The sequence below is a fragment of the Plecotus auritus genome, assembly GCF_963455305.1.
Source record: "Plecotus auritus genome assembly, chromosome: 4".
NCBI lineage: Eukaryota > Metazoa > Chordata > Mammalia > Chiroptera > Vespertilionidae > Plecotus > Plecotus auritus.
This window is the reverse complement of record NC_137775.1, coordinates 20678335-20966692: the sequence shown is the minus strand read 5'-3', so window position 1 is coordinate 20966692 and position 288358 is coordinate 20678335. Positions and strand designations below refer to the sequence as shown.

At 40.1% G+C, this 288358-nt stretch overlaps 2 protein-coding genes and 4 pseudogenes across 7 annotated transcripts; 4 read left to right on the top strand and 2 right to left on the bottom strand.

Annotated features, from left to right (window-relative positions):
* Positions 1-55372: 55372 nt before the first annotated feature.
* Positions 55373-56876, top strand: LOC308246449 (alpha-enolase-like; annotated as a pseudogene). Its single transcript has 2 exons — positions 55373-55517; positions 55726-56876. The product of its transcript is annotated as an alpha-enolase-like (transcript).
* A 3779-nt stretch (positions 56877-60655) lies between these two features.
* On the top strand, positions 60656-83765 carry TMEM244 (transmembrane protein 244; the record flags this gene model as incomplete). The annotated part of the gene is given in 7 exon segments (XM_080667172.1): positions 60656-60688; positions 66664-66749; positions 67408-67481; positions 76455-76580; positions 78345-78389; positions 83673-83715; positions 83717-83765. Coding segments are annotated over 7 exon segments (456 nt in total).
* Positions 70407-72384, top strand: LOC308245905 (protein-associating with the carboxyl-terminal domain of ezrin-like; annotated as a pseudogene). Its single transcript has 2 exons — positions 70407-70743; positions 70920-72384. The product of its transcript is annotated as a protein-associating with the carboxyl-terminal domain of ezrin-like (transcript).
* Positions 83766-108302: 24537 nt separating the features above from the next.
* On the top strand, positions 108303-279144 carry ARHGAP18 (Rho GTPase activating protein 18). 2 transcript variants are annotated; one of them, XM_080664730.1, is made up of 15 exons: positions 108303-108805; positions 217804-217997; positions 221151-221386; positions 225022-225085; positions 231114-231292; positions 243789-243954; positions 246073-246164; positions 250599-250676; positions 253496-253655; positions 255733-255815; positions 261425-261631; positions 262307-262447; positions 272403-272527; positions 276396-276457; positions 277623-279144. In XM_080664730.1, the coding sequence occupies exons 1-15, from the start codon at positions 108762-108764 to the stop codon at positions 277712-277714; spliced, it is 1923 nt and encodes a 640-aa protein (XP_080520856.1). In that variant the 5' UTR covers positions 108303-108761; the 3' UTR covers positions 277715-279144. The 2 variants fall into 2 exon arrangements, with proteins under 2 accessions (XP_080520856.1, XP_080520855.1); XM_080664729.1 differs by lacking the exon at positions 108303-108805 and adding an exon at positions 150304-150523.
* On the bottom strand, positions 164612-165577 carry LOC308246480 (single-stranded DNA-binding protein 2-like; annotated as a pseudogene). Its single transcript has one exon. The product of its transcript is annotated as a single-stranded DNA-binding protein 2-like (transcript).
* LOC308245904 (large ribosomal subunit protein uL1-like) lies at positions 209078-209719 on the bottom strand (annotated as a pseudogene). Its single transcript has one exon. The product of its transcript is annotated as a large ribosomal subunit protein uL1-like (transcript).
* Positions 279145-288358: the final 9214 nt, after the last annotated feature.

The window sequence follows — 288358 nt, the reverse complement described above, 5'->3', positions numbered from 1 at the left end:
GGATCAAATAGAGATAAGTATATAAAAAGCGTTTAAAAACACAAGATGATGGTCAACTGTCAGAGAGAGAGGAGGTCATAAGAAAGAGGAGGAGTCGCTCAGGGATAAGCGGACCCACTGCTATCAGAGGCAGTCTTGGACTGTCACTGTTGGACACCCATTTGTCTGTCCCTTCAGTGGCAACATCTTCAGATGAATAAAATGGCCTGATTGGCAGTATTCGTACCTGGCTTTGGGCCTCTCCATATGGTTTTGCTTTATTTACATTACTGAGGAAAAAAAGTACCATGACTTATGTTTCATTATTTATGTAGCTGATTTAATTGTTTTTTATTTAATCACTTTCCCAATAAATATTAACTTATTTTCCCCTCCTGGAACATAAGCCATTATGTGATGATGTTAGGGGGACATATTCTGACGTATGGGTGTGGGAGACACTGTCACACGAAAGGGATTGTTCCCCCCTGCTCCCCAACATTATGCTTACACTTATAGTCACCATCCCCTTTCTGTAGGTCTCCAGTAATTACTTGACTAGTAACTCTCCCTTCCCCTTTCCAAAACCCAGCTTCAAAAAATAATCTGGAAGTTACTTTTCCTAAGATATAAATGATCATCAACAGTTTAAATGTGACTCTTCCCAAGAATGTTTTTTGCATTAATAAGTCACAGCTTTGCCCTAACTGGTTTGGCTCAGTGGATAGAGCATCCACCTGCAGACTGAAGGGTCCCAGGTTCGATTCTAGTCAAGGGCATGTGCCTTCGTTGCGGGCACATCCCCAGTAGGGGTTGTGCAGCTGATCAATGTTTCTCTCTCATTGATGTTTCTAACTCTCTATTCCTCTCCCTTCCTCTCTCTAAAAAAATCAATAAAATATTTTAAAAAATAAAATAAAATAAGTCACAGCTTTAAGGTAAAAAGGATGAAGGTTTAGAAACAAATGCATTAGGAAACAGAAAAAAAGTACACATACTAAATAAACCTAAAAGTTAATTATTTGAAACAAGAAAAGAAAACAATGAAGTAGAGAAGGCATTAGCTAATGTAATCAAGGTAAGAGGGAAGAAATATGCCAATAAGGAAAGAAAATGGGAAAATAAATGCGGAGTGAATTTAAATAATTGTAAGGGGTTATTTTGTTCAACGGCGCAAAAATATTTGAAAACATCAATGAAAGAGATAAATTATAAGAAAGTATAAATTATCAAAACAGACCACAGAAGATGTATAAAATATAAATGAAAACAGGGAAATGAACAAAGATCTGTCTTGTTTTCTCTCTCCTCCCTAAACATCTACAAGGCCCAGGAATTCCACCAGGGTATTCTCTGAAATATTAAAAAACAGAGAACTCCAAGCTAATTAACTGTTCTAGAATTTAGACAAATAGGAAAAACTTCAAAATTCTTTTTAAGGAACGAGAATTATATCATGACACAAACCTGACAGAGATAATATAAAAACAGAAAACAGATTTATTTTACTTATGAAAATTATTTTCAAAATTCTCAGAAATAAGTAAAATTGATCATTTTAAAAAATAATAATAGCCCTGACCGGTTTGGCTCAGTGGATAGAGCGTTGGCCTGTGGACTCAAGGGTCCCAGGTTCGATTCCGGTCAAGGGCATGTCCCTTGGTTGTGGGCACATCCCCAGTAGGGGGTGTGTAGGAGGCAGCTGATCGATGTTTCTCTCTCATCGATGTTTCTGACTCTCTATCCCTCTCCCTTCCTCTCTGTAAAAAAATCAATAAAATATATTAAAAAATAATTACAGATATTGGCTAGATAAGGTACATATCAGACATGCAAGAATGTTTCAGCAATAGCAAGTCTAATGAGAAAAATAATATGCTCATCACCACAGATGCTGAAAATATATTTATTAAAATAATAACATCTATTTATACTAAAATGTCTTAATAAAAGAATACTAGATACATTTAAAAGTTTTTACTTGGTAATTTAGTAAAGTCACTTGGATGTATTCTTTCTACAGTCCTGTGCCACATGGTGCCTAACTGCACATCAGACAAGGTCTCCTAACATTACAGTGGAGCTAAAAGAATTCCCATCACTTAGTGACATCACGGCTGTCATACAGCCATAGCACAGAGAATTACGTGTTTGTGGTGATGCTGGTGTAAGCAAACCTACTGCGCTGCCAGTTGTATAAAAGTATAGCACATGCCTTTATGTACAGTGCTTAATACTTGATAATGATAATAAACAACATGTTACTGGTTTATTTACTTACTATACTTTTTACTGTTATTTTAGGGTATACTCTTTCTACTTACAAAAATAAGTTCACTATAAAGCAGTATGCCATGTTACCCTGGCAGCAGCCGCATACATCTCCTATTTACCTCCTCCATGGATTGCATCGTTTTCTACTGTGCTTGATTTAACCTTGTGTTTTATTCATCAAGGCCCCTAAGCCTATAAAATCCACTGCTAATGTTGCCAATAAGAGGCCACATCAAGTGTACAGCTATGCCCTCGGTCTTCACATTCACTCACAACTCACTCACTGACTCACCCAGGCAACTCCCAGTCCTGTAAGCTTCATCATGGTAAGTGTTCTGTAAAGATGCACATTTAAAAAATATTTTATACTGCATTTTCATTGTACCATCTCTATGTTTAGATACACAAATACCATTGTGCTACAATTGCCTACAGTATTCAATACAATAACATGCTGCAGAGGTTTGTAGCCTACGAGCAATAGACTATACTGTATGGCTATGGTGTGTAGTAGGCTATACCATCTAGGTTTGTGTAAGTGCATTCTATGATGTTTACATAATGACGAAATCATCTCTTGATGCATTTCTTAGAACATATCCCTGTTATTAAGCAACACATGATTGTATATACAAAGAGTAAACATTTTTAAATGTAAAAGAGAAAATGTAATAGCAACAAAAGTATCAAATATTAGGAAAGAAACTTAATAAGAAATGTGTAAAACTCTGTAAGGGCAAGTTAAAAGGATATTGAAGGAAACATACATAAACATTCACAAGTTATATTGTAGTCTTAAAGAGAACAGGTACATTATAACTATATTGTACCTAAAGTAACCATGTCATTTTATCATGATCTCAATAATATTCCAAAAGATCTTTCTTCACTTAACAAGTCTGTAAGCATCACATGTGAAAATAAACACATGAATAGTTAGGAAAATTCTGTGAAAAAAAATCAGCCGTGTGGGGAAGATTCACCCTACCAATTACGGTAATTAAAATAGTGGTGTACTGGCACATGTACATATAAACAGACTGATGAAATAGAAGAGTGGGTTTATAAATAGAATCCCCAAATAAAATTTAGTAAATGACAAAGGTGGGATTTCACATCATTGGGGAAAAACAGAATATTCAATGAATAATTGTGGGATAATTGAATATCCGAAAAAATAAAGTTAAATTTTCACCTCATCCCTTACATCAAAATAAATTCAGATGGATTAAAAATTCATAAATGAAAAAGACTGTAGCATTATTGTAAGCAAATGGGAGGCTTTCTGTAAAATCAGAGAGGAGAAAACTTTTGTAACTTTAAATATATGTTTTGAACTTGCATGTAAAAAAATTCTTTAGCTGAAATTCAAAGATATCTACAAACTGAGTGGAAATATTTGTGTCATGTTATGGACTGAATGTTAATAGCTTCAACTATAAGAGCTACAAATGAATCTTTTAAAAAGACCTTTAAATACAACAGAGAACAGATAAAAACAACCCAGTAATGAAAAAGAAAATGCTTACAACTATTAAACATTTGGAAAGATGTTCCACTTCACTGTAAGAAAATTGCCAGTTAAAATGAAAGGGAGATGCACTCCCCATATTTCACATTTATGCTGTCTAAGATCAACATACTTGATAATACACTGTTTTGGCAAGTATGTGGAGAAAACCACACACTGTTGACTGAAACAACCTGTTATGTGTACAAAGATATTCACTGCAGCATTGTTTTTACTAGCAAAAGACTGGAAACAACCAAAATGTCTAACAAAGGTGGACTGTGAAATAGTGATACCAGAGCACAAGGGGTATTTTAACAGAATGAGGTAATTCCATGTTGTCACAGAATGATCTCCAAAATACATTGTTACAATTTGTGTACAAAGAAGTTTAATGTATATTTGTGTATATAATCACACTAGAGGCCCGGTGCATGAAAATTCATGCACTGGAGGGGGGTCCCTCAGCCCAGCATGCCCCTCTCACAGTCAGGGAGCCCTCAGGAGCGGGAGGCTACCCAGTGATCAGGGGAAGGCAATGCCCCATCACACCTCTGCTGCTGCCACTGCCAGCAGTGCAAGCCTCAGGCGGCCCTGGTTACCTGAGCCTCGGGCGGCCCTGGGCAGCTGGGCAGTCACCATCTGAGGCTTGCCTGCACTTTGGGCCGGCCCTGGGCAACTGGGGGGCTGAGGGGCTGAGGAGACTGGGGGACTCCAGAGGCAGGCATGCAGAGTGGTTGCGTGCCTGCCACCCCGGCAGGGCTGAGGGGACTGGGTGCTGCCATCTTGTGGCTGTAGGTGCCACCATCTTTGAGGGCATGGCAGTCAATTAGCATATTCCCTCCTTATTGGCTGTGGATGCCGCCATCTTTGCGATGGGTGAGGGTCGATTAGCATACTCCCTCTTAATTAGATAGGATATTCATGGAATATCTCTGGAAGTCTACAAAAGAAACTGGTATCAGACAAAGCTTTTGGGGCACTCCTAGGAGGTTGAGGGCTTGGTTCAGAGGAGACTTATTGTCTATTATATGTTATTTGATACCTTTTTAATTTTGTAGTATGTGTGTGAATGCATTACATATTCAAAAATTAACTCTAACAGTAGATTTTTAAAGACATTCAAGAGCAGAGCAGATAAGTAGAATGTTTTCTTTTTTCTATTCTTCTTATATCAAAACACACATGGTAATTGTTCACTTCTATTTGGATCCTGAGGACTTAGTATCAGGAATGAGACTAGCATTGCCAGTATAAATAGGGATTGGGGAGAAGTCCCAACTAGGAAAGGGCTTTGGAAATTCTGGAAATTTACATTTTAGGTGTAATTATCATCATTATTATTCTTTGATCAAATATCTGATGGCTTTTAAAAATTAACTTGTTAAAAGAAAATGTATTGCCAAGTTTTCTTAACACTCAAGTTATCTAATACTAGGTAATTGTGTTAGTAAAAGCTGTTTGAATCCTATTCTTCAGACCACATTAAGAAATCAGCAAAACCAGTCCTCATGTGTCTATCCAGAAGAGTAAGAAGGTGGTGGGGGGATTAAAAACAATGTCAAATAAGAAATGGCTGAGGAAAATTACTTTCATTCTGTATAGCTTCAGAGGAAAGCATGGGGATCAGCGAGTATAGTTACAGGAAGCAGAATGTGACTTACTGCAAGGAAGACATTTCCATGATGAGAACAATTTGAAAATGTACTGGGCTCTTCTATTGTTATTTGAGTGTTCCTGCTCTAGAAATGCTCAATCAGACCACATTACAGCAAGAAATAGCCATGCACATTAGAAGTATTGTCAGTCCACAATATGACTATATCTTTGAGCAAGGCTTTAAAAATAGTCTACTCCCTGCTCAGTTCCTTATTCTATTACCTCATCTTCTAGGTCAAGGTATCCAAAATTATGACAGTTCAGCAATGAAGCAAATGTTTATCTCTTGTAAATTTAATTCACTCCTTTGACCTAAAAAATGCCTGGATAATGCTGTTATTGACACACTGGAAGTTCAAAGATGTGGTCAGCACTATTTGTCATTTTTGTGCTATGACTAAACTTTCTGAAGTTAATGGGCTTAGAAGACAGGACATCATTTACCTGAAGTTATTTAGCAATAAAGTAGATTTTATTTATTCACATTTGAAATTTATTTAACAGGTAACCTTTTCATCCACTGTTTAGCTATATTCACAAAGGAAGAATGTTGCAAAGATCCTCATTTATAATTTAGTCTTGCCTCAGGAATTCTCTCTATCCATTTACAAGAAAATACAGGCAGATACTATGTTCACATTATTCTCTAAAGATCAATAACTGAATTCATCAAAGCTCACAAAATTGCCCCCTCCCCAAAATTTTTCTTTTTAAAAAAATATTTTTTATTGATTTCAGAGAGGAAGGAAGAGGGAGAGAGAGATAGAAACATCAATGATGAGAAAGAATCAATGTTTGGCTGCCTCCTGCACGCCCCACACTGGGAATGGAGCTTGGGCATGTACCCTGACCAGGAATCGAACCACAGACTCCTCGTTCACAGGTCCACGCTCAGCCACTGAACAACACCGGCCAGGCCTTTCATTTTTCTGACTAACAACACTTCTTTTCTTCCAGATGTCTAGGCTGGAACCTGAACTTCTATAGACCCAGTTGTCATGTTGGCAATAAGCCACAATTGATAAGGTATATCAATCCGTCACAATTTCTGAAGAAAGGGGCAGGCCTAGATCACCGCGTTCCATGTCATGTACCCGGTACTGATCCCTGACTCCACCCTGGCACTGACTTCAGCTGTTTAAAGACATATTGCCCACCCACATCAAGGTCAGCCCACCCACAGTTTGGCCAGTGATTTGGGGAGAAAAGGCCATCTGGACCAATCAGCTGTTGCAGGAATTTTAGAATTAAGAAGCTGAGACTAGCTAGAGAAGTTATGGCTGAGGGCTTATTGGTAAAGGTGCAAGTGAAAATTATGGGCTAGAAATCCCAAGTATAGGAAGATGGTGGAGAGGGCGTGGAAGAAGGAGCAAACCTGTGGAGAGAGGCAGAGGCAAGCAGAGACATCTCCTCATTCCTATGTGGAGCAGCCTTGGGGAATGACACAGTCTGGATTTCCAATTTAAATGTCTAGAAGGTCTATCTGAATTATAGCTCTCTTCTTGAATTCTCATGAAAAGTGCCTCTGCCATAAATGGTCCCACACATTTTTGTTTTATGCAGCTTGAATGGTTATCGCCTCCTAGCACCTGAAGAACCCTAGCTAAAACGGTATATTTCACAGTGTCCCCAATGTTCCCATTCTGTGGACATTACTCTAATTTAAGCCATCATGATCTTTCATCTCTTCACCAAAACTATTGCAATAAATTCAACACCGTTATCCCAACAAACCTCCATGCATTCAATTTTCTTCAGGTTGATCTTCAAAAAGCCCAACTTTAATGAAATCACTCCCTTGCTCAGAAACCTACCATGAGTCCCTATTGTCTAGCACAGTGGTCGGCAAACTCATTAGTCAACAGAGCAGCAAACTGCGGCTTGCGAGCCACATGTGGCTCATGAGCCGCAGTTTGCCGACCACTGGTCTAGCACATGAAGCTCAAAATACTTTCATTCAAGGCCAGCTTATCTTTGCTATTTTGTCTTTCACTACTTGTAAACACACACTCATCCACACACATAGGTTTTCTCTCTCATTTGATTGTTTTTGGTATCTGGACAATGTCCAAGTATACTATTGTAGGGCTGGTCCGCTTTGTATTATACACAAGCTCATTCATTTGCATGTTTGCATGTTAACAGACCCCCTTTTTTGTGTGTGTGCTTACCAATCAAGATAGTGTCTTGTCTGGCCACAAAAATATCTATGCATTATTTAAGAAATATGTATTACCTAGCAACTGTTTATAAAGCACTGGGTTGAATCCTGTGCAGAATACAAAACATTTAAGATATTTACTCTTTGCTGAAAAAAAAATGTAGAATCTAACTGAGCAAACAAAATACAGATATCTGAAAAGACGGCCCCATACAATGGCTGCATGATCAGTCTACTTACCCCTGCATAACAAACCACCTGCTACATAAAGAGCCACGGATGCCCACTGGATGCTGGTCCCTCTGCTGTTTACTTCATTATAGTCGTCTGTTAGCGCCAAGCCAGCTAGCACTCACTCAGACTTTTCCACGTCAGATTTTTAAAAATACAGTCCCAAAAGCATATTTTCAGCCATTTAGAGACTGCTTGCTTTGCATGCCTCATAAAGTGCACCCAATATCTGCTAGCCAATCCCAGGAGCTATAAAAGACCCCACACTGCTACCACTCCACAGAGGGAGCTGCTGACAACATCACCCAAACATGTCAGCTTGCTCTCTGATTCCCCTGCGTCCTCTTCCCCTTCTGGGTGGTGGCCCCATATCCCTGTCTCTGGAGGATCATGTCAAAGCACCACCCAAAGGAAGCTCATTGTGCGCTATTGCCACTGCATGGTCTTGTTTTTTCCTTGATTAGTCCTAAATTCTCAAATTCACTACACCACCCCAAAATGTGATGGCTTAAAACAAACAAAAAACCCCACATTCATTTGGGCCAATTTTCAATTTGAATAGAGTATAGTGGGGGTGGCTTATCTCTGGTCAACTTGGCACTAGTTGGAGAGGTTCAGCAGTGGGCCATCCACTTCCAATAGCTTCTTCATTCGTATGCTCCTCTCTCTCTCTCTCTCTCTCTCTCTCTCTCTCTCTCTCTCTCTCTCTCTCTCTCTCTCTCTCACACACACACACACACACACACACACACACACACACACACGGTGTTGCCTTATTTTCCAGGGCCTTGTGTCTTGGGCCCATTTGCCACAGAGCTGTGTTAGGGTTGTCAGCCTTGTTACAGGTTAAAACAAGCATTCCAAGATGCTTGGAATAAGTTACAAGGTGTCTTACGATGTCTCAGAAATACCGGAATGACACTCAAGCAGCATTCTGTTAGTCAAACTAGTCACTAAGGACAACTCCAACTTAAGGGGAGGGGAATTAGACCCCACCTGTCAATGGAAGTCATAGCAAAGAATTTGCTGCCATCTTAAATCTACCACCATGATTACTTATTCATTAATGCACATTGAGTCATACAAACAAGCTATGTTTATACTCCCCCACAGGGGTCAGCCAACTATAGCCTGTGAGCCAAATCTGGCCCACTGCTTGTTTTTATAAATAAAGTTTTATTAGGACATACCCACACCAATTTATTTACATATTACCTATGGCTGTTTTTTTGTGTGCTACAACCACAGAGTTGAGTAGTCACAATGGAGATCCAAATAGTGACACTGTCTAAAATATTTATTATCTGGTCCTTCATAGGGTAAGTTTGCTAACCTTTTCTCTAACATGTAGTTATATCCTGCTAATGTTCGATTTGAATTGTTGTTTGTTTTTTCCAAGTATAATGGTTAATGACAGAAATTTCTTGTGAAAATTTAATTTACAAACTTGCAACTTCTGCACTGCTCAAAGGGCTACTCTCTGGAGCAGTGGTGAGTCTGTTCTCCTGTCATCAACGGATGGTGTCAGTAGCTGTCCTGCTTACTTTCATCTTGACTACTGTCCTTGTGAGTTCGCTCTGTATTTGCTGAATGAATTTAGTTTTAAAATGCTCAATCAGTAGTCAACTTGTCACAAACAGCAAGAGAAAGAAACAAGAGTAACAGAAAGTGACATATGATTATTACAAAAAGTAAAAATAATTTAAAAAAGTGAAACCCGTGTGAAAATACACTTGTATTTGTGTATATGACATAAATCATTAGGAGGATAGATTCTGAGGATGTAAGAGTGAATCATGTAACATGTGAAAAGTGCTTTGCCTGTGTGATGGACATAATCAGCAAGCAACGTGTGAAAATGACACAATGTAAAAACACAGCTGAGGCTAAAGGAGCAATCTCACAGCTTTCTATCTATTAGCCTGATGTCTGTTGAAGAGACCATGACCGGATTTTGTGAATTTGAAGGCCAAATAAGCACAAGGCCAAGAATGATCTTGGAACTTTTGATGAAAGATATATTTCCATATGTTCAAGGCCCCACTGAAATTTGCATAATATCAAAGTGAGGAGAGTGTGAATACCACAAACACAATTCCTTACAAGGAGGAATGTTCCCCACCTCAGCAGACTTTCAGGGTAGACAAAACTGGTCTTTTTTTTTTTTTTTGAAAAAGATGTCTGACAACATGCATAGGATCAAGAAGGAAAAAAGAATGCCTACTTTTAAGCTGCAAAGAATCAGCCAACTCTCATTTGGGGAGAATCCTTCCACGAACTAAGAAAAATTTTAGAACAAACCTCATCTTCAATACAAATACAACATATTTTCTGAATTTCAATTCCTGAAAGAAACAAGGAAACAGACAAACAAACCAGCATCCACACTGAAACGTGTGATATATCACATCTTAACCCAGTGACTTCCACCAACGCATTCACTTTCGTTGCAAATCTTGGAGTAAACTTTTGATGTAATTTGTGATTCGTTGTGATTGTAAGCTCAGCTGTTAAGAAAACTTTTATTAACAGCATCTACTTATTTTTATAAACTGAGATTTTTTTTCAGATCTGTGCTACCAGAATAAAGATACAGACATATTTTGAAAGCTGAAGACTTTCAGTGTCAACTATAAGATTCAAAGCTTTTTGTGTCCATAAAAACAGCCTCCTGGTTTTTACTGATGGATATTATTGTAAGTTGTATAAAACACTACCTTGACCTGCTTTTTTACATGGAATTCCACATAAGGCTTCCTATGGGGGAAAAAGTGTCCTACTGTTTAAAAGTGTTCTACTGTTTAAAAATTATGACCATAAATATCAGAAACTATGGAAGATTCCTGAGCAGGAAAGTTACGTAATGAAAGTGGTGTTTTAGGAATGTATTAATCCGGTTGTATGTCAGATGGGTTCCCCAGAGACTAGTTTAAAAGACACTGTGAACGGCGTCCTGTGAAAATAACCATTATAATACAATAGAAAATGGAACTAAGCCCTATTATATCTGTTGGAAATTATGAGAAGCATAAAACAAAGTGGTTGAAAAATTATGTTTACATACCAAATCGGCATACCTTTAAGCTTTTTTATTTCCTCTATTTTGTGTTTAAAAGATGTAAAACAAGGAAAATAGGATACTGCAAAAGTGTTCAGATGGATCCCAAATGAAGAAAAAGGCACATAGCAATTGTTATTCTATTTCATCTAAAATGCTTCTGGTTGGTTTAAGAGCATTGACTAGGTATAAGAGCTTCTTTGAAACACTCCCTAGGCTCCATTTTAAACCCCAAAGTGTTTTTTCTTGAAATTGTAAAATTATTCTTAAATATAATAAATGATCATTGTAGAAAAATTATAGAAATACATATCAGCAAGCAAAAAATAAAATTACTTGTAATTCTATAATCTAGATAGGATGGGTCTGGAAGACTATATGCTTTTTAGTGTGCAGTCTCCAAGATGTTAGTCTATACAAATATCCTATACAATAAAAGGCTAATATGCAAATAGACCAAAGGGCAGAATAACCGAACAACAGGTCGCCATGACGTGCGCTGACCACCAGGGGGCACGTGTGGAACATGGTGAGCATTGGCAGCAGGTGGCAGAGCACAGAACATGGTGGGCGCCGGCCATGGTGAAATGGTGGAGCAGGTGAGCGGGGGTGCCAGACCAAGGTGGGGCGCCGGTTGCTGTCATTGGGATGAGCCTCTGGTGGTTACTTAAAATTCCTTGCTCCAATGTGCCACGGTCCAGCACTCACACCTGCTGCTGGGGCCTGCCCCGCTGTACCTGCTGTCAGCACCTGGCGCCGGTCCTGATCACTTGGCGCCATTAGCAGCTGTGAGCGGCGGCTGCCAGACCTGATCGCCCCTGAGGGCTTCTCCACCTCCCCCTGCTCCTGAGGGGCGATCAGGGCAGCAGCTGCCGCTTGCACCTGCTGATGGCGCCGGCCCTGCTTGCACCCACTGCTGGTGCTGGCCCCAGTCGCTCTGCGCCATCAGCAGGTGCAAGCGAGACAAGTGCTGTCAGCATGTGGGAGCAGGGGCAGTGGGAGCAGGGCTGCAGGCAGACAGGGGACCAGGGGCCTTAGTGGGAGGGGCCAGGAGGGGTTGCGGAGGATGGGCCAAGACCCACCCCTGTGCCCACCGCAGCCTCACAGCCCACAGTTCCTTTCAAGGTGCACAAATTTGTGCACTGGGCCCCTAGTATACCAATAAGCAAGTAAGGTTTCAAATAAAATAGGATTACACTCTACATTCAGCTAAATGTTTAAGAAATGTGTCACTTATAAATGTGTCCCAAATATATTAAATATTTGGCAGCCATCTAATAAATATCAATGGCCAGACATCTAACATATAATTTTAAGCAGATTAACTTAAGATTTAAATGTAACTCAAATTATGGTCATAAGATGTGCATGATCTCCCAAAATAAAATAAATTTTATGTGTATCCAATCATAGGTTTTGAAGTTGGTGTTTATAAATACCAGTCTTTTTTTTTTCATTTCAACCTGGGTTGGCTCCCAACATATGAGAATTTGGTACCACATGGGTCCATCTGAGTATCTCACCATATTGGAGTAAAATTGACTCTAGAGCATGTATATTTCATTCTCCAGATCATCACTAGTCTGGTATTTCCAACTGATGGTAACAGCCAGACCAGTCATACTTTGCTCCCTTAAATTGATGTCTTCTCCCATAGCTCCCCCTCAACCCCCAGCAACAGTCATTAAAAACTTTCTCTCCTTTCCTATTCTTCTGCTTACTGATACTCATACCACATGAGGATGCTGACCCCCAGCAATTCATTGTATGTGCAATTCAAAGCACATAATCTGGTAATGGCAGATCGAGGGCTTGCCTTCTTGCTCCTGAATTTTTCTCCTGGGTGTGTACAAGGACTCTTGCCACCACATCTATTACCTTATACTAAAGGGTCAACATTATAAACCCTGGAAGCCCTTATTTACATGGTTTCACTTATAGCACTGGTTTTGTGACATGAGACCTGAGGGTAGCATGGGACAAAGATATAGATTACATTACACACATACACACACACACACCAGAAAAATCTCTTGGATTACTCAAAACAGCATATTGTCTCTGTGAATTAAGACCATCCTATAGGCCTAGCTGGTTTGGCTCAGTGGATAGAGTGTTAGCCTGCAGATGGAAGGGTCCCAGGTTACATTCTGGTCAAGGGCATGCACCCTGGTTGCAGGCTCCTCCCTGGCCCTGGCCTGGTCAGGGCACTTGCAGGAGGCAACCAAATGATGTGCTTTTCTCACATGGATATTTCTCTCTGTCTTTCCCTCTCTCTTCCACTCTCTCTAAAAATCAATGGAAAAATATCCTTGAGTGAGGACTGGAAGAAAAGACCATACCATAGTAACCAACCTCATTTTTTCAATTATCAGCTTGGCAACAACAAAAAAGTTGAGCACCATTCTGCTTCCAAGGCTATGAGGTAATAGGTACCCTTATACATTGTTAGCTGAATGGCACAATGATACAATCCCCCTGAAGGACATGTTAGCAACATTTTTAATAGTTATAAATGTATTTACCCTTTGACCCAGCAGTCTTACTTCTGGGAATATATCTTACTGACACATCTGCACACATCAAAATGATTTATGTCCAAGGTTATTCACTATTGCTTTGTTTGTAAAAGTAAAAGATTGGAAACAACCCAGGAATCTATCAGCAGAGGAGTGATCAATTAAACTATGGTATATGAACACATGGAATATTAGGTAGCTGAAAAAAAAAACGAGAAAGCATGAGATGCACTAACAGAGAAAGATCTTCAGGAAATATTCTCAAGGTCAGAGCTCAATGTGCATAAGAGGGTAAGTGATATGTCATGTTTTATATAAGAAATCAAGGAAATAATACCAACAATTAATATAAGTGGTTAACCCTGGGGGGATAGAGAGTGAGGTGGACAACAGCAAGGTGGTAACAAGTCTTCTCAATGTATACTTTGTTAAGCTTTTCCTTTTCTTAGTTTAAAAAAGTCATTAGAATATATTACCTATTAAAAACAAAAACTAAATAAATCATTGTTTTAGTTAAATGAAAAGAATGTCCTACTCCTTTCTGGTTTACTCGTTTTAAATAAGAACACTGAGGTATCTTCTTATGTAGGCTTTTCTGTTACAAGAAAAAAGTGAAAAAAAACATTATATTGATGCACTAATAAATTCCCATGGTAATCTATTTACTAATTTGCCACCTATGGACTTAAGAATCTAAGCTTACCTTAAGCAACACTGACTTTGCTGACTTTTCTCACTTTTCTGACTCTGTCTTTTCTGAAAAGAGTGATATGATAGTTCATCAAAACCTTCCTACTCCAAACATTTCAATGTTGTGCCTTAAAGGGAGATGGTAAAACCACTCTTAAACTTTGATATGGATAACAGTTACTTTAATAAGTACCACAAAATAGAGAAGGAAAATGTTACATGATTAAGCTGAGAGGAAGAGAATTGTCAAAGATATAAGAATTTTTAAAAAGCTGGTTTATGCATCAAACTAAAGTAATAATTTTATTAGAATAAATGGTTCAATTAGATGAAACAGACATAATTCATTAACTCAACAGAATAATTTTCAAATCATCACTGTACATATTACCACATGGACACATTTTGCCTCTCACAGTCAGATTTTTATGAACCCTACTTCAAAAGATTTCTATGATAAAGTGGAAGCAAAGAAGACAATGATTTTAGAGTTGCAGATAAACTTCACATTAATGCTATGCTATCAGAATTATGACTTGTTATTATACATATTATTATTTTTTTAATGAAATGAACACTGTGATTTTATGAAGATCACTTAACCATCTCTGAGCCCCAGTTTTCTTACTTGTCATAGGATGATAATAATATCTTGTTCATAGGGTTGCTGCAAGGAATCCTATCTAATAAAAGAGTAATATGCAAATTAACCATTACTCTGCTACACCCACAAGCCACGCCCACCAGCCAATCAGGAGTGAGTATGCAAATTAACCCAACCAAGATGGCTGCAGCCACAGAGAGAGCAGGAGGCTTGGGTTTCCCCGGTAATGGAGGAAGCCAAACTTTCGGCACACCCTGGCCGGGCCTGGTCTCCACCCAAGGCTACAAAGTTTCAATTATAGAAGATAAATAAATCCCAACAAAAATGGTGGCAGCCATGAAGCTGAGGAGAGCAGGAGGCTTGAGTTGCCCCCAGTAATGGAGGAAGCCAAGCTTCTGCAGCCCTGGCCTGCCTTGGCCTCCGCTCAAGGCTACAAAGTTTCAATTATAGAAGATAAATAAATCCCAGATGCCAGGGCCTCCGCTTGGGTTGCTGGGGGACGTGGCCAGCCTGAAAACCAACACAGGCCCCTTGCCCAGGCCACCCCACTCCCCAAGGGAACCCCCACCCTAATCCAGGACACCCTTCAGAGCAAACCAGCCGGCCCCCACCCATGCACCAGGCCTCTATCTTATCTAATAAAAGAGTAATATGCAGATTGACCATCACTCCAACACACAAGATGGCTGCCCCCATGTGGTCAAAGATGGCTGCCCCCATGTGGACACAAGATGGACACCACAAGATGGCCAGCAGGGGAGGGCAGTTGGGAGGGATAAGGCCTGCAGGGGAGGGCAGTTAGGGGTGACCAGGCCTGCAGGGGAGGGCAATTAGGGGCAATCAGGCTGGCAGGGGAGCAGTTAGGCATCAATCAGGCTGGCAGGAGAGTGGTTAGGGGCAATCAGGAAGGCAGGCAGGCCAGCAGTTGGGAGCCAGCAGTCCTGAATTGTGAGAGGGATGACTGACTGCCCATTTAGGCCCGATCCTACTGGGCAGTTGGACATCCCTTGAGGGGTCCCAGATTGGAGAGGGTGCAGGCTGGGCTGAGGGACACACCCCCCGTGCAAGAATTTTATGCACCGGGCCTCTAGTAAATGAAATAATGTACTTAATAGTATGTTCAAATCATGCTTGGTGTACAGTAAGTGTTCACTAAGTGGTGGCTATTATTTTGGTCTTATTTGAATGTCAGCAATCCTTTAAGACAGAATGTATTGATTTTTGCTATTTGGGACATGAATATGTAAGTTATGATATAATTTTATAATTTTTGTAATAACAGAAGAATTCTTATGACATGCTAATTGTAAAATTGGGATATGAAATTCAATGAACACTACAATTTAAAAATTCTCTGGTAAAATAATAGTAAGAAATGCATAAGCATATTAACATTGGAAGTATTAGAGTAGTAAAACTATTAGTAATTATCCTTTCTTTTCTCTATTTCCTAAATGTTTAAAAAATATTTTAAACTGGAGAGGCATTATCACATGTGGCAATGGGGTAGCTTTATAATGACAATGCAAGTAAATATAATAAACTGGGCTGGGAGCAGAAAGAAGATAAGTGGTCAGAAGTAATAAACAATCATGATTCAGATTATGATTGAGTTTTTACCTCCACCTCACCCCCAACACACAAATACTCTCCATATACCATTACAGTTGAAAGTAAACTCTCTAGATCTAGCTATATAAGCATGGTTTTAAAAGGAGACAGTGACTATGTAAGAAGATAAAGGAGAATATATGAGAGAGAAAGAAACTAAATATTAAAATGTTACCATGTGTCAGATACTGCTAGTTGCCTTCCCAATCTCTTTTCTTCTTCTTTAGTAACAGAATCTCAATTTTGTCTGACAGCAGTATGTTCTGTTAAAAATACCTTCCTAGATTCCCTTGCAGCTAGGGCTGGCCATGACCCATTCTGGCTAATGAAGTAGCATCAGAAACTACCAGAAGAGACTAACTTGGCCTTCTTCTCCTTCCTCCTTCTTCCTATCAGGAATGCAGATATGCTGCCTGGTCACAGCAATCATTTTGCAATCGTGCTTATGAAAGTTATAAGCTAAGCCTGGCAGGACAGAAGTGTGTGAGCCTGGGGCCCTGCCAGGCTCATCAAGGAGCTGCATCTTCCTGGATCAGTCTTCTTGTTAAGTGAGAAAACTGAGTTCCTGTATGTGAAAGCTACTGTGAGAATGTTCTGCTTTTTGCAGCCAAATAAATCCTAACCAATACACATGAACTTCCAGTTATGCTGAAGGCTCTTTGGAGGGAAAAACCCTTTTAGAATCTTGGCTAACAGCAGGCAGAGTCAGAGTTCAAGAGACCTAGAACAGGCCACACTAACGCCACTTAGTCATCGTGTATTCATTTAGCTGAGGGCTGTATTTAGCTGTGTGGACTCTGTTCTGGAATGCCATCCAGGACACATTGTACTTCTGCCCTCCCCCCACCTTTTTTTATTAACATGGAAAAGTCTACATTAAAAAGGCCCATAGGTGACATACTTTTTGAACACCTGTCTTTGTCTAAATACATGGATTGTGTGCATGAATGTTAATCAGCTACAACAGGGCTGCTTCAGGCCAAGGATATTGTTCCACCGCGTAACACAGGAAGTAACAGAATCAGTGATTTCTGCAAGCAGGAAGACACACTTTCAAGGAGTAGTCTACCTGGAAGCTGTCTTCTTCCTCACCCCCCCACCCCCCAAATTCAGGACTATAAAACCCCTCCCATCACTACAGCAGAACAAATACAGCACAAAGGAAACCCCACAGAGAGAAGGCATATTCCGAATATAAGGGAACTGTAATCTGCTTGTCGCAGAGTGGACACCTATTTCGGCAGAGTTTGTATTTGCCTTGGTGTGAGGCTGTAGTTAGTCAGGTGGTTAGAGAGTCAGGACTTACTCCCATGCTCCCACCACTACATAGATGGTCTCGTTTTAATTTTTTAAAAAGTGTTTTTATTGATTTCATAGAGGAAGGGAGAGGGCGAGAGAGAGAGAGAGAAACATCAATGATGAGAAAGAATCCTTGATCTGTTGCCTCCTGCAAGCCCCCTAATGGGGATCGAGCCTGCAAACAGGCATGTGCCCTTGGCCAGAATCGAACCCTGGACCTTTCAGTCCACAGGCCAACGGTCTATCCACTGAGCCAAACCAGCTAGGGCTGACCTCATTTTCTAACTAACGACTTTAAGCAGTTATAGATAAAAGATGAGGGATTCATAGCATAACGGGACACACTCCTTCCAGCGCAGCAGAGCGGAGAGCGCCCCGCGGTGCTGCACAAGGCGCTACCCAGAACCTGCCTTCAGAGAAATCTCTCGTGAAACAGAGCGGCCACATCTTCCCATTATTCCCACAATGGGATCCAGTTCTCCGAGTTTGATCCAGTCACAACTACTCAGGGAGAGAGAAGAGAAATGGAATAACAAGCACAATTCTTTGCACTGAAATAAATTAATACACACAGACAGCTCAACTGGAGAGGCATCATCAGATGTGGCAGTGGGGTAGCCTCCCCTCATTTGCCAGGCAGGGCCCTGGCAGGCCATGTATGGCACAATCCAAGTGAGGAATTTGAAGAGAGTTTAATACAAGGACTATGTACGAGGACATGGGCAAGGCTTAGGAAATACCAGAAGGGATGGAACAGCTCCCTGCAACTTGTAGCAGCAGCAAGCCGCCCACACCTATAGGGCTAAAAGACCAGGGGGAGAGAGTTCCCCTGGGTACAACTGTGAACTTCTTGACAGGAGCTAAGTCCTTTGAGGGGGCGGGTCACTCATTTTGAAACAACCTGGTAGCTAGACAGGGGGAATAGATACCCCGACTTCCCTATTCTTCCACCTTTGATTTCCTGTTGGTATTTCCCTTTAGTTGAACTCAATTGAAAGCCAATGGCCAAGGATCTCCATTGGTAAATTTTAATGTTTCAGCTTCCTGTGGCACAAAACATGGGGGGAGGGGGGAAGGGGTGGAAGAGTGGATTTTGAAGGGCAGGCAGAAGATATCCAGCATATTCTAAATAAAGAGACTTTTAATGAAAGACTACCTGCAGAGGTTTGGTCAGGGTTAAGAGACCTAAGAGAGAAGTTAGAGCACCCAGGAATAGCAACATCAGGAATTACCACCCCTAGAATGGAAGGAACCATTAAGTTGAAATAGTATTATTGGAGCTCAGTGAGAATTGCAGCCTTTTAGGGTGGGGAGGGTGTGACTGTGATTTCAGGGAAATTCAATTCTTGTCAGAGCGGTGGCCCTGAAGCAACCAGGAAGAAAGAAGGGAATGCTTTTGCCTCTCCTATTTGCCCATCTCTTGCCAGTACCCCCTACTGACTCAATCCAACCAGAAACCAACCAGGAAGGAACCAGAGTGTTGAAGTCCCACAGGGATGCACCTACCAGGACACAGAACAATGCCAGGGATGGTAGACAATGCACCTGGGGAAGAGTAATTAGCACAATATAATCTTAACAATATAGGTTATTCCCTCTATCATATTATCTGTCTCTTCCTTACTTTGGAAATTACTCACTTCTTTGGATTCAACAAACATTCACCAAGCACCTATTATGTGCTAGCCACTCTTCTTAGCTCTAGAGATACTAGTAGAACACGAAAAAGACAACAAGGTCTTGTGTTTCACGAAGTTTATTATATAGTTGGAGAGAGAAAGAAAATAAACAAGTACTAAAATAATACAAAATAATTTTAGATGGTGATAAGTGCTAAGAAGGCAATAAAATGAGAAAATACAATTGAGAATAAGATGATGCTTTAGGTGGGGGGAAGCACAAATATCTGAGATGGAGTCATTTGAGATGGAACTAGGTGATAAGAACCAGCCATTCTAGGAACTGGAGAGGGAAAAGCATTCCAGGAAGAATGAAGAGCAAGTGCGAAGAGTGAGGGGGCAGAATACGTTTGACATGTTCAAGGATCAAAGTAAAGGACACTTCATTTTTTTGTGTTTTTTTTGTTTTGTTTTGTTTTTAGAGACACTTTAGCTAGAGCATAAAGATAGAAGATAAGATTGGTGAGGTAGACAGGGGCCAGATCAAGGAATGCTCTGTAGGGTAGTTAAATGCAAAGGAAAGCTACTAGGAGGCTTATTGTGGAGAATGGACTGGAGTGGGGGGTAGGGAGGGAGGGAAAGGCAGCAAGAATGGAAGCAAAGGGACAAGTTAGGAGGTTATTGCAGTAGTCCACGCGAAGAATGGTGAGTGAGAGTAGTATGATGTAATTGTACTGGTTATAATTTGAAAAGACAGATATCAGGATTCTTGGATAGATGGGACATGGGGGGGGGTAAAAAAAAGGGAAGTATACCCAAGTGTTTGGTTTGAGTAAGTGAGTGCATGGTTCTGCTACTTACTAAGCTGAAAGAGGAATGAAGTGTTTCCACTTAGAAACTTCTATGTAGACGCACAGACAAATACTCTAAATCAGCCTACTGTTGCTCTTTTGAAGAAGATAACCTATCTATATTGGGTTAAGTGGGGTCTTTCAGAAGTTCATGTCCACCCAGAACCTTAGAATGTAATCTTATTTGGAAATAGGGTCTTTGCAGAGATAGTAAGTTCAGGATCTTAAGACAAAATCATCCTGGTGGTCCCCAGATATAATAACTTTTGTCTTTAGAAGAAGAGGAGAGGACACACAGAGAAACAGGGAGGAGGATGCCATGTGAAGTAGGAGGGAAAGATGAGAGAGATACCATTGCAAGTCAAGGAATGTCAAGTATGGCCAGTAGCCACTAGAAGCTAGGAAAGAGGCATGAAACAGAGTCTCCCTTGGTATTTCTAGAAAGAATCAACCCTGCCAGCACCTTGACTTAAGATTTCTGGCCTCCAGAAATGTGAGAAAATAAATTTCTGTTGTTTTAAGCCACTTACTTTATGGTAATTTGTTACAGCAACTCAAGGAAGCTAATACAGATTTTGGTACTGAGGAGTAAGGTGTTGCTCTAACAGACACTCAAACAGATACTCTAAAATACTGTATACAGATACCTTAAAATGGTATCTGTTTTCAGAGTGGTTTTAAATTGTATAATGAATGGAGGCTGGAAGAATTTTAAAATGCCTAATAGGCAAAGCTTAGATTGCCTTAAGGAGATAATTGGCAGAGATATGAATGTTAAAGATGCTTCTGTTGAGGCCTTGGAAGGAAATGCCAGTTATGTTATTAAAAACTAAAGGAAAGGCAGGGGAGGAGCGGGGTAAGAGATCAACCACAGGACTTGTATGCATGCATATTAGCATAACCAATGGACATGAACACTGGGGCTGTGGGGGCTTGTCCTGGGGGACGGGAGTGGTGGGAGGGGGGTCAATCGGGGGAAAAAGGAGACATATATAATACTTTAACAATAAAACAAACAAACAAAAAGGAAAGGCCATCCTTGTTATAAATTGGCAGTCAAGTTGGCTTGGAAGCAGAACTTACAAGTGATGAACTTGGATATTTAGCTGAGGAGATTTCCAAGCAAATTGTGAAAGGTGCAGCCTGGTCCTCGTTTATAGCTAAATTGTATCAGGAAAGAGATAAACTGAGGAAGAAACTGTTAAACAGAAAGGAATCAGGATGTGAGGATTTGGAAAATCCTCACTCTGTCCATATTGCAAAGGCCTAAAGCACACACTGGATAGAATACCAAGGGTGTGGCTGGCAACCTTTTGCTGGAGAGATTAGGTGTATGACTCATACAACCAGTTGACCATCTCAGCAGAAACCTGGAATAGAGATAAGGTCACCCAGGCAGAATCTGTGCAGAACATTCATGTCAAATGGCATAGACCTCCTCGAAGTATGGGAAACCCACAAGGTTTTTGATAATGTTATATCAGCAGAAACGCTGCTGACTTAGACTGAGAGGGACAAAGACTGGACAAATGAAGAATGGCCATTAGACTTTTGGGATTCTACAGTTAAGAGATAGGATAATATAACTACTCAGCTATTAACATGTATTAGTATTCAAGAAAAAGGAATAACTCTGAGAGCAGAGCTGTGAACACAGAAGCAGAGAAATGGGTCCCATGGCCTCTGTGGGCCCAGACAGTGGATTGAGCCACAGATGATTATTCTCAAGCCTTGAAACCTAATGGAATTTGCCCTGATGGACACTTTCTTAGAACCACTGACCCTTTTATTTCTTCCATTTTCTCTTTTTGGGGAGCAGAAATATCTAACCTACGTCTGGCTTATCACTGTATTTTAGAAAGAGGTCATTTGTTCTCTAGTTCGCACTTCCACAAATGGAGAAGAATTTCCCCCTAAAATAGATCATACCCAGTATGTCACTCATACATGATGAGATTTGGGATGTTTGATGCTGAAATGAGTTTAAATCTTTAAGGATATTTTGATAGTCTGAATGAATGTATTTTGTACATGGAAAGAAGGACATGAATTTGGGAGGTGGTGTCAAAGGGAGGACTGTAGGGTTTGAATGAGTCCTCCCAAAATTCATGTCGACCTGGAACCTCAAAACATGTTATTCAGAAATAGGATTGCCCTAGCTGGTTTGGCTCAGTGGATAGAGAGTTGGCTTGTGGACTGAGGGTCCTAGGTTTGATTCCGGTCAAGGGCATATGCATGGGTTGCAGGCTCGAACTCCAGTAGGGGACATGCAGGAGGTAGCTGATCAATTATTCTCTTTCATCACTGATGTTTCTCTCTCTCTCTCCCTCTCCCTTTCTCTCTGAAACCAATCTATATATATAAAACCCTAATATGCAAATAGACTGAACAGTGGAACAACCAGTCGCTGTGATGTGCGCTGACCACCAGGGGTCACACATGGAACATGGCAGGCGGTGGCAGCAGGCAGTAGAGCGCAGAACATGGCGGGCATCAGCCGTGGTTGGGATGGTGAAACAGGTGAGTGGGGGCGCCAGACCAAGGTGGGTGCCGGTTGCTGTCATTGGGGCGAGCCTCTGGTGGTTACTGAAAAGTCTTTGCTCCCACCTACTGTGGTCCTGCCTGGTGCTTGCACCTGCTGCCGGCCCCGGCCCTGCTCACACCTGCTGCCAGCACCCGAGCTGCCACTTGCACCCGCTGTTGGCGCCCAGCGGCGGCCCCGATCGCTTGGTGCTGTCAGCGGGTATGAGCAGCAGCTGCCGACCCTGATTGCCCCTGAGGGCTTCTCCACCTCTCCCTGAGGGGCGATCAGGGCAGCAGCCACCACTCGCACCTGCTGATGGTGCTGGCCCCACTTGCACCCGCTGCTGGCGTCGTCCCCAATAGCTCCACGCTGTCAGCGGGTGTGAGCAGGGCAGGAGCCATCAACGCATGGGAGTGGTGGTGGTGGGAGCGGGGCTGCCAGCAGACAGGGGACTGGGGCCATGGCGGGAGGGGCCCAGCGGGGGCGTGGAGGATTGGCCGAGACCCACCCCTGTGCCCACCACAGCCTCGTGGCCCACAGTTCCTTTCAAGGCGCACAAATTTGTGCACTGGGCCCCTGGTAAGAATATATTTTTAAAAAAGAAATAGGATCTTTGAAGATGTAATTAGTGAAAGATCTTAATATGAAATCATCCTGGATTTATGGTGGGCTCTAAAACACAACTTGTGTCCCTATAAGGAAAGAAGAATTCCCAGAGACACGGAGAGGAGGACATCATGTAATATCAGAGGCAGAGATTGGAAGGCTATGTCTACAAGCCAAGGAATATAAGGATTGCCCATACCAGTGGTCGGCAAACTCATTAGTCAACAGAGCCAATTATCAACATTACAACGATTGAAATTTCTTTTGAGAGCCGAAAACCGACTTCTGCGCATGGCCCACGAAGTTTCAATCGCACTGTATGTGCACGCCCACACGTGGTATTTTCTGGAAGAAACACACTCAAGGGGCCAAAGAACCGCATGTGGCTCGCGAGCCACAGTTTGCCCGACCACTGGCCTATACCACCAGCAGCTAGGAGACAGACATGGATAGGATTCTCCCTAAGAAGCTTCAAAAGAAACCAAGCCTGCTGACACCTTGATTTTGGACTTCTGACCTCCAGAACTGTAAGAGAATAAATTTCTGTTGTTTTAGGCTTCTCAGTTTGTGGCCATTTATTATGGCAGCCCTAGAAAGCTAACAAGCTATCTTTGATTTTTCTGGTTGCTTTAAGAATAGTTTTTCTTTGTATTTGGTATCCCACAGCTTCACAGTGATATATCTAACTGGGTTTTTATTTATTTATCCAGCTTGGAATTCATTGGGTTTCTTGGAACTCTCAGGGTTCCCATCTTTTAATTTGGTTTTGGCCTGGAAGCTCCTTATTCATTTGTTGGCTTTTCAGTGCTTTGGAGAGATTTTTAATAATAATTTTCTATACATTTTTATTGTTTTAAGTGGAAGGGTTGGTGTAATTAGCCTGGCCTGGCTTTATCAGGAAGAGATGTCTCTGCCAGAATGATCTTTTAATAACCGAATCAGATCATGTCAACATTCTGCTTAATATTCTCTAATGGCTACTTATGCTTAGGATCAAATCCCAAATCCTACACCCAACCCTGATGATCATGTCTGGGTCACACTCTTCGTTCTTCTGGAACATTCTCTCCCTTTCAGGCCCTGCTCCCTGCCACGCTCCTAAGATGTCTGCAGTTTTTGCAGAGATTGTTCCAGGGAACAATTTCTCTCTTTCCTGTTAATATTTTCCCAGCTATTTCATTTTTTAATATTAAGATTCTAGGAGATGAAAAAGGCTTTATCAAAGAAATTAAGAATAACTGGGAGAATTAATAATACAGGGCAGAAGAGTTTTCTCTGTATTTTCCACTTCATGCCCTGCAAATAAAATTGTTTCTACCTCACTTAGTACAGTTCATTTCAATACATATTTATTGAGTGCCTCTATATAACAAGTATTGTGGAGAAATTGGAGGTTCAGAGAGCAATATGACATAATCCCTTTACCTCAAGGATTTCAAAGTTTGGTGAGGAAGACAGACGATAAGAAAATAATTTTAATATATTTTTGTTAGATAAAGTTTTGCAGAAGGAGTTAGGGGGGCCCAGAAAAGGAAAACTTAGTCAAGGCTGGAATTTCAGGGAAGGCTTTCTCTGCCTAGTCCTGTGCAGTTCAGTCTGCCTAGCATCTAGAGAAGAGTTTGGTCCAATTAAACAGGGCAGCAGAAAAGGTAATTTTAGAACTAAAGATGGTGTTGTCATTTGACAAGAACATAATCATTTATATTATTTAATTTAGCCAAGAGCTCTCTTGTTACACACAGTAACTAATGAGTTGTCCAACCTGTCTCAAAAGAGCAACTTGAAAATAATGATATTGGTAAGTCTATTGACTGGGAAGGGGACTTTGATAAACTTATAAAGCAAAGCCCTCTCTATCTGTCTCAGAAAAGAGCTGCTCTCTTCAGGGAAGACCAGTGATCTTCAGATTGGCGTTTGTGTATATCTTGGAGCACCTGGACTCTTTCCAAGGCCTACATAGGACCGTGATTTTAAGGAAATCAATTTCTAGATCTTTAGCTTCTGCATGTATGCTCTCCTAAAACTCTGCTAAAATTGTCTTCTGTGCTTTCCTATTTTTGCATGTCTCCTTCTATAATCCCCCTTCTCACAATGAATTGAATTTTATTGTGTTATCTATTCCATGGTTGAAAAACTTCACCAAAAAAAAAGAAGGACAGTGCCAAATATTGGTGATGTTGCTGAGAGAATGAATAACTCAAAGGGTTGGTTAAAAGTTTTTTTTTCTAAACTAGAGTTTTCCTTTTTATTTTTAGTCAAAATTCAATGAGAATCCAAGAGCATACTTAATAAATAGACCAATTACAAACTAATTTTTGATGATAGATAATGGATTTTTGTTCTATAATTCAGGAGTTAAAATAATTGAATAACAGAGCCACAGTGAAGTCCTTTCTAGTTCCATTTACTTATTTAGATTAACTGTGTTTCTCAGTGCCTATATCTATCAAAATGAAAAGTGGAAATTCAATTTTTCATTTTAATAATAATTAATATTCAATGCTATATTTCCAAGTTTTTTAGTGTCTAATGCACTTTTATCATAGTAAATGTTGTTTTCATCAATTGTACACTAATGTCCATAATGATAACTTGATCTAGATGAAATTTTTAACCCTTAGAACCACTGTTTACAAAATTTTAAAATTCAAGTTATATACACAAAGTATTATAGACTAATAAAATAGTTTTATGCATAAATATGCATCACTAATATACATATTAAAATGCTCATGAAGGAACGAATTAGAAATATGTTTTGTGAGAGAAAAGGAAAGTGTGAAATCTGCATTAAAGGAAGAGCTTGTTCATGTTTTTTACATTTATATGGGTAGATACAATTGCTTTGATGAAACAAAGTTCCACAGGGTACAATTAAAAGAGGAAAGTAACTGTTTTATTTTAAAATGCCCATGTTTTTGATATATGGATATTATATCCTCTGCATTAAAAAAACCTTATGATGGCCAATATAATAAAATAATTTAAAATATTTAGAAGAATAAAAAATATTTCAAATTGATTAAGGCTGTTCATGAGCAAAAGCTTTGGAGACACTGGGTCAAGGATGCCTCTTGACATGTTCTCAGTTTCACCCGGGGAAAGTTAAGCTCTCCCGGAGCTGAAGCTAGATGCCGCTAAAGGGACCACAATTCTGCCAGTGAGAAGCTGCCCTTTTGAGATACTGATTTTAAGCTGTTTATTAGAAACAAAACACTAGAAAAAATTTCGACCCTTCCCCCTTTCCTGCCTAAGAGATTCAGAGAGAGAAACCTGCTTCAGGAAGGAGAGCTTAGATGTCACCTTAGCCTAATTTGAACTAAGTGTGGTAAACAAGGGTTTCAGCAGGAGCCTGTTAGCTAGGTATCCCCGGTGTCCCATCGTTTCTGAGTTGCCTAGTAAAAAAATTTCCTGCCAAGTATGTTCTGCTCTTCCTCAACTACCTATAAATTGCCCATTCTCACTTCTAAAATCTAATACCCCGTTCTCCCTTGCAAAAATGCCTTCTATACCTGATGTTGCCCCACTGTCTTTGGAATTTTCATGCTTATGGGAATTCCTCATGCCCATGTATTAAAATTTCAATTTTCTCCTCTTAATCTCTCTGTTAAATTTGATTATTAGCCCCACCAGAAGGACTTAGAAGGTGGGAGGAAAAGTATTAATATTTTTCAAGCCCTCACACTTGTAACACCTGTTTATTTCTATGACTAAGAAAAAACAAACAAAACCCCAATCAATATGTTCTTTTTTTTTTAATATATTTTATTGATATTTTACAGAGAGGAAGGGAGAGGGATAGAGAGCCAGAAACATTGACGAGAGAGAAACATCAATCAGCTGCCTCCCGCACACCTCCCACTGGGGATGTGCCCGCAACCAAGGTACATGCCCTTGACCGGAATCGAACCTGGGACCTTTCAGTCCGCAGGCCGACGCTCTATCCACTGAGCCAAACCGGTTTCGGCCAATATGTTCTTTAAATCTATTATTATATCCTGGAAATATTTAATACTATAAATATTTGACACTTTAAATTACTCTTAGTGGAAATGCAGGTAAGACCCTATACAACTTAGTGTTTAAGAGAAACAAAAATAAAAAATGGAGTAAAAGATTATTTGGTAATTTTAATTATGCCAATAAAACAATTTCAATATGTAATAATTATATTAACTATAATTATTATTAAACAAACAAGCAAAAGTCATTCATTTATATAAGTACATGTTGAATGAAGAAGAATAATTTATATAAATTCAATGACTTTATATTTGCAATGCAAAATCTTACATTTTAAAATAAGATTCACAGTAAATTGAACTGAGGCTTTGAAAAAAATGCCCTGGGTAATGAAGTAAGTTTTAAATCTTTTGGTTCAATCTCTGCCTGTGCTTGCAGGTTGATTCCTAGAATGTCATACATGTCAAATTTTCCATTAAGAAACTTAATCTTTTAGTCCTGGCTGGGTAGCTCAGTTGGTTAGTGTTGTCCTAATACGCCAAGGTTGTGAGTTCAAACCCTAGTCAGGGCACATACAAAAACCAACCAAGGAATGCATAAATGAGTGGAACAACAAATTTCTCTCTCTCTCTCTCTCTCTCTCTCTCTCTCTCTCTCTCTCTCTCTCTCTCTCAAATAAGTTAAAAGTAAAGTAACTATTTTTTCCAATGCTGGAAATTAATTTGAGCTTATTTAGGTTGCCAATACATTTTTGAATGCCATAACTAACTAAGGCAACCAACTAGCCAGTCAATCAATGACAGGTATGCAGATTTCCAGAACCACTGAAATTTTTATTTCTGCCATCAGAGAGCTTACAATAAAATCTGGCAAGTAAACTGACAATTCAAAGAAATTAGGTCTAAAGTCACTTTTTTTGGGTTTGAAATGCAGACAGCAATATCTAATACAATACACACTTCAACCTATAGGTACACACAAGCATTGTACACATATTCATTAAACCAACCATCCTCTCTGTGCCTGGCTCGAAGCTATTGTGAGCCAGCTGCTCCTGCTAGGCAGTATAGGCAGGAGAACAGATATAATCCATAGGGCAGATGTTCTGTCTACAGATTAGCAACTTCCCACAGAGAAAGGGCCTTATACAATGAAGGAGATGAGTCAACCAAAACGGGGTGAAATCTGTTAGTGCCACCTATTGTTATATAGGCCAGTGGTTTTCAAGATATGTTTCATAGAATAGTGTTGTCAGCATATTGTTTGTAGTTGGTCTGCAGAGACAGATTTGGACGTAGAACATAGGTGTTTAGAAAATTGCTGAAACTTACAAGCACGTGAGAGTTTCACTCATTTCAATCAGGAGGGTACAGAACAGTGTAGTTCTTGAAATCACATGACAAGTCTTACATGGACTCATACTACATTGACTCAAAGATGCCTACTAATGGTGCGCTGTAAGACCTGATTGCAACACGGTATTTTTAAGGTTATTTTGTCAAGTGCAATTCAAAAGTGTTAAATCTATCATTTCTTTCTTTCATTAAAAATAATTTAAATTTAACTATAACACTACAGAATAAATTGTTGAATTTGACCTCTGATGATATTTAAATTCTGAATACACAGCATCATTTGCTTCATTTTGGATAAAGGCTTAAAATAAGTATCCTGAAATTGCTTTAAAATCATTTCTTCTATTCCTGTCAACATAGATCTGTGAGACTCGTTTTTCTACTACGACTGTTATTAAAACAAAAGTAGATTAGATAAATTAACAAATAAGCAGTAAGCTAATCTGTCTCATTAGAAAATGTGTGTAGCTTAAAGTATGTGTTTAATATAGGTGTTTAATTTGGGAAACTGCTTTTCATTTATGATTTTTGTTTAGTTACAGTTATGAAATGATAAAAAGTCACAAGTAAAATTAGTGATTTTTCTATTTTAGCCACTTACAGGCATGCTTTCACTGAATAATGTGGTTAGTCTTTATAATTTAAAATTTTTTAGTGTTATGTTTGTTCCAATATAGTAATTAAAATATAATTTATATGTTTTGAATCTAATAATAAAGAATGGAATCATATTTTGTGTTTCTTTTATAATTTGTTCATTTTGGAGGTGGATAGAGGTGAAGGAGGGTTTAGGGGGATAAATGGTGATGGAAAATAAATAAAATAAAATAAAGTAAAGAAAAAGGAACCTCCCCTCTAAAACAATAAATTTGTTCATTTTACTTAATTTTCTAGTAACTCATTTTTATCATATTTTCCAAAAGCATTAGTCTATGACTAATTAGGGGGGAAAAACAAAAATATCCCCGAAGTCCTGTGAGACATTTTATAGGTCAAGAAACTAAAAGTTATTTTAATAGTTAATGCTTTGATGACAACCTTGAAATTCCAGTGGTTTATAACAACACATATTGTTTCTCACTCATAATATACTTTGGTAGCTATGAGTCATTTTACTTATGGGTCTTCACAATCCAGGTCTAACGCTGAAGAAGTAGCAAGCTCTTATTAGGTACATACCATTTTCTTGGTAGAGGGGGGAAAGCAAGAGAGATGGTAGAAGCCTACAACAGCTCTCAAAACTGGTTGCTGGATATGGTACATGTCATGTTTCCTCAAATGCCACTGGCCTGAGCAAATGTAAGTCAAGCCCAAGATAACAGGGTGAGAAAAGTCACTCTCTTACCAGAAGGGCAAATTATTATTTGAGAATAATAATAAAATTATTATTATTACTACTACAATTATACAACTTGTAAGTAGTTGTGCTAATATTTTAACCTGACAACCTAGCCCCAGAATCTGTATTCTTTTAAAAAAATTTATCTTTATTGTTGAAAGTATTATAGATGTCCCCTCCCCTCCCATTGACCCCTTTTAGCCCACAACTGCCCCCTGCCCCAGGCCTTCACCACAGAGTCTGCATTCTTCACAATAACATCTCATTTCCTACTTTCAAGAGAGTAGAATAAAACAGAGAAAGAAAAATCCCAACATTACATCTCTTCTTCTACAGCCAACATGGTATAACCATGTAGAACAATGAAGCTGGACAAGAAGCCTTAGAACAAGTTCAAGGTCACCCAGGACTATTGTGTTTCATTGTCAATGTGTCTTCAGCAGAAAGATGCTTTATTGGTGAGCACAGTTGAGATAAATAATAAATGTCCATTTAACAGTCCACAATAATGACAAATGTTAAATTTTAAGACTAAATATCTGATATCCCATTCTTTTATTTTATTTTATTATTTTTTTTTTTTTTGCTTAAAAGAAAGCTTAATTTTTCACCAAGTGAATTTGTCACTTTGTATCATTCGCCACACTTTGTACTATTAGGCATATGTTTTCAGTGGTAATGTTATTGATGATATGTAGAATTATGTATTGACCAGATATTATTGCACTATCTAGCATAACATGCATATATAATATAGTATATTTATAATTTTCTTTTTTTGTATAATTCTATGTGTAGATTGTTTGCCACCTAGTGGCAGTTCTTTTAAAATTAAATTTATTGGGGTGATATTGGTTAATATGTAGTAGCAGTTGTTTTTAACTCAAACATTAATATTCATGATCAATTTTAGTTAGTTTGATAATATGCTTGTATTTTTTAAAGGAAAAATCCCAAAGCCATAAATGTTTAAAAGTGTTGACAATTACATTATTCTGCTCTAGCAAACTTTAAAAAAATACCTTGCAAATTTGGTTCATATTTAATCTTTGACAATGATAGATGAGGCAGTATATTCAGAAGTCATTTCCTGTTGCAAGAAGAATATAGAAAATGATAAAATGAACATTTCAATTTTTAGCAAACAATACTAGAATGTTCTTTGGACATGGTGGTTTTCTGTTTTGAATTCAATATTGCTTAACAAAGTATACACTCACACTTATAAAATGTATTGATTTATTATATGCACATTTTGATTTGTGTGACTCTAGGGATTTAATTGTTGTTCCTGGCAGTCACGTTTTAACTTTTAATATCTTAGTAGAAGTTATTTTACAGTCACAATATCATAAAAGCATGTGCAGCAGGCTTGAAATAATTTTCACAATATCTTAATTTATATCAATTAGACACAAAAATTAGAATCTGGCTAATAAAAATTTGACAAGAACATGGTGTCCTATAAGACTTCATGCATTACTGGTAGGAATGTAGACTAGTGCCATCATTCAGGCCAGCACTATGACAACAGTTAAGTATATGTTTATTCCACCTTCTCCTGCGTTTATACTCCGAAGTCTATTACACAAGTCCATAAGGGACATGCAAAAAGATGTTCATCAGTCCTTGTTGAAGTAGGAAGTTGAAAAAAGTCTAGATGTCCATCACTGGAGAAGTGAATATGCAAAAATGAATGAAATTTCACCATGAACTACTATGTAGCAATTTAAAATAACAGTTACATATGTATACTTAGCCCATAGTGGACCTTAAAAACATAGTGCTGAGTAAAAATGGTAAGACAGGAATAAATTATGCAATATAAACCACTTTGTAAATTAAAATACATAATATAAATCAATAATCCACATTTTACACAAACATAAAATCCCAATATTCTATATTTAATGTATATAAATACATTAGAATGATTGGGGGAAGGACATGAAATTGGGATTGGATATAAAAGGGAGCAAGTGAAGGAATAAATGAGTAACTAAGTTAATGGGAAAGGGCCTTGAGGGATCAATGATGATAATATGCCTTAAAAGGAGAGCTCAATGATGATGAAGAGCTATGCAATCTCTGGACATGAGGTCCAAGTAATAATGATGATTCTGTCAAATTCAAGAATCATATTTAAAAGTATTTCTGAAAAAAAAAACAAGAAAAAGAAAAACATCCCAAAATTTCCCTCCTAAGCTACAGAGATATTTCTCCCAGCGAGACGAACTATTTATCTTAACTAGATGATTTTTGTTTTGGGCTAATTGTAAACAGCCTGGAGTTATTTATATTTCAATTTCACTGGGCATTGAGATTTTGAATGAAAACTGATGCTGGGCATGCTCCATAGAAAAAGATGGTGGTGTCAGAGCACCATCCACTCTCCACTTGGCACTCAAAGGGGACATGAGCACATTAAAGCCTAACTGAGTGTTTCTCAGACTTACTTGGCTATTCCATCTTTGTTTCTACAAAAGAAAGACACTAACATCTGCCAAATTAGCCTTCCATGGCCATTTGGGAAAACACAATTTTAGGTAGACTTCCTACCACTATCACTGTATTCTAATTCATATTTTCCACTTTACCAGAGTTCTTATAATGCTTGCATGTATTTTTAATTTCCTTAAGAATACATACCCTCAATGGTAAAAGTAGTATATGCTTATTGAAAAATTTTAAACAGTAGAGAAGTATATGTGTTTAAAAATGAGACCCTACCATACATCTTGAGCTGTACCTCCCTTTTCTCCTTCAGTAGTAAGTCTTGGATGTCCCTCCTTGTCAGTATACTCACATTACTTATCTGGTACTTTTGATTTTACAGCCACAGAATATTCAGAGTAGGGATGTGTTTGAGCCTGAGGGCAGGTTTTAGCAGCGGGATGTGGGAATAGGGAAAACTCAGCCCACACAGATGGCCCTGTAGGCTTGGTACTCAGAGGAAGGCTGCATCAGGCTGAGGGCCATGTGGCCCTGGGCAGTGTGAGGGAGTCAAGAGGCAGTTTTCAACAGAGAAGGGGGAAGTAAGGCTGCAAAAAAGAGAAATAAAATGAGAAACAATGATATTAAAAATAGAGCAGAGAGAAAGGAGAATGACACATGCACAGAAGCAAAACAATATTAAATACAAGGTTTGAATACTTGCCATATGCCAGGCACTTGGCTAAGAGCTTTATATACACTGAGTGGCCAGATTATTATGATCTCTGAATGCACAATAATCTGGCCACTCAGCATACATATATTAGAGGCCCAGTGCATGAATTCGTGTATGGGTGGGTCCGGTCAGCCTGGCCAGGGGGGAGGGGACACGGGTGGTTGGCCGGCCTCCCTGCTGGTCGAAATCCTGTTTGAGGGAACAATTTGCATATTAGCCTTTTATTATATAGGGTATACACTGAGTGGCCAGATGATTATGCGTTCAGAGATCATAATAATCTGGCCACTCAGTGTATATTCTAGGGGCCCAGTGCACGAATTTGTGCACCTTGAAAGGAACTGTGGGCCACGAGGCTGTGGTAGGCACAGGGATGGGTCTCAGCCCATTCTCTGCACCCCCACTCGGCCCCTCCCATCACGGCCCCCAGTCCCCTGTCTGCTGGCAGCCCCGCTCCCACCGCCACTCCCACGTGCTGACGGCACTAGCCCCACTTGCACCCCCTGATGGCGCTGAGTGATCAGGACTGGCACTGGGCACCAGCAGTGGGTGCAAGGGGCAGCTCTGGAACCAGCAGTGGGTGTGAGTGGCAGCTCCGGAACCAGCAGTGGGTGTGAGTGGCAGCTCCGGAACCAGCAGCGGGTGTGAGTGGCAGCTCCAGAACCAGCAGCGGGTGTGAGTGGCAGCTCCAGCGCTGGCAGTGGGTGCGAGTAGGGCTGGTGCCAGCAGCAGGTGTGAGCACCGGGTAGGACCGCGGTGTGTGGGAGCAAAGAATTTTCAGTAGCCACCAGAGACTCGCCCCGATGACAGCGACCAGCACCCCGCCTTGGTCTGGCGCCCCCGCTCACCTGCTCCACCATCCTGTCATGGCCAATGCCCACCATGTTCTGCACACGCCCCCTGGTGGTCAGCACATGTCATAGTGACTGGTTGTTTGGTTGTTGCGGTTGTTCTACTGTTTAGTCTATTTGCATATTAGCCTTATATTACATAGGACTAGAGGCCTGATGCACGAAATTCATGCAAGAGTAGGCCTTCCTTACCCCAGCTGTTGGCACCAGCTTCCCTCTGGCACCCAGGACCCGGGCTTCCCTCACAGCCCTGGCTTTGTCCAGAAGGACGTCTGGTCTAATTAGCATATTACGCTTTTATTATTATAGATACTAGAGGCCCGGGGCATGAATCCGAGTCCCTTGGCCTGGCCTGCGCCCTCTTGCAATCCAGGACCCTTCAGGGGATGTCCGAGAGCTGATTTTGGCCGATCCCCGCATGCCAGGCCGAGGGATGACCCCACCGGTGCACAATCGGGGCCGGGGAGAGACCATGGGAGGGCTCCAGGGCATGTCGAGCCAGTCTTGCCCAGTCCCTATCAGCCAGACCCCAACAGCAAGCTAACCTACTGGTCAGAACATCTTCCCCCTGGTGGTCAATGTGCATCATAGCAACTAGTCGAAAGGTTGAATGAATGGTCGGACACTTCGCATATTAGGCTTTTATTATATAGGATCTTCTTTCTCTAATCTCCACAAAAATTTCTGTGAGATAGATATTACTATCTCCCTCATATCTATAATGAAACCAAGGATTAGAACATTCAGGTGAACTGACAGAGGTCATAATGACCGCTGATGGCAGCAGAGGTGACTGTCCAGTCTGTCTGACTTGCACAGGTATGCCCCCGGCTCAGGGCCAGTGCACACGCCAGGTGAAGGAGGCTGTGGTAGTTCTTACCTGGGTGCCTGGCTACCTGGCTCAGGCAAGCCTCTTATGCTCACTGACAGATATGTTCAATCCCACAGGCGATGGGGGAATGTCAGGGTCCAGGCGGGAAAGATGTTTCAGGGCCCTGGATCTTTCCTGAACGTAGAGGTTGTTTTCTTCTCTCTTTCCCTTTAAAGCCTGCTGGAGAGCATCACAAAACCACGTGGCCTGAGACCCTTTAAACTCGCATTCTTCCGGTGTCTTCTCAGCTTTCTCACGCTTTCTCTAAATAATAATCACTGGCCCTTCCCCCTGACAAGGTCTTCAGAAGAGGACTTTCCCTTCTTCAGCTTCCCAGCGTGTGGAGTTTTCTGAGCTGCACCCATCACCACCACCCACACGCATCTCACTTTATGAAACTGCGAGTCCCTGGAGAGCGGAAACCGGGCCCTGCTGTCTACCTGCCTGGCACAGCGGCTGGCTGAGAATAGGAGCTCAGAAATGTGTTTTGAATGGACGGTAAGACATTTGGCTGCATCCAAGGGGGAAGAGGAAACAGGAGTGTAAGATGCACTTCCTTGGTTTCCATGGGAATAACAGGAGTGGGAAAGGCAAAATAATGTGAATGGACATAAAGCTAAGATGATTCTCCATGACAATAGCAGGAAGCTGTGCCATTCACTTTACAAAGTGAAACAAAAAGAATTGAATTTTCCCATTTTTCAAATGCTTTACTCAATCTTAGTTAACAATAGGCCAGGTGTGTATAAAGTACAGAAAGTGTATTTATAATAGTATATTTTGTATTTTATAAAAGATACTTGTAAAAGTATCTTTTATAAAAGCAAAAGTGTAAACAGTAAATAAGCATAAAAAGTAAAAGTATAAAAGTATACTTATGAATTATAGCTTTATAGGGTATAAAATATATAAAGTATATAGAGTCCAACCATATACCCTTCATATATTATAACATATGCAATCCTATATATGTAATATCTATATAAATATATTTTATACACTTATAATAAGCTTAATCACTTATGTCAAAAAATCCACCTATTGCTGGTATATATATTCACAGTCATTGACATATCATGGTTTTATTTTATGAAACACTTCACCATAAATTAGTCCCTTCCTTGTTGAAGGAAGATTTGCAGAACAAAAAGTTCCCACAATAGAGAGGTTAGTGAGTCACCCCATTTTGGTGACTCATGTTACTTTGGTTCTATAACCTTTTCAGTAATATGATAATAGTAATGCTTAATTTGCATGTGCCTTTACAGACCTCTGAAGCTCACCTAGGCAGTGTGGAGCAGCAAACAGAAGCTTAGAATTTTAATTCCAGCTATCTTACTCCCGAAGTGGGTGCATTTGGGCAAGCTCTAAATTTTAATCTCTGCATGTATAAAGAATCTACCTTAAAGCTATTTTGAGGATTAAAGGAGGTAATTAACCAAAGCACCCAGCTCATATTATGTTCTCAAAAATGTTAGATATATTTTTATTCTCCTGCTTCTCCTCCCAATGATGATAAGGTGTCAGGCAATAGACAAAATAAGCATTTATATTCAATCAAGTTAAAACATGCATGTATATAGTTAGCTTATTTTTGATTAGCGAAGTTAGGCTGAGATTAGTTGTCCACTTAGGTGGTATGTGTTAAAGGCAAAACTTGTTTATTGCCCAGGGTTTTATGTGCTGTCTGTTCTCACACCCAACCTTCCCCGCGGAGAAGGAGGGCAAGGATGAAAGCAGGAAGCACGGAATTGCACATTTTAAGCACTGACGTCTCACACTGTCTTGGTAGGGTAGATCATATTGGGTAAACGATAAAAGTGAGGCACAGAAAAGTTAAGTAAACTTACCTACGGTTATAACAAAGCTAGAAAGCGTGAGTGGACAAAATTGGAAGACTAGTATTTTATATTCCAGAAGTCTCTGTGGCTTCCTGTTATTGCTGTGAGTTGTTTGCCTTCCCATGGTCTGTATGCGGTAGCGATTTGCAACAATAAAGGGAAGATATATTGAAGGCCTATTTGTGCCACCTTCCAAATATCTCAATTCAGCCGACATTTACCGCACCCAAACCACAAATGTGGTAAATGTTTCCTCCATCCTACTCCATGCTTCTCTCATTCTTCTCCCTGATTATTGAAATTAAACCTTTATATTAATGGTTTGTTCCTTGTTACACGTAGAATCATTTTTCTCCATATCGGTATTTGGTGTTTTCTTTGTCCCACCATATCAGTAATTTGTACTTTAAAGTGAATTAGCTTGCCAGATCCTTGCCTGTGTTTTTATCATGATGAGGGAAGAATGTCATAGGGCAGTGAAAAATAAAGAGCAAGGCCATAGAAGCACTGAGCAGGTCTGCCGCCCAGGACACCCGACTTCACCCTCTTCTGGACTAGTCCCAGTTAGTCCCAGAAAACAGCTTAGGATGTGGTGCTGTGTGTACATGGTAGAACATTGGGTGGTTATTAAAATCATATTTTCAAAGAAAATTTAATAAAATGATACAACATCCTAACGTGTCATTAACTAAAAAAGAACAGAAAATTGTATTTGCCACATGCTAAGTGTAAGTAAATCTTGATGTTTACATAGACATAATCCTTCTTAATAACAAAGTGATATTTTATTGTCTGAATGACCACAATCTATATACCTACTGTCCTATTTACAAGTGCTTAGGTTGTTTTCAGCTTTTTATTATTATAGAAATTGTTATAAAAAATCATTGCATGTATCCTCTATTTCTGTGTAAATGTGCAGTACAGCCTCAGGATCCATGCTTAGCAGCGATGGTCCAAAATCAAAAGGCAAATCCTTTCAACACTTGGTAAATAATGCCAAATTATTTTACAAAAGCTTATACCAATTTTTCTCTTATTAACAGCCTATTTTAGAGTACTTCTTTCCCACACATCCAAGTGCTTTTCCTTGCCAATTTATCAACAAGCACTTGCATTTTAGAAATTAAAAGGGGGGTTGGCATATTTTTATATAATTACAGAGTGATAATACTTTCACTTCTATCAGCTACCTTTTATGTCTTTTATCCTTTGCCAGTTTCTCTTAGTGAGCTTTTTTTTTTTTTTTTATTGATTGCCAAATTTTTTTGTTTTAAAGCTGTACGCTTTTGTCTATCATATGTAGTGCACGTATATTTCCCGGGTTAGAGGAAGTCAGTGTCAGCCAAGTGAACATTGTGGAATCAGTGGCCTGGCAACTAGACATCAACATGGACAGTGATACATAATGAAGAAGCCAGGGTGGCCCCAGAATATTGAGCTGCAGAGCTGAAGGCAGGGCCTCTGAACATGCGCAACCAAGCAGCGTGTCTCCTAGGATTCCTCAGAGGAGGTATGTCATGAAGTTCATTTCAGGAAAAGATGGAGCTTCCAACTAAGCATTGAAGAAGGTTCAGTACATTGGACTTAGAAGGATTATTTAATAAATGTGACAACTGTCCTCACTGGCAGCACAGAGCAGAGAGGAGGCACACGCTCTCAAGTCAATCTTCCTAGACTGGAAGCAGAGCTTTAACATGATTAGCTCTGGGCCGATTATATAATCCCTCTGTGTCTCAGTTTCTTCCCTCTTGGTTGGTGGGAGCAGGGTGATACCTGCCCCCTAGATGTGAGGATGAGGTGATGTTTTCTGGGCATGGCCTGGGTCAGGGCCTGCTTGTACTGAGTGCTCAGTGGGAGGGCTGCCCCGAGGGAACATGGGAGGTGAAGAGGGGCATCTGATTCATATCCTTCATGGAGACAAAATACGGGGCAGAACCACCAAAAGGTTAACAGCAGATGTCTCTGGCGGTGGGGAGTATGGGAATGTTATCTTCCTTTTTTAATTTGTCTGCATTTTCATTAATGAACATTATACTTTTACCATCTGCATAAAATATTACTTTTAATAACCTGCTCCCTCCCAGTAGACTTTGTTTATTAACCTCAACTAACTGATTCCTACCAAGTTCTTCAGATCTATCAATCACATCTAGCTAGCTAGCTATCCAGCCATGACCTTTGCCTACACAGAATTTATTAAACACTAAAGTAAAAACAGATCCAGTGGAGGAAAAAAGAGAACATGATGTAAAAATACACATAAGCATGTCCTAAGATCCAACAGAGCTGTTATATTTTGAGAACAACTTTGGCTCTGAACTTCCAGGAAGACAAAGGGAAAAAAGAAAAGAAATTATCTCATTTTCTTTAGAGGGAAAGAGAAAGTTCTTTAGGGAGAAGAGCTTTTCCCAAAGAGGCAGTGAGAGACAAAGCAGGTGGTATTTCCAGAAATGGCAGTTTACACGAGTATTTCTTAAAATGTTTCTCAGTGAAAAGTCAGGTAACAATAAAATCCAGTTAACAAAAGTTTGTGGGTCAATAAAATAACATGGCCCCAGTCCATGGTTTTTGGATAGCTGTCCATGATTAGAATTAGACTATGTAATACATGGAGGCATAGCTTACCCTTCAAAGGAACCCACTTACTTAGCATTTGCAACCCCTTCACTTTAATGCTTGCATCTTTATACTTTGAATTGAGATGTTGGCTTGAACCATAAATTTCACATATGTATGGATTATCTTGAGAACAAAACCTTATTTTCTATTTTTGTTTTGTTATACCACACATAATACATTTGGCAATTTTATATCTCACCAACTGCTTTGATCCAGTGTTACATACATATTCCTTTTCATCTTTAGCTGTCAGTATATGAATTCCAAATGCAATTGATTTTAAAATTTAGTTTAGACAAAATTAATGTGATGATTTGAATCCTATGAAGCTTTATGAGAAAACATTAAAGATAAGGTCCATTTATTTCCTGAATTTCAGAAACACTTTACTATCAAAAATTTCGATTGAAATACTCCTTTAACTTGCGTCTTCCAATCACTTTGCATATTTAGAAAACACTTCAAATTGATGAGGTGCGATCCTCATCAGAATGTTTGATGTTAAAATTTAGTTATTGCTCTGATTTCCCTACATTGTGTGTTTTAAATCTAAAATTTAAAATAACCCACCAATTTACTTAGGTATGACAAATAAGGAGTTAAAAATACACAAAGTCATCCTTTTTTTTACATTCATATTAAAGGCAAAAATCATAAATTATAACTACTTCAATTACTTATCTCAAAAATTAACATAACAATATTTTAGGGGAAAATCTATTTTTCCCTAACCAAGTGGGGGCAGGGAGAATCTTTTTTCCAAGAGTGGTTTTGTTCTTTTTTATCTTATTGTCCTGGAAAAATTACAACTTCCTAAAATATCACAAATTGGGATAGTGACAGTTTTATCTTTTTATATCAGGTATAATTGGATAGGTAGGTAGGTAGAAAGATAGAAAGATTGATAGATAAACAGATTTTTTTGCATGTATTTTATGACTTGCCACCCTTTCATCAACTCAAATAAGAGAGCCTTTTAATAACTTGTATTATTTTAACATATTTCTCCTTGGCATGGAAGACTGTTCCACCATCAAAATATTAATATAATCTGTGCAGGGCCATCCCTGCATTTATGTTGATAGCATATTTAATTTTACTTTTACCACATGAAAACGGAAGTAATTTAAGATGTGGAATTAAATTTTGGATACTAATAAAAGTCTTTTTACTTTAATAAAATTCCGTTTGCACTAAAGCCTTGCTTGTTCATCAGCTGCCCCCTGGGGACAGCGGGAGAGCTCTGCAGTGTGAATCGTGCTGGAAGGAGGCCTCTCTGCCGCCGCCCCGCCGCCCGGGAACTAGCTGGCCTCAGAGGGGGGCCCAAAGGGCACCACGCAATGCTCCCTTCAACACCGACTGTGTCACCTAAGTATTTATTCAGCAGGATGACTGATAGGATTCAAAATAGTTTTTAAAAACTAAGGTACACATTTAAGGCTCTCGTAACTTTGAAGTTTATTTTAAAAGTTAATCGACTATAATTATATTATGAATACAAGCAGCTCTGTCAGTATTTGTTGAAAGCAGGTCTGAAACAAGAGGATAAAGATGAAATGAGGCCGTCCTAACCGGTTTGGCTCAGTGGATAGAGCGTCGGCCTGTGGACTCAAGGGTCCCAGGTTCGGTTCTGGTCAAGGGCACGTGGCTTGGTTGCGGGCACATCCCCAGTGGGGGGTGTGCAGGAGGCAGCTGATCGATGTTTCTCTCTCATCGATGTTTCTAACTCTCTATCCCTCTCCCTTCCTCTCTGTAAAAAATCAATAAAATATATTTAAAAAAAAAAAAAAGATGAAATGAGGCCTCTCTAAGTAGAAAGAAGTTTTTTAGGAAATGAGGCTATTTAACCAGGAGACATAGAAGCAAATCATTACGGATAGTAAAGATACAGGGCTGACTAAATAGTGCTCAAATAGGTGCAATAACAACATTAATCTGAAGGATTTCTAAATTAGAATAATTGAGAGGCCTTATGAGATAAAGTCCTGCCATGTTACGATGAGTATACATTGCTGACAGCCAGCAGTTAGCAGGGGCTTACTGTACTACAGGCAAGAACTATACCACTGGGTTCTCTCATGGGCTCACAGGTAGATGCTGTTATTATTCATGTTTCACAGATGAGGAGTCTGACATAGAGAGGCTGAGCAGATTTCCCAAAGTCATGTGGTTATCAAATTGTAGAAAGCCAGGATTTGAACCTGTAATTAGGCTTCAGAGTCAAATACCTTAATCACCACATAGGCTACCCTGGCTCATCTCTATATTGATTGGTGGTATTTGCTTGTTATAAGTTACTGCATGACAAATTAAGTAACTGGGAACCAGAAAGGTTAAGGGAATTACCCCAAATCATTCAGTTACTTGGCAGCAAAGCCAAGAATCCTGGTTTCCCTGTCCAGTGCGCTGGTCAAAACTGCTGTCTTGTACTTACATGATATGTGAAGAGAGCCAGAAAGTAAACCAAGGAAGATAATCTGGGGTAAAATGACTACAGAATAATTAAACATGACTGAAATGATTTAATCGCTTCGATTTACATTGCCTGTCTGGGTATCTACCCCTCCCCTCCACTTTTCCATTCATCAGGGCCTTTAAAAAGGCTCGAGATATTGATCTGGCTGAATTTCTGAGACACATATAATTCTGCCATCATCCTGAGTTATGGCTATGGAGAGGACTGAGTTTCAGCTCACTTGCGAATGATGCTATTAGAAGCATGCTATTGTTCGGATCATAGATTAGGAAGGCAGGAGCCTTCTAAGCTATTCATCTGACATCTTTTATTAATTTTAAATTAACCTAGAAATTAAACTGGGATAAGAAAAATTGGTTTGGTAATTATCTCAATAGTCACTAGCCTGCATTTTATTCTTCGGTCATGTCTTGAGTTGCTTATATTACCTTCAGGAAGTCAATATATCTCTCCTTGTCTTTAGATAAAAATTATGAAGCATAATTTCACCCTGCTTTCTACCACCTGGCACTGACCAGCAATTCTATGTGTCACGTGTTCCCCTTATAAGATGGCATGTAGTAAGCAGAGAAAGCTGAAGAAGCATGATTACACACAAGGTTAGTGGGCTTTCCCCTCTTGCTCCTGAATTCCAGCCTTGGATACTATCCATCTAAGAACCACTGAGGCACAATTGCAAGGACTGAGACCTTGCCTACACTGGCGGTTATTGTTCACACAACTTTTCTAGAGGAACATATTCAGGACTCCACAGGTGCATGAAAAATTGTGCAAACCCACAGACCTAGTTATTCCATTTTTAGTAATTCATCTCATACAAAGATTCATTCAGAGTCATAAAGTAGTTCACATCACAGCATCATTTAAAATAGTACAAGAGCAATAGTTCCAACCAAACTTGAGTATATGGTAAAGGTCCAGCAATAAGGGGTTTGTGAAGTAAAATAATACTTCCATACCATGTAGCTGATGTAAATACAGAATAGTTATTAACACATGAAAACAGCAATGTTTATAAAAGACTAGTAGCCCTGCCCATGAATCTGTGTGTGAGTAGCTTGCTGCCACTTGCCTCAGGTGGCTGGCTACCTGCCCACCACCCTGCCCCCTCTCTGCCCCCTGCTTGTAGCTGGCTGCCCCACCCTCCTGCTGATTCATGATCCAGTCCTTACTGGTAGGTCATTACGCCTAAAGGCGTAACGGATAATTAGCATAGTCCTCTCTTATTATATAGGATTTCCTCTATTTTTTAAAAAAGTAACAGTAATGTTCTATTAATACTCTGAAATCTTATGAAGATTATATCTTCATATATTATATGAAGGTGACATTAGGTGTAGATTTTACTTTCTTTTTTGTGAATTTTCATATTCCCCTAATTTACCTAGCTGAATTTGACACATTTTTCTGGTCTTATCTCTAAGTATTAACTCTGGGTTACCATTAAATTTGGTATCTTTCTTTTCTAGATTCCTACCCTAACCTGGTGCTGCTGCCATTACATCTGTCCTAGGCAATGGGGACGCATATCTCTCTTTGCTGGTCTCAGTTTGGCCTGTTTTGTTTGCGTTTGGTTTTCGTTGCCATTACCTATTTCTTTAAAAGAATTATCTTCACTGTTGAAGTATTACAGATGTCCCCCTTTCTAACCCCCCCAACCCCCATTGACATCCTCTACCCTACTGCCTTCCCCCATCCCCAGGCCTTCACCACACTACTGTCTGTGTCCATGGATGATGCGTATAAATTCTTTGGTTGACCTCTTCCTACCTCCCCACCCCCTTCCCCCTGAGTTGTCAGTCTGTTCCATGCTTCCATGTCTCTGGATCTATTTTATTCATCAGTTTATTTTGTTCCTTAGATTCCACATTTAAGTGGGATCATGACATGATTTCATCATGTTCTGTTGGTAAGGTCAGAGGGAAAGCCTGATAGAATTTTTTTCCTTTCAGTAATCCTCAAACATCTAACTCAACACTGTGAGTTAAGTGGTTAATCATTTATTCAAAGCAAAACTTTAGAGTAACTGAAAAAAAAAGAGACATCTTCTCAAGTCAACTTTATAATGCCATGTATGTCAGGGTACATGATGATTGGATGACCAGGCCTGTGGATGAATATTTACATGAGCATTGACAAAGAGAGTGGTGTATATTAAAGAAAACACACAATTTCTTCAAACTCTTGCTTTTCTTAGGTAGTGGGCATGCTCTCAAAAGGAAGCCGGTTAAAGAACAGATTGTGACTTTGCACTTGAAAGGAGGAGGGACAAAGAACTTCTTTAAGACAAATATTCGTTTTTAAGTTTTCTGATCCATCACTTTAAATGTCACAACAAAACTGAACATTTAATATCTTAGAGAAGGTATGGTAGAGCTTTCTTGGTGGAAACTTTGTCTGAATAGCTTCAGTTTTGCGTGGGTTCAGTTTCATGCAATCAGGTTTCACTTCCTGAAATAGATCATTAGTTTTTAACCCCTGATAAAGAAACTATGTCTCTTCATATCATAGCAATTTTCAAGCTAGCCTAATTTAATTAATATATCAAGTCTGACCTCACCTGGGGTTTAATGCAAAATATCGGACTGTCCAGGAATGTCACTTCTATATATAAGCATAAGGATCCTCTGTTGGCACAAAACTTTCTATGTAAATTGGTACATATTCAACTGTATTCAGCTGAGTTGCTAGACTCAGGAGCCATAATGATTGAATTTCTCGAGAACACCAGACTGAAATGCAAATACAGAGTTTAGGGACTTACCAGTATGTATGGAACACCTGGTCTGCGACATGGCAGTCCAAACAGTATTATTGAATGATTCTTTTCATAAATGTTAAATACCCTTAATTCTGTAACACAATATCTATTATAAATCCAGTGGTAGTTTGAGCTCATTTATTTCCAAGTTTTCAAATGCTCCAGGTTTGGTAAAACTTGAAAGAACTTCACCAAATAGCTTCCTATTCCCACCTGTTTGGAACTACACATTCCTTAAAGGGTAGCTGAATCCTTCTACAGAAAGATGCTTAGTTAACTCTCATGTTATCAGGATGCTGTTTTATCTGTTCAATTTCAAAGAAGTTGCAGAATTTATTTCACAAACTGCTGCTACTGTTTCTCCTCTTTGCTTTCTTTTAAATTACTGGAAAGCTGCACTCCCCAGTGCCAGGCAAAGCAAAATCTGGAGAGATTGGGAAAATTTGGTTTATTCTAAACTTAGATTTCATGAGGCTTTGAGTGTGTCTAAATTTGGTAAAAACTATTCTCTCATTCTTACCGTCAGCTGGTTTTAGAATCATCTGGACTTGATTTTCAGAGAGAAGAACCTGAAGATCAAAATTCAGCTGCACAGCTGCACAACTTATTGCCAAACCAATACTTTACAGGGATGTGCATAAGCACGTGTGTGTGTGCACGCACATGCATGAGCCTTTAAATAAAAAACCAACTATGCATTAAACCTTATGATTATTCAAATCATGTTTTAATGCTCTCACCCTACCTCCTGGTACTGACTGTGGGTTTGCGCTGGAAGGAACAGTGGAAAATTGTCAGGAAATGGATCTAAATGTTCCAAAACTTTTTTGGAATATTTTAAAGGCAACAATCTATACAAAAAGTCATTTCTTTCTATAATTTATTGACTTAAGTTACTTTTGAAACACCAATGACAAAAATCACTTTTTCACAGCTGCTTTCACAGGACTATGTCTATAATTGTTATTCAATAAACATTAGTAGAGTATACACTTGGGTAGGTCAAAGAATGAATGAATAAATGAACCCATCTATAAAGCTATTTGGAATTTTCTATTATTACTACAATTTTTGTATTCTTTTATACAATTAAGTGTTTTTACATGTTAAGAATAATTTTTATTTAAAAAATTATATTTTAAAAGTTTATAAGTATACAAAATGTTTTTAAAATTATATTACTGATTGCTACAATTGATTCATTTTTATTCAGTTTAGTAATGGAAAAATCCTTTTATGGGCATCCTTTAAGCATATTAACTACCCAAAATGTTAACATTTAATGATATTGCCATTAGCAACCTCCAAATGGCCCCAAAAGGTCCACCAGTGATCCACACTCCCTGGTATTTACACCATTGAGTTGTTCCCTCTCACATTGATTTCAGACTAGACCTGTGTGACCAGCAGAGTCAGAAGTGACAATGTATGCCTCTCAAGATTACAAAAGGCAGGTACCTTCCTCCCTGATTTCTTGGATCACTAAGCTGGCCACCTTGAGAACACTAAAGCAGCTCCTTGGAGAGGCCCATATGGAGAAGAATTGAGGCACCTGGTCGACTTGTCACACCTGTGAGGGAGCCACCTTGGAAGTACATCCTCAAGTCCCAGTCAAGCTTTCAGATGACTGTCATCCCAATCAAAATCTGACTGCAACTACAAAAGAGCCCTCAGTGAAAACTAACCAATAGTACTCTTCTTGAATTCCTAACCTAGAATGTGGATGCATAATAGATCATGATTTTATGTCATTAAATTTGGGGTAATTTGTTACACCATAATAGTAACTAGAATAATATTTAAACATATATTTAAATGTAAATAATATTTAGCACACTTATAGATTCAATCCTCAGCTTTAAGAGTATAGAACATTAATAGTGCTTCTAAGATCAAGCACACACTAGATCCTCCCACACTCTTGTATCCAATTTTTCGACTTAGAAAAATTTTCATGTTGAGTGTATTCAATTCTAGGCCATTTAAGTTCCTTGCTGGCTTTTCTAGCCTTTAACTGTTTTGGTGGATTTACTTCTTATCCCTCTCTGAAGACATGCTTCTTTTATAATCAGTGACTACTGGTGCCCCGGGGTTTGGTGAACTACATCTGGTGAGTGAATGAATAAAGGGATTAGCGAATAATGGGTGATAAATACCTGGACCAGGGAAGAGATTTTGGTGCCTAACATGTGATAGTTACTGTGTTAATGTTTTTGCATGTTATGTTCTGTGTTTCCCACTCCCTTTACCCCTTTGTATGTATACAGTCTTTTTTGTAATACTTCACATGCATTTGATCCTAAATCCTATGTAGTCATGGAAAAAAGGAATCTCATAGACAAAGGGAGTTTGTCTGCATTGAGAATCCTCCTGACATGATTTTTTTTTTAAGGATGTAATCAGCTTTTCATTTGCAGAAAGAAGATCTGAGAACTACTCATTAACCAATAGCTTCCACTTCCCCAAAAGGGGCAGGCTTCTGTTCTCAAAGAGCTTCATTTTATGTGAGGAAATTGACAATCAACAACAACAACAAAAAAGAGAAAATAACTACATCTCTGCAGAGATACAAAATAGGAAGCCATGCTAGAGTCATTAGATGGCTGCGCTGGAGGGCAGATAGCCCGAGATCTGGGAAAAAGGACAGAGATGAAAGGAAAGCATCACAGGCAGGGGGAGCAGAGTGCAAGGGCCCCAGGTGGGAAAGAGCTGGGTCTATTGGGAACCAAATGGAGGTTGATGGACAGGAGAAGAGCGGACGAGGGTGGCGTGAGATGTGTTCAGAGAGACAGGCCTCGTCAGGGAGCCCTTTGCACAATAGAATCAGAAATCAGAATCTTCTTTCTAAGAGCAGTGAGAAGCCAATGAGGATTTTAACTGATGTGACTGATATTTCTACAGTATTCTCTGGCTGCTCTGTGGCAAATGGGGTACTGTGGGGCAAAAACAAAAGCAGAGGTTGTTTGGAGACAAGCACAGTAGCATAGGGAGGGACGATGGTGACTTGACTAGGGAGTAATAACAGAGTAAGAAAAGTTGACACATGCGAGGCACACTCTGGAGGAAGAGCCAGAGAGCCTTGCTGAGGGGCAGCATGGGGGGGGTGTCCATCGCTACCTGCCAGACCTCCGCTGTGTGGGCACTACCACCTTTCGGGCCTGTAAAGCACTGTTTGTACATTGCTGAATTCATTTATTAAACCTAGTAGTTTTCTGATGGAGTCTTTAGGGTTTTCTATGTACAACATCATGTCATCTGTGAATACTGACAGTTTTACTTCTTTTCCAATTTGGATGCCTTTTATTTCTTCTTCTTGTCTGATCGCTGTGGCTAGTGCCTCCATATGTCGAACAGGAGTGCTGAAAGTGGGCATCCCTGTCTTGTTCCTGTTCTTAGGGGAAATGGTTTTAGTTTTTGCCCACTGAGTGTGATGTAAAGCCATTAATTTCTTATACTAGCTCACTTCATCTTCACTTCCATTTCTTATCATAGCTCACTTTCATTAGCCTTCACAACTGGCTTCCTTTCCAAGGCCAAGTTTTTAAAATAAATTCAGTTTTTGCCTCCTCCATGCACCATGTTAGAGAAAGAAAAGATGCTGCATCGAGGGGAGGCTGCTGCATGAATGTCTGGGCTCACACCTTAGTGAGGTGACCAGTTCTCACGGATGACCTTCGAGGCATATGCAACTCAAACTTGGGTCTGAACCTTGAGGTCACCTCCTCCAGGGGGACTTTCCAATATTCTCTCCCAACCCAAGTCACCTACCTTCTTAGTGCTTCTACTTGCAAGTTCCTATGGCAACCTGAATATTGATTGCCGATCTTGTCACTTTCCATTGTGCTTGCCTGTTTACTTATTTTTATACCCACTGGATGGTAAGCCCTATGAAGGCAAACACTGTGTCTGATCTGGTTTGTTCATTTCCCAAACCAAGGCACATAGGAAAGAGCCCAGAACATAACAGAAACTCACTGTTTTAGTACGTGCATAAATGTATCTCAGGGACATTCAAATATTTAAAGTTCTTTACTAGGATGCTGTATTTACTAAAGAACTATATACAGTTGAAAGTATGAAAACATGAATAATATCAAGAATGTGCAAAAATTGAACAGTAAGCTTAAACATGACAGAGAGGCTTAAACATGTAACTTTTAGAAACAGTTACATTAATTCATTTTACAAATTCTTCATTTTCTTTTATTCCTCAACATTGAATACACTGTTGACTGCTTTAAATTTCATTGAGAAAGCAATTGAGGCCAAAGCTTATTGCTTTCAGCTTGTTAATAATAACCATCTAGATCTCGAGATATTACATTTTATCTTTACCATGCTTTTTATCATTAACATTTACATTTTTTCAATTTCTGTCTTATAAAAAAATACTGTATTAGGTAATAGAAAAAATAAATTAATAGCTTTTAGCAAAAAAAACAAAAAAACAAAAACAAAAACCAAAACCAAACAGCAACAAAAAGAAAAAGCACGGAAATCTCTGATAGACTGGAAAGTGGTATATCGAGGTTCGCAGCGGCTTGCTCTGAGGGAACTGAGTTCCCCTGTGGGTTCTATGAGGAAACAAGTCAAAGCAGATTGAAAAAACAGAGTCCAAATGTACCAGAAACAGTAAAAATATGCTTACCAAGGGAGAGAGCTAAATCACCACGTGTCTGAGGAGGTATGTAGATGTTCACTTGTGCTTTTGCTTCTGTTTTGTGGGGAAATCATGATGGAATTCACACATTTTAGCATTCACAAAGGCTCAGGTCCTCCCTGGAAATGCAAAGGCCCTTTGGATGGATATGATATTTTTCTCTAAAGAAAGATTGTAGGAACCTCAGCATGTGGATGAGGGGTCTCTCTTCCCATCTCCTGAGTAAAATCCCTATCCAGGTCACCCTCCCTGCCTGTGGTATGATGTTGCCAAAGTTAGGAAGGCAGAGGGACTGACTTCCAAATATTTCAAATTTATGCAACTAATTTAGTTTGCCCAAGTAATAATGTACACACCCAGCAGGATCTGCTCCATAAATGACTCCCCAGTTCATCTTGGATCTCACTTAAAAATTGCCCTTATTGGAACTCATACAACTTAACAAAAGGAAGATAAACAACCCAATCAAAAGATGGGCAACGGACCTAAATAGATACTTTTCAAAAGAGGACATAAGGAAGGCCAAGAGACATATGAAAACATGCTCAAAGTCACTAATCATCAGAGAGATGCAAATCAAAATGACAGGGCGGTACCATCTCACACCTGTCAGATGGCTATCATCAACAAATCAACAAATGACAAGTGCTGGCGAGGATGCGGAGAAAAAGTAACCCTCATGCACTGCTGGTGGGAATGCAGACTGGTGCAGCCACTGTGGAGAACAGTATGGAGTTTCCTCAAAAAACTAAAAATGGAACTCCCATTTGACCCAGTGATCCCACTCCTAGGAATATATCCCAAGAAACTAGAAACACGAATCAGAAAGGATATATGTGCCCCTATGTTCATAGCAGCACAATTTACAATAGCTAAGATTTGGAAACAGCCTGAGTGCCCATCAGCAGATGAGTGGATTAAAAAACTGTGGCACATCTACACAATGGACTACTATGCTGCTGTAAAAAGGAAGGAACTCCTACCATTTGCAACAACATGGATGGTACTAGAGAGCATTATGCTAAGCGAAATAAGTCAGTCAGAGAAAGATAAATATCACATGATCTCACTCATTTGTGGAATATAATGAACAACATAAACTGATGAACAAAAACAGATCCAGAGCCGAAACCGGTTTGGCTCAGTGGATAGAGCGTCGGCCTGCGGACTGAAGGGTCCCGGGTTCGATTCCGGTCAAGGGCATGTACCTTGGTTGCGGGCACATCCCAGTGGGAGGTGTGCAGGAGGCAGCTGATCGATGTTTCTCTCCCATCGATGTTTCTGGCTCTCTATCCCTCTCCCTTCCTCTCTGTAAAATATCAATAAAATATATTAAAAAAAAAAAAAAAACAGATCCAGAGACAGAGAAGCATCGATCAGACCATTAAACCTCAGTGGGAAGGTAAGGGGAGGGTGGGGGTAAGGGGGAGAGATCAACCAAAGGACTTGTATGCATGCATATAAGCCTAACCAATGGACATAGACACCAGGGGGGTGAGGGCATGAGCACGGGGGCAGCGGGGCGGGGGGAGTGAGGGGGGGGGTAAGGACACATATGTAATACCTTAATCAATAAAGAAAATAAAAAATTTTAAAAATTGCCCTTATTACTAGCTTATTAGTCAGAAACTGAAGTGCTTCTGGTAGATCTTAGGATGCTCACAGAAGCCTTCCGTCTGGGGAGCTAAAACAGGCAAAGTAAGAAAAAGCGAACCCACATGCCCAGGGTCAAGACCAAATCTGGAGCCTGTCAGGGTTGCTGGTGTCACTGCCTGTGCCCAGGATATAAACTTAATTTTAGGTCTGCGGGTAACACACGACGAAGATGATCATCCCTTCTGGTCTCCATCTCTATAAAAGCTCTCCCTGTGCATGCTGTTCCTCTTTACCTCTCCTTTCAACTCAGCAGCGAATATTTAGAAAATGTCTGTCTTTATATAGCTACTTTCTAAGCGATTACGTAAGTGCAAGTCATTGAGTAGGATCTTATGTGAATCCTTCTGTGAATGAGTTGTTGGTAATGGATCCACCAGAAAAAAGGCATGGGAAAAATGTTACACTAAGAACTTTTCTGTGGCTGAAACATATTTAGCACATTGAAGACAACGGAACGGAGTTTTTGTAAAAATTATTTTCCTCCTAAATCATTTTGTGAATGACTTGGAACATGTGAATGAAGCAACTTGATGCTTGTTTTGACTTGAAAAAGTGCCAAAGTGTGTGTAAATATGGCTCTGCATTACCTGACAGACATACCTGAGGCCTTCAGAGCACTGTCTCAGCCCCAGAGTGTTGGCTGATTGGCAGGCTGTGTACTCAAAACACACAGAAAGTCAGCAATGCATGCAGAGAAGAATCGCTATGTTGCTTTTCTTAAAATAACGTTTGCGTCACTGTTGTGATTTTCATTTCATTGAGGTGAAGGGGGGCGGGGAATGGCCATAAACTAAAACATTCTCTTGTCAGCATCAGCATCTCTTGTCTCCTGTCGTGTCGCTGAGCATGTTAGTCCACGGCACTACTGTTCCTGCTTCATTTCGATTTGCTCTCACACACCCTTAGCCCATCCCTCGGAAAGCTGGTGCCTGTCTGCAGAGCTTCTAGCTGTTGTACAAGCGGCATTCCGCGTCTTTATTAAATTACAATTAAGTCACTTTTATGCCTTGTTTTTCTGTTTCTTTTTTTAAATTGCAGTACAGTTCACAAAAATGAAAGAATTCGGCACAGGTTTGTGTCCACCAAAGCACCACAGACTATTTTCCAAATGTTCTTGGTTGGGTAAAATCTCAAATGCATCTTGCCAAGTGCCCTTTTCTCCATGACTTCCAAATCCATGCGAATCTCAGGGAAAATGTAATCCGTATGTTTCTGATTCATTCACTCTTAACTCATCATGCTGTTGTGTGTGTGTGTGTGTGTGTGTGTGTGTGTGTGTGTGTTTAAGGAGAAAAAAAAAAAACACAACCCACAAGTTTATGTCCAAGAAATCCTAGGGGTATTTTTAAAAATATAATCTGCTTTTAGTTGAAATGTTCCCCAAGGGGAGCATGGAAGTTAATTGTCAAGGATTAAACATTGAACTTGAACTTCTTCCCATCCCCTTCCTAACTTCAAACGATCCTATAAGAGGTAAGTTCCATTCAGAACAGAGAGAATGTGGACTGCACATTTCTGCTGGCAGCTGCCTTCCCAGAACTGAGGCTGACTCAGTCTGCCCGAGCAGGCTGCTGAACAAAGAAAGCCAAGTTCACCCCTTAGTCCTGAGTGCTGGGTCTCAAATGATCGTCCCTCTGCTGAGTCACCCGTTAAAAAAGGTGCCCCCATGGATCTGTACCTGCCACTTTGTGCAATGTCTGAGCCCTTTGGGAACAATGGAGTATCACTCTTGGTAACCATTCTCTCTGGAAGGGGAGAAAAGTCTTTCTGTAAATGGTGTACTCTGCATCTACCACAGTATTGTTTGTTTACTTTTTTTTACACATCATTTTAGGGTCATCAACTCACATTACAAAGGACTTTAGGTTTCACGCAAAAGCACCGAAATACTTTAAGATGCTGAACACATTAACAAGTAAATAACAAATACATGTTTATGCATTGACTTCTCGTTGAAGCAATCTGGTTGGCATTTTCTCAAGGGAGTTATTTAAATTTTAAATGGAACAACATCTCATTTAGATTTCTGCAAATGTGCTAGGGCACAGAAGTAATTTACATGTACATGAAACTCTTCACTGAAGCACCTGGGTACTTGGCAATAATTAAAATACAAAGTAGCCTTATTAACTTTTCCTTTGAACGTTCTACCTTTTTGCTTCTTCACCGAGAGTGAGATGAAATTTCTAGAGCAGATTGTCAAGTATTTAGAGGTCCTTTTTCCTCCTACCCGCAATGCCTGATTGCAGTGTACTCCTGTAGCTCTCTCTGTTGCATCCTTCAAAAGCTATGCTCTCATCTTCCATTGTACATTCACTGTCTATTTTCAGAGTCTGTGTTTTTATTTCTTAAGCTTTCAGTCCCTTGTATTCCCACTGCCAGGGACTGAACAGTTATTTCAATTTAATGCCAGCAATATAATTAAGGAAACAGATGATAGAGAATATAAAAATGATGGAAAATGCTATAAATCAGAAAGTTCTACAACAAAGTTTCAACAATGACCTGGGTATGGGTAATTCCCATACTTGATGCAGTTGGCCCCAGACCTTCATCCTCGGAAGACATAATTTACATCAGTGGTTCTGAAAATGTGGTATTCAGAAATGTAAACATGGGGTCCATCCCAAACCTATTAAATCAGAAACTTTGTGAGTGGGTCCCTGAAATCTGTTAGCAACCCTTCAGGTGATTCTGTTGCTCGCTGAAGTTTTAACTGGCCCTGAAAATTAATGTGTTGAATCCAACTATTTGCTTCTCATTTCCCATTTTATTTTATCTTTAAATTAAATGTATTGGGTGGGGTGACACTGGTTAATAACATTACATACCAGGTGTGTTTCAAGTGTATAATTCTATAATACATCATCTGTATAATGCATTGTGTGCTCATCACCTATAGTCTAATTTCATTCCATCACCATATATTGGACCCCCTTTTCCCTCTTCATTCTCTCCCCCAACCCCTTCCCCTCTGGTAACCACCATACTGTTATCTGTGTCAATGAGTTTGTTCTTTTTTTGCTTTCTGTTTTATATCCCACATGTGAGTGAAATCATATGGCTCTTGTCGTTTTCTGCCTGACTTATTTAGTTTAGCATAATACTCTCAAGATCTATCATGTTGTCCCAAATGGCAGGATTTCATCCATTCTTATGGCTGAGTAGGATGCCATTATACATATGTACTGAATTTTCTTTACTCAATCATCTGCTAAAGGACATTAAGTTGTGTTCATGTCTTGGCTACCATAAATAAAGCTGCAATGAACAGATATCTTTATGAATTTTCACATTTTTTTCAGGTAGATATCCAGAAGAGGGCTTGCTGGGTCATAAGGTAACTGTATTTTTAATTTTTTGAGGGACCTCTACATTGTTTTTCATCGTGACTGCATCAGTTTACATTCCTACCAGCAGTGAATGAGAGTTCCTTTTTCTCCACAACCTCTCCAACATTTATTTTTCATCTTATTCATAAGAGCCATTCTAAGAGTATCCCCTACTTTCTTAACCTCACCATTCTTATCAATGGCATCCTAATTGCCTTACTTTGTTGTTGTGAAAATCTTAAAGTCCGTTTTACTCTTCTTTCTTTTTTTTCTTTTTCTTTTTCAGCCCCCATCATAAAGACTGCCGTTTTGTAATCGTGATGTTTTAATTTATTTTTTAAATTTATGCTGCTGACTTCAACTGGGACCTTTTAAAAAAATTTATTGATTTGAAAGAGAGAGAGAGAAAGGGAGAGAGAATAAGAGAGAGAGAGAGAGAGAGAGAGAGAGAGAGAGAGAGAGAATGAATGCATAAATAAATGGAACAACATTATGCATCCACTTGTTGATTCTTGTATGTGCCCTGTCCAGGAATCAACTGGTGTGTCTGGATGATGCTTCGATGCTCTAACCAATTCTGCTACCCAGCTAGAACTCTAACCACAGTGTTTTAAAAAATCTAATTCTTCTCACTTACTCTAAGTCACTAAACATCAAATCACAAGGCCTTTCCAATAGACCAAGCAATGTCCTCTCTGTAGTCTTTTATTCTACACTGCTATTAGAATAATTTTTTATATGCTGACTTTAGCTGTCATGTGCTGCTCAAGACCAGTGCTGCTTTATTTTGAACCAAAATACAATTCTCTTGTTTGTCCTTTGAGGCCTCCACAAATCACTATTCCTTCACTGCCTTAGTGTCATTTTTCTAGCAACGCAGATCTCATTGGCTTGATCTCACTTCCTTTGTGCTTTATGTTTCTCTTATTTAGAATGTCCTCCCCTTTCCCTCCACTCTATAGTCTCTTCCTATTGAAAATCCAATTCCCATTCTTCAAATTAGGACTCTAAATTTGCCATTCACTCTTTGTTTTTACTCTGTGACCACAATACCGAATTTGCTCTCACTTGCAGGTTTCTTTCCCAGGCGTTATTTTAAGTTGACAAAATGTACATAGTCTCCAGCTTTTTTTTTTTTTTTTTTATAACCTCATCATGTTCTTCCACTCTGTATGGCCCATTTCAAGGCAAGGAACTGTGGTCAACTGACTTAAAAGTAGGTAAAGTGAGGTCTGCAGCTCCCTTCTTGCTCTGGCGACGTCCTGCGGCTGGAAATTCACCATGTCTATTCTGAAGGTGCACGCCAGAGAGATCTTCGACTCTCGGGTGGGAACCCCACTGTGGAGGTGGATCTCTACACCACAAAAGGTCTCTTCAGAGCTGCTGTGCCCAGTGATGCCTCAACTGGTATCTACGAGGCTCTAGCAGGGGTCCTCAAACTTTTTAAACAGGGGCCAGTTCACTGTCCCTCAGACTGTTGGAGGGCCCGACTATAGTTTTAAAAAAAACAACTATGAACAAATTCCTATGCGCACTGCGGGGCGGGACTAGTCGGCTGCTAAGCAGGACAGGCAGCGGCACCTGGCGGGCCGGATAAATGTCCTGGCCAGACGTAGTTTGAGGACCCCTGCTAGAGCTTGGGACAATGACAAGACCCGCTATCTGGGGAAGGGTGTCTCCAGGGCTGCTGAGCACATCAATACAACTATTGCGCCTGCCCTGGTTAGCAAGAAGCTGAGCATCGTGGAGCAGGAGATCACAAGCTGATGCTAGAGATGGACGGGACGGAAAATAAATCTAAATTCGGTGCCAACGCCATTCTGGCAGTGTCCCTGGCAGTCTGCAAGGCTGGGGCTGTTGAGAAGGGGGTGCCCCTGTACCGCCACATTGCCGACCTGGCGGGCAACACCGAGGTCGTCCTGCCAGTTCCAGCTCTGAACGTCATCCACAGTGGTTCGCATGCCGGCCACAAGCTGGCCATGCAGGAGTTCACGATCCTCCCCGTCGGCGCCGCCAGCTTCAGGGGAGCCATGCGCTTTGGGGCCGAGGTTCACCACAACTGAAGGACGTCATCAAGGAGAAGTACGGGACAGACGCCACCAACGTGGGGGACGAAGGCGGCTTTGCTCCCAACATCCTGGAGAACAAGGAAGCCCTGGAGCTGCTGAAAGACAAAGCCGGCCACACCGAGAAGGTGGGCATCGGCATGGACGTGGCTGCCTCCGAGTTCTTCAGGTCTGGGCAGTATGACCTGGACTTCAAAGTCACCCGATGACCCCAACAGGTACATCACCCACGACGAGCTGGCCAACCTCTACAAGCCCTTCCTTCATCAAGGACTACCCAGTGGTGTCGATCGAAGACCCCTTCGACCGGGACGACTGGGAAGCGTGGCGCAAGTTCACGGCCAGCACGGAGATCCAGGAGGTGGGGATGACCTCCCAGTGACCAGCCCGAAGCGGATTGCCAAGGCCGCAGCGAGAAGTCGTGCAACTGCCTCCTGCTCAGAGTGAACCAGATTGGCTCCGTGACCGAGTCTATTCAGGCGTGCAAGCTGGCCCAGCCCGATGGGTGGGGTGTCATGGTGTCCCATCGCTCCGGGGAGACCGAAGGCACCTTCATTGCCGACCTGGTGGTGGGGCTCTGCCCTGGGCAGATCAAGACTGGTGCTCCTTGCCCATCTGAGCGCTGGGCCAAGTACAACCAGATCCTCAGAATCGAGGAGGAGCTGGGCAGCAAGGCCAGGTTTGCCGGCAGGAACTTCAGAAACGCCCTGGCCAAGTAAGCGTTGGGCAGGCGGCCGAGCCCCGCGGTCACCAGGCAGCTAATTAGACCTCTGCTCCTGACCTCTGCACGGGCAGCCCAAGGCCCCAGCCCATACCTGCAGGGGCCTCTGCCTCTCCCCTCCCTGTGGTGTTCTCACTGCTTCTTAGAACTGCCACAAAGCCAAGCCTGACATCGGGACCCTGGTGCAAACCCTAGCCCTGTCATCATGTGACTGGTCCAAATCATTGTTCTTCTCACCTCCGTTCTCAAGTGTCTGGAGCCAAGTGCATCTGCATTGTAATCTCCCAGGTGTCCACAGGCGAGATCCCCAGTGGTTTTGTGGGCAAAATAAAGTCTTCAGTGTCCATAGGAAAAAAAAAAGTAGGTAAAGTGAGAGACTGAAATTAGTGTTCATATTTGCAGTTATTAGTAACCCTGGTTTAGGTTTATGGGAGAAAGTAATAAAATCGATACCTAATAAGAGTCTGGCTATTCATAAACACTAGCCCATACCAATTGTTCTTTTATTCTGTGCCATTACTATTTAGACGTATTGTCCCTTATTGTGACTTTATCTTTCAGGACATAATTTATTGCTCAATAAATCTGAAACCATGAAATAGGTATGTAATTATACATGTATACATATAACCTCTCTTTAATGTGGACCCAAACCTACAGGAAATGCCATTAAGGGCATAAACAAACAAAATTTTACCTCAACTTTGATCGGTATTTCCATAGCTCCCTGAAATAAAATAAAGCCTGCTTGTTCTTAATATTTTTTTTATGATTTAGTGATATCCTATAGAGAACTATATTTTCATCTCAAGAAGGCAGAGAACAACAAATGTGGTAGAAGGCCATGCACGGGGAAAATGGGTTAAAGAGACTCAGCAAATCTAAAAATATACAGTGCCAGGCTTCCAAGGCCAAGCAGGCAATGACAGAAGGAGCAGAAAGCATTATGGGAACTGGTTTTATTTAATCCTGACACTGGGGGCAAAGGAATTTTACTCTATTACTTCTTATGAATAATTGATTTTGTTAAAATAGCGTCATCACCATCATCATCATCGTATCAATTGTATTTATAGAGGTCTTGGGGCTGAAAAGATCTCAGCCTATTCTCAGACTCTAAATGGGTGAGGATCCCAGCTTGCTGGCATGAGCCAGGCAGAGTGATTAGAAGTCTTGGGGCTAAAATTGTATCTGGAGTTCTATCATCAACACCAATCTGATTCTTAGGATTAAAATTGTCCTTGGCCACAATTATCTATGAAGCTAAAACCTAAAAAGCTCTAAAACTATTTTTATCACTCTTCTGATATTTTTATTACTTGATCTGAACTAGTTTGGTGGCAGAACCTTACCTGAATTGACATAAAATTATTTACAGTTTTTATTTGTGCCACTTAAAGTGAAAATTCATATATTTTCCCACTCAAACAATGTGTTTGAATACAGAATAAAGTTCCAGACCTCTTGGATATGTGATATAATATATTATATGAATCCTGTTACCAGTCTAAAATTTAAAATTTTCTGAATATGGAAACCCCATCCAGCCCCAAAGATTTAGATTTACTGATTGTGGTCCTGAATTCATTTTCTCTTCTGATTTTATCAGGAAGGAGTTCTAACTTATGTACTATTGTCTTGAAAATAGCTCTTAAAAACCTTGACGTTTCTGAGTGCCTCTACTAAGTAGATAAGTTAGGTTTTATCAAAAAGAACTCTGGATACAAATTATATAAAGGGACTGAAAATGCTGTAAAACATGATAAAATGTCAAGAGGCACAATTCAGAATCCAAGAATGGGAAGAATTTTCCATATTTTATTCCTTAACTTCCATATGAGTGTGCTGAATAAAAAGAATTAAATGTACTTACATATATATATATATATATATATACATATATATACATATATATATACATATATATACATACACACACACACACACATATATATATATATACTATGTACACATGTACACATTATCAATCTAATAGCAAACTTGGGAAACAGAAGTAGAGCTATTGAATATGCATGGTTTGTCTCTGTACCTTGACTTATTTTCAAACTAGATCATAATACTCATTGACATAAAAGATGGTTATTGTTGTACTCACATACACACAATCTCCACCCAATATACTGGCCATTTAGTTTTTCTAGTGTGATTATATAAAACTAGTATTCTTCTTTTTCTTTTTTTCTTACCATTTACCACAGCATGGATGGACCTAGAGGGTAGTATGTTGAATGAAATGAGTCAGTCAGAGAAAGACAAATACCATATGATCTCACTTAGATGTGGAATCTAAAGAACAATATAAATGAGCAAACAAAACAGAAAATTAATTCTTTTCGATATTTTATCCAGTGGAGTGGTGGCAGTGCAATTAGTGTTGTCTCCCCATGTGTTGTGCCAACTTACTAAGAGGATAAATCTTGGGTGGTTTCTGTTGACCTGGAGGATTCCAAAGGGATCGAGTTGTACACAACATACTGAATATGTGGAAAGTAGAGCAAGTGAAGCACAGGTTCTGTTAGGAGCACTGGACTAGGCCTCACTCCCAGGGAGCTCTCCTTGACCTTTTTGGAGAGAAAGGCTGGCCCATGGCTGTTACAAACAGGGTGAGGCACGGGATTTGCACAGCCCTTCCACATTTGCTGAGGGTGCACCCGGGCCAAAATCGGAAGCAGACACTGGGAGCTGTTACAAAGTTGTTAGCAGGCAGAAGAAAGAGCCCTTCTCTAAAGGAACTCACCATGTAGGCAGAGACACAGGGAAGCCACAGGTTAAAGGACTCATCTAAAGCATATCAATAAAAGAGCATTGACAGTGTTATTAATATGCATTATGAAACTCAAAGGTAAAAACATTTCCAGAAGAAAAATATTAAGCCCTGGGCTTATTGAAAACCTTTTTTTTTTTTTTTTTTTTTTTTTTTTTACCTTTACCAAAACCATGATTTTATGTATGGGATATGATTTGCAGAACGTGCTTTGTGTAGAAGTTAAGATGCTGTAGTGGGAAAAGGACCACAGAATACACATGATCATACACCCATCTACAAGAGGTGCCAATCAAAAGATGAAGGGATGAAATGTGGTCAATGACAGATTGGTTCTGGATTGAAGCCTTGGGCACGGAGACTCAGAGCTCCGGGACTGCATGCTGGCCATTCTTAGAAACATTGCCCGGACTGTATAGAGGCTATCGTTTCAGAGCATGGAAATCTTTCTGTTTTCCAACATAATGTCAGAATTTTCATATCCCTTTGCCATGATGTAAAAGGGTTTAATGATTTCTTTTTTCCAGAAGTCTGCAGTCCTTGGGAATGAAACACAGAAGACAGACCATGCTATACCATGAATGGCAGCACCGTCCTTTGAAGACAATCTCCAGCCCTCCTAACTGAAAACCCATGTTTCTGATGTAAGTATAACACAGTAATTGCTCATGCAGCCCGGGAGAATGCCAAGTCTCGGCCTATTTGCAGCACTGTCTAAAAACAATCAACTCGTCTTTCAAATTTGACCAAACTACTAATGGTCTGAGAACTCAGTTGTCTAATAAGGATGTTCATTTTGGCACTCAGCAGCTTACTCATGGCTCACAGATGGCTTCTGTCTCATTGTGTATAATCCAATCATCCTGCACCATTGAATCTCACGCTTAGTCTTCAAGAGTAATTGAAAAGCTCACGGTGACAATTGCCTCTTCTTCCAGATGTCATCCACATAGGCGCATGGCTTTCACCACCTCGTTGACATAGGACGTGACATGGCTCTCCAGGTGAGAGTTGCTCCAAGCAAGGTAAGAAAAGATGACTTCTCTGCATTCTCTTTCTGTTACTGCCTGGCGCTGGTGTAAGCAAATCATGTTCTATAAATGGCCTTTCTTTCCGTAGCAACTTGTTTCACTTTTGGCTGGGTACCCTGCAGAAAGCATTTTGCAACACTCTTGCTCATATGGTGATGGTGGCAATACTGAGGCACCCGTGCCCAAGAAAGGGTTCTAAAACGTTTAAAGAAGAAAAGCCACAACATGTTTTTATGAAATAGTGGCTGTTTGGAAGGTACAGGCCGACTTTCTAGGATTAACACCTGCACTTCTGTTCTTCTCTGAAATCATGACAGTTTGTCCTCAGTCTTTTTTTGGCAGGATGTGGCTTTTATTTTTCCAACTTCTAAAGGATGCATAAGATTTTAGAGGCAAAGTATTGAAACATTTTAAACTGTAGGTATGTTAGTTTCCTTTTTCCTTGAGGCTAGTGGTTAATAGTTGTATTTTATTTCAGTATAAAAATACTCTTTCTTTAAAAAAAAAAATCAAAGCACCTAAAACAAGGAAAAACAAGGAAATATGCAAAGCCTGGAAGCAGCTGGTTAAATTCACACAGGCTTTGGGCTTCCAAAGTTCTGGCCTCCAGGGAATGACACTCGTCAGATTTTTACTTAAAAATTAAATTAGGATTTCAAATTAGTGCTGTATTCATTTTAGCAAAATATCAGCGCTATGTGTACATCCTCATTTTTTCTGTTCACTGCCATCATCACAACATGGTAAAAAATGTTAAGTACAGCAATAGCTAAGGAAAATTTTATACATCAGAAAAAACATTTCAGGGAGGGTATTTTTTTAAAACTTATTTTAAGAGGATTTTAAATTGTTCATAATTTATGTATAGTTCTGGGATTGAACTAGCAATGATAATAATTGCTGGGGAGATAATAATTAAAAGATAACATCCTTTCCCTTAAGTAGCTTACATAAAGAATGGGGGCTGGGGACTCTATATTTGCTGTGGACACACACACACACACACACACACACACACACACACTCACACACACACATACTCCTTCTGGTGGAAATGCCCAGGTAATTGCTGCAGTTTTTCACATTTTTAGAATCCCAGAGTTTTATATGTGAAATCACAACCTTAGAACATTAGATCAATAGTGAGTATGTTCAAAATAGGTGAGTTGTTGAAAATCTGAATTCTCTTGCTACATCCCTGTAAGTTATGAGTTAACTTTTCTGAAGTCCTGTTCAGTATCACTATCATCAGCACAGGAATCACTGATATGCTCATAAATTAATAGTAATAGCAAAAGTGACCTTTTTTCTAAGGAGAGTTCCAAGACCCAACAAATATTTATTGAGTGCATACAATGTGCCAGGCATTGGGCTAATTAAATCTCCCCTCTCCCTACATTTTAAATGAGAGAAAAGCTGACTCAAGGGAAAGAGTCATGGCCAATGGCCATTTAATTAATTTGCTGTCTGGGGAAATTGCACAGGAACTGGGAAGAAAGCCCAGGTATGAGGACTGCTACGCCGTGCAGAATACAATGCATTTGTTGTTCAGAAGTCCAGTGGCACACACATTTTATAAACACAGTGAACTAATATAAGATAACAATTGTAAAACAAATGTTCATGTAAAAATGTCAGAGGCACAACACATTCCTGCATTCCCTAGTGACTGTTGACCTGAAGTGGAGATTTTCATCCACACAGACACTAACAGAGGAAACCACTATTAGCAGGCTGGGTCCTGTGCTGTGATGCCACAGGTGAGAGAGCCTGATTTCATGACTACATGAGGCATTGGTGAAAGAACCAGGCAGCAGGCTTTCACATGGGGAGAAGTAGAGGGCTGGGCAGATATAGCACTTGTGCTGGGAATTCTACACATGTGCTGAAAACAAAACTCCCAGGAGATTTTACAGATGGGTCAAACAAAATGCAGAGTGTAAGTGGCCAATGTCACACCGTACCAACGAGGAACTGGAAAAGAAATCCTAGGGTAACTGACCCTAGGGGCCACATTTATAATGAATTGACCAGGGTTCTCACTGAAGCAGGTTTTCATTAGTTTTCTTCTCTTCAGTCATTATTATCAAAAATATATTTATTGAACACTTAGCAAGAGCTAAGCATCATTTTTGTGGCTGAAGAATTAAATGTGATTAAATCACTATCTCTGTCTTTAAAAGTCTAGAGAAGTGGGCACCTCCATAAATAAGTACACTACAACACAGGTGGTCAAATCTGGTAGACATATGCACAGTGCTATGAATGCAAAGAAGTAGGGAGGGATGGGCTCTGTCCTTGAGTAGGGGGCGGAGTGTGACCATGATATTGAGCTAGACTTTGAAGAAGAGGCAGTATTCCCTCTGTAGAAAAGAGTAAAGCTGCTCTAGTTAATGGGAGCACTGAGAGCTTCCAGGTTTCATAGACTTAATGGAGGAGGTTATTATAAAAGAATCAGGCCCAGGTTTCACAGGGGAATTCGCCTAAATCTGCAAAGGTCATATACTCCCAAGACTACTTAAATTGTTTCTGAGTATAGAAAAAGAAGAAAAGTCACAAGATGTTTTTATGAAACAAGAATTACATTATCATCTAAACTTTGGTTACATCAATAGCAAAAAAGAATTTTAAGAATAAAATTAACAGGAAGTATGTAAAGAAAAATTGAAATATTTTTTGAAAGATACAAAAGTACATTTGAATATATTTGGAAATTATTTTGGGATAGCATGAGTAACCATTATAAAGCTATATTTATTTCTATTTTAATAATAAATTTAGCATGACCCCCATAAAAATAACAAATTTTCTTTATGAAGCTATTCAACTAGATTTTGAAGTTTATATGGCAAAATGTAGCTAAAAATAGCTAAGAGAAGACTAAAAAAAGAACAATGAGAAGTGAGCATATTAAAACTTATTATAAAGCATCCATAATTAAAACAGTGTGATATTGATTCACGAATAGATAGAAAGACAAAGAGAACAATGGAAGAAAATAGAAAGCTCACAAATAGACAAAATGCAAATGGAAATGTAGTGATGACATTTTTAGAATGTCAGGATGTGACAGAGAGCAAGGAAGTACAAAGAAAATGATGGGAATATGTAAAATAAACACAGAAGGTATCTTGTAGTTGCTCAGACTAGTCAAATTTAGGATAATTTCGGCACCAAAATTATAATATTAATGCATTATATCATAGAGAATATAAAAGTCCAAGGGTTACTGAAAATAGACAAATAAACAATAAATGCATACTTTCAAGAGTAAGAAGGAAAATCTCTTTATGGAAAAATGTGTACTAATATATGGAAGAAAAATATAAAATAAAACAATTACCATTTTACACACCAATGTAACAATTGATTTAGACAAGGCACATATATCAACAGACACTAAAATCAAGGGGTAAAAAGTTTTGGGGAAAGAAGATATCCGCATAGTCTCAAATGCTGCCTCACAGATTATGTATGATTTACAAAGAATAAGAAGTACAATTAAGTAGAGATCTGACAGGTGTCACCTTTACTAAGTGATCAAACTGACCATCACCAATAATGAGACAAAATGATATTATGTGTCCTCTCATGAGATATAATGGAAATACACAATATTACCTTTGTAGAATTCCTCCCTAAAGAATCTAATCAAGAGAACCATCAGACAAAGTATGACACTAGCCTGGCCAGCATGGTTGAGTGTTGGACCATGAACCAGGAGGTCACAGTTTGATTCCTGGTCAGGGCATATACCTGGGTTGTGGGCTCAATCTCCAGTGTGGGGCATCCAAGAGGCAGCCAAACAATGATTCTCTCTCATCATTGATTCTTCTATCTCTCTTTCCCTCTCCTTCCTCTCTGAAATCAATAAAAAAATTATTAAAAAAACACAAAGTATGACACTAAAGAGATATGACAACCAAATGTAACACATGAAAAGTTAACTGATTCTTGTATTCTCAGATTTTGACTATATATATATATATATATATACACACATATATATATATACACACATATATATATTAGTATACAGACTACATATTATTTATCTCATACAAACTTGCAATTAGTACTTAAATAAGTTCTAGAGCTCTAGTGCACAGGATAGTGAACAATATAGACAACAATATTGTGTTATAATCATCACATTTGCTAAGAGACTACATCTTAATTATTCCAACCACAGAAAAAATGATAATGATAGAGGTGCTAACCTCACTACCATGGCAATCATATTACAATATATAAATGTATTAAATAAAAATGTATATTCTAAATTTATACAATGTTGTATATTTCAATGAAAAATGATAAAATGAATTTTAAAATAAAGAATGAGAATAGAAGGAAACTCGGGATCATGAGGGAAGGGAGATTGTGTGACAAGGAGTGGAAGATACTGGAAGGCAAAGCAGGGATGAGAATGATGGGCAAAGAGAGAAGAGATTTGGCGGGCAAAGACAGGTCTACAGGCAAAGAGTAGGAGGGGCTAAGGATGTAGTAAGAAGGAGAAGGGACAGTGGGGTGTGGGATTCTGAAGGTCTCAGAACCCTGTAGTCCTGGTTTCCTATGCCCTCTTAGGCCCAAGAGTCTACCCATTTTTTAGGCAGTTGAAAGAAGTAAGTTCTTGGTAAATCTCTAAATTTGGTCTCTTTAGCCATGGTTGTTGTGTGTTCTGCACTACCTCTCTTCTCTTCTAGCCTTTAGTAGAGGGCTCCTTCTATACCCAGGCCAAGCAAAACACTTGGTAAATTAGTCATTCAGAGGAAATGAATAATCCCAAAGTGTTAAAGTGTTGGCTAAACAAGATGATTTTTTAAAAGATTCATAAGGTAAAAGAATAAACTGAAAAATTCCCATGTGACATGCTAACGTTTTTGTTATATTCATGAGAATATAACGAAAATTCCCATGTGACATGCTAACATTTTTGTTATATTCATGAGGGGACGGCACAGTGGGTTCTGGATGAAAGAAGGTGAAGGAATTAGCCAAAGAACAAATATGAGTAACCCATAGACAACAGGGGTTAAGAATGGGGTGTGGGGAGGTAGAAATAGGAGGGGAAAGTGGGGAGACCTGTAATGGTGTAAACAATGAAGATAAAATAAAAAGATTAATAGTAAAGTTCAGCACATTTTCATGTGTTTATTGGCTTTTTAAATGTTTAGTCATATAAATTGCCTATTTATATACTTTGTCCATTTTTCTATTGATTTGTTTGTCTTTTTTTATTTGTAAAAATAAATATTATGCATTATAAATATCAATCCTTTGCCTGTGACATATGTTGTAAATACTTTATCCCATTCTATTTCTTGGCATTTAAGCCTTTAATGCATTTAAAGTTTATGTTGGTATCTGGTACAAGACTGGAATCTAAAGGGATTTTTCTATTTAGAAGTTAAAATTTTTTCATAATGCTATTTGCTGAATAACTCACCTGGTTCCTATTTATCTGCAATGGTTTTTTTCTTAAGCCTCATTATGTGGTAGGGTACCTTTTGGGATCATGTATTATGTTTTAGCCAATTGTTCTGTGAATTCTTGCACACAGGTTTAATTATTGTTGTGTTATTATGTAGTTTTTGGTTCATACTTTGGGAAATTTCTTAGCCATCTTCATATTTTTACTCTTTTGACAGCTGAGATTTAGAAACATTTTATCAAGTGAAAATATAAATATTGGCATTTAGGAAGTTTGTTGGGGGAGATGGAGGGTATGTGGTATGAATTTATATACTGCATAATCCTTGATGTGGATGTACAATATGTCAGCCTCTCCAGTCAGCACACTTCCATTGTGCACTTTGAGGTCCATCCCACCCTGTGGGTCTCCAGGAAAAGCAAGGCTGGCCAACACCATCTAGTAGTCGTTCATTGTCTTTTGTTTGTCAGACTTGTTACCAACAACCATGTGAAGAAGCACAGGCTCTTGGAGCTCACGCCTGCCTTCTCTTCAGGTTGTTTTGCAAAACCTTCTTATATGTGTCATCCTTTTCTACACTGTGTACTACGTGGTTCTGAGCCTGGGCTGCATGGCGCTCGGGTAAGTAGCACATTGTCTATGAAAGGAATTTGCATTTCATACTTGACTTGTCTTTATGAAATAGAGGGTGCAGATTTTTTTTAATGGTATCTTTCCTTATTTTTTTTTAAAAGTAAAAATGAGCCAATGTGCCATCTTTGAAAATGATGGCTGCACACAACTACAGACTTAGTTACGGCAGAAGATGTATACTTAATGGACTCAGATCTTAGACCAGAAAGGGATCTCAGAGGTTAATTGTTTCAATTTACAGATAAGAAACTAAAGCCAGAGGGTTCAGTGACTTGCCCCAGAGCACAGTTAACAACTCCATCAGGATTAGAACCCGGTTCTTATTGTTTCCAAGCCCTATACTCTCGCCACAGTATTGGGTTCTCCTCCCACATTTGTTGGAGGGGACTTCCAAGATTACAGCCAAGACCTCAAATACAATGAAATACACTCAGTGGACAGTATGGACTTAATTGGACAAAGAAGAAAATGCAGATAAAGAGGTTGTTTGTCTGCCATTCAAGTCAGCCGTTTTTTAATGTGCCACAAAAGCAGGTAAAGCTAATGACTTCTTGTTGTATGTGAAGAGCGATGTACAAAACCTTGATGTGCAAAGTTATGGAGTGCCTCCTCCATTGTAAACTATTTTCATTTGTAACATCTCCAGGGTGGATGTGTTGGATGTCCTGGCACCATTTGATTTCCAAACAAATCCCTCATGGGCCAACACAAATTATAAAGGTAATCAACTTTAATTTCCAGTCTTTGTCAATGAGTGAACTAATTGCCTCCAAAAATCGAAATAGTTTTTGTTTTATAAAATGTTTTGAAATATCAGGCCTTTCTCTCAGCCATCTGTATCTTATACCTGACTTCAAAAATGAATGTGTAAATGCACTATTCAATTTTTAAGTGGCTATTTCTAAAAGACAGAATGGGATGGAGTAACTGGAATAAGTGGATAGTGTTCTTATTTCAATTTTTATTTGTTGGTATTATGGGTAAACCTTTGTGTATTAAGCACTTTTCAAAAATAAAAGGGAGAATGGCTTAGTGTACTGATATAGAAAAATGATGTAGTTTGTGAGATAGGAAATGGGTCAGCCAGTGAAAGATAGGACAATGACGCAGGCCTATTGGACAAGACTGTGTTTTACACAGCAGAGATTAGTGAAGATCCCCAGGATGCCTGGCACAATTTACCAAGTCCTTTCCTCTCACAAAGCACTAACATTTGTACAAAGATATCAATAAACCTTCAACCTATTAGAGCTTTAATTTGGGGCTCAGGGAGATAAGTGCCATGACTCTTCAAAGTTGTTACTGTGAGAATCCAGACTTGTTTAATCTTGGAGATAAAAATGGATGAGTCATCTCAGAACCTTGGGCATGTATTTGGGGTCAAGTTTCTTGTCTTTTTAAGCAATTTTGTCATCCAGGAGATGTTTAGGAAGGACATGAAAAGTGTATTGCAGAAAGTAGATTGCAAATTGCTTTCATTTTCAATTAAAATCCTCCCAACAACTTTTTGGGGTAGATAAATAGTACTCCATTTTCCAATTTATAGAAAAAAAACCCCGACTGAGCCAGAGGTTAAAATCCTGCTCAAGGTCTTATAACTGAAGCTATACAGCAAGACTAGAACACTGGTATCTTGACTTCAAAATTTGTACTACTTCCTTTAGATCATACTTTTTCTCATATCATAAACAAAGGTATTTTCTATCGATATATGCAAATAAAGTTTGTTTATAAAATCACTATCTCTGAGCAGCTGCGAGTTAACCTATAAAATCTGTAAATGCTGATAAAAAGCCATCTCTATTTCTCTCTTTTTAAAACATTTCTCTTGGACTGTGGGTGTAGTGGTCAGAGCCTCACGGGGGAGGCGAGGGTGGCTGGTGTCAACAGGTGGCAAAGAAGGGACGGAAACCAAGACCCTGGACCACCTCCCACCGCCCTCTGGCAGGTCCAGGTCCATCGTGGCTTTTGGGAGAGCTGCACGTGCCCCCCTCCCCCATCACCCTACCCTCAGGACCAGCCATGTTCCCCACCCACCGAGCTTCAGGTGGCAGAGTTGCGTGGGTGTGTGTGTACAAGAGAGAAACAAAGACAAGGCCAACAAGGCCGCCAAGGTGAACGGTTCTCCACGGTGTTTCTAGGCCAGCACTGACCCAAGTAGCATTCCTAACTTACCGTTCTGCCCTGAGCCGGAGAAGAATACTAGGTGTACCGGTTAATGATGCAGATTTTTTCAATAGATGGAGTTACACATGTTGATATATATGCGATTTGATATGTATGCTATTTTGTTGTATGGACAGCAAGCTTCAAATCTTCATATGTCAAATTTGCTGAAGGTGTTAATATCATAGGTATTTTTACACTTAAAAATGTCGTATTTCATGCCAAAAAAAAAAAAAAAAACATTTGCAGGAAGTTATAATTCATTACTTTATTTTGAAGAAAAATGCTGCTGAATACTTCGGGAAGCTTATGGTGAACATGCTCCATCTCAAGGTACTTGTGAACGCTGGTTTAAACACTTTAAAAGTGATGATTTTGATGTGAAAGACAAAGAACATCCAGGTCAACTGAAAAAGTTTGAAGACCAACAATTACAAGCATTATTGGATGAAGATGCGTGCCAAACTCAAAAAACAACTTGCAGAAAGATTAAATGTTGCTCAGCAAACAATTTCCGATCATTTACAAGCAATGGGAAAGATTTTAAAGGAAGGAAAATGGGTGCCACATCAACTGAACGAAAGACAAATGGAAAACTGAAAAGTCATCAGTAAAATGTTGCTTCAACGGCAGGAAAGAAAGACTTTTTTTGCATCGAATTGTGACTGGCGATGAAAAGCAGATTTATTTTGAGAATCCCAAACGCACAATATCATGGGTTGCTCCAGGTCAACCATCAACATCGACTGCAAGGCCAAATCGCTTGGGAAAGAAGACAGTGCTCTGCGTTTGGTGGGATCAAGAAGGTGTGGTATATTATGAGCTTCTAAAACCAGGTGAAACCATTAATACTGATTGCTACTGACAACAAATAATCAATTCGAGCCATGCTTTGATCGTGAAACGACCAGAATGTTCCAGAAGACACGGCAAAGTAATTTTGCTTCTTGATGACGCACCATCACACACTTCAAAACCAGTTAAAGACACATTAAAAGATCTTGCCTGGGAAGTATTAACCCACCAGCGGTATTCACCAGACCTTGCTCCTTCAGATTATCACTTGTTCCGATCGATGGCACACGCACTTTCTGAGCAGCACTTCAAAATGTACGAAGAAATGGAAAATTGGGTCTCTGAATGGTTTGCCTCCAAACAAGGTAAGTTCTATTGGGACGGTACCCACAAATTACCTGAAACATGGGGAAATGTGTAGCTAGCATGGACATTACTTTGAATAAAGCACTTTTGATGTTTCTCTTAAAATGATCATTTTTTTTATTATTATTACAAAATCCGCTATTATTAACCGGTACACCTAGTAAAAGAAGGCGCATAGAACCAACGGGAAATCATTGGAGCCTGAGACAGAGAAGCTGAAGGAAGCATTTGCCCTGGAGGCAGCGGTGAAGGAAACACCCCTCCCCTGAGCACGCTGCGGCCCTGCTCAGGAGGTTCCTGTCTCGCCCCTGGAGGCAGATGGCGCCCCTCGGCAGCCGGCGCAGCCTCTGGAAGGGGCCTTGCAAATGCTGTCCTCCACCCGGATCTCCGACATCCTGCCGCTCTGATCTTCCTTCACCGCAGAGCACACCTAACGCATGCCACGTCTGCTTGCCGTGGTGCCTGGGAGTGAAGCCGGGCACTGGGGGCTGGGAGGGACGGAGACGGAGACGGGCTGCCCAGGTCCCGGGCCACCTCCGGGTTTCCGCGGAGCAGGCAGTGGAGACCCTGCTAGTACCTCCTGAAGGGACGGCTCCAGATTTCACATCTCCGCCCGAGTCGCCCGCACATGCCCGGGACGCTATGGCTCTGGGACGCGGGTGGGAAGGCGGCTCACGGACCCGCATGGACAGGCGGCTGCTCCCCGCAGCTCCGCAGGCCTCGCGCCCCGCTCGGCTGCGTCCACCCCACAGTGTCGGCCCGCGCTCTGCACCGGACTGTCCCGTGGCTTCTTCGGGAGTGACTTTCCAGGAGTGTGAATTTCTTGGAAAGTTGAACATGGAAGAGTTGAAGAGGGAAAAAGGGAATTCTTTCAGTTTCTGCTGGACAGAGTCGGTGCCTGTCGGAGGAACTGGTAGCTTCAGGTTGGGGCCTCTGCGGCTGAATGAGCTGGTGTTCGCGGAGCCAGTGGCTGTGAAGAGCTTCCTTTCTCAGCTGCTTGACCCCCCAAAAGACGGTGGGCCCGGAGAGACCCCTCGCCTGCTGGCACCGGCCCTGTTCTGCCCCGGGTGGCCCCGGGCTGCTGCAGCTGTTAGAGGTGCCCGGAAGAGCACGTGCGCACAGTAGGGCAGTCTCACCTGGAGGCCTACAGGGAGCGAGCAGCTGAGGACAGTCCTCCCGCCACAGGTGTTCCTGGGCCTGCGCGACTCCAGCAGCTCCATCGCGGCAATCACTGCTTCGCAGCCGGGACTGCTGGTCTCCCTACTTGGGCCAGCGATGGTTGTGGGAAGACAGAGAACCAAGGTCTTCAAACGCACCGCCCCAAGTTTACAAAAACTATTGACCTTTCCCCAGAAGGTGAAACGCTGTTGCTGTGTAGGTACTTCAAGAAACCGTTCTTTGATTCCCCCACACACCTCATCTACAGCCAGCACAGGCAGACCTCACTGGCCTTGGAGAACCCCTCTGGCGTATTCCCTAAACGTGTCTTTTCTGGCGACAGGCCCATCGGCGGCAAGAAGTACAAACAGCAAGATTCCTACACCACTCTATTCCAAACAGGTGGACATAGTGATCAATCTTCTCAGCCTAGGACAGTTCCCATGAATGGACTTTCTGACGTGAAAAATATCTCAGGAGACAGTGAAAACCTCCTGCCAAGTCCCCAAGTATCTGAGGAGTGGTCCGACTAGAGCCTGAAAGTAGAACTGTCAAGCCCAAGGTGAGACGGGGGTGCCTGGCAGGTCCCCGCTCACAGACTGGAAGGTAGTGGAGACGTGGGATGACCTTAAGCACAGCAGCCTCAGCAATGCAGTGAGCCCAGGAGGTGGAATCATTGTTACCTCGGGGGAGCACAAGGCCATTCCCACTTCTCTTCTGCTCACAGAGGAGGACAGGCCTTTGGCATCAAGCCAATCCCAAAAAGACCAGTCCTGTCCCAGACCAGGCCCAGCCCCAGCCACGGCCCCAAAAGTATCATCATGAGAAAGGCGCCCTAAGTGTCCATCAGAATTTGGTTTAGGAGAGGAGTTCACTATTCAGGTGAAAAAGAAGCTAGCGCAGGACCCTGAGTTGGACTGGTTTGCTGACATGAACCTGAAATTGAGCGCTCGGGTGCTGTTCTTGTTCTACCCGTACTGAGGACAGAAATGGTGATCCCCTCCAAGGAGAGTATCTCACCAGGGATGCAGATTTCCTCAAAATTTGTTGCAGCAGAAATGACTGAGGCAGAGTCTGAAGGCTGGGGAGATGCAGGGAGCTGAACTGGAGAGACAGTTTTGATTTTTATTTTTATTGATTTCAGAGAGGAAGGGTGACAATGCTGTGAGTTAAACTCTAGGAAAAAGGATCCTTTAAAAAAAAATTGAAAAAATGTCCTTGAGGAGAGAAACCAAGATAGGTAAACACCTAAACTGCTGCCTTGCACAACAATTTCAAAACTACAACTAAAAGACAAAACGGACATCATCCAGAACCACAGGAAGGCTGGCTGAGTGGAAATTCTACAACTAGAAGGAAAGAGAAAAGCACACTGAGACTCACAGGAGCTGCGGAAGCAGAGATATGGAGGCGCGCGCACAGAGAGGGAGGTGCGTGCATGGAGAGGGCTGGCAACTGAATATGCGGCTGTCTTTTTCAAGCCGGAGGGAGACAAAAGCTCCCAACTGCTCTGAACTCCAGTTCTGGGCGAGACTCTGGGGACCCAGACTCATACAGGGAAAAACTGGACTATCTGGCAGCGGGTGAAACTCAAAGGTGGCTTTCTCTCAGAGGTGCTTGCAGCGATTACCGCAGGACACTGAGAACCAGGGGTCTCTTAGGGTAGGGCTGACAGGAAGCCATTGCTGTGTGCTCCGCCCTGAGATACTGCTCCATGAAGCTACTGTTGTTTGCTCTGCCCTGAGACTCTGCCCCATCCAAGCTGAGCGCAGAGGCCTTTGCATATGAATAGCCTGGTCCTTTGAGCTCTAATCTTACCTAAGAAACTGTAGCTGAGTCAGTGAGACTCAGAACACCCAAAATAAGGCCCAAGGCCCCACAGCAGCTTGCATTGCTTCACAGCTGGGCCTCATCTGGACACATCCAAAACCCAAACAAAGAAGAGGAATCTGCAGATCTCTCCGTAGCTCCTGCTAGGTGGCCTCAGGCAGAGGCTAAATTAGCACCTCCTTGGAGATCCAAGAGCCAGTGTACCCAGGGGTCAGTGTACCCAGATTACAACTCCTCAGATCCATAAGGGACACACTCTTGTCTCATAAGGGTGTCTCCAGCATAGAAGTTCTCCCATCGTAGACACAGCTGATCCTCACAGCGAATTGGCCTGGAGGTCAATTTCTCCCAGTGATACCAACAACAATCAAGGCTTAACTACATCAAGACTGTGCACACAGCCCACAAAGGGGTACATCAAAAGTGTCCACCTCAGGTTATTGGGGAGTCTGAGCCACTGGGCCCTATAGAACACCTACCACACAAAGCCACTCTATCAACACAGGAAGCAGCCAAAATGCAAAGACAAAGAAACAGGTCACAAATGACAGAAATAGAGGAAAGCAAATGACTGGATATAGAGTTCAAAACCACGGTTATAAGGTTTTTCAAGAATTTTCTAGAAAAGGCCTATAAATTTCGCAAGACCCTTGAGGATATGAAAAAGGACCAACTAGAAATTAAGCATTCACTAACTGAAATAAAAAGCAATATACAGAGATCCAACAGCAGACTAGAGGATTGAAAGAATCAAGTCAAAGATTTGAAATACAAAGAAGCATAAAACACCCAACCAGAAAAGAAAAAAGAAAAAAGAATCCAAAAATATGAAGATAGTGTAAGGAGCCTCTGGGACAACTTCAAGCGTACCAACATTCGAATTATGGGGGTGCCAGAAGAAGAGAGAGAGAAAGATACTGAAAACCTATTTGAAGAAATAATGACAGAAAACTTGCCCCACCTGGTGAAAGAAATAGATTTACAAGTCCAGGAAGTGCACAGAACCCCAAACAAAAGGAATCCAAAGAGGACCACACCAAGACACATCATAATTAAAATGCCAAGAGCAAAAGACAAAGAGAATATTAAAAGCAGCAAGAGAAAAACAGTTAGTTACCTGCAAGGGAGCACCCATACTACTGTCAGCTGATTTCTCAACAGAAACTATGCAGGCCAGATGGGAGTGGCAAGAAATATTCGAAGTGATGAATAGCAAGAACCTACAACCAAGATTACTCTACCCAGCAAAGCTATCATTCAGAATTGAAGGTCAGATAAAGAGCTTCACAGATAAGAAAAAGCTAAAGGAGTTCATCACCGCCAAACCAGTATTATATGAAATGCTGAAAGGTATTCTTTAAGAAGAGGAAGAAGAAAAAGGTAAAGATAAAAATTATGAACAACAAATACATATCTATCAACAAGTGAATCTAAAAATCAAGTGAATAAAAAATCTGATGAACAGAATAAACTGGTGAATATAATAGAATCAGGGGCATAGAAAGGGAGTGGACTGACAATTCTCTGGGGGAAAGGAGTGTGGGGGGTGCGGGAAGAGATTGGACAAAAATCGTACACCTATGGATGAGGACAGTGGTGGGGGGGCGGGGTAAGGGCAGAGGGTGGGGTGGGAACCAGGTGGAGGGGAGCTATGGCGGATAAAAAAGGAACAATTGTAATAATCTGAACAATAAAGATTTATTTTTAAAAAAATCAAACTAATACCTCAAAAGCAGGCTCTGCAGATAAGAAAACCCCAGAGCATCCTGTTTTTCTCATACCAGCAGCTTTTCCAGTCTGTGTCAAGGAAGCAAGAGACCTTGGGTGTGGCCCTCAGCTGGGGGAAGAGCCTGTGCCTCTGACTAAGGCCAGGTAATTCTGGAAGTAAAGAAAGGAAATACAAGAACTTCAAACTGAACAAAAAAACAACAAAACAAAACTCTATTGTTGAAAGTACTATAGATGACCCTCTCTTTCCTCCCACTAACCCCCTCCACCCACCAACCCCCAGGCCTTCACATGACTATTGTCTGTGTCCTTGGGTTATGCATATATGCATATAAGTTCTTTGGTTAATCTGTTCCCTAATTCTCTGTAATAATGTGGGAGCTCTGTGAGCCACTGGTGGAGGTAGGAGTGGAAATGTGATGGGAAGAGGTGGTGTCAATGTGTACACTTGCTTCCACAGGCTCAGTGTTATGGGGGCAGAACATGCTGAAAAGAACTGCATTTCCATGTGATAGAAAAGGAACTAGTAGGACTTGTCCATGCAACTTTTGAAACCTGTTCTGTTAAATTAAATAGAATTAAAGAGGAGTATGTATGAGGCTTTTACAAACAAGGGCACCTGAGACTTGCACTTGGTGAGTGAGTGTCTTGCTCAACCAGTAGGCAATCACTGGCTTGCTGGTTAATAAATTACTTCTGCATAATAGAGCATAATGTGGTTATTTTACTTTTTGCTTTTAAAAACCATGGAGTTTACTTGTCCAGGTTTATCAATTCCTGAATTATATGAATATACCAATCATTTGCTGTTTTAAAAGGAAAGAGAGGTAATACTTATGGAAAGTGATATCTTTACTAAGGGATCTTGATAGTATATCACATCTATTTGTCACTTTCAAGTTTGATGGCCCTCTTCTTTAAAATCACTATAGTCTTCAAGTTCCGTATCAAAGACAAAGGCGAAAGCTTGACCTTTCCCATTTCAAGACTCTTAGAGATTTGTGGTCCTGACCTGTATGTGGTCCTGGCTCTTTATACATGTTCAGGGAAACCACTCTGAGACAACTGGTGGATTTAGGAGAGCGCCTCTATCCACAGGAGTCATTTATGAGGCTTTCTTTCATCCATGGTTATCGGTTATGTTTCCCAGGTGACTGTCTGAATGTACCATTTTATTACAAAGACTCAAAAGAACTTATTTTCAAGTTAGGTAATGACTGATACCAAAGAAATGTTATAGTCCACTAAACTTTAACATTTTTTTTTTTATTTCTGAAAACTCAGAATTGAATTTTTCATTAGTTTTTAATACATCTTAAAAATGAGACTTGCAATCCAATTACAGATCAGCATACATTCATTACATAGTAACTTTTCTTTATTGCATTTTACCTTCTGAAATGCTAAGTATGAAGAATGTGAAACAGAAATTATATAGTTATTTTTCTATAAGTCTAAGGTTTATTAAGAGATTAAAAATATTAAAATTTTCCAAATTTGAGGATTGTTAAGAGAAGGAATATTAAGAAAATTTCTACCAAGATTGTTTTGCAGAATAACTTGTAATGGTCCTGTTACCAATTGCATTTCAGAATTATTATTATTAATTACTCTAATCCCAAATAATTACATTCTTCCTCTCATTTACAGTGCTTTTAGTCTCAACTGAGGTCACCTACTTCATTTGTGGGTTACTTTTCATTCTGGTTGTGGAAGAATGGGTTTGGGATTATGCTATTTCAGTAACTGTTCTCCATGTTGCCACCACTTCAACTGGTAAGCAAAATAAAATAAACAAATGTTTTAAACCTGATGTTGTACCCAAATCGCTTCATAAGAGTAGAACTTCGTTGCATGCATAGTGTACTCTGATGACTACATAATAAAAACTGATGATGGAAGATCTTGACCCTCTCCCCTTACACATCCTGCCTGCCAAGTTCTTCTACCACTTCCTCAGCAGATATTGCCTGATTACATCTTCCAATTCAAAACTACTGAAATGCAGGGGCTTTCTATTCTCCTTTCACATTCAACTTGTCATTAACTTGTACAGGGTTTGCCTCTGTTAGGAATCCTTTCCTATAAAATCCTTCTTTAAGGCAGAAATAGACCAAAGACTGGGAACTGGAACCCAAGACCTGTACTTGGAGGCTTGCATGCTTCCCAACACCAGTTAGTTATTGTAACAAGATTACTGCGTTCTTAGACTAAAGGGTTTTTATTTTCACCTGTGATCTATGGAGTTAGAAGAAAATGGATTCAAATTCAAGTCCCACTTTTTTTTTTTTTAAACCAGGTGTTTAGTCTTAGGCAAGTCACAATATGGCTTATATTAGTTGCCTCCTCTACAAAATGGGAGATACCCAGTTAAGTTCCAGCGAGAATGAGAAATTATCTGACACAGTGTCTAGCATATAATAATTTCTGAGTAAATGATAGTTTCATCCATTCCTTCAAAATCTACACGCCCATTGTAACTTTTTCTTCCTTGTCTTCTATTATTTTTTTATTTTTATTTTTATTGATTTCAGAAAGGAAGGGAGAGGGAGAGAGAGAAACATCAATGATGAGAGAGAATCATTGATTCGCTGCCTCCTGTATGGCCCCTACTGGGGATCAATCCTACAACCTGGCTTGTGCCCTTGACTGAAATCGAACCCTGGACCCTTGAGTTTGCAAACCGATGATCTATCCACTGAGCCAGACAAGCTAGGGCTATTATTTTTTTTTTAAAAGCATACTAGTCTAAGTATGGATGGTAATCAATCACAGTTGTAATTCAAATTTATTATTATTTGTTAACAACTTAAATCATTCATTTTTTTTAGTGCTTTCATTTAGTAATGGTATAATCAGTCTTTAACTTAAGAATGCACAATTTCCAAATGAATTGCTGCACTCCAGCATCACTGCTGTTGGAAAATGCCAGAATATCAATACCCTAGCATCAATTTCCTGAGACATAAACTCTTTTAGTAACTTGGAGGAGCATTGAACTCTCGTCATCTTAAATCTCTGTTTTATTGTGGGTCTTAATATTTCCTGGAAGACAGCCATAGGATATGCACAGCAGGACTTGGGGGCATAAAGTGGTTCAGCCTTAAAGACTGAGATAAGCAATTGGTTCTGGACCCAGAAAAGTTACAAGTTAATTGTCTTACACATGGCACATAGAAAATGCTTAACAAATACTGCTCAATCGAACTGAGTTCAGAGTGAAGTGGCTCGGAACTCCAGAGAGAGCCAGGCATTGAGGACACAGGATAGTCTTAGGACCATCTCTGTGGCATATCACGTCAAATCACCTTTGTGAGCTGACCTGAGACCTGGTCATTCATAATATCATTTCTAGGAGAGAAGTTTCAGATATCTGACTTGACAAATGACCTTTACTTTAAGTACAAATTTGGGGGTACCTGATTTCATGAATGTGAATACAATGTCTCTGTTTTATGTAGATATGATCTGACCAAACAAAATGATTGCTTTCCGAGTAACAAAATATGTTTTGAAAATTAACCTTTTTTTCTATTGTAGTTATGTTGGAATTTCCCTTGACATTACATTGGTGGGCTGCTATAGGTATTTATATACACCCTAGAGGCCCAATGCACAAAATTCGTGCAAGAGTAGGCCTTCCTTCCCCTGGCTGCTGGCACAGGCTTCCCTCTGGCGCTTGGGACCCAGGCTTCCCTCACAGCCCCGACTCTGTCCAGAAGGATGTCTGGTCTACTTAGCATATTACACTTTTATTATTATAGATATAGGATACTTATATAGATATTACATATATATGTATATATAACATTTGTGTAACATCCTATCTAATAAAGAGGGAATATGCTAATTGACCCTCACGCCATCACAAAGATGGTGGTGCCCACAGCCAATAAGGAGGGAATATGCTAATTTACTGCCCCACCCTCAAAGATGGCGGCACCCACAGCCAATAAGGAGGTAATATGCTAATTAACTGCCACACCCTCAAAGATGGTGGCGCCCACAGCCACAATATGGTGGCGCCCAGTCCCCTCAGCCCCGCTGGGGTGGCAGGCGTGTGGCAAGCCTTGGATGGCAGCTGCCCAGCCACCCAGGGCCGCCTGAGGCTCAGGTAACCAGGGCCAGCCGAGACTTGTGCTGCTGGCAGTGGCAATAGCAGAGGTGTGATGGGGCGTTGCCTTCCCCTGAGGGCTCCCGGACTGTGAGAGGGGACAGGCCAGGCTGAGGGACCCCCACTCATGAATTTTCATTCACTGGACCTTTAGTCCTATGTAATACAAGCTTAGTATGAAAATTGTCCTTTGGACTGGGAGTTCATCTGGGAGTCGGACCAGGGGGCGGGGCTGGATGGGGAAAGGGAGGGAGGCCCTGGCTGGTGGTGGTGGCAGGCAACAGGGGGAAGGGAGGGAAGCCCTGGTGGTGGCAGGCAGCCAGGGGGAAGGGAGGGAGTACCCTGCTGGCAGCCGGCAGCCACTAGGGACCCTATCAGTGCACAAATTTTGTGCACTGGGCCTCTAATAACTATGTATTTATCTACAAGTTGGGGCACAAAACATTTTTAAGTGGGTCAGGTAATTGGACCAGAAGAAGACTGGTCATGGGCTTTATCATTCTAAAATTATAGGGAATAAAACCCTGGATATATTTTGTGACATAATTTTTTGGTTCTCTTTCCATATGAATGGCAGTACTGTCTTTTTAGTAGTACAAGAATAAGAGAAACTGTTTAATTTCATCTTTTTTTCTCTGCCCACAAATTGCACATCTGAATTTATCAATTATATATCTAGTAAGAACATTAACCAAGTGAAAGTGGACTTTTCTAAAGCTTTTTCTTTGAGTTAAGATAAGTATTGACCACAAAATATTTTTAGGTTTCCTCTTTTCAGTAAATTCAGCAATAGTTTTTATCTAACTAGTTTTATTCTTAGTGATGAAAAATGGAAATGCAGCGCTTTACCATATGCTTTTCCCTAAAGTTGAGTTTCTGTTTATGGTACCAGAATTACTAATATTACCTACTAATCGCTTCATAGGTGTTTAATTCTCCACTTACCTTGCATATCCAATTCTTAGATGTTTACTTTTCTCTAATATTGTTAAGCACATACAGAAAATACATGTACAAAGTACTCATATTTTATTTTGTATAAATCTTTCAAAGATATAAATTTTTTTATCTTTTTTTTTTCTTTTTAATCCTCACCCAAGGATATTTTTCCATTGGTGGAAGAGAGAGGGAAAGACAGAGAAAAATATAGATGTGAGAGAAACACATCAATTGGTTGACTCCTGTACGCGCCCTGACCAGGGCCCGGGCTGAGGAGGAGAATGCAACCAAGGTACGTGCCCTTGACCAGAATCAAACCCCGGATATAAATTTTTAATAAATTGGAAAAAAATACACATGCTATAAGTGTAAGTGGGAAGATGTTTTCTTTATGAAAAACAAGAACTTATCTTTTTTGGATTTTATTAACATCACAAAATTTACTGAGCCCTAGCCAGCTCAGTCACATAACAAATGTCACCTTGATATGAAAGAGAGTCAACTTTGGCATAATGGAATGGTCGATAGAATTTGTTAAAATAGTTGGGTGACTATTTTAGTTTCAATAACCAGGGTTGGATTACTCAGAGGATAGTTGTCAAATGATGTCTGAGGTAACCTTTTTTTGTTTTTCCTTGAGTTAAAAATTTAGATATAAGAGAATAGTGGCTAACCATCTAGAAAATTCTATCTCTTGGTCTCACACTTGAAGGGTCTTTGTGTGAGGAAGTTGTGTGGGTCTTTCAGGCTTCTGATTCACTAAGGGCTCTTTCCTCAGGGCCCTTTACCTTCAATGATGTCTTACTTCTACTGCCATAAAAGGAACATTGGGTTTATATAAGGCTGGATTAATCGTTTAAAACAAACTGGAACCATTGGGCCATTTTCATACAACTAAATAGTTCAGCTAGGTGGAATTCTAGGTGTTTATTGTTCCTAAGAATTTGGCCCAAGTCAGAGATAATTGCCTATACTGAGAATTCATGCTGCAGAATGTAGTGTATCAAAAAAATCTTTTTCTTTTAAATTATTTACGTGTTTGTTATACATTATTGGTAGCCCTCCAAGTGTTTGGTAAAGTGACATCAAGCTTAAAGGATAGAAAAAAGGCAGAAAGTAACTTCTCATAGATGAGCAAACAGGTGTGTGGGTAAAACCAGGCTAGGGTTGTCAAAAGTCTTTGAATTGTGGAGGGAAGGCAAGGGGTGGAGGGGGTAAGAAATCAACTAAGGACTTGTATCCATGCATATGAGCATGAGCAATGGACACAGACAGTAGAGGGGTGGGGGCATGTGCTGTGGGGCGGGAGCAGGTAGGGAGAGGTCAATGGGGGAAAAAGAGACATGTAAAACTTTCAACAACAAAGAATTTTTAAAAATGTCTTTGTATTGTGAATGTTTGCATTTTTCAGTATAGGTATTTTTAAAACCCCAATTACGAAGCACCTTGTTTATAGGACAAGAAATTCTAACCAATCTTATCGAAATAAAGTTCATGTGTAACAGTTGATTTGACTCAATGTGTAGAGAAATGAAAGGCTTGTTCAAGAAGTACGATTTATCTAGTGAAATAGAAATACTTGTTAGTGAATTGGTTGAGTTTTGAAGGCTCTAACTTCTCAGGATGATTTTGTTTTTCAGAATTCCATATTTAACAGCAATTTATGACAACTAAGATTACACATTTAGAAACATCTATAAAGATTCTACATTACAGCCCTAGCTGGTTTGGCTCAGTGGATAGAGCATCGGCCTGCGGACTGAAGGGTCCCAGGTTCACTTCTGGTCAAGGGCACATGCCAGGTTACAAGTTCGATCCCCAGTAGGGGGCATACAGGAGGCAGCTGATCAATGATTCTCTTTCATGATTGATATTTCTCTCTCTCTCTCTCTCTCTCTCTCTCTCTCTCTCTCTCTCTCTCTCTCTCTCTCTCTCTTTCTCTCCCTCTCTGAAATCAATAAAAATATATTTAAAAAAACAGGATTCTACATTACATAATGGATTGCTATACAGACCAAAAAAAATAAGTTTAATAATATGAAAGGCATGGCAAAATGTAAGGTGGAAAAAATTACCTAAAAAGAGGGTTTTTCTTTATAAGTGTTTGTGTCAGACAATAAAGTGGGCCTTTACTGTAAAGATGTTAAGAATAACTGGCTTGGCTGCTTGATCCCAGTGTTTCCTACACATTTAGTGACAAAGCATCAATGGCAATATACAGAAACAGGAAGCCCTCGTGTGCTCTTGCTATTGGTATTTCATCGGATATGAATATAGCTCAGCTTGAGTGAATGTGCTTGTTGAGATGTTAATAAAAAAGCTTAAGAACAGGAAGATTAAGGTTGTTGGCACTTGAAATAATAGCGGCTACAGAGAAAAATCAGTGACCTTGTGTTGCTATTTATTTTATACCCTCATCACACTAGCAACTAGACAAGGGGGAGTTTTTCTAACATGCCTTAAAAATATGGTTTGATTCAAAGACCCACTTTTCCCCCTGCTATTATGATAAGGTTTTTTGGTTTTTATTTTGTCTTGTTCTACTTTTATACTAAGGCGGCGTTTGTTAGTTTTCTTTCTTTTATGTTGCAACTTCTTTTGGTTCTTTTAAGCTGTGATAGCAATGGTAAATATGCTTTTAATTTTGTTCGACATACACAAAACAAGCCAGCATCTGATCAAAAGCATTACATAAAATCTTTCTTAAGCTATTGAAAGGTGCTTTGATGATTTCTTTCCTTTGGTTTGTAGAATTAGGACTGAACTTGACTCTAATTTCTACCATTGCCATCATTCTTCTGTGGTGAAACTACTGATATTTGCTTTTCTGTATAAGAAAAAATGTTGCCTAAGGATGCCTGCTATTTGTTCTCAAGAGTTGTCCAGTGGGAACGTTGTCTATTTATGTGTGAATATGAAAGTGTTTATTTTGTTTGCTGCTGTTTTTTTTGTGTGTATTGTGTATGTTTTTTATTTTATTTATTTTTTCTCAGTAGTCTTTTCTCAGTAGTCCTTAGTCAATCAAAGTTTATTGACTTTTTTTTTTTTTAATTAACGTGTCATTGTGCATCTATTAAGTCTTGACCAGGGTTTCAAGAATGTCTGCAGTGGGTTTTGGAAACAGACTTATCATTATTGATTTGGGGCTTCTTAGAGATAAATCCAGTTCACAGTTAATTGTTGAGCTCTAATACAACTGACCATTTAAAATTGAATAACAGTTTACAGTTTGAAACAATGTCAATTGTTATACCTTGACATTCTATTTAAAACATGAATTGTAGTGATAACTCAATGTAAATTCAACAGTTGTATTTGGATTTAAATTATTTCAACAAATACATTTATATAATGAAAAAATGGGGAAAAACATAATTAAACATATTTTCCAAGTTAGTAGCATGTTTTCCTTTTATAATTAGAGAGAAAATACCTTATAAAATATTTTTAAATGTCAACAACACAAACAAAAGGCAGGTCTGAAGAGCTAAAAGAATAATTGAGAATTGTGAATTCGTTGGCATGTGCTTTGACTTCATTGCCTTTAAATTTCTGAGTTTTAAGAGTGCCTTACTATGAATTTGACAGAACCATGCACCTATTATTCCCTGAAGGTAGTTTTGAATTTCAACAATTTACTAGCCCAGAATATATACCCACTCTCTCTTAGTTGAATTTATAAACTATTCTATTTCAAATGCTATGTCAGTTTCAGGCACATTCTCTTAGTCATGACAATTGTTCTTATTCATAATCTCCCCAATGAATTATTCATTATTGGTAGTTAACCAAAACTTCCCTTTCATTACTTGCAGGATCTGGCTTAATTTCAATGATATGTAGAGGCCAGATTTTAGCACAGTTTGTTCAAAGACAACTTTATCTATCCATACCTGGATGGTTTTTAACAAAACAGCTGAATTAATTTGCCTCAGACTTTCCATATTATTATATACATTGTGTGAGAGCTAAAATGTACTATTTGTTCATACCTATATTCAAAGTTGAATTTATTCAAGATACTTTATAACTATGAAAAGAAAAAAAGAGAAGTTCATGGAGAGCAGAAGAATTCTAGTAAAGAATTTATGAGCAAAATGTTGCAAACTCATAAATGCAGTGTTTCTCAAAGTGTGTTCTGAAGAATATTAGTTCTGAAAGATGTTAATAGTGCCATGCAAGGAAAATAAAAGTTGCATTTGTTTCTAATTTTTTTAATTGATTTCAGAGAGGGAGACAGAGGTAGGAACATCAATGATGAGAGAGAATCATTGATGGGCTGCAACCTGCACACCCAGCTGACTGGGACTCAAACCATGACCTCCTAGTTCATGGGTCGACGCTCAACCATTGAGCTACAAAAGTAGGCAAAAGTTGTATCTTTAAGTATATTTGTGGAATGCTGGGTTTAAGTGAAACAGGCTCATTATTTCAGGACTTCTCAAAATCTTTACTATTGTGAACGAGTCCTCTTTAAGCAGAAGCATACCTTATGCGTGGTTTCTCAAACATATTTGACCACACTTTAGAAAATGCTAATGTATCATATGCAAAATATAGCACAGGAGAAGGCAGATTCAAAACTATAGCAAATCCTTGTAGCCAAATTAGAGTCTATTATTATCCCACAGTATTTGTTTCTATGTTAGAGCATTACTTAGGAAATTATTGCCTTTTAAAAAAACAGTGTCTATTTCTTTCCTTATGATCTTCTAACACAGTGCTTCTCAAAATTTAATGTGCATTTGAATCACCTGGAGATCTTGGTACAGTGCTGATTTTGGTTTAGAAGAGATGTGTGGAGCCTGTAAGTCTGTATTTCTAGCAATTCCTGCGAAACGCCTGTGTTGCTGTTTCATGTTGCTACTTTGAGTAGTAAGATCTAAGTGCTTGGGACCACAGGTGTTTTTAGGTTGTATAGCTCTGTACTGCCAATTCTATGTTTTTCATATCATTGTTTTCAATAAATGTTTGTAGGATTGGAATTACAACTGAGGTGAGTTAAATTTATATGTATCTTAAATATTTACCACTTTTTAATATAGTTTAAATATCTCCTGATACAATAGACATGCTTACCATGGTTACAACTAAAATATAAGCATGGGGAAAAGGACAGAAAAGTAACACGCATTCCCCCACACGCTCTCCCCCGCCCCAGAGACACACATACACAGGCAGGCATATGCACATACACACGCAAACATTTTGGAAAACAATTAGAAATTAAACAAAAGCAGCTCTAGAATGTTTTTTCTAGATGACTTTTAACCCTAAAATCTACTTCTTTCATAAAGATAACTACTAAGAAATGTCATGCTAATTATATGTATTCCAAGTGACATTCCAAAGATGACTTTGTGTTAATCAGTTACTGATGAGGTAATTTAAGCTTCTCATGGATATGTAAGTATGAAAATAATGACTGTCTCCCTTGCTTCTTCCTCACATTTACTTATTCACACAAATGTTTGTCTTCCATCCATTATTCTCATTTTTTCTGTTAATTTTCCTCCAAAATGTTTGGTCTTCGATGTATAAAAATATGTAACTCATCAATATCAGTCCAAGAACTATAAATTCCAATTACTAATAAAGATTATTTTCATCTTTAAAAGAAGGCAACATAAGGTAGCTCTAAAAGGGTCAGCATTATGATCTTTCATTCTCCAATAACACCCATTGATAGCACTCAGAAAACACACATCTTGTTAGAGATACAACAAAACTCAATCCTGCTCTATGAAAAAAGCAAATATTGAACAGATCATGAATATACTGATGACAAAGTCTGTCCCTATGGAAGCTCACACATGGAAGAAATGTACAGAAACACTAAAACTGCTAAATAAATGGTAACTAAAAAAAGATTTGGTTGATTAAATACTTTTTAATATAATGAGAATTAAATTGCACTGGCAAATTAGAATAACAATCTCTCCAGACTCAGAAGACCTTAATATCTCCTCACATTGTATGTAGTTTAATTAGCATGTTTATTTTCAGGATTAGGAATCCATCTGCTCAGGTAATTATTATTGTGTTAATCCTTCTCTTTATTTTTTTGTCCTGATCACAAAAATAATCTGTGTTTTCTTTTTTACTCATTAAAGTGATGATCATTATCTATTTGATGACACCACTTAAAAATACAGTTAGGTTGCATATTTTAGCTTAAAAATAGTGTGTATCAGACATATCAAATACTCACTTTAGTTTTTTACTGCCAAAAAGTATACATAAACTTCTCAAAGGCCAAGCATCAAGTCCATTTAATTTTCTTTTCTAGTGTCTCACATAGAATCATAAGTTGGTAGAATCCTACCTGCTATTTTGATGCATATTTTGTATATTTTTAAAAAGGTAATACTTTTATGTCTGCATAACCTTTTCCTAAGTATGCTTTAAAGTTATTATACCATGTTATATGGTAATGTAAATCAATTTACATATCCCTTTAATGTTTACTTCAAATATTTTCCAAATGAATGAACAGTGTCTTTACTTTTGCTGATAGTGATCTCAATCTATATCTATAAAAGCCTAAGCAACCATCCGACCAGTAGCTATGATGCACACTGACCACCAGCATGCAGAAGCTCAACGCAGGAGCTGCCAAGCTACCGTGATTTGGCAGCTGTGATTCTCGGGTGATACACCCAGAACCAGAGAGGAGGGAGCCCGATTCTGAGGTGCATCACCCGAGAACCACCCTCTCGCAATCCGGGACCCCTCAGGGATGTCGGAGAGCTGGTTTCGGCCCGATCCCTGCAAGCCAGGCCAAGGGAGGGACCCCACTGGTCCACGAATCTGTGCATCGGGCCTCTAGTATATATATACACTGAGTGGCCAGATTATTAAGACCTCTGGACACATAATAATCTGGCCACTCAGTGTAGACTGACCGGAGTTGGGATTTTAAAATAAGGTTTTTCCATGTATAAGAACTGCATTGTGGGTAGTTAGAAAGAAGAAGAGGACTTACTAGCCAGAGGCTGGGGGCCACTATCTCCTGGTCCCTTGATAGATCAAGATTTGCAAGCTTTCCCTTATACATAAGTACACTGAGTGGCCAGATTATTATGCATACAGAGATCATCATAATCTGGCCACTCAGTGTTCATATATATATATATATATATATATATATATATATATATATATGGATTATTGTTATAGCTACAGTCTAAATATTAGAATCCTATCTAAAATTTGATGGGATTTTTTTTAATTGATTTACCTTAGTAGTTGAATTGATAAATTCAAAAGCTGTCTGGTACCACTCTAGAGCTATAGAGATTATCATATAGAAGTGACAACATACATACTGTGAGGTAGAGAGTTTTATGACAAACATCCTAAGGAAAAACAAAGGCACTTTCTAAGGTTGTTGTTCCACAGACTTTAAAAACTTGAATTGCTAGGTAAATAAATCTATAACAACAGCATCCATAGTTATAGCTGTGGTAAAAATGTCAGAAAAGAGAGGAAATACAATCTGGCTCATATGAAGAAATGTAATTCGTCAAAAGAAAATTTCTTTTACAGAAAAAGGCTTCATAAAAAATGTAAAAGTTTGGGAATATTTCACATTTTTAAAAAATATATTTTTATTGATTTCAGAGAGGAAAGGGAAAGGGAGAGAGAAATAGAAATATCAATGATGAGAGAGAATTATTGATTGGCTGCCTCCTGCATGCCCCACACAGGGGATCGAGCCCACAACCCAGGCATGTGCCCTGACTGGGAATCGAACTGTGACCTCCTGGTTCATAGGTCTAAACTCAACCACTGAGCCATGCCGGCCGGGGATATTTCATATTTTTAATATAGGAAAATAAAGTTACAATTTTCCCAAGTGTTATGCATTATTTACCTTAGCTGTTTCTTTTAGAGTTTTCTTTATTCTAGTCCTCACTCAGGAGAGATGGAGCAGCCAGGTCAGTTTTACTGCTTTGTGTACGAAATGATTTTTTGGTTTTTTACTAAAGCTATGCTCTCATATAGTACAATACAGGGCATGTGTGCACATAATTGAATCCTGTTTTGGGCTACATGAATGACGTATTAGTTTCCTACTTCTGCTGTAACAAATTATCATAAATTTGGTGGCTTATAACAACACAAATTCATTATGTTGGTTCTGGAGGTCTGAAGTCTGAGACAATCTCACTGGGCTAAAATCAAGGATGAGGCCCTGACTGGCGGTAGTTCAGTTGGTTAGAGCATGATCTCACTATACCAACATTGTGAGTTCAATCCCTAGTCAGAACACGTAAAAGAATCAACCAATGCGTGCATAAATAAGTGGAACAATAAATCAATGTTTTTTTCTCTCTCCCTCTCTAAAATCAATCAATAAAAATATAAAATCATGTGGGAATCTTTGGGGACCATTGTTCAGCCTCCCAAAGAGGGGCTTCCTCTAAACATATGTGAACATGTGCATTTTCTTGACTGCACATTGTCAGAAAGATGAAAATCCACATTTTTAAAAAATTATCCAGAAGTGTAATGGACCGTACTAAAACATAAATCACAGACCTAGTTAATTTAATAAAAAAATCTATTTCCACTTATTTATATACATGTTTTAAGGACCATATCCAAATGCACAAAATACCACTAATGTAGATTAGTGTAAACTTTCAGGAAGGGTAATTTGGCAAAATACATCAAAGTTGAAAACACATATACTTTAATTTAGAAATTCTACTGCTGGGACTTTTCCTTACAGACATAATTGGAAAGACAAAAACTACAAAAGGTGATCAGTCATATGACTTAATAGCATTTGTTCAAGAGAACATGACACCGTTGTTAGAAAAACGAGGGTGATGTATAGATGTGTATAGAGAAAGACATTCAAGACAAATTCTTATGTGACACAAGTTCAAGACAGGCTACAAAGTCTAATATCTATTTGTAGTTTCAGAATGTATAGGTGCTGGTTCCCAAACTAATTTTTAGACAGGATACCTGATAAACTATTAATAGAGAGGGATGGCAAAGGCTAGAAAAGAAGACTCTTTATTTTATGCTTTTCTACCATCTACATTTTCCATTGTGGGTATGTAGTACTTGGTTGTATAAAAGAAGGTCAGAGGCAGTTAAGAGTAATAAATAATAATTATAGTCACAGAGGAATCAATAATAATGTCCAAATGTCTAACACAATTCTAAGCACTTTACACAGATAATTTTGTTTAATTCTCACGTCTCGATGATACAGGAACATTATTATACCCTCTTGGCAGATGAGAAAATTCAGGCTCCTGAAGGTTAAGCCAGCTGTTCAATGTCACACAGCTGGTAAAGGAAGAACTCAGATTAAATTCAGATCTATTTTACCTCAGTGCTCTCGACTGTTACTACTATTTTCGTTTTCTTGCTTCTATTTTTCATGCTAAAGTAAAAATTCTAATAAGGATGATCACATATGTTTTAATACTGGTAAAAACTTTCTCAAATGTCAAAACTAAAAGTAATTTTTCTTAACATGTTGTAAATCCAAACAGAAATTACTACATCACAAAGGCCCCAAATTTTTTGAGGCTTAATAGGTTTAAAATATGAAAAAAAATTAAAAAATTTTAATGAGAAGCATTACTCAAAATGACAGTGTGTATAAACACTTATAAGGAGGACAAGAAAAAGAAATACAGGAGGGGAAATGTAAACAGAGAGAATGGAGTAGGAATGAGGAGAAAATTTACGAGATTGCGCTAACACTGGTGATTTACAGCTTTAAGAAAATGCTTTATAAAAGTAGTCTAGGCTATCATTTCTGACAGCCGTAATTTTTTTCCATTATATGCACTAAATAAATAATCTATTTCCATTACAGATAGGATGAAGTTGGGGTATTTTTCAATGAGAAGATGATACCACTAAGTCATATCTAAAATGCTTTATTGCAATTGCTTCCACGTACCAACACTACTCATTTTTTTAGGGAAAATAATAACAAATATAAATAAGGAACTCATTCCGCTCCAGATTTGATTGAAACTAAAAATAATTTGCCCAAACCTTTTTTGGGTGAAAATTATTCATTCTATCCACTCTATTCAATGTTTCATGAAGGTTCTGACATGAAACAGTGATTTAGGGATTGTCTTACACACATCCTTTTTTTCTGATTTCTTTTACCCTTAAATGCCTTGCATTGTTGCTTTTCAAATGATCCCTGTGTGGTAGTAAGGTTGGTTATCAGGTAGTTCTCCAGGATCCCTTGGTTAAATTCATGAATCCATATGTGGTCAGGTTAATTGGTTGATTTAACAGCTAGTCCATTGATAACTACTAAACATGTAAACATTATAATCAAGCTATCAAACAGTTAAATAAAATATGTTCATCCCCTATCTTGATAACAATAAATATTTTAAAAACAATAAATATTCTTTAAAATATGTTAAATATGATTATGTCAAATATAACAGAAAGAGAAGATTTTAAGAAAATATAATTTTATTATTATTTCACAGGTTGAATGCTTTGGTGATTGCTAGTGATGTTTGAGTGAGTAATAAAGTGAAGAGTCCATAATTCATGGATTATTATATAATTATTCCATACAATTTATTTATTTTGTTTTCACTTCAGGAAAGAAAATACTAATCATGTTGTTAAAAATCAAGATTTTTCTCATAATTTGTATTCTATTTACATAACGCCAAATCAAGTCACTGTAGTTCTTAGATTATTTTTATATTTTATTTATTTTTTTAATTATTATTTTTTAATATATTTTATTGATTTTTTACAGAGAGGAAGGGAAAGAATAGAGAGTTAGAAACATTGATGAGAGAGAAACACCAATCAGCTGCCTCCTGCACACCTCCCACTGGGGATGTGCCCGCAACCAAGGTACATGCCCTTGACCTGAATCGAACCCGGGACCCTTCAGTCTGCAGGCCGACGCTCTATCCACTGAGCCAAACCGGCTAGGGCTCTTAGACTATTTTTAATAAATTTAAATTTGGAGAAACTGATCAGGTGAAGAATAGCAAATGAAATTGTTAATACAATTTGCAACATGTATATGTGGGAATTAAAAATTTTACAAAATTTAAACATTATTAAAGAGAAATTTATGAAATATTTCATTTTATCTTATAAATGTCTTTAATTTATAAAGTGATTTTCACCATCTCTTACAAAAATTTCTTAAATCTCCATTTATATAAAATTCCTGGGATTTCATTTGATTTGTTCAAGTTGTGGATCTAATAAAAATAACATTAGCCCTAACTGGTTTGGCTCAGTGGAGAGAGCGTCGGCCTGCGGACTAAAGGGTCCCAGGTTTGATTCTGGACAAGGGCATATACCTTGGTTGCGGGCACATACCCAGTAGGGAGTGTGCAGGAGGCAGCTGATCGATGTTTCTCTCTCATCGATGTTTCTAACTCCTACCCTTTTCCCTTCCTCTCTGTAAAAAATCAATAAAACATATTTTAAAAAATTACATTAGTTCATTTTCATTGTTTTAATCAGTAAATAAATCTGTATTTAATAAAGAATTTATAATGTCCTGTTTGCAAATTTTATGTGGGTCACATTCAATATAAATCCCACTTTTATTGTTTTCAGTTCTTAAAAACTTAAGCAACCTGCCTTTGAACATTTTCTATTTCTTTATGCTTCTCAGGTTTTCCTCTTGAACTCTACTTTTGCATATTCTATTTCTAGTATGATCTCAACATGAATGCATTCTCACTAATCTAAAAGATTAAGAAATAAAATGTGCCCAACCTGCGTGCTCAGTGGTTGAACATCAACCTATGAACCAGGAGATCACGGTTCGATTTCTGGTTACAGGGCTTAATCCCCAGTGCTGGGCGTGCAGGAGGCAGCCGATCAATAATTCTCTCTCATCATTGGCATTTCTCTCTCTCTCCCTTTCTCTTTGAAATCAATAAAAGTATATTTTTTAAAAAGAAATAAAATGCAATTATGTTTAAAGTGAATTCAGTTTGACTGTGTTTTCATTAAAAATCTAAATTAAAATTGTTTATATGCTTTCGAAAATGTTATGTTTTAAAATATTCAAAGATACATAAAAATACAAAACAAAATTATAATGATTCATACAAATTTTAAAGTAAATTATATAAATGAATCTAAAATTATTTATTTTGGGGAGAATTAATACAATTTTATTAAATACTTTCACAAAAACAAAATTATTTGCAATTTTAGCATTTAATATCCACCTAGTCATCTTTTAAAAAATTTAGATTATGCTTTACTCATGTTATATCTATATTTATGTATAGCTTATATAATGAAAGACTAATATGCAAATTAACCATCACTCCGCTACACCCGCAAGCCACACCCACCAGCCAATCAGGAGCAAATATGCAAATAAACCCAACCAAGATGGCTACGGCCACAGAGAGCAGGAGGGAGGCTTGGGTTTCCCTGGCAATGGAAGAAGCCAAGCTTTCCGCCTGCCCTTGCCAGCCTAGGCCTCCACTCAAGGCTACAAAGTTTCAATGATAGAAGATACATAAATCCAAACAGAAATGGCGGCAGCCACGGAGCTGGAAAGAGCAGGAGGCTATGGTTGCCCCCGGTGATGGAGGAAACCAAGCTTTCTGCACACCCTGGCCGGCCCAGGCCTCCACTTAAGGCTACAAAGTTTCAATTATAGAAGATAAATAAATCCCCCAAAAATGGCTGCTGCCACAGAGCAAGCAGAAGGCTTGGCTCCGCTCCAGGCTACAAAGTTTCAATTGTAGAAGATAAATAAACCCCAGATACCAGGGCCTCCACTTGGGTTGCCAGGGGGCATGGCCGGCCTGCAAACCACCACAGGCCCCTCGCCCAGGCTGCCTCATGCCCCAAGGGAACCCCCACCTTGATCTGGGACACCCTTCAGGGCAAACCAGCTGGTCCCCACCCGTGCACCAGGCCTCTATCCTATCTAATAAAAGACTAATATGCAGATTGACCATCACTCCAACACACAAGATGGCTGCCCCCATGTGGTCAAAGATCCTGCCCCCATGTGGACACAAGATGGCCACCACAAGATGGCCAGCAAGGGAGGGCAGTTGGGAGGGACCAAGCCTGCAGGGGAGGGCAGTTAGGGGTGACCAGGCCTACAGGGGAGGGCAGTTAGGGGCAAACAGGCTGGCAGGGGAGGGGTTAGGGCAGGGGTGGGCAAACTTTTTGACTCGAGGGCCACAATGGGTTCTTAAACTGGACCAGAGGGCCGGAACAAAAGCATGGATGGAGTGTTTGTGTGAACTAATATAAATTCAAAGTAAAGGAGCGGAGGGGAGATCAAGAGAACCGGATAGAACAGCCGGATCTGGCCCGCGGGCCATAGTTTGCCCATGGCTGGGTTAGGGGGTGATCAGGCTGGCAGGCAGAAGCGGTTAGGGGCAATCAGGAAGGCAGGCAGGCGAGCAGTTGGGAGCCAGCAGTCCTGGATTGTGAGAGGGATGTCCGACTGCCCGTTTAGGCCCGATCCCACTGGGATCAGGCTTAAACGGGCAGTCGGACATCCCTCGAGGGGTCCCAGATTGGAGAGGGTGCAGGCTTGGCTGAGGGACATCCCTCTCCTCCGTGCATGAATTTCGTGTACTGGGCCTCTAGTGTAGATGTATTTATATACCCAAACAAATGTAAGAGTAATATAAACTGCTTTATACTGCAAAATGTTCCTGAGGTACCATGTGCAACAATGAATGTAGACTAGGAAAGCAAGAGCATGGATGCTTAATACCACTTCATTACGTAAGAGGCAAATGCAATAACCTTATCTGAGAGGAAGGATTTAACAAATGGGTTAATTTGCCTTTTCTGTTTCCTAAGTGCTTACGAGTACACATTCAGAATCCTCCCTGCACTCAGAAGCAGTGTCAGTGACAACCCACAAACCATGATGACATTCTGTGGTGGCCAGCATGTGTAGAGAAGATATAGGAAAAGAGATGTAAAGTGTTTCCCCGAGGGTGAAAAGTGTTACTCCCCAAAGCACATGCTTAGGATTACGGGTTCTGACATGTCAGCACGGAGTGCTGCATGGATCAAAAGTGACTGAAGTGCATATGAATTTTGTGATATGCGAGGCCTTAGGGAGGGCAAGCCCCAGGGCAGAAGCCTTTCTTGCCCAAGTCCAAGAAGACGATGGTTGGAAATCCTGTTCCTATGGCATGACCCGGCCATGACTTTATCCTTAAGACTTCATCAGGCTGCTTTCCCCAGAGGTACGCTAAGCAGTCACACCAAGTGTTTGGGGACAGACTTGCTGACAAGTGTAGCTCTTGCAGAGTGATAAGAGCTTGATTACCTGGGTCTCTGATATACCAGAAACCATGCTTTTTCTGTTATGATGCAGCAGTCTGTCTGCCATTTCCTGCTGAGAGATTTGGGGCAAATTATTAGTTCTCTGAGTCTTGGTTTCTTCAGCTATAAAATGGGTTCAATAAAACGACTTCCTACAGTTGTCATGAAGATTAAATAAGTTGATGAATCATCAAATAAACTGTCCATTGCCTGATAGATACCTATTTTCATTATTCCTGATGTAAAATTTACCTCTCCACTCTCCATCCCACTATTTGACCAATAAGCTCCATCAAGTCTCCCTGACATAACGTCAGATAAGAAAATAGAGGTGTTTTTTCTAAAGAAAGAAATTCTATGTCCAAGGAAGTTACTCTACTTTCCCCAAACTCTGAAGGAAACAGTGACTGCCATTTTATGTTACCCTGCTTCTCAGCGGTGCCTGGGTGTCTCCCAGCCCAGAAATGTTCTCTCCAGAGAACAAGCCCCCAGACTTCCCCAGGTGGGTGAGTCAGTTGTCCAACTGCATGGAATGGAGGAGTGGTTTGACTGCTTCTTATACAGTTGTTAGACTGGTCCTCCAGTTTATTGAATAAACATATGGCGCTTGTGGTTAGCAAAATGCAACAAAGGGCTAGCCTGAACCATGGGTGGGGGGAAGGGCAGGTAACTATGAGGAGAATCTATGAGTAAGTCAAAACAAATCATGACACCAAAATACAAAGGTGTGCCAAAGTTCTGAGTCAGGGGAGATGAAGCTGATTGAGAAACAAGGACAAAGTTGCAGAATGAACAAGTTTGTTAGATGGGGGAAGAGAATGTAATAAGATTCAAGATGCAGAATGGATTAAGTATTTGTTTTCTGCTGCAAGGAGGGCCATAATATCAACTTTGTAGGGATGTTGTCATAGTTACAGACCATGTATGTAGCCTGTTTTACATTTTAGGCTTTCAATAATTGGTAGTAGTATATCATTTTTTAGTTAAGATGTTACCCCATGCACACTTTTTGGAAACGGACATATTTTTAGATTACAACCAAGAGGAGCACATCTGGAAAATATTTATGAAAGGAGATATATGCTTCTTGAAACAGCTACCAGTAATATATTTTAGTAGGAACTCATGGATATCTGTCTGAAATGACTCATTATGCTTCCTTTCCTACCTGTTGTATCTCCACTGCAGATTCAAACAGCTGACAAGGGAGAGTTTGGAAAGCATTGGTCTCAGTGCTCACTTCAAAAGGGTGGTTTCAGTGATAATAACAATAATAATAACAACAACAATAATAATTAATATTACATACAACCCAATGGATTCACACTTAAAAAGGTAACACCAATAAAATGTGCAAAAGACGTCCTATACCGGTTTGTTATTTTTTAAACTAGAGGCCCGGTGCACGAAATTCATGCATGGGGGGGGCCCTCAGCCCAGCCTGCACCCTCTCCAATGCGGGACCCCTCAGGGGATGTCTGACTGCTGGTTTAGGCCCAATCCTGAGGTCCACGCAGCCTGCTGTTCAGTCATTTGGTCGTCCCTCACTAACCACCCTGCCGGCCTGGTCGCCCCACACAGCCTGTGTTTGGTCGTCTGTCCGGTTGTTTCGGTCGTGATGGCCCCTGGCTTTTTATATATTAGGATGGGACTTCTCTTAATTACTGGAAACTCGGAGTCACCTCAAGTCAGTATTTTTATGCTTTGTTTGCAAGTTACATTCTAGGTCATAGTTTTCAAGGGCCTGAAGGGAATGTGCCACTGGTGCCTTTGTGAAATTCACTCTCCTTCCCTGACATTACAAATGACACTAATGTCATTTGTAATGTCAGGGAAGGAGAGTGAAAGATACTTAAAAACTTCATCTCTAGAATTCCCTGCTTAGACGCAGGTAAATTCTAGACATAGGACCATAGTTCACTCCAGTTTTGGGGTCATTTTGCCTTTCAAAACAGAGCGAAAAAACATAGGTTGTTATTTTCTTATGCTGTAGTATTCTATTTATCATGACTACCCAATGCTTTATTTACATTTCAGCTACGCAATGCCTTTTAAAATAATTATCTCATTTCACTCACATTAGAGAAATTTTTAAAAACATTTTAAAACTTGAAATCTTGGCATATGGGGACAACGCTCTAACCAAGTACCCTGCTAGGGCCAAATATTATGTTTTCTATATCTAGGAATTACATTCAGTTTTTCTTACACTTTTAATTTCTCTCATCATGATCCTACTTTCTTTTAAATAGTTGAACATATAATATTTATAATAGATGTATAGGGGTGGGCAAGAATAGGCTTACATTAGTTCAAATGGAGAAAGTCACGCAGGATATGATTATTACAATAGTTTTATTAACTATATTTTGCATACTCACAACTGTAAACCTACTTTTGCCCACCCTTGTGTAATCTAACATTAATTTTATCACTTAAGAATTTATTTCTGTGCTGGCAGTTCTCCAATATTTAAAAAAGTCTTCCCCTATAGTTTTCAACTCTTTAGATGTTTATGACTAAAAGTTCATTTTGACTGCCTTACGCCTTTATGGAAGAAATAGAATTCCACATATTCATTTTTCATGTCATATTATTGTATTCCTTTGTATGATGTTAGAGGAGCTTATGTGAAAAAAGATTTTTTGCTTTTGTAAGTTATCAAGTTTTTAGCATCTTTGTAGATACTGCATCTTTTTTGGGGGCAGGGTGGGATATCAACATAGGAGAGGAAACCTGTTAGATAACTAAGCCTATGATTTCTAAAGAGAGACTCCTGTCTAGATTATTTTTTATTCACACAATAATCATAATACTTGGCATATAATTGGCTCAAACACTGTTGGTCAATGAACAACAATAATAACAAAAAAGAAAGAAGTGAAAGAATGAACATAGAAGAAAGCTATATAATTAGAAGTACCATTCTTTTGTCAAATGATGTAAATACATTTTTAAGATCTTGTTACATATTGCCTTCTTACTCTTTAGAAAATGACACCCATTTATAATACCATCAACCACAAAAGCATTTACTCATTTCCTTGCATCCCTGCCAACATTGAGCTAAATCATTTTTATGTCTCTAAGAACTGAACAGCAAGCATTCAGGACCATTAATTTGTACACTAGACCTTTACATTTCTTTGCCAATTTTCTTGCTAGAACTAGAACCTCTTAATAAAATATTTTGCCTGAGAGGAATTCAAGTTTTTCACACAATTATCCCATCCTAATCATTTGCTGTATCCACTTTTTTAAAAGGTATTTGTTGTAAAAATTCTAGATCACTACATTGTTTATTAACCTAATACTAGCCTGTTAGTCTTTTCATATGAGTCATTTATTGGTCATGAAGCTATTAAAATACCTTTAAAATTAATATCAAAGCATCTTGAAGAGTTTGTAAAGATGTGGGCAAATTAATGTATTTTAAAATCATCTAAAAATGTTTTTCTGAAAATAGGGCTGTGATGAATAAAATGCAGCAAACATCATTTTAGCATATACAACTAGACTCACAAAAAAAGTGAGAGAAATCTCCAGAGAACAAAAATATGAAGGTAACTGAACACAAAATGAGTGTGGGTTGATGCTTCAGCTTTCTTAGAGGGGTATGTGACTCTTAATAAAATAGAGGCTTAGAGGCCAATGGAGTATAAATCCATGCTGAAATAGCATTTAGGGAATTAGGCCTACAGAAAGATAAGGAGATAGAAATTATATACACATATGGGCAAGGGTAGACTAAACATTGTCTGTCCTGAACACACATAGGTGTCAAGGAAAACTTTTGGTCTCAGCCAAGGCTCTAGTTGAAAAATAATAATTTCTTGTAAATTTATAATCACAAACCTGAACACATAAGTTTAAGGTTTGAAATGCCATCTGTGGGAACTACATACCAATAAATTAACATAAATGTTGGTTCTAGACTAGTTATAATCCTGGCATACCTCAAATCAGATCACAGATGATTACCATACACAAAGTCCTGGGAAGATAAACTCACATAACAAATTCACTGTTCGCTGTACAGTTCTGAGTTTTGATAAATGCATGGAATCATATAGTCAAGCCACCATCAATATACAGAATAGTTCCATTTCTCAAAAACCTTCATTGTGCTCCTCTTTTGTAGTCAGTGATTTTCCATACTCCTAACCAATGGTGACCACTGATGTGTTTAGCATCTCTATAGTTTTGTCTCTTCTAGACTGCCCTATAAATAAAATCACACAGAATGTACCCATGTACAATTGAGATTCATCCACATTGTTACAGAAATCACTCTTCCAGTCTTTCTTTATTCCTAGTTGGTAGTCTTTAATAATTCCAACATCTGGTCAACTCAGGGTTGTATTATTCAGATTTTTTTGGTACTTTTTAAAATTTGAATTGTATCATGGGCATTTTGAATATTTATATATAAAACCCTAATATGCAAATAAACCGAACAGCAGAACAACCAAACAACCGGTTGCTATGACGTGCGCTGACCACCAGGGGGCGTGTGTGAAACATGGAGGGTGATGGCAGCAGTCCACAGAGCACGGAACATGGCGGGCATCGGCCGCGGTGGGATAGTGGGTGGGGTGCCATACCAAGGCGCAGCGCCAGTTGCTGCCATTGGGGTGAGCCTCTGGTATTTACTGAAAGTTCTTTGCTCCTGCGCGCCGTGGTCCCACCGGGCACTCTTATCTGCTGCCGGTGCCTGGCGATGGCCCCAATTGCTCAGCACCATCAGTGGGTGCGAGCGGCGTCTGCCGACCTGATCGCCCCTCAGGGCTTCTCCATCACCCCCTGCTCCTGAGGGGTGATCAGGGCAGCAGCTGCTGCTCGCACTCACTGATGGCGCTGGCCCCGCTAGCACCTGCTCTCCTGGTGCTGACCCCAATCGCTCCATGCTGTCAGTGTGTGGCAGTGGTGGTGGTGCGAGTGGGGCTGCCAGCAGACAGAAGACCAAGGGCCCTGACGGGAGGGGCCCAGCAGGGGCATGGAGGATGGGCCGAGACCCGCCCCTGTGCCCACCAAAGCCCCATGGCCCATAGTTCCTTTCAAGGTGCACGAACGTGCACTGGGCCCCTAGTTACGTTATAAGGCACTGGGTCCTGTTAAAATCCTGTAGAGAATGGTGACTGATGTCAGCAAACAGTAAACATTCAGTCTAAAAGTTTTATCTTGTGCCTGGACTGGTTTGGTTCAGTGGTGAGAGTGTTGACCTGCAGACCAAAGGGTCCTGGGTTTGATTCTGGTCAAGGGCACATCATTTCCTTCAAAGAGAATTACTTATTCTCTATTTTCTCTGTCTCCTCTTTTATGTGGGCTCCAATGGAGAGGTGCTGCTCAAGGCAATGAGCATAGAGTGTCTTTGTTCAAATTTTAAAAGGTAACCACCCTGGGAAAGTAAAGATGTGCTTGTTTTATCATTGAATTGGATAAAGACACTCACTTTGGACAGATGATTAACAAAAGATGGTCCTTTGGACAGACTAACGAATAAAGTTGCTGTTTCTTCCCCTGATCCAAAAGCCAATGTTAAAGCAGAGTGTGGAGTGAATTTTGTTAGTGAGCCATCTTCTATCATGGGGACAAGCAGACACCATAAGGAATGGCCAAGCAATGAGAGAAAAGGTACCAGAGTCCCTGGAAGACTCTATGGAGCAGAGGCTACCTTATGCCTGTAACTTGAGAAATAAATAGATTTTTATCTTTTATGAGCCACTGTATTTTTGGGTCTCACTGTGGTAGTTACTATGCTTACACCTTAAGTATACTTTGTTCCTATTCTACCTTAGGCATTGATCAAAACTTGACATTGACTACGTAAATTCATCTCTCTATTAAACTCCCAGACTCATTCAGTGCAGATAAAATCTCAGCATAAGATGAAATTCAGTCCTTTAATCAGAATGTCACAACAAATAGATCTTGCTGATGTGAACTTAAGCACAATAACTTTGTTATATATTTGAATAGTTTTATTTTTTTTTCATTTTACTAAAAGCCATGTGAAGTGAACATCATTTAGCTTACCAGTAGATTGCGTTCCTCATTTTTCAATAAATTTCTGAGTAGAATGATCTACCCCTAAAAGGAAGAGAGGATTACCGCCACAGTGATTCAAGTATTTGCAGTCAGTAAACCCAAGTCAAAATTCCAAGGGACTACAAAAATCCCATTTTTAGAACAAAGTGACTCTACAGATGTGCAGTGTGTCAATCACCACTATTGAAACTCTCCTTCTTTGTGCAAGTAATGAAAATAATGGTTTTCCTTCCTGTCCACTAAATTTGGGCACATCTAGAGTTTGTCAGACCAACTGAGCCTTTTAGCACAGGATGCCATGTTTATATATGCAGGACAATATTTTGATGGATGCTTGTTAAAACATAATATGTGCCGGCACTACGCTTCACATCAAATACAAAGATTATTTTTACCTTTGAAACACATATCAGCCACTAGTGGAAGAGACAAATGAGTGAAAATATAATTTCAATACGGGGTAGTAATTTTTACAAAGGCACTGTGGCAGCCAGTCATCAATGTATTGCCTCAGCTCCAAATCCATCTTTCATTGCCTGCTTGCGAGAGTGAAACATTTGTCTGCCAGCTGGCACCGTGCTAAAGTACACTTTGTCAGTAGAGGGCGCTGGAGGGACACTGCAGGTGGTAGGGATGGCTTTTCCCGTGTGCATTGCAGCCTTCTTGCCCCTGCAATGCTGGGCTAGCATGCAGGACCTCCAGGGGAACTCACTCACCTTCAGTAGTGAGTAGAAGTCTTTGCGATGAGATTCAAAAGTGCCCCACTAGGCTTTCCAATGGCAGGTATAGCAGTGTCTCCCAGGCAGTTTGCAGGTCATCTTAGCTGGCTCTCTATGTGAGAGTTTAGTGGCATCTTCCCATCCCCAAGCAGCAGCTTCTCCGTGTGTTCTGCAGTCACTCCGGCCAGCTTCGTGTCAGTAAATTCACTGGCATGCCTTCAAGGGTGGGTTCATGACTGTGGGGTTTCTGTCTCCTTACTGGACCCTGACTTATAAGCACACTATTTTTTATCTTAACCATAAATAAATTGATTGGCCCTAAGTTAACAATGATACATAGAACACTATATGTGTTTTCATTATATGCCAAAATACCTATATTTACAAGTGTTTCTTCTTTGCCTAATAATGCATGGTAAACCTTAAATAATCACAGATTTTTGTAATTGTCTTTTCTCCCTTGGGGAATCACTGTTAACTTCTTTTTATCTAAGCAATAACAATACACCTGAAAGATCCATTCTCTTATCCCCTAAAAATAAATGTTGAAGAAATAGTGCAGAGTGTATCATGCCAGAGAAAGTTATTTTCCTAGTTAATAAATGAGTGAATTATAAATTTAACCCCAAACTTCAATAATCCATTGACCTTGGGGATTAAGTTTGTGAGAAATAGGTTATTAATCAGTCGGTCAGTGCTCAACTTCACTGCCTCATGGACACTGAGGTTTCAGAATGGACCTTCTGAGTGCAGACACAGAGTGTAGTAGCCAGGTGAGTGAGGTTGAATTCTTTCTTTTTTTAAAATATCAATCATGAAATAGTATTTTACATCTTCTGGAAGCAAGTACTCATGGATTTTAGAGGGGCATTATCTCTATTACTTTTGTAAAAAGTTACTAATACAGAAGGTGGAGGCAGTTCATTCCCGAATTCAATTCAGTAACGTGGCAACACTCTGCTTGGATCCTACAGTGGGACACAGAGATGAGCCCAATTCCTGCCCTTCAGGAGTTTCTAATCCAGGAAGGAAGAAACCATGTATATCACAAATAGAATTTAGGGCAAGGCTAATGAGTGATTTATAAGGAGCATGGCAGCCATGAGAAAGCCCTCCCATTCTCCAGCAGCCACCGCGAGTGTAACAGACCCAGGCCCCAGCTCTTGGCTTTGACCATTTTCACAGCTTTTATGCTGAAGCCACACTTCCTAAGGGCTGCTCCCAGCCAACTACTGAGAGTGGCAGCGCTACTAAGGCAGGCCATTTCTGGGAGAAGCTACCCTCCTCAGATGGAAGACTTTGGCTTGAGATCCCGTTGAACTTTTCTTAGAACTGTACTGCATTCACCCTAGCTGGCTTAGGTCAGTGAATAGAGCATCGGCCTACAGACTGAAGGATCCTGGCTTTGATTCTGATCAAGGGCACATACCTGGGTTGCAGGCTCCACCCTGGTTGGGGCACCCAATCGGTGTGTCTCTCTCACATCAATGTTTCTCTCTATCTGTCTCTCGCCCTCCTTTCCACTCTCTCTAAAAATCAATGGAAAAATATCCTCAAATGAGGGTTAGGAAAACAAAACAAAACAAAACAAAACAAACAAAAAAACACTCCACTGCATCCAGTTTCCTTCCTTCCTTCTCTCTCCTTCACACTTCTTAGCTGGCTCTCCAGGGGGGAGGTTAGTGGCATAGCCTGATGGCTCATGCAGCCTCTTTTGGCTCCCTCCCCATTTTTTTTTTTTTTTTTTTTAGAGATATTTTCTCTAATGAAGTTGTTGCACATTTAATCCCATCTTGGCTCTGTTTCTTGGAGAACTCAAACTTATACACAGACAAGCGACATGTCTAAAATATAGATAGAAACATTCATTCTGGAAACCCATTTCAGAGAAAGTATTTTTTAAACTGGACCCTGAAGGAAGAGTTGGCTTTTGGTAGAAGTAAAGGACAAAGACAGACTGGACAGTGGGATAGCCAATGACATGATTAGAGCAAGTGGCCTGTTATGGCCAGAATGTAAAGTGCATAACAGAATATAATGAAGACAAAGGTAGAAAAACAAGGGGGAAATAGGGAAAGTTCTCAAAGGTTGTCCTATGAAATTTAGTTAAATCTTAATCATTTTAGATTTCCAAATAAGAAAGTGGAAAAAAAAAACTTACCTCAGACAGCAGGCTTTTGACTACAAGGAAAACCTAATTTAAAGTGACTTTAAACAGATTTTATTGGCTCACATGCCAAGAGGTAGGCATTTGGGTAGATAGATCAGTTTAATTATATTTTATGAGGACCTAGGTTTTCCATCTCTGCTCTTCATTTATCAAAATGAAAACACATCAATGGTGCCCTCACTGGTTTGGCTCAGTGGATAGAGCGTCGGCCTGCAGACTGAAAGGTCCCAGGTTCGATTCCGGTCAAGGGCATGTACCTTGGTTGCCGGCACATCCCCAGCAGGAGGTGTGCAGGAGGCAGCTGATCAATGTTTTTCTCTCATCGATGTTTCTAACTCTCTATCCTTCTCCCTGCCTCTCTGTAAAAAATCAATAAAATATATTAAAAAAACAAAAAACACATCAATGGTATATTCTTTCCCCATACCCCTGCAGTGTGAATGGCCCCAGCCAAAGAGCCAAACCATGTCCTTCTCATTGTTTATCAGTTTCATGTTGTGTTAACAAGTCTCTGACCTGATACTAGTAATCAGAGCTTATAATTACTGACTACTTCCTATGTGTCAAGAACTGTTCTAAACACTGTGTGTTTACTCATACACTGCTCTCAACAACTGAGGTAGATACTATTATTGTCCCATTTTATCATTAAGGAAACTGAGGCCCAAAGAATGAAGGTAATCTGTTTCAAATCACTTAGTTATGAATAGTGGCCTAACTCAGGATTTAAATCTGAGCAGCCTGACTGCAGAGACTGGTTCTGAACCAGTAGACTAATCCCTTGGTATCAACTGGAATGCACTTGACCTTCAAGTACAAGCTCAAAAGCTGTTATACACAAAACAATTCAACTGTTAAAATATTTTCCTTTATTTTTTATTTTGTTTTTTACCAATAGAGTTAAAATAGACTCTCTATAAGGTGTGAACACCCCGAAATTTATCTTGGTAATGAAACCCAACCAAACTAAGCTGTTGAATGGACAGTAGCTAATAACACTTACCAATCAGATGTGGGGCCAGCTTGTTTTGAGTTTTGAATCTGTAGAGCTTCCTGTGACAAACACAGTTTACAATGTTTAAGTCTTTCATTTGAATTTCTACCCAAGGGGAGCTCACCCAGGATTGCCAGTTGGTAAATAATTATCAATTTCTTTATTCCAAAATACTTTGAGGCATGTAGGTAGTTTCTTTGTCCTAACCCATTAATGTTTTTTATTCTTTATTCTTCAAAGTATTACATGAGTCTCCTTTTTCCCCCATTGACCTCTCCCCTGCCACCCTCTTCCCCAAGCACAATCCCTCACCACCCCCACTCTCTGTGTCAATTGGTTTTGCTCATATGCATGCATACAAGCCTTTGGTTGATCTCTTATCCCCTCACCCCCCACCTTCCCTAACCCATTATTTTGTATATTTTATTAAATCTATAGGATAAGATTCTGTGGAAGTGAATTCATAACTTGCTTTTGATAAAATTCAATTTTTCTCCAATCTTTTTTCTCTAGATCAACAACAACAAAAAAGCAGTAATAATATCTTTTCAGAGGCAAAATTGGTGTGGATGTTTCCCTCTTTGCAGAACTTCAGACTCCAAAGAAATATTTTGGTATGCTCATTGAACAACAGCTAGATTTACTGCCAAACACCTCTTTATGAAAGACATGTAAACACAGCAGAGTAAACAAGATAATTCTATTTCATCTGAAAAACATTTTTCTAATTATGTGAACTTGTTTGGAAGAAATGCTCTATATTTGTTGCTATAAGGAGTTTGGCTGATATTTATGATGTAATCATAGCCAGGAGTTAAAAGTTATATTAATATTTAATGCAAAACTATTTTCTTTTCTCTCTTCTTATATTTTTAATAAAGGAAAATGCTAATTAAAAATTGATCACACACACAAAAAAGCTGGCTTCTTTGCAAAGCTGATCATTTCAAGCTGAAAAGATGTTTCCAGTAGCAGTAGGGGCTACATGCTTACTTGATTAAAAATGAGACATCAGTAGATTTTCAATCTTTTCTTATGAGAAAAAAACCTTCCTGAAGCCTGTTGCCAACTTGCCTGTCCTCTTTGTAAGCTAAAATTGGGTCACATACCCTTTCCTTAACCAATGAATGGTAGGGGTGTGGCATTACCATTAAGCTAATCCGACCAGACAACTTCTCCTTGGGCGATTGGACTATTTGGGGGTAAGTGGAGAAATAATCATAATGGGGGACTTGTTAGGAGAAAGAGAGAACTTGTTGAGAGAACTCTGCCAAGGCAACCAACAATGTTCACTGTAATGGTAAAGGAAATTTATAAATTTTAGGGACAGGATGGAGAAAGAATTGTGGGTAAGAGATTAAAATAGGTGGCTAGTGGGACAGCTAATGCAACAACCACAAGAATTGATAACCAAAGCAGTGACAACGGAATAAATAAATGGAAGGCTACAAACCTTAACTAAAAACCATGCACATAAGAAAGGAATCAGGAAGGTGCCATGTCAGGGAACAAGAAAGAGGAAAGACTGCTATAGAGGAGGAGGGGGACGGCGAAGCAGTTGAAGCCCAGGCTTTGGCATGAGGCTGACTTGTAATTGGCCACCACCTCCAGCTTTAACCAGCCATCTTTCCTTGGGGTAGGTACGCCTGAGGAATGAGGTATAATTTGGATTGGTTAAGCACTGATGAATTTTGCAGCATGGACTTTATTGCTGACTCCGCCTATTAGCTATATTATCTTGGGCTCGCAAAGCCTTGGTGTCATCATCAGAGATAATATTTCGTGTCCTTGTTCATTACCTATTTTTGTTTGTGAACAAGTTATCATATAATGTAAATTCAAAATGTAAAATTGTGATGAATGCTATAAAAGATACTTCTTGTGGTGATTAAATGTGATTAAAAAAAAAAAAAGAATTTAGCTGTGCCTGACAGTGAATAAGGTGCCAGAGAAAAGATAGCTGTAATTTTGTCATCAAATTGAGAAAAATCTTGGCTTTGATGATGGGTAAACTTTGAGAACCAGATTCAATGCAATACTATAAAGAACAGGAAAAAAAAAAAAAGTAGGAGCTGAATGAGGAAGATGGTGTAAGAAATCTCTGCTATAAAATAGAATGAGTGGCCCAAATGGCCCATGACAAGGGCAGATAGGCCTCCATTCTGCTTCTATTTCTATTCAGGACAGAGAAGCAGAGATTAAATAGCATCAACAGCTCCACCCTAGTCATCTGTATGTATCAAACTGGCACAAGCAGATCTGCATCTTCCTTTCAAGTTATGAAATCTTTGATTTGGTTACATTAAAAAATTAATTTTCCTTCTGGAATCACTTTCTTTTAGAAATGTCCCTAGGTTAACTCCTCCAGTTTTCTCACTGGCCATCACAATTAGAAGGATTGCCTCCTGTGCCTCAATCTAATCTGAAAACACAGGAAAGCCAGTCATTGTGCAGAGGGATAAAATGATATAGATGCAAGCAGCCAGCATTGTCTCTAACCTTAAGGAATTCATGGCTGGTGGTAGGTGGGGCATGATTTAGCTAAAGACAATCCAAAAAATGTGGTGATAAAACTGTGCACTGGAGACAGCACAGTGGAGAGAGCCAGGAGGGTGGCTGGACTCTGGAGGCACTCAGGCAGCACCTGAGTCTTAAAGGGAAAGTACAAGGTAGTCAGAGGATGGAGGAAGGGGGAGAAGAGGGAGAGAAAGAGCTTTTTTGGCTAATGGGTTGGATCAATGGGCCAGGTGGCACATACTAAGGATTCCAGAAACACCTGACTCCCCGCTCGCCCATGTTTTTATAGATTCTCACAGGCCCTTCTCTCAGGCTGTAGGTTCATTTCAGCCACGTGGATTCACCTTCCACAGACTTGGCAGAAATGACTGGCTAGACATTTTCAAAATGTAATAATTTTGTTATCTGCAAACCATGAAGTCCATGTCCCTGGCTTCAATAGCAGAGAAAACATGCTCTGGATTTGGCCCAACTTGGCAAAAAACATCTTAGAGGGCTGGAAAGAAAAGAAAAGGGGAGCTCAGCTGGTGTGGCTCAGTGGTTGAGCGTTGATCTATGAACCAGGAGGTCACAGTTCCATTCCCCGTCACATTCCGGGGTTGCAGGCTCCATCCCCAGGCAGGTAAGGGGTGGGGGGGGGGGAGGGGGAGGAGGGGTGCAGGAGGCAGTTGATCAATGATTCTCTCTCATCACTGATGTTTCTATCTCTCTCTCCCTCTCCCTTCCTTTAAAAAATATTTTTTTAAAGAAAAGGAGACACATACACTGCAACAACAGAAACATAAAAATCATATTTAAAAGCCAATTTTGCTTATGCATTAGACACTTACATGACAAAAATTTAATGTATTTCTATTTCCAAATACTTGGCCAGACCCAAGTGCAAAGCTGAGAAGCTCAAGGGTCAGGGTTTAGGTCCATATCAAATTCAAGAACTCCCGCCTCCCTGTGAGTGATTTACAGCTTATCTGTCAGACCCACACTTCACTCCACAAGCGTCTATGGAGCACTTGCCACTTAGCAGGCCCGGAGAAAGGCTGTGGGTTCACAATTATGAATAAGCGACATTCTCTGCCTCCACCGAGCTTGCCATCTGAAAGATTTACCTTTCAAAATGTATGTTATAATATAGGTTGTTAACATTTAATTTTCAAAAATTGCACAATTACTTGATACAAGACTTAAGAAAGTCATTGTCTATAGGCAGATGTCACTTGTGTAGAGATCAATTAATTTGTGACCCATCGCGACTTTCAAATATAGGCAATTCCATACCAATTTCTTGAGCGACAGTGATTTGTTAGGATTAAAAGCCTTTCACTGTCTACACCACATACTTGACCCCAGAGGCAACTTAGTTGTGCAGGGAGAGAGTTAAAGACTAAGCACTACTATTAGCTTCCAAACATCCCTGTAAACCTATCAATCAAAATGTTTGCCAAGTGCAGTGCCATGTGTCCTTTTCCTGTCTATATATTTTTCTTTCTTGTTCTTTTTTTCTTTCTTCTTCTTCTTCTTCCTCTTATCCCTCACCCCCGACCCCCCAGGGCTAGATGGGGACAAGGTGATCTTGTTCAAGAAAGTACCTCCACTAAAGCGCACACTCTGCCCACTTCTCATTCTCCTTTTCTCAGATCAGCTAGAGAGGTCACGTCCCAGAGAAAGGCCCTTGTGGAGCCGGGGAAGCCGAGCATGCTCAGTTGCTGGGGCCGCTTTCTGAGCTCACAGCAAGCTTTGGCGTCTGCTAGGCTTGGGGGAGCTTCGGCTTCAGCCGCAGCTGAAGATCCCGTTCCTGGAAAGCTGATCTCTGCCCAATAAGCTGCGGCGGCTTTCGCATCCATCCTCAGCTGCAGCGGCCACCGCGGGCTTCCCGGGAGTCCGCCAGCCCCCGGCACTTTGCCTGCTGCGCCCCGGATGCAGCCCTTGGTGCCCACGCTGGAGCCCGGCGCTTCTATCAGCTGCTGGATGATCGAGCAGAAATGACAGGCTTGTGGTTAACCCTGTGACGGGAGAGTGAATGCAACTTCTGAGCCAGAGAGAGGAGGTGTGACTCGGAAGAAAGTGCCCTGGGAAGATTCTTGCAGCGGCTCCGATCATCTTTCCTCCTTCGCGTCTCGTCACCCTGGCACTGCCGGCTCTTGCCCTGGGAAGGATGGTGACAGTGGTCACGAAGCTGGTGCACTGCTTCCACCTCAGGTACGGAGGGCACCTCTGCACGCTCTTCTCTTTCCGATGCGTTTATTAGCTCTGGAATCCGCAGATGAGAAAGGTCTTTTCGCTCTTAGCCTTGTTCTGACGTTACAAGTTTGTTCTTAAGGAAGCCTGAGAAAAGGGACTTTTTGTATGATTTACAAAATCCTTTCAGGTTGAGGTTGACAATAATCATTAGTGTTAATTTCTTACCCCTGTTATTCTTGACCCTGTTCTGGACCTGCTTGGTAAAATGTAGGTCTCTATTTGCAAGATCAAGTTAAAAGTACTTAACAACAACAAAAAGATTCTTGTTATAATCTGGGAAAAGGTACTTCCTGACATACAGGCAAACGGAAATCATAACTGGTAGCCTTTTCAGGATGAGTACGATTTTAATTATAGCCAACAGAGAAAAATTGAAAATATTAAAATTCTGCATCAACTTTGGTCAGCATTGAACTTAAGCTGACTGGAAAGGAAATAATCATGCTACAGTTATCCGGTTACTTATAAAAAGCAAGTGTTCAGGGTTTACTCTTGAAATAAATAGGAGCCCACAAATTTAAAGAAAAGTAAAAAATTAGCACCCCTCGTATTCTTCAGGTGTTGAGCAGGATGGCTTTTTCCCCAGAGGCATCAGTTCAAAAGTAAAGAAACATTCAAAATGTCACTTTGTGGTTGCAAATTGACATTTTTGATGGCAACTCTGGAGTCAACATCTTCAGATGGCTCTTCAGGTAAAAGAAAAAAAAAGTGAGAGAGAGAATGCTGTGGGAACATACACCAAGACCTTGCCAATAAATGGATTTAACTCTGCACTACCAAGAAAAAACTATCCAGAATGCCATGAAATAAAAGCTACAGTTTTCATTACTATTAATTTGGCTGGAAGTTTTGAAAGGATGACTTTTCCAAGTCAATCCTGAATTAATAAACAATAGTAGGTTAACATGTAGCAATTGTAATAAAATGGGGCTGGAAAATGTTTTCTTTTTAATCTGATATTAGATTTTATTTCCTGCTTAATCTAAACATAAACTTACTAGTAACAATGAGTTTAAAACTGTAGCCAGGTGTTATTTCTCTAAGACAGTACAGAACTTTCTTACCAAAAGGAAAACAACAGGATTACCAATCAGGCAGTGAGAAGGGAGGGGCGGGGAGACAAGAAGATATTTGATGTTGAGTGGTAAATATTTGACAGGGGGGGAAAGTTGGAATTTCTGGACAGATTATCGCGTTTAAAGCTTTCTTTTAAACATAATTTAGTGTTTGTGATACATTCTCTTGCGGGCCCATTTAACTATGACCAAGTGAACAGCCTTTAGTGAGAAAGGGTAATGGATCTAGCTTGTGTGGAGGTAGAACTTTCTATTTTTAGTTTATTCTGTAGGGATCCAGTCCAACGGGCTTTCTTCTATAGTAGGGACCAAGTTCTTTAAAGTCTTCTTACTAGCCTGGGGACTAGGAGAAATCCATTCCTTCCTCCCTTTTCTGATGTAAATACCTCAACTTTATGCATTTGCAGCACCCCAAGTTCTGAGCTCTCAGCTGTCCTGTGGCAAGACAAAAGCTGCCCGAGTACTGGGATGTTAATAGTCTGGCTTCTGACCTTTACCTGTTCTACTGGCTGGAGGTCAGCCAATCCCAGCCCAGGTGTCCTTCCGTGCAATTAACATAAGAAGCATCCTTTTCAGAAGCTCCCAATGACCCACAATTTTGCTGAGAAACCCCGACTTCCAAAACCTCTCTCTACTTGTTCTTGGTGTTCTCTCTGTGGAATGGTTGCTGGGAGGTGCTTCCTGCCACCGAATCAGTGGTGATCTTTCCTGTTCTGTTCGACTCAAATTCTGTTCTACTGCTGGGAACTGCAATCAGCAATCACCTAGAACAGTGCCTTAGCAATCAGCTGGAAGAAGAAAACAGGGAAAAAATTATTCCCACATCGGGATATTGAGGATGGGTAGAAGTTCTTCACCTTCCCTCCCCTCGCATCCAGGTATGACATGCGATGAAAAGTAAAACTATTTCAGTGCAAGTTATTACGTTTCCCTTTTTAAGAGGTGAGAATGGTGGTGGGGCCGTCCCACCCTCTGTGTCTGTCCCTAACCTGCCCACCAGTCTCACTACCCACCATTGATGTCTCTTCCATATCAGATAGGAAAAAAGTGGAATTTTACAAATTCCCTTAAAGTGGCTTTGACTGTGAAACAAATGCTTGAAATACAGTGGATTTTATTTTTCCTTTAACAATAAGAGTATCAGAACATAAGTCCTATTATGTATGTTTTTTCCTTCATTAAGGAAGAACTTACGTCTGATTTTTTTATTTCTACCATTATCTTTGAGATAGACTTAACTAGTAGTTAGGGTTTGGTCACGTTTGTTCATTCTCAAAACCTAGACTAAGATACAGCCTAAGTATTTTCAAGAGAGGAGCCACATGGTCAGAAATGTTTTAATATTAATAAAATATAGAACTTTCTCAGCTGCCCCCACTTAAGATTTTTTGTAGCAGTCTAAAAGAAACTAATCAATTATCTTTCTATAGCATGGAAGTGTAAGTTCTCGACACTGATTGCTTTTGATTTAATAAATGAATTTTCCATTTCTTAGGGTGATTTCCAGCTTTGGTTTTAGCAACTTGGGGAAAGGATAATTGTACCTGCACAGAACTAGAAATACTCAAATTTTAACTGGAGTCTAGGCAAAAAGCCAGAAATATCAAACTAGTTCCAGGGTTGATATATTCATCTACAAAATTCCAGGGATTCCGTGTCTTCTTCAAGGGCATAGTTAGCTTTTAGCCCAGCCAGCCACATTCAAATTGTCAATGCTACGAAGTTATCTTGGGAACACAGATACATACGAAGGTTTGAGGATAATGAAGATAAGGCTGGTATTGTTTCTCTGTGACATTGTTTTCTGTGGAATGGGAAGAATAAAGGTAGGTCATGATGACTTCTTTTCAAAAAAGTTGGAATCTGAATATCTGCATTTCTTGGAACAAATCACTGTCTATTTTCCACTTCTTCCTCCTGCATCTTTAAGTTTCTTGTATTATGGTATTTGAATGTCTTGGTTACATCACTCTTAAGTCATTGCGGAGTTAACCTGATGAATCTCCTGGAGACCTTCAATTCTAAGAAGTCCCCCATAGAAGCATGCAAAAGAACACCCCTAACCAAATCCCCATGTCCTGCTCCTACTTCAGTATATCACACAAACTGGCAATGGTAATGTCGTGGCATGCTGAGAAAGAAAGTGCACAATCTTAGTAACTTCCTCAAGCACATTGTAAACTAAACTTGAAAGCAATGTTCAGGTAAAACCTTTCCAGTTGATAGCTGCCCCCGCCTTCCTTACCAAATGTTTATTGAGCATCTACACTGAGTGGCCAGATTATTATGATCTCTGAACGCATAATAATCGGCCACTCAGTGTGTGTATGTATTCACACACTGGTGCATGAATTCGTGCATGGGTGGAGTCCAGCCAGCCTGGCCAGGGGAAGGGGACATGGGTGGTTGGCCGGCCTGCCTGCTGGTCGAACTCCTGGTTGAGGGGACAATTTGCATATTAGTCTTTTATTATATAGGATATACACCGAGTGGCCAGATTATTATGCGTTCAGAGATGTATATGATGAGCTCTGTTGTGATATTTAACTATAGCTGCTTGGCCCTGGCTTGTATGGCTCAGTTGGTTGGAGAGTCATCCCATACACCAGAAAGGGTTGAGTTCAATTCCCAGTCAGGTTGCGTGCGGAGGCAGCCAATCGATGTTTCTCTCTCTCTCTCTCTCTCTCTCTCTCTCTCTCCCCCCCCCTACCTCTTTCTAAAATCAATGACAATAAATAAAAAAAGGTAGATTTTTGAACAAGATAGATAAAGTTCCTGGTCTGAAGGGGCTTATATTAATTACAGTGTGGTGGGAGAGGGTGGTGGTCCACATGGGGAAAGAGACAATAAGATAATATAAGGGTGGTTGTAAGTGCTGCCAATAATAGAGAGTGTGACTTTCTGTGGGGTACGCAGGGAATTCCTCTCTGAAGATATGTTTGATCTGGGATGAGAATGGAATTGAAGTCTGTATACATGTTCCTAGTTGCTTGGTTTATTCTAGAGACCGATGTAGTGTAGCAAAAACAGAGAAAGGCATTGGGGGTGGGGGAAGGTTAGGGAAAAGGTGATGGTGGAGAGGGGAAGATTTAGGGACCAGTGTGGGGAGAAGGGGAAGTTAAGAGTTAAGATTAGATGGATAGGCCAGGGCCAGGTCAATGGGTCTCCCAGAGACTGAATTTTTTAAATGCATTGAACCCACTGGAGGACTTTTAGGCTTCAAGCAGCACTCTGGTTGCTAAATGGAGAATCCACTGTAGTGCTAAGAGGGAAAGCAGGGAGACCAGGGAAGATGCTATAGCAGTAGACAGAGAGAAGATATTGGTAACTTGAATTAAGGAGGTAGCTGTGGAGGTGGAAGTCAGCACGTGTAAATTTCCTTTGTTTGTTAAATTATATTTTATTTTCAGTTGCAGAAGTAATGTATTTTTTGTGGTAGAAAGCCTGGAAAATACACAGAATGTCCCCAAAGATACTAAATCATAACCCCACCACCCAAATGTAATATTTTTGGTATCTGTCCTATAGAAAAGTTAGAAAACACTGGGACTTGGCCCCAAAATAAATGACATATTTTATAATCTTACCACTTAATTTTATATATGATATTTTTGGTATCCTGTGAACTCTTTTTGAAGCCAACATATTATTTTTAGGAAACTGGTTTATTCTGGATATTCAGATAAAACATCTCTTTTGGCTTAAACTAGAAAACAACTTACTCTAAGTTTGGATGAAAAAATAAGTTTATGTGCCATAGAGTCATTTATTCATTAATTGTCTTACTGTACACCATACCCTTGGGCTCAGTGACCTGTGGCTTATTCTGTCTTTAGTAACTATCACCTCCCATATCTCAAATTGGAACCATTTTATTCCATGGGATTAGGAAGGCTGGATTTGACCTTCTGACTGGATATGTAAATTCTCATTTTTGTTAATCCTCACTGGGGGGTATTTTTTCTTTACTTTTTTATTTTTTTCTCTTCTTTCTAGAGAGAGTAGAAGAGAGAGAAATATTGATGTGAGAGAGACAAATCGATTGGTTGCCTCCTGCATGTGTCCCAGCCAGGGCCAGGAATCGAGACTGCAACCAAAGTGGGTGCCCTTGACCGGAATCGAACCCGGGACTCTTCAGTCTGCTGGTTGACGCACTGAGCCAAATCAGCTAGGGCTGTATATGTAAATTGTATTATTCACTACCCCTGCTTTTGCAAAGACTTGCTTACTAGAACTCCCACACCATTTTTGGAATCTTGTCACTAGAGTTAGCCTGGTAAGAGGCTGAACTTGGGAGGCCTGCCTTGGCCTGTAATGGACCTAGGAAATCTTTGGGGCTGGGAGGACCAAACATTGATTTTTTTTTTTTTTTTAAGGATTTTGCTCATGGTTCCTTTACCTTCCAGAAGTACTTATCAGTTAGAAAAGAACTGGACTTCCCTTTCCTGAAACATGAAAGGGAGTAATTTTGCAATAGTCTCCTCTGGCTTTCCAAGAATGTGTCCTTTTCACCTCTTATTCTGATTTTAAAATGCAATGCATTTTACAAGTGTGTCATATCTTGTTTATTGCTTAAAAATATTAGTGGTTTGTTTGCTTTGTGTTTTCAAGCTTTCAGAATGGGTTCATATAGGTTACTCTATTAAATACACATTTGAGACTACACTTGATCTTTCCCCAAACATCTGAAATTCAACAAACCTACAACAGAGTAGGACTTATCTTTGCTTTTGGGTGCTTCTCCTGTTGTGTTTCTTGATTCAGGTAAGAATCTTACCTTTCTAAAGTCGCCTGACTGAGAAAGCAGAGAAAGGATAGGAAAGAATATCTATGCAGGTTCAGAAAAGTCTCCCCAATTTTTCCTCTCATCCATTCTACTGAACACTATTTTGGTTCAAAAAATTCCTTCCATCTTTAATGGGGTCTGTTAAGCATTCTCCTTCAATGCTCTATTTGGTCCTCTGTGCTCAGCCAGAGTGATCTATGGGGCATTTTTTTTAAGTATTTGATGATGATGGTTTCCAGATTATATGAATCAATGCCACATATCCAGATAATCTCTGAACTTCTGAGATATTCAAGGTACAATTTGCCTTCATTTTCTAAGTCCATCTCCTTCCCCCTTTCACCATTTTACTCCATGGTCTAGCTGTGTTGATCTTTGTTTCTTCTGTGTGTTAATCTTGAGTTTTTTACCTCTGTACCTACTGTTTTCTCTACCCAGAATACCTTTCTCTCCTTCCCCAAGTTACAGAATTTTATTCATTCCTGGAGAGCCAGACCTAACATTAGCTTTTTCAGAGCTCATCAATCATCCCTTTTACATCCTGGAGTAATTATATCATTATTAAAGCATCGTTTCTTTTCTTTCTTTCTTTTTTTTTTTTTAGTAGCCACTCAGTGGTAATTTATTCATTCATGTTATTACCCAATATTGATTGTATGCCTTCTATGTACCAGATACTTCATTAGTTCTGGAAGATACAGGGATGAGTGGGCTCACTTAAGCAATTCTTTCACTTAATCCTGAAACCATGAGCTGAGATTCCCGAATTAATGGGCCAGAGAGTGTGACTTATTGGAATAGAACTATCACAATTGGAACAACAATATGGTATCAGATGTCTCACTGGCATTATTTTTACATTCTAAGATCCCTCGACTAATAGTCCTATCAGAGCTCTTTTCTCATTCCCTGCATAGATAACATTGTTGTTGTTGTTGTTTTTAATGGAATTTATTTTTTTAAGCACTTTTAGGTTTACGGCAAAATTGAAAGGACATTTCTCATGTACCTCCTGCCCTCACACTTGCCTAGTCTCCCTATTATCAACATCTCCCACCAGAGTGGTACATGTGTTACAACTGATGAACCTGTATTGGCACACCATAATCACCCGGAGTCCATAGTTTACATTAGAGTTCACCCTTGGTGTTGTACATTCTATGGGTTTGGACAAATGTATTATGCATGTGTCCTCCATTATAGTCTCATATATAGTGTTTCCACTGCTTTAAAAATGCTCTGTGTTTTCTGATTCATCCTTCCCTTTCCCCTAACCCCTAGCAACCACTTACCTCTTCTTTATCTCCATAGTTTTGTGTGTTCCAGAATGTCAGATAGTTGGAATCATATGATGTTTTCAGATTGGCTCCACTCATTTTGTAATATGCATTTTGTTTTCCCATTTCCTTTTCATGACATGTTAGCTCATTCTATTTATTGCTGAATAATACTCCATTGTCTGGGAGTACCACAGCACACTGTCTGTTTCTAATTATATTTTGTTCTTGTTGTTGGACTTGGGTTTATGGGGGTAGGGCTTTGAGATTTGGTTCCAGGCACGTAGTATGAATCTATTTAGTATTTACTATGTGAAAAAGTGATAAGTGAATAAATGAGACACAAGATGTTCTCTTTTTCTCCTTTTCCTTGTAGTCTGTTCTTCTTCACCTGGAAGAAACTTCCATATTGAATAAATCTGTGCTCATGGGAGAGTGTTCGTTTATGGCTGAGAGATGTTATGTTTCATTTTTTTCCCCCCAACTAGTCTGCCATCATTACTTAAACTCAGGGCTCAGCAAACTATAGTCCTTCTGCCAAATCTGGCCTGACACCTGTTTTTGCAAACAAAGTTTTACTGGAATACAGACACAACCATTCATTTATATATTGTGAATGACAGGTTGAATGGTTGTGACAGAGACCATATGAGCTGCAAGGCTGGAGACACTGACATCTGGGCCTTCACAGCAAACATTTGCTGACCTCTTCTCTAACCCAGGGAAGGAGTTCAAAGTGGCAACAGTGATCACTTGTGGGAATATTTCCACAGTAGCAGCTGTTAGGTCCTTTTATAGAGAAATACATTTCTTAGATTTATTTTGATCTGTGTGTTGAATATGGAAACTATAAATAAAATCTGGCGAAAGGTCTGGTTGCTTTATTTTAGTAATTACATGATGATGATTTTGACCTAGCTCATTTTTTGGATTAAATAGCTGTTCTCAAACGAGCATGAATCAGAATGACCTTGAGGGCTTGTTAAACCTCTCCCAGTGAGGTTCCAATTCAGTAGGTCTGGGTGCTAAGCCGGAAGTTGCATTTTCAAGCAAGTTCCCAGATGTTGCTGATGCTGCTAGTGTGGGGACCACATTTTGAGAACCATTAATTGAGAACAATGTCCCAGAAACACCTAAGGAATCTTTTGAATAACCTTTAAAATTGATTTTTGAGAGAGATAGATAGATAGAGAGAGAGAGAGAGAGAGAGAGAGAGAGAGAGAGAAACATCAATGTGAGAGCAAAATATTAATTGGCTGTCTCCTGCATGTCCCCTTGTCCCCTACTGGGGATTAAGCTTGCAAACCCAGCATGTGCCCTGACGGGGAATTGAACTGGCAACATTTTGGTGCATGGGATAACCAACTGAGCCACACTGGTCATGGCATGGATTTTTTAAAATTCTATTTAAAAAATAAAACATGCTTGGGCCTCACTCCAGACTTACTAAGACAGATTCTCCAGGGTTGGTCTGTATTTTTAAAAGAAAGATTTTGATGAATACTTATTTCATCATCATGCTTTTCAGAACTATCATATGGGCTTTGCTAGTCAAGGTATGTATAAGATGTTTTGACTACTAAGTTTGAAGTACCAATTACCTATAGATTTCATTACATTCTCAGTTTGAAGAAAAACTAGAAACTAAAATGTTGTTTATTGCATGTCCATTACATTTAGTTTTTAGTGGACTTTAGTCCAAAAGGTACACTGTGTTCAATTCAGCAAAAAATTCTTTTTTTTCTTAGTAAAATTTAATAAGTATTAGTTTGTAAGTTTTGTTTTTTTACTATGAAAAATTAATTTTAATTGTATACTTGATAATTTCCCTTTCCACTTTTCCTGAAAGTGAGGAGGTTTTATTTTGAAGAGAGGGATGAATAGCTCACATCTCCTCACCCAGTCATGGTTAAATGGGAGCAAGTTCAAATGTATAAGTGCCTTCTGGAAATAGCTAGCAATGGCACGAGAGAAGTTTTCTTTCCTGGCTCTTCCTCCTGTGAATGCAGGGAGAAAACATCCCTGAACATCTGGGTAGATGTGTTGTTTTTTTAAAGCAACATAAAGCCCTGTTGCTCTGGATGTACTTTTGTTTAGAGATCTACTTCCCCACCATCACCATTTCAGCATACTATATAGCTGTGTTCATTTTAATTTTGTTGATTGCTATTTGTAATGTTCTGAATCTAGTATTATGTCAGAATACAAATCAGGAAAAACAACCATGAATATACCTGTAGAACCAAACCTTTGGTATTTTCGCAGCTAATGTAGTAACCTCGACAATCATGGGCCACACGAAAAACTCTTAAGCTCTGTGGTTCTAAAGACCAAGCATTTTGGTCATGCCTTTGGTCTATACTTTAAAAACACAACAATAACAACAACAAAAGAAAAAACAGAAAAGCAAATAAAAATACTCTGGCCTTAAAAGGATAGGAATGAACACCAATATTTGGGTTTATAGATCCCCAAATTCATACAACAAAATAGCCATCAACTTCTTAAACTGCAGAATCCTATATCATGAAATCATGATGATTACTAACATGGAGTGTCAACAGGAGTTTGACAAATGCTTACCCAGAATAATGTTCTGAAGGGCTCATTTTTAAGTGCTTTTGGATTTTTAATTCAAATTTCAAGTTGGCTGTCTTACATAAAAATTTTACACTTTTTTTTTGGCATTTCATTAGGAGATTAGCAAGGATATTTAGAAGCTATTGTGAGTTAAGCAGAAATGAAGACTTGTTATTCATTCCTTTTCATGGATATCACTTGCTATGCCTCAGTCAGCTCTACAAAGGGAAGCTTTTATTCCTAAGGATTTATTTTTATAGCTTCTAGAAGGCAGTAGCACCCAGGAAAACCCCAATGTAATAGAGAATAGTAATTTGTTATCCTGTGACTGTTATGATTTTAAGTACATTCATTGGAAGTACAAGGACTAGTTATTCAACTACATAGAAAAATTGATTAATATAGAGATTCCTAATGATAAACATTTTTTTATTAGCTCATCACTTTTGCCTGTTTGAACTTTATTTGTCATTTGAGAATGTTCTAGATCCCTCCTTTATATGCAGGCAGGGCCAGTGTCATGGGCATAGCTGAGGGCTCTCCTTGTTTTGAGAGTAAAAAGAAGTACTTCCTGTTTCTTTTTTCATTGCTCATAGGAATGTGGATTTCCAAAATGAATAGGTTTTGCCCACGGTCAGATGGGCCCTGTGCTTGGCTTAATGCTCTGCTGTCACTGTCTTGAAATGTTTATTACTTGAACAAGAAACCCTGCATTTTTATTTTGCCCTGGACCCCATAGCACTGTAGTCTGTCCTACCTACAGGAACTGTTATTTTATTCATCTTTATCTTCCCTGCCAATTTTTAGCATGGTGCCTGATGCACAAATGAATGAATGAATGCTCCCCTTGTTCTGAGAGCAAAATGGACTTAGTTACTATTGCTTTTTGCATTGCTCATAGGAGCATAGTTTAAGTCAGTGGGCTCCCAAAATGATACGCATCAGGTATAGTGAGGTGGAGGGTTGAGCGTTTGTGAATAACTTTGAAAGAATACAGATTCTCAGACCCCACTTTAATCTTCCTGAATCAACATTTCCTGAGATTAAAGGCCAGGGATCTGTGCATTTAGGAATGCTCCTTCGGTACTTGTGCCTGGGTAGGGCCTCATATAAAGCTCTGTCAGGCCTGCGGGACGCTACCCGGCAGTGGATGTAGGTTTCTGGTTTATCTAAGTTGTCAAGAAAAAAAAGGCCTATTTCAGGTGATATCAAGGGAAATTTAAGAGACAGTGGAAATAGTGAGGCTAAGAATAAGTACCACACACCCAAGTCCAGGATAACATTGAGTGATACCAGCATGGCTACCATTTGTTCAATTACTCATGCCCCCATTGGAAGGGATATGATACTCTGTGCAGCTTACGTTCACTGACTTCCTAAGTACGAGGTGAAAGTTGGCCTTACAAACCAGGCTGCAGCATAAAGCACCAGACTGCTGTCACCTGCTGGCCTCTTCTCAGGTCTGGCAACAAGCTGAGGTCTACTCCTCAGTGGAAGTAATCAAAGAGGAACAGATGGTTAGCTCATGTGTAGTTTGGATGTGTAGTTTGCCAGAACTACTAATGATTTGAGGCACAGGGTGGGGTTGGGGAGGGTGAGGTAGGGGTGGAACAGAGGGTGCCAAGAGGGAGCTGTGCACGTAGGCTTGTCCATCCTTCCCAGGACTAAACGACTCCCAGGTTTTATTTAGAAAGTGAGGCACCAGTGCGGGAGTACATCTTATTACGTACATCACAGGGCAGGTTATATGCATCTCTTAATGAAACAAGAAGATGCTTATAAGAACCTCAGTATGTAAAGACCCTTGAAACTCCAGACATGATGGAGATGTACAAAGTCCATGCTGCTGCATGAGAGTGTCTATGAGAAACACCTAAGAAGGAAGTTTAAGAGGAGAGCCACAACCATCCTGAAATGTCTCCTGCCCAGAAAGAAAATGGTGTCTTTTCAGGGCAAGCATCCTCTGAGCTCAGGAGAAGGCCACTAGCAGCTCAACACCAAACCAGCGCTGTTTATCGTGGTCAGTGGAGAGTTTTCAGATTAAGACATACTTGACTTCCTGATGTCATGGAGCCTGAGTTTTGATGAGGAAAGAGAGACAGTTCATAAACATGCCAGAGTTATGAGTGCTGTGAAGAGAATGCCGACCGTGTGGTGTGAAAGATTACGGACACAGCAATGGGTGGTCGAAGATGTGGGGATGTCCTCTTCCTTCTTTCTACTCCGAATGTAATTACGACATGAATAAGTTAATTTGTCAAGGACTCAGTTCCCTTATCAAAGGAACTACTACCGAAGAATTCACGTTCTTGGCCAGGCCACCGAACAGGCTTGGCTGTGTAGGATGATTTATGGGGGCTCAGCCTAAGTTCAGTGCTGCCTATTATGTCAGTACTGTAGCAGCAAGTAGCTCCATTCTAGCTGTTGGATGTGTGTTAATTGAGTGCTAAAGAATATAAGGTTAAACTAATATTACCATCTTCCTTTTTATTTTAATATGTTGGGCTGCCTTGAGGGAAAGGAAAACAAAATACAGCAGGTGATTTTTTTTTCCTGCTGATATTCAGGTTGATTTGTGGCAGATTTCCCCGTGTTTGATATTTACTAACATAAAGAATTTGGGACTGGCTAATGAGTAAAGAGATTTTTAACATTAAATATTATAGAATAAGAGAAGAATATGTAGAACTAATAAGCAAGTCTTATTGCACAATTTTGTTATAGATTTAACACACTATATTTTAATCTGGGTATATAAATTGTGGTACCAAATACAGAGCTAAGATATTATATACATAAGAATAGATATCCTTTTACTTTTTGAATTCTGAATTAGATAATACCAAATCTAACTTTTAGTTATACTGATATAGATGAGTTATAATTTTTAGAATACCAACTAGAGAATCCAACCCAAAAATTGTGAGGAATTATATTTAAAATTTTTAAATAAATACATTTCTAGATTCACAAACCAGATTCATGAAGTACAAATAATTGTTTTAAATTCTAACACTTTCGTATATACATCTTGTAACACAGAAACTCACACCTGAAACCTATACATTCATATTGACCAATGTCACCCCAATCTATCTATATAAAACCCAAATATGCAAATAGACTGAATAGCGGAACAACCGAACAACCAGTCGCTATGACATATGCTAACCACCAGATGGCACGTGTGGAACATGGTGGGTGTGGGCAGCAGGCAGCAGAGCACAGAACATGGCAGGCGTCGGCCACAGAGGGATGGTGGAGAAGGTGAGCAGGGGTGCCAGACCAAGGCAGGGTGCCGGTCGCTGTCATTGGGGCGAGCCTCTGGTGGTTACTGAAAATTCTTTGCTCCTGTGCACCGCAGTCCTGCCTGATGCTTGCACCTGCTGCCAGCACCGGCCCTGCTCTCACCCGCTGCTGGCGCCAGAGCCGCTGCTCACACCTACTGCTGGTGCCCAGCACCGGCCCTGATCGCTCGGCGCTGTCAGCGGGTGCGAGCAGCGACTGCGGACCCCAATCCACCCCTCTGGAGCAGGGGGAGGTGGAGAAGCCCTGAGGGGCGATCGGGCTGGCAGCCGCCTCTCACACCCGCAGCCGGCGCTGGAGCCACCGCTCACACCTGTTGCTGGCACCCGGCGCCAGTTCCGATCACTGGGCACTGTCAATGGGTGTGAGTGGTGGCTACGGCCCCTATTGCCCCTGAGGGCTTCTCCACCTCCCCCTGCTCCTGAGGGGTAATCGGGCAGTAGCCACCGCTCGCACCTGCTGACGGCACTGGCCCCACTTGCATCCACTGCTGGTGCCAGCCCCAATTGCTCCGTGCTGTCAGCAGGTGCAATGGGGCCAACACTATCAGCGTGTGGGAACAGTGGTGGTGGGAGCAGGGCTGCCGGCAGACAGGGGACCGGGGTCTACCGCAGGAGGGACTGGGCAGGGGTGCAGAGGGTGGGCTGAGACCCGCCCCTGTGCCCACCGCAGCCCCTAGGCCAGAGGTGTGCAAACTTTTTGACTCGAGGGCCACAATGGGTTCTTAAACTGGACCAGAGGGCCGGAACAAAAGCATGGATGGAGTGTTTGTGTGAACTAATATAAATTCAAAGTAAAGGAGCGGAGGGGAGAGCAAGAGAACCCTCTGCTCTTTCGGCTCCGCGGGCCGGATAGAACAGCCGAACAGGCCGGATCCGGCCCGCAGGCCATAGTTTGCCCATGGCTGCTCTAGGCCCACAGTTCCTTTCAAGGTGCATGAATTCATGCACTGGGTTCCTAGTACATTTAATAATAAAAAAAAAAATTCTAAAGTTTTCAGTTTTCATGGACCATCTATTTAAATCACTCTCATTTTATATGTGAGGAAAACAGACTTAGAGAAGTTAAGCAATTTCCTTTAAGGACCTGGGGATTATTTCACTTCGAAGTGCTTACAGGACCATTTTTATAAGTGGAGAGGCTATTTCTCACAGAGGTAAGAAGCATTCCTGGATTGGGGTCCTGGTTATTTATTTATTCTCCATACATACTAGCTCCATGAACTCTGGCATGTTAATTCCAAGGCTTCAGTTCCTCATCTGTACAGTCAGGGAAATGGTCACGCCCTCCTCCTCCAAGGCATTGTCCTGGGGACTAAATGACATCATGACGACAGCATGTGGCACAGTGCGGGCCAGAGAGCAAGAAATCAGGGGAAATTATTGTTTACACTAAAACAGAACTATTTCTACCAAAAAGATCTTCCAAGAAGATGACATTTGAAAAAAAAAGATGACATTTGTAAATAATACTTATCAGAAACACGTAAAATATAGAAGTTTTGCTAGTTAAGGAAATCAATGTCTATATTGTAGCAATCCTTTTCTTGAAAACTTAGGTTTAGTTAAATATCAGTAGTTCTACAACAGTTTTGTTGGTATTTGTGCCAAGTAAATGACTTTTGTCATTTAATATTCACACACACACACACACACACACACACACACACAAACACCCAGTGAGATAGGTATTATCATTTATCCCTTTATGGCAGATGTTGCAACTTTACCACAGAGAAGTCTAATAGAAAGCCTGAGGTCCCGTGGCTGGTAAGTGGAGAAAGAACCTGGGGTTTGAGCCCCTCCTGCCAACGTTAGAGCCACAACGCTTACCTATTACACTGCATTGCATATGCCAGAGGAGAATTGTTAGTAGGAAAAAAGGATGCTCCTATTATTGTACAAATCCAATTTTGATTTGCCCAGATGGGTTCTGATCCAATCAATTATTGGCTACTGAGAACTCCATTTTATAGGGATAATCAGACAATATTAAAAATAGCTGCCATTAATCCATGGCTTCCATGGATCATAAAGTATATTAGGGATTTCATGCATTCTTTTTTTTTCTCTCTCTCCATAACAACCTTCTGAGATAGATATAATGATGATGTAGATATGGTGGTTCCCATTTTACAGATGATGGAACTGAGGCTGAGTAAAGTATATCACTTTATCCAAATCACAGTCATTGGTCTCACTCCAGAACCACTGTAATGTTTAAGTTTCTATGAGGAATATTGTATGCATCTCACTTCTGTGCTACTGAAACTGTTAATAAATGATGGTTATGAACAGTAAACACAGTAAAGTCAACAGGATATTACGGAGGACGCCTTCCACTATCCCAAAATAAAATCGAATCCCATACCTATCAGAAATTATCTGTGTTTTACTTCTAGAAATCAGTGAGTCGGGGTCATACAAAAAAAGGAAGGTAGGGCTTTGATTAGATCTCTTCCAAGCTAAGGCATTCGCTTCTCCAGCCAGGATGAGAATTTAGCTAAATATTCCCTTAAAGCAACACTAGATGGCGTATGAGAACAAAAGAGATGGGAGACATTTATAGGCTACAAGCAACCTCTTCCAATTTGCAGAATTTATTTTCTGTAATGAATCATTAATGATTCAGGCCACCGATAACTAATGCGAGGAACACCTGACCTGATATTTTGCCAGTATAAATCTCTGCCTTATCTCCAATTTGGAGTGCGACTTTGATAAATCGAAGTAGAAAGCCAGTTCTTTATTTTTGGCAGAAGATTAACCAAATGGATCTCCTGGCATTATTTCTATTCAGTAACTCTGGCCTTACTGTAGCAAAATTAACGTAAACCAAAAATCTGAAAACATGATAGAGTCAAGGAATACTCCTATGAGCTCTACAAAATGAATTTCTATGCTTTTTCAGACATAACAATATACTGAGTGGCCAGATTATTATGATCTCTGAACGCATAATAATCTGGCAGTGCACTCAGTGTGTGTGTGTGTGTGTGTGTGTGTGTATATATATATGTATATATCTGTGTGTATATATATATATATATATATATATATATATATATGTATATATATTTTAGAGGCCCGGTGCATAAATTCGTGCATGGGTGGGGTTCGGCCAGCCTGGCCAGGGGGAGGGGACATGGGCAGTTGGCCAGCCTGCCTGCTGGTAGAACTCCTGGTCGAGGGGACAATTTGCATATTAGCTTTTTATTATATAGGACAGTGGTCTGCAAACCGCGGCTTGTGAGCCACATGCGGCTTGTGAGCCGCGGTTTGCCGCTCTGTTGACTAGTGAGTTTGCCGACCACTGATATAGGATATACACTGAGTGGACAGATTATGATGCGTTCAGAGATCATAATAATCTGGCCACTCAGTGTATATGTTACCAGGGATGCAGGGCACAAACCAAAAAAGGGTACACACTAATTCTCTAGAGATCTTTGTTTTTAGGTCATGAAACTGCCAGACCTTTGACTCTATTAACTCAATTTATTTGTATTTTCAACTATTACTCATGATTCCCCCCCCCCCCCCCCGTTTTTGTTTTGATTATCTGTGCTTTCTTTGAGGAGTTGTAGAGCCTCGTAAGGCAGAGTAGAGCAACAGGGAGAAAACAAAGGGAAGAAATTGCAAGGGCTGAACAAAGAAGGAAGCATTCAGATTAGATGCTCCAGTGCAACCCAGGTCAATTTCATCTCATTTTCTGAATGTCTCTAAAGATGTAATAAAAACAATGGTGGACAGAAGGATTAGTTGAAGTGCTATACTTTTGAAATAAAATAAAAATGTTGAAAGGGATTTTCCTATGTTAATTCTTAAAAATAGCTCTCCAGGAAAGAAGGAAAATAGCATTCTTCAAGGAAAAAGCCTCATGAGTGACTTTGTACTTCACAACTACAGAAACTATTAAGAGCTAAGTACTTGGAGTAAAGATAGGCTATTTGTTTTGAAGCGAGATTAAGAGTTAATTTATTGAATACTTAACTGTGTGCCTAACATTTGCTACTGTTTATTTGCATCATCTCATTTATTTCTCCCAACAGTTCTGTTAGGGGGAGTTTCCTATTATTATCACCACTTTATGGATGAGAAAACTGAGGCATAAGGAGGTGAAGTGAAAAAGCCCGAGGTCTCATGGCCACCAATTAGAGGAGCCAGGTCTATCTAATTCCTAATGCTCAACTTTGAACCAAGTCACACTTGGTCTTCCTTTGAGATAAGGGTGGCATTTGAGGGGCAGACTTGTGCCACAATGTTCTTGAGTTACTCGAAATGTTCTTTAGATACCTTCTCAACGTTCTCTTCCCTTCTCACTCATCCTTCAGGGTCCTCACCTCCCACAGTGGTGGCCCATTGTTTCCCAGGGAAACTTGGGCATTTGAGTTCTAATGTTAATAGCTAGATCAAGTGGACTCTTTGATGTTTAGGGGTTGCTTTCTTAGCATTGAACACAATCCATCTCTTCCAACTCCAAAATTATATGCAATTCATCATGTGGAGATAATCTAATTTTGATTTCTCTGATTTTGAGAGTGTAGCACAAGTATTGGAAATTTCAGAAAGGAAATGTTTTGTTTAGGTTCCAGATCACCCATGATGTGGCAGCAGGCATTCCCACTTCCACGCTGGCCTTGTCTCTAAGAAAGTTATCTATAAATGCATTTTTTAGTAACTTAGGAGGTGAATGGGTAAAAGATGATTATAAAATACTAGAGGCCTGGTGCACAAAATTTGTGCACAGGTAGGGTCCTTAGGCCTGACCAGTGATCAGGGCTGATCAGGGCCTTCCTTCTCCTGGCTGCTGGCTGGGGCCTTCCTTCGTTCTGCACCACCCCCTGGTGGTCAGCGCACATCATAGCGAGCGGTTGAACTCCTGGTCAGTCGAACTCCTGAGGGGACAATTTGCATATTAGCCTTTTATTATAAAGGATGCTATTTTGGCACAAGCTCAAGTAAGACCTTGGTGAGCAGGATGTGGTTCATTGTGTGGCTAGGTCTGCTCCGTGACTGAAATCAAGCAAGTCTCTTAACCTCTTAGTCTCAGAACCTCATCTGAAAAAGGTGAGGGTGGGGCTTAATGAGCTTTAATGTCCATTCAAGCTCTAATCCTCTAGGATTATTTTAGGCTCCACACCTGAAGAGAGTATTCGAAAGTAGGGCATGTAATTTTAATCAAAGCCCAAAATTATTTCAGGACAGTGTTATAATAATTAATATTCAAAAGTTCTTAGAGGTACTTAGATGAAAGCTCCAAAGGATAGATGATCATAGCTTGGAAAATTCCTTAAGTAATTAATTGCAGTGACTAACACTCTTCCTCCTGCACTCCTTCCCCTTCGGGAGCTCAAGGGTAGAACACACAATCCAAGTGACTCCTATTTTTCCGAGCATGCCTAAAAGAGCCAAAGGAAATCTCTGATGTGATCCAGCATGCTTAGATTTGTCTTCTTGTTAATTGTTGCAAAATAGAACCTGCTTAATATGTAACCTCATTTGCAATTCTACACAGTCTAATAACATCCTTTGTCAACAGCATCAAATACCCACAAATTTCATTTCACACAGAAGTTGGCAGTAATTCATCTCTCCTGCTTTCTTTCTTCTATATTTCTTTATTGCACCTGTATGATATCACTTATATGTGAAATCTAAATAAATAAATAAATAAAACTCATAGAAACAGAATAGGTTGGTGGTGGTTGGGAGATGGGGGGTTGGGGAGGGCAGGGTGGAGGTGGTCAACGGCACAAACTTCCAGGCATAAGGTAAGTAAATTCTGGGGATATAATGTGTACAGAATGGTGACAGTGCAGTATACTTGGAAGTTGCTAACAGAGTAGATCTTAAAAGTTCTCATCACAAGAAAAAGGAAGTGACTACATGAGGTGATGGGTATTCACGAAACTTATGGTGGTAATCATTTTGCAATATATATGTTCATCAAATTATTATGTTTTATGCTTTCAACTAATATGATGTTATATGTCAATTATATATTAATAAAACTAGGGGAAAATTAGAGAAGATGTTTGGTCAGTCTTGTAACAGAATGACCTTTTTTCTAAAAGGGGGTGCTGGACAACAGTACAAAACTTCACACTTGGTCCAAGTAAAAGTCTGAAGTAGGGAAGCAAGGCCATAGCTGGATCAGTGGGCTCCAAAGTGGGAGCTAGAACTGGAGGGATTACACTGGATGAGGTCTTAGAGTTATTTGTTCATCTGTCTTCCCTTTTCACATATAAGGAAAGTAAGGCCAGAGAAGTTGAGGTACTTGCCCATAGTTACACTTGGTCAGTGTGAGCCAACACTAGAATCCAGGACTCCTGATGCCAAAGTTCAGAACTCTTCCTCCACACCACATTGCCTGTCTTTTCAGTAATTGGATATAGAAAAGAAAAATGGAAAGCAGGTAATTTGCAAACTATGTAATTCTGCTGAATTAGTTGATTTTTGTGTTTGACTTCTGTTTTTGACACCATAAGACTCAAAGTTTTGTTTTTGTGCATTACAGAGTGTACGGTATCTGAATAATCTAATTATTTCAGGTGTGTGTAATTAACTGTTTTCTTCCCTGGAGAAATAATTGCATTTTTTGATAGGCTTAGAATACATGCTCTTGACATTAATGTTAGGTTATTAATTATAGTAATAACTACCTCTAGTGATATATTTGTGTGGCTTGTATGTTTGTGTGTAAGTTAAAGTAAAACCAAATGAATTAAGACAGGATGAAGCCAGCCATGAAGTGAGATAGGCTGAGTCAGTGTCTGCCAGGACTCTTGCAAAAGCCAAAGGCAACAGCAGCACTAAGATTTCTATTGCCTGGAGCCTTTTTTATTGTTGTTAATCCTCACCTGAGGAAATTTTTTCCATTGATTTTTTTAGAGAGAGTGGAAGGGAAGGAGGGAAGAGGAGAAAGGGAGAGACACTGAGAAGAGAAACATTGATTCGAGAGAGATACTTAATTAATTGGGTGCCTCCTGCACATGCCCTGATTAGGGCTGGGCTTCGAGCCTTCAACCGAGGTATGAGCCCTTGACCAGAATTGAACCCAGGACCTTCAGTCTGTTGGCTTATGATCTATCCACTAAGCCAAACCAGCTAGGGCTCTTCACTAATGTTTTGGTGATATACCTTATCTGATGTTGAATCTGTCGAATCTCTTGCATGTTTCACATTCCGCTAGCAAGATGTAGTCTTTCCCTTGGCATATGTCACTTCCTGCATCAGAGTCCTGATTATCAAGTTGGAGTCTTGGGCTATGCAAATGTATCTATTTTCCCACTTCTCAAAATAGCTTAGAGAATTACTGCAAAATAATGTCAGACCCATTATTTTGTGGATTATCTAGCCTGGAAATTAAAGTGGAATTCCAGGAATTGATCAGCTAGAATATGTGCTGGGCGGTATCATAAGTGTGGCATGTCAGAAATTATGCTTGGGGGAAGTTAGCTAAGTGGTGAGGGATGGACAGGATTTCGACAGTAAATAAACTGTCAACTCCAAGAAATCAAGAGGGATGAGTTAGACATTGAAGTGTAGAATCCTGAAGAGAGAGGGTCAAGGAACCAGGCAGAGAAATGCATTGTGAGGAGAATGGAAGATCTGCTTGAGTCCATGTGTCAGGATCCGAACATTAGGCCTTAGTAGTAGATCAAATAGCAATATATTGGCATTTAATAATAGAGTCATTAGGGAAAGTTATGCTCCCATGAATGAAAGGCATGTCAGGTCATGCAGAAATGATAAATACATTTTCCTTTATACTCCTCTCATTCGTTATTTAGGTGCCTGCAAAATGTCTTTTGGTCTAAATCTTTAAAGGGAACAGAAGCTAGAAACAGAAGTGAGAGGTGGTGATGATGTTCTATTTGTGTCTTTGGAGCTCAAATGTTCAGTAATTGTTCAATGGGGCAAAGTAATAGCTGATGGCCTCTTGAATGTACTCACTCTTCCTGGATGCGTTGGTTTCTTCTCATTTACCATCCTAGATTTTCTATCTACAAAAAGTAAGGAGAAAAATGGATTCATTAACTCAATTTCTACAGCAGATCACAAGTTAAAAGTACAGACATTTTTGGTCTTAATTTTAATAAAAACAAGGTAACAAAATACTAAGTTTATTGCCTCCTGCCAAAATCATGAAAATAAATGGATAATACTTTTAAAAAATCTTTTTCACATTTGTTAAGAAAAACAACAGCTACAAGATATAAACAGAAAAAATTCTAGAATTTTATTTTCCCCTGAAAGTTATTATTGATGCTGTTTTCCTGATATGTTGTTACTGTTTCTAGGAAAGTGTCTTTTCTGTTTTGGGGTAGGCACATTTTATGTGATTAACTAAATTTCTTTTTCATTAGTTATTTTTCCTTGTAGTTACATGTTACCTTATTTATAAGGGAAACCTGGAAAATCTTGAGCCAATTTAAAGAGTGCTCTATTTTTAAGAATGACAAAAATAAAAGTCACAGCACCTGTCTGATCTATGTATTTGTGGATGGATCAAGTTTAAATGTAGTTGATTTTTCTACATATCTTATAAATACTAGAGTTTTTGATTAAGGTTCTAGAATAAAGAAGCAGTTTGTCTATAAAGTGACTACTGATTATTCTAAAACAAACCAGAAATGGTGTCCCTTTGAAGAAAATTTATGAGGAGTGAACGCCTTGGGGATCGTTATTACAAGTTTTTCTCATAGATCAAAGTGCACTGGAAAACCTTATACTGGAATATCTTTTGGAATAGACTCATGAGCCACATAAAAATCTCCCTCATAGACAATTCTTAGGTGGTGTTAGAATGTGTTTTATTGTAAAGCCAGTTAACTTACTTTATAGTCACGTGTGAGCTGTAAGCTGTCCTTGCCTTTTACGTGGCATTAATGGGGATGTCATTTGCAGTAATGCTTCTCTATTTTCTCTAATGAAGGAGCTCTCTGTGTTTTAATTTCATAATAAACACATGTATCTTTGCTTTCATAACTTTTTCACTTCTTTAATTTTTCCTCTCAGTTTGTTTTCAATTTTAGCTCAGCAAAGTTTTAAGTTGCTGGGTTATCCAAATAAATTGGTGTTTTTAAAAATATATAGTTATTGTATACCTCTACTTTGTTATACTCCTGCCTCCCAACAATCTGAAAAAAAACAAAAAAACAAAAACCACAGACAAAATCATTTGTGATTCCATTTGCTTTTTTAAAAATTGTGGCAAAACAGACACAAATAAAATTTATTGTTTTAACCATTTTGAGTATCCAATTCAGTGGCATTGAGTCCATTTGCTTTTCCACTGGATAAAAAGAAGGGAGTCATTCAGAAATATACTTTTAGTAAGAAGTCTAACACCACAAATTAGTTGATGAAATAAGAATATAGGTACCTTAATCTAACAGCTATTTCATTTTGATGTATATCATAACTTACTATTCATTTATTGTTCATTTAACCAATATTTGAACTTGAACAGAAAAACATTTTGAATTTATTTTTATTAATGTCTCGGTGAAATTGAATGTTTCTTTTAAGAACGTAGGCAGTAAACCACAGTACTATTAGCAGAACACGGTTACTTTGTCACTAATAGAGCTCACAGGCATTTTCATACCACATCACAGTTGTTGCAAGTATCTTGAAAAGCTGTTTGTGCTTATCACTAGTTTGAAATTATGGAGGTCATAAGAACCACCATTAGATCTTATTATTGAACGTACTAGTTAAAAATAATTGTTACAATATTATTTATAACACTAGAGGCAAAAATGCTTACTAAAATCCTTAATAAAATACTAGCACACCAAATCTGGCAACATGTGAAAAGGATAATATATAATGACCAAGTTGGGTTTACTTCAGAAATGTAACATTGATTTCACCTTTAACAATTCAGTTATAGCTCTGGCTGGTGTGGCTCAGTTTATTGGAGCATTGTCCCTTATATCGAAAGGTCACTGGTTCAATTCTTGGTCAGAATATACCCAGGTTGTGGTTTGAACACTGGTCAGGGGCAACTGATCAATGTTTCTCTCTCATATTGATGTTTCTCTGCCTCTCCCTTCCTCTCTCTCCAAAATCAATAAAAAACATATCCTCTAATACATATTTTTCTTAAAATGTTAAACAAGGGCCTAAAACAAATACAGTTTATCAGCTTAAAGACAGACCATGGTATTTCTGTCTTCAAGCTATTGACAACAATTGTAATGTATTTTAGAACAACAAAAATTCTTCATGGAATAATTTACATTTACCAATGTACTTTTTCCCTTTCTTCACTTGCATTTTTCTTTTTCTTCTTTCCATTAGTCTCATAAAGGAAAACAAACATAATCATTCTATGGTGAAAAGAGAAAGAAAACCATAGAGCCCCTTGTCAGATCCCTTTAGATCTACTCACTGGTGACCATTGGCTATGACTTATGTCTGTGTATCTTATCATACACATACCATCTTCAGTGTCAATATTTTATTTCATTGGTGGTAAATACTAGTTGTAAATACATCCTCCAATTATAGTAATTTTAGATGAATACAATAAATGGTTATTAAATAATAATGGTTATTCCTCCTAAAACTTCCAAGTAGAATTTCATCTCAGGATAATGATTTTGTGAAGGTGTTACTTCCAGAGGGATGTTTGGAGTGGTTTCTAATTCTCATCTTTCTAATTGATTCCAGAACATAAAGCAGGCCTTTGAATTTTCCCCGGAAGTCGATGATCATTCTAATTTGATAAACCATGTAAATGGAGTTCAGATGCTTCCTCCAAGTGTAGGGCCTTTTATTGATGGGTCTCACAATATTTTTGTTCCACCTTACTTTGCTAATCATTGCTGCCTATCCCTGAAATTTTATAAAGTGCTTATCTGGCTTGGTTCTTTTTAACCTGTGACATATCATGAAGGCTTTGTGACAATCATCCTCCCCTTAGGACTGCATAGTTCATAAGTTTATGAACTATGGAGCAAAGCGCTGGGTTTGGATACCAGTCTATCCCTTAAGATAGCTGTGTGATTTGGGGTTAATAGTTCACCCTTGCATTGATGAAAGAGATGAAAGATACCAGTTATCTCATACCATTGCATGAAGATTACAATAGTGAGTATATGTAAAGTGCTTAGAACAGTGTTTGGCACCCTCAAACAGTAGCCATTGCTATTTTCAATGATAGTGCCTCTCAGAGACACATGAGATAGTAGATGAGAAAGGGGCTCTGAGTACTGAAGCTTTCCTGTATAGTCTCCTCAGCATCTAGATAGAGAGCTCCTTGAGGCCAGTTGGTGTGTATAAGCCACACAGCTTTCAGCACAGACGGCCATGAGGAGATGGGTGCACAGCTATTACCTAAATGGATCAAAGAAAAATACCTAACCCTCTTCTTTTCTTTTGCTAAAAACTGGAATGTTTGAAATGACACTTTGAAATTCGTTATTTTTTCTGATCGTCTGAAATTCCTTTATTTTCATTCTATTTTACATTGACTAATCACTGATGGCTCTCCCTGTTAAATTTACGAAGTGATTATCTGACTTGTCAGTCCTAAAATGAAATCTCATGAAGGCTTTGTGACCATTCAGTGAGTGGTAGCTCTGCCTCTAAGCCCCAACTCATCAGTATCTTCTATACAGTGTAAGAGAACATGGATATACCATGGTAGGCGAGAATCATGGAATAACGGAAAGAGCATGTGTTGATGATGAAGAAAAGCTGATGTCTGACGTTTTTGAATTCGTTGCCACTTTTTAGTTGTGGAATAGGAAGCCAGTTAAAATGGTGGTATTGATACTCAGGTCAGTCACAGAGTTGGGGGCTGATTAAATGTAATAATATCTCTGAAGCACCTACTGTTACTGGACAGGGATTGGCCCTAGCGGGTCTGCCTCAGTGGCCTGTAGTGTGTGTGTGTGTTCTCGCCTTCAGTGCAGGAAAGATTTCACAGCATGAGTCTAGGTGATTTTGAAAGTAGTTTATTACAGCTGGGGACAGTGAACAAGGAAGGGCTTAGGACAGAAGAAGCGACAAAGGGGCCTTGAAGACAGGTTCAGTGGGTTAGTCCTGGATGAGCTGCCACTGCCCATTGCTCCTAGGGTGCAAGTGTCTTGGGGACCCTCCAAGTTTAGGAGATGCATGCTGGCCTGTGGGGAAGAGGAGGGGGGAGGGAAAGGCCCAGGTCTGCTCCCTGGAGGGAGAGCCCTAGAGAGAGTACTAACTGAGGTCTTTCCTGTTGAGGGTTTTAAAGGCTGGGAGCTTAGGGGAGGTCTTAGGGGAGGGTCTTCATAGAATATTCATCAGCTCTTCCAGGGTTGTGGTCTGCACTGATTGGTCAGCGCCAGGGCAGGATGAGGTTAGTCATTGCAGCCGGCTCTGGTGTTGCCCTCCTGGTTTTGCTGCTTTTCTGGGCCTGGAGCTGAAATCCAACTGAGGCCTAGATGTTATCTCTGTGGAGGAAAGGTCAGGGGGTCTAAACCTCAGGACCAGGGCAGGAAAGGCACCTGGAGGCAAGGCCCAGCACCAGTTTTGCCCTTCGCTAGGTACTCAGAGCTTTCTGCCCTGGTGACCATCTGTAGCTGGCTGTACACTGTTGGGCCAGTTTGTTCAGCTCTCTGTCTGTTTCCCCATTCCACTTGCCAAGGAATTTTCCTGGCTTCTATCCTGCCTCACTATCACAGTGCCTGGCATACAACAGACGCATTACATGTCAGTTTCCTTCCCCTTTATTAGGTAACCTGATGTCACCCAAACTGGCTTTGCTGATGACAGAGCATTCATTTGTTTATGTTTGTCCTTCTGAGTTGCCAAGCAGTTTTTGTTGCAGAGGGAAGATTTTGTCTTTTAGCCAGCAGGTGGCAACCAAATTAAAGCTGAAGAGTTCTCATTAAGATAACTGGTAAAAATCTTGCCTTTTCATATTAACACTTGATGGAAATGACAGGTGGATAAAAATCATGTGGGTCTGAAGCGGAGTGGCCCCTAAAGTATTTCTAACATGAGGCCCCAGATAATATCTTCTTAAGGTTAGTTTTTTTTTTAAGTCCTCACCTAAGGATATTTTTCTTTTGCTTTTAGATAGAGTGGAAGGGAGATGGGAGTTGAGAGAGTGGGAGAGAGAGAGAAACATCGATGTGAGAGAGATACATTGCCTCCTGCACTTGCTCCTACTGGGCTGGGGAATGAGCCTGCCACCAAGGTATGTGCCCTTGACTGGGCCAACACTCTAACCACTGAACGAACAACACTGGCCAGAGCAAGGCTGCCTGGCTTTTTACCAGAGCATCACACTCATGCTCGTAGAGGCTTGTCAGAGGAATCGTGGAGATGTGTTTAAAGTAATGAACCTGTTCACTTGATTTGGCAGTTTCAAAAGCAGAGTAAAAAGTCATCAGTTAATAAACTAGAACGGTCATAAAAATATATTTTTTTATTTTTAATCTGTTTTTGTGTGATTGTGTGTGGGGGGGGTTGTCTATTGTGGATTTGTGTGTGTAATTTTTTTTTTTTAAATACTGACCAGGAATTGAATCCACAAGCTTTTGATGTACAGGATGATGCTCCAGCCAACTGAGCCACCTGGCCAGGCCACCACTGTTCTTTTTAACGCCTGTATCCCTGGATTAAGCCTAAACTCTGGCTGGAGGGGAATGGCTGTTGAAGATTACCTACCCCTTATTTTGGGACGTTGGGCAGGGCAGTGGGAGTGGCAGGTGCTGGGATGACTGCATTTACAAAAGATGTCAAGATCAAAGCACAGTCACATGACGCATGCTGCTGACATGCTCTGAGATAAAATCAACTCAAAACAGTGAATCCCTGGTATTAGCTTTATTTTCCAAAGCAAGTCCCTACTATGTCACTTTCTACAGGAAGACCGTCCCTACTCGCCGGCATACCTGGCCTGTGTTTAGCATCCTGTGACTATCAGGAATGGCTAACCATTCCATGTCCAGGAAAAAAGAGTTAGTGACACTCAATTATTTAAGCTCTATCCTTAACTAAGTTCCCTTCAATGATTTGATGTTTCCTATAAAAGGCCTTTCAAAGAATAGGAGGCTAGAGCAGCAAACATTTCCCCCATTTACCTTGCTGCCCGTCACTCCTGGCCATCCACGATCCCTAGAGGGCAGGGATTTTTGGATCGCTGCCTCTGACCCCTGTCAACCCGAGGGGAGGATCCTGATTACAGGACTGTTTCCAGGCCAGAACACTCGAAAGATGTTTCCGGCCGTGGAATAATTTTAAGTAGCTAAGTTAATAATGTCTGTAATGTCTAGGATTTATAAAGCAAAGGTCTTCTAAATTTAGATACTTGTAATTTATAATCAGGCTTAATTATAGTTGCTGATTAGCATTGGCAGTGGTAGTTTAATGCTGTGCTGTAGGGAATTATGGACTTTGTGTTCTTCTTTTGATGCATGTTTATCATATCTTCTGGAGCTCAGTAAGATAAAGACAGGCTGAGACTATTGGCCGATTAGTCAGTTCTAGTGTGATAGTGATTCTGGTTTCTTTAGGAAAGGGGAGGGAAAGGATAGAGTGAAAATGATTATTTTTCCTTTCTGTTTCAGAATGCATGGTTGGCATTGCTTCTTCTTCACAGGTGAATAGCTTCTTCTTACCACAGACTTCCAGCACTTATCAGCTATAAAACGAGTCTAGCAGAGACCCAAACCTACTGCATTTCTCTCCATTATGCTGTGCTTGGGGTTGCCCTGACCTGTGTACCCACCTCTGTGGGAAGCGGGACTTTTGAGGCTTTTACTGGGGTCCTTGTTCAGGTCACTGGCTTTTACTTGGGTACTTTGACATATCTGGTCAACAAATACTAATAAGTGCTTTGCTCTATAGCTGATTCTGATCTAAGGGAATTTAGTTACTGGGACCAAGTATCAGTGTAAGAATGGGTCACCTTTGTAATGATCCTTTGTTATAAACCCATAATTCATTATAAAGAAGTTTCAATGACTATATTATAGCTTTAACACATATAGAGTCTGAAAAGTAGTAATTGCTTAATTTTTCTCTTGAAAGGAAAGGATAAGACTACCTTGCTACAGAGAAAATGTGTAGCACACTTGTATGATTGAAATATGGCTCCACGGTGTTTCTTTTGTCAAAATAAATAAGAGCGTCTCTTGGTTGTCTATGTATTCAATTGAAAGTCTTAACTGGTGTCCTGAGTACTGTAGGTCTGGTACTGTGCGTAGTTGCTAGTAATTTGTGCTCCAGGCCTCCATTAATGACACAACAATGCTCAGAACAACTCAAAACAAATCTGCTTGGAACTTCTAACTGAAGCATCATATTTCTTTTGAAGAGATGTTATGAGCAGCCTGCCTCAGTCAAAAGATTGGATGATTGATATCAAGTCAGGAGACCCGGGTTCAAATGTGAATCTTGCTGGTTCTCTCTCTCATAAATTGCTTAATCTTTATGATTAATCTTTCAGTTTCCTCATTTGTGAAACAGAGGCAAATAAGTGAGGGTTAATTGAAACAATGGAAATGAAATAGCAAAGAGTGGCATTTAATAAGTGCATATATATGTATGTATATATGTATATACACTTTTTTTCCCCAACTGGGGGATCTAAGGAATGGGGTCCACTAGCTTTTTTAAGTTATTATTTCATTCTTATTCATCAATTCATCACCATCAACTAATATAGCTCCTGGCACTAGTAGGTGCATGGTACAAGTATCTGCTGAATGAATCAACTGATGAGCAGCCAAGAACGAATCCTCATAGAACAATAGTCAGACAAACTGACAATACTGATGCCATGAGTGATATCTTAGGGCCAGTTTCGTGACTCTCACATTAATTCAGGAAATGGAAAGTGAAGAGAAAATTCTAAAACTATCAAAAATTAGTTAGGAATTGTCTTTTTATTAATTAATTTAGTTTGCTGTCTCAATTAATGGGAAAGGTAAGTGGCCTTGGTGTTGTGAAATGAATGCTTTTATCTGCAATCTGTCAGGCTACAATATGTCCACGGCTTCATGTGGGACAGAAATCTGAAAGGAAATAACTATGTCCTTGCCAAATGGTCCAGAGCACATCAGATGGTTTTTAGGACTTCCCTGGGTGTTCCTGTGCACTGCTACAGCGCCCGGAATCTGGTCCTAACAAAACGGGCCCAGTGAAAATGTGAGACGTGGGTCACCCAGGGAACAACCCCTGTGGCTTTCCAAGAGCCCCCAAACCAAGGCATGGCACAAAATGGGTACAGGGGTGACCTGCAAAGTCCAGGCCTCAGCAGATTCCAATTAAACCATGCCCATTGCAAGGACTGCTGGGCCACTCTGGAAGGCCCATGAGCCTTCTTAAACTTGAACAAGGATAGAGTAGTGGCTTTCATATTTAAAATGAGACCTTTGCATTTGAAATCAGTTGTTTGCAAGAGCAATGGCGAGGCAAGTAACTACTGCAAGGAACTCAACCTTTGTGTTTCCACGAGGGACTGACAACCGGTCCGTTCCTGGAGGAACTGGCTACCCTTGCTTGCCTTGTGTTCCCTCTTACCTTTGCAGTCTTCTCTCCCATACCCAGGACACTTACACCATGGCCTGCTTTTGGTAACATAACCATTTTCGGGTAACATGTTTTTTGGTCATACGTTTGGTAGCCTGATTGCTATTTTTGGTACATATTCTTGGGTTGAGACAGTGCTAAGCACATGGTAGTTAAATAAACGTATAAATTATTGATTGAATAAATAACTATACAGATATAATTCATATACCTGGCAAATCTTAAAAGAACCAAATTTGTGGCTTTTATGTGAGACTGAAAAAAATGGTCTGTTTCATTCTTTTTCTATATTTCATCGATTCTAAGATGTATATTAGTTTCATTCTGAAATTGGGATGCAACTTACAATTGATGGTGTTCATAATTTTATTGGCAGTATTTTCTCATGACTAGTGATTTGCAAAATAATGAATGGTAAATCTTATTAATAAGGGACAGGTTTCTTAGATTTGATAAACTAGAATAAGACTAAACTCATCTTAATATGCATATGCTGCTTTATACTCTCAACAGAATAATGGGAAAAGCATGGATTTTGGATCAAAGGAATTTTATTGTGAATCCTGGCTCTGCCTTTTTATTTTCTTTTTTAACCTGAACACAGAGCTTGCCCTGAATGAATTAATCTTTGGGGTGCAGCATTTCCATCTGTACAATGGGTATAAAGCATTCATACTAGAGTTCTGCTATATAGACATTCAGTGAACAAATTTAATGAATGTATTTTCCTGTTTTTCTCTCTACCTCCTCTACCAGCTTATTTATATCTTAGAATAGCCCTGTCTGGTAGAAACATGTAATTTCCATTTTCAGGTTCAGAAACAGAGATTTAGCGGAATGAATGAGTTAAGAGAGAGCTTTCTGAAACCTCTGATTTTCCATAAACCCCCATGTTCCATTAGACTTTCTCACAGGTAACTTCAACATAGGTGAGAGCTTAGCAATGTTTTGTTGTTGATTAGATTTCCTTAAGCAGCCTGTGTAACAATTTTACACAATACCTTCATAACAATATCGCACACCACATCCTTTTTGGAAAGGATTTTACCTCTTGCCCTCATCCTGTAAACAAAGAGATGCCTCTATTTAAAGAAGAGGAAAAGGAAGAGGGAAAAGGATATTATATCACCTGGCCTAACATTTTGGGGAGCAGATGTTTTCCTCATTTCATTGTTCACAGTAAATTGGTTCAAGATGGTATAAACCAAATGTTCAAAATGACTATGATCCACAAATCAATTCATATTATTCTTGTGTTTGGATAGAACAAAACTATGAGGATGGATTGAAGTTAAAGTTGGTACTGAAACCTCAGGGCTTGGTGCAAAACCAAAAGTAACCCATTAGTACTATACTATGATAAACCAATAGATGGTAGGTATTAGACCTCTGGGCCTTAAACATCCAGAGTGAATCATTAGTAGGTGCAAAGAAAACCGCTTTTATATTTTCTCATTTTAGCCTGAGATATTTCAATAACAAGATTTTTTTTTAGTCTCAACATTTCTTTTTTCTATTTGGTAATCACATTTTTAATTAGGTTGCAAATGGATCAAATAACAAGGAACTAGATGGAATTCAGTAATAAAAAAAATCATCAAACTTAAATGAAAAGGATATGGGTGCTTGTTTGAAACAAAGAGTTAGGTTTCTGAGTGGGCCTAGCCTGCTTCCAGACTCTGCCAAGGGCTAGCTGTATGGTAGTGGGCAATGCGCTGATTACTAATTATAGCTTTACTAGAGGCCTGGTGCATGAAATTCGTGCATGGGGGGTGTGTGTCCCTCAGCCTAGCCTGCACCCTCTCCAATCTGGGACCCCTTGAGGGATGTCCGACTGCCCATTTAGGCCTGATCCAGGATCAGGCCTAAACGGGCAGTCGGACATCCCTCTCACACTCCAAAACTGCTGGCTCCCAACTGCTCGCCTGCCTGCCTTCCTGATTGCCCCTAACTACTTCTGCCTGCCAGCCTCATTACCCCCTAACCACTCCCCTGACAGCTGATTGATGCCTAACTGCTCCCCTGCCAGCCTGATTGCCCCTAACTGCCCTTCCCTGCAGGCCTGGTCCCCCCAGTTGCTCTCCCCTGCAGGCCTAGGTCCCCCCCCCCCCCCCAACTGCCCTTCCCTGCAGGCCCGGTTGCCCCAACTTCCCTCCTCTGCCGGCCTGGTCACCCCTAACTGCCCTCCCCTGCTGGCCATCTTGTGGTGGCCATCTTGTGTCCAAATGGGGGCAGGATCTTTGACCACATAGGGGCAGCCATCTTGTGTGTTGGAGTGATGGTCAATTTGCATATTACTCTTTTATTAGATAGGATAGAGGCCTGGTGCATAGATGGGGGCCGGCTGGTTTGCCCTGAAGGGTATCCCGGATCAGGGTGGGGGTTCCCTTGGGGCATGGGGTGGCCTGGGCGAGAGGCCTGTGGTGATTTGCAGGCCAGCCACACACCCCCCAGCAACCCAAGTGGAGGCCCTGGTATCTGGGATTTATTTATCTTCTATAATTGAAACTTTGTAGCCTTGAGCAGAGGCCAGGGCAGGCGGAAAGCTTGGCTTCCTCCATTGCCGGGGAAACCCAAGCCTCCTGCTCGCTCCGTGGCCGCAGCCATCTTGGTTGGGTTAATTTGCATACTCGCTTCTGATTGACTGGTGGGTGTAGCGGAGGTAAGGTCAATTTGCACGTTTCTCTTTTATTAGTGTAAATAATCCCGTAGAGAAGATGGGAATTGAGAGAGAAAATATTTTAAAGGGCCTAGAAGTGTCTGAAACTTGATAGGTGCTCAATAAACTCATCTTTCCCATCTTTATTTTTTCCTCCCTTTTTAATCCTTTATCCTTGATTAAAAACTTTTGTCATGTGAAATAGTTTTTAAAAGTTGTTATTTATTGCTTTTAGACAGAGAGGGAAAGAGGGAGAAACATCGATTTGTTGACTACTTATTTATGCATTTTAATTGATTTCAGAGAGAAAAGGAGAGATAGATAGAGATAGAAACATCAATGATGAGAGAGAATAATTGATTGGTTGCCTTCTGCATGACCCCTACTGGGGATTGAACTATGACCTCCTGACTCATAGGTAGACACTCAACCACTGAGCAACACCGGCTGGGCCATTGGTTGATTCTCATTTGTGCCCTGACCAGGGATTGAATGCACAACCTTGGCATATCTGAATGACAATGTGCTAACCAATTGAGCTACCGAGCCAGTTTTGAAGTTTAATGGATCTAAGTAGACTCCCAGTGTGGAAATTAAGCATCCCTGAGGAATGGGTAAGTGCTCATCCATGAAGCAGGCACAGGGAAAAACCCTTTGGGCAACTAGCTCTCTATGGGAGAGCTGGCTAGAGGTCCAAAAGATGTAAGGAAAGCTTTCAACACATTTTCTTTATCTACTGCTGTCCTACTCAGCCCTTTGTAGGTACTCATACAGCATGTTGTCTCAGGCCTTCCTACTGTGGGACCCTATCAGAGTTTGTCCTCAAAGCATCTTTGCTTTTAAGCATTAGTTAGGCATCTCCATTTATCTAGGTTAGAAGTCATGGGGTAATTATGAACCCCTCCGTCTTGCATTCTCACTTCCACAAATCTACCAGGTCCCAAAGATTCTATTGCTACAATATCCCTGAGGATTGCCACTGGGTATGCTGCATGGGTTGGGAGAGGAAATGAAGAATGGACAGGTCTGCCACTGCTGGTGTATTTCAGTACCCTCCTACCTGACAAGCTCTACTGTACCCACCTCCTAATGGATTGCTCTTCTCCATCTTGTTCCTCCCATCTATGCTATTTATAGTCACCATGTTGATCTTTCTTCCAGTAGAGCTGTGTTACTATCTTGCTCAGTAACCTTTCATTATTCCCCACTGCTTATGAAATATAGAATCAATGCTTGCAAGGCACTAGGAAGGCCCTAAACATCTAGTACGAATTTACGTATTTTTATGTTGGGTCTTCCAATCCTCGCTCCTGTTCCCCATCTTGCATCCTTCACTGCATGTTGGCTGTAAACACACCTGGACTGTGAACACACCTGGACTCTGGGGAAGCAGTCAGCAGGAATCTGCCTCAGCTTCCTTTGTTCTCTCTCCTGTGGAAAGCCCTGCTCTACCCACCCTAATTCAAGACCTCGTGAGGTGTTATTACTTTACTAGAATTGTCTATAATTGCAGAATAATAAATGTTTAATACAGAAAGCTTAGGGGAAAACATCACACATGCATATTACTTTAGTTGTGCCCTCTTTCTTAAAACCTTAATAGATCTTGGAATTATTTGCCTCATTTTAGTTGTTTCCCTCAGAATTCAATCATTCAATTTTGCATTGATTAGAGGATGCCTGATGTTATAAATACAGACGACCCCTGACTTAGACAAACTCCTGGGGGCTAGGTTGTGTCTCACTTAGCTATACCTCCCTCAGGTTATCAGTTTAAAGTGAGCCAGTGGTTGCAAGATGACACCACACGTGATGTCAGTGGTGAGATTGTGGGCTGTTGGAAAATCATGAGGATTTTTAGAGGCTAGCCCACTAGCCTCCCTCAGACAGCAGGCCACTTCTGGTAACCTTTAAATAAGATGTTCTGCTCTTAGGACATTTGAGGAGTCTCCACCGGGCTCATTTTGTGCCTCTAGTTAATAATAGGTGGTAGAATGTTTGCACAGACACCTTTGAAGAGTCTTTTTAAAAAAAGTGTTTGATGGTGGCTCTAAGTTTCTTTTATATTCCTCTAATATGTGAACGCTCACAATAGGTTGCATGGAATACTATAAAGACAGTCTCTCTTGAAAGAAATGAAATCCTAGAGGTCTCTGTCAATTTCAATTTGTTTTCTCTAAGGGATATGTATATTCATGATCTTTGCAAGGTAAGGCAAGTATTACCTTTGAGAGGGGCAGACTGGCCTTAAGGAGAATTCTGATCTGTCTCATTTTTGTGACCAGAAATGTGGCTCTACTGCCTTGATTTGAATTATTTATAATGATAGTGAATAAATTTCCCACAATATCATAGAGTGTGATTTAAACTCAAAGACGTGGAAGGTTACACTCACCTTCTGGAAGATTTTTCAAAAACTACTTCTGTTTAAGAGGAAGAGACAATGTGATATAATGTGTATGTGGAAACTCTGACGGAAGAATCTAGCTTGATCCCACCAAGGTGCTTTTTCTTCCTGCTTTTCTTCTTTCTCATGCCAATTTGTAATAAAAGCCATTCTTTATGGATATATCTAGTCTACACTGTTTGTGGGTATTGATGTGTATATAAAATATATTATGGCATGCTTGAAGGATGATGACTGGAAGGCATTTTATTATGTTTATTGCTACATATTAATCCTTACTTACAGAAATATGACATATCTGATAGTAAACATACAATTTCATTATTGGGAAAGGAAAAATATATATCTCACATATTTTTAAAGAAGAATACAAAAATGAAATATAGTTATTTGGAAGACAAGTTGATATTTTCTACTTTATGTAGTGGAATTCAATTTTTTTCACTATTTGAGTTGTAGAGACCCTTATGGTTTTTTTGGTAGGGGTTAGATAGAAATTTTTAAGACTGTTTAGGAGTGATTCATAAGAGCTACAATAGGCATTTTGATTGAGGCAGGGACTGTGTTGAGGCAGTCTCTGTGTTTGAGCAGTTTATACTGCAAGAAAATATTCTGGTGCCAGGATATGATGTTTTCCTCAAATCTTAGAGTCCTGGCTCTGTAAACATCTGGCTGATCAGCTGTTGCATAAATTTTTTTTTTTTTTAATTTGCTTCTGTAAAAAAAGCCCTTTTCATTAGCTATAAACTCTGGACAACTTCAACCCTATAATTTTGAGTCTGTTTTAAAATTTTAGAAGGCCAAGATCCTCATGATTCTAGCCATGTTCTTTGAGCCTTTGTAACAAAACAGCTAGCCAAATTATGAAATAAGTATCTTGTAGATATTCTCAGAGCATATTTCTGGACCACAAATAATTTGGGACAAGGATATTATGTAAGGAGGTTTTTCTCAATTAGAGTGAGGCATGGGCATTTGGGTGACAAGCCTTTATAATAAAGTCTAGAGCATTGCATTGTGCAGCTTTTCTGGAGGCATACTGAGAATATGTTGAATCTTATGGACTCTGTCTGGCTCAAAAAAATTAGTTTAAACAATTGTATCTGAAATTTTGAATATAATTTACTCATTTTACTGGAAATATATTCTTTTACAAAGAAATACATTTTCAATGTAATAAGTAAATTATGAACAATGAAATAAATACACTATACCCAAAGTAAGTTTTATCAAGTATTTTGGCCCATAACAATAGTATCACTGTTCCAGGAACTACTCTAAAACATTAGAAAATAGCCTTTATTTTGGAACAAATAGCCACCTTTTTAAAAAAATGTATATTTTTATTGATTTCAAAGAGGAAGAGAGAGGGCCAGAGAGATAGAAACATCAATGATGAGAGAGACTCATGGATCAGCTGCCTTCTGCACACTCCACACTGGGATTGAGCCCATAATCCCAGCATGAGCCTTGACCGGGAATTGAACCGTGACCTCCTGGTTCATAGGTCGATGCTCAACCATTGAGCCATGCTGGGTGGGCAATAACCACCTTTTTACCTCTATTTTTAAAATACAACTATAGCTTCCATTTCCTTGTTTTTCCCAAGTCACCAATCAACTCAGCCCTTCCTTTCAGCTTCACCAAGTCACCCATGGCTTCTCTCACTTGACAAGGAGATCAGCATCCTTTCATAATCCACTTTACTAGTAAGACAAGGCTTTTGTATTGGAGCAAATCTAAGTATTGATACAATTCTAGATGTTTTAAATTGAGTCTTTCCTCATAAGCAAAATACTACATTTCAGAACATGTCTACCTCCAGAATGCACTTCACTCTTCCTAACTTTGTGCTTTCAGCAGCAAGTGTTTGCAACATGGGTCCCCTTGTATTCAGCAATGAATAAAAAGCCAATGAAAAGCATGGGTCATTGCACTTCCTTGCTTTGACTAATTTGCAATAGAGGCTAATTTTGATATGAGGTGGATTTAACGTGAAGCGAAATGAAGTTAAACTCTCAGAGTCTTGCTCATTCAAGGTCCTTTCCAAACTCTTGTACCTACGAAACTCTTTACGCTTCAGAGTCCTTAAACCCAGATCTGTCTTTGCCTGATATATTTTTAAAGAAAATGCTTATAATCATAATGTTCAGAATACTTTTATTTCTATCAGCAGAAAGAATTTTAGATGTGATGGCATACTGATGGTGACCTATATAGTTGTATGTATACTATGCCACACTCCCCTAATAATTTGACATAAAAAAAGAAGTTTCAAAGTACCAGGAAAGAAATGAATGTGTTTGTGTCTGAATGTTAATCTCCGTAGCATTGCACTTACATCAATATTTCATGTTGTTAAACACTTTAGATTTGCTGTAGATGACTTTACCTCATTAAATATTCATGTGGATTTTTTTCATAGAGTCAGTTCGAGACAGCTGTAATCTGTAATATTTAAGAACTCAGGCTCAGTGGTTATATTAATCCAGGTTTACATGAGCTGGTTCTGCCACCTACTAGCTGGGTGATCTCACCTTTCTCATCTATAAAGTGAACATAATTCTTGTGTCTCTCAGGATTGTGACACTTAAATGAAAGACTGTGTACCATGTCTAGCAAAGAGTAAACAGTTAAATAGTAGCTATTATTATTTACTGGTACTAAACTTTTTAAGTCTTTATCTGTAAAAAATATCTTTACTAGATACTTGCTAAGTAGCCTAAATTAGCCTGTGGCAATAGCAGTTATAAATTATTCCAGTATGGCTAGTATTCTCTCCCTGGAGGAACAGTTAAAAAAAGAAATAACTTTGAGAATAATGCAGAATTTTTTTAGAGCTGCTGGGGGAGAGGGAAAAGGTTTTTTCCTTGTTGCCCCAGAGGCAGAATTAGGAACAATGATGCAATTTCCAAGAAAGTAGGTTTAGATTCTGTACATGGAATACATTTCTGTCTGCAGTTCCTCAGTACAGAATTGGCTTGCTTGCAAGTTTATAAGAATTATTCATGAAAAGCCTTGATAATACATCAGGAAGGGGATACTAGCACACTCCCTCTTTATTGGTCAATGCTACTGTATAAATCTAGGTTTTATCATCTATGTAAAACTTTAACTCCACAGTTGATGATTAATTTATTCAAGTTCTTGCTATAATATATTATTGGAAATTGAGTTTAACTTTGCCAGTTGAAAGGTCAGTTTTCACGTGGCCTCATGTCCCTCCCTATACAGGCTTTTAGTCACCTTATAGAATTTGTTTGAATACACATTCTCCTTAATCAATTCCAGTTAAAGTGACAGCAAATGATTAAGCAAAATTTTGATAAATGTGTTGATCACATTGTAATTATAGTACCCTTTAAATATAATTCCATATTACTAAGGAGGTTCCTAAATTAAAATATAAAAACCAGTAATAACCTTTTGATACTGCTAGAGTTTTTTCCAGTATATTTTAATATGACTGTGAAATTGTCTGAGGCTGCAGTACTATCTCCACCCTATTTTTAATAACCTATTTGGTTATGTAAATTATGGCTTCCTTCTTCCTGCTTATGTCACCTAGTACACCCCATTTAAAAAGAATGAATGAAATGAATGTTTAAGCTTCTTGCTATTATTGAATTACTTTGTACGATGTTACATAACAGGAAAATGTTTGGCATTAATGGCCTGGAATATTAATGTTTTCAAGGACATTAGGTTCCTGGTGTTTGTTTATAGTGGTTGGGGAAGGGAGTACTTTTTGAAAGAAATAAATTGTGTCTCTATGAGAAAGGGTAGTGTGGTATAAGGGATGAACTCTAGCTAAATCTTGGTAGCATTTGAGATGTGAAAAGGAAGAGCGTTTCAAGGAAGCATATTGGTAGTAAGGTTTGCTTCCATGATGGTCATAAGTAAATTCTGAAAATCATTTTTAATCTGCTTGAGCTGTGTGAGGCCGTGTACACCAGGGCACGATCCTACTAATTGTTTTTAGTAGATAATATCCTCAGACAACAACAACAGGGCTTACTTAGTGGGCAGGAAGGATGAGTGCAGAGAATTTCCATGTACTTGAAAAGTAAATTAGTAGGATTCAAATTCTATGAACTAAGCTCTGTAATTCAATTTATACCACATCTTATTTTCAGCCTCAAAAATTAAAATGCATGGTTATTGTGAACCCCAAATTTATTTTGAACCTGTAAAAGAGTTACATTTCAATCTGTATATTGTGATTTATTTGTTATTTAAAAAGTGGAGAGAGTATCAATAGGCAAAGATGTAACTTCATCATTTTGGTTAAAACTGGGCAGAATCTCCCTTTATCATGAATTGTCTCATCAGAGTTGGTAGTGCTCATGAGGATATAGTAAAGGAAGAAGGTAAAAAAGAAGAACAATAAAGGATGAAGACAAGAAGATCCAGGGAAGTAAGGGAAAAATAGGAGTGAGATGGAGGGACAAAGAAGAAAAGAGTTTCCAAGAGGTAGAGTGTATGGCCTACCTTTGATAATTATATAAGACAGAGAATTCCTGTAGTTTTGCAATTCAGATCATTAATCATTTTCCACATAAGGACATTAAAAAGACAGAACTCATACATTCCAATTAGCTTACATTTTGCCGCTCTTCCTGTATTTTTCTTTTTTTTTTTTAAATATATTTTTCATTGATTTTTTTACAGAGAGGAAGGGAGAGAAATAAAAAGTTAAAAACATCAATGAGAGAGTAACATCAATCAGCTGCCTCCTGCACACCTCCCACTGGGGATGTGCCTGCAACCAAGGTACATACCCTTGACCGGAATTGAACCTGGGACCTTTCAGTCCACAGGCCGACACTCTGAGCCAAACCGGTTAGGGCTCTTCCTGTATTTTTCATTTTGCCTGAACTGGTGAACCTATCATCGTCATAGGTTCACACACTGGTATGTGCATGGGAACAACTTGTTGAACATTACCAATCTTAATTTTAAAATTCAGTATACTTTCTAAGGACACATTAAATCCATTTAATTCTTCATCCAGCCAGCATTCACTGAAGACCTGCTGTGTCGAAGGGTTAAGTTAGATGTGGAAAGGAACAGAGAAGAATGGCAGTGGGACCAGAGGGAATGGTGTTTGACAGATGTGATGGAAAGACTTGTGGGTGAATAGCAAGAAGTTCGGTGATCTACTCAAGTTTGGAACAGGTTCTGCCAGTGATGATGAGCCAGTAAACGTTTTTTAAGCAACGAGAGACATCATCAAGGCTGTGCTTGGGTGTGATAATGTACAAAATAATTTAGAGGAGAAGGCAAGGAAATGAGTTAGAAGAGCTGTTGTAAGATTATAGCTAAGAGTTAATAAGGTGTGGAGGGGCTTGGGCAATTGGGATAGAAAGGAGATGGCAGGTGGAGCCTAAGGAGATGGGAATGCAAAGATTCAATAACTAATTGTGGAGGGGCAGGAAGGAAGCTATAATAAGCTTTTTTTTTTTTTTTTTTTTTTTTAAAGGAAGACTTTTGCAAATGACAGTTCCCAAAGATAAGAAAGATAGGATTAAAAATAAATTTAAATACTTTAAGTGTGTGTAAGTATCTATAAAGTAATTATTTCTCATGATAATTTCAAAGTTTATTTTTTATTGTTGACATTATTACAGATGTCCCCTATTTTCTCCTTCTACCCAGTAACACCCCCCCCCCCCCCGCCACGCTAGGCCTTCACCCCACTGTCTGTGTCTCATGATAATTTTAAGTAACGAAAAAAGTGTAAATAGTATGCTTATGGAGTGATGACTTTGAAAAGTTGTTCATGAGGAATTTTTGAAAGATCATAAAGGCCAACAATAACTCCCTTCAACTTAGACTTGTAGGTATATAGTAGAAAGTAGACTTTTTTTAGGGGAGAAAGAACAGAAACTTTCATAACTTTTGAGCTTGTTTCCTCATCTATAAGACAAGGAACAGCATGCTGGTTAAAAAAAAAAAAAAAGAGTGGAGTTCAGCCCAGAACTCTGTTCAAACCCAGCTTCTGGCACAGGGCAATTGTGGTATGGTAGACAAGTTACTTAACCTGTATGTTAAGCTTCACTTTTGTCATACTTTGCAAAAAACAGACTATGATGTAGGGTATGTGTTTGACAGAGAGATAAAGATAGAGATACAGAGTTACACTGCATACTGGCATAGGGAGCCTCGTATGTAGGTGCTAAACAAATGCTAAATTTTGTTTTTATTCTCAGGAATAGCATTCATTTAAGTGTTGGTAGATAGGTTCTCTCTCTCTCTCTCTCTCTCTCTCTCTCTCTCTCTCTCTCTCTCTCTTACTGAAAGGTGTTTTGAAACTTGGCATTGACTTTTATGTGAAAGAAGACAACATTGCAGGGTACACAATCATTTTTGTGACATTTAACCTGACACAAGAGGTGACGTCTTTCTTGGGACCGGTCACTGCACAGTTTTGCAGCAGGTTCAGTGTTTTCTGCTGTGGTGGATTTTAACGCTGGCCGGGAAGGGGTTAAGAAATGCCCTTACTCATGTTACATGAAGTAGCAGAAATTATCAGATGGAAACAGGAATTGGGAAGGGGAAAAGTCTCTGCGGTAACTCATTGTTTCCTAGCCAAGACGGCTTCTGCTTACATTGATGAGAGGCGTCTACAGCCTGGCAGTTCAATCAGATTTGAATTTCTCCTGGGTGGTGGCAACAAGTAATCCTCCACCCCTCCATCTCCTAACTAAAGCCTTCACACTGGAATGGCCCCGGGTTGAAACAATACTGAGTCACAGCCCTTCTCATTGGACAGCCAGGCAGCCCTTCAGGGGAGAGGCCCCGCCCCTCCCGTGTGAATCGCTGGCTTGGGGAGGAGGAGCTGGCCGATGCTAATGAACGGAGTTGCCAGGCGAGCCAGGAACTTCACTCCCCTTCTCAGTGTCAGGATCGCAGAAATTATGCCCCTTCTCTCACCATGAGCTGGCTCTCCAGTTCCCAGGGAGTCGTGCTAACTGCCTACCACCACAGCAGCAAGGATCGGGCCGTGGGGGAGAGCCATGGCCAGGGAGGGGAGGAAGCCACCTCCAGGTAAGCCCTGGCATTTGAAAGCCAGAGAACAAAACAAAAAACCGCTCACCTGCTCCAGGAAAGAAGTGACAGGGTAGTTGGTGCGGGGACAGAGGAAGGGCTCCGCATGTGGAAGCTGACCGCCTGCAGCTGCAGAAGTGTTTGGCGGGGCTTGTATGTACTTTGCATCCCATCTAGTCCAAGTCTGAAACAGCCCATATAACTGCTGGTAAAGATGGGTAGGGAGGGCTGAGGCTATGGCTGTCAGACTTGTTGCTTAGCAGGTGCATTTGCAAATGCTGAAAGATCAAATGACTATATTTGAAACACTTCCTATGAGGTGGAATTCTTGAATGGGCTCAAGGCTCAGCGCTGGAACTGTTAGTTGGGAAAGTGTGCCAACAGCAGGGGGTGGGGGGGTGTTCACTGTACAAGCTGTTGTTGTTAGAGTCTGTTTTTTTTTTTTTCCTCTCTCCTTGCTGAAAGCTAACTTCTTAGGCAAAAAGCCCAAGACACTGGCCTGGGGCAGTATGTTTCATATTCTTTTGTGTATGTGGATTTGGGTGTGTGCGTGTGTGGGGGTGGGGGCTTTCAAAAAGGAGTTTTTGTCCGGAGATAATACAGTGAGGCCAGAGAAACGTGGTTAATGTTAAATCACTTTATAGGTGGAAAGGACAAATGTTCCACAGACCACTGAGATGGGGAGTACCTTTCTCTCTGTGTACTTTGTTCTGTTTTCAAGGACTTTTTTTTCCCTTCTTTCCCTTAATGACCTTCTCACTATCCGAACATTTTCACCTCAGCCTTAGATAGAAATTGTAAATATTGGCCTGGACGCTTGCAAAAAGCAAATGCTAACCTGATTGTGTAGGACACTACAGTAGTCGTCAGTAAGCACGTTTGCTTCATGACGTTCAATGTGATAATAAAAACTTCTTTGTTCTTATGTGACTGACTTATGCTTATGCCCTAAGCTGAAATAATGCCTTCTTTCACTTGTTTTAAAATCCCCAAATGGCGGGGGGGTTTGGGGGTGGCGAAAGGCGGGGAGTACAAATCAAAGGAATGCCTGGCTGCCATGCTCTGCCTGAGATATCCAGGCTGACCAGAACGTTTCTTCTGTGGCAACCACAGTGTGTGTTCCACTGAGAATGAATTCATTTCCAAAGACCGGAGGGACCTGCCTCCTGGGCCTTAGGCATATTACCATTTTATTTTCAGCTGTTTTAAGTATTTTCTGTGAGATCATACAGTGTTTTCATCTCTCTTTTATAGAACAGTGATGTAACCTATCAACCGTAAGCAGTCTGTGACACCAGCCCCATACCTTTCATAACTTGGAGTCCACTTTAACAGTCAAAATTGCCAGGATTGTGCAAGCCTGGCACATTTTCCTGTGACATTCTCCCCTGGGTGGCCCGAGGAGCTGAGCTGCATCTTGGATCTTTACTGTGAGAGTGGAAGGAACCTTAGGGAAGTGAGGCCAGACTTTTTATTTTCACCTTGAGGACGCCAACTCCAGGAATGGATCAGGTTGTCGCAGGTCTGTGGGTCTAGGCCTTTGCCTGGGGCTGCATATCCAGTTCTGGAGGCTTTATCCTGTGTTGGTAGTTCTGCAGCCTGTGGTGGGTTGAGAGAACATAAGAGAGGAACAGACCGTTCTTAGCCTACGTTAAAGCAGAATCTGGAGGCACTGATGTGGCAGGCTGGGCACTGCTCACACAGTGAGTGCTCCTGCCGGCTGCCATATTGCTTGTCCATACTGACCCCAAAGTCTCACCACCGAATTCGAGGCCTAGGGACAGTTATGTGGGTCGGAGAAGATGGGAGCTCTGGTTTGAGGGCTGGGAGGAAAGGCAGGGAGGAGTAAGGAGAGCCAGTCCCTAGTAGCTTTTCCCCTTAAGCATGGAATAATTTATCAGATAAGCTTAGTGTTACTTTGGGAGGTACCCTGTTTAGCCTGGAAGGGTTGAGATAGTGCAAGTGGGAGGGAGGGAGTGGATGGAGGGAGGAGTGATTTGAGGGTAAATGGGGTCAGAATTTGACTTGCTGAAGTTGGTGGCGGAGGAGGGAATGCATAGGACTTTGGTTCTGGCTAGGTTGGTCAGCCAGTGGGAAGCTGCTCAGAGATACAGAGTTGATGGTTGATGCCTATTTTAAAAAAAGCTCCTCAGAAGGCAAAACCAAACCCAAACAAATAAAATTCTTAAAAAGAGGAAAAAGTTAGATTCTGTCCTTCCAACTCCACCTCTCCCCACCTCTACCCTCGTCCCCACTACCACCTATTGAAAAGTTACCGAGGGAGTGCAGAAATCTAACTTGGCTAATTGCAAGATTTCATCTCTTCAAAATAATATGAGCTTTGATGAGTTACTTAATCAAACTTTTAGTTTAATAAGATGAACTCATGTATATGCCATTTGAAAGGTGTAAAGGACTATGTGTATGATTAAGGATATTTATAGAAAGTGATTGATTTTTAACCTTACCTTACCAAGTCCTATTTTATTTGGTCTTTGGAAAAGCTGAGATAGTAGGGAATTAATCTTTTTGTGAGTTATCTGTGCATCTGAAATTCCCTCTATTGCATTATCCCTCTCAATCAGGAAACATTCATTAGAAGCCAGTAAAAGAATTACTCCTACTCTTAGAGCCTCTCAATATTTACTGAATCCTGTTTTCAGTTTTTTGGGGTCACATTTTCTCCTTAAAACATTAGGATTTAAAGAAACATGCTAATATTAGTTGTTCTGACTTGTACATAGTCAAATGTTTACAAAGGAAACCACTTTATGAGTAGCTATATTTATAAAACTTTATTTACCTGTTTATTTTCAAGCAGATCTTTTTATTTATTATTATTATTTTTTTTTAATATTTGGGGATGGCGGTTGTAGAAACCACTTTATTTTTATTTATTTATTTGTTAATCATCACCTCAGGCTATTTTCTGCATTGATTTTTAGAGAGAGTGGAAGGGAGGGGGAGAGACAGAGAGAGAGAGGAGAGAGATCATCCATGTGTCTCTCACATCCACTCTTCTCCCCTCTCACCCCTTGGTCCCCCATGAGGAAGACTGAGCTTGCAGCTGAGGCACTTGCCCTTGACCGGAATTAAACCTGAGACCCTTCAGTCCAAGGGCCAGATGCTCCAACCACTGAGCAACCCGACCAGGGTTCAAGCAGATTACTTAATGTTTACCTTTGCAAAGCAGTTTTTCCAAGAATAGTGCATTTTGTCTATTCTTACTGTTCTCCCTTGACTTTCCTGTCATTTTAAGAAAAACTATTTTGTTTGCTTAGTATCCATTTTAGCTAATACTTTGATAAATATTGACATCAAAGATATTTTCCTTCTTATTGGACTTAACTCTAGTTGATATATGAGGTTTTTAAAAAATGTCTTTTATGAATAAATTATAGCATTCGTGATGCAGGGTCTTGTTTTGTTGACCACATGTGCCACTGTGCTGAATAAGCAGAACCAAGAGGTACTATGTCATCGTGACATACATCCTGGAACTCTGGGCTCTGGGGCCAATCTGCCTGGGTTCATATCCCCGCTCTGCCCTCGATAGCAGTGTAGTCTTGGAGAAGTCTTAACTCTCTGCTTGTTAAGTTGACCTTCGTAACAGCTCTCACTTCATTGGGAGGATTAAGTGGGATGATCCATGCAAAGCCCACAAAACTGCTTGGTTCATAGCTAGCTGCTTCTGTCCTTAACACCAGGTAAAGGAAAGGAAGGAAATGATTGAGCCTTGCGCCATATAACATAAATATTATGTTACATTTTCATAAATATTTTGTCGAGTGTAAAGAAATATGGCTGTAATCCATGTGCTTAACTAAAAATGCCATAACTGAAAATTAACCATCATGTGAAAGTTCAGTCCTTGGAGCTTGAAAGACGTTGGAAGTGTCCTTTTGAACTAGAGCCACATTTACAAGTTGAACTAATGTTAGCAGGCCTGCCTTGGGGCATGGGTGGGCCACACTGAGGCCTGCAAACTTTGACTTTTAGGGCAAGATGGAATGTGGGTGGGTCCTCTTTTGACAGCCTCCATGAGGCTGAACTACCACTTTAAGAACTACCACTGCCCAGGGGCCAAATGGAAGACGACTGCCATCTTCATATACTTAGCTTTAGCTTTTGACTTTTTAAGGCTTACCTATTTCTGGGTTCTAACAACTTAACGAGTAAGCATAACCATTTGGTCACTCAGTCATCCCACATGTAATTACTGAGCTCTTACTGTGTGCCAGACAGTTGGCTAGGAGCTGGGGCTACAGTGAAAACAAACACCTGGGTTGGGAGAGGAGGGCATGGAGTGGAAAAGGAAGGCCTGAGCAGGTAAGCCTTGCAGCTCTATGGGGGTAAGAGTTAGGGAGAGGGCTTTTCATTTTGCTTCAAGTGAGATGGGAAGCCAGGGAGTGGGGATGGTTCTGAACATGGTGGAAACAGAGCATATTTCAGCTTTAAAAGGTCCCTCTGGCTGTTTTGTTGAATATAGTCTGTAGAAGGAGAGACACTACTCAAAAGGGTAAGGTGATGGCTTGTTGGGCCAAGGTTTTAGTTGTTTAGGTAGTGGAGATCGTGAACATGAAATATTTTGGAGGTAGAGCCTGTAGGATTTCCTGATGTTTGTGGTATATGAGCAAATGAGCCTAGTTAAAGACTGTTGCAAGGTTTGGCCTATGCAAGTCCATTCATTTAGATCAGGAAGACTTCCAGAGTGAAGGGAAGGTAGACAGGGCAAGATCTGAAGCTCAGTTTTGGACATGTGACTCAGAAACACCTTGAGAGAAGCTTTAAGGAAAAGGTATTGTCGTTCTTGATGAGTCAGTTTTTATACAAATTCACAGAATTAAAAAAACCAACAACAGCTATGTGCTATAGTATGAGTAGAGCTTTTTCCTTCTGAATTTGTGTATTATCTGAAATTATGAATATTTTTGGTGAAGGAGGGGATGGTTATGACTTTTTACAATGCAATTATGCAATAATTGAAGTTACATGTATTTTTGTTTTTTTAACCTTAGAATTTAGGGCATGTTTTCTCATTCTAATTTTGTAGGATTTGGTGACCAAATCATTTTAACCTATCTGTGGATTACTGTTTTCTGAATCAGCCTACTCCTCCATTTCATGACATGGGAGTGCTTTTATAGAAACATACTTTCTTTATCACACAGTTTAGGAGCCTTATCTATACTTTTCTCTAGAATTGTGAAAAGACACACCCGGTATTCCAAATGGGCAGGTCTTACCTTTACTTAGTTATGTTATTTGACTTTTAACTGCCCTCATCTGTGAGGCTTGTGATTTTTGTGGGCCTGTTTAAAGCTATCTTAATGTAAAGAACTTATGTTATCTTTACGCCTTTTATATGAAAGGATTCATCAATCTCAAGACATGCCTCCCCCCCAAACACTGCTGCAAACTTTTCCTTGTATCCCGGCCACTTCTTTCTTTGTCCGCCTGCACTGTATTTCTCTCTTTTCTGAGTGGGGCTTGTGCTTATTTAAAGGTTTATGTTTGTTCTTTTTATGTTTTAAGTTCTTAGTATTTATCAGGCTTTTAAGAATATTGCAGCAAAATGAACTCATAAAAATGAATGCGTTTAATGATGCACAGTTGATTGCTGTTGGATTGAATGGCATTTAGGCTTAAATAGTTTTTAATAATTGGATCAGTAAAATGATTTTTTTCCCCTCTTATTTTTAAACTAGAGGCCTGGTACATGAAATTTGTGCATGGGTATGGTCCCTAGGCCTGGCCGGAGATCAGGGCCAATGGGGGCCTTCTGGCTGCGGCCGGGGCCTTCCTTCCCTGGCTGCTGGCTGGGGCCTTCCTTCGTTCTGTGCCACCCCCTGGTGGTCAGCGCATGTCATAGTGAGTGATCGAACTCTCGGTCTCCCAGTCCAACTCCTGAGGGAGTTGCATATTAGCCTTTTATATATATAAATTCCCTGTTAGCTATAAACATGGGCATCATTCACACATTAGAAAAAGACCCCACTATTCTAGAGGCCAAGGCCACACTTGTCTGAAGTAGAAGTTCCCTATGCTTCATGGTCATAGATCATCAGTGAGGTCTCACTCCCTCGGCTGCCTTTGGTTGGTATTGATATTTAATGTCATTTTTTTTTTTTTGATAAGAAGAGGTAGAGAATAAGAAGTCTCCTTATGGGAGGAGAGTGGGGATGAATAAAGATCTTGGGAGTGAGTTAGGGCAGAGGGAGCAAAAGGGATGATGTGTGGGTAACTCTGAAGATAAATTCTTTTTATTTTATTTAAAAAAATCTTTATTGTTGAAAGTATTTAACTTCTGTGATTGTTGCTGTGATCTATGAGCTGGCTGAGTTTATCCTCCATCCCCCCCCCCTTTTTTTTTTTCAAGAAATAAACAGAAACCATGGAGACATGTGTGACCAGTGTGACATCTGTAGTCTTTCTCACATTCAAGTCCCCTAAGTATCTAAATTTCTGTGTTAAAAGGAAGTGTGAAACGTCATTGCCTTTACACATGTGTTTTGGTAGTTGCTTTTTAGCTACAAAGAACACTTAAGTGTCCTTAGGGAAAATGAGGTTTCTTACAGGCATCTGGGTCATAGGGAAAGGAAACATTGCTTGTCTTCTTCCCTCTATGACTGGCCATGTGGCATGCCTGCTTTCTCTGAGGTTCTTCAGTCCACTGGCCTTATAATCTCATCATTCTGAGCTTGAGCATGTCTCTTAATGGCTGCCTCAGCCTTGTTGCCCTCTATCGTCTTATGTCTCATAGCCAGCATACCCATATTATTGTTTTCTAACTTCAAAGTTATGAAGGGGGATCATATTTGCCAGTGAATCTTTCTAAGCTGCCTCAGACAGCCCATGATTTAACCATTTGGGGGTCTTTGGGTCTTTTTAAGTAGTCGGTGGGTAGGGCAGCCTATAGAAGGAAGGTAGCATCTTGTCTAAGCCATAAAAACATACCTTTATCTGCTTCCTTACCTATGAAATGAGCATAACAATGCTTTGTCTGCCTCACAAAGTTAATTATAAAGATCAAATATGTAGCTTTGGAGGCTTTTAAAAAATATACAGATGAGGAATATTTTTGTAAATCCTTTTCAATACAATATCTTAGATTTCCCCTAGACATTTCACCAAGCCAGAATTTTCGTGCTAATAAAAGTTTGAATGAAGGACCGAGTGAACGAATGTGAGAGGGAGTGGGGTGTAGTGATTACACACACAGACTTTGGAGCTAGGCTGTCCAGGTCAGAGTCCTGGACAGCTTGTTTAATGTTGTAGGGCCTCAGTTTATTTCCTTCTGCAAACTGGGGATGGGGATAATAATACCTTACTCAGAGTTTATAAGTCTTGAATGAGTTAATACATGTGATGTACTTAGAAGAGTGCTTGGTATAAAGCACAACAATTTTCTGTGATGATTCAGGGCTGTCAGATTTTTGAGATTGATTTGTAAATGGTTTGGGAAGAGCATGTTTGCTTTAATATGCATGGAGTATAATGTCTTAATTTTAAAAATAACATTTGTGAAATGAATTATAAAAATATCTCAAAATATGCTTATTTCAATAACTAGAGGCCTGGTGTAACAGCCCAGCCTGCACCCTCTCCAATCTGGGACATCCTCTCACAATCCAGGACTGCTGGCTCCCAACCGCTAGCCTGCCTGCCTGCCTTCCTGATTGCCCCTAACCACTTCTGCCTGCCAGCCTGATCACCCCCTAACCACTCCCCTGCCAGCCTGATCGATGCCTAACTGCTCCCCTGCCAGCCTGATTACCCCTAACTGCTCCCCTGCCAGCCTGATTGCCCCTAACTGCCCTCCCCAGCTGGCCCGGTCACCCCTAACTACCCTCCCTTGCCAGCATGGTCGCCCCTAACTGCCCTCCCCTGCCAGCCCAGTCACCCCTAACTGCCCTCCCCTATGACCTGGTCCCCCCCAACTGCCCTCCCCTACAGGGCTAGTCCTCCTCAACTGTCCTCCCCTGAAGGCCTGGTCGCCCCCAAGTTCCCTCCTCTGCCGGCCATCTTGTGCCGGCCATATTGTGTCCACATGGGGGCAGCCATCTTTGACCACATGGGGGCGGCCATCTTGTGCATTAGAGTAATGGTCAATTTGCATATTACCTCTTTATTATATTATTATATAGGATTACCAAGAATACCAAAAAGGGCTTTAAAATATTGAATGCTAGGCTCAGGTGCCTATTTTGAATTGCTTTTCATAGTTTAGTTTGGGCAGATGTAAATTTCTAAATCATTTGTACTCTTAATAAGATGGAAAATCATGTCACGTAGAGCAAGAAAAAATTATTTCTTTGTGTTCTTCAGTGAGCAAATTGACTTTAAGTTATTTGAATTCTTGCAGGTAAAAGTAATCACTGTGACTAAAGTAAAGTACTTAAAGGAAGGATAGTTTTTCACCTTTGTTGCCCTTACAACATGTTTATGTGCTTTATGAACAACTCTTTTTTTTAATTAATTTATTTTTTTAATTGTTTGAAGTATTACAAATAGTAGTACATATGTCTCCTTTTTTTTCCCCATTGACCTCCCCCCAGCCTCCCTTCCCCCCAGTACATGCCTTTACCTGCCCCCCCCACCCCCCAGTGTCTTTTATCCATTGGTTATGCTATGAACAATTCTTGATCTCATAACCAAGAAGTGCTGTTTCACGGAGCAGGGCTAAGCTGGGTGTGATATCCATGGCAGAGATCTGGGGGGATGTGTTCCCCCACCCAGTTCCCCTGATCCCTGTGCCCCACCCCCTTTCCCGTGTAGTGCACACATTTGAAAACAGAGCTGTTGATTTTTCTCCTCATCTATATCATACATAATACATTTATTTTGAATGCCTAAAGCGCATTGGGCCCTGAGCTAGGAAACCGTCTGCTTAGCCAGTTCTTCTCAAAGCCCTCCCCACATCTTGCTCTTGAAGCTGCTATGAACTCAGCAACTCCTGCGTACAAATGGCTCACAAGGGCAGCCTGCTTGCTTCCTCTCTGAGACTGGGGACATTTTCCCTGGGAGTATCTAGAGGAAGTTGAACTGGAGGCAGAAGAGAGACATATGCCAATTAGAAATGCATTCAATAGGGGGGAAATAGCAGAAATTATGCTTAAATTCCATGGAGCTGTAAATTCTCCAATAGTGACATTTTATAGATTAATAGATTTCTTTTCACCAGCCAGAGAAACCCCAAGCACCATTTATTTGTGGCATTGCTGTTATATAACTACTTTCCAATAACATTCTTAGAAATAAATGTTTCAAACCCAAATAAAATCTTCAACTAACTTGGGGGTTATCTTTCAATATTTCTTTGTTGCCTCTCAGGACCTTTGTGGACTGAGAAGTGAAGGTGCTGTGTCCTTTGCTGCCTCTAGTTTTATCTTTCTGAGTACAATGTGTTTTCCAAGATATGGGGGAGCTCTGCAAACCCCAATAAACATGTCTCCCACATCTCCTAAGTATGCCTGTCTCCCATTAGGGATTAGGCATGTCTATTTGCGTCATTTATTTTGGAAAATTTAAGGAGGTGGAAAATGATATGGTCTTGCTATTCTGTTGAATCAGATTAAAACTATATGATGTAATTAATTTAATAAACTGGGAAATAAGTGGCTTAACATCTTGCTATGAAACTGGAAGTGTGTAGAAAAATATTGGGATTCACATTAACAAGAACGTTGAAGTTTGGGTGGTTTGGCTGTAGGGATCTGGTGTATCTCTCCATGCTAATGTCTGTCAGATGCCATCCATATTTTGAAGCAAATAGTAGGGATCATATATTTTTGATGAGCAGCATAAAATTAAAATCCTACCTAGAAAGAGATTTGGGTAGGTTATATAGACATTTAGGATATGTAAATATGGAATTTCTTAACTTTTAAATTATTTTTAAAAGTATCTACTTTGAGTAAACAGCTGTGAAGGGCTTTGCTGGGTGTAAATGATAAGCCTAAAATAGATAAATGTAAGAATTCCTGCTCTGAAGAGCTTCCCATATAATTCAAATGGATTCTAAAACAACTTTTTCAGTATTATATTTAGGAAGCTGTGGCATGGTTCTCTCTTTTGAGGTATAAAACATTAAAATAATTTGTGGTTGAGTAATTGAGATTTGGTTTGGGTAAGGAAAGATATTGGCAACTGAAAGTTGAAAGGAACTTTGGCTATTTATAGGTGGTCTAGAAACATGTAACTCGACCAACTTATTCTATAATTAATGTTTTTACTAGAGTTACTGAGTGTGTGTCTGTTTATTTCTCTCTGGTGCAAATAATACAGTCAAAGCTATGATCTATCATCTGATAGAAGTTATTTGGATCAAGGTAGAAGTAAATTTGTATATATATTTTTAAACTAAATAATTGATTATTAATTTTTTTACTTATTATTTAAAACGTGGATATATATGCTTTAGTATTTCCAGATGAAAATTCCTTTGAATTGTAGCATTTTCCCATTATTCTGTATTATAGCATAATCAAACAGTGTCATCATACTGGATATTTTATTTAATTGTAGAGTGTATTAATCCTTTGCTCCGGTTTCTGATATATTTTTTTTTGAATTTCTTTATTGATTAAGTTATTACATATGTGTCCTTATCCCCCCATTACCTCCCATGCCCCCTATTCATACCCTCACCCCCCCTGTTGTCTGTGTCCATTGGTTAGGCCTATATGCATGCATACAAGTCCTTTGGTTGATCTCTCCCCCTTACTCCACCCTCCCCTACCTTCCCTCTGAGGTTTGACGGTCTAATCCAGGGGTGGGCAAACTTTTTGACTCGAGGGCCACAATGGGTTCTTAAACTGGACCGGAGGGCCAGAACAAAAGCATGGATGGAGTGTTTGTGTGAACTAACATAAATTCAAAGTAAAGGAGCGGAGGGGAGAGCAAGAGAACCGGATAGAACAGCCGGATCCGGCCCGCGGGCCGTAGTTTGCCCAAGGCTGGTCTAATCGATGTTTCTCTGTCTCTGGATCTGTTTTTGTTCATCAGTTTATGTTGTTCATTATATTCCATAAATTAATGAGATCATGTGATATTTATCTTTCTTTGCCTGGCTTATTTCACTTAGCATAATGCTCTCCAGTTCCATCCATGCTGTTGCAAATGGTAAGAACTCCTTTTTTATCGCAGCGTAGTATTCCATTGTGTAGATGTACCACAGGTTTTTAATCCACTCATCTACTGATGGGCACTTAGGCTGTTTCCAGATCTTAGCTATGGTGAATTGTGCTGCTATGAACTGCTCCGGTTTCTTAGTGAAAGGTTTGTGTATTTAAGAACAGAGGGCTGGTAGATTATGTATTAAATGAGTGAAGTTGATGACTGACAAATACAGACCTCATAAAAGTTTGGGTTTTGGTAGAAAATGTTAGCTAGAATTTTTAGAATACTGAATAAGCTTCCTCCCCTACCCCACCCCCGCCCTGCCAAATTCTGTCTGCAAGTGAGATCTGGCCCAGGCACCCTGACCTTGTGACCCCTATCTTGAAAGTCAAGGTAGTTGTTTGCTATCTGTTGTGTAACATACCACTATAAAACTTAGTGGTTTAAAATAATTTTCTTTCTTGATTCTGAAGGATTATAATCAAGTTCTTTCTTGGGGTCCATCAAGCAAGGAGGCCTGAGGTGGGGTCACCAAAGCTTCTTTATGTCCCGGTTTGTTTTGGGTCCTCTCTTTCTGCTTGCTCAGCTTCTCCACATGATCAACTTGGGCTTCCTCATGACATGGTGGTATCAGGGTAGTCAGACTTCCTACACTCCTGCTGGCTTACCCCACAGAGAGCGTTCTACAACGTCTGGGTGGAACCTGCCAGGCTTCTCAGGGCCTAGCTTCACAAGTTACTCAGTGCCACTTGGCCATAATGTATCGGCAAATCAATTAATTATTGGCCAGCTCAGATTCAAGATCATGGAATAATAGACTTCACCTCTGAGTGGGGGAATGGCTTGCACATAGGGAAGCTATCATCAGTAGGCAACAAGCATCTGTCCTTATCTGCCTTTCCTGGGCGTACAAGCTTCTGCTGTTATACAGAAACTTCTTTTCCTTGGAGCTTGACTTCAAAATTCTCCACTAGAAGAGCATTTTTCTTTACCCTAATTTTTCTTTATCCTTAGCAGTAGATAGATTCCATATCCTATATTTGTGAGTTGATATTTTATATTTTGAAAGGGTTGGGTTTTTATTATTTGTAGTTTAGTATAGGTCTTTTTTTTTTTTCTTTCCACCAAAAGCTTATGCTTGATTCTTAAAAATATTTTTCAAAAAAGGATGTAAATTTGAATTTGTGAAGAATAGAGTCCTGGGAAATGAAATACTCCTTGCAAAGAACATGTTCCTTTTATTTGATAGCAGCAAAGTTGCCAAAGGCCCTTATTTGTTTACATCTATCCAGTGATATTTATGCTAAGGGACTATTGGACACAGATGTGGTGCTTTGGAGTACATGATATTTTTGAGATGTTATAGTACATATGGAAGACATCCCAGAGGCTATATGAAAATTAATTATTAGTATTGGAATTACTTGGTTTTTCTACTCCCAGTACATAGGTTACATTTAGCAGTCATCTGGCAACTATTATCATTGGGCCTTCATACTTCAGTAGCATCACTGCAGGATTTCCTTTCTTCCTTGCTTACAAATCTGTGCTTTATTATAACTATTACTAAGCTGTATTTGCCTCTCGCCACACTTCCGACACAGCAAGAAGGGAGATAAATGGCTAGGATAACCTCTGAACTCCAGAGTGTTTTTCCCTTAAAGAAGGGAATTTAAAAAAAATTGTACCTTAACATTAGAATATGTTTACATTTCTTTAAAAATACATTGTATTTCCAGTTTAGGACTGCCATTGTTTTTGTGAGAACCTACTGCCTCAATTTAAATTATCCTATATAATAAAAGGGTAATATGCAAATTGACCCTAATGTCGGAGACCAGGAATGACCAGTTGCTATGACGCACACTGACCACTAGGAGGCAGACGCTCAACGCAGGAGCTGGTGGTCAGTGCACTCCCACAGTGGGAGCTCTGCTCAGCCACAAGCCGGCTGCAAGCATAGCAGTGGTGGCGGGAGCCTCTCCCACCTCCTCGGCAGTGCTAAGGCTGTCTGCGGCTTAGGTGGACATACCCCGAGGGCTCCTGAGCTGCCAGAGGGATGTCTGACTGCTAGCTTAGGCCCGATCCCTTGGGGAGTGGGCCTAAGCCGGCAGGTGGACATCCCCCAAGGGGTCCTGGCCAGGCTGAGGGACTACCCTGAGTGCATGAATTTTCATGCACCGGACCTCTGTTTTATCTATAAGAATGATGGTAATGTTTTGTCAGATAATTCCTCAGATTTTAGAGTCATTTAGAGAACTATGTTTTCACTAAATTTTTTTCATTCTTATACTACACATTGATAATCATATCATCTCCATTTTGCAAGCAAAGGAAAGAAACTACAGTTGACTCTTCCCACTCCCCCCCCACCAGGATAACTTGCACCAGATGCAATTTAATGAAAGCTCTCAAATAAACTATTTTATTCCTATCTATAATTGCAGACATTTACCAAAGCATAACATCTAAATTCACCTTTAAAAATAACATACATAAAGCAGTGATATACACAGCACAACATAGTTCAGGGAGGGGCAGGAACAATTTTTAAAAATTAAAATGTAAATGTGAAAAAAGGATGGAATGGAAGTCCCTACTTATTTCTACTTAAGATGTCATGTGATACTATTTTACAGTGTCCTATGGGTCAATGTATGCATGTGTATATGACCATATAACATATACATATATAATACATTCTCTTTCCCACACATACACATATACAGATGATTACCTGCAGTTCATTTTAGGGTAATTCTTACATGCTGCTCTGTACAGTTGTTTGAACCACATTGGAACCCACTTTCTTCACAAAATAGGGGAGAGACCAGGAAATAAAAAGGTTTATTTGGTGTGACTAAGATTCCTTTGTTTAGCTGTACAGTGTGATGAATAATTTTCTTCCCTAGTAGTTCTGTGAAGGGCTGACTCACTGTGGTTTTCATGATGAGACTTGGTGATGGATCACACACTCATTGTCATGCTAGTCCAAGTAGGAGAGAACTTGGAAATACTGTCCATACCTCCTGAGCCTAAAGAGCCATTCATGTGATGCAACTCCATTCCTCCTAATCCACTTATGGGTCCATCTGAACCAGGGCCCATTGGAAAATTAGGCCTGTTAGGTCTAACGAGTACTGTATTCATTAATGTGTACAAGTTGTCTCCAGAGTTGGTTGAATCTGCTGGACTAGGATAATGGCCCTTTACGTCCTAGAGGACCTACATAATTCCCAGGAGATGCTGAGGAGTATGGTACTGAATTGGCATTTGTTGGGTTTGGTCAAGGTCTGTCACCACCTGGACCCATGTTCATTCTAGGCATTCCAGGGCCACCTGAAACATTCAGTGGGTGTCTCATTGCACCTCCATAGTTCTGTGGTCTAAGGGGACCATTCCTCTTGGAGGTGCCATTCTATGCATTTGGATGTCCTTGTTGTCCAGTTGGGTCCATTCTAATGGGAAGTGATGGCTGACTTCCTGGGACCCCTCCAAGTGCCTGGTTAGGTAGGTATTCTCACTGTGGGTCTTGGACCTCCAGGGTACCAAGGTGACATAAAAGGCTGAAAGGACCCTGGTGGTACAGGACCTACTGGCATGCCATTTCCTGGGGGAATGGTTCCTGGCACTGGACTGGGGAGCTGCTGCAGCACTATCATCATGAAAGGCTTTTGCTTCCCTTGAATGTTCACATGTTTCCTGTCTTTCTGGAGCTGCAGAGTACAGATCCCACGATATACACCAAGAATGTAAGAAGCCTGGTGGCTCCCCTCCTGTGGTGTTTTCCCCATCTTATCTCTGATAAAAATATTTGGGCCGATTTCTGAGCTCCCACATGGACCAGGTATTCATAAACGTAGAGTGCTAACTTCTCCCAGGCCTGGTGCTGGACCGGACGGCACTGCTGTTACTCTTGCCGTTGCCGTACATGCTTGTGCCAAGAGCAGCTGCCATGTGGACTCTTGAGCAACACGGGTTTGAACTGCGCGGCCCACTTATATGTGGATTTTCTTCAATAAATATATCGGAAAATTTGTTGGAGATTTGTGACAATTTGAAAAAACCCCACAGATGAACCTTGATTTTCTTTTTCTAGCTTACTTTATTGTAAGAATACAGTGTATAATACATGAAACATACAAAAATACGTGTGAACCAATTGTTTATGTTATTGGTAAGGGTTCAGGTCAACAATAGGCTATTAGTAGTTACGTTTTTGGGGAGTCAAAAGTTATAAGTGGAGTTTCAACTGCCTCCTGTCTGCCCCCTACTGGGAATGGTGGTGCCCTTCCCCCCTCCCCTCACCCATTGGTCAAGGGTCAACTGCATTCCCTTTTGAGCGCAGTTTGAAGCCTGAAGCTTGAAATTACAGTCCAGGCTAGGTATCCATAAAACGAAAGGCCCATTTCTATAGATTTCAGTGAGCCTAAGAGTTTGTTAATCTGCTTAAAGCAAAATCTCTCCAAACAATAAGCCAAATTGTTAGATCTTTGTTTCCCAAACTGTGTGTGGAACACTGTTACTAGGTGTTCTATTAGAAAAGGGCTTTGTGGTCTAATGTTTTGTTGTAAACAAAGTTTCCTGCAGGACTTCTTGTAGCATGTAATACCTTAGCATGTATTATGAATTCCTAAAAAATTTTGTAGCAAGAAGCGTATTCCTAGGAGTCTTTTTTTTTTTTTTTAAAGAACACTTACTACTGCTGTTCCAGGGAACACAATTTGTGAAATCCAAAAATATTGCTTTCTCTTTATATGCAGAAACATTGTATAATTTGGAATCAGAAACATATTTTTAGTAGTTGTTAATGTTAAATTGCCCTTCTTCTGTTGGTCACCATCCATTTCACCCATACAGGCATGCCCTGCAGGGTCTCCCTTTAGTGAACATGTTTCCACAGTAAGAATGTTGTTTACTTTTTAATACCCAAGCCTCACAGCACATATGTCTTTTAATATGACAATTTTCAGCTTATTTTTTTGGAATGAACATTTATATGTATGCCTGCAAACCCAGTATGAATTTTTAAACACAAATGTGGGGGAAATATCTCGAGTTATTTTTTCAGTATGCTGTGGACATTGTGAAAACATACACAGTGTTGGCCCAGAGGACATCTGCCATGTCACTGCCCAGAAACAACGTGTAATCATACTAGTTCTTGATCTTCAGTAAGCAGCATTTTAAGCATTTTGCATTCAACATGATCATTTGTTGATTATGTGTTGGAGCTTTGCTGTGTGTTATGTTTTAGAAAACCGGTTGAGGGTCTTGGGTCGACATGTGGTATGTTACTTTTTGCATTTAAAAGAATAGGACAACCTCAGTGTTTTTAAATTTTTATTTTTTAATTTTCAGAACATAGGTTTTCAGGCAAGTTAGAGGCTATGTTAACTCATTTAATCCTCATAACAACCCAAACAGGTAGGTGATATCCCCAGTTTACACCTGAAGAAATGGAGGAACAGAGGCTAAAGGGATTTGCTTGAGGTCCTACAGCTAGAAAGTGGCACGGCTGGGATTTGAACCTGGGCAGTCTGCTGTCTGTCTTCCCCACTATGTCATTCACAGAAATTATTTGTTTCCAACTTTTGTAAACTGAATGTGGTTTCTTGAAGTAGATACAGAGCAAGATAAACTACAGCGGAGTGCTCGATTGGTCGCTTGTGTCCATTTTTATAATAACAAAACTCCGCTCTCTTTGGTACTGTGAGAAGGTTATCCCACCCGGATTCTGAGCAATGTACTGGTGGTGAAGTCAGCCCTTTGGGAGACCACCTTCACTGCTTTCAGGCCCCACGATACCACTTACTGCCACAAGGTAATAAATAGTTCCACTAAATCCTGCCGTTTAGTAAACAGTTTGGTGTGGCCCTGAGGAGTCTCCTGGCATTTTGTGGTCAGCTCTTCATGTAACTGGGGCAAATTAGATCACAGAGGAAAAGAAAAACAAATATTTATTGAGTACTGTCTATGTTCCAGTGTTTAAAATAGAATTTGTTTGCTCCTCATAGGTAAGAATTATTATCCTTGTCTTAAAGAAGAGAAAGCTCACGTACATGGAACAGATGGCCTCAGGTCACACAGCTTGTGTGTGGATCAATTCTGGATTGAACCCGGGTCCTTTGCATTCTCCTGAGAGGCCTAGATGCTGCTGTTATCTCTTTTCAGTTTCTCTGCTTTCAAAGAATGGTGGGCCATGGTCATGGGAAGGGTCTGCTGTGGAAAGCCGTGACCTGGTTCTTCTTCTTTTTTTAAAAATATATTTTTATTGATTTCAGAGAAGAAAGAAGAGAGAAAAAGAGAGAGAGAGAGAGAGAGAGAGAGAGAGAGAGAGAGAGAGAGAGAGAAAGAGAGAGAAACATCAATGATGAGAATCATTGGTCAGCTGCCTCCTGCCTGCCCCCTACTGGGGATCAAGCCTGCAACCCCGGGCATGTGTCTTTGGCTGGAATCAAACCTGGGACCCTTCAGTCCATAGGCCGATGCTCTATCCACTGAGCCATACCAGCTTGGGCTGTGACCTGGTTCTTTCAAAGCAGCAGTCTGGGCTGTGGTGGGGCCGCAGGAGCTGATGGAGAAGTAAAGGTACCTGTATACTGGATGGAGGAGAGAGCCCTGGTCTGGGGTCTCTCTTCTCTCTCTACCTGTTGGCATTTATAAACTGGAAACCCTTCAAATGCATTAAAAATCTCCAGTTTGACACAGTAACAAGATATGCCTTTAAAATATACTGCTGCCGCCACTACCACCACCATCATTGCCATTTGATGATTGTATTTTTCTACAAAAGCTGAATAGTCAGATTTAACCCTTGAAAAAGGACAGTGAAACAGCTGTGAAGCTACATTGCCTGTAGGTCTTCCCTGACTAGACGGTCCCAGTACCCTCTTCTCTGTTGCTTGAGAACTTCCCACTGGAATCCAAATAAGCAGTTAGTTCTCTTCCGCTGTGCAAGTGTGGAGATGTCACACACTAGCTAACAAACAACTCTGTCCACTTAATAAAGTCATTCAAATACTTTATTAAACATTAAAGTCTTAGCCTACCACACACTCAGAAGTATCAAAATAAAATGGCTTATTTGCTGTTTCAAAAGTGCTTTTCATTAAATTACAGAAAATATTAAAGAAGGTAATTGAAGAAGGTGGGGAGTGAGGGCTGGCTGGGTGGCTGCAGAGCTTAGCCATGGATTTTTTTTTAATGCAAATAGATTTCTTAGTTTATAACTGACATCCAAGTGATCAACTCACCACAGCTCTTTCTGGAGCTTGCCTACTTTTCGGCAAAGTAATTTGGAACTTGACAGGAAGCCAAAGGTTGGGGAATTGCCTTATTCTTGGTCCTAAACCTAGACCTGTTTTATAAATAGTTGATTCCCAGGCCAAGGTGTCCCTGCATGACATGTCCTGCTGCCACAAGTTGCTAATCTTAGCAAGAATAGCATTCTGTGCCCACTCCAAGCGCCCCTGCTCTCCGAGGGATGCCACCCTGCACTGCTGTACCAGGTAGAGTTCTTTGGGTGAAGATGCATGCTCTCCTAGTTGTCTCCCAAGACTCTGTGCCTTTTTAAGCCCCTTGACATGTCCTTATAGATTCTTGACATTGTGTCCATTGTCCCTGTACCTGGAAAAACGGTTTGCATGGAGCGATCTTCCCAAACTGCTACGCCTGCAGCCCCAGGGCAGGAAAGGGGAAGGATATGTGAACCCCGTGCTGCCGGGGAACCCAGACATGATGGGATCATCTTGAGAAAGGGGTCCTGTCAGGCTGCTTGACTCCCTGGACAACCTGCCTCTTTGGGGAGAAGGGAGCACGCATGTTGTCTCGGGCTAGTGGGCCTAGAGGTCTCAGTCTAGGGAAGGAGGGAGGTGGGTTCCTGGGCATCATGGTGAAGAACAGAAACATGGGCAGAGACTAGAAAAGGAGAGCAGTTGTGAAGTAAGGGACAGTTGCTTCTGTCACCTTACAGAGGTGCCAGCAGGGGCAGCAGCGAGGCAGCCCCTGGTGGCTGCAAGAGGAGGCTGTACCTGAGACATAGGTGGCAATGGAGGGAGCCTGCAGGAGCCTCCAAGGAGCCTGGAGGCCGCCGAGGGCTGACCAGGAAGGAGTGAGAACCTGCGGCATAGCAGTTACCAGCACTCTTGGCTGTAGGGAGGCATGTATGTAACCCCTCGGTGACCTTGGGGAGACCTGAAAACAGACTATGGGTAGGAGAAGATTCCTGTAGTTACATGGATGGGGTATCCATTAGAGACCTTGGGTTTGTTGCCATTGTGGGGTAGTTCACATCCCCTCAAATAAGCTTCCTGGGTAGGTGGCCAGGGAGACAGGTGTGATTTTTCACTGGGAAGACTGAAATTAAAAATGTCTATTATAGAATTTTGTTTTGAGGAACCTCTGGCCAGTAAGTTTTAATGCTTGGGGAGAGCTAGTCTTCAGATTTTCACTTGAAATTTTAATACTCCAAGCATCTTGAAGAAATGATTGAAGGAGTGAATTTCATTAGGGATTTGTTTGGTCCCTCATGAAGCTCCTAAATTGTGACATATGTGGTTAAGCTCATGAAATCACAGAACAAAATGTTTTCCTTCTTTTTGAGAGGAATATTAAATGCTACAAATCTATATAATGCTGCATTATTGATATGCATGAATATTTTCCTCTTCTATGCATGGATATTTTCAAAATAAATATTTACACAATTTACTATTTTATTTGCATTACCTTACGTGCCAAAGAAGGACAATATTAATTATTTGTTTGAAAATAAACATTATTTATAGTGTCTAAAATTGTACCTGTGAGTAATGTAAATAATCAGTTGTTTCTTTACTTTCTGAATTGTCATCGTGTTTTATTATGTTTGGAACATGAATCATTTTACATTTGGAGAATATATATGTTATATGTAATGACAGATGACTTGAGACTAGGGTAAAAATCTACACGTCAGATATTTAAGAGTTTTGCTTAAGACACATCAGATATTTAAGGCTTTTTCATTTTAAGTATAGCATTTGTAGGAATATATCTGATAAGCATATATTTAGTTCAGCAGTGGTTTTATTTATTTTAAGGGCATGTACCAGTTTAAGCACTATACTAATATGAAGATAGTATTAGCAGTTTATGAATAACTTTATTTCTACTTATAATTTCCATACAAATCATTTCACCTATGTACATATGAATTCACATGGGCAGGAAATTTGTGTTGATTTTGTGATGAACAAAATGTTATGAATGGACTCCTTAGTTAAAGCAATCCCAGGTTTTCTTGTTATTAGCATTAGATTCATAATTTGAACTTATGTAATTATTTTAAAAACAGACATTAACTATCCCCCTTTTAAAATTAAATGACAAGTTGACTTAAATGGTCAAACCTCTTTGTAGTTTCAGAATTCATAATGGAAATTTGAAGGTTGGGATGCCAGGAGTGCGGGAGGTATGGGAAGAATTGTTTATCCAGGGAGGCTGTTGTCTCAGATCCCCATGAAAAGTGAGTGGAAAATTGTATAATTTTTCTGAGCAATGAAAAAGAGGAATAGGAAGGTGTCTCTATGTATGTATTTTGCCTTCACACTTGGAATGATTTCTGAAATTATGCCAAAAATAATTATGCCAAAATCTTTTTAATACTATATATATATATATATATATATATATATATATCTCCTATCTAATAAAAGAGTAATATGCAAATTGACCACCACTCCAACACACAAGATGGCTGCCCCCATGTGGTCATAGATGGCTGCCCCCATGTGGACACAAGATGGCCACAACAAGATGGCCAGCAGGGGAGGGCAGTTGGGAGGGACCGGGCCTGCAAGGGAGGGCAGTTGGGGGTGATCAAGCCTGCAGGGGAGGGCAGTTAGGAGTGACCCAGCCAGCAGGGGAGGGAAGTTGGGGGCAACCAGGCCTGCAGGGAAGGGCAGTTGAGGGGGACCCAGGCCTGCAGGGGAGAGCAGTTGGGGGGGACCAGGCCTGAAGGGGAGGGCAGTTAGGGGTGACCAGGTCTGCAGGGGAGAGCAGTTAGGGGCAAACAGGCTGGCAGGGGAGCAGTTAGGCATCAATCAGGCTGGCAGGGAAGTGGTTAGGGGGTGATCAGGCTGGCAGGCAGAAGCGGTTAGGGGCAATAAGGAAGGCAGGCAGGCGAGCAGTTGGGAGCCAACAGTCCTGGATTGTGAGAGGGATGTTCGACTGCCCATTTAGGCCTGATTCCAGTAGGATTGGGCCTAAACGGGCAGTCGGATGTCCCTCGCGGGTTCCCAGATTGGAGAGGGTGCAGGCTGGGCTGAGGGACACCCCCCACCCCCGTGCACGAATTTCGTGCACCAGGCCTCTAGTGTGTGTGTGTGTGTGTGTGTGTGTGTGTGTGTGTGTGTATATATATATATATATATATATATATATATATATGGATTATTGTCCCTGTCTCTCTCATTGAATTCCTCTGGAGAAATTTTCAAATGTCAAAACATTATCTGTGCATTTCTCCTTCCTGGGAGAAGCTCCCGCCTTCACCTGAGACAGTCATTGCCTGGTAGCTGCTGGGTTTCTCCAGGCTGTTGTCTTTTATGATAGAGATTGATAAGTTTCCTCCCCAGCTGCTGACGAGGCCTCTGAGGCCTGTCTGGGGAATGGTCATTAGTGGTAACAATGACTTATTCCCCTAGAAATGTTAGGTTAGCCCCCTTGGTTCAGCTTGTTCGTTAAATTCCAGACAAAGAAGAGTAACAGCACATACATTACTGGATGGTAAAAAATGACTTGGAATCTGCCTCTGGGCATTGGGTCATTGCAATTCTCAAGGAAGTAGAAAATAGAGGTTTTAAAAAAATATATATATTAGACAATTATTAGATGCTGTGCATTAGAATCAGTCCTCCGTAAGCTCCAAAAGATGGACTCATTGTCACTAGTAGGAGCTGTGTTTGTTTTCATTGCCCTGTACAGCTGTCCATGATGAGACATCGTTAAAAACAACAACGGACTGCTTGGTACTTTCGTGAAGTTTGTTGAACAGGTACTTGTGTTCTTCCCTGTGCTAGTCAGAGAGCGACTCCTATAAGGGTTTTCTAATTTCTGCTACGGATGATGAGCTGTCACATCTGATGCAGAACAGGAAGTTACAACCACTATAATGGAGGTTAAAGGAATCAACAACCTCTTATGGGTATTTGCAGAGGAAAGACATCTTACATTTAATTAAGAGGATCAGAGAAAGTGTATCTTGTTGGAGTGGTTTGGGCAGGATTTGGCTTCGGGGTAGGAAAGTACCTGCATTGAGGAGAGGGCTTTCAGCCTGAGCTGGGGTGTACTGATGGGTCTGGTTGGTGCAGAGGAGAAGAAAGAAGTTATGGCTTGTCTGCCCCAGACAGGCAGAGAGCACTTTCTTAAGTCTATGGGCCCAAGGTTTCAGCCATAAACTCTGTCCGTAGACCCTCCGACCCTTTGCATTGCCATAGTTTACCATTTGCAGTTACTTGTAAGTTTGAAAACTGGTAGTTTATGATTTTTTTCCCCCAAGACCCCTGGACTAGAGTTGCTAGTCTTGAGGGTGTGGTATGTAGAAGCTGGGCTGATCCTTAACAAGTAAGCATAGTGCTTGCTCAGCATTTGCAGCCATTTGACATCATAAAGTGATGAAACTTGTGCTTATAAAGAATGGTTTTTAGGAGATAATTCAATGAAAGTTGACAAGGTGACTCCCCTGATTTCTAAAAGCAATGTGAATCTGGAGAAAGCCAGAGTATATAAATCGTGGTTGCAGTTATGAGGATTTGGAAGCTCTCAGCCTACATTTCGCTAGAATATCCAAGTGGTTGGTTGGCTTTCCAAGTAGCCCAGGGAAGAGGGTGACCTTGGAAGATGTCAACTACCTGTGAGGAGCCAAGGGAATTCTGTGTAAGCCTCTGGCATCTGTCAGCTTACTTACCAGGAAACCTTTGCTTTGGCATCTTATTGGTGGAATGCTAGGCTAGAAGCTACTGTCATTGGTCAGATTTTGGGGTGGAGTGGGTTGGCTTTCTAGTGCTCCCTGATAATCATGTGTGGCATGCTCAGGGAGCCTCCGGTGAATGGGGAGGGGGGGGGGAGCAGGGGAAGACAAGTTCACTAGGAGGAAATTCTCTGAATTGGCCTCTGAGAGGCTGTGTTGCTCTGAGGGAGATCTAGTTATTACAGCCTTTTGTAATAAACATGTTTATTTCATTTTACTTTAGGACAGAATTTTCTTTTACAGTGAGACAGCTGGCTTTTGATTTTGAAAGTTGTTGCCAACATACTGATTGTTGAATAAAGACGTTTCTTTGGTTTCCTAGGGGAGGGCTCGAGCAAGGAAGAGCATGATACATTGGGGGAAAACCTATCTGGGCCTCTCACTCTAGGGATGCCGTTATTTTTGAGGAACTCTAGTATCGATCAGATTAATCTTTGTATGTAGCTCAGAGATGGACAAAGAGGAAGTGGGAAGGGAAGAAAGCAACTTGTATTTTTGAATATGGCAAAACTGTATCAAATGATCACCAATTTGATTAACAGTTTACAGTTGCTTTAAGTATAAGTTTTGAGAAGGCTGGGCTTTTTTATGATGAAAAATATATAACAATAGCTAACCTTTATTTGCCCTGTATTTGCCTAGTACTGCCCTGTGTGCTTTAGAGAATATCTTTTATGTGAATACTGATTCCTCTATACTTCACAATGCTATGAGGGTAGGGATAATTATCTCTGTTTTGTAATTGAGGAAACTGAGACACAGAGGTAAAGAATCTTGCTCAAGATGACACGCTAGGAAATTGGTAGAACAGGGTTCAAAACCCCGGCAGTCTGTTCTGGAGTCTGTTCTCTTAGTGACTTACTGTGTCTACTGTCCACAGCCTGATCTCGAGATAAGAAGAATGCCCTTCTCTGTTTTCATGAGCTTGCATATTGGCTGGGCCCTGTTTACTTCGAAAGCACCCATTCCACTTATGACCATGAAGCACCTTATTTAATATGAGGCCATTTCAGGGCTGATAGCCTCTATAATTCTAAAGTTGCGTTTTATGGGTCTTGGTGAAAAGTTCCTTATGATGTTGGCTCTTGACAGTGTCAGGCTTTAGGTTAAAGAACTTATTTCGTGGGCTGCAATTTCTTGGCTTTCATGATGAACTTTGGCTGATGTATGACCAATCTGTATCCTCCGGTTACATGTCTTATATGTGAAAGTCTGAGATGGCCGGCCATGATGATCCACATGAACATCTATGGATATAGTCAGGGTGTTTTGGAGTGCCCCCCCCCCCCCCCCCCCGCACCTGAGTGCTAAAAGTTCCAGAATATTTAAAGTAGGTGGACACATTTTGTGTGTGTATGTGAGTCCATGAAACTTATATGAAACACAATGTTCTAACATAGGCAGTTAGGGAATTTCAAAAATTCTACCAACAAAATAGCATTCTCATTACAGAACATTTGAAAAAAATAACTAACCATGCCAAGAAGAAAGCTAAAGGTCACATATACTCCTGCAGAGCGAGCCACCATTGACTTTTTCCTCAGTATATTTTTTTTCCTTCACACACATTCCTAGACGTGCTATCTCAAAGCATGTGTCGTTAATATGTAGTTATTCTCTCAGTTATATTTCAACCAAGGTGTTGCAGAATGCAGAGTGTTTGACACATGCATTTTTGCTGAAGAAACCACAGAAATGTAACTATTTACAGTGTTTCCTAGCTGTCTCATGCATCATTTCCGCTCCTACTTCCTCCCTGCACGGCAGTCCTGCTGCTGGCCCGCTGGGTTGCACTCGTGACATCTGAGTCATCGCAGACATCCCTCTGCTCAGGCCTGCTCAGGGAGCCTGTTACTGAGCTTTGCTACTTTATTCTCCCTCGAATTTCTCAGACCTGTGCTTTATTTTTCAGCTGCTGCAACCCTGATCTGCACTTCACCTGCCTCCTGTTCCTTGGCCTCTGGCTTCTTCTCTTTTTCGGCCTCTCTTAAAAAAGTAATTTTCTCACAAGTGTTTTTCTCAGCATTATGTTCTTATCAAAACTCCCCCATGGTTACACTTCTGGATTCCTTTCCCGTTATCCCTACATCATTGTAAGATTCTTGGTGGTGTCCCCCTTCATCTCACCCACTCTATGCAGGACAAAGACACGCCTTGGTTCTTTGTTATGGCGTTATTCCAGGTAAATTGGTCTGGCCCTAGTAAAAAGTGTGAAATATGAAAAATCGTTGCCATCTCCAACCTCTATTCTCCATTACATTTTTGACCAACCAGGGCTTTTCTCGCCTCCTATTTGTTACTGCGTATTCTTCTTGTTCTATAATTTCACATTTTCAATCGAATGTGAAAGGACCTGGTATTGGTGGTTCATACTTGAATGAATGTGATCACATATTCTTTTAATTAAATGAAGATAGTGTAATTAGACAGAGTTTTCCTTTTTTAAAAATGCCTTCTTTGGCCCTGGCCGAGTAGCTTTGTTCATTAGAGCATTGTCCCGATATGCCCAGGTTGCAGGTTCAATCCCCAGTCAGGGCACTTACAAGACAAGCAATGAATGCATAAATAAGTGGAACAACAAACTGATGTCTCTCTCTCTCTCTCTCTCTCCCATCCCTCCCCCCCCCAAAAAAAAACAATCAATAAAACATTTTTAAAAATGCCATTCTTTGGCAAATACAAAGTTTCCAGCTCTGTGTTTATGCCCTCCACCCCAAATTAATTTTTTTTCCTGGAGTATGTAAGTCTGAGAACAATTGCTTTAAATCATAGCAGTAAAAAAGAAAAAGAGAAGCAAAAAGGGGAAGAGAGAAAGAAATAGAAGAAAGAACAGCTAATAGAAGAGAGTAATATTATTAAGCTATGTCCTTTGATAAAATGCATTGTGTTTTTCTTTGACAAAAATGCATTATTTGTGTGATTTAAAAAATATTTTTGTATAGTTCCTTGTTTCTTCTCAGCTATATGTGTACACTTATTGTATCCATCTTAGAATATAAATCATAAAAGCATTGAACATGCTTTCTTTATTTATCCCTGAATCCCACCATCTAGATAATGCCAAGCATGCTGTGTGTAGTCAATAAATGATTGCTGAGTATATGACAATTTTGGGGGACATAAAAATTTTTCTTCGTACTTCTACGTTTTCTTTTTTCTGTTTTTTTTTTTTTAACCTAATAGAACAAAAGAACTTGATTCTCTAACACCAGTGTCAGAAATGTATGTTTTAATAACTACCCACAGGTACTCGTATCTGGGTGTCCACGAGGAGATTTCATTTGCAGCCTGTGTTGGTGGCAGCTCTGGTTTCATTCCTCTTGTGCTGCTACTTGGCTCTAAAACCTCCTCTTTTGCTTTGGGAACTGGGCCAGAAAGGGAAGCTAGCCTGAGGCCACATGGAAATGAGGCAACGGACTTTCAGGGGTCATATCAGTATTCTGGCTGGGCAAGAAGAAATCGCATGGGTTGTTTTAAATTCCCAAACTGGAGTTATCTCTTCTGTGACTGCCATGCCTTCATACTTACAGATACCAATCCTGTCATTTCCTTGATTCAGCCAAAGCTGGGGAGGTAGGGGGGCGGTGGGGAAGAACTTTGGTCCAGAAGATGTGATTGGGATTGAGGCAATGTCTGCTTTCACACACTGGATCTTCAGTGACCCTCCCTTAAAAAGCCTATGATTCTGTAATGACAGTGTGTTCTGTTAGCATAATTGTTGCATCTTAAATCTAATAAGTTAAAATCAGTTCTGTAAGAGAATATAATCTTATATATTCTCGGTAGCGGAAGGTTAGTGCACGGTGAGACAGTGGAGAGGGAACAATAGAGGAATTCTGTAGCTGCCTGGAACATCTGCTATGTGAAGGCAACCAATAAGTGAGGAAGAGGAGATGATAGGCTGCCTGACCTGTGAGCTTGCTCCCCATGTTCTTGGAAAACAGGCAGGTGAAATTCTTGGTTTTAGAATTCTCCGCACTGTCCCAGAAGGGTTGTCCTACATCGGACAACTCTTAACTAACATCCCGTGGGTTTTAGTTTGTTATTAATTTTGCATTTTCTTTCACGTTGTTGTATTTTTTTAATCCTCATCTGAGGATATGTTTTTATTGATTGATAAGAGAGAGAGAGGAAAGGAGAGAGAGAGAGAGAGAGAGAGAGAGAGAGAGAGAGAGAGAGAGATAAATATCGATGTGAAAGAGAAATATCAATTGGTTGCCTCCCATAGGCAACCTGACCAGGGATTGGATCCATAACCTAGGTATGTGCTCTGATCAGGAATTAACCCCTAACCTTTGGTGTATGGAAAGCCACTCCAACCAATTGAGCCACCCAGCCAGGGATGCTGTATTTTAAGGCAATGTAACAATGAAATGAATTGCCTTGTTTCCTCTTTTTATAAAAGCAAAAAACGTTAATAGCTCAAATGCAGTGGAGGCATATTTGTAATGGCATCATCATTATATGATGTGGTATTTTTATTCTTGCTTGGGAGTCTAGGGATTGAGTTTATATACGAGTGCACATCTGGAGTGGGAGAAAAGTAGATGGAGTCTATATACAAGCAAATGCTGGTTCATGTTAAATTTTCTACATCGGGGTGTTTTCATTTACAGAGGACACGCTTATTATGTACTAACAATATTAGGAAATACTCCTGATTAAGAATTTTAGCAAAGGATCACTGGCTTCGTGGCTTGTAGAACAGCAGTAGTTGTCCACATCCAGGTGACTACTCAATAGTTCGGTCAGGAAAGCAAAGATTTGGCCTTGCCTCCACTGCTGTGGCTGCTGAAGTACAAAAGGCACAATAATGGCTCCTCAGCATTTATTTTGGTTGTAAATCTTGAAGTTTCCCTGCCCCACTCTTCTTGTCCATATAATTTTGGCTTTAGACTTCTTAGCATCTCTAGCCAAGCTTGACTTTTGTAATTATGGAAAAGTGGCTATAACTAGAATGTCCCCAGGGGAAAAGCCATGTCACTGTCCCAGTATTAGAGGTTGAAAAGGTCCCACCTGCAGAGTTCTATCAGACCAGGCTTTGGCCTTGCCAGGTTCACCTCCGCTCATTAAAGACCCCTGAGAATGGGCCCCGTGCTCGGCTGTTTTGTGAAATTCTGTGGTGCTCTTTCTTCCTGCCCTTACCTAAGTGAAAAATCAAGCCAGAAGTGGGTAAGTGAAAGTTAAAGGAGTTTTTGCAAGGAAATTTGAAGTTATGACTGAGGAGGCCGAGGAGAGAAAAACAAGTAATATTACTTGCCATTTGTATGGTGCTTTCCAGTCTCGTTTAATTAAATTCTCACCACAAACACAAGATCTCAGAGGAGCAAATCACCTTGCACTTGGGACCTGCTCAGAGGCAGATGCAATCGTCAGATGTGTTTTCAGCAGAACTGGAGCTGCTCTGGTTTAGTCACCTTGGCCTTCCCCCGTTGTCCTTTTTTCCCTTCAAGGCTTTCTATGTAGGTGTGGTCGTCTGGCGACTCCCAAAAACTTCAGGTCCTAATCCTTGGACTCTCTGAATGTTATGAATGTTAAACCTTCTTTGGAATAAAGGTCTTTGAAGATGTAATTAAGTTAAGGATCTTGAAATGGGAGATTATCTTGGATTATTTAGTTGGCGCCAAATGGGAGCGCAGCCATCCTTGCGAAAGACAGAGGGAGATTTCATACACACACAGAAGGCATGCGAAAGAGGCAGAGATTGAGTCTCGTGGGCACCAGCTGGGAGAGGCAAGGAGTGAATTCCCTGCAGGCCCAGGAGGGAGTATGGCTCCATTGACACCTGGGCTCCAGGGATTCTGATTCTGAACCCCTAGCTTCCAGAATTAGGAGAAAAAAAATTGGCTGTTATTTGAAACCACCAAGTTTATAGTCATTTGCAGCCATATGAAATAACACAAAAAAGGAAAGCAATACAAATGAAATGGAAAGCAACGCAGTCATGAGGACTATATTATTGAATTTCATTTTTAGGAAGCATCCCCTTTTATTTATGTGAGTGCGATATACACTTTTAACGCAAGCCTGGTCTCGTGTATTTTAAAAAGCAATGCTCTAATTGTGTCATGGGTGTTTGTCTATATTCCCAGCATGGCTATAATTTGGGGATCCTGTTTGGCTTGTTTATAATTGTACCCACATTATTTGGCACATAGTAGGTTCTTAGTAAATATTTTCCAAATGAGAACAGCCTTAAGTATGAATATCTTTCTAATCAGGGCTCCAATCTACTTTTACAGCTATATTTCTCACTATTCTTTTTTTATGTTTTTGCCAGGAAAAAAAAACATATCAAGTGGGTGAGTATAAATAATGAATAATAAGTACAGTTTCCCTTATGAATAATAACTGTCCAGATGACAGATGGAACTAGACTAGACTGATGGTATAATATTAAATGGAAGGTTTTATTATATCTTCAGGAGAAAGAAGAAAATTAGGACAAGTAAAATATTTTTTATTTTTATTTTAAAATGTAGTTTAAAACATGTTTTTAGGGTTAGTATAGATAAAGCCCAAATGCATCATGGTCCTGCAGCATTCTGCAGAGGCAGTCCATATTCAGAATCATGTCAGTGAGCCACTGTTCTTTCAAAGCTGGGATAATTTTGGACTAAACTTCTTACAAGTATTTTTAAATGAAAAGCATGGCAACAAAAAGTTTAGAGCGAAGTTATTTTAGTAAGTTGAAATTAAGCTACTTGGTGAAACATGTCCCATCATCTGAAAGTAGTTTTCTGCTTGTGAATTGCAGAATTTTGTATTCATATCCTGTCTTAGACGATCAAGCGAACAAGATGATTGATTTTGTTTCCCCAACTTTAATCATGAAAAATTTTAGCACTTAGAAATGTTTTAAAATGGATAATGAGTACACATAAATCTTACATCTGGACTCAAAGTTTTAATTTTAAAAGGCTTAAAATTTCAAAGCTCAGGCCACACTCCAGGCTAATTCAATCTAAATCCAAATCCCTGAGGGGGCCAAGGCATCAGTATCATTTTGAAGGTCCTCAGGTGATTCTAATGTACAGGCTAGTTTGAAAACCACTGCACTACATACTGTTAGCACAACAAAGGTAATTATGCTGTAATACGCAATCTATATGCAAGGTTCCCCAGATGCCCTTTAGAGTTGTTTTTGTTTCTAAACTACAATGTATTTGGTTGCTATGTCTGCACAAGGGCAGGGATTTTTGTCTTTTCTGTTCACTGCTGTGTGGCCAGTGCCTAGGAGGAAGACTGGGCAGAGTAGGTAATAGATAAATATCTGTTGCTTGCTTGAACTTAATCGATGGCGCCTGTGTGGTTGCCGGGCACCTGTTGAGTGTTGTATGTGTCTGAGTGAAGTCTTGACATAGACAGTCTTTCTTGAGCACAAATGTGTCACCCTGGATTTAGAAAAAGATTAATGTAGAACTGCAACGTTTTCATGAGTGATTCATGTAGGCTCCAATATGTGTGCAGAGTTGTAAGGTGGAATTCAATTTTGTGTTTTGTGTAAACATTGCTCAGAGACCCCAAGGGCTTACGCATATGGATCCCTGTGGTTCAGGGAGGCGTAGTTTGAAAAAACCCTAGCTTTGAAGGCTGCCCCTCCCCTAGGATCATCTAGTATTCTTGTACACGTGGGGAATTGCCTTTCCGTTTTCTTGCAACAACATGTTTAATTCCACACTGTGGAAATGTAAAGCATAATTGGTAAAGAAAGTGGAGATGGCACTCAATACACAAGTTTTATGTTTTACTTTTCAGTTATTGCCATCTCCCATTTCCTTTCCCCTTACATGGTAACATTACTCATAGCTCTGACGGTTGGTAGTGTTTCTCTGTGGGAAGCTTCAGTTCTAGTTGTGGGTGGAAGTGGGGAAGATTGGGATTAAAGGTTTTTGTGAGGACAAGGAAAACGTGATGATAGGAAGAAGCGACTCGTGAATGTCATTGGTAAAAGACAAGGCGATTGGGAATGCAGATCCAAGGAAAGAGCCAATGAGGCTTTTCAATGCCTTTAGTGGTGACGAGATTCTGAGAACTAGTTCAACCAATTGTTTCTTTGTGTCTGTCATTGAATATTATTCTCTAAGCATCACCATTCAATTTTAGGACAGCTCCAAAGTTTGACAAATAGCACACATAAATCCAGTCTAACCATGAGGTAGAATCTAAATGCTTTGAAACTGTGCCTTATTTCTTTTAGAGGCAGAATTCTAAGTTGTGTATCATGCTTAGTACAAGTAAAAATTACTGAACTAGTTAAAATTAGCTTCACATAATCATAAACAAATATGATATTTATGCACAACAAAAAAGGTCAGTAAAGAGTATATCAGTCAACAAAAGTAACTTTTTATTTAAACTTGACCTTTGGCACTAGGACCCTGACAGTCTCTCTTAATTTACAGTTTTAGATCTGGTCTTGTAATTTACTTACGTTGGTTTGGCGATACAAAAATTCAATGGTGTTTGTGGCCCTGAATATTCTATTTTCCTTAAAAATTTTTTAAATGTACAAGCAATTCTTTATTTGTTTCTAGATAAATAATTCTTCCCCTGTTTTAAGATAAATCACTGATTCTTAGATCATTTTCAAGGATAATACTTTTACCTTGTTATCATAGATTTTTGTGTTTAAGGGACTTAGTGTCATTTGGTCTAACTCTTTCTTTTACATGTGAGGAGGCAGAGGTCAGGAGACATAATGTCAGGAGACGTAAGGTAGCTGGCTGCTCAAGGTTACCCACAGCCAGCCGGTGCTGGAACCAAGAACAGAACCTAGAATCACTGGTGAATGTTTAATGGCTGTTCAAGGTCACTCACATCCAGCGGGTGTTGGAAGAACAGAACCTAGAATCCCTGATGAATGTTAAGTGAAGTGCCTGCTGCATGCATCTTCTTTTCTAGGCATTTTAAAGAATATTGTTGCAGCACTCTAATATTAAAGGTCTCCAAAGTTGTAGTATTTATATTGAGCTTCATGGATGGGTGGAGTGTTTTCATCCCATCTTCATAAAGGATGGAAAAGGAATGTTTTTTCGCATGATCTCTTAACTTTGGAGATGCTAAGGGTGTGGGTACATGGCATGTACACCCCTTTATAGATAATCAGTGGTTGATTTTGGATAGTTTGGTGGTTGCATAGACTTGTGAATATTCAACTAAATACCTTGAGCCATATTTAATGAATTACCCAGTGATGTAGGTTCTAGTGGTGTTTGACCTGTTGCCCCTCTGCAGCTCATGGGGGTCATTTAACCTTTATGAGTAGTCAGAAAGCAGAAGTAACCATCCTTACCACTGCCATTTGTAAGAAGACATTGACAGCTTTTGCCACTGATTTATTACTTTCCCATTTATGGCAAGAACACTGACCAACTGTGTCAGGTGTGAGGCGGCTTGGCCTTCTGTGCTCTTCTGGTTCTCACCTACTTTTCTCACTGTTCAACAGCCTCTTCTGGGTACAGCCAGGAAAGAATCAGAATCTGGCACTTGCTATACTATATCAAGGGCCTGACCACAATGACAATAACCAGGTTTCTTTTCTTTTTTTTCTTTATTTGGTGGATATGTTTTATATTTTCAGCAGAAAAAAAATAAAGCTGCCATTTAAAATGATCCTAGGCCACCTATTGGTCAGCCCTTACATGGTATAAAATTGCTTCCTCCAATTGTGGGCAAGCACTGAGTAGGGAGAGGTGGAGTAGGGTGGTGTGAAGGGCTATTGGTTGAGCTGGGAGTGTGTTGGTCGGAACTTAGAGCTAGCTGATTGGCAGGGCAGGTATCATAGGGACATTAGGAGGGGCACTGATTAATAAATATTGTTCAAAGAACAAGGGGTAGGGAAAATAGTTAAGCCTCTGTTTCTTATTCCTTCTGAAATAGTTTCTCATAATCTCTTAAGGTTGCAACCAAGGCTGCTTCCTTGGTTATACATCCATTTATACCAAGTAGGGCGAGCAGCAGATGGCTGTGCTTCATAGAGCAATGCCAGTCTTTTTAGATGGACTTTCCAGAGTAAAGCACCGGGTAGTGGAATGCTAATGCTGCTCCAACATCCACTCTCATTGTAGATGTAGAAAACGAGTTTAGGGTTCTGTAGTGGTTAGTGTGAGGACTTCATATTGCCACTCAGCCTCTTAATTAGATGTTGGAAGGTGGAGAGATTAGCCACCTGAATAAGCTGAAGGTGGTGCATCACCTAGTGCCCAGGGAGAGCTCTCCTACTTATTGGCAAGGTATTTACCTGTGCAAACGTTTCAAGAGGGCCTGGCTGCCGGTGAGAGCTCCGTGAGTGCAAGCTATTGGGATCATTGTTATTCTGTTCCCTCTTGACTATTTTGCTCTCTTACTAGCAATTTTGTCAAAATTTAAAAAAAATAAAAAGTAGAAGTGACACCTTATGACAATAAAACTTGTGAACTATTTATAGATTCAATTGGCCGCACTTAATATGTGATAATGAGCTGGTGTTATAAGCAAAAGGGATTGATAGTTTAGCTCTTAGGCAAAGCCTCTATTGAGGGGCCAAATATATATTCTTCATTTAGGTATGTTACAGAAATATATTACTATTTTTTTATAATTGCTGTAATTTTTTTGTAAATACCTTAAACATTATGTTTAAGGAATCATGTTCACATTCTATTCTCCCTTAATTTATAAGGAAGAAAGTAAACCAGAGAGGTCAGTGATGTATTTAAGATTACATAGTTAATAATAGGGCCAGGCAGCCAGCCCATGGCCTCCCTCCTGTAATAGACATGTATTACAGAGCTTCCTGCGTATTACCTGCCTGGCTAACATCTTACACTAATTTGCTTCAATACTGGATGGTTGTAATAATGAAAATTTCACTGACACTTTTCATGTAGATGAAAAAAAAGCTAATTGAAATTTTTAGACAGTTTATAAAATACTTCAGTAAGGTGAATTTCTTTAATGAGAAAGGAGAGATTAAAAGCTTAAGGCAGTTGGGGAGAAGCTAAAAACCAATCAGCGACTAACACCTTTTTTCAAAGAGGTGTGTGTGTGTGTGTGTGTGTGTGTGTGTGTGTGTGTGTGTGTGAATTACTCTGTGGGCCTAAGAGATTAAGAAAATGAAATTTGAGCCCTGACTGGTTTGGCTCAGTGGATAGAGCGTCGGCCTGCAGACTGAGAGGTCCCGGGTTCGATTCCGGTCAAGGGCATGTACCTTGGTTGCGGGCACATCCCCAGTAGGGGGTGTGCAGGAGGCAGCTGGTCGATGTTTCTAGCTATCTATCCCTCTCCCTTCCTCTCTGTAAAAAATCAATAAAATATATTTAAAAAAAAAAAAGAAAATGAAATTTGAGCCAGTATCTTTGAAACCTTTCCCTATTTTGTCATTCAGCCGAGTGGATTTGGGAGAATACCCACTTTCCTTTTCCACATACAATCGAGCATAAAATAACTTGAAAGGGTAGAAGTTCTTCAAAGGATGGAAACCTCAGATTTTCAAGGCTGAGGAAGTGCATTCTGTTCCTGGAGGTCTGAAATGCGTCTGGATTTTGGGAGTGGTCTTCTCTTCTGATACCATCAAAAGAAGTCAACTGATGGTCCATTAATTTAAAAAAAAGAGAGTAAAAGTAAGTTCATGAAAAGAATGGCAATAGTCTAATATGGCCATCCTAGATGTTTACTACATAAATGGTTGGAGGGCTGAAAAATTGCAGAGACAGAGATTGTGAGTTTTAAAAGTGTGCTGATCATTGCCGATTAATTAACAATAATTAAGGTGTGCAAGGCACACTTTTAGAAATGTAGAAAATGATTTCAGATTAAATATTGTGATTTTCTTTACTCCATCCTTCCTAGTTAGTCATAAAATTAAGAGGAAAAACACTTGTAAAATAAACCTGGTTTGAATCCGAAATGATATAAAACTTAAACACGTCACTTGAGACATGCATGATTCTATTGTCTTGGAAAGCAAGCTGGAGATAGTTTTTGACTTGAAAAAAATTGAAATGAACAAGGGAAATAGGAACTGGACTGAAGCTGTCCTACTTCGGGCACATCATGAGAAGGCAGGGGTTTATTGGAAAAGACAATAATGCTGGGAAACATAGAAGGCAGCAGGAAAGAGGAAGACCATATATGAGATGGAGTGACTCCATAAAAGAAGCCATAGGCAGGAGTCTACAGGAGCCAAGCAGGGCTGTTGAGAACAGATCATTGTGGACATCACCCAGGCACAGGGTCACCAGGAGTCGGAGCTGATTAAATGGCATGGCACATACACACATTCGCATTAAATTTCCATGTATATGAAAATATGTAGCAAATAAAAATATTTCCATTTGTAAGTACTGAATAAATGACAGTGTGAAGCATAATATAATTATTTTTCTAAAATTTATCCAAAAGTATGTGTTTAAAGAAAAACATTTCAGCCCTGGCCAGTGTGGCTCAGTTGGTTGGAGCATTGTCCTATATACTTATGGTCAGGACACATACCCAGGTTGAGGGTTCAATCCCCAGTCAGAGTGCGTACAGGAGACAGTCAATCAATGTTTCTCTCACATCAATGTTTCTTTCTCTCTTCTCCTCCCTTCCTTTTTCTAAGATCTATAATAATAATTAAAAAAATGTTGTTTAGTCTAGTTGGTGTGGCTCATTTGTTTGAACATCATCCCATGCACCAAGAGGTCACAGGTTTGATTCCCGTTCAGGACACATGGCCATGTTTAGGGCTTGATCCCCAGTGGGGGGGATTCCCAGAGGCAGCTGATCGATGCTTCTCTCTCAACCATGTTTCTCTCTCTCTCTCTCTCTCTCTCTCTCTCTCTCTCTCTCTCGATTGCCAGAGGCAGCTGATTGATGCTTCTCTCTCAACAATGTTTCTATCTCTCTCTCTCTCTCTCTCTAATAATAATAATAATAATAATAATAATAATAATAATAATAATTTTAAAAAGTTGTTTAAAGGAAAAACATTCTGGTTTTTCAAAGGTACATAAATGTTATTAAATTACTCATTGGTATATTTGAAAGAAACTGGGCAGGAAGGGAGAGACCTGAGTGGCAGCCTTGTCTGCAAACAGCCAGTTATATGACCAGAAACTGTTTCCTTACCTCGGAGTTCCAGTTTCTTCATCTGCAAAATAAAATAATTTGACTAGGTCATCTAAAAATTTCTTTCATCTCTGCAAACCTGTCATTAATAATTTGAGAATTAAAAAATCCATATGGCCTAGAGCTTGAAAGCTTTATTGAGGATATTAACAAGAAACAGATTTTAAAGGAAATATAAAACTTGTTTTTTCAAAAAGAGGGCATTCCACTTGGACATATAGCATGAACAGAGACATAATTGGCAGAGACATCCTCATAGCCTTTGCCAGATTATTGTAAAAGTCCTTTATTCTGTAGGTACATCGAATCAGGGATGGGCTCAGGAGATGTGGGACAGCCATTGAAGGACATTTTCTAGTGGCTAGACAGGACTACTTTGCATAGATTATGTTGTAGCTAATGAATATGAAGTGTCTCAGGTCTGCTGAGATGTGGATATTCATATACTCTGCAGTTCTGTGCAGGGAGGACTAAGGAAAAGCATGAGAGCGAGAGTGAAAGTATGTAGGATGGGCAAAGCTGAGGGAGCTGTGTTGAGAGAGTGAGATGTGGGAAGGAAGAGAGACTGACAGAATGGGCTGGCTGGGAACTGCAAAGTCCCAAAGAGAGTGAGCAGGTTGGTCATGCTTCAGGAAGGGGAACCGTGAATTAGAGAGCTTTGTGACTTGAGTTAATAAGATGCAGGCTTTGACCATTAATGAGACTTGATGTGCAATGGGGATAAGTGAGCATGCATAATTAAGGAAGAGGTGTGAAGTGTGGGGTCAGAGTGACATAGATGTTAAAATTCTAAGGGCGATTATTACAGAGGGCAGGGGTGAAAAACCTGAGCTGAGTAGGAAAGACAGTAAGTAGAGAAGAGTGTATGTGGGGGCAAATGTGCATATGTGTGCCTGTGTGTGTGTAGGTGTGTGTGGTGATTATGAGACTTATTTCTGAAACCAGCTGTGTCATCGTCAGTAACTTGCTGTGAGTGTAATCACTGAACCTCTTAGGGCCTCTGTGTTCTCAAAAACAAAATGAGGATGAAGAAAGTTGAATTGTATCTGCTTCTCAACGGGGGCAATGTTGCTCTTTCAATGGCATTTTGGAAATTTGGGGGAGTGTTTTTTGCTGTCTCATTGTTTGTAGGGAACGTTCCAGCTGTGTTAGACGTCCTACAATTTCAAGAGAGTTCTGCCAAACAAAATTGTCTGCTGTCCTTTATGGCTTTAGAATGACCCAGTGGGCATTTCTGAAGGATGTGATATTAAAATGTCTCATCTCTTCTTATCTTTACTCAAGTTTTTAATTCAATGTGGCTCCTGTCCCTTTGTTATTCTCTTACATTCTGTATTTTTTTTTTAAAATGAAGAGTGTTTTCTGATCTTGTCCCCCCCCCCAAATCTAAACACATTCATTACTAGTAGATATGAGCAGTTGACCCCCTCCTTATGTCTTTTAGTATCTAAGCACTAATTCACCTATTAAAATGCATAATCTTTGAATTATATTTCTTTATTTCTCCTAATATGCTGAAGGGCTTATGTACATTCACACATCTATCTTAGTAAAGTTATGTAGAGATAAATTATCTGAATTTCACTTCAATATAATAATGGTGAAGTTGATAAAATGTCTATTTTGTGAAGGTCGAGTCTGTTAAGGTTAAGGACCACTTAATTAGAGGATCTCTGACGTCTCTAACTTCTGACATTTCTAAAATACTACGGCTTCATGAATATTATGATTTGAAGAAGTATGTGTATACTGGGAAGTGTTAAAAACAGACAGCATCAGGATGTGTACTGGGTGGAAATGAGCAGTTTCTTGTGACTCTAGGAGGGATGAAGGGGTTGAGACCTATCTGGAGGGGAGGGACATGATGGGCCTTTGGGGAGAACCAGGTTCCTGCTGATGAGGGAGGATGGGATGACAGGAAGAAGGGTCTGTTGGCTTGGCAATCCAGAGAGGAGGGGAGCCTTGAGTGTAGGGCTCAGTGGGGGCAGGGCATTCAAAATATAGGAGTTATGACTTCACACTCATATTTTTAGTTGCATCTGGATGATTCTCCTTTTGATGTGAAGTAGGTCATGTAAGAGGTTTTTCAAATAATTTGGCTACCCACTACTGTATCCTTTTCTTCTGGAATTTTTATTTTATTTTTAAATTATAACATTGTGCTGCCTGGCCAGTGTGGCTCAATTGGTTGAGCATTGTCCCATGCACCAGGTCAGGGCACATGCCTGGGTTGCAGGCTCAATCCCCAGTGGGAGGCATGCAGGAGGCAGCCGATCAATGATTCTCTCTCATTATTGATGTTTCTTTCTCTCTCTCCCTCCCTTCCTCTCTGACATCAATAAAAAAATATTTAAAAAAACACACAAAATAAACAAACAAAAAACCAGTACTGAAGATAGTTATGTTAACATTTTGGTGCATGTTATTTTAGTCATTTTTTTTTTCTGTTGCTCTTTAAAGAGTGCCCATTGAGTGTGAGGTGTGGTGGTTGGAGCACTGAGTTCACGGAGAAGGATGGACCCTGCTCCCCAGGAGTCCACAGCTTGTTCAACAGCCAACCAATCGTGTGATTGTTCATTTCTCTGGACTTGATGCACTCACAGTCTTGTTTCCTTTTAAAATCACAATCCTCATTTACTGAGTATTTACTTTGTAGCATTTGGCCATTTACATAAATTATTTCCAATCCTCATAGCAGTCATGCAAGGTAGGTATTATTATTTTATTTTGACAATAAGGAAAGGGAGGTTTAGAGAGCTTAGATGGTTTGCCCAAGTTTCTACATGCAGTGAGTGGCAGGGTTGTTGGACTTAAGCCTGCATTTGATCCAAAACACTAATTCAAAAATATATATGCATCCCTATATTCACTGCCATATTATCTACAATATCCAAGGTATGGAAGCAATCCAAGTGCCCATCTATAGACAGAGGGATAAAGAAGATGTGATATATACAGGGTTTCCCCAAAAAATGTATGCACATCTAACAGCTAATAGTTTAATTATATTTCTTGCTTGTGAGATTTAACCCATTGGAATTAATAATTATTCAAAATGTGTATACATTTTTGGGGGACACCCTATATATACAATGAAATATTACTTGGCCATAAAAAAGAATGAAATCTTACCATTTGCAACAGCATGGATGGGCCTAGAACAGGGGTGGGCAAACTTTTTGACTTGAGGGCCACAATGGGTTCTTAAACTGGACCGGAGGGCCGGAACAAAAGCATGGATGGAGTGTTTGTGTGAACTAATATAAATTCAAAGTAAACATCATTACATAAAAGGGTACGGTCTTTTTTTTTTTTTTTTTACTTCAATAGTTTTATTCATTTCAAACATTTTAACAAGAAGAATGTAAACACTAATTATTATAACTTGAAACTTCAAAAAATGGAGGAATCATAGCACAATAACATACCTTATATTGAAGATGGCAAAGGCAAAATAAAATTGCCTAACAAAGGAAACGTACAAAAGCCTTTCAAATTAAACTTAAATATAATAAAATAATTTAAAACTAAAACAAATAGAAAAGAACAAAATGTGTAAACAGTAAATTAAACATTTTCTTTAGTGCAACTTCCAAATTATGCCCGGGACGTAGATGTAGATGGCAATGTAGACTGGGTTGAAAGGTTTTTGGTCTTTAAAACATCAACTTCAGTGGGAACAGTGTTGTTGGTCTCCTTTTTAGCTAATGCTCTGATACTGTGCTCTCCAGGGGCGTGTCTCCCTACATCACCACCATAACGTGTCTACGCATTCCCAGGGTGATGTTGGGGGACACGTCCGCAGGCATTACAAGGAGCCTCTGGAAGATTGAGAGGTTGTTCCTTCTATTGAATGAGCGGATATAAATCCGCCCACTCAGAAGAAGGAGCTGCGGCCGTGTTTCCCGACGTTGCCATGTTAACACTGCTGCTGGTGAAGGAGTGGAGGGGAGAGCAAGAGAACCCTCCGCTCTTTCGGCTCCGTGGGCCAGATAGAACAGCCGTATGGGCCGGATTTGGCCCGCTGGCCGTAGTTTGCCCATGGCTGGCCTAGAAGATATTGTGCTAAGTGAAATAAGTTAGACAGGGAAAGACAAATAGCTTATGATTTCACTTGTATGTGGAATCTAAAGAACAAAATAAATGAAAAAACAAAAACAAAAACAACAACTCTTAAATACAGAGAACAAACTGGTAGTTGCCAGGTAGGATGGGGGTTGAGAAACTCAGTGGAAAAGGTGAAGGGATTAAGAAGTACAGATTGGTGATTATAGCATAGTCGTGGGTATGTAAAATACAGCATAGGGAACATAATAATATGGTAATAATTATGTATGGTGCTAGGTGGGTACTAGAATTATCGGGGGGATCACCACATCTATCTATAATAATAAAAGTGCAATATGCTAATTAGACTGGACATCCTTCCGGATGACCTTCCAGACGAAGCCAGGGCTGCGAGGGAAGCCCGGGTCCCGGGTGCCGGAGGGAAGCTGGTGCCGGCAGCTGGGGGAAGGAAGGCCTACTTTTGCACAAATTTCGTGCACCGGGCCTCTAATAAGTTATATAATTATCTCACTATGCTGTACACCCAAAACTAATATAATATTGAATGTCAATTATAATTGAAAGAGTTTTTTTAAAAGCTTGCATTTGTCTCTATGACACCAGGCTCTTTCAGGACAGGGATCTCATTAGAACTGGGGATTGCATCAAATGGCTGTGGTGGGCATTAGGAAAAGTAGGGAGGGTGTGAGAAGGAGTGCAGAGGAGGCTCCTGGGGCAGGAGAGGTACCTGGGTGGGGTGGGCTTGGCAAGCGAGTGTTATTGGACCAGTTGGGTTCTTAAGAGAGAAGTGGGAGATGGACCTCAGTCTGGATGGGGCAAAAAGCTCGGGCAGCGGAGGGTCTTGAATGGGAGACTGGACCAGGCTGCTCTTGTGCTGACTCCTTTTATGGTTTACGAAGAGATTTAAGAGAGAAGTTGGAGATGATGAAACCTGTCGAATTTAGGGTGTTCGTACATATTTTTGGTGAATATTTGGATAAACGGATGGTTTGGGGACTAATGGCTGAGGATGCTGCATTTATTCTGCACATGTGCTCTGCATTGCAGTGATAACCTTCTTTAACAGAAAAGGTTGTTCTGAAGCAAATGATGGCTACAGACAGTGGGTTGACATCATGTCTGGCTTGGGAAGCACAATTCCCCTGTCTCCACTAAAAGACTATCTGAATGAAGGAAAGTGAATATAAGCAAGACCAAAGAAGCTTGTTGCATGATAATTATCTCAAAAGGATGGGAGGAAGTGACAAGGGCACTTTAAATATCTGTGGAACCTGTGAGTTGCAGACTTGCTCAGATTCTCAAGGGGCATTTGAAGTGCAAAAAAGTGAGATGGAAACTGTTCTCAGACTCTTTTCCCACTTTTTGTTTTTACTTCTTTTTGATAGATGTACATGCCCTTTCGTCCCCTTGATGAAAAGGATACTACTGATGCTTCCTCCTCTTGCTTGTCCATTGTTCCATTGTCTCACCACCTCCTCTCCCTTCTTGTTTTTCATCTTTGTTGCACACGCATATTCTGAATGCCTCCTAACCTTGCTTCCCTTGGATAAGAGCCCAGGCCGACGTTATCAGCCTCCTGCCCACGGTCAGGAGCCTGCTGGGAACCACTGGGGTTCTTGTCAGTTTCCTTGCCCTTCACTTATGTATTGCCTTCTGCTTGGCGGATCCTGGCCCGAGTATAATAGCCAACACTGTGCTAGACACCCTGAAACTCAATAGATGTTTCCTCAGTGAGTTTATTACTCACTGGGAGGAGAGAACCCTTTTATGGGAGGACTTCCTCTTTAAGTATCTCTGGATCCATATCTGTATCTATATCTATATCTATATCTATATCTATATCTATATCTATATCTATATCTATATCTATATCTATATCTATCTTTTCTTTTTCTGGAGACCTGTTTGATGCCTGCCTCAATATTGTAGGCTTTTCATTGTTTTAAGTTTGTAAGTGCTCTGTGCAAAAAGCATTTATTAAAGACATAGGGGATTTCTGGTTTCTGGGCCAAATAGGGGTTGTAGTTTAATTCTATCTAACACTGAACATTATTAATAGATGTCACAGTTCTGAAAATGTCACCAGGATTTTTTTTTTAAAACATTGAGCAACAGTGCCCACAAGATGGGGATATTATTCCATGGGAAAAAACTACAAGCCTGTTTTGTTTTTCCCCCCTTGGTAAAATGGGGCAGTGTGGGATTCCCCCACTTTTCAGAGTGGGAAGATAGTGAGTTGTTTTTTTTAAATCTGAAAATAAGGAGTAAAAATGATTTTATGAAGTGATTATTATAAGTTACAGTGCTTTAATCTTTTGTGAAATTTGTTGACACCAATTACTTTTCCCATTCTATATGGTAGTTTGAATCTATTCTTAACAAAAGAATATGTGTAGATTAATTAGATACTTGACCCTCAATATAAAAACTGTTCTCTATCCCAGATTTAAAGGAGGAGGTATTAAGCATTGGCAAAGAACAGGAAATGGGCTTCTAACAGGTATAGGAGAAAAGGCTGGTGTTGCCTGTCAACAAGGAGTTATAGCCTCATTGGTGGGTTGAGATATACACGCATGGAATGATTAGTGAACCAGGCAGTTATTTATAATCATGTATGCATTTATTTTTAATCTCTACCCTGTGTATTCTCCAAAGGATTTGTGTCTGTTTGTGAATGTGTATGCATAGTTAGGGTGTAAATCAGTTTATAATGAGGTCCCTTGTAAGAGCATTAGCTGGGAAGGGCGGAAGCAGGCAGCCGAGTCAGGCTGGAAGGCTTCCCAGAGCAGGAGCCTCCAGGATGGGGCTGAGCTGTATGACGAGGGGCCGGGGGCATTCTAGGTGAGGAAGGCGCATGAGCAAACTAGCACATGCTCCAAAGGATGTGTATATTGCAGTAGTGGTGGCATTGGGCACGTGCCAATGCTTTTGACTGTCCAGCATCTGAGTTCTCATTCTGGTCTGGTTGAGGGAATTCCTTCCTTCCTTCCCCAGCTTTGCTGGGAGGCAGAGCTCTCCTCTTACTGGGCAACAGGGCAGTATCTGGTGTTGCAGGCATGGTGTGTGTGTGTGTGTGTGTGTGTGTGTGTGTGTGTGTGTGTGTGTGTGTGTTGCATTGTCTGCTGTGCCAATGTCCCTGGGCCACTCAATGGCAAAATTTGGGGCATTATTCCTGGTTGCTGGACATTTGGGGAGCCAGCCAGTGAGCTTTTAAAACAACTTTCTTCTGTTTAATCAGAATTGATGTGTGTAACTTGCAAACCATAGCCCTGATAGAAATAGATACTCCTCGCTGGGCACTATCCTCTGTGCCAAAAAAGTTCCACGTGCTTTATGAACATAAGCTCATTCAACTATCACCACAAGTCTGAAAAGAGCTAACATTGCTATTCCTCAGTTCACAGGTGAAAAAATGGAGATTGCGATTCTGAGAAGTTTAGATCTTGCCCAAGGTCATACAGGCAACAAGCAGAGAGCTGGGACGTGATCCAGGTTTTTCTGACATGGAGACTGTGATGTTAACCTCTATGCTTATCTCCCACTCTCCGAGGAGAGCAGATCATAAATTTTAACTACGTGTATGTATTTTGGAGTACTTTATTATGAAAGCATTTTTCTCAGAACACAGCTGAAGAAGGATTTGGTGCTCTTTCAAAAATAGGATTTGACAGTTGTAGATTGTCATTGGTTAGAACTTGGAATTAGAGGTGAGGTCTTCTCACCCTTGGCCTGCTTTCCTTTGCTATCTTTGGTGTTGAGTAAAGGCAGACAGTACATCCTGAAAACTCTACCTGTTTAGAGGAGGGGGAGTGGTGAGGGTGGAAGTAGGGGAGAAAGCAGCTCATCACAGGACTCTGTCAGGAGTTCTGCTTGCCAGTCGCATCATTAAGTTTTTATAACTCCTAGAGCAATCTCTACCAATTTATTTTGCCCGGAACAATTTATACACAAATAGCTGCATGGCTAAACCTCCCCTACTCCTCACTTCACCAGATCTCTACTTGAGTGTCTTATCAGAGAGGTCTTCTCTTCCCATCTCTAATAATCCAACCAACCTCTCCTCTCCCATTCTCTTAACACACTTAATTTATTTTCATAGCATTTCTTACCATCTGACAGATTATAAATATTTGCTTACTTTCTGTCTCCTTGCCACTAGAATGTAGGCTTCATGAGAGCAGGGACTTCGTTTTGTTCCCTGCAGAATCCCCAGGATTTAGAAGGTATCCATTACATATTAGATGCTCAATAAATTATTTTGAGTAAATGAATGAATGTGAGGAAACTGAGGCACAAAGAGTTTTAGATAACTTGCCTAAGATTTCATGAAAAATACAGAAACCATATATCAAATTCTGGTTTATGTAACTAGAATCCCTCATGTGCCCCCTTCGCTAAGACCCCTCTTTCTGGGAAAAATGCCTATATTTGTACAGGATTGGAATAAGAGACATGTTACAGGATTTTAGTTGGAAAAATAAAAATCTTAAGTAGCCCGCCCAACTTGCCCATTTTACAAATGAGTAAGTAACCATGGTCCATTGAGGTTAGATGACTTGATCAAAGTAATATAGTTATTTTCTGATGGAGGAAGAACCAGAATCAAGACACCCAATCTCCCAGTTCAGTCATATCCCTTGGCCATCCTCCTACATTTGCTTCCTTCTTGATAAAGTGAGCCCTATTTTGATGCAGAATTTAGATATTAATCATTGGTGATGGGTTTGAAATAGTGGGTCATGCTATTTTAATGCCATAATATTGATGCAGGAAAGCAGAAACTAAAAACCAGGTGCCCACAAGGACCACCAGGTAGCATAACGTCCAGATAGGACTGGTGGAACTATGGCAAACTGGAAGTACAGCTGACCCTCGAACAATTTCAAGGGGTTGGGGCGTCGGACACCTGCACAGTTGAAAATCCACTTATAACTTGTCAGCCCTCCTCATATGTGGATTCCCAATTGGGGTTGGAAAATGATATCCCCTGTTCATAGGGCCCAGCCCCATGGCACCTGCTGACTGCCCAGAAGGACATGTTGCAAGAGAAAAATGTGGGAAGCCAATCTAAAAATGTTTGAAGCACCCTGCTGGACAAACAGACATTTCTGCCAGCCAGATCTAGCCTGAAGATTCCTAGTGTGTGATGTCTCAAAGTCTTAAGATTAACAGCCTCATTCTTTCCAAAAGAGTTATTTTCAAAAGGTGAGAATATGTTGGCAAACATGTGAAGTTGTAACACTGTGGTTAATCGTTCCTTAGACTAGCCAAAGGATCAGTGGGTTAGGCTCTCAAAGTTCACAGAGGGAAAATAATTATCAATAAAAGAGTATTTATTGCCTGTCTTTATTGCCCGGTGATAAAGTTGGAGAGTAATGTGTTTTCTCTGTCACAATACCATCTGTCCTAATGGAGGGTAGTTGGTTATGCTATTTACTGGCTGGGACACAGAAACCTTTTTAGAGATTTGGCGCAGCAACTAACTACCTGTATGTCACTGGGCAAAGCATCCAATTTTTCTACCTTGCCAGATTCGCATTTGAATAATGAAGGGCTGGACTTTATGAGACCTAGGAAACTAAGGATGCAGAGGGTTTCAGGCTGAACTTGAACCCCTTTCTTTGGCTCTTAAAAAATAAAGCCTGTGTTGGAGGAAGACAGATTGGAGTGCTTGCGTGTCTCACTTATGTCTTTAGCACATTGGTAATTACAGTGGATTTACTGCCCTTCCTCTCCTGGGCCGGCTGGGAAGCTCAGACTGGTTAACAATGAATTGACTGAGCGATCCTTAGGTTCGTTCCAGCTCTCTCTCCACCATAACTCGACTCTTTCTGAGGACAGGTTTCAAATGCTTTTCTCCTGTAGAGACTGAAGCAGGGGGTCTGGGGCCACTTGGCCTAGGTTGTGTCCTGGCTTTCCTGGTCCTGTTGATTTCTTTCTCTGAGCCTCAGTCTCCTCATCCTTAAACTGGGGCTGATTGTGGTGACTACCTCGTCTTGTGATCGCTGTTCCTGGCAAATTATCAAGTGCTCCTTTTATTCTTAAAATGCAGGGACTGTGCGGCGTAGATAATGAAAATTTAATTAGCATTTACATTTGAAATACAGCATGAGAATTTCCTCCATTTCCTAGCAGATTCAGGGCTTTTAAATTTCTCTGTCGGAACTGAGATGTGTTGGGAATAAAAGTTGGCAGGGTTAGTGTGCCTCTGTGTTTGAATGATACCACATGATAAAGGCGCAGAGGTAAAGGCAAATGAATCGCGTGTAAGATGGTGTGAGCTGTAGGCATCCTGATGTTAACTGAAGAGCTCACTGGCCATGTGGCTGGTAGATGTGCCTGTGACCCCAGGCACACTGGACCAGAAAGAAGGCTTGCACAGGTGGGTTTGCTATCACTCAGAGGGCACCATCTGATGCAGCTTCCTGTAGAGGGAAGAGTTCATTGCAGGAGATGCTTTAGCAGCTTTCACATGCTAATGTGAAGGGCATCTGCTCTGGAAGAACAAACCACCTCTCCAGATCCATCTTGGAGCATCATTTAAGGCAAGAGGATGGCAATAGACAAATTGCACTCTCTTCAGAAGGAGTGTGCGGGTTTACACTGTGTTCCAAGTTGCCGAGAAGTAGGCATGGTGCCCTGATGGCCATTCAGCGGGGCTCCTGCTGCTGAAAGAGCAGCCTGTCCTTGTCTGTCTGCTGTGCTTTCATCTCCTGCCATATTTGTATTCCTGTGCATGCTCCCCACATGAAAGCACAGCGTGCTATTCCCAGCTCTGCTGCTGTGACCTGTGGTAAGACCAAATTCTAAAAAAGATTTTAAGGCTTTTACATGGAATGCTAATGATGCACAGTGGTATTTAATCACTTGGCATCTGGCCAGAAGCATTCAGAAGCAGGTCTCGCCCCTCAGGGAGCAGCCGCCTGCACAGGTCGTGGGAGGGGCTCTTGGTTGCAAGGCCTCAGCCTCCTGGGTGTGTTCCTGGGTGTGTGCGTGGCAACCCAGCCAGGGACGTCAGTGTCACCTGGGAGACAGGGCACAGAAGACGGCTGGGTAGGCTGGAAATCAGCTCTGCATAGCTGTTGGATTCTGAACAAAACTTCAGGAAAATTGTTCACTGGGTGAGCTGGTGGGATGAGGCAGTTGCAGTGGGCTGAGGGTGGGGAATGGAACACTCTTCATGTTATTGTCAGGGAGTCTTTGGAGGCAAAAAGTGAATCACACCTTTTGCCAGTTTAATCATCGCCAGTCTCAGCTGGAGAATCCGAGAAGAGAATGTCTTGTTCTCTAGACCTCTTATCACTCAACTGGGTAGACAGGCGTGCAGGTGAGGTGCCTCCCTGGGAAGCCGGCCTAGAACTCAGGCCTTCTTATTCTCTCTTGGTTCTGCTGCCCTCTGCCCAGCAAGTAGTGGCCGCCAAGTTTCCATTTATTCTTCCTCCACTCCCATCGAATTCGCTTTTCAACAAATGAATTTGTTGTTCAGCATCCTTGAATATTCAGGAACATTAATATGAGTTTATTTTAAACATAAATAGAAGTTTTATTTTTATTCAAATAAAGAACTCCAATTTGTTTTTATTTTTTAATTGAATTTATTGGGGTGACATTGGTTAATAAAATTATATAGGTTTCAGGTAGACAGTTCTACAATAAATCATCTGTAGATTGTATTGTGCATTCACCACCCCACGTCAAGTCTTCTTCCATCGCCATTTATCCCCACTTTACCCTCTTCTACCTCCTCCCACCACCTTTCCCTCTGGTAATCACCATATTGTTGTCTGTGTCTGAAATTTTTTTTTTCTTAATCCCTTCAGATTTTTTTACCAAGCTCCCAATCCCCCTACCCTTTTGACAACTGTCAGTCTGTTCTCTATCTATGAGTCTGTTTCTATTTTGTTTGCAAGTTTATTTAAGTTCATTAGATTTCACATATGAGTGAAATCATATGGTACTTGTCTTTCTCTGACTGGCTTGTTTCACTTAGCATAATGCTCTCCAGGTCCATCCATGCTGTCCCAAAAGGTAAGGTTTCCTTCTTTTTTATGGCTGAGTACTATTCTGTTGTATAAATGTACCATAATTTTCTTTTTAATCTAGTCATCTACTGATGGGCACTTGGGTGATTCCAAATTTTGACTATTGTAAGTAATGCTGCAATAAGCATAGGTGTACATATATTCTTTCAAATTAATGTTTTGGGATTAAATAAAAGTGTGTTTTGTTTTTTAATCCTCACCCGAGGATATGTTTTTATTGATTTTAGAGAGAGAGGAAGGGAGAGAGAGAGAAACATTGCTCTGTAGGATCGCACCTGAACTCTTTTGGTTTACGGATGATGCTCCAACCAACTGAGCTACTGGCCAGGGCTAAATAGAAGTTCTTTACAGCTTAAATATGGATTTGCCATTGTGGTTTTTTCATTATTTTTCAAGAGTTTGTTTCCTTTGTTTCTTCCTCCTTTTCTTCTTGGTTCAGTTTTTATTTAATGTCCTTTAAAAAAAAGAGAGCTATTGTTTACCTTTAAGATGATTCTTTTTAAATTCCAAACGTGAAACCTCTTCCTCCGGCCCCACAGGTTCTTTTATCCTGTTTAAACTGCTTTGTTTCCTGTGAGCTCCTTCCACTCCCTGTATGGTGGATGCCTTCTAAAATTATCCTCCCTCCAGGCGGTACCTGTGTCAAGAGCTGCTGATCTTGAGTGTATGTAGGAGACACCTGGGAATCATGGGCGAACGCAGACTGGGATTCAGCAGATCCAGGAAGGGGTCTGAGATTCTGCCTCTCAATGCTGGTGCTGCTGGTCCTGGGAACACATTGCACCCAAAGGACCATTGATTAAGGCACAGAGGCAGACAAATGAATCTCACGGAAGATGGTGTGAGCTGCAGGTATCCTGATGTCACCCAGGGGCCTCCACTTATTTTAAATTCAGCAGGTCCAAACTGAGCTCATCACCTTCGAGGCTTGCCTTTTATTTTATTTTATTTTATTTTATTTTATTTTATTTTATTTTATTTTATTTTATTTTATTTTATTTTATTTGGGTAGCACTGGTGTAAAGCAATTTACTGTCACAGTCAAAACCACTCAGGAAGATTTCCTGCTAAGATTCTGTCAATTATTTAATGAGTTGGGTGAAGTTGTCAATTGCTATGAGTTATTGATTGGAAAGTAAAATCATTTTATGTGAAGACACTACAGTTGAATCCAGTTCACGTTGTAGTGCCTTGTGAGACAATTCTTTCCATTCCTGTTGAACTATCAAACTGAGTCTTAGGGACCTTACCATATGCCGCCTATACATTTATGTTGCCTATAAATATAAAACTCAAAATGTTTTTCTATTTATTTTTCATGCCCTATGGAGTAATAAGAAATGGAAAGTGAGAAATTTTACTATAAAATTTGCTCCCTGGCTTTAACCCTAGTGCCCACATAATTTCTCACTACTGTTTCTGGTTTAAAAATCATATACATTGCATACATATCATCATGAAAACCATCTGCTTGATTAATTTTTCAGTGTTTAAAGCGTATAACTTTAAAAGTTTTTAATGTAAACTTGAGATGCCGAAAGCAGTTGTTTTTCGAATTTTCTGTATTCATAGATTCCTTTTCCTGCTTAAATGGATTTCCAAATAACAAACAAATCGATGTGAAGCTGCTATGGTTGAGGGGCAAGTGAGGGAACCTAGAGAGGCCTTTCCCTACCTCACTTTAATTTCTCCTTCTTTGAAAAATGCAACACTAAGTTGAAGTGGCAGGTTAAATGAAGGCTTTATAGGTGAAAGTCAGTGTGAACAGATGAGACTTATATAATTTTTAGGACTGGAAGAGGCGAGGTATTATCCTTCTTTTTGTAGGGTGAATGTATCTGTCATGTGCACACAAGGAACAGGAGAGCTGGAGACGGCCCCAAGTTCTCTTGTCTCCCAGTAGAATTTTCTTTTCTACACTATCGGGTGATAATCACCTAGGAAATACTCTTTCTTGGGACATTAATATGCACTAAAAATGACGACAGCACTTCAGGTGTGATTAAGAACCTATTGGAGATAAGGTGAGGGTACATGTACTATGATTCATGGAGAGCAGCCAACAGTGAGAGCTAGGTGAGCACCTAGAAGGGAGCCAATAAGTGTCGGTCTCTCTTTCCTCCTCTGTACTCACTCCATAGCTTATTGCCATTCACTGATTAGAGTGTACAATGGCACAATGAATTATGCAAAGCTAGTTTTTCAGGAGGGGCTGTCTTGTAGTCTAATGCAGCGCAGATGGAAAGATCCTCTTTTAATCATTGTTCTCACAATACTTGGAAGCTTTTTGAGGAATAAGCACTCAGAAGTGAAAGTGAATGGCCTTCAGCAGTAAATGAATTCCTTTTGCAGGGAGGAACTGAAATCTATTTATGATGCAGATGGCTGCCCTGTGTTTGAATGCTCATCCTTGTCATCTGAGATGCATACTTAGAAACAGAATGTCTCTTGAAATAGTTGGGCTTTAGATGGTTCCACTGGAGAAATTACTTTTGCCCAGGCTGGCCCAACATGTATTATTATTCTTCAGAAATGGTGACAAGTATTTAAACGCCAATTCACTCCAATCATGAAAATATGTAAATTGCCTCTCTCTCCCTCTCTCTCTGTCTCTGATCCTTAGTTGCTGCTGAAGAGACTGAATTAGTTAGCATCCCCTTACTTTTATTAGCATAATATTAATGCAAATGATCAGCAAAGGCTTTTTAAAAAAGAAGGCAGAACCATAGGAAACAATAATAGTGCTCACTTCTCTTTAGTGAGGAAGAAAAAGCATTTATGATTAGGTTCTAACTTTGGTGTCTGTGCCAGGGACCACCCACGAGGGCCTAAACAGGTACTTGTTTTTAAAATGAGCATCAGCCTGGATGGTTCAGTTGCAGAGCCAATCCAAAAAAGACCCAAAGGGAAAATTTCAAACCGAAGATTATATATGCTGTTACCTGTAGGTAGTTCTTCATAATTCAGATGCTATTAAGAATGTGTACTCACAGGAGATTATATATATATATCCATATATATATATATCCATATCCATATTAGTCTATATTTCCAAGACACCACTTTGTAAAATATAGAAGGAAAAATGAAGGACTGATAGTCATTGGCCAATTCAAGGTATAGCAAAGAACTGACTTAAAGCTCTTCCCAGCAAAGGGGTTGATATAAATAGGACACTGATTAATTCTTTATTTGCTCAGAGGAAATGGACTTAAATTAGAGGACAGTAAAGTTGAATCAAATAACAGGAAGACATTGTTGGCTCTAGAGAGAGCTTGATAAAATTAGGATGAGGTATAGCAACGGCCTGGAATCTCCCTTCTAAACCTCTCACAGGGCTGCAAACATTTGTTACACTTTCTGGCATCTGTGCCTGCCTCTGTTTCAGTGGAAGTGAGCACTGTAGCGCCTGCTTTCTGTACCACCCACATAGCATGAAGCCAGTGCTGCCGTGTATTGTTATTTTCCTACATGATTTATCCCCATTACAATATGGACTTTCGAGGATCAGAGGTGAAGATCTGTGCTTCTTTGGACCTTGGACATCAACAGGTTTAGTACCTCACAGTTAACGAGGAGTCAATATTTGTTGAATGAATGTATGAATCACAACTTAGTTATCTGTTTATTATTAACAAACAAGAACCCAAGCTCCATAGCATCACTCCACCAAAACGTTGATGTATTGACTGCACTCCAACTCCCGGGGTCTTTCCAGTGTCCGCTTCAGTACCTGAAATGGAAAATATACTTCCTTATGTGGATTCATTTGATTGTGAAACCATAACCACAATGATTTTCAAAAACAAAACTGACAGCATTTTGACCAACATCCATAATGGAGGAAGACTAACGAATAAATGTGGAGATTGTTGTTCAGTGAAACTTTCTATTCACAAAGCTATTGGACTCAGAAATTAACATGCCTGTTTTAGATTGGTTGGCATATACTTAAGAGTTTCACAAATATAAAAGTTATGTATTTTACTTTATAGAACCAGCTTCAGCAAATAACTGAAATCCTTTATGAGATGGGAACCCTTAATAGTTAGCTCTCAAACACTGAAGTTAAATAAACAAACAAGAAAACAAAGAAAACAAAGGTTTTAGTCTTGGATCTTTACTGTAGAGTATCTAACTATTCTGGGTCTTTCTGAAGAGTTATCCTGGCAAGACAGTAAAGGAAGTTCATCTTTGATGCCATCACCCACCCTGATTACCATGGCTTTGGTACCCACTGCACAAATGTGGCCTTCTGCCCTTGGCGTACTACATTCTCCTAATTCTTTCACCTTCTCCTTTTAGAATTTAAATTCAGACTCTGTTCTTATTTCTAGAGGCTCTCTTCTCTTTTCAACAGCCCAATTGGCTGATATTTTCTGCAGTGTTATCTTCCTGAGACAACAGTTCTTTCTTCCACGTGTCTTTGCTGGTAAGGAGAAGGGTAGGGGAATAGACCTACCTGGGATGTGAGGTCCCAGGAGTCTTGGCCAATGCAGAATGGGGGGCTCAGAAAGGTGATCCAGCAGGTTTTGTTAAGGAAAAAAAAAAAAAAAAGAAATCAAACAACCTGGATTGTTTCTTTGGTGGGTAATGGTCATAAAGGAGATACAGGTATGGAGCAATGGAAAGGGGGGAGAGAACTAGAGGTGTGGCAGAGGATGACTGGAGGTGGAAATCTTTGAGTTGGATATTGATTAAGCATCGGCTTTTTATAGAGTGCTAATAGCCTTGGCTGTGGGTAGGGAGGAAACTCTCAAGGTCATTAACTGCATGTGGATTTAGCCTGTTTTAATTCCCACGTGGAATGGCATTTTGGAACCAAATGCCATATTGCTTCTAGATATACGAGAATTTTGCTGTCCCATGTATGCAGCAGGTGAACAATAGGCTAGCATAAGCTTGGTGGTGAGCCTGAGACTTATGGGTTCCGAAGGTGACCAGGATAGGAATTAAACTGGGACAGTTACAGACCCTTCCAGGTGGGGAGATTTAATCCTCCTGGAATTTGATGTGGCTGCGGGTGGCATTTACCAGAGCTCCAGGTGTCCATGACTGTGCTAGAGTATGTGGTAATGCTAAGGAACAGCTTTAGTTATCTTTACTTAGTAAATTATTTTTTTCTTTGCTGTCTGCATTTGCTCCCTCACCCACTGAGGTTTTCACGATTTCTTTCCATATAACCCTTGCCCATGCCTCGTGGTCACTGCCTTGTGAGCCCTGGTCCTATCCTCTGCGCAGAGAGTCTGTGACTTTTGCTGAAAACACTTGTTTTTGTGGGATTTTTACTTTGTTTTGGTTTCCCCCCTCTAAGGTTAAGCTTAAAGTCCTCACCCCCAAGCAGTATTTTACAATTGGAAATTGCCTTTAGTTTCCCACATTCTTTTTTGTATTTCAAGTATCTTTTAGGCTACTTGCATTCCCATCTGTTTTGTGTTGGGTCAGCTCAGATTCTAAAATATACTAAGAAAAAAGCAGCCTTAGATAATCTCATTTAAAAAGGGAAAAAACTATCCTGTAATATCCACATATTCCACTTCGTTACTGACTTGCTAAAGACATGTAGAGGAAAATGTTATGGGTGAATTGTTTCTAAGCTTGACTAAATTATTTGATTAGCTGGAAATTATTTCTCCACCCTCTCCATCTTCTCGGTAGAGCTGACTTTTAGCACCTGGCCTATAAAATGCTCCCTGGCCTTCAGTCCTTATCGGTGGAGCGTTATAGTATTTGAAGGTCATGTGGAGCTCTCCCTGGAATTACACTTTGCAGTCCACGTGAAGCAGCTTTCTCTTTTCCTACGGAGGATTTGCCAGGCTGTCGTTGCTGCTTCCAATTGTTCTGTTACATTCACTGGCATTACTTTGAAATAATCTTTAAATATCCTCTCTCTTTTCATTGATAGCCTTGAAACACAGATATCCTTACCCTTTTAATGTTGTCTTCCACTGTTTATCTGTGGTCTGCCTTTTGCTGGCTGGTGGAAGGTTGCCTTTATGTCTCTATGGCCTCACTGATATGGGAGATGATTTCTCTACTTATTGCAATAAATAGTCACAAAGAACTAAGAAGAGTCTGGTAATAACGCCCACATCTCTTCCATAATATGTGCAATTACTTAGCTTTAGTTATTACCAAAATGTTTTTTTTTCACCTAATTTTGCCTTTTGCCCATGTTTTTATTAGCATAGAAAAGTTGGTGTTAATCTATACTAATAAAAGGGTAATATGCTAATTAGACCAGGAGACCTTCCAGATGTCCTTCTGAACAAAGCCATGGTGGCAGGGCTGAGGCAGAAGCGGTTAGGGGCGATCAGGCCAGCAAGGGGAGACAGTTGGGGGCAATCAGGCCAGCAAGGGGAGACAGTTGGGGGCGAGCAGGTCAGCAGGTAGAGTGGCTAGGGGCGATTAGGCAGGCAGGTAGGTGAGTGGTTAGGAGCCAGCGGTCCCGGATTGCGAGAGGGCAGTTGGACATCCCCTGAGGGGTCCCAGATTAGAGAGGGTGCAGGCCGGGCTGAGGGACCCCCCCCCCATCATGCACGAATTTATTTTGTGCACCTGGCCACTAGTCCTATCTAATAAAAGAGTAATATACAAATTAACCATCACTCTGCTACACCCACAAGCCACGCCCACCAGCCAATCAGGAGTGAATATGCAAATAAACCCAACCAAGATGGCTACAGCCACAGAGAGCAGGAGGGAGGTTTGGGTTTCCCTGGCAATGGAGGAAGCCAAGCTTTCCGCCTGCCCTTGCTGGCCCAGGCCTCCACTCAAGGCTACAAAGTTTCAATGATAGAAGATACATAAATCCAAACAGAAATGGCGGCAGCCACGGAGCTGGAAAGAGCAGGAGGCTACGGTTGCCCGCGGCGATGGAGGAAGCCAAGCTTCTGCAGCCCTGGCCGGCCCAGGCCTCCACTTAAGGCTACGAAGTTTCAATTATAGAAGATACATAAATCCCAACAGAAATGGCTGCCGCCACAGAGCAAGCAGAAGGCTTGGCTCCGCTCCAGGCTACAAAGTTTCAATTGTAGAAGATAAATAAACCCCATATACCAGGGCCTCCGCTTGGGTCGCCGGGGGGTGTGGCCGGCCTGCAAACAACCACAAGCCCCTCGCCCAGGCCGCCCCACGCCCCAAGGGAACCCCCACCCTGATCCAGGACACCCTTCAGGGCAAACCAGCTGGCCCCACCTGTGCACCAGGCCTCTATCCTATCTAATAAAAGTAATATGCAGATTGACCATCACTCCAGCACACAAGATGTCTGCCCCCATGTGGTCAAAGATCCTGCCCCCATGTGGACACAAGATGGTCACCACAAGATGGCCAGCAGGGGAGGGAAGATGGGAGGGACCAGGCCTGCAAGGGAGGGCAGTTGTGGGCGATCAGGCCAGCAGGGGAGGGCAGTTGGGAGGGACCAGGCCTGCAAGGGAGGGCAGTTGGGGGCGATCAAGCCGGCAGAGGAGGGAAGTTGGGGGAGACCAGGCCTGCAGGGAAAGGCAGTTGGGGGGGACCCAGGCCTGGAGGGGAGAGCAGTTGGGGGGGACCAGGCCTGCAGGGAGGGCAGTTGGGGGGGACCAGGCCTGCAGGAGAGGGCAGTTAGGGGAAAACAGGCTGGCAGGGGAGCAGTTAGGCATCAATCAGGCTGGCAGGGGAGTGGTTAGGGGGTGATCAGGCTGGCAGGCAGAAGTGGTTAGGGGCAATCAGGAAGGCAAGCAGGTGAGCAGTTGGGAGCCAGCAGTCCTGGATTGTGAGAGGGATGTCTGACTGCCCATTGGATCGGGCCTAAATGGGCAGTCGGACATCTCTCGAGGGGTCCCAGATTGGAGAGGGTGCAGGCTAGGCTGAGGGACAACCTCCCCCCCCATGCACGAATTTCATGCACCGGGCCTCTAGTATGTATATAAAAGTCTTATGAAATGGCAAGGAATTTGCCCATAGGAAATAAGTGAAACCATTATTATATCCAGTACTATTCCAAAATTAAGTTAAAAGATATTAATGTTTATATTTTGTGTGTGATATTGACAAATATTCTGTTAGAACCCATATGATGGCAGACACTATAAATCAATAGCAACTTCGTGAACTGGGGGGATGTCATAAAATTGTAATTTGTCAACTTGTATTCAGTCAGCACCTCGAATTAAATTTCTGGCCAACAGTTAAACAATCTATTCTGGGTTCCAGATCTTGAACCTTTGCTGGCTGGTGGAAGGTTGAGGACTTTGATTTCTCAGAAAGAACAGAGGAGCACAGATTTGCAATGGAAAAGGCAAAAAATGTGACTTGTCAGGAGCAATAAAAGCAAATGGATAAAAGCTTGGCGAAAATTTTGGATGCTGATCACTACTACCTTTGAAGCCCAATGACTTTGTGAAACAAGAACCAGGTATAGCCAGTTGTGGTGAGGAAGCTGGACTCCAGCTCAGGAAAGAACAGCCTTACTAATGGACCAGTGAGTGCAAACCCAGGAGAACTGTGGGAAACTGAGGGAGAGGGAGGGATCTCAGGATGAGTTAGGGAGGCAACCTTCAATTACTGGTCTGAACCTATGGAAATGATTGAGCAGGAGACGAGGTGGAGGCAAGGGGTTAGCAGTGGCAGTGAGAGAGGAAGCGAAATTTTACTGGGGAAGGAATGGTATACCACAGCAGGGCCTGTAGCGTGTTAGAGGTGATTCTAAAGGAGAGGTCATGACCCAGAGGCCCATGCTGGTCTGTTGTCTGGGCCACTAGTTCAGTAAGGAACTGGAAAATTCCACCCATACCTGGTGTCTGTGTCATGTATGATCTATCTCCTGGTAAACATTTGAATAGCTTGGATGAATAGACATCTCAGGTAAGGTGCTCAATATATAGTAGGCATCCAACAAAGAGTTTAAAATTTGTTTCAGAGATTGAGTTGACCTGATGGGACCAGGGAATGCATCTTAACAAACTGTATGCCAGTGCTTGTTTGTGACTTAATATTAGATACAGTCTGATATGAAATCAGCCCTTCTGTATTTTTCTACTCCCTGACAAGAAAGTCTGCTTTCAAACTTAACACCCAAGAGTTACAGATGCATAGAACAATTAGTTATCAATGACCTTTTAGGGCTTTCTGATGACTGATTTCTCTACTGTCTACTTTTCATGACCCTGTATTATTCCTTTATAATTTTGTGCAAGTAAATTAAAAAAAAATGTTAGAAATTAAGCAGAGATTTTTGTTTTAGAGGCAGCAATGATTAATTGAACAGTCCCCAAGCATCTGTTATGGCAAGACCTTTGCTGAATCTGGGGATACCATATGAAGAACACCTGCCCCAAGGAACACACGATTTAGGGGTAGAGAGACAAGTGTGAATATCAGCACAGGATGTGGTGAGGGCTGTGGAGAGACAGAAGAAGGGAGGAAATGTCTTTCTTTATTCCAGCCCCCATGAAAAAAGGTACCAAGTTATGAAATTAAGTAATGCCAACTGGGACACAGATCCCACCTGGAGAGCCCAAGCTTGGAATACAAAGAAGCTGCTGGTGTCTAATCTCCAGGTAGCTCTCTAACTGACCAGAGGAAGACATGGAAAGAGTTTGGAGATGAACTGGAAGTTACTGATACCAAAATTGTAGGGTGTTGAGTCCAAGTTCTTGTCTTGAATGAAATTGCGGACAAAAACAATTAATTGAACCAAAGTTTATTGGGAGAAGCCAGTCCTGGAAAATGTGCAGCTGGGGTTCCAGGAGCAGGCCAGTGTCCAGAGCTTCCTTTCCGTATTACAGTTGGGAATAATTTAGTGTCCAAGCTAATTAAAGTCTAATAGTCCATGTTGGAGGCCCTCATGGCCATAAGCCACATGGGCACAAGGATGCGCTCCCCCATAACAGGAATGTCAGGTATCCATCGTGCTTTGGGGGCGGGGGTGGGAGGAGGGAAAAGAGGAAGCAAGTGTGCTTTTAATTTAGGGGGTGGAGACAGCCTTGCTAGCTCCTGATTGGTTATCTGCAAGCTTCCCATCTTAGCAATATCCATACATTTTAAAGCTTATGTCTCCTACACACACCCAGTTAATAACTTAGTAACTTCACCTAGTTGGGTTCCTGGTTCTATTTCCCGGCCCCGATGGTCCCAATTCCTGACTACGTATAGCTTCCCTCCGTCTTCTCAGTACAGGTGTCAGGTGGATGCAGTTGCTGGTGATCGATAAACCGCAGTATGGTTCATTAAGCCTCAGTGCAGTTGGTGGGCCTTGCCCATGGTATTCTGGATGTATAAAGCCTGGACATTCTGCTAGTTCTTTTTGAGCAATGACACCAGGAAATTGACAGCTATGTGAATGTTGTACACCAGCTCATCGTCTGTCATTTTCACGTGGCCAACAGCCACTGCTTGATACAGCGCCTTCTTCATCTGGAACGTGATCATGGATTTTCTTCCATCGAGTTGGCCACCACGTTCCTATTGTGAGTCAGCAAGGATGAGAACATGCCAAAGTTATTCAGATCTGAGCCCAGGAATTCTTGGGATCTGATTGATTAGAGACTCTGAAGCCAAAAAGACATCATACTTCTTGGCTAGCTTCTTGACTAGTTTCTTATTCTTGTTGATTTTCTTCAGCACCTCAATGTCCATGTGGGGATATCCATGGCCTGGCCCCCTCACAGTGCTGCTGCTCTCCTGGAACACATACAGAGAATTTGGGGTGGGGAATGGACCTAAGCCAGATAGTGCCCGAGAAGTGTTTGTCCTTCTGAGTTTCATAGTTCTTCAAGCTGATCTGCAGTCCCCAGTGTCCAAAAACTTCCAGAGCTTGCACTGGTTCCCGTGCAGGACCACCTCATAGAGGGTGTCCCGGGAAACTCTGCTGCTCATGGTTCCTTGTGCCCCCCAAACCGGAAAAGAGTGTGATAGATAATTGAAGTGCATATGCAAACACAATCGCTTATGCTCTGAACCAATGTTCCAAGATCTTGACCTTTTATGTCAAAGCCCCACTGCAGATACTTCCATCCTTTGTTTTCGAAGAAGAATTGACATTCAGATCCCTTGGTTCCCATTTGGCTACTGTTGTCTCCCCAACTGAAGAGGAAGAACGGCCTCATGAGAGAGATTTGGGGAACAAAGAGGATCTCACTTCTACCCAGAACTAGAGCTCTACAGTAGGAAAGACCTATGTCTGGTGGTCAGTGATAGCCCATAATTTCCCCTTTTTGCACCCTGTGTCTATATCTAAATGGGAAGGGAGTATTTCCAACTTACCTTGTCTGCCAACCAACTCTCCCATATGCCTTTCTGTCTTGTACCTTGCCTTATTTCTTGCTACTAGACTTGGGTGGTGCTCACTGCCTATATCCCTATTTTGGTGATGTTCTCAAATAAATTGGTTTTGCCATAATTTTCTGTAAGAGGGATAATGCCAAGTTATCAAAGCTATCCCTCAACAGGGTCACTAATGGGCTGCTTCTGTCAGTTTCACTTAGGCAATGTTGCATTTTTAAGAGAATAATCAGTTCATTTGCTCATTGTTTTGCTGTGAGTCAAAATTGGGTGGACACTTTGAAAGACTATTAAGTGCTATACAGATGTGAAGTGAGTTTTATTTTTAAAGAAAAGAAAAGCTGAAAGCAATAACGAATAAGTTTTATTGTTCCCTTTAAATCAAAGGGGTAATGTGTATGCAAAAAGTAAAAGTAAGTTTACTTGAAGTATGAAGATTAACAATATATTTTTAAAGCTATAGCAATTGGGTGGGAGAGAAGAGACGTCGAATCCTTTCCCGGGTTTCTGAAGGCTGCCTGGGTGTGAGGAGAGGCCAGTGTGACACTGCTTTCTAATCAACTTCTTACTACCTCCAGGCTTTGTCAGCGCTCTTTCTTCCTGGTCCTCAGAGCCACTTCTAATAATTACTGCTTTCAGATAAACAATAGTAGGCATTCACTTCCAAGGGGGAAAAATGACTTGGGTCATTCATAGGCTGCAGCTCTTCATAGTCATTCAAATTCAGTGTATTCTGATGGACAGGGCTATTACAGAGTATTAATAGCGGCACCATCCCTTTATGGCAGTGATTACTTCTTTAATATCCCTGCCAAAATGAAAAAGAAAAATCTACACATCAGAAATTCATGCTTTTTTTTTTCCAGCATAAAGGTAATATAGATGGAAAAGCAGAGTGAATTTTTAAGATATTTAAAAAATTTTAAACATCTTCAAAACAGTTAAAACACACACACACACACCTGGTATATTGAAGTTATACTCCAGTGTGAAAAACCATATCTTAGAAAATGCATTGGAAAAGGTTTCTATGCATTTTAAAGAGGTATGGTATGATGGTTAAATGTATTTTTATCCAGATAAGTGCAGTGGTCCTTTAAAAACATTAATTATAGCCTGTCAACAGGATCACTCTGGTTTTTGTTTTGTGAGATACAGACCAGAGAGATTGGAGCATCTAATGCAAAAAAATAAATTCTCCCCTTTCTAGGTTGTTTGGTATAATAAGATGACCACTGAAGAAGAAATGCAGACTCTAATCTTGAATCTACCATCACTTTACTGGTGACTTTGGGAAAATTTAACCCTAGAGCCTCATTATCTCACTTAGAAAACGATGGGATCTGTTTAACTCTCTAGGGTCCAATATCATTCTAAAGTGTACATGTCAATAAATATGACTTTATTTAAAATATACTTGGTCCTTATGGTTGATGATAAGTCATGATCTGAGTAAGAAAAAAATTTTTTTCACATTAAAACCAGAACAAAACAAAACAACATCAACCTTCTTTTTTGGTCTTCATCTCCCAACCCAATAACTTTTTTTTCCTGCATTGGAAATACATGTATGATGAGGAGCATGAAAGGAACTATCTCTTTAAGAAAGGATTTTTTAGGAAAAGAACAAAACCAAGTCTTAGCATCAAAGGACTTTAAGAAAGCAGACTGTGGGTCACAGAAATGCCTCTGGATGAGGCAGAACCAGGAGACAGACTGGCTATGAGGTGTAGCAACAGGCCTCTTGGTAGAGTGGATACATACAACAAACAGAGGCTGGGCCAGATGGCTCAAAGAAATGTCCTAGCTCCAAATAATTTCCTTGAGATGGTTGTAGGAAGAGGTATGGATGACAAAGGAGCATTAAGGAAAATACACATTTTCAGATGCACTGGCCAAAAGGGGAAGGTTAGAGAGAACTTCTTCCTCTTATATGGATGGATAAAAGCAAATGATAAAAGACTTTGGCAAGGCAGGGGTTTTCAATGACGTTTTTATTATTTCTCATTGTAGTATAAGTTAAATATGGATATAGCATTGGAATAAGTCCCAGTTTTGATGAAAGACTGTAAAACTAAACTAAAATAAACAAAGAAGTAGGTCAAGAGTCACTAGGAAAGCATGTCTGTTTCTTTCAGTAAGGCTTTCTGGAGTGTTGCCCACGGAATTAAAAAGTGCTTTTTAGAAGTGCATTAGGTGTTGTTTTTTGAGAACTCCTAAGAGCAGCAGTTTTCAAAGTGTGGTCCAGAACACCTAGGGGTCTCAAGACCATTTCAGGGGTCTAGGAGATCAAAACGATTTTCATAGCAACACCAAGGCATTATTGGCCCTTCTCACTCTCATTCTCTCATAAGAATACAGTGGAGTTTGGCAGAGGCTACATGACATGCAATATGGCAAAAGATTGAATGCAGAAGCAGATGGGAGAATCCAGATGTCTTCTATTAAACCAGACATTAAAGACAGTTTCAAAAATGTGAAACAATGCTACTCATCTCACTATATATATTTTTTGTATGGAAAAATGTAGATTTAAAAAATGTTAAGATGTTTGTTATTAAATAAATTGGTATGTAATTTTTCCATTTTAATATCTAATAGTATACATATTAATAGGTGTAACCTATATAAGCCAAAGCTCTTTGGGGTTACTTTAAATTTTTTAAGTGCGGAGTCCTTGTAAGGTTTAAGAATGGTGTCCTGGAGGATAAGTAAATCTGAACCTTTGAAGAGGGCACAGGTGACCTTATTAATCGGTGGGAGGGCAGTTACATGGAGTTAGCAGTTTAAATCAGATGTTAGCAATGATGCTAACTTAAGTGCCCACTTTATGGTTACTTATGAGGCATTTCAGGAGGAATTCTCACTTGATAACAAGCAAAGCAGTCCAGATTATTGGTACTCTTCCCATTTTATCGATGGGAAAAGTTAGGATGAGAGAAGTTCAGTGATTTTCCCAAATCACAGAGATGGTTAAGTAGAGCTGGAGCCATTTGGTACTTAGGACTCCCAGCCCCATGTTTCCATGTTCTTTCGCTGACTGTGTTGGTACTAGGATGACTCATTAACTGGCTTGTTTTCATCCACTAGAGCACTGTGTTTTGCCTGGCAACCTCCACCTACCTCCTTGTGAAGAGCATTTTGTGTCAGACCAGTTTACTATTCTCTGTGACAAAAGAAATAACAGGCATTACTAATACTTTGAATAATGCGAAATTCACTGATCAGGTGAAAAATATCAAAGGAAAAATAGGAGAAAATATACCAGGGGAAAAATATAGGGGCAAAAAGCCCCACAATGGATATTTTTTACCATTGATCTTTTTAGAGAGAGTGGAAGGGGTGAGAAGGGAGAGAAGAGAGAGAGAGAGAGAGAGAGAGAGAGAGAGAGAGAGAGAGAGAGAGAGAGAGAAATCGATGTGAGAGACACACATCGATTGGTTGCTGGGAATGGAACCTGCAACCCAGCTATGTGCCCTTGGCCGTGAATGGAACCCATGACCCTTCTGTCTGGGCTGATGTTCTAACCAGCAGACAACACTGTGTAGGGCTAAAGCCTTATTTTTTATAAACACAGCATGGGATCCTGCTATCAAGGTGAAAAAGAAAGAACATTTCCTGAATTAGGTCTATAAAGTTAGTATTTGCTGGTGACAGTGCCCATGGAGAAGGGACAAAGTGATAATACTGTAATGTGTTGGAATGCTAGTTGCACAACATCATGACTCTTGCAGTTACCTAGGAATCAACTTCTTTTCCAGGACCGTGCCTAGTTTTGTCAGTAGTTGTCAAAGAGAGAAATGAGAGTGTTTGAAGAGTGGCCATGGGATTAGCACATAGGATTCTGGAGCAGGAGCGAGGGAGATAGAATGAGAACAATCTTTGGCCAGCAAGTCAGGTGGGGGTGATTGGTAGTTGCCTGAGGTACAGACTGTGTTTCTTCGATTTCAGCACCATGTGTTGGCTTGGATCTTTTGGAAATATAAAGTATTTCTGCTCTGTACTTCGTTATGTGTAGCAGATGTTGCTTTATGTTCTTGAACCCAATTTGCAGAATGAACGTGGTATCATATTACATACTTCTACACACAGAGGAGAGAAAACTAGTTAACTGGCCTCTTACCAGGTCAGTTTTAAGAAGGGCCAGACTTTTAGCCATTGCCCGCCTGGAGTTCAAAAGTAGAATATATTCTGAAAAGAAAAGAAATGACATGACATGATTATTGATGAAAATAGTAATTAAACAACGCAGCAAGTTGCCTAGGACCAAACCAGAGAGGGTCGGACCTGCATTGCCACCATGTGCCTACCATCCAGATATCATTGCTGACATGTACACATAAGGAACTGTTTGACATTGAAATGGGGACTCAGAACTGTTGGACATGGAAATTGGGACTCAATCATTTTTTGTTATTATATGTTTATTTCTAGTCTGCAGAGGCAAGATTTTTTAAAGGAAAAAAATGGGGAAAAAATAGATACAGAGGCAAAGAAGCATTGAACAGACTGTCAAACTACAGCGGGAAGGCAGAGGAGGTTGTGGGGGGGGTGCTGTAAGAGATCAACCGAAGGACTTGTACGCATGCATTTAAGCATAACCAATGGATAAAAAACACTGGGGGGAGGGGGCAGGTAAAGGCATGTACTGGGGGGAAGGGGAGGCTGGGGGAAGGTCAATGGGGAAAAAAAGGAGACATATGTACTACTATTTGTAATACTTCAAACAATTAAAAAAATAAAATAAAATAAAAAGAAAATAGTAATTAAAGAATGTGCAGTTACATTTTTATTTTTTTTATTTTTATTTTTATTTTTTTAAATATTTTATTGATATTTTACAGAGAGGAAGGGAGAGGGATAGAGAGTTAGAAACATCGATGAGAGAGAAACATCGATCAGCTGCCTCCTGCACACCTCCCACTGGGGATGTGCCCGCAACCAAGGTACATGCCCTTGACCGGAATCGAACCTGGGACCTTTCAGTCCGCAGGCCGACGCTCTATCCACTGAGCCAAACCGGTTTTGGCTGCAGTTACATTTTTAGAGACAATATAAAATGCATGGCATGCTGACTATGGAGGATCTTCTTATCTCCTCCCTAGTCTGCATCCTCTATTATTAAAAAAAAAAAAGTTCCCTTGTAATGATTTAAAAAAATCAATCTTTCCATGACTCAGTATCTTCTTCAGGTTTTTACAGCAAACCTATTCAGCTTTTGAATAGGTCCAAATATCGAGTGGATTCATCAGCACTAAGCGATTACATTTTTGCTTTGTGTCTGTTGTGAAAGCAGGGCTTGATATAGAAGGTGTATTTACGTAACAATGCTGTTGCTCAATGCCCTTGCATTTTTCTGCACATACTATCTTAATGGAAATTTACTGGAAAGTTCTTGCCAGAATAAACACATCCTTTCAGGAATGAAAGACTTAATGTAGTTTAAGTTCAACTGCACCTCCTTCCTGTGAGCAGATAAACCAAATTATTTGGCATTAGTCATTATACTTCACACATTCCACAGTACTTGTCATAGTCTTCCATGTGCTAAGTGTTGTAGAAGATAGGAATAAGGTAGACAATCTTACGTTACAGTGAAAGATAAAACAAAAGCAAGGATAGGGCCTCTATCGGACATGAACTAAACCCCAAATGAATGTGGCAGACATGTAAATTACCTTTAGCTACCCCGATGGAGCAGAATTAAGGAATATGAGCTGATGATCACAGAAATTTAAAAACAATTATTTTTTTTAAAGAGAGAGAGAGAGAGCTTTCTCATTCACATTTTCATTCAAGAAGCAGTGTGAGCTCTCAAATGAGAAGTGACTTTATCGAGGCCACTTGGGTGAGAGAAGGGGAAGGGCTGGGATACAGGGATGTAAACAGGACGGTTGGGGCAGGGAGGGAGGAAGTGGTCCTTGAATTAAGGGATGGGGGAGGCAAACAATGGACAATGGAGACTGGAGGAAAGAGATTCACAGAAAACATGCCCAGACTTCCTCCTGTTGGCCCTCGTCCTAACACTCATCCATCACCACCCTCCATGGCTTCTGAGCAGAGATTATAGCGATTGTTCACTCATTAATGCAACCAGTGCATAATCAAGGCAGAGAGAACCATCTTTCAAGGAATAAAACTAGACTATTAGCGTATTACATTTAAGTAGTCAGTTATATTGCATTTATTTGCATCAATAGGCAATTAAATTCTTTGACTTTTTCTAAGAAACCATTCAAATTTAATGGGTGTGTAGCTTTGACTAGAGTTTAGTGACCCCTCTCTCCCTTATGTAGTATTAAATCTGACTATTTAAAATAATTATAGGAAAGGCCAGTTTAAATGTAAAAATGTTCACATGCTATTAAAGAATTTCATTTTATTGCATTTCTTTTTATTTTCTGTATGTGCAATAAGTAAAACCAGTCTAGCAAAGTATTGCTTCCTAACATCTTGGGAGATAAAAGAACAATATGAAATTAGAATAACAAAACAACAGTTTACCAATTATTGTCCCCACTCAAATTGTACTTTTTAAAAATTATTTAATATAAAGGACAGGCACCATAAATGATAATTTTCCTTTTTTAAGAAATTAGGCTTTGTCCCTTTATTTCAATATAAATAGTATGAAACCAGAATTTAAAATTTCTGTTATATGTGGATTTTTATTATAAGGTCCTTTAATTAAATTTTAGTAGAAGGTGACATGTGAATTATAAAGAAAAATATAGTTAACTTAAAGTCATAAAAATACCTTCACTTATTCAATTTATCCTTTTATCCATAGATGATATTTGAAATAAATGTTTAAGTGGTAACCCTAGATATTCATTCAGAATCGCCCATAAGTTAATTTTTCCAAAAAATGAAGTTTCACCACTTTAAAAAATACATATCAGTAATGGGTACAAAAAAGTTGCTTTCTAGCCCAGCCAGTGTGGTTCAGTGGTTGAGCATTGACTTATGAACCAGGAGGTCATGGTTCAATTCCTGGTCAGGGCACATGCCTAGGTTTCTGGCTCAATCCCTAATAGGATTGAGTGTGCAGGAGGCAGGCCATCAATGATTCTCTCTCATAATTGATGTTTCTATCTCTCTCTCTCTTCCTCTCTCTGAAATCAATAAAACCATATTTTTAAAAAAGGTTGCTTTCTATAGAAAAATGAACTTAATATGTCATTCTTCTATTTATGTTTTGGTTCCAAAATAAAATGTAAATTCAAATAGTACCTAATTAATTGATTTCAGATATTTGCTACATAAAGGTGGACCAAGTTTGGTTGACAGATATAAAGATAAACATGAAATATTGTGTACAAATTCAATTCCAACTTAACTAACTAATAGCCTCTAATAAATATTTAACCTGTTGTTTTCTAAGAACAAAGTTTCAGGTATAAAGAAATCAAAATCATTTAAGTGAAATGGAAATGGAAAAATTATTTCTTACATTGCTATTTGTTCTTCACCATACTTTTTGGGGGAGGTAAAGAATGAAATAGTTCCTTCTACAAGCATATTATAATTAGTAGCATCTCAAGATAAATAGTTTCAAAATATATATCTCCGGTTTTATTAAGGAGTTTCCAAATTTTTAGCTCAGTGCTATGGTATTTTAGAAACGGTACTACTGCCTCATGCACTAAAATGAACCGTGTTTTCTTTTGAATTTATAGTCGCAGATATGGCCAGTACACTATGAACCAAGAAACCTCCAAAGCGAAGGAGAAGCCTCCATTTGATCGGTCGAGTTCCCAGGATTCCGTGGATGAACTATCTATGGAGGACTATTGGAATGAAATAGACAATATCAAGAAATCTAGTGAGAACAGACAAGATCAAGAGGTGGTGGTTGTCAAAGAGCCTGATGGTAATAACAAACTAAATAAAACTTGTTTGGATTGTATATGCATTTATGGGAGAATACATGGGAAGGAAGGGGAGGACAACAATAAATAATTAAAGAGAGGGCAACCCAAGAAACATAATGCAGGTTGCCTTTCCACTTGAGAATTACCATCTGTGACAGATTTATGGATGCAGCTGCCAAATTCAAGTGGCATCAGTAAATTCCTTTCAGCTTATAAGGCCACAATCTTGTTGGCTGAGCTCACCATGTCATAGAATTTTAATGTTAGACTTGATCTCTGGAATCATTTAACCTCCCTTTGAATTCCTTCTGTGGTATCCTAGCCAAATGGTCACATGGCTGCTAGTGAGGGTAGATGCTCATGGAAAGCTCACTGCCTTGCAGTGTTACTGCTTTTCCTCCAGTCAGTCAGCTTGAGTTGTTTTGATGTTCTCCATTTCATTGATTACAATCTGCTATACTCCCTTTGACTCACATGCTGTAGTTTTGCGTTTTGAAAGAGTAGAACAAGTCTATTTTTACAGGATAGCCTTTCCAATGTTGGAAGATAGTTATTTTGTTGCTCACCAAGTCCTTTCTAGAAGGAAAAGAGATTCATGTGAATTATTCCTTGTGGGAGGTTTTTACTCCCCCGACCCCTTAAGTTTCACGCTATTCTTAGAAATATGTTTTTATTAACTTTATAGAGAGAAGAAGAGAGAGGGAGAGAGAGAGAAATATCCATGTGAGAAATATCAATTGGTTGCCTCTGTACACACTCCCATAGGGGACCAGACCAGCAACCTGGGCATGTGCCCTGACTGGGAATCGAACTTGCGACCTTTTGACTCAGGGGACGACACACCATACTACATCTTTTAATCTTTTAAATTCAAGCAGTCATTAAGTTTTAATGTCCAATTTTGACATCTATTATATAGTTTTCTTTCTATGCCTTGGGCCATCCATAAGTTTGTAAGTATGCCTTTGGTATATAAGTTAATATAAATGCCAAAAAAGTAAGAGCCACAGTCAGTACCTCATGACCCACTAATAGTGATCTTCTTTTCAATGGAAGACTTCTTCACGAAATGACTGAGCATTGATTTTTTTAAGCAGAGAAATCTACCTTAACAGGTCTTTCTCCTTTGTTATAGTATTGCTTGAAAAATTTACCCATAATATTTTAAAAAGAAAAATTGGAGACTTTTCTTTACATTTCTTAGATTTGTAAAAGAAAATTATAATCCATTCATTCTCTTGTTTGGGTTTTCTTTCTTTTTTTTTTTCTCACTTTACCAGTAAAGTCAGACTTATTTGTGATAACAGTATCTCAGCCTTTCTGTCTCAGTGGACGCAGCACAACAGTGACCTGCTGAATAAGGAGAAAACATTCTATAGGAAACAGCATTCAGGCCTGATACATTCCCATGTGTCATTAGCTATTTCACTTTTTTTTTTTTTACAGTGAGAGAATTTTTTTTTAAATTTATCTTTATTAATTAAAAGTATTACAGATGTCCCCTTTTTTCCTCCCATTGATCTCCTCCACTCGACCTCCAGGCCCCCCGATACCTCCCACAGGCCTTCACTGCACTATTGTCTGTGTCTGTGGGTTATGCATATATGCATATACATTTTTGGTTAATCTCTTCCCTTCCACTCCCTCCCTGCCTCCCTCTGAAATTCATCAATCTGTTCCATGCTTCCATGTCTCTGGATCTATTTTGTTCATCAGTTTATTTTGTTCCTTAGATTCCACATCTTTTTCCAAGATGAAAATAAATTCATAGATAGTTGTTCATTATGTGATTAACAAGAAAAACTAGGAATGTTTTTACATGTCCATGCCTTTTCTTTGACTTTAAATTGAGTTTTACCTCTACTTTTTAGTGGAACAAATGATTCGATATCGTAATATTGTTTATCATGGCAGTATCAGCTTTTCCCCTGGCAATTTGGTTTTATACACCTTCCTGAGTTCTACCTTAACAGCATTAATAAGAATGGCTGAATTTATGTCAGTAGTAAAGAGTTTTTGTTGCTGGGCATGCAAAATGTCTGGCATTACATTATGTTTCTTGAAGCCAAGGTTATTAATACTTGATTTCTACCCTCAAGGAGTTTACATAGTGTAGAAGGATAGACAGGCAAAACTAGTCAGTGCTACATCATGTGATACAAGCTATAACGGAGCCCTGCAAAGCTCGTCCCATATAACATTCTCACGTTTGCTCAGGAGGCAGCCAGGACAGCTGTGCTGTAGGTTACAGATGAGAAAAAGAAGTCAGCGTGAGGTTAAGTGACTGGTCCAAAGTGATGTGGCTATTGAGGTGCAGACGTAGGTATGGATGCAGGTCTTTTGTGTCCCAAGTAGTAGGCTTTCACTTTCCTCTGTACACTTGGTGTTTGGTGTGAATCTGTTTTGTTTTTCTGTCATTTTTATTAGCTCTCAGACAATATTTGCTTTACTGTTTACATCCTGCTTTTAGTGGTTTAAGTTGATCTAGTTGTGTAATTTGTTGCCTATAAGGTATTTTTGTTTGTTTGTTTCTTCTTAAAATAGTGTGTATGTTTTTTTTTTAATTTGTAGAAAACATGAGTCTGAGGTGCTGACTAGGGGAATTAAAAAATTAATTTCAAATGGATTGGACCCTGCTGTTCAGATGCTCTTTATTTCTTCGTCACACTCCCTGTCAGCAACAATGAACAGAGAAAACAAACCTTCCCATCAGTTAGCATTGACCTCGGGGGTGGTGCTGAATTTAAGCCAAGAAGCAGGGCTTTAATGGATATCCCCAGTATTGACTTCCTTCTATACCTCGATGGAAATAAGTTATACTTTCATTGCTTGCTCATCTCTGGAAAGGGAACAGTATTATCTTCCCACAGTTAATCTGCAGAGAAGTTATAGAGGTTAATTACATGTGAAGCCATTTAAATTTTTTAATTGAGTATGTATGAAATGGATCTAAAACTTGGTATCTTTGTAGCTGGAGTCTATGGCATTTGTCCAAGTTCCAGATAATGATTGTTAACACTGTAGTTCGGTTGCAATAGAAGAATTTCAGTAAGAGGTTTTTTTTTTTGTTGTTTTTTTTTTTTTAAAAAAAGCTTAAAAATGTACAAGTTCTCATATTTTGGGATCTTAAATATCATTTTTCTCTGTCTCAGAGGGCGAACTGGAAGAAGAGTGGCTGAAGGAGGCTGGTTTGTCTAATCTCTTTGGAGAGTCTGCTGGAGATCCCCAAGAAAGCATGGTGTTTCTATCAACGTTAACCCGGACCCAGGCAGCAGCTGTTCAGAAACGGGTAGAGACCGTCTCCCAGACCTTAAGGAAAAAGAACAAACAGTACCACATTCCTGACGTCAGAGACATATTTGCTCAACAGGCAGAGTCCAAAGAAAAAGTAGGTGTTGTTGGTTTTTTTGTTGTTGTTTTGTTTTTATGTTAAAGCAAAGGAATCAACGAGACCTTTCCAGTTTAATTTAAGTCGTGGAAAACAGAATGAGCACATTACATGCCAGGCACTGGAGCTCTGTGCTGGCAGGGATCAAGAGGAACTTGATCCCTGTCCTCCTTCTAGGAGTGAATGCTGATGGGGCAGAAAACTAAACAAGTTACAATTCGGTCTGATCATCCTTGTGCGAGGTGTCCTTGGAGCATTAGGAGTGGCCCTACCCCCCCCCCCCCCCCCCCCGCCCACACCAGGCAACGTGACTACTAATTGTTACTTATAGAAAAGTAGGAGGTAGGGGATTCTCCCTTATCTATTAACTCTTGTAGCAATGTTTGCTCTTTCCTAGACCCATTTGATGATGATTGGAAGTGAGACATGAGGGAGCTAACTGCAGTGGAATTGGAAAGCAGGGGCCCCGAAACATGAAATAATGTCCCTTTTGTATCTAGCACTTAGCACGGTGCCCAGCACATGGAAGATTTGATTAAAAATTTGTTAAGGTGATGAATTTATTAGTGGAAGCTGTTGGAGTCTGGTAGAAGCTGTGGGACTCGTGAATAAAAAGATGTCAGGGAAGACATGGTAAAGTAGGAGGCCTTTTTTGCCTAGAGCAGTGCTACTCAAAACAGCCAGTTGGTGGACTATGTAGATATCCATTCCTTCATCAGGAAAGTCTTAGTACCCCCTTCTCCCTCCCCCCACCCCCAAAAAAAGTCACTGAACTAAATGATGCCTATTCTCAATGACACTGAATTGCTTTGGCCTAGAAAACCCAGTGGGGCAGTTGGAATGAGCACAAATAAAAGGCATCGTGAACAATGATTGCAGTGATAATAACAGCAATAATAATTGCTGCCACCACTGAATGCTCACTGTGCTGACTACTTTCCTTGCCTTAACTAATTGGTCCTTACAGCTGTCTTTTGGATAAATTTACCGTTTTCCTTCTATGGCGGAGGCTCATAAACTTTAAGTAAGTTGCTCAATGTCCCGTAGATAGTAAACCCAAATTTGTTTGACTCTAGTATGTGTTTTTAACCACTCTGCTTCCTGCTATATCTGGGTTTCCATACATTCTTCTGATAGTAAAGTAATCAGAACGTGAGACTATTTACACTATAAATAAAAATTAACAAAAATTTCATGATTCTTTATAGAAATGAGGGAATGAAAAGGCTTATATTTAAGGTAGTTTTCTGTCATGTAGAGGTTTTTTGCTTTTGGTAGACATTTCATTCTTCTAAGAAATCTTTGATAGTTGCAGATTTCTTCGCCATTTACATGGTCAATTGTGAGGCAAATCCAGTCCTTTTTAAAAAATTTTTAAAAATATTTTTATTGATATCAGCGAGGAAGGGAGAAGGAGAGAGAGATAGAAACATCAGTGATGAGACGGAATCATTCATCAGCTGCCTCCTCCTGCATGCCCCACACTGGGGATCGAGCCCACAACCAGGCATGTACCCTGCCTGGGAATCAAACCCTGACCTCCTGGCTCATAGGTAGACACTCAACCACTGAGCCAGCCAGCTGGGCAAATCCAGTCCATTTTACAGTTTTGGCGTCACTGGATTGTTCCAGGCAGGAGTCTTGGAGCTGAGGCAGGCAAGCACTTGCTTACCCCCCTGGTTATTTGGGACATCCACTGGAATTGAAGAACATAACTAGGTTTCCAGCTCTTAGAAAAATAAATGGTTAGGAATTATAGTATTACCAAAAAAAGTAAGAGGAAGTCAAAGAGGAGGGGGACAGAGAGCTGAGCCTGTGCAAAACACATATTGTGGGATTCATGCCAGTTTCCAAGAGGCTGTTGCTACTCGGTGCTAGAAGCAGGATTTTTCAGCAAATCCCCGGTAATGCCTAAACGACATGGTTTGAATTCAAGGTAATTGGTAGATTGTATCATCTGATGGAGTCATGTAATTTAAAATAACATTAACTTGCTTACACTGCATGCCTTTAATTGAAACTGCCGCCCATTAGAGCCATATCCTCCATCCCTGAAGCAAACGTGAGCCAGCCATCTTCACCCCAATTCCTCTGTTCTCAAATAAGTCCATGTTCAGCTCTTCCATTTTAAATGCTTCCTCATGAAGCCCTTGCTGACACCAGGAAACATAATACAGAAATGAGTACCATCTGCTCTGTCATCTTCAATTGCTGAGGAAAACAATTCCGACCACATGCTCTAAAGTGTGTGTTCGCATGTACGATTAGGATCACTCACTGTGTTCACTGTGCTGTGGAGGGCTTGTGGGCAGAGGGAGGGGGGTGGTATTGCCCAGTCCCGAGGGGGACTGGAGTGGGCCATGACCCTGTCCCACATCTGGGATTTGGTAGTCGCCATACACTCTCCCGGGTGCCCCAGCCTCTAAGGCCTGAAGGAGTGGTGTCTATGCACCTGACCCAGTGTGTTTCTAGACTCTTCTTTAGCCTGCAGGGAGGGAGGATCCTTGGCTCACAGCTTGAGGAGAAATGTATGGTGAGGGCGACCCCAAAGGCCCCCTCTTTTGTGTAGAGATGAAAATCCAATCGAATGATTATTTTAAAAATAATTCATTCAATTAGACGTCTGTGTGTGATTGATGGACCCCTCTTCCTGCTTCCTGAGCTCGTTCTGGAGCCCGCTGTGGGAAGGAGGAAGCTGCCTGGCCATACTCACTGGTGAGGAAGGTCAGCAGGTTTGACTATGTCCCTAAGCCCTTGAAGGGCTGCATTCCTCAGGTATCACTGCCCCAACCCCTTGAAAAAAGGGGTTCCTTTGAATATCTGTGCTCTTAATACCCATTTGGTAATTTAGTTTTAATTTATCTCACATTTATTGCTAGCTTTTTTTTTAAATTAGAAGATTTCTATTTTATTACCCACCTGTCACCTTGTAATTTTCTTTTATAATCATAGCCTTATTGAGATATAGTGCACATACCATCCCATTCATCCATTTAAAGTCTACAATTCAGTTCTTTTTAGTATATTCACATATTTGCAGTCATCACCACCATCAATTTTAGTACATTTCCATCATTCCCCAAAGAAAGCCTATAACCTTTAGCAGTCTTTCCTTATATTTCCCTCTTTGCCCCTAGGCAACCACTTATCTGTTTTCTGTCTCTCTGGTTTACTTTTTCTGGGTATTTCATAGAAATGGAATCATATAATATATGGCCTTTATGGCTGGTAACTTTTACAATGTTTCAAGGTTCATCTATGCTGTAGCATGCATCGGTACTTTATCGAATAATACCCCATCGTGTGAATAGACCATTTTGTTTGTGTACTCATCAACTGATGGATATCACTGGCTTTTTTATTTGTTTGTCTTTTCCCCTCAACTAAACAATGGCCTTCTTAGTAGCAGGGACATTCTTGACATTCTTCATGTTCTCCATGATGCTTAGTATTGTGTTTTACAAGTTGTGGGTAATCGAATATTTATTAATTATAACCATAGTACATTTTTCCCCGTGATTGCTATAATTCTGAATACATTTCTTATTTCTAAAGGTTAGTAATGGAATTATTTACAATACCATTTTTCTGGTTGTGAGTTGGAGATGACTAAATGGCCCATTTTCTATCTTTAGGCTCCAGATGGCACTGAATCACAGTCAGCCAGAACAAATGAAAACAAATACCAAGGAAAAGATGGTATGTTGGACCTGTTCTCTTGTATTTTTCCATTTATTAGTATAACAAACAGAGACAGCCTTTTAAAACATTCACTTTCAATTCTAGTAAGAAAATTTTAGTAAATTAGTGATAGAAAGTACCCAAGTAGTTAGTTACAGAAGGCTGAGCACATAGTGAGCCTTTGATGATGATGGTAATGATGATGATGATTGGTTAATGTTTGTGTTTATCTGTTCTAACATCTCTATACTTAGTCACTTTCCCTGAAAGCTTACCATGTGCCAGGTACTGTATGGAGATGTTTACCTAATTTAATACACTCAAGAACTCTATGTAGCAGGTATTGTTTTTAACCCATTTTACAGATGAGAGAACTGGTAAAGTCACTTTCCCAAAGCTATACAGCTAACAAGTGGAGCAGTGAATTTGATGTCTTGTTTTGAAATCATAAGTTCTTAATTCATGAATGGATGACTTTTCAGAAAGGTTAGAAAATATTTTGAAAATATTTAAGATATTGTGGACAATTGATTATAATTCTCTTTTATACTTTTCCTCTTTTATATCTGTTATTTGAAAAGCAGATTAGAAATTCAAGGTATGGATGAAAATAAATATTAAGACTTTATTAGTACTTACCAAGAAAGAATTTACAGCCCTGACCAGTTTGGCTCAGTGGATAGAGTGTCGGCCTGCAGACTCAATGGTCCCGGGTTCAATTCCGGTCCAGGGCATGTACCTTGGTTGCGGGCACATACCCAGTAGGGAGTGTGCAGGAGGCAGCTGATCAATGTTTCTCTCTCATCGATGTTTCTAACTCTCTACCCTTTTCCCTTCCTCTCTGTAAAAAATCAATAAAATATATTTTAAAAAAAGGAAGAATTTACAGCTATTTCATTTATTTACAAAAAAGGGAAAATGTTCTAAATTAAAGTAATGGGCTTAAGCTTAAAAATTTGATTTTTAATGTGTTGTTATTTAAAAACTTAACAAAGTTTCATTTATGTTCTTAAAACCTGGGACCTGAAATATCCATGCCATTAGTAGTGTTGTGTTTGGATTGGAAATAGTTGGGCAGGAGTATCAGGTAGACTGTGGAAGACTGGGAAGGTTCCCAAATGTCCTGTAAAAATCAGGAGTGAGTCCAAGATTATATGAGGCATTTTGAAATGTTGGAGCATCCAGAGTCTGTATTTTTTCATTCTTCCATACTTTTCTGAGAACTCTTCTACACCCCAGCCTTTCACACACACACACACACACACACACACACACACACACACACACACACACTGATACACACACATGCATCTGTATATCTGTAAATGTATGTATGCACACAAACATGTCTATATATTTATATCTATAAAAGCACTTGCTTTTACTATTGTGTGGAGGTTTCTTTAGTTGCATGTGTTTTTTTTTTTTTGTTGTTGTTGTTGTTGTTTTTTATCAGAATGAAATTACTAGATGTTTCCCCAAGTCTACATACCAGCAAACATTGGAATGGCAAGCAAACTGGAATCCCCAGTGCTGGCTGGCTAGAGAGCTTGGTCATGAAGAGAGACAGATGAACCTTTGTGCCAATGTCAATATGCTTTAGGTTTTGGGCAACAGTGACTGGCGATCGCTAAATGAGCACTGAGGAAAATATTGTCTTTTCTTGACGTTTTCCTCCCTTGCCAGGGATGGCGATGCAGGCTATATACACAGAAGTCCTGGAAGACAAGTTCATTATAGGCGCACTTTCCAGCTTGGCTTGCAGCAGGCGGGTGAAGTGTGGCAAACTTGCTGCCTGATTTACATCTGCTTTTGCTGGAATGTTATGAAGTGGGCAGAGAGCCTCCAATCAGAATAACAAGAGACCGGGTGTAATGCCATCCAAGTCACTGAGTACTTACTACTGCACCTGTTCTGGGCAGTGCCATGCTCTTTTGCTGGCCAGCGCATTAGCCAGTGTTATGTTATGCAAACATTGAAAGGTTCTAGATGAAATGCATGGAAAACATAGTCTAGAGTTCGAACGTGGAGCTCTTTCTGCTTGAAATCTAAAGGCGTGTATGACACAGACTATTGTAAAAGTTTTCCCTACACTTGGGCTTTTATAAAAACATGTTCAATCAAAGATACTAATTCTAAATGAGTGAGTTATAAAGTGATAATGTTGCAAGGGTTGTCACATTTCAAATTAATCTACTGCTAAGTATCAACCTTAACGTTTCATCAAATTCTACAACTCTATATATATGAAAGACCCAGTGTTTAATACATGCATTTAGATATATTCATAATGCCCTAATAATTTTTAAACTTTCATATTGATATGTAGATTTTCTTATTTTCATTTTTTATTTCCATAGAGGAAGGAAAATTCTTTTTAAAAATAAAGGCACTTGGGATATTTTGGACAATTAAAAAACTTCAAGGAGTTTTGTAAAATGCTTGTAACCCAGTGCAATTGACCACTTTAAAACCAAAGGAGAATAGTTTAAAGAAATTATAGTATTTACACTTGAGGACTTTAAGAGCCAGAGATTTATCCAAGCATTCTCTTAACTTTTTTTTTTTTTTTTTTTTTTTTTTTAAATATATTTTATTGATTTTTTACAGAGAGGAAGGGAGAGGGAGAGAGAGCCAGAAACATCGATGAGAGAGAAACATCAATCAGCTGCCCCCCGCACACCCCCTACTGGGGATGTGCCCGCAACCAAGGTACATGCCCCTGACCGGAATCGAACCTGGGACCCTTGAGTCCGCAGGCCGACGCTCCATCCACTGAGCCAAACCGGTTAGGGCGCATTCTCTTAACTTTAAAAAAAATATTTTATTGATTTCAGAGAGGAAGGGGGGAGAGAGAGAGAGAGAGAGAGAGAGAGAGAGAGAGAGAGAGAGAGGATGAATCACTGATTGGCTGCCTCCAGCATGCCCCACACTGGGGATCAAGCTCACAACCCCAGCATGTGCCATGACTGGGAATTGAACTGTAATCTCCTGGTTCATAGGTCAATGCTCAACCACTGAGCCACGCTGGCCAGGCTTGACTTTTCTTTTTGAGAACAGATAATTGATGTTTGTGTGCATATTCACATTTACATATATATAGATGCATGTGTGTGTGTGTATCAGATACTTTTGTCAACCAATTAATTATTCATTTCTTGTAGCGACATCCTTACATTACCCCTGCAACTATTTTTCTTACTATCTTCCCTGAATTGATTTACCATTTTAACCTTTATGCTTTTATGTACGGATGTTTTTGCCATATTTTAGAGGAAATTTATGTTTTAACTGTATTATAACTTAATTATAAAATTACTACTCAGTTTTGAATTAGGTACAGGCTATTTCATGGTTGGGAGGTGGTATTTATTGTAACTCTAACCTGGGGGTGTTGAAAAGAAAAGGGAATAGTTTTAAAATTCTTGTCCATAAACAATCACATTCTGGAAAGACAGCTTCTAATTTAAGAAAATGGCTAATCTTTTTCCTCTTAAAATGGTTTCCTAAGAAACCAACCTATATATTCACAGCAAAACATAAAGCAGTCTAAACCAGTGGGAAAATAAAAATGGGCTTTGACATTTAACTCACATTCAAAATTAATTGAATGAAGATCTGGTTATTCAAATTAAAAAAAAATTGTCACAGGCTATTGAAAAGCATCAAATGTGGCATAGATGACAGCAGATAAATACTTTCGTGGAGCTTCACATTTATTTTTATTTTTGGAATTGACATAGGTAAATGTTTAGTTACTTTCTTAGCTGTGAGAGGCCACCTGGACTAGGTATATAATTTGCAGGGCCCAGTACAAACTGAAAATTAAAGGCTTCTTGTTCAAATTTCAAGAGCAAGAGCATCAATCCCAGCGCAGGGCCCTTCGGAGCATGGGGTCCTGTGTGAGGGCTCAGGTCACATGACCATGAAGCCAGCCAGCTTGTTGAGTGGGAGTGAATCAGACTAGATGTACATTTATTCTTCATTTTCTTTTGAGTAAAACCAATTTTTTTAAAAAAAATTTAAATGACTATAAATATATTTTCCTGAAGTTAGAATACTTTTAATAAAATGTACATATGACATACTTATTACATTTTAACATTAACTTTTATCACCTTGTTATATTAGTATGTAATATGTAAATGTACTGTGTAAGTTTGTTTTATAATTCCGTTCTGCTCTCTATGAATTAAAGGTCTGCAATGAGAAAATAAAAGCAATCCTGTCATTGGTTCTAGGGTTTTTAAAATGTGAGTTGCATTAAAACCAAAAACTTACAAAATAATAAAATTTAGAAATAAATATTTTCTCCAAAGTTTAAACCTAGTGTTTTCAGTAAAGAGGCTTTAAAATATTGTTTTTTTCCCTGTAGAATTAACAGCAGACAAACGAAAATGTTAAGCTTATTATACTCTGAACTGTTGATGTAAATGTCTGGAAGTTATTTGACTAGGTTTATAGTTGTAGGACCTTTAAGTCTTTCATAGAATCAGATGCAAAAACCTATTGATTCCTGTACCAGGAGCCTCTAGGCCTGACTCCCACAGCGATAAGTTTTTGGCAGTATTTCTTGTTTTGAAATTTTTACTATGATAGGTAGGTAACATTCCAGAATGAAAAAATGCAGGGCGTGGAAATGGTCTTATTCCAGGAATCTGTTCTACTGTGAGGAAATTAAATAGCATCTTGTTAGTTCTAAGACAGATTACAACCAACCTAATAAAACAACGATGAGGTCCATTAAATTATTTTTATCTTTTTAAAAAAATATATATATATATTTTTTATTGATTAAGGTATTACATATGTGTCCTTATGCCCCTATTGCCTGCCCCCCCCCCCCAACCTCCACCCCACTCCCGTTCATGCCCTCACTCCCCTGGTGTCTCTGTCCATTGGTTATGCTTTTATGCATGCATACAAGTCCCCTTTGGTTGATCTCTCCCCCTTACCTTCACCCTCTCCTACCTTCCCTCTGAGGTTTGAGCATCTGATTGATGCTTCTCTGTCTCTGGATCTGTTTTTGTTCATTATTTTACGTTGTTCATTATAATCCACAAATGAGTGAGATGATGTGATATTTATCTTACTCTCACTGACTTATTTCATTTAGTATAATGTTCTCCAGCTCCATCCATGCTGTTGCAAATGGTAGGAATTCCTTCCTTTTTACAGCAGCATAGTATTCCATTGTGTAGATGTACCACAGTTTTCTAATCCACTCATCTGTTGATGGGCACTTAGGCTGTTTCCAAATCTTAGCTATGGTGAATTGTGCTGCTATGAACATAGGGGTGCATATATCCTTTCTGATTCGTGTTTCTAGTTTCTTGAGATATATTCCTAGAAGTGGGATCACTGGGTCAAATGGGAGTTCCATTTTTAGTTTTTTGAGGAAACTCCATACTGTTTTCCACAGTGGCTGCACCAGTCTGCATTCCCACCAGCAGTGTACGAGGGTTCCTTTTTCTCTGCATCCTTGCCAGCACTTGTCATTTGTTGACTTGTTGATGATAACAATTCTGACAGGTGTGAGATGGTACCTCATTGTCGTTTTGATTTGCATCTCTCGGATGATTAGTGACTTTGAGCATGTTTTCATACGTCTCTTGTCCTTCCTTATGTCCTCTTTTGAAAAGTATCTATTTAGGTTCGTTGCCCATTTTTTGATTGCGTCCCATTAAATTTTTGTGAGGTTTTTCATTCAGAATTTGGGATTGTCCAGCAATGTTTTGGAAGTGAACTCAGGCTACAAATTGGGATTTCAAAGAAAGATTTCACAACTGAACTGTGGACTTCTGGCCACTCCATTTCTCCTTTGACCACCATCCCCCCCGCGCCGCCCCCGCCGCCACACATACACACACATACCATTGGTAGGATTCTTTTTAGTATTAAAATAGCCATTAATTATTGCCTGTAGTAAATACTACTTTTCCCAAAGGTTTTTATATAGTCAATGTATTAGAAGTAAAAATAAATAAATAAATGAGTAAATAAATAAATAAAGCATATGATTTGGGTCTTTTGTTTTTACCCCCAGACCAGGCATCTAGCCTAGTTGTTGGTGAAAAGAAGCTGATGCCACTGGTGCCCGAGGAGGCACCTGCCTCTGAAACAGATATCAACCTGGAGGTGTCATTTGCAGAGCAAGCTGTCAATCAGAAAGAGAGCTCCAAGGATAGGACCCAGAAGAGCAAAGGCAACGATGTGCCGTTACTTGTACGTAATACACTATTCAGATGTCACTAAACAGAGTTTGTTTTTAATTAGCCTTTTATTTTGAAAATTTCAAACCCAGAGGAAAGTTGGAAGAATGTTATAGCAAACACCCAAACAGCCTTCATGTAGATTCATTCAACAGTTCACATGTTATAACCTTGGCTTTCTCTCTGTCTGCATCTACCTATGTATTGTACTTTTTAAAGCTTAACAAAACACAATTTCAAAATACTTAAGAAATTGAATGATAAAACAAAATTATATGTATGTATGGTTATATTAAAACTAGAGGCCCGGTGCATGAAAATTCATGCACTGGAGGGGGAGGGTCCCTCAGCTCGGCCTGCCCCCTCTCATAGTCCACGAGCCTTCAGGGGTGGGAGGCGACCTGGCTATCAGGGGAAGGCAATGTCCCATAACACCTCTGCTGCTGCCACTGCTGGCAGTACAAGCCTCGGCTGGCCCTGGTTACCTGAGCCTTGGCTGGCCCTGGGCAGCTGGGCAGCTGGGCAGCTGCCATCGAGGCTTGTCTGCACCTTGGGCTGGCCCTGGGTGGCTGGGGGGCTGAAAGGACTGTGGGACTCCAGAGGCAGGTGCAGCGGGGCTGAGGGGACTGGACGCCACCATCTTGTGGCTGTGGGTGCCGCCACCTTTGAGGGTGGGGCATTCAATTAGCATATTCCCTCCTTATTGGCTGTGGGCACCGCCATCTTTGAGGGCAGGGCAGTCAATTAGCATATTTCATCCTTATTGGCTGTGGGCGCCGCCATCTTTGAGGGCGGGGCAGTCAATTAGCATATTTCATCCTTGTTGGCTGTGGGTGCCGCCATCTTTGTGATGGTGTGAGGGTCAATTAGCATATCCCCTCTTTATTAGATAGGATTTTCCTGTCACATTTTCCTTTATAGTTTCTCCCTTCTCCACCCCCATCTATATTCAAACAAAGGTTATATGTTGTATTTGATGCCAGCGTGTGTGTGTGTGTGTGTGTGTGTGTGTGTGTGTGTGTTTTAATCTAAATCAGGTGACCTGCTTTTTGTTTTAATAGTTTTGCAGAGTCCAAATCAGATTTCTGATTTTGTCTGTTTTTTTTTTATGACTAAATTCCGTTTAAACATTTTTGACTACACTTCTGCTGAGATGATGTTTATGCCTCCTATTGCATCATCACAAGGGCATGATGTTAGATGGTTCCTTTATTGGGGATGGAAGATAACTTTGCCTATATGCAGTTAATATTAATTTATGGTCCTTGAGACTGTGTGAACATCCTATTTGTCAGTGATAAGCTATCCCCCATTTGCATCCTTGCCTGAGACAATGACAAAACTGGTGTTTGAGAAATACTCATTTTCTAATTCTGTGACAATTCTACATTGATTGGCTGGCAATCTACTATAATAATAGTAGATTATTTTTCTTTTTGTTATTGAATATCACTATGGGCTGAAGGTTCCCGTTTTTATTCGGTGTTTTATAAATCACTACATTTCTTTGCTGTCCAAGTTTACCCAACTTTGACCAATAGGAGCCCTTTGAGCTGGTTCCTATGTCATTGTAACCTGCCCTCATCATTCATTTATGACTTTCTTTCTCGTACAAGATGTCCCAGGCGCACCCTGTAGTCTTCTCCCCTCAGAGTTGACAGAATCCATTTCTTCAAGGTGGACTGGTTCCTTTTATTGATAGATTGTGTTTCAAAACGAAGCTGTAGATACTGAGTGTTCACAATGCTACTGAATGCCTTAGTTTTTTAAGTATTTATTTATTTAGTAAAATTTCCCACATGCAAACATTAAAAAGAATAGTGTGATGAACCCCCCCACCCCCCAATACTCATCACCTACCCTAACATTTATTAACACATGGCTAGTCCTGACCTACCCATACCCATAATCAGTTTCCTATTTTGTATTATTTTGAAACACATCTCTGAATTATATTTGTTTTCCATAAATATTTCAGTATGTATTTCTAAATGCTAAAGAGGGGTTTTTAGAACATATTCATATTACCATTATTGTATCTAAAAATGCTAGCAATTCTGAATTTTAAACATTCAGTCTGTTCAGATTTCAAATTCTATCACAAATTTCATAATGTTTTTACAGTTTGTTTGAATTGGGATTCAAATAAGGTTTATGCATTACAGTTGGTTGATATATTGATTAAGACTTTTTAACTCCCTTTCCTTCTCTCTCTTTTGTCTCTCTGTCTCTCTATCCCTCAGTTTCTTCCTCTCTCCCTTCTTTCATTACATTCCTTCTTATCCCCTATTCTATCTTTCTTTTCTCCTCCCTCTCTCTTCTTTGAAATTTCTTTCTTTAAAAAAAATGTAATTATTAAGTCATAGAGAAGTCCCCCCTCTGACTAATTTTATTCCCATGTTTTTCTGTTTCCTGTTACTTGGTTGATTCTAGATTTATCAATTTGTGTGTGAGAACTATTTCAAGTGTGACTATATCAAGAGACACAAAATGTCTGGTTGTCTTCCCCTTTTTGTAAATAGCAGCTCTTTCTGATCAGTGCTTGAATCTATTAGCTTATTAGCAATTCCAGGATGATGTTCTAATTTCTTTTTAAAATTTATTTATTGGAATATATCTTTTAAGGAAGACATTCTTAAAGTGGTTGCTTCCTTTTCTTTACCAGTTTTCTTTTTCTTTTCTTTTTTTATTTTGTTTGTTTCCTAGCATCTTTCACTAGTGACTAATTAGTATTGTTTTATTTTAATTTTCTTGTAAAAATAGCATCTTAACTCATGGATTTAGACATATTACATCATGTTAGAAAAAATTTCCCATCTTTTTCTGGCATATTTTATGCTGCAGACCTAAAATTGTCTGTTTCAAGAAGCGTTTGTTCCGTTTAGTAGAAATAAACTTTTATGACTGATTGAGACACCAGGAGTACTCCTGACTCTGGGGTGGTTATTGCTTACAGCCTTTTCAGAAGGCATAGTGTAGCTATGGCTTCTCTTTTCCACACTGGGAATAGTGGTGCTTAGGATGCATCAGATAATCTGATTAGAGCATCACATAATTACTTGTTTATTTTATCCACCATTAATCACAGCATTCTCAGCTAACAATACCAACACCACCAACAATAATTTGGTTACCAGAAAAGAGTCTATATTTGTTTTGTTTTTTCTTTAGCTGTTTGTATCCTTGGGGGTATAGCCTAAAAGGAATGCAACCATAAAATTACTGTTTTAGCTTGCTTAGGATAGTTATTCTCCATGTCGTTAAACCACCAACTGCATACCTGGTTGGGTTGATTTGTTTCATTTTATTTCCCATTTTTAGGCATAGATTTTAAAAAATTGATTTTGTTTCATAAGCATGTAAAATATTTGCATGGTCCAAAAGTCAAATGTAAAACCAAGGTGTATTAAAAGTCTGGCTTCTATTCTTGAGCCATCACTCTGTTCTCTCCCTCTCCTCACAGGTAAATTTCTTATTTTAATTTTATGGTTTATCCTTCTGTTCTTAGATAAATGATACCTCACTATACACACTTTTCTCCACCTTGAGGGTTTTTTTGTTTGTTTGATTTTAATTAGTGGTATATTTTGGAGATTATTCCATAGTAGTATAGAACAATATTACTCATTCCTTTTTATAGACACACTAGAGGCCTGGTGCATGAAATTCGTGCATGAGTAGGGTTCCTAGGCCTGGCTGGCGATCAAGGTCAATCTGTGGGGCAACCTGTAGGGCTATCGGGGCCCCCACTTGCACCCGCCTTAGCCTGGCACCGCCCACTTGCCGATCGCCCCGCTGGTTGCCCCACAGAATGCAACTGGCAGGGCAATCGGGGGCCCCCACTCGCAACCGCCTTGGCCTGGCACCACCTACTCGCCAGCCCCGCCACCCGCCACCACTGCTGGTTGCCATCTTTGGAGCAATTGGCAGGGCAATCAGGGGCCCTGCTTGCACCCGCCTTGGCCTGGCACCACCTGCTTGCCGCCCCGCCACCCGCCACCACTGCTGGTTGCCGTCTTTGGAGCAACTGGCAGGGCAATCAGGGCCCCTGCTTGCACTCACCTTGGCCTGGCGCCACCTGCTCACCTGTTCCACCATTCCGCCATGGTCCCACTCTCGTTGGGGCCCATCAGGGCTGGCAGCGCCTCCACTGCTGCCCGTTGCCAGCACCCCATTGCCGACACCCGCCATGTTCCGTGCCACCCCGTGGTGGTCAGCACACGTCTAACTCCTGGTGGGTCAAACTCCCATCCATGGGGACAATTTGCGTATTAGCCTTTTATTATAAAGGATTGTACTCATTGAGAGAATGTATTACAGTTATAATTTATTTAACCAGTTTCCTAATGGTGGGCATCTGGGTTGTTTCCAGGTTTTATCATATATTTTTAAGGATTTGCCTTTAAGAACTTGTATGCCTAGTGGGGAAAGTAAAGGAGTATGCATCATTTGGCCTAAAGAGATGATCTGCACTCCCAGACTATTCTTAGCAGAAGCACCTTTTAAAAGTGACAGTTTTCATCTCAACAGATGGGAAGGGTTTAAAGTGACTGATAATAGAGTCTAATTAAACAAAATGAAGACATTGTTGATTTTCATGTTGTTGATTCAAATAAGGGAATAAAATAAATTAATCTCTACTTGATAGATGTAAAAACAAAACTTCCTCTCTCATTTTAGTCTCCAATTTAATAAACTGATATGTGCTCCCAGACCTTCTTGATTTTATTCATGTGGAGCCCCGAGCTTAAAATGACCTTCCCATTTTTACCACTCTGTTGCTCCATGCTTACCAAAGAAGCCTTAGCCGGTCCTTTGGGGTCGAGCCCAGCATTTGACTTTACTGTTAAAAGTCTTTCCTAACTGAACTTACATTAGCTAAAATATATAAAATCATCCTTGAAATTGTTAGATGCCATGTTTTTAATAATTATTTCCAATTGATCATGTGTGTATTTACACATCTGTTCTCTACCAGTCATTTATCCATGTGTCTGCTAGAAGGCATGGACATGTAAGCTTTCCACAAGTCCTCAGCATTTTTGATGAAGTGAATACTTATATCTACCACTCAGGCAGGTGTGTAAGCAGGGAAAACTTCACATTCCATTTCTACTCCATGCTCCTCTGCTTCTGTAAATAAGCAGTAGGCTTAATGTAATACATTGTTCTCTGTTGACCTCATTTTATATTCACTTCCTTTTTCTTACTGCATCAAACTGTCTTTGTTAATTCTTTATGATGTCACAGTGGATTCAAATGTCTCCTTTTAAATTTGGAGATCAGGTTTTATAACTTTTAATGTGCTTTAGTTTGAAAATTTTAACTACTAATTGTGTTATTGTGTACCCACCATATCCCAGGAAGTACGCTCTGTAATTATTTCATTTATTTATCAAATGATCTCTATGAGGTTGCCATTCCAATTCCTATTTTTCATACAAGGAAATAGGTTAAAAGATTACATGGTGTGCCAAGGCTTGGCTTCAGTGACTAAGCTTTTGAAGCCAGTCTTTCCTGGAAGACCATGCTGACGCCATTTAATACATTGAATTTACTAGTAAGTGTGAGTTTGTGTCCTTTTTAATATATATATGTGTGTTTAATTTTTCAATTATACTTGCCATTTGGAACAGTGGATAAACCTAGGGGGTATTATGCTAAGTAAAATAAGTCAGTCAGAGAAAAACAAATATGGTATGATTTTACTTATATGTGGAATCTAAAAAACAAAACAAACAAAATTGAAACAGACTCATAGATACATAGAACAGACTGATATTTGCCAGAAGGGAGGGCGGTTTGGGTACTGGGAGAAAAAGGTGAAGGGATTAAGTACAAAGTGGTAGTTATAGAATAGTCATGGAATGTGAAGTACAACATAGGGAATATAGTCAATAATACTGTAATAACTATGTATGATACCAGTAGGGTATTGGAAATATCGGGAGGATCACTTTGTGTTATTTTATTGGTGCTACAGACAACTTGTTTAGGATAGCTTGGGAGGTGATATAAAATGATCCTGGTTTGCTGGGTCTGTCATATAAAATAGAAATTTAATATCACTCTTGGAGACTAAAAACAAAGGGGGGGGGCGACGGGTAGGGGGGTTAGGGCTGGTGAGCAGGTGGTGCCAGGCCGGCCAAGGCGGGTGCCAGCGGTGCCAACCCTCCCCCCCACATCACCTCACAGGTCGCCCCATAGATCAGCCCTGATCGCTGACCAGGCCTAGGGACCCTATCCATGCACAAATTTCATGCACTGGGCCTCTAGTACTATAATAAAATGACATTTTACATATGAAAAAAAAATCTTAGGAAATGAATCTCCTAGTAGAGGATATAAAAAAGTTATCTTGTGGAAATTGACCAGGAGAGAATGAATTCCCTTGCTTTCCAAGTTGAAGTTCGAGTGACCTGATGAGTAAAAGAGTCTACTCCATCATAACTAATGAAGTGCCTACTGGACCTCTCATATTGCAAGGCCTACAAGAGAGGGGTGCAGCATCAAAGAGCTATCTGATTAATTCATGGTAACACACGAGATCCAAAGGCCTTATATTTTTCAAAAACGAAATTGTATTTCACTCTTTTCTTTAATCACATTTTTCAAAAAGTAAAGAGCTTTCCTTTGCTGAAATTGCACTGCCTTGTCTTAGCCAACGAACTGAGCCATCCAGTCTATTAACTAAACGGAACAACAGGAAACTTCATAAATATTTAAAGCAGCTGCCATGAATTAAACATTGGGATAAAGAAACTAAGTCCTTTCATTAAGCACAATGTTAAACAAATAAGTAAATAAATAAAGCTCATGACTTGTATTGCTAGGGTAAATCAAATGTTTGAACTGATAATACTTCAGGTTTCTTTAAACATGTACCTCGGGTAATGCTTTGAATAATTATATTACATGTGTTTGGCTTATTAGACCAAAAGCAACTGATTTTAATGAAACATTTTGGACTTACAAAAAAATAAAGGCTTGTTAACTAGGATGGGGTTCAGTCCTTCAGAAACAAAGCAGGTAGCAGAACTCTGGGAGCTAGCATGAGGAAACGGTGATGAGTCTTGTGTGATTTTAAAGGTGAAGCTCAGTAAAAATCACAGGAAATGAAGGGAGCATCAAGCCAGTGGTCCTGCCCCTCATTGAGTTGGATTCCATGCGTTCTGCCTGTAGGATGTGTATCTTCATTCACTGAATAGACGGACCGAACACCTGCAGTGTGTCGGGCCTGTGGTGCAGGAGGGTTACAGGCTGATGAAGACATGACTCCTCTCCTTGAGGGCCTCACAGTCCTACATGAGTGCCATCAACCTAGACACCTTCCTGCAGGCTGTGGTGGTTGGAAAACTGGAGCAGAACAGAATGATTACTGAATTTAGGATTTAGAAGATCTGAGCTGACATCCTTATTACATCACTGTCTGCTATTTAAGACCCTTTACTGAGCCTCAGTTTCCCTCCTTAGAATATGCTGTAATAATTCTTATCATAGGGGACTTTTGCAAGATAGAATGAGAAGTCAATTATCAAATATTAGTAGTATCCTTATTATTTTTTCTTACCTTGCAGTAATATTTAGGAGAAAGGGAAAACCATGAAATCTTGAAATTAATGTAGTTAAAAGTTCTGTGAAAAAAATGTAGTCAATACTTTCTGAGAGCTTACTACTTGTCATTTGAGCCCCACCACAACCTTATACAGTAGTTTCTGTTATCATTCCCATCTTAGGGATAAAGTGGCTGAGACACAGAGATGATGGAATTTGCCAAAAGTCACATAGCTTGTAAGTGATGGAGACAAGGTTTGCCACCTGTAGTCTGGCCCCACTTTCTCAACCCCTGTGCACTGCATCATGGAGGCCATTAACCCTTACGCTGGAAATTCACTTAGAACGCATATTCAGTCAAGTCTGTTACCGCTTTATTGAATGTTCTCATAGGAAAAATAACTGTACTACAAAAAGTTAAGAAATAGCTTCTTCTGTAGTGAACTTGAAGGTATTTTTCTTGGAGTTGAGTTTGGTTGAAAGGAATTAGCTCCTCCATTACCAAAAGTGGAGGGTTTTAGGAATGCTCAAGAGCAGTGACTCTCAATCATTTTGGTCCCATAACCCTTTAGGCTCTTAAAAATTATTGAGGTCCTCAAAAAGATTTTGGCTTATAAGTCAGGAAGACGTTGACGAACCCTCGGATGTGTGGCCTTAGGCCAGGCATCTCCAAATTCATGTTGTTAGAGGGTTGGCTGTCTCCTTGGGACTTGCCGCTCTCTAAGTTTGCTGTGACTGAACCAAGAACAAAGGGGTATGAAGATTTCTACAGAAATTATGGTTCCATGAAAGGTTTTGAGATGAACAAGACTGGTTCGAAGTGATTTTGGAATGTAAAGAATTTCTTTGGATTGAATTCCATGGAAGTTTGTCACTGACCTGTGTCCCTGAACTATGAAATATGAATATGTAGACAAAGGAATAGTTCTCTTAATAAATAAACAGTTTGAAAAATGGGAGGGGAGCCCTGGCTAGTTTGGCTCTGTGGACTGAAAGGTTGTGGGTTTGATTCTGGTCAGGGGCATGTACCTTGGTTGCAGGTTCGATCCCTGGCCCTGGTCAGGGCACATGTGGGAGGCATCCAATGGGTGTGTCTCTCTCACATCGATGTTTCTCTCTCTCTGTCTCTCCCTGTCCCTTCCATTCTCTCTAAAAATCAATGGGAAAAATAACCTGAGGTGAGGATTAAAAAAAAATGGGAAGAGGACTATCATTTATGGCAGTTATACCTACGGATATTTACCTTAGATATTAAAAATGAGAAATTTAAAAACCATTTATTATTCCATTTAAAGCACAATATTGCAGTTAACATAACATTTTTATGAAAAATAGCCATATTTATAAAATAAAAATTATTAAGTACTATAGCATGGTTTCACATTTTAGACTGGATTCCCATATCTACTTCTGTGCCACCTGTTGCACATGCATTGTACCTTTGGGAAACTGCACTGTGCAGGGAAGGATGAGTGAAAAAAGCAAATAATGTCTTAATATTTATTATTAAAACTAGAGGCCTGGTGCATGAAATTTGTGCACAGGAAGGGGTGTGTCCCTCAGCCCAGCCTGCACCCTCTCCAATCTGGGACCCCTCGAGGAATGTCTGACTGCCCATTTAGGCCTGATCCAGGTAGGATTGGGCCTAAACGGGCAGTCGGACATCCCTCTCACAATCTACAATCTAGGACTGCTGGCTCCCAACCTCTTGCCTGCCTGCCTTCCTGATTGCCCCTAACCGCTTCTGCCTGCCAGCCTGATCACCCCCTAACCACTCCCCTGCCAGCCTGATTGATGCCTAACTGCTCCCCTACCAGCCTGATTGCCCCTAATTGCCCTCCCCTGCAGGCCTGGTCACCCCTAACTGCCCTCCCCTGCAGGCCTGGTACCCCCCAACTGCCCTTCCCTGCAGGCCTGGTCCCTCCCAAATGCCCTCCCCTGTTGGCCATTTTGTGGTGGCCATCTTGTGTCCACATGGGGGCAGTCATCTTGTGTGTTGGAGTGATGGTCAATTTGCATATTACTCTTTTATTAGATAGGATTAGATAGGATAGAGGCCTGGTGCACGGGTGGGGACCGGCTGGTTTGCCCTGAAGGGTGTCCCGGGTCAGGGTAGGGGTTCCCTTGGGGTGTGGAGTGGCCTAGGCAAGGGGCCTGTGGTGGTTTGCAGGCTAGCCACGCCCCCCGGCGACCCAAGTGGAGGCCCTGGTATCTGGGATTTATTTATCTTCTATAATTGAAACTTTGTAGCCTTGAGTGCAGGCCTGGGCCCGCCAGGGTGTGCAGAAAGCTTGGCTTCCTCCATTGCTGGGGAAACCCAAGCCTCCTGCTCTCTCCGTGGCTGCAGCCATCTTGGTTTGCTTAATTTGCATACTCGCTCATGATTGGCTGGTGGGCGTGGCTTGTGGGTGTAGTGAAGGTATGGTCAATTTGCATATTACTCTTATTAGATAGGACTAGAGGCCCGGTGCATGAAATTCGTGCATGGGGGGATGTGTCCCTCAGCCCAGCCTGCACCCTCTCCAATCTGGGACCACTCGAGGGATGTCCGACTGCCCGTTTAAGCCTGATCCCGGTGGGATCGGGCCTAAACAGGCAGTTGGACATCCCTCTCACAATCCAGGACTGCTGGCTCCCAACTGCTCGCCTGCCTGCCTTCCTGATTGCCCCTAACCTCTTCTGCCTGCCAGCCTGATCACCCCCTAACCACTCCCCTGCCAGCCTGATTGATGCCTAACAGCTCCCCTGCCAGCCTGTTTGCCCCTACCTGCCCTCCCCTGCAGGCCTGGTCACCCCTAACTGCCCTTCCCTGCAGGCCTGATCACCCACAACTGCCCTCCCTTGCAGACCTGGTCCCTCCCAACTGCCCTCCTCTGATGGCCATCTTCTAGTGGCCATCTTGTGTCCACATGGGGGCAGTCATCTTTGATGACATGGGGGCAGCCATCTTGTGTTGGAGTGACAGTCAATTTGCATTTTATTTTATTATATAGGATAGAAGCCTGGTGCATGGGTGGGGGCTGGCTGGTTTGCCCTGAAGGTTGTCCTGGATCAGGGTGGGGGTTCCCTTGGGGTTTCGGGTGGCCTGAGCGAGGGGCCTGTGGTGGTTTGCAGGCTGGCCATGCCCTCCGGCAACCAAAGCTGAGGCCCTGGTATCTGGGATTTATTTATCTTCTATAATTGAAACTTTGTAGCCTTGAGCGGAGCCAAGCCTCCTGCTGGTTCCTTGGCCACAGCCATTTTTGTTGGGATTTATTTATCTTCTATAATTGAAACTTTGTAGCCTTGAGCGAAGGCCAAGGCAGGCCAGGGCTGCGGAAACTTGGCTTTCTCCATCGCTGGGGGCAACTCAAGCCTCCTGCTCTCTCTAGCTCCGTGGCTGCCACCATTTTTGTTGCGATTTGTTTATCTTCTATAATTGAAACTTTGTAACTTTGAGTGCAGGCCTGGGCCAGCCAGGGTGTGCAGGAAGCTTGGCTTCCTCCATCGCCGGGGAAACGCAAGCCTCCTGCTTGCTCTGTGGCCACAACCATCTTGGTTGAGTTAATTTGCATACTCACTCCTGATTGGCTGGTGGGCGTGGCTTGTGTGTGTAGGGGAGGTATGGTCAATTTGCATATTACTCTTTTATTACATAGGATAGTTTCGACCTCTTGGACTCCTTGAAAGTGTATTGGGCTCTCCCAAAGTTCCTTGGATTACACTTTTAGAACTGCCGCTTTAGAACATACCTTTTGCAATAGTTTTTAGATCATGAAGTATTAATAATATGGTGCAAAATGAGCAAAGAAAAGTGAATAAAAAGGAATCAGTTGAGCATCCTTTGCCATTACATTAGAAAATCAAGGATAAATCTGAAAGATATAAGCTTGATAAGATTTTTAACAAACTGTTTAAAAATAGTTATTGTTTTAGTAATCAGTAAATACAGTGGACTGTGATTTGTATTAATATGTTAGAGAAATTCATGCTTCTATCTTGTGGTTTGCCTTCTTATATTTAAGGCATTTGATATTAAAAGAGGCAGAATAGTTAGTAGATAATATTTGAGAAAGATAAGATACGACAAAAACACCACTTACTTGCCAGTGACAGTAATCTCTCTAAGCCTCAATTTAGTTAATCAGCGGTGAAGGTAATAATAATAACAGCAACCACATTAAAGTGCTTAGGAAGTGCCAGGCCATTAAACCTCACATCAGCCCTTTGAATTAGGTGGTCTTCTCCCCTCCCTCTCATCCTCCTTCTTCCTCTCTTTCCTCCTCCCCTCTCTCCTTTTTTCTCCCTCCACTCCCCCTTCTTCATCTCCTCCTCCATCCCCTCCTCCCATTTTATAGAAAGAATGGTTAAGTGATTGCCAGAAGTGACACACAGCTTAGTCAGTAGCCGTAGGCCTTCTGGCTGTAAAGTCCATGCTCTTAAGTCTCCCCTCTGCTCTTCCCTCCCCCATGCTGTACAGCTCCTCTGTACCTACTTTATTTGGGTTTAATGACAATTATATTATGTCATATTGTATATCATATCATGTCATATCATATATCATATATTAAATGTAGGTAAAGGGTATCTGGCATATTGTAAGCACTCATTAGTGGTTACTATTCTTTCTCCTTCTCTTTCGCTTCCCCTCCTTCTTCCTCCTGGTTTGTGCTGAACTCCTAATCTTCTCTTGTTCTTGACGGTCAGTTAACTAGAGTTCTTTTTCTCCTTTGGATTTACTGTCTTCTCCTTCTCTTAGCCACGGTCTGGTTCCATCCTTTGTCAGACTTCAGATACTGACTCCTGAACTCCCCACAGACTTAGGGAGCATCGTTGGAAGAGTTTCGCTCTCTATTCTGACTCTTGAAATTGTGCCATAGCTTTCATCGTCACTATTCTATACTAGCAGTTTTAACTTTCACAAAGAAAAGGGTAGATACTGTACACCTTGACTATATTAACTGTGTTTATTGTAGAGTTTCAGATTGCCAAAAGACAAAACAGGCACCACCAGGATTGGTGACCTAGCGCCCCAGGACATGAAGAAGGTTTGCCATTTAGCCCTGATTGAACTGACTGCCCTCTACGATGTACTGGGTATTGAACTGAAACAACAAAAAGCTGTGAAGATCAAAACAAAAGGTAATTGGAAATGAAAAACGGTTGGATTTACTTCTAAAGTAGCAAGGATGAGCTTGGCTTTTTAAATCATATTTTTAAGGGCAAAACATCTACAAAACAAATCACCTCTACAAGATATCTAAAATGTAGATTCTAAAACATCGCCTTCAAAAATTTGTACCTTGATAAAAATGCAGTCTCGTAGAATGTAGAAAATAAAGGCATAATCAAAAATTTAATTAACCATAGAAGGAAATTATGAATCAAGGAATCTTAATTCACATGCTCTCTCCTTTAAAACTAAATAATGCATTTGTCACATACACTTATTTATTTCCAAAATAAGATCTTGAAAAATGACTTTAAGATGGTTGATTCTGATCAATTATTTTTGCTTATTTATTTGATGGAAAATACATAGGGTAGTTAGTAGTCCTTTTGTTCATTAACATTCTACTTCTAAATATTTTACAGACACATTCTTTACTCCCTTAAGAAAAATATGCCATGTGGTGCATAATACCGCTAAACTGTATTCATCATGGATATGTGTAATTTTTCTTTTGTATGCAGCTTTACCCATTTTATAAACTTACAGTATTTTAAATAATATACTAGAGAATAGACAGCTTCTCAATATTTGTTTTTCCACGACTTTATTGGTTTGGAAATCCAGAAAATTCTCTGTTGACAAAGCTTTACTGTTTAGGAAATTCAGACCTCTTGTTTTACCTTAACGGTATCTCCTAAACAGAAACCAAGAATGAGGATTATTGAGTTGCCATGGTAACATTAGCAAAGACAAGTATTCACCTGATTTAAGTTTTAGAGGCAATTTCTCTGTAGGACTGAAGTGTGCCTTCCCTTCAGGCCCTCTTCCATGCTGGGCCCCAGAAGACCTCATTCTGTGCTCAGTTCCTTTGAGTATTTTAGCTTAAAGCTTGGCATGGTGAATTTCTGAATTAAATGATGCTTCTGGTTTTCCACATGTCCTTTGAGGATAATGAAGACCTCACATGCTTTTTTAGAAGTTTATCACAAAGCCTTCTCCAAATATAAAATGAAAATATAATTTAAATAGCTGTGCTCAAGACTTTAAAAGTAGCTTGAGGAGGTTTTTATGTTTTAGAATTGCATCCCAGTACTATTAACTGGTATGAAGCCAGTGTTAAGAGAAATACTGTCATTTTTATTAAGAGTATCACTATTAACAGATTTTCTTTCCATCTTCTTAGGTGTTTTTATATCTAACCAAAGCTATTTATCTTATAAGCTAGACTGAACATTCTTGAAGATTACATCTTTTCTTAATTTTTAAACTGAAAGTTGTTTAGTGGATTACTGGCATTCTTGTGAATGGCATCTCTATTGAGTGTCACAGTTTGCAATGTCTGTGCTCATATCTCAAAGATAATCCCCCTTTCCATGTTCACAAGTGATTTATACCTCCCTTGATGATGTATGTTACACTCCTTTGCTAACTGTTCACTCGGTAATGGGGGTGGGTTGGGAGGTGCTGGGTACAAGCTATGCTCATACCAGACTTAAGGCATATGATTTTAATTTAGAAAAATTAGAAATTATTACCTGTCATTCTTTCTGGAATTATTTCCAGATATATAAACTATGAATTTAAATTCAAGAATACTAAGTATCTACTATATTTTCTAAAGAAAAATGTTTGTAAAACAAGATCATAATGTTCGCTGATCTCTCAAAGGTGAGTGTTTATAGTCTGCTGTATTGTAGAATGTTATATGTCAATGAAGCATGGAAGAGATGAGTGACATTTGCTTTAAGCCAAAACTTTCAATTTGACTACATTTAGTAAATTTTTGCATATTTATGTATTCCCACAGGACTCTCATTTCTCTTATGCAGCAGTTTATACTTTTGTAGTTATTTCGGGAGATTGTTTGCGATCATTTGTCTAGTTGTCTTTCCTTGCTATATTACTCTATAAGGCAAGGCCAGGATTTTACTATGGGGATGTATATGCTTAAAGACTACACAGTGCCATTCACTTGGTAGGTGCCCAATAAATAGTTGTCTGATTGAATGACAATATTAGAAGTCTTTTGCCTTAACATTTTGTGGACTGATGGAAGCGAAGAAATTTTATTTTATTTTTCATTGCAGATTCTGGCCTTTTTTGTGTTCCATTGACAGTATTGTTAGAACAAGATCAGAGGAAAGTCCCAGGAACTCGAATACCCTTGATATTTCAAAAAGTAAGTAGGCCTGAATGAGTCAGCATGGAGAAAACATACTTGAACTAATAGTGTTTTCATTTTTATTTTTGCATTCATACTATTATAATATAGTTTTCCAATTGATATGCTCTTTTATTTTGTACTTTGATTTTCTATTCAGGAAGCAAATTTGTTTCAAGGGCTCATAATTTTTATTTCATGGTGATGCATTTTGTGTTACTATTGTAACTGTGATTACCTGGCATCATTTTCCTGTCTTATATTAGCTGGCTTTGTATAATTGAGATTTAGATTCTATAATACATAGAAATGGAAACTGCTTATAAATTTCTAGGGAACTGAATCTTCATGAATATTTCATCCCAAGCTTTCTTATTTACAGTGAGGATGTCCAATTTAATTTACCAGTGTCTACTTCCAAACTAGGCCAAGAAACCATAAAGTAGAATTAGAAAATTATTGCTAAACTGTCAAGTCACTTGTCTAGTCAACACTCAGTTATTCATAAGGGGATTATCTATGGCAATACAAGAATTTCAGTCTAATCTCTGAGCCATCATTGTTCAGAAACACAGATTACGTATGATAAAAGCCAGGGAATGCACAATGGAGAAGGTAGGTCAAATCAGTTATGAATAACCCAACTCTAGATTCTTAGCAACACACCAGGCATATCACAGTTTCTGGGACTTCTGGCAAGAGTGGCAAGGGAAACTTTCACATTTGATTGACTCCATAAAATCATCCATACTAAAGCTCAACCTACTTGGCACTTATTCTTCTGCTATTCCAAGCCAGTCGTTTACTTTTACCCATCTTACCTACTAACCTCAGATTCCTTTATTCCTCATGTTCTCCATTATATCCAAACCTGTTTCTCAATGTTTTTCCTGATGAACATTGCTCTGTACAGTTAATCCTACTCAACAGCCTCTGTTAGCCACTGCCAGTAGAACCTGTATCTGTTTAAATAGTTGTCAACACTGCCTGTGAATAACAGAGAGCTGCTAACAAATATAAGTCATCTATTCAAATTCTTTTAATGTCAATAAAAGGTGTCAGTTACTCTACACAGATGATTGTACAAAGCAGGGATCTCAGCACCATCCTTTCTACCAATTGTATTAGGATTCTCCAGAGAAAGAGACTTATTTTAAAGAACTGGCTTATGAGAGTGTGTGGGCTGGCAAGTCTGAAATATATAGAGCAGACCAGCAGACTGGAAACTTGGGCAAAAGTTAATATTGCAGTCTTGAGTCTAAAGTCTGCCAGTTGGAAACTAAGGCCGGGTTTCTGTGTTGCAGTCTTTTTTAAAAATATATATATATTATTGATTTTTTACAGAGAGGAAGGAAGAGGGATAGAGAGTTAGAAACATCAATGAGAGAGAAACATCGGTCAGCTGCCTCCTGCACACCCCCTACTGGGGATGTGCCCGCAACCAAGGTACATGCCCTTGACCGGGATCGAACCTGGAACCCTTGAGTCCACAGGCCAATGCTCTATCCACTGAGCCAAACCAGTTAGGGCTCTGTGTTGCAGTCTTGAGGCAGAAGTGCTTTTGCTTTGAGAACCTCATTCTTTGCTCTTATGAGGCCCATCCACAGTATGGAGAGTAATTTTCTTTATTCAGAGTTTACATACTTGACCAAACAACTGGGTACAGTAGCTGAGTTAACACACCAAATTCACCCCATACTGGTGAAAGGTAAGGCTAGGTCTCCATGAGAGGTTAGTGACCCTCCTGACTAGGGTCAGGATTGCATCCAATCCCTTGTCATTTTTTCTTGAAATTGTTTTCTCATGTATTTAGTTAGTTTACATTTGTGGTTTCTTCTGGAGATCCTGGCTGCTTGCCCCTCAGTTTGAAGTTATTGGATAATAGCCCTAAAGTATTTTGATTCGTTAAAAAAAAAAGGGACATAGAAAGAGCTTACTATTAGATAAACACTTATCTGTTTGCATCCTCTCTGAATTATAAACAAAAAAATCACAGTGTTTTATCATAAAAAAATAGTTTTTTTATTTATCAGCTAAAAACTGAATAATTATGTATTACCTCAATTTTGTGGACAAGGAAGAGTTTGAAACCACTGATTTGCAAAAAAGATTGGTTAGTAGTCTTTAGAGGATTATATTTTCTCAATTATTGAGAAGTATACTCAAAAAGGGCTTTAGTAAAACTTATCTGTGAGCTTTATTTCTTGTTTTTCCTCAGAGGCATATTGTTTAAACCATATTTTCAGAAAGATTTGGGGAAATAGAAATATTCTTAATTTTTATCTATGGAAAAATTATACCTAATGAGCAAATTCTTTTCTTACTGTCAAACCAATCAGCCAAATCAAACATACTCTTTGTCAATTGATTTTTTAAATTCATTTAAGTATATAGAATGTATTTTGGGAAATGCCATGAAAATTGCTGGTAAATTACAGACTAAATCCTGAAAGATAAATTACTAAAAGCAGCATGATGAAAATATATAGATCAATATAGTTATCTTTCATGTCTGTATTAAGTTGGAAATGAAAGGAAAACTATAAATTATTAGTATGTTTTAATAATGCAATATAATGTGGGATCTAAAAATATGTTATTTTCTAAGTGAAAAATATGAGAAAACATGACATTCTTTTAGACAATGTGTATACATACCTCAACTGAGTGCTAGTATTCAGCTTTAGATAATAATAAAAAAAGACTAAAGTATGAAAATTCAGAGATTACTCTCATTCAGTTATTTAGAAATCATGATCAATTTTTCCTTTTATTTAATGAAAGCAAAAGGCTTATGTTGGTAAAAACTAATTTGCTATAGCTGCTAGCATATAATTTTATCTTTTGTTAATAGAACATTTTAAACATCGTATAAGAGTAAATAAAGCACATATTGCTTGTACATTGAATAACTATTACATGATATTATTTGGTAAATTTGGTTTTAAACACTTTATTGAATAATGCCTGTCTAATGTAAATAATTATGTAAATTATTTTGATGTGGGTTTTTAATCTAGTGTAATTGAAAAAAACAGCTTGGAAAATACTCCAGTTGAATTTCAAAAAATATGTACTGCATTGACTGATTGCTTAAAGATGCTTCTGTCTTCAACTATAATAAATCTTTTGGAGAATTTTGAGGCTACTCTTTGCTTTATTCTTACCCAACTCCCTCAAGATCAGTTCATTCTTTGGCCATAATCCTGGGATAGAAGAGATAAGGTCATTAAAGAAAAATGCTATCTTGTCCAGTGTCCACACACTATAGAGGATATCTCATTTTAGAACATCTAGACAAAGGTCAAAGGACCCCATTTATGATGCCATGCTTTGCTCCTAAGACACTTTTACAACCCAGGGGGAAACAGTACGCTGTATGTAGTTTATAGAACCTTGGTTAATCATTAAAGGAGGTTTCCATGAGAGAAAAAAATGACAATTTTACATTCTTTTGGCACTCTGGGAGATCTTTTGCTTTAGGGTCTACAGAGAGTACTGTAGCAGGATTAGGGATGAGTGAAGAGTCTGTCTGCTTTTTATAAAGGAAAAGCTATTGTGCAAGGAGGATGAGTGGAAGGAAGGAAAACCTAGTTGGGGCTAGTAAATGCCTTACATTGAAACTGAGGGACAAGGAAATTGATTTTTTTAAAATAGCAGAGTGCCCCCTATAAAACCTCCATGTACTGCCCAGGGAATGCATATTCCAATTGGATGATCACTCTGCCTACCTTTTATACCTTCCAACGTATGTCATTGCAATGTCTGTTTGCCTTGTTGTAGTGGGTCTCTGCCTTATTAAAAAACAAAACCTTTGTTATTTTAATGGGGTTCTGGAGGTAGAGAGATCTGCATGCATTAATAATAGAGTATGAGGTATGATTTAGAAGCCCTATTTTCTGTTCTTTCTTTCTTTTTCTTTTTTTTTTTTACTATTTTTTATTTATGTTTGCCACGAAAAGCCTAAAGGCTTAAAAATGAATATTTGCAAACAGTTTGTTTTTTTGCCTTCATATCATAAATAATTCTTTTCTTGGAACAAGCTAAAAACAAGATGTAAATGTGCAAATACTAGAATTTCATAAGATTTATTTGATTGCGGAATGTATGTTTCAGGAAAAGCAGAAGAAATGGATGGTTTTAGTTGCTTGTAAACAATGAAAAATTTCAGTTTCTGTTTGTTTGGAGTCCCACAGCTGTTGTGTGAAATTATATACTTCTGCTACAAAGGAGTATGAGACCCAACTTTTTCTAAATTCTAAATTATAATGCAAGTTTTGGGACTCACTGGTTAAAGCGTAGTGGTATTGCAGTTTCATTCAGAACTTCACGGAATCCTGTTTCCGTGTCCTTGTAATCAGTTTCATTTATTTGTATGTGAAACAGATGTTAAATCTGGAGTTGTACCTGTTCTGAATACCAAAGTCAGAATGTTCTTCTGTTTACACACAGCTGATTTCCCGAATCGAAGAGGGAGGTTTGGAAACTGAAGGCCTCTTAAGAATTCCTGGAGCTGCCGTTCGAATCAAGGTACTCTCTCGGTTCTCTCAATGTCAAACTTTATTGTCTCATTATACTTTTACATTTTAAAAGTTAACTTGCCCTCCCGCCCCTTCTCCCCATTGTTAGCAAAGTAGATTAAATATAGCAATAAAACCTCTTGACATTCAGTTTATATTTAGTTCTTCTGTAGTCTCCTCCGACTTCTGTGTAAGTTTTGATTCTTTTTTTCAAAATCACCATGTTACATGTAATAATAATACTGCGATTAACAAAGCGGCAAATAATCTCTCTACTGTGCAAACATAGCATAGGAACAAAGGTCAACAGGCAAAAGATGAGTAGTTTCATCCTTCTGATGAGAAGGGAACACCATGAGTCAAAATATTAATAGGGGGTTGGTGATAGATTTAGTCAGCATGAACAAGAGCAGTTGAGTTTGTTTGTTTGTTCTTGAAAAAGGCAGGATGATAAACTCCACCAGGTGAGCAGAGGAGGAGACTTGACATGAGGAGTCTTAGTGAGCTGCCGAAATGAGACTCTGTCTCATCACTTTCCTGACTTTCACAGTTCTCTGGCTCCCTGGACTCCGGGTAGCCCGAGTCTGGCTTGTGAAAGAGGTCATTCCAAAGATCCCAGTTAGAGCCTCTCTTTATCCATCCCTTGTTTTCTCTCAAGATGATATTTCCTTCCCACTCTCCTAGGATGCCGGGCATCCTCCCCCTTTCTCTCTGTTACCCAGCTCCTGATCTGGGGATTAAAACATCCAATGAGTACATGGCCAAGGTGCAACTACCCCACGGACCATATGCCTCTCAGGGGATTTGCACTGTATGGGGCCTCATTGTAGCTCCGTCTAGGAAATTCATCTAGGAAAGTTTTGGTTAGCAGTCATTAACAACCTCCTTTACCTTCTCCAAACTCAGCTGTAGCTCTAAACTGCCCACATCCAATGTATTGTCTTCTTGACTTTGCAAATCCAAGAGAACGTGGGATAGAGGGAAGAGATTTTTCTCTGCTCCTTTCCTTAAGACCCACCCATAGGGAACCTTTAGAGCTGGATCAGAATGAAGGGACCCCCGTGGGTGCACACCCTCCTCACCTGTGACTGGCAGTGGTGCTGCCAGGAGTGGGATTGAGATTCATACCTTCCACATTCCCATCACCTCTTATTTGATAAACCGCCTCAAGTTAGGAGGCCAGTTTCGGCCTACTTGGCTCTTACTGCATTGGGATCTCAGTTTGATCGGATTCCAGTCACCTGATATTCCCTGCTCACAAATTTCATTCAGCCTGTGTCCCTGGGGTCTGGCGTCTGGTGCACAGAGGTCCCAGGACTGTTCTTGGGCCCTTGTGAGTGTGATAAGTTGCCATTGTCTCAGTTCGTTTGCAAACACCTACGGCAATTTCACCACCAGTCAATCACGGCTATGCTGTGTGAGATTCTGAGATCTGTTCTGTGGAGAAGCACGTTCTCAGACAGAGAAAGACTCAGAAGCAGGTAGTGGGACTTCCTATGACCCATATCAGCAAGAGTACTGCTTCTCAGTTCACTGTCCACAGCATTCATGGGCCGTATGTGATGGCCAACTCACAAGTCATGAACACGTTTACTTTAGCACCCAATGGAATGTGTATTTGATATTTTGACTGGATTGCTGGCAGAGAATGCATTCAAATAAATGTAGTTTCTAAGAAGGTCAATTAAGTGGATTCAGCGGGCTCTACTCTGCAACCCAGCCTGCTGTCACATACAAACGAGGCAGCAGCTGGTCCATTATAAGTAAAGATAATATGCAAAATTATCGGTTGTCTTTCTCCCCTGCCCCACAACATTTCTCTTACTCTTCTCCCTTGCCCTCTTCCCCTCCCTCCTCCTTCCTCCTCCCTTCTTTCATTCTCTCTCTTCCCTCACCTCTCTTTCCTCCACCCCTTATTTCTAGGTTTACCTTTATGTAATTTCACCAATTACAGAAGTAATTAGGGTAGAGAAGGGAGTTGAATTGGGAAGAGCAAGTGTAATAAATTCACCTTATACGAAGAACAAAGACCGTTAATTTGGGAGAACAGTTTCAAATAATAGGAGAAAGTGGCAGGGACTTGGAGGGATTTCTAACATAATAGGATGTACGCCACAGTGGAAAGGCATGTAGAAAATAGTAATTGTGAAACTAAGTTGATTTATTACTAATACTTCAGCAACATTTGTAGAGTCCTTGAGGTAAATGAACTAGGTAGTGCTCATTCCACACAGATCAAACCGTTTTCTGCAGCTGGCAGCAGGGTGGCTGTGTCACTTAAGGCCCCTGCATTGAGGACAGGTGTATTGATGTATTTTCATGCCTCATTAGCCATAGAACTTGGCTTTCTATTTCCCAGAGGTGACTAATCAGGGGAGCTTTCTGCTCTAGGCCCAGAGATGGATTGCCATTTTGTTATGGAATGTACTTCTAAATCATTTGAAACACAGACTGTATTTTTAAACAATGATTTTTTGTTAATTTAATGAAAAATTATAGTATCTAAATAAAGCCCCCAAATGTAAAGACCATTTTAACGAATCTTTTCATTAAACCTTTACTGCTTGAGGTCTGAAGCGTGTCCAGGAAAACATGTAAAGTTTCTGAATCTCTTGGCTTGGGTATAATTTTCCTTTGGGAAAGCACCCTGCGGGGAGGGGCGGGGTTCTTCCTGAGTGACGGAGAAGTGTTGGACTTGGGTACTTTCACAAGTCTTTTCTAAGGAGTAGAATGGCTTGTAAAGTGGGAAGTGCATCACACTCTCTTCAGGAAAAGAGGAATGCACTTACTGGTAGGTGTTTTTTTTTTTTTTTTCCTCCTGCCTTTCAGAATCTTTGCCAAGAACTGGAAGCAAAGTTTTATGAAGGGACTTTTAACTGGGAAAGTGTCAAGCAGCATGATGCAGCCAGCCTGCTGAAGCTGTTCATCCGCGAGCTGCCCCAGCCGCTGCTCAGTGGCGAGTACCTCAAAGCCTTCCAGGCCGTGCAGAGTAAGTGCTGGCCCCCTCGGGAGCAGTCTTGTGAGGCTGCCATCCTGCTCATCGCTTTAATGACAAACAGGACCAGATATGTTTGGGTGACTCACTGGTGTCAGCGGGCGCTCAACTGCCACACGGTCGTTTTCCTTTATAACTACACATCTCTGGGCAAATAGAAAACAGAATGTTCTCTTTGGGTACAGACGAATTGCATGCCCTTTAAGCAATACAATATATTTTCATGTTAAAACCTGGAAACATCACATTTCTCTTAGAATAGAATGAGTCACGCAAGATCTGATACATTTTTCTTGCCAAGTGTTAAAAACAACACTTATTGGAGAAGCTGTGGATTAACAGTTATAGCATAAGAGCGCGAGGAGATCTGGCAGAGTCTGCGATTATTTTCTGAAAAGTCAAGTTTTTGAAATTATCATGCAGAAACGTGGAACAAGTCGTGTGACGGCCGCATGGGTGGAGGGCAACGGGCTTCTTACATCTTACCAGTTTGCAGTCTTGGGCAAGCTCCAAATTAATGTCTCAGATAGTTCTCAATGCTGTGCTAGTGCACACAGAGATCTTATGAGATCTATATACTGGCATCATTAGCCCTCTAGTCCCAAGAGGCCAACAATAAAGGGAAAATGCCACATCCTGGTGACCACCTGTTTCACTTCCAAATGTGTTCACGTTTGAGAGTAGAAGGGGAACTGTTAACGATTATGGTGAGCTACAGTGTCAACCAGAACTATTCCAAGCTTTTTTTTTGGAAATTATATTTGAGGTATAATTGACATACAATATCATATTAGTTTCAGGTATACAGCGTAATGATTGTGATATGATCACCACAATAAGTTTAATTAATATATGTCACCATACATAGTTACGGATATTTTTTTCTTGTGATGAGAAATTTTAAGATCTACTCTCTTAGTATCTTTCACATATGCCACATATGCAACACAGTATTATTAAGTGTAGTCACTATGACATATGCTGTATATTACATCCCCTGACTTATTTCTGTTATAACTGGAAGTTTGTACCTTTGGACCCCCTTCACTCATTTGCTCCCACCCCAGCAAAACACCACCAATCTGTTTTCTGTACCTATGAGCTTGGCTTTTTTTTTTTTTTTTTTAAATAGAGTCTACACATAAGCGAAAATCATGTTATTTGTTTTTCTGTCTACTTATTTCACTTAGCATACTTCCGTCAAGGTCCATCCATGTTGTCATAAATGGCAAGATCCCATTCTTTTTAATGACTGAATAATATTCTGTTGTATTCTAAGCTATTCTTCAAGCATGTAATAATATTGAGATGATTACAGTGGGTCATAGCATAACATTTCTTAAGACGTGACAGAAATCATCTTCTGCTTAAAATACTTTTTCAATGGTTCAGTTGTGCTTTTTTACACACATTCCTTGGATGTGGATTAAAGGACCACATTTATCCCGGACAAACAAATGCCAGAATGACTCCAGCTATCCATGATTGTCACTTCAGTGTTACATGGGCTACCAAATGTGATAAATATCAACGATGATCATGTACCTCTTAGACTCTTCCACTGCTGGCTGGTTTTCCAATTCATTCCACAAATGTTTATTGAACACCTATTGAGCTCAGGCTCTGTGTTACACGTTCCTGTTGGAATTGATAGATTCTTACCACATAATCTGTTCACTCATCATCAAAAGAAACAGACTTAACTGTTGCAGATTCACCCTGACACCATACATGCAGGGTCCTGTCCTCCATATGTCTTTTTATGGGGACACAATTCCATGCAGACCTTGAAATTGTTTTCAAAGCACTAATGTGTGGGGCCGCTTGCCCCATGATCGCAGTTGGAGTGAGCGTCTGAGAGAGAAGCTCTGGTGGGGGGGGTGGGGTCGGGGGAGGGGAGCGGTTCCCTGATCTCCCACAAACACTCCCCAAGGAGGCTGCTCAGTCGTGGTCTTATATTTCACAGTGATGTTTATGCTAAATAACCTTTTTCTTACAACATGAGAAAAGAAAGTACAGCTAATGTTTAGCAAAGAAAAGAACTCCCATTTATTTAATAATCTGTCTGCAGATCTTCCAACCAAGAAGCAACAACTACAGGCTTTGAACCTTCTGGTCCTCCTCCTGCCCGATGTGAATCGAGACACACTGAAGGTCAGCTGGACTCCTTTCCCTTACATATCCCTCAGAGCCACTGTTTGTGGCAAAACAATACGATGTTGTCATGGAAATATCAGTAGTAACCCATAAAGAAAAGACCTGTTTTTAGGGACACATGGGGAAGTCTAACTATTTATTTATTGATTTACTAGGTTAGTTATGTTAATGCCATTATTAGGAGATTTGTGTTTTAAATTTTGCTGTGACATTTCTTCTACCAAAACAGATGATTGAGGTTTATTTGTTTTTTTAATCTGTATATTTTTTTATTATTGACAGTATTATAGATATCTCCCATTCCCACTCTGCCCAGCCCCTCCCCACTCCCCCCAGGTCTTCACCACCCTATTGTCTGTGTCCACAGGCTATGCTTATAAGTATATAAGTTCTTTGGTTTATCTCTCCTCATCCCCACGCCCCACATCAGGTATGACAGTCTGTTCTGTGCCTCCATGCTTAGGGGAGGTTCATTTGTTAATGGAAACGTGGGTGCTTTTTGTTTTTTTCTTCTTTTTATTTTTCTGCATTTTTCAAATTTTATTTAAGGAGCATGTATTAGTAAGGTGCAAAACGAATGTTTAAAAGGAAAATCCTAAGAGTCATCACATATAACCCACTGTTGCCTAAAGTTGTTACATTTGTTTGGAGTTTGGACTAAGTTATAATGATGATTTAAAAATGTTTGTTTAGCCAAAAGATAGACTACGAACTCAAAGAAATTCTAGTTATTTCCCTGAGGGCTTATCCTGAGTTGCTGATGTTTATCATGATTTCAAAATGTTTTGGTCTAATATTATATGATTTAATTCCATTTATTAGAAGTGCTGTCAGAGTCTTTTATAATAATTGGTAGATTGCTCTACATTAGTTTATTTTCCTCAATGATGAGAGTTTATAGGGTAGTAAACTTTTTTTTTTTTTTGGGTAGTAAACTTTTATAAAAGAAAAAGAGAAAACTTCAAAAGTATAATGTAGAGTCGTGGCCGGTGTGGCTCAGTTGGTCAGTTGGTTGAATGTTGCCCTGTGCACTGAATGGTTAACAATTTGATTCCCGGTCAGGGCACATACCCCGATTTTGGGTTCCATTCTGGGTTAAGTGTGTGTGAAGTGGGCAGAGGGTTGCCAGCCAATCAATGTTTCTCACACCAATGTTTCTCTCTCTCTCTCTCTTTGTCTCTCTCTCTCTCTTTCCCCTTCTCCCTTCCTTTCTCTCTCTTAAAAAGAATCAATAAAAAATAAAATAAAAGTATAATTTAGAAAGAATATTTATCTTAAGTTTTGCCATTGCCTTCAAAATATTGTTTTTATACAATTAAGGGTGGAACCCTTGCCCTTTACCCCCTACATCCCTACTTTTCTTTCTATTTAAAATGAAATATCATGTCAAGAAATTTCAAGTCAAGAAAACAAAACTACCAGTTGGTAAATCTTTGGAAATTTCCCCCTGAATCTCATTAAGGTTCCTTGAACTGACACTAGGTGAGGGGTAGTTCTTCCAGGCCCATGAATGAATGTTAATCCTCAGCTTGTCTGGATTAAAGCAGTGTTTGAGGATTCCGAAGTGAAAACACTCCATTGCTACAGGAGAACTCCCAAAGTGTTAATCCCATGACGAAGTCAGAAGAAAATCTGTGCTTAAATGATTGTCAGATGAGTCACGAGAACATCAGGTTTGGTTTTGTTTTGGAGGCAGAGGCCAACTCCAGACAGGGTTACATTCAAGCGTTGTGTGACCATGGTGGCGTTGTAGGGTTGTGCAATGGTGGCTGACACAGGGACAGCTGGCTCAGGACGAAGTGGGACTGGTTCCAGTCTGTTCTCTGCTTGCCGGCTGTGCCCATAACACAGGCTTCAACTCCCTGCAAATGGGGGCTTAATCCTTCTTTTTCTTATTCACATGAAGGTGCCTGTCTGTGTGTGTGGGCCTGCGAATGACCAATAGAAGGCGGGAATCAAAAGAAACACAATGGACTTAAAATATGCCTGCATTCAAATGAGTTCAAACAGTTGTGGGAGGAAACACTTCTTCCAATATGGTCACTACTGGGCAAGGCTGGTCTACAATTCATTTTTGTAGTTTGCCTTCAAAATCAGGCCCATCATTTTTAAAATTCTGTTTAAGAATACATTTTTTTAAAAAAAAAATGTGAGCAGTTTTAATTTTTTATATGCAAAGTGACTGGGAGTACAATTTTATAAGTAAGGTTGGAAATACGTTTTGGGGGTAAAAAAGTTGGAAAATGCAAACAAGTCATTTTACGATTTCACATAAGCTTTAGTAGTGTAACTAGCCAACTCTGATGAAGGTTTCAAACAAGATTTCTCATCATAGAAACAGTGGAACAAGTACCATTTGTACAAGAGAATAAGCCATTTAAATTTAGTTCCATAAAGGACCAAGGGAACTCCGTCTGAAAGTAATTTCAGGAAGCTTAATGCAAACTTCTCCCGTTTCTCCAGCCCTCGGACCACTCCCTCAATTGCCGTTGGAGGGAAGTGTGTGATTGTGTAGACTATTTCTACAGCATATTTAAGGGAGAGGAGGCACTGGGTTAAACACCATGTTCTTGTTTAAGCATAGAGCTCTGGCCTAACTGGTTTGGCTCAGTGTATAGAGTGTCGGCCTGTGGACTGAAAGGTCCCAGGTTCGATTCCGGTCAAGGGCATGTACCTTGGTTGTGGGCACATCCCCAGTAGGAGGTGTGCAGGAGGCAGCCGATCGATGTTTCTAACTCTCTATCCCTCTCCCTTCCTCTCTGTAAAAAAGCAATAAAATATATTAAAATAATAAAAATAAGCACAGAGCTCTGGGTGTCTTTGGGCAAGTTGCTTGACCAGGATTTTCTTTTCTTTTTTTTTTTTTTACTTTGGATTATTGTGCATTTTGATCAATAATCATACCTTTTTTGACTTGGAAGAGTAACAAAGACTGATGTTAAGATATCAATAAGGGATCCATATGAATATATTTATTGGCATTTGTTTATCCTTTTTGTAGTTTTAAAAAATATGAAGTGTATTAGGGTAACGTTAGCTAATAATATGATATACATTGCAGGTGTACAACTTTATCATACAATAACTGTGTGCTCTCTTGTGTCTAGTCTCCTTCCATCACCATGTATTTGACCCCCTTTACCCTCTTCCTCCTTCTCACCCCCGCTTCTTCTCTGGTAACCAACATTCTGTTGTCTGTGTCCATGAGTTTGTTTTGTTTGTTCATTTGTTGCTTTTTGTTTTATATCCACATTTGAGTGAAGTCATATGGTTCTTTTCTTTCCTGTCTTATTAGCATAATACCCACTCTCAAGATCCATCCGTGTTTCCGCAAATGGCAGTATTTCACCATTTACAGCTGAGTAGTATTCCATTATGTGTATGTGCCGCATCTTCATCCATCAAGGACACTTAGGCTCCTTCTGTCTCTTGGCTTATTGTGAATAAGGGTGCAGTGAGCGTAGGGGTGCATATATCTTTACAAATAAGTGTTTTAAAATTTTGGGGGTAGATACTTAGAAGAGGATTACTGGGTCATTTGGTAGGTCTAGTCTTAATTTTTTAAGGAAGTTTGTTAACATATACTGCCTCACTTCATCCTGGCAGGCTAGAAGATTAGTATTCTCACTTTACCAATGAGAAGACTAAAGAGTAGAGATATCAAAAGGTTTTGCTAGAATCACATGTAGCTAGTAAGTAACTGCTGGAATTTAAACTGGGTTTTAAACCTGTTTTATAAGGGTCCAGTAATACTTATAAAATACTTATAAAATAAAAAAGCTACCTTTTTTAAAGGGCAGTTCTTAAAGTTTAGATGAAGAGAAAGTACATCGGAAGATGAAGTTCTTTCAGCAAGGGCTAGGCTAATATTTTATTAATTTCAAATGTACACATACACACATTCTAATATTCTGACAGTAATATTTTGAATAACCTTATTGCATATGCACACCACAATTAAAATGGTTCATTACCTAATCTTTGTAATTTATGCTCCTAAAGAAAGAGATACACTGATCCCTGAATAATTATTCTGCTCTGTGGAACAGAATTAAATTTTTTTTTTCCAAACCTCACTGATTAATCTTTTGTCCCCATTTGAGAAGGTATTGTTTCTATAAAACCTTATGCTTGGATTACAATTTAACTTTCTGAGCACTCCACTGGGAATTAAACACATAAATCTCATTGTTAGACACTAAGGCTATGGCTTTGGTTTGTTTCAAATTTTTCAGATCTGTATAACGGCTAAATTTGATTCAAGATCAACCTGTTAGGAGTTTTTCTCCCCCTGAAATGCTGTGGGAGATGAATACCTTCCCCCCCCACCCCCTTTTCCATTTTGGTATAGTTTATTTGACCTTTTTAAGGTAGGGATTTTAAGCTAAATAAGAAACTGATTTCTTTTAGTAGTTAAGGAATCAGGAACAAAAGCCAAATAGACCTGCCATTAAATTGCTTCACCATTTGCTAGCTCTGTGACCCCTGGTAAGTTGCTTACATTCTCTTAGCCAATGTTTTATCATCTGTAAAGTGGGGATAATTACAGCATCGATCTCCAGCAAGGATTAAGTGAGATGAGCTCCCTGATGTACTTAAAGCAACCTCACCCATAGAGAACACTGAATACCTGTGCCGTGATTATTACTGTTCTGGAGCAACATCAATCAAGGAAGAAGGCAAAAGAAGAACTTATAGCTCTAAGCCCTTTCAGGAGGAGGGTCATCTGCCTGTGGCTTGGGGGCAGGATGGCTTAGAGGACACCTGGGTGTTGGCAATAGAGGTGGGGAGTGGCTGGCATCAAACTGAGCATAAACTAGCTCGTTCTGGTGAAAAGGTCCTTTTCATTCATTCATTGGTGTGTTTTTTAAGACCCTCTTTTCTTTGTTTCTCTTCATCCCCTTGTTCTCCCCATCATTATCCCCATTTGTTTTAGATTTCATGGCAGCTATTGAATACTTTAGAGTAAATGAAACTAAGGTTAAATGAGCCTTTTTAAGGGGATCGTTTTGTTTTTTAATCCCCGGAGTTAAAAGAAAACACTTCCTGAAGCAAGTGAATATTTGCACCGTATTTTAAACTGCTTCCCAGTGCTCCGTGGCTCTGGTAGGCTGTTGGCCTGACACGTCCCCATTCCTGTCTCCACCGCCTGTGTCTGAACCCTTCTGCCCCATTCCCAGCGCCAGAGTCCTGAGCAGACACAGGCCTCACCTCGGGGCACATTCACCAAATGGAGAAGCTGTCATGCCAGGCAGGCCTGCTGGATGTGGCTAGTGGGCTGTGGTTATGCACAACTTATTTTTTTTATTAAAAAATATATATTTTATTGATTTCAGAGAGGAAGGGAGAGGGAGAGAGAGATAGAAACATCAATGATAAGAAAGAATCATTGATCGGCTGCCTTGTGCACACCCCACATTGGGGATTAAGCCCACAACCTGGGCATGTGCCCTGACCAGGAACTGAACTGTTGACACTCAACCACTGAACCACACTGGTTGGGCACAACTTATTTTTTTAACTAAATAAAAATCCCATATGCTACAGTGCTCTAATCTCTCATCTTCACATGCAGCACAAATCTCCAAGAGTCATTTCTGTTTCAGGCCCTGCTTGAATTTCTCCAAAGAGTAATAGACAATAAAGAGGAAAATAAGATGACCGTCATGAATGTGGCCATGGTCATGGCCCCCAACCTCTTCATGTGTCATGCATTAGGTTTGAAGTCCAGCGAACAGCGAGAATTTGCAATGGCAGCTGGGACAGCTAATACCATGCACTTATTGATTAAGTATCAAAAACTTCTGTGGACAGTAAGTGTATATTTTTAAGCTTTGTTAATGAGTGATGATATCTAGATTCTGAAGTCTTTTTATTAATTGTTATCTTCTCCATAAAAAGGTAACCAACCAATGTAGGTGATTTCAAATGTGATTTAAAAAAATTTAATATCCCTGTGTTAAATCTTAATTTTTAAAATGCCAGCATTATTTTATTATTTCAATTTGGTCACTTCTAAAATATTTTGAGTACCGGTTGTTCTGGGATTATTGCTAGATACTTGTCAGCTCTCACGTATTTGTGAGTTTTTCTTTCTCTCTTGATGGAGAGCTGGTTGGCCATTAGACAGGGACTGCGGGTTAGCTGGAGTTGAGGCTGTAGAGAGGTAGCCCCTAATGCCAGTCTCCTCAGGCTGTTACATCTTAGCATACCAGGCATTGATGACGGCCACTATGTCCTTGAGCCTCTCCAAGCCTCCTCTTGAACCTTGCAAGTAGATGGTGAATTGCATCCTGCAGATAAGATACCCTGTGCACATAGTGAATGAATAATACAGTGCATTTTGTTTCACCGATTTAATGCAAATGGCATGCAAAATGTCATAGTCTCATTAAAGAGGTGAAGCCCTTACTAAGTATAATTATTTACATAGATCAAAATGCTGCCACTTCTTTTCCCTCCCCAAACTTAGTTGCATTTCTCCACAGATTCCCAAGTTTCTTGTCAACCAAGTGAGGAAGCAAAACACCGAAAATCTTAAGAAAGATAAGAAAACAATGAAGAAATTGCTGAAGAAAATGGCTTATGACCGAGAAAAATATGACAAGCAAGATAGAAGTACAAATGATGTAAGAAAACCTTGAAGTTATGTATTTGCACAGATTTCAGTATTGTTTTTAGTATCACACACAGCAAAGAGGTCTGCATGTGTTTGTTGTGTGACTTTCTACACACTCCTAGGTCCTAGACGTGTAAGTGAGAGGCATCCATAGTGGTAAGTACTCCTGCAATGGGTAATGCTTGTCTGGACAGTTGCTCAGGTGTTGGGGATTCAAGGAGTGAGCTGTTAATTGGTAACAAAGGAAGATAAGATCAGAAGGTCTCAGCACACACCCACCCACACATACACAACAAAGCACTTCCTGTAGACGCCAGCCGCCCAGGGAATGTGTAATGTCTAGTGAATTAAGAGTCCCTTGTGTGGACTCGGGTCTTTTTTCTTCAATGTTCTCATCTGTGAAATGGGGAAAAAGAACTAACCCACAAAGACAGAGAGGTCAGTGTTTGTGTTGTGCCTGGGATACTCCTGGACTTCAGTAAGTATTTAAAGGTTCTTCATTGGATCATAAGAAGAATTTGGAGAAAATGAAAATATTTCAAAAAAGAAATATTTATAGACTGCTGTAAGAATACATTAAAATCTGGGTTTAAAATCATGAAATATACATGAAAACACATTTGGGAAGCGAGTTACCAAAGCTCTAACTTGAAACCTTAACATGAAATGAAAGGGTTTCTATTGTTCTATTTACAGTGAAGACACCCCCCCCCACCACCACCATTGAGGTTAGTCAGTTACATGCTGCCATCTTGTGGCATAATGTGGAAATGCAGTTACCAGCCTTTGGTATTTTTGCTTTGGCCTACTTAGGAATCTAGTAATTGAAACAAACAAAAAAATACCTCCTTTATTTATTGATAGCTCTTACTCTTACAAAATAAAATTTCTTGTCTTTAAAGGTTTTGGGTCAATTTTTATGTATCTTAAAAAACAAAATTTAATAAAGGGAAATTATAAATACTATTTCTATTTTTTGCAAAAGGGCTTGATATAGATTAGAAAGGATTTTTGAGATATCATTTCTATTTAACTTAGGATGTTTACTCCTTCTAAAACCACTATAAGTATTTGAGTGTCTTTGTGTTTTGTACCCCTGCTTTTCATATTAACTTAGGTGACTCTCTAGCTTTTTTTTCTTCTGTATGGCAGTTATAACGTGATATTCTGAGGCCCAGTATATAGCTAAGGAAACAGAATTTGTGCTTTACCTTTGTAATAATACATTTTTAAATAAAAATTAGGAGTTACTTTTTGGTAGCATGTAAATAATCTTGTACTTTACAGAAAAACAGCATTTACTTGGATTTCTTTAGTTTTACAGCGTGAGCTGGTCTGAGAATTATCTCTGTACTTGTTAGAAGCTGTTTTGTCATTTGAAGACTTGGGATTTAAATCTCAGTTTTATCATGTATTAGGCATGACTCAGTTTCCCCAAGTTTTGGTTTTCTCTCCTGTGAAATTCAGCAGTTCTTTTAACAAAATGCTGCTAAGTGCCTCCTTGGTTCCAAGCCTACACTCCCTGCCAGGTATTCAAAGGTAGATGGGACTGGTGCTCACCCACAGGGAGCAAGGGGAGGATTGACCTTAGAGGGAGAGGGAGTGTGATGGAAGCCTGAACTGGGAATATTGGGCTACAGAACAGGAAATGGGCATCCGAGAGACCTCGCTGGGGAGCAGAGCTGAGATGTGAAAAACTCTAGATTTTATTCTGGCAGCAAACGGAAGAGACAGGTGTTGCTCGCCGAGCAAGCTTCCTGACGGAGTTGTAGCTGTACGTGATCATGGCCCAGGGGGGTTCGTTCGGCCTGTCGCTTTGGTTGAAAAATTTTAATCAGTTGCCACAATTGTTTTTCAAGTGTCTATTATTTTATTAGGGAGAGTAAATATACATAGGAAACAATTACAGAACAAGAAATAAAGTACAAGACCATATCCAATACTATGGGTATGTGGTGAGTCACTAAATAATCAGTTTTCTGCATAAATTTCCGTCAGTTGCCAGAACTTTAAAGCTAAAAGGTTTAACATAAAAGTCTGGATTTCCATCTTACCTTGACAAATTGTATGTAGGAGCAGGCCTGTGGTCCCCTCTCAGGAGGGGGCCTTCCCTGCAGAATAACCATCATCTGGATCTGAGTAGCAACTGTTCCTTTTGGGTAGAACATGGGCCGACTACTCTGGATAAGCCACTGCCTCCCCCCTCTCCCACCCCTCCCCCGCTGTCTTGTTAGTTTATGTTTCTTGACTCTTTCCCCAAATCATTTGAATATGCAGCACAAAACTATAGGGCATGAAACTGCCCGGGATATTTTATTTGTTTGTTAAACTACTATTTGATGTGTGCCTATATTAAGTGGTTGGCCGTGGAAGAGGAGCTGGGAAAAGAGGCCAACAGATGGTAGGACGTAAGAGAAAGTTGAAGATTGTAGCGTCTTAGAAGCTCGGAGGTGGAGGGAAGTAAGTGAAAGAGCTTGGTTAGTGGCACCAGTTTCTGCAGGGAAGCCGAGTAACGTTAACATTGGATAGAGGTCCACTGGAGCTTGCATTTGGAAGGTCACTTTCTCCAAAGCATTGTCATTGCATGTTGATGGAAGAAGCCAGATCGCCAGAGACTGAAGGATGTAAGACAGGAGGTTGTAGATCGTGAAAATTCTTCAAGGTCATATTTTAAAAAGCATTTTGTATGCTATTAATGCTAACTATACACTGAGTGGCCAGATTATTATGATCTCTGAACGCATAATAATCTGGCCCAGTGCATGAATTCGTGTGTGTGTGTGTGTGTGTGTGTGTGTGTATTAGAGGCCCAGTGCATGATTTCGTGCATGGGTGAGGTCCGGCCAGCCTGGCCAGGGGGAGGGGACATGGGCAGTTGGCCGGCCTGCCTGCTGGTCGAACTCCTGGTCGAGGGGACAATTTGAATATTAGCCTTTTATTATATAGGATATACACTGAGTGGCCAGATGATTATGCGTTCAGAGATCATAATAATCTGGCCACTCAGTATATATAATCAAGCATTTATATTATTAAGACATGCTTGACTAGGTAAATGAATAGTATAAACCAGGTTGTAAGGGACACCCTCAATCTACTTAATAAGATATATTTTTTAATGACTACAGCATATCAATTGTTTTGGTACAAATGTAAATTTTTGAATTTCTTAAATACTAATGAGACTCATCTCTTAATTACTTCAGGAAGAAACTCTTGGTAAAAAATAACAAAAAGGTAGACCATTACAAATAACCATGTAATGATAGCCTTCAATTATATAGTTGGGATTGATATCACACCCTCCCACACACATAAACACACCATGCACACATGCATATACACACCATCACACGTCCGAAGCATGTGCTTGAAGACATAGCCCCAGCTCTGCTATTTGTAAGACAATAGTGACAAGTCATTTTACATCTCTGGGCCTCAGTTTCTTCTATAAAATGAGAGGGTAAGGTCAGATTAATGGGATTTAACCATAAGTATGGCTAGCAGCATCTTGCACTGGAACATTTCTATATATACTATTATGAGATTTTCCTAACATACACAAAAATAGAATAGTATATGAACCCCCATAAACCCATCACCAATAATCAGACTAATTTTTCTGATCTTATTTCATCTTGTCTCTCACACCCTTTCTCCTTTTAGTATTTTTAAGGAAAATAGAGATATCCCATTCTTTCCTCCATAATTGCCTTAGAGTGCATCTTTGCCTGATAAGGATCCAGAGCAGCTTTGGTGAGCATCTAGTCATGAATTACTGGATCCTGCAAGCCTCCAGTCCATGGTGGAGTTAGATTTGCATAATTTTATTTTTTTCTGTCAGTCAAGCTCACCTGACAAAGTAAAGGGAAGCTGCACATGTAGGAAAGCATGTGGGCACACAGCGGGGCTCTGTGAGAGTCTGTGAAATAAGTCAAACTGCTCAGCACATCTGTCCTCACTGGTAGAGGGAACAAAAGTCCTCTCTCCCATGGTTACCTCAGTGTTAACTCGGGGTGATCTAGTGTCATACACTTCATTGATAGTTGAGGAACTCAAGTTTCAGAGAGCTTGTGTGACTGGCCGAAAGCTCCAGAACAATCTTGTAACATTTGAAGGTCTAGAGCTTTGGACATGGACAAGAAATCCATAAGAATCCTGGAGTGGGCAGTGCAGTGTGGGCTCCGGGTCCTTTGTGACGGGTTGTGTGTCTTCAGTCACATCTCCATTTAGAAGTCCATCTCTGGTTTCACTGACAGCTCTGACCCAGGCATTGTGGCCAGTCTTGTTTCAAGCATCTGCTTTAGGTGTTCAAACAGTGTTTGGATCTACCTGGGGACCAATGTGGAAAATCAAGTTACAATATCAGGCGCAAAATCATGTTTTTAAGATATCCTTTGATTTTTTTATAGTGCATAAAAATATCATATTAAAAGAGAAAACTATCAGAGCTTATTTCTTTGTAAATTAAATGTTTAACTCTGAAAGCTCTTTCTGACCCTTCTTTAAAATTCTCTGAATCTGTGAGTTGGGTAAAAGTTTCAGCATTTGGATAACCAAGGCCCAATTATAATCAGAACAGAGACAGTTCAAGCTAGTAGAGAATGCCTTCTATATTTTTACCTCCAATCAGACTAACATGATGAATATGCCATTTTAGTTTAAGATACCTTGCTAAAATGTCCTTGTTTAATTTTCTAAAATATGTGTTATGCTGTCTGGCCATTTTTTGAGATAGCTATATTCCCGATTTGCCCTTTTGAAGATAAAAGTTTTCTCTGTAGCATGAAAAATGTCAGCTTTTCATTTAAATTAGCTTTTAATTAAAAAAAAAAAGATTGAATGCCTTTTCTAAAGTTCTGACATTATATTTCTAATGTCTAGAGTGCAAAAATATGAGTAATGTAGTGTTTATCTATACCTTATGAAAAAAACGACCAAAATCTTTATTTATCCAAAGAATAATAAAGTCACATTTTTAGAAATATGCTTGAGTTCAAAATGTAAAACATGTAACAACCCTAGGAGATCATTTTCTCTATTATAATAGTCTTTGCATGCATAAGAAATTAACTAACGTTTTGTAAGTTGTAAAACGCTTTGTGACTCAATTTTAATGGTGTATTAGTCAAATACTGCTCTTTTCTAGTCTTGCTGTGCATCACATAACTTCAGCTCACAAGCACGCACGAGCACCCACACACACACACGGAAGGTTACAACGATAATATTATCCACAGATCCAGTTATTATTATGGCTCAGGTTAAGAATAGACTGTTTGGCTTAATGATCAGGCATGTTGTGTATGTTCAAAGTTTGGCAGCTCAGTATAATTAGTATACTGATAGCTTTAGTGTTTGATATAGCATGATTCTGGAGCTTAATGGTAATTGTCATACACCATTTAAATGAGAGCTTTGGCATTACATATTGTTTATCATCTTTAGTAAATATCATTTGGCCACTCTTGTCAAGATATCCAGGAAAAGCTTTCCAGAAACAATTTTCAATTGCTTCATCTTTATCTGTTACGTCTATCAGTTAAACTCATTTCTTCTCCAACTGTAAAGGGCACAGTAGAGTCCACACCGAGTCACACTCAGTCTTTATATTGTTGTGAGAATTTGGATGGGATATGTTACCACAGAAATGAACACTCTGAGAGTTGTTCCTATCCCCACCAGGGCACACACTTCCCTAGTAGAACATAGGTTCCTAGTTGTCAGGGAATGTGGCCAGTCAGCCTGGGAAGGTGCTGTGTGCCATTGGCCTAGTGAAAAGATTTTCAAGGGCATTGATATTCCATTTCCATGTGAAATGAGTCCAAATTGTAGTTAGTCATTTGGGAAGGGTTAAACTCACCCAGAGCTGGCCAGGCATCACCCCCTGCTCACTGAGGGGAAGGGTGTGAGAAATGTTTAATTCCACAGCCACAAGGAACCTGTACCAATGCCACTTCCAAAGCCATAACATGGCAGTTACCTAACATTTCACATATGCGTGAGAACCCTTAAGTGCCCCCAGGACCTGGTACCTGGGCCTCTTCCCTCCAAACTCGAATTATCAGAAAGGCTCTGGGTTCCTGTGTCAGCTATGGAACTGACTCCACACTGACCTCAGGGCTGTGTTTTATAGGGAAGGATGGCCATACTCTCCAAAGGATGATCCCTGAACTCACGGAGAACCTGTGGACTGTAGTCATATTATGGGGCCTTCAGCTGTCCATGAGCTTCTTGGAGAAAAAGGGGCTACATCCTTAAGCAGATGCAGGCTAATGCTGGTGACTCCCTGCAGGAGAAAATGACTGAATTATCCCTGTAGTATCTTTAATTCTGGTTCCCACTCTTCTTTCTTTCCTGTGTGTTCTCAGGAGGGGAGGGAATACTGTGTGGTCGACAGAGGCAATGAACTGGTGTCTTTTAAACAATGTTCCTAAAACTATTTTTTTGCTAATAAGGAAGTACACATTGTTATAGTTTACTAGAGGCCTGGTGCATGAAATTTGTGCACGGGGGTGGGGGTGGGGGGATCCTCTCAGCCCAGTCTGCACCCTCTCCAATTCGGGACCCCTTGGGGGATGTCCAACTGCCGTTTAGGCCCGATCCTGGGGATTGGGCCTAAACCGGCAGTTGGTCATCCCTCTCACAATCCTGGACTGCTGGCTCCTAATCGCTCACCTGCCTGCCTGCCTGGTTGCCCCTAACTGCCTCCCCTGCTGGCCTGTTGCCCCTAACTGTCCCCCCCCCCCCCCGCTGGCCTGGTCAACCCCAACTGCCCCCCCCCCCCGGCCAGCCTGGTCGCCCCTTACTGCTTCTCCCCACTGGCCTGGTTGCCTCTTACTGCCCCCCTCCCCCAATCCCATCCCCCACCCCCGCCGGCCTGGTCACCCCACGCAGCCTGCTGTTCAGTCGTTTGGTCATCCCTCACTAACCCCCTCCTGGCCTGGTCACCCCACGCAGCCTGCTGTTCAGTCATTTCGTCGTCCCTCACTAACCCCCCTGCCCGCCTGGTCATAGGCAGCCATCTTGTGAGGGTGTGAGGGTCAATTTGCATATTACCTCTTTATTATATAGGATTTTATTCTAGAGACATTTTACTATTATTAGCATACCAATTTTAGTGAGAAATATTTTTGAATGATTCATTTAATCAATCAACATTGATAGATGGCTACAGATGTGACTCAGACATGTGGCATGTGACTGGGATACTGGTTTCCGTAATAAAAGAGATCCAGTGGAAGGAGGAATTCCCTTTGATCCTGTGGACTATGGAAAGTTCCACGGAGTTTGAGGTATTTGAGCTGGGTCTTAAAAATTGATAGTGAGATATTTCAGAGGTGAAATAGAGCATATATAAAAATTGGAAAGTGTGGTGCTTATAGTAAATTTTGACTGGCCTTTTTCATTCAAACAGTAGAATGTGCCACAAGGACTAATGGGGGGAAAGGCAGGGAGCAGAGTAAGGTTGCTGTAACTCTCTATGACAATATATTATTTTTCTGGGTTATTTTGCTTTTATAACTCACTTATTGTGGACCTTCTGGATATGAAAACTTAATCATATCACCTTACTTTATTTTCTTTTTTGTTTTTCTGAGAGGAAGGAAGAGGGAGAGAAAGAAACATCAATGATGAGAATCATTGATCGGCTGCCTCCTGCATACCCCCTACTGGGGATTGAGCCCGAAACCCAGACATGTGCCTTGACCAGAAGTCGAACAGTGACCTCCTGGTTCATAGGTTGACACTCAACCATTGAGCCACACTGGCTGGGCACCTTGCTTCACTTTAAATGTCAGCATATAAGATATAATTATTGGAACAATTTTTGTCACTATCACTTTTACCAAGAAAAACTATATCCAAGAATATTGGGCACTATGACTTAAGCAGAATTCCCTGGCTTTTAAATCAGCTATAGAGTAGATCACTGTCTGCAAACCCTAGCCTGCTATTCCAGGCCTTCTGAAATTCAATAACAATAAACCAACAGTTTCCAAAATACCAATATTTGTGTCCCTAACTGAGTAGACGATTTGGATTGGGTTTTGGCAACATGGACTCCGTGCTTCAGCTGTTGCTGTTACAGGGTTCACTCCAGCATTCGAGTCCCGGGGCCAGCTCATTGCTCCCCACGTCCTCTGTGGAAACACACGGTGGAGGCCAGGCCGGCAGGCGGCACGGCCACAGCAGGATAGAAGTAGAGATGAAACCCCAGGGAGAAGAGGGAGAAGAGCATGTAGCATAATCCCTAAGATATAGCACTGATGTAATAACTGCTTTGAAAGAATAAGGTAACCACACTCCCACGTGAAATGCCCCGTCCATTGTAAGAAGCAGCTCGCTTTCCAAAATGTTACAAATGAAAATAAAATCTGTCACAGACTTGAAGAAAAAGGGAAGTCAGACCTGTATCCTAGAAGCAAGGTGGAGGTCAGACACTAGATCAGCTATCAGGCCAGACTCCATGCCTCCGAAACTGGAAGGCAGCAGACCAAGGCAGGGGTCCTGGCGCGGAGGGGCAGAGGTACCAGGAGGTGAGGGATCTGGGCACAGGTTAGGGTTGGGACGTCTTTTAGGGATCAGGTTGAGCATAACCCCCCCCCCACCACCACCACCACCCTGGGGCAGAGAAGTTAGATAAGGACACAAGGAATGCAGTTCCTCACCTGGCAGGGGAGTGAGTGGTTGGCCCCAAATGCTTTGTCTCTGTCTGGGTTGGGCCTGATAAACCTGTGGCCTTTCACTGAGTGGTCAGGTGACCGTGACAGGGTTTCTGAGTTGCCACCAGGCCCTCTATGGTCTCTCTGCAGGTGTAGCAGGTGTTTGCCGCCCTGTGAGGAGGTCTTACACCATCCGCGCTCCCTTGTACAGTCTTTTGCAGTGTAGCTTCTTTCCTGACGCCCACACTACATCCCAGGTGTTACTCAGGAGCAGTGTTAAATCTCTTGGAGATGCCTACATTTTTATGCAGCCTAATACTAAAGCCATATTATTTTTTATGAACTTTGAAATCACGTTGATTCCTCCTATGTTATATCCATGTTGTGTGTTTGGGGAAAATAAAGCAATTCAAGCCCATGTGCATTAAAAAAACTATTGTGAGCCCCAAAATAATATTGTGCAATAAAGGACTTGTGTCTTATTTATCTGCTAGATAAGTAGACTTAGCACAATGCCTAGTACTTAGTAGATGCTTAATAAATTTGAGGGTACTTGTAATGTATAAAGCATTATCTTTAAACATTTGTGCAGGTTGTTTTTTCTAGGGTCTGATTAAGACATATGGTTATAAGTAATAAATTATTTATTTTAGCAGAATGATTAGGGATTAATTAAGCCTAATATTTTGAATGCCATAGCTGATATTTTGGTATTATAATCCTCAAAATATTTCCTTGATATCCCTCCAAATACATATCATAAATTCAAAGTATGTGGTCACCCTGTAAGCTCATTAGTTAAGTGAGGATCAAACACAATGCCAATGTGTTAGAAAAGTGTGTTTCTTTTTATTTTTACTTTAATATTCTTGGGGACAAGAATTTTTTGTCAAATGTTGTGAATGTGCCGGAAGATTTAAAAAATGCACACATTGAAACAGCGCACAAAATACCTATTCTGATTCAATGTCATAAATTGCTGCATGAAGAAGCACCCTCCCCTAGATAACCCTCAGAAGTCGGCACTTAATATGGCAGTAATGGTTATTGCTGTCATTCTTTACATCTTTAAAAATAATTAAGCATTACTGCACAGGCATTATAAAGTTCCCCTATCACTATTAAGAGGATATTTGAGGTTTGATGTAATTTAGCAAATTACATTATACAGTAGTTAAGGTTTTTATGTAGTGAAGTAAAATGCATAGTAGTTAAGCACACTTACCATATAATGCATCGCACAGAGTTACAAGTTCCAGCTGCCGCCAGCTTTGTTCCAGTGTCATTATTGCTTTGCAGGCTGACGTTCCTCAGGGAGTGATTCGAGTGCAAGCTCCTCATCTTTCCAAAGTTTCCATGGCAATACAGCTCACGGAAGAACTAAAAGCCAGTGACGTGCTTGCCAGGTTTCTCAGCCAAGAAAGGTAGAGGCCTGTTTTGTTTTAATTATTTCATGGAATAACTCACTTGCTCGCTTGTCCCCTCCCTTCCTTGCCCCGCCCTTTTTTTATTTTATTTTATACTATGGGTGGTATGAAGTGCATAGAATTGTTGTCTCTTCAGCAGAGAAGTGGAGCAGACCTAACAGTTCTACTGTTGGAATGAGTCAAGTTCACCTAATGTAGTTCGTGTTTGCGTGGAGCCTGTTTCAAGCGGGGATGTCCGAGCATCCCTTCAACGGCCTGCCCGGGCCTGGCTCATGAGACCACGTGGTCGTCCTTCCAGACTGTGGTGATTGGGGGTTAATTACTGTGTATTAGTATGATCGCTAATTGGGATACAGGAGGATCAAAACAAACAAATAAAAGACACGTCCTTTTCTATAAAATATAATGCATAAAAATGCTTACCTTTAAAAGCAGAAGGTAAAGGATTAAGGGAGGACAACCAGCCCCTGGAGCTCCTGCCTTCACTGAGTTGCCCAGCCTTCCCCTCTGTTCGGGGCGGGTGGGGCAGGAGTCCTTTGAAAGCCATTGGCATCTTTCCGATGATATCAGAGCTTACACTTATCTTTTCTTGACATTTCAAGGTCCAAACAAGTGTATTGGGTTTTTGGTTTTTAGCCTTTGAATTCTTATTTTTAGCTAAGGTTATATTGGTAATGCCCTCCTCCTCCCCATGTCCACTCATTGAAAATGAACTGATGCACATTTTTAAGAAGCCAGGGAAACCGGGGCCTTGCCATCTCAGCCCAGGAAAGTGGTCTTAGCCTTCCATAGACTTCCATCTCCTCCCGTTAACATTCAGGGGCCTCCTTGCAGCTTTCTTCAAATGCTCTCCGATTGTCACACAGTTACCCCCAGCCCTTACCATGTCTCTGCTCCATGGAAGGCCCTCTGCTCAATGTTGGAAGGGGTATAAACATATATTTTAAAGTATCTCCCCTCGGGCTTTATAAAGTGGGAAAAGCGATGAGCCTGCGTAGCGAGCAGATGGTGATGAAATAAAAGAGAGGCTTATTGGTAATATCTGGGCTTTCAGTAAGTTAGCGTGAACTTCCCTCTCAACAGCGCTCCATAGTACGTTCTCATGTTACTTCTGTCTTCCTGATGAGAGAGACTTCCCAGAGCCACGCATTTTGTGGGCAGCGGAGCTGAATTCTAAATCTTTGGTTTCTGTCTCCAAAGGCAGTCCTGAACCACTGTCCAGATGGGCTAGGTCTGCTAGAGACCATCTCTGATCTGGGGCTCATTGGTGCGGAGTCTGGGAGCAGATGGAATTTGGGGGGATTAAGTTCAGGGGCAGTTAGAATTTCTCAGGATTAAGTCCTGGGAGCAGTTGAATTTTTCAGATGTCTTTGCTCCCTAAAGGGTCTCTGACCTAAAATGCCGTCAATCCGCTTCCTCTCTACACCCTGCCAGGGCTTAGATGCCAACTGTTGCCATTGTCCCCACCAGACTGTGGGAAGAATTCTTCCCGTCCCAGAGAGTGTACCTGGAGGTGTGGCCAGACTCCAGACGGAGGTCGCTCTTCCAGGCTGGATCTGGCTAATTTACAGAGCATTTACTTTCAGGACACTAGTGCTCAATGTAGTCGGCACTTTTGTTCCTCTACGTGCTGATAATACAAGATGTGGTGATGACGTTGTATAATACATTCAACTGTGCCTTTTAATATTTAGGGTATTATAGAAAGCACCAGCTTTGTGACAGTTGCTTTCTGTATATTTGGATTTTCTGCCGGTGGTGCTTTTATTAAATAAGCATTTGCTACCTGCTGGGGCAGAGTCCTTCTATTTCCTCCCTTTTCCCCATCCTGCTCCACCCAGAGGGAAGTCCAGTGAACTCTGCCCATTTGCCTCCTTTTCCCCCAAGTCTTCACCCCTTTCCTTATGCTTGGGGGTGCTGGAGGCCAATGATTTAGATTAAAATGCCAGCTTTTCCTATTTCATCTTGGCTGGTTTTTATAATGTCTTTAACTTTCAGGTTCCTCATTTATAAAAGTGAACTATGATAGGACTTACATTATTGTCTTGTGATGATTAACTAGGAAAATGACCATGAAGCACACAGCACTGTCTGGCTGGGCCATCTAATAATTGAAATGCTCAATAAATGTTTATATATATATTTTTTTTTTCTCCCACTATTTCCCCTCCTTCTCTCATTTGCATTCCACCTGCGTGGGGGCAGTTAGAAATCCTACTTTTGTCCATCCTCGTCCTCCCCTACTTTTTCTACCAAAGCCAAGAGTACATGAATGACATAAAATAGATGCACAATAAATTGCACATTCACTCACCAGTCTTGATAAAGGCTGTTTCCTTTTCTTTGTGTGTGGACTTGTTGATTAGTATTACATAAAAGGTTATGTGTACCAGGAAATCTACTTTATGTTTCTCTCAATTGGAACAAGAACACAGATAATGGGGAAGCAATCTGAGAGCAATATTGGATGAGATTTTTTAAAATCTAGTCTACCAAAACATTCAATTTTGTTTTCATAGGAATAATGACTCTTGGTATACTCATAGTTTACCAGGAAATGTACTACATTATAAATAAAAATATAATTATTAAATTATTTAATTTCAAAAATAAGCATACACCAGTTTGACCAGTTTGGAAACAAAATCTCCTAGTTAGAATGCAAGTCAGCAGGTGGGTCTTATGCGTGAGGACATTATATGTCCCTGAGCGGAGTAGAGTAGACAGAGTTGGATAACCAGCTAAGTCATTACATGGTTGGTTAGGAAAGCTTCTGCCATACCATATTTTTCATAACAGTTTGGATAAAAGTCAGTCTTGGTTTTCTCTTCTCAGTTCCAGGGAATGTGCCTTCAGGGCCTTATCTGAGTGGTTCACAAACTTTCCTATGCATCAGCACCCACTATAGAGCATTTAAAAAGATTCTTAGGCTTCATCTAGACATACTAAATCAGAGTTTTCAGAGCTCTGGGACAGAATTTTTAGCAGGTTTTGCAGGTAATTAGTATTAGTATTCAAAAACCACCAAATTTTACCAGTTTTTATTGTTTGAACCTAATGTCTGGAATAGCTTATCCTTTGAAGAGTTTAACCCTGTAAATGCACGCTATGGTAAAGTATTCGCTTCTACTTTGAGTGTATATACCTCTCATATTTGGATGGCCAACACAGGGAGGGTTATGAGCCATGTCCAGTTCTTTACATTTATCTTGCATGGCATCAGACCTGTCAGCACAGCAAACCCCTGATAAATACTATGGAATAAATGCCTTGGGAAAACTAAGGTGCAAATATTTCTTTTCATAGTTTTAGTAGGACCTTTTTGGTCCCTATGCTAAGTAGATGGTCATATTATTTTATTGGCAATTAAAATGTTATGTTACCTTCTTTTTAATTTTACAAATTTAGATATTCACTTATTATTCTGCTTTTAGATGTATGATTCCATTTGTTTATTTTTATTTATTTTTCATCTTTTATTTTTGAAAGTATTACATTTGTCCCCCTTCCCTCCCCCCCTCCCCCACTGACTTCTTCTAGCCCACTGCCCGCCCCTCCCCAGGCCTTCACCACCTTATTGTCTGTAACCCTGGGTTATGCATATAAGTTCTTTGATTGATCTCTTCCTATGCATCCACCCTCCACTGCCTTTCCTCTGCCATTTGTTTATTTTAATTTACAGGTGTGACATTTTTATTACATATTAGGCACATTTAACAGATGGGAAAATACAAATGTGGAGGTAATTACAGTGTGTCTAAGTTATGAATTTTCCATACAAGCTAGAATTCCCCAAGCACATTAAAGTGATTTACTTGCAAGCTGTCTGATGATATAACTAATCCGTTTGTTTTGTCCCTAATAGTGGGATTGCCCAGACACTCAAGAAAGGGGAAGTTTTTTTGTATGAAATTGGAGGGAATATTGGTAAGCACATTTTTTTCTCTCTGTATTTCATATGCTGACTGGACATTGCCAATGATTATTATTTATATCTTTGTGGGGAAGGGAAGGTAGGAGGAGTAACATATAGCACAATGTACATTGTTGATGAGTACTACGGATTTGTTTAGTGGTCAGGCCTTTCTCTTCAGACTTTGAGCTCCTTCTGTACAAATTCCCATCCATGTTGAATCTTGGCAAAGGCAAGTTCCCTAAAATAGATATAATTTCTAGAATGGTTAATAAAGTTTTTCAAAACTTTTTTCCTTTTTTATTATGCTTATGTTTCATCTTAATAAAGGAAGTAGTTGAGCTTTTTTAAGACCAAGATAACACTTTTATTATAGTGCAGTACTAGATATTTTTAGTGAAAGCATAAGTTATTTTTGCCATTGCTGATTGCCTACTAAATAGCACACACACATATGTTAGTAATTTAAGAAACAGAAATAGGATACATGGATTAATTTTGACCATGTCTTATATTTTATTTGCCTATTTATTGTACTCATATCTTTATTAAAATTTAAAATACATGTTTCCCCCATTTTTTGAGCCTTATAATGGTAAGGGTGGAATTGTTAACAAATAATTGAAATGGTGTTTATTTCAAAATAGTAATTGGAAGTATTTTAAGGTAAGTTTTGTAGAATTCTTTTTTTAGGACTTAAAAATGTTAGCAAGTGTTAAAAGTTGAATGCAGAACTATGAAGGCTCATTTTTGAAATTTAAATAGCCACAGCTCCAGTAGAAACCTGCAGTTGTTACCTTGATTAGTAAGGAATATTTAAATATTAATATATTTTATTTTATATTTTACTCTTAGATTTTGGGGAATTAAGAGTGATTTTTTCTTAGGGGGATTCAAAACTGTTGTCACCCTTAATAAATGTGAATACGCTTTTAAGGAACCATTTAAAAGCCTATCATGCAAAGTACTTTCAACCTCCTAAATTAATTTGAAACATGTGCATTTATAGAAAGACCACAAAATTGGCTTCTTTAATGTTTTTTGGCCAGTTTTACTAGTATAATTTTATGGGAGTTATCAAACGATGAAAAATATTTAAAGTCTAAGACACAGGCCTACGTTTAAAATTGCATCCCAGTCACCTCACTGTATGAAACAAATGCAACATGTCGTTAATAGGGGAACGCTGCCTCGATGATGACACGTACATGAAGGACTTATATCAGCTCAACCCGAATGCTGAATGGGTTATAAAGTCCAAGCCTTCGTAGAAGACCTGCTGAGATAACCCCCGGACTTCCTCAGTAATACTCGCTGGGTCAAGAGTGTAAACAAAGGAACTGCAGGACTCTTTTGCTATTCAGATGCATCCAACCATTGAATAGCGACACTCCCAAGCCTCAAAAAGTTATAGATTTGTGCTGCTGCCAGAATTATGTTAATTATTATGTTGACTATTACTAGAAAATAAGTATCTCTGGAGTGAGAGGAAAGAGGCTTAATGAACTTGTAGGCTGTTTTCATATACTTTGTGAAATGTGCCCAGATGTGACATAGTTGTTGTTTTTTTATATTAAATATACCCTCTTCCCTCTCACTTTTTTTTTCTCCTAAAATCATGTATACAGTAATATATACTTTCTTACCTTTCTCTCCTCCTTACATCTGCCTGACCCCAATGAGGTTTGCTTTTTAACGGAAAGGATAACAAATGCCAGGTATGGCCAGTTGTGAAATTAGGACATCTTAAAACAGCCCGGACTCAGTAGTATTCCTGTGACTATCAAATGTTGAATATTCATCTCTTTGAATCATTTGTTCAAAAGATAACATTCTCCTTCTCCCTGCTGTATCATATGAAGTGATTTGCATTTTTTCAGTTCATCTGACATATGTGCACAGAGCTGTATCCACTACCAAGAAAATAGAACTGTCAGAAACTGCCAATTACCCCTGAACCATTAAAGACTTGTATACTAAGAATAAATAAAATATGTCCATGTGGAATAACTGGATTATGGATAATAAGCGAGTGAAAGCCAAATCACTTCATGTATGCCTCCCTCTTCTAAAAGAAATTTAAAAAGTCCTAGCTAGCTTTACCTATTGTCATACTAGGGATATAAATATGCATGAGAGTCTAATGCAGGAATGGTTGAGAATGTATTCTACCCAAAGAGGGATTTTTTTAAAAAAACCTCATAAGTAAGTCTGCGGGAAGACTTATTCTTCTGGGTATGACACAGTCCTATGAACAAGCTTTTGTCTGTGTACTTATTTTAAATAATCAGAGTAAATTTATTAAAATGCTGCGACAAGTACTATTCCCAGGGATTTTAATGCACAAACTGTATTGTGACAAGAGATGAGCCTCTCTGTAAATAAGAGGAATAAAGTGAGAGAAAAATGTTCAATATTTTATGAGTTTAGAGTGTAGTAAATAAAAGGTGATGTCTATGAGTGCTGCACAAACCGTGTTTATGATACTTTTAGTACTTTAGGAAAAATTACACATTCTCAGAAGCTCTCGATGTCACTCTAATTAGGAGGGAAAATGCTGTTAATGAGAACGGTCATAAATTTTCAGCATATAATTACAAGAACAGCCTGTGGATATATGATCATTTAACTTTTTAGTGATTTGTGCCATTGCTTTTTTATTTAAAAATTTTTTTATAATTAAATGCATTTTTCTAAATTATCTTCTCTTGGAATTATTACTTTTAATCTTACGTGTTCATGAGTGTACTAATGGGCTAATTTTGTTTTTGTTAAAAGACATTTCTACCCTCTTATTGTCCCTATTGCTCCTTTGGAATTTTCCAAATGGGAAGACCTGTGGGAGAAACTTGTTTCCTTCTTTAGTTTTTTCTTAGCAAATTTCTGTTCTTTAAGATTTTTCAAAACACACTGTGTTCTGGTTCTGATTTTGATGATATATATTAATTTCCCAGTTGGCAAGCGGTTTTAATGGTTTAATTTCATGAAAGCACTTAACAACATAAAAGCAAAATCAAGGACTTAAACCAGTTTAGGTATACAACTTCAAAAAAGGCAGTAGTGAATATCATGATTTAGATAAATGGTGTCCTAAATGGTATGCCAACTAATTTTTACCATATTTACAACCCCCGGCGGGTGGGGGTGGAATGAAAAAGTGCCAGATCTTGGTAAATAAATATGAAAATGTCATTTTGAATTTTTCTTAGAACTCAAGACCCATGACCCATGTTCATTGACATTGAACAATACTGCATTTCAATGATTAATATAGATGTCTAGCTACACTTCTAAAGAGGAGAAACTTGATATTGTAGAGCCTCGTATGTTATTGCCTTAGAATTAACCCAAACGCTTTTTTCTTTAGAGAGAGTGGAAGGGAAGGGGAGAGACAGAGATAGAGAAATATTGATGTGAGAGAGACACATCAATTGGTTGCCTCCTGCTTGCACTCCAACTGAGGTACCAGCGCTTGGCCAGAATCGAACCCAGGACCCTTCAGTCCTCAGGCCGATGCTCTATCCACTGAGCTAAATTGGCTAGGGCCCAAATGCTTTTTTGTAATTATTTTTCTAATAAATTTTACTGAGAGTAGATTAGTTTTTATTTGCTTGTCTGTGATGGAAAATAAAAACAACTATATTTGCTTTGAGCCTCAAACATCCTAACTTTTAAGGGAGTTGCTGGTGAAAGGTAGAGAGATATTATTTATGAAAAACTGGTTGCCCTGCACTCTTTGGGAAAAGCAGTTTATTTTCTGACTTACTGGGATTTTTCATTTATTGCCTTTTCCTACTTTTCCTTAAACTGGGTTGCAATTTCAACTTCATTGTCCTGATTTCTCACCTACTGATCAGTAGGTGGCAGTATTGGTCAGGGTTTCCTTTGCGGCTACACTGGGAAGCTTTGAAAGTGAACTTGAGTTCAAAGGTAAGCTGTTCGGATTCGGTGCTGGTTAGGTAGGAACACCATGGATCTCTCATTTTGATCACTAATTCTGAAAATTGTAAATTATAATTCATTTCAGAATTTTTATGTTTAGTCTATTAGTCTGCTTTTATCCTTAACCTGCTGAGTGGAGAAGGCAGAAAAGAGGTTTTTCTGGGTGAGAATTAGACATTTTGGCAATGTCTATTTCAAGCAGAAGAATCATAATGAGGAAAGATAGTGCACTAGGAAGGGAAAAAGAAGGATGTCCAGGATAGAGGACAAAATGGCCTCTATCTTTATTTTAGTGTGTTTGTTTGTTTTTTATTCAGCAAATATTAATTGGTTACCAACATACACTGAGTGGCCAGATTATTATGATCTCTGAACACATAATTTGGCCACTCAGTGTGTGTGTGTGTGTGTGTGTGTGTGTGTGTGTGTGTGTGTGTGTGTATATATATATATATATATATATATATATATATATGAGGCCCAGTGCATGAATTCATGCATGGGTGGGTTTGGCCAGCCTGGCCATGGGCAGTTGGTCGGCCTGCCCGCTGGTCAAACTCCTGGTCAAGGGGACAATTTGCATATTAGCCTTTTATTATATAGGATATACACTGAGTGGCCAGATGATTATGCGTTCAGAGATCATAATAATCTGGCCACTCAGTGTATATGTGCCAGGCATGGCCTACCCTTGAGGTACATCAGTGAACAAAATAACTCTGATAGAGCTTATAGTCTAGTGGAGGGAGACAGATAAGAAATAAAATAAAATGGATTAATAAGCAGATAAAATTACGTGTATGTTGAAAGGGTGTAAGTGCAATGGAGACAGAAAGAAGATGAGCAAGGCAATGGGACCAGAGAGGAGGACAGGCTTATTGCAGTAGGAAACAGGGTCTCGACGGACAGCTGATAACTGAGCAAAGACTTGAAGAAGGTGAGGAACCTGCCACCTGGATACCACATGGAGAAGAGCATTCCAGGCAGAGGGTTTACAAGAACAAAGGCCCAAGGGCAGGAGTGTAGCTGGCTTACCAAAGATTAGCAAGGGTACAGCGTCGCTGGTGGAGTGAGGGCCAGTGAAAGTAATAGATGAGCTCCAAGGTAACACCGGTGGCGATGGGGTTGAGAGCATGGAGAGCCTTCTATTTATTTAGTGGAGCTATAATTTACTAAAATTAGGACATTTTTGAGAGGACAGCAGGACACTGTTGGTAAGGACATTCATGGTGGAGTGATAAGTGGCAGATTCTAGATTTCTAGATATATTTTTGAAGGCAGAACCTACAGGTTTTCTGGTATGAGAGAAAGATTATGCATTTTAAATGAAGAATAACCACAAGATTTTTGATTTGAGCAATTTGAAGCCTGGAGTTCCTAACAAGAGAAGGTTATTCAGGTATTCAGATGTGCTGCGCCAGCACAGCCAAGGGTGAACCTGAGTGGGGGTGGCTGAAAGGCTTAGAAAAGACAGACAAGAGAACGAAAGCTGGGTCTCGGTGAGACGCTGCTTCTCTGAGAGACAGTGACAGTGCCCACAAGCTGTGTCTTTATTTTATAGCAGATGCCACGAGGCAAAGTAAGGGCATGGTCAAGATGTTTACAACATTCTCATGGGTTTCGATCCTACTCAATTACATGCACCTGAAGTCTATCAAGCCCACATCACTCAGGCACATAGGGCTATGTGTTTGGACCATAGGTTCAAGCTTACAACTACAGCTGTTGGCTATAATTGTGCTGGGAGGGCTCTGCCTTCCAAGCTGGGACTTGCACGTGGCCATGAGAGGACTGTGCCCTCTCATTAATCCGAGGCTTGAACCTGTCCAAACACTGTAGCCTCTCCCCACATTCAGAGGAAGGAGGGATTTGGATGTGTTGAGTTTGAGGTGCCTATTGGACATCCAAGTGACAATGTCAAGTACGCAGTTATCTGTGCAGAAGTGTGGGGAGAGGTCTGGGCTGGAGTCATTGGCATGTAAATGGCCCTTCAACTTTAACCATGAGCTTGTGTGAGATCACAGAAAATCCAAGAGCTGAGCCTTGGAGCTACTCAGCAAAGTTAAAAAGGTGAGAAGGAGCCAGCAAAAAGATTACAAGAAGGGACCATTGAGAAAACCAAGAGGTTGTGTTGTGCCAGAAGCCAAGAGCAGAGAGGCTATCCAGGAGAAGGGAGTGATGTAATAGCATCTTCCAATTACAGCTCAAATGAGCTAAAGGCTAGGAATTGACCCTGGATTTATTCATGTGCAGGCCATTGTTGACTTTACTGAGCAGTTTAGGTAAAGTGAGAAAGTCTGGTTTTAGCAGGGTTGAGAGAGTGGGAGAAAAAGAATAAAAATCTGTGAGTTTGGGCATCTCTTATAAGAAGTTATGCTGCTACACAAAGGAGAAAATAAATGCGATGCCAGTAAGCAGAAGAAGAAGTAGGAGGTGCATAGAGGACCTTGAATGCTGGGTTAAATCATTTTTTAAATGTATGCAATTAAATAATAATTTAAGAAGGTAACATAGGTACTGGTGCCAGACTCCTGGGTTAATTAATGTGACCTAAGACAAGTTGCTTACTTGTGCCTCATTTTCTACTTTGCATAATGAGAATTAAAGGAATATTTATTCCTTAGAAGCTTACTAGAATTAATGAATCCATATAAAGGGCCCAGTCCTATATTTTCCTGATAGTAAGTGTTCAATAAACTTCAGTATTTTTTATTAGTGGTAATATAATCAATATTATCAGTTATCAATGTTATCTCTATCTCATTCAGGGTTGTTGGCTCCAATGGCATATTACTTTTCCACCCAGAAATTGGTGGCAATACTTCCTCAGAGTATCTGTAGTACTGTACAGGGCACAGAAATAATTCCAGATCATTTTCCTTCTATTTCAAGTGAGGTCAACTCAACTTTAAATATAATTTGTATCATTTAAGGTAAGCAGACTGGTATAAGGGACAGAGGTCTCTTCCTGCATCCCAGACCAAAAGGCTCAGGAAGAAAACAAACTCTTACCCAGTGCATTTCCACTCTTGATCCCTTTTCCACTCCTGGGGACATTCTGGGCATTTGGTGTTAGAGGCACCTGCTGACAGAGGCCCCACTTCTTGTCTTGTTTTTTTCTGGGTCAGTCATTTTTCAAATCTTACATTTAATAAATATAGCAATAAAATTTTTTCTTTCATTTCAATTGACTTCACATCTCTGCATCTGGACCTGGCATCCAGATTTTTTTTTTTTTTTAACTTCTGACCTAAACTACTGCATGGGGGCCCTGGCTGGTGTGACCAACTGTTAGGGCATCAGCCCATGCACTGAAGGGTTGTGGCTTCGATTTCCCATTGAGGGCAGGTACCTGGGGAAGGAAGCAACCAATTGTTGTCTGTCTGTCTGTCTGTCTGTCTGTCTCTCTCTTCCCCTCCTCCTCCTCCTACTCCTCCCTCCCCCACCTTCCTCCCTTCCATTCTCTCTAAAAATCATGAAAAAAAAAATATCCTAGGGTGAAGATTAACAAGAACAATAATAAAATTTTGTATTGGCTCTGGTAGAAAGGGTTTTCCATGAAAAAGAACTTCTTTGCAGGGTTTCACGAGTTACCTTCACGGGTAGCACATACTGTAGGAGAGAAACACAGGTTGCAAGAGAAACGCTGCTTCTGTGATATTTCCAACCAAAGCCCATGCGCACTGGCTTTGTCACAAGCAAGCTTTTCATCTGGAGACTTGAAGTCTGGATTTCTCAACCAGCGGCACTCAGAGACACTTCAGAGAAAGCAGCCCCCACTCTTCGCTGTCTCCCTCTTTTGATGTTCACCCCTCGTTGCCCCGTTGCCCCGAGGGAGCTCAGTTCTGTCTCTTGTTGCACCTCCAGTAACTTTCACAAAATGGTGGCTTTCATGTAATCTCTGTCTTAAGTCACATTCCAGGCCAAAGCGAACAGGAATTCCTCCCTGTTGAGGGGTTCAGAAGGCGTGTACGGAGAGTGGCCCAGTTCTGAATAGTCAATCAGTTAAAATTTTCTGTCACCTGACAGTAGTCTTCTTACAAATAGAAAAAAGAAGTGATTTAATCATTACCTCTAAAACTCTCGTTTCAATGGGAAGAAGCTTGAAGCACCTCAGCATTGGTTGCTTGAATCACCCTTTTGTATTTGTCAAGAGAGAATTCTACGGAAACCACACAAAGAATTAACTATTGAGAGATCATGCATCACCTTTTGTCCAGGAATCTTGAAACACATTCTAGGACATGCCTGGTTCATACTCACCCTTGTCTTCATGTTAAGGAGGAAGAAGGAATTAACATTCTTGATTGCTAAGAAATGATTGGGCATTACTTGATACTACCTTAAGACAATGTTGCTATGATAGGCATGCGTTAAAGGTTCAGAAAGAAACAAGGCTATCCATTTATTCCACTTTCTTCTCCTTTCTGTTTTTCTGAACAGTTTAGGGCATGCTATGTGCTACACCAGGCTTTATATTGTGGTGATGTAAAAATCAATAGTATTATGCATCCCCACAGGAGATTAGATTTAGATTTGTGGATAGCATTGATACAGGCTGGTGATAGGAAATGTATTCACAGCAAATGGATTCTGATTTGAGGGAGGCAGAAACAGGTGCAACTAACTGGAGCATAGAGAAAGGACACATTAATTGGATAATTGTTAAAGGAGGCAGTGGTATTTAAACTGGAAACCCAGGTAGCATACCACAGATTAGCCAGGCTGGAAACAATGAGACTCAGAACTAGGTCTGTGGCAATGAAAATGAGTGAGTAGGGGTTCTGTTGATGTTGCAGAGTTGGGGTTAAGATATAGAGTATTCCCTCAAGAAATAATAATGATGTTATTAGCTTTATTAGATTTTAATGATGTTACTAGATTTATTGGGTAGTTAGTTACTTTGGACCAGGCAACGTGCTATATGTTTTATATGTGTTGCCATGTAATTTTCACACCACATCTAAGAAGGTGATATTTTTATCCCCTATTTTACCAGTGAGACACTTTCTCCACCAGGTGAGTTAAGTGGCTGTGCCAGGATTCATACTGACAACAAAGCACATGCCACTCACAATGAGCCATAAAGTTCATGACCTAATCCAGAAGGTAAAACCAAAAATGCTCTGGGGATGAGAAAAAGGGAGATGTCGAAATGTCGAAGCACCTGAATAAGGAAGAGGTGGCCCCACGAGATGGTGCTGAGGTGGGCCTGCTCAAGCCTGTCCTGCTCAATACCTTGTAGGCCCTGTGGTTCTGCAGATGAGTGGCCACTCATGGCTGGTGGTCCTTCTGTGACTGTGTGCACGAGGCTTAGTCAATATGCCAATTGGGACTAAGTCAACAGTATAGCACTGGTGATCTTTTTAAGATGATAATGCTGTCATTTCAAAATGAGTGGCTGGGATTAAAAAATATTAAAATACCCCAGTAGCAGGCCTCCATGACATGTACGCCAGGATCCACACATGTTCCCAGGTAAGAAACCAACACATTCCCAGTGGATGTCATTTTGTAATCTTTACTAAGATCCATGTCCTTTAAGCTTACAACTGTAAAATATGATTTAAGGTCCGTGAATCTAAGCGTGTATTCTGAGCAATTCCCAACCTAGTCCTTGAAGGCTGTATCTGATTCCCGTCCCCCCCCCTCCCAGTAGGTAGACCTATAGAAAAAGGACATGCCCAGCCAGTGTGGCTCAGTGGTTGGGCATTGACTTATGAACCAGGATACCTCCTGGTTCAATTCCCAGTCAGGGCATATGCACCCAGGGTGGGTGTGTAGGAGGCAGCCGATCCATGATTCTCTCTCATGGTTGATGTTTCTATCTCTCCCTCTCCCTCTCTGAAATCAATAAAAATATATTTGAAAAAAAAAAAAAAGAAAAAGAAAAAGGGCATTGTACCCAGAGGAAAACCAGAAGAAGGAAGTGAAAGGAATGGCAAACTGCCCAATGTTCCTCAGTACAGGGAGTAGGCGAGAAAGAGAGGGTGATGGTAGGCTGGACACACTTTGGGATCCCTACCAAATTCATGGTTTCCCTTCCCCAAGGCATGTTTGTTGTGTGTGACTTGCCATGTCTACTTGGACCAAAAGTGGACACGTGAATTGTGATGGACTGTCAGTTTTCCCTTGGAATTTAGAATTTAGACTGATCATCCTCTTGTTAGTCTCTGCACCCAGTTGGATTGTACTCAGAGTTTCCTTGTCCCATCATGGCAATGTGTCAGAGAAGGGGAAGTTTTCCAAAATTAGGGCAAAGCCCTTGTAATGGGTAGGCAATGGGGAGACACTGAACTCTTTTTCGTACGAGAGTGACACATAATCAATCATATCTAGTCTGCCAAAGACATCTGATACTTCTTAGTTCTAAAAATTGTTAAATTCCTCTTATGACAGCCATTCCAAGTGCCTGCTCTAATGTATTTGCTGAGATGAAACCGAAGCACTTCTCTTTCCTAATGCACTCAGCTCAGCCTGAGTTCACAAGACATCAAAAGCGAAGATGTCAGCCGGAGAACTCTCCCATTCCCCTCCATTCTGAGGAGGCTCAGTCATGTAGACACCCCTTCCTTTTCTTATTCTTGACTTACACTTACCCCCTTGGCTTTGGAAAATTAGATTATCTCCCTTCCCCCCCCCCCGACCATATGCAATTTATAAAGCTTGGCGGTCCAAATCTGTTGGAAAGCTCAGAAACATGGGCTCTCTTAGTCTTGATAATATCTAATAAGATTGTCTTCCAAATTTTATTTGTTGACAAAGCCATCTTGTATGTATGTATGTATGTATTTTTAAATATGCTTTATTAATTTCAGAGAGGAAGGGAGAGGGAGAGGGAGATAGAAACATCAACGATGAGAGAGAACGATTGATCGCCTGCCTCCTGCACACCCCCTACTGGGGATCAAGCCAGCAACCTGGACATGTGCCCTTGCCTGGAAATGAACCTGGGATCCTTCAGCCCACAGGCTGATGCTCTATCCAAACTTGCTAGGGCTATCTGGTTCTTTTTAAGTGGTTCTTTTTCATACTCTGACAATGCCCTGTGGAGAAGCCTGCAAACAGCTTCTCACCACCTTTCATTCAAGGAGGGTTAATGTGGCTGTGTTCCCCCAGAGAGGGCAGCTGCAGCCCTGAGAGAGCAGCCAGTGTTCTCATTCATCCTCCCCTCCTTGTCTGCTGCTGAATTCCTGGTGACAGGGAGCCAGGCACTCTAGGAGATGAGCTTCTCTTGGCACATCGATACTGTCATTCTCTGTGTTTGGCTCCTGCCTACATCTTCCCTTCCTGGCTCTTAGTCTGCTATTTGCTAACACACTTTCATCCTTGCTAGAGTCATAGGTGCGCATGGTCTGTGTTTGGTAAAGATGGCTTGGTATTATTGGCCCTGACATTCCCTGCGATACTTGCTTGCTGGCCTCTTTCTGGCCTCTCACCTTTCAGGATGCTATTTGTAATTCCCTGAAAGGTACTGGACTGATAAACATAAGAAAAAAAAAGCTACAGTAATTAATAATAATATTCCTAATAACAACCATTTGTGTTCTATGCATGCACTGTTAGCACTGTGTAAGCATTTTCTCATTAATTCTGACCCATGTATGAGGTCTTTTCATATTTACCTCAACTTTCAGAAAGAGTAGCTGAGACTCAGATTTTACATGACTTTCCCAGTGACAAACCTAGTAAGTGACAGAACCAGGACTTGAACCCACTTGTCATGCCCATGTCTAGGCGTCTGTATACAATACTATGATAACTCATTGCCTGGTGACACTAAGAAAAGCCCTTCTGAGACCCCTCCACATTCTTCATTTTCCTAATATTTAATCTTTGGCAGCCAGATGTCCCAGTGGTGATTTTGTTTCTTGTTGTTTCACTGATGTTGAAATCCGGACTGAAAATTCTCTCAGAGTTCCTGGTCATCTCTGGCTTCCTTCAGCAGGAGGTGTTTACAGACATGCCTTCTT

Bases quoted from the DNA above. Each gene is read 5' to 3' on its own strand.
- ARHGAP18 (XM_080664729.1), top strand. From the start codon at position 150,411: ATGAGCTGGCTCTCCAGTTCCCAGGGAGTCGTGCTAACTGCCTACCAC. The intron at 231,293-243,788 runs GTACGTAATACA...TGTTTATTGTAG, and splicing joins GCAACGATGTGCCGTTACTT to AGTTTCAGATTGCCAAAAGA. The intron at 243,955-246,072 runs GTAATTGGAAAT...TTTTCATTGCAG, and splicing joins TGTGAAGATCAAAACAAAAG to ATTCTGGCCTTTTTTGTGTT.